General features: G+C 47.1%; 11 protein-coding genes, 1 long non-coding RNA gene and 1 other non-coding gene across 25 annotated transcripts; 5 read left to right on the top strand and 8 right to left on the bottom strand.

The window, feature by feature from the left end:
• Window positions 1–5,980: 5,980 nt before the first annotated feature.
• On the bottom strand, window positions 5,981–91,931 carry PLXNA3 (plexin A3). 5 transcript variants are annotated; one of them, XM_053371975.1, is made up of 32 exons: window positions 90,270–90,373; window positions 82,942–84,180; window positions 82,241–82,423; window positions 74,301–74,429; window positions 73,005–73,105; window positions 71,225–71,348; window positions 68,972–69,122; window positions 67,044–67,143; window positions 64,180–64,294; window positions 61,289–61,489; window positions 52,394–52,490; window positions 51,165–51,355; window positions 50,522–50,667; window positions 48,441–48,561; window positions 48,054–48,190; window positions 47,004–47,177; window positions 44,438–44,531; window positions 43,280–43,519; window positions 42,522–42,665; window positions 41,107–41,341; window positions 39,637–39,779; window positions 38,579–38,835; window positions 37,922–37,988; window positions 37,094–37,240; window positions 35,794–35,983; window positions 35,406–35,509; window positions 34,533–34,629; window positions 33,090–33,283; window positions 29,580–29,749; window positions 27,596–27,808; window positions 25,673–25,823; window positions 5,981–6,115 (listed from the first exon to the last, which is right to left on the bottom strand). In XM_053371975.1, exons 2-32 carry the CDS (start codon window positions 84,121–84,123, stop codon window positions 6,074–6,076), a joined length of 5,640 nt encoding a protein of 1,879 aa, XP_053227950.1. In that variant the 5' UTR covers window positions 84,124–84,180; window positions 90,270–90,373; the 3' UTR covers window positions 5,981–6,073. The 5 variants fall into 5 exon arrangements, with proteins under 5 accessions (XP_053227950.1, XP_053227947.1, XP_053227949.1 ...); XM_053371972.1 differs by lacking the exons at window positions 5,981–6,115; window positions 90,270–90,373 and adding exons at window positions 23,268–24,246; window positions 91,682–91,931; XM_053371974.1 differs by lacking the exon at window positions 5,981–6,115 and adding an exon at window positions 23,268–24,246 and having other exon boundaries at window positions 35,824–35,983.
• Window positions 91,932–98,820: 6,889 nt separating this feature from the next.
• Window positions 98,821–113,453, bottom strand: FAM50A (family with sequence similarity 50 member A). Its single transcript, XM_053371987.1, has 14 exons — window positions 113,340–113,453; window positions 111,164–111,288; window positions 106,967–107,051; window positions 106,709–106,808; window positions 105,468–105,607; window positions 105,235–105,311; window positions 104,825–104,891; window positions 104,576–104,637; window positions 103,578–103,654; window positions 103,105–103,159; window positions 102,409–102,457; window positions 101,901–101,971; window positions 100,990–101,100; window positions 98,821–98,995 (listed from the first exon to the last, which is right to left on the bottom strand). Exons 2-14 carry the CDS (start codon window positions 111,272–111,274, stop codon window positions 98,987–98,989), a joined length of 1,014 nt encoding a protein of 337 aa, XP_053227962.1. The 5' UTR covers window positions 111,275–111,288; window positions 113,340–113,453; the 3' UTR covers window positions 98,821–98,986.
• A 165-nt stretch (window positions 113,454–113,618) lies between these two features.
• LOC128405412 (uncharacterized) lies at window positions 113,619–114,741 on the top strand. Its single transcript, XR_008328303.1, has 2 exons — window positions 113,619–113,746; window positions 114,575–114,741. It is a non-coding gene; the product is annotated as an uncharacterized LOC128405412 (long non-coding RNA).
• An 871-nt stretch (window positions 114,742–115,612) lies between these two features.
• Window positions 115,613–131,077, bottom strand: GDI1 (GDP dissociation inhibitor 1). The gene is made up of 11 exons (XM_053371981.1): window positions 130,884–131,077; window positions 125,911–126,018; window positions 124,431–124,530; window positions 123,717–123,851; window positions 121,865–122,063; window positions 121,360–121,491; window positions 120,603–120,702; window positions 119,552–119,723; window positions 118,338–118,482; window positions 117,345–117,399; window positions 115,613–117,186 (listed from the first exon to the last, which is right to left on the bottom strand). The coding sequence occupies exons 1-11, from the start codon at window positions 130,926–130,928 to the stop codon at window positions 117,034–117,036; spliced, it is 1,344 nt and encodes a 447-aa protein (XP_053227956.1). The 5' UTR covers window positions 130,929–131,077; the 3' UTR covers window positions 115,613–117,033.
• A 1,852-nt stretch (window positions 131,078–132,929) lies between these two features.
• On the bottom strand, window positions 132,930–143,983 carry ATP6AP1 (ATPase H+ transporting accessory protein 1). Its single transcript, XM_053371982.1, has 10 exons — window positions 143,851–143,983; window positions 141,234–141,360; window positions 140,088–140,162; window positions 137,709–137,902; window positions 136,678–136,718; window positions 136,144–136,229; window positions 135,368–135,606; window positions 134,764–134,811; window positions 134,172–134,412; window positions 132,930–133,828 (listed from the first exon to the last, which is right to left on the bottom strand). The coding sequence occupies exons 1-10, from the start codon at window positions 143,943–143,945 to the stop codon at window positions 133,619–133,621; spliced, it is 1,356 nt and encodes a 451-aa protein (XP_053227957.1). The 5' UTR covers window positions 143,946–143,983; the 3' UTR covers window positions 132,930–133,618.
• Window positions 143,984–147,296: 3,313 nt separating this feature from the next.
• TAFAZZIN (tafazzin, phospholipid-lysophospholipid transacylase) lies at window positions 147,297–155,674 on the bottom strand. Of its 5 annotated transcripts, none has more exons than XM_053371990.1 (11): window positions 155,392–155,674; window positions 152,776–152,928; window positions 151,321–151,449; window positions 150,986–151,031; window positions 150,703–150,788; window positions 150,204–150,284; window positions 150,012–150,053; window positions 149,870–149,932; window positions 148,982–149,034; window positions 148,753–148,830; window positions 147,297–147,950 (listed from the first exon to the last, which is right to left on the bottom strand). In XM_053371990.1, exons 2-11 carry the CDS (start codon window positions 152,882–152,884, stop codon window positions 147,849–147,851), a joined length of 789 nt encoding a protein of 262 aa, XP_053227965.1. In that variant the 5' UTR covers window positions 152,885–152,928; window positions 155,392–155,674; the 3' UTR covers window positions 147,297–147,848. The 5 variants fall into 5 exon arrangements, 4 of the variants coding, with proteins under 4 accessions (XP_053227965.1, XP_053227963.1, XP_053227964.1 ...); XM_053371988.1 differs by lacking the exon at window positions 155,392–155,674 and adding an exon at window positions 154,471–154,569 and having other exon boundaries at window positions 152,776–152,927; XM_053371989.1 differs by lacking the exon at window positions 155,392–155,674 and adding an exon at window positions 154,463–154,552.
• On the top strand, window positions 154,472–160,729 carry LOC128405394 (uncharacterized). Its single transcript, XM_053371976.1, has 3 exons — window positions 154,472–154,570; window positions 155,666–156,036; window positions 157,942–160,729. The coding sequence occupies exons 2-3, from the start codon at window positions 155,851–155,853 to the stop codon at window positions 159,748–159,750; spliced, it is 1,995 nt and encodes a 664-aa protein (XP_053227951.1). The 5' UTR covers window positions 154,472–154,570; window positions 155,666–155,850; the 3' UTR covers window positions 159,751–160,729.
• Window positions 160,730–165,076: 4,347 nt separating this feature from the next.
• LOC128405404 (deoxyribonuclease-1-like 1) lies at window positions 165,077–181,687 on the top strand. Its single transcript, XM_053371994.1, has 9 exons — window positions 165,077–165,233; window positions 170,906–171,087; window positions 171,830–171,918; window positions 173,828–173,914; window positions 175,942–176,054; window positions 177,008–177,120; window positions 178,244–178,401; window positions 178,496–178,592; window positions 180,337–181,687. Exons 2-9 carry the CDS (start codon window positions 170,944–170,946, stop codon window positions 180,469–180,471), a joined length of 936 nt encoding a protein of 311 aa, XP_053227969.1. The 5' UTR covers window positions 165,077–165,233; window positions 170,906–170,943; the 3' UTR covers window positions 180,472–181,687.
• A 2,954-nt stretch (window positions 181,688–184,641) lies between these two features.
• Window positions 184,642–191,189, top strand: LOC128405406 (deoxyribonuclease-1-like). Its single transcript, XM_053371996.1, has 8 exons — window positions 184,642–185,094; window positions 187,580–187,668; window positions 187,933–188,019; window positions 189,307–189,419; window positions 189,953–190,065; window positions 190,286–190,443; window positions 190,825–190,921; window positions 191,011–191,189. Exons 1-8 carry the CDS (start codon window positions 184,822–184,824, stop codon window positions 191,083–191,085), a joined length of 1,005 nt encoding a protein of 334 aa, XP_053227971.1. The 5' UTR covers window positions 184,642–184,821; the 3' UTR covers window positions 191,086–191,189.
• Window positions 191,190–192,166: 977 nt separating this feature from the next.
• RPL10 (ribosomal protein L10) lies at window positions 192,167–195,922 on the bottom strand. The gene is made up of 7 exons (XM_053371993.1): window positions 195,898–195,922; window positions 195,741–195,773; window positions 193,745–193,803; window positions 193,436–193,543; window positions 193,211–193,349; window positions 192,733–192,895; window positions 192,167–192,398 (listed from the first exon to the last, which is right to left on the bottom strand). Exons 2-7 carry the CDS (start codon window positions 195,761–195,763, stop codon window positions 192,243–192,245), a joined length of 648 nt encoding a protein of 215 aa, XP_053227968.1. The 5' UTR covers window positions 195,764–195,773; window positions 195,898–195,922; the 3' UTR covers window positions 192,167–192,242.
• On the bottom strand, window positions 193,034–193,167 carry LOC128405481 (small nucleolar RNA SNORA70). The gene has a single exon (XR_008328313.1). It is a non-coding gene; the product is annotated as a small nucleolar RNA SNORA70 (small nucleolar RNA).
• A 1,233-nt stretch (window positions 195,923–197,155) lies between the features above and the next one.
• Window positions 197,156–207,753, top strand: IDH3G (isocitrate dehydrogenase (NAD(+)) 3 non-catalytic subunit gamma). Of its 3 annotated transcripts, XM_053371986.1 has the most exons (14): window positions 197,156–197,239; window positions 198,113–198,154; window positions 199,114–199,125; window positions 200,121–200,218; window positions 200,380–200,492; window positions 202,098–202,158; window positions 202,788–202,920; window positions 203,637–203,770; window positions 204,152–204,254; window positions 204,822–204,968; window positions 205,315–205,409; window positions 205,899–205,959; window positions 206,938–207,033; window positions 207,525–207,753. In XM_053371986.1, exons 1-14 carry the CDS (start codon window positions 197,171–197,173, stop codon window positions 207,525–207,527), a joined length of 1,167 nt encoding a protein of 388 aa, XP_053227961.1. In that variant the 5' UTR covers window positions 197,156–197,170; the 3' UTR covers window positions 207,528–207,753. The 3 variants fall into 3 exon arrangements, with proteins under 3 accessions (XP_053227961.1, XP_053227959.1, XP_053227960.1); XM_053371984.1 differs by lacking the exons at window positions 197,156–197,239; window positions 198,113–198,154 and having other exon boundaries at window positions 198,973–199,125; XM_053371985.1 differs by lacking the exons at window positions 197,156–197,239; window positions 198,113–198,154; window positions 199,114–199,125 and adding an exon at window positions 199,159–199,239.
• A 1,297-nt stretch (window positions 207,754–209,050) lies between these two features.
• Window positions 209,051–242,061, bottom strand: SRPK3 (SRSF protein kinase 3). Of its 3 annotated transcripts, XM_053371977.1 has the most exons (17): window positions 241,957–242,061; window positions 241,621–241,708; window positions 238,274–238,410; window positions 237,620–237,728; window positions 236,315–236,402; window positions 234,244–234,331; window positions 232,788–232,894; window positions 231,843–232,008; window positions 230,340–230,365; window positions 228,394–228,465; window positions 226,411–226,564; window positions 225,383–225,661; window positions 224,567–224,664; window positions 223,747–223,854; window positions 213,351–213,420; window positions 213,059–213,151; window positions 209,051–211,289 (listed from the first exon to the last, which is right to left on the bottom strand). In XM_053371977.1, the coding sequence occupies exons 1-17, from the start codon at window positions 241,997–241,999 to the stop codon at window positions 211,105–211,107; spliced, it is 1,911 nt and encodes a 636-aa protein (XP_053227952.1). In that variant the 5' UTR covers window positions 242,000–242,061; the 3' UTR covers window positions 209,051–211,104. The 3 variants fall into 3 exon arrangements, with proteins under 3 accessions (XP_053227952.1, XP_053227955.1, XP_053227953.1); XM_053371980.1 differs by lacking the exon at window positions 228,394–228,465; XM_053371978.1 differs by lacking the exons at window positions 241,621–241,708; window positions 241,957–242,061 and adding an exon at window positions 238,806–239,261.
• Window positions 242,062–244,391: the final 2,330 nt, after the last annotated feature.

Genomic DNA, 244,391 nt, shown 5'->3' on the forward strand with positions numbered 1-244,391 from the left:
GGAAAGCCATCTGTTTTCTAGAAATAGAAACAGGAAAACCATCAATTCTTTTTCGTCAAATTTGTCAAGAAGGCAGTGCTCTGAGGCTTGTGAGTTTATAAATTGTGACTTTGGAGTTAAATGAAGCTGACAGATCTATGCTTCTCTTCTTCCGTTCTGTTCTGTTCTGTTCCGTTCTGTTCCGTGATATGATAGCCATGTTCAAATATATAAAAGGATGTCACATAGAGGAGGGAGAAAGGTTGTTTTCTGCTGCTCCAGAGAAGCGGACATGGAGCAATGGATCCAAACTACAAGAAAGAAGATTCTACCTAAACATTAGGAAGAACTTCCTGACAGTAAGAGCTGTTCGACAGTGGAATTTGCTGCCAAGGAGTGTGGTGGAGTCTCCTTCTTTGGAGGTCTTTAAGCAGAGGCTTGACAACCATATGTCAGGAGTGCTCTGATGGTGTTTCCTGCTTGGCAGGGGGTTGGACTCGATGGCCCTTTTGGTCTCTTCCAATGATTCTATGATTCTATGTTCTCTCCTACATCAGCCATGGAAAACCTCAGGCTCTCCAAGTGTTCATAGAATCATAGAGTTGGAAGAGACCACAAGGGCCATCGAGTCCAACCCCCTGCCAAGCAGGAAACACCATCAGAGCACTCCTGACATATGGTTGTCAAGCCTCTGCTTAAAGACCTCCAAAGAAGGAGACTCCACCACACTCCTTGGCAGCAAGGAGTTGCTGGACTCCAGTTCCCTTCAGCCCCATCCAGCATGGCCGAGGGTCAGGGCTAATGGGAATTGTAGTCCTTGCAGCACTGGGAGAAACACAGGTTCCCCATCCCCATTGCTACATCTCTCTGTCTCTCTTGCCACCGGGGGGAAAGCAGCTAATAGCTGGCAGTGAGGAAGACGAGGGGGCCAAGTGGCTGAAGAGCCAAAACGGATGGCATGGCCTTGAAGTCCTATTTATTTAGGAAGATTTGCCTTTTTTCTTTCTTTCTCTCTGGCAGGGCTCCTACTTTTAAACAGCAAGCAAAACATCCCCACCTCGGTCACCACCTTTACATTCTGGTGAAAGCATCACCTGTTGAATTTCTGTTTGGCATTTGTCATAAGTTACACTTGTAGCTTGCAGCTCCCTCTTGAAGGCACACATGCTGAAACCTGGGTTTGTGCTTGTGTAAAAAGACCCAAGAGCGCTTCTCACCAGCCATTGCTGTTCCTGAACCAGGATAGTCTTGCCCCAGCTATCCATGCTCTGGTAACCTCCAGAGTGGGATTACTGCCATGCGCTGTAAGTGGGGCGATCCTTGAAGACTGTTTCAGAAATTACTAGTGCAGAATGCAACTGTCAGGTCCCAAATTATAATACAGCACCAGACTTGACAGCCTTGCACTGGTTGCCTTTGTGTGCCTGACCCCAATTCAAGGGGTTAAAATTGACACATAAACCTTAAAAGACTTGGGACCCAGATAATTGAACGCACATGAGTCTCTTTACCAACTTGCTCATGTGCCTAGATTGGCAGGAGAGACCCTGGACTGGCCATAAGGAGGCCATAAATCAGGCAGGCAGGTGGGGACTGGCAGAGTTTGGGGGGCAGAACCCTCTTAGCCCCAGTGGACCAGCCTCCACTTTCTCCCTGGGCTTAGAAAAACAGGGAAATAAACGGACAACATGGCCCAGAGTGACCCACTTTGTAGGAGGGAAGCTAAAATCAAAGGCAGTAAAGGAAGCCGCATTCTTGGGTCGTCTAGCATTTTTCTTTGCCTTCAAGATGCTAAGCGTGGTCTGAGATGACATCAGCCCCGTCCATCGGAATGGGGCGATGATGGCATTTCTTGAAGGGCGGAGGGAAGTTGGCTGATCTGGGTTGTCTGCGAGATCGCCCTCCCCGGACCCGCCTCCTCTCCCCTCCCTTTGGCCTCCTGCCACCGCGCACGGCTCCCTTTGGCCCATTCCTAAAAAGGTTTCCTTGCAGAGATATCAGGATTCCAGCCGTGTGAATCATCCCGCACCGGGTCTCTCAGGGGTGCCAATTATAGGCTCTTGCCCCCCTCTTTTCCCTTCATTTTTGGTGAGCCAATGAAACTCCCTCGCTTTCCCCCTCCCCCTTGTTTATTTCTCTGGCTCCTGGCATTGCTAGATGTGCGGCTTGGGGGGGAAAGGCATTTTCCATTAATCGCTTTTGCGCCTCCATTAATTATCCCCATCTCTGGCCGCACCGCGGTTCCTAGAAGTGGGGTGCGGGGGTCGGGGGTCCAGAAAGGGATTAGAATTGGGGCTGGAAGATCCGACTTCTCCCTTACTATAAAAGGAGCGTGCCAGGGAGGGCAAGGAGCTTGCACGATGGTTCTCCAGCGACAGATGAAAGGGAGCAAGACGCCTGTCGGGGAAGCAGAAGATTAGCTCGGCTCTGCGCGAGTGTAGCAAGCCCGCCACCAGATGGCGCCCTTTCCCCGCCCTTGGCCGCTTCGCCTCGGGTCTCCAAAGCCCACTTTTATTTATTTATTTTTTCAAATTTTCAAATTAATTTTCCAAGAATTTTTAAGACAAACAAACATACATCCTAGTTGTGCCGTAATTAAACCAATCTTAATAACATTGTTAAGTGACTTCCTCAAATCCCCCTGGTTGAGTTTCATTGTATATCATTTTAACAGTTTTTGCAAAATCAATTTTCTCTAAAAATTAACTTGATCACTTAACATCTTCCATTCTTTCTAATTTAGCTTTAAACATCTTAATTCCTATCCTTACATATTAAAATCCTAAGCCTATCTGGTGTTTGCAAGCTTCCAAAGCCCCCTTTTAAAGGAGACTGAGAGATCATTCTGCCGAGAATTCCTCTTTACGGGCACATTTCTTTGCCCGCTGGCCTCTTGAACCCGCCCCGCATCTGGTGCTGGCCTTTGCTGCTCTGGCGCCGTGGCGTAGCGTGGGGGGTGCAGGGGGGGCTGGCCGCACTGGGCGCAACATCTGGGGTTAGGGCAAATCCACGTTTTAGGGGGCGCAAATCCACGGGTTAGGGGGCGCAAATTACTTGCCTTGCCCCGGGTGCTGACAACCCACGCTATGCCACTGCTCCGGCGAGTGGCTGGCAGCTTCTCTTCTCGCTGGTCCTTCCCCAGAAACAGCTGCATTTCTGCATCAGTACAGAAGGCGATTTCCACTCCATCCCATCATCACCCCCAGGTCTAAGCAGCTGCTGAAGCTCTTGTGCGCCTCTGGGGAACCATGAACGCTCTCTTCTTTGCGATGGCTAGCTTTTCTCCCCCTCCCCATTTTTTATTTTAAAGGGGGAGGAATCAATCACATCTGGGCTCTGCAAAACCTCACCCTGAGTGGCTCTTTATTACCCCCCGGGGATGAGAGGAGGCCGGGGCAGATGGTCAGGGAGCACGTGTTTGTGGAAGCAGGAGAAGGGGCGCCCCAGCGTCCTCCAGACATCATCTGCAACCCATTTCCTCAGGCTGAGGTCTCTGATTGTGGATTTGAGGATCTGGTGGTGGGGAGGAATCAAACTGCTAGCCCCTTTCTTCTGCTAGGCTACTGAATTGCCTTCCACCCCCACCCCCGGCTTGGCAAAGAACCCCGGAGTCCTGGCTGCAAAGATGGGAGAAAGTTGGGAGCAGAGAAGATGCAAACATCCTCCTCCCCACCTTGGCCCCTGATTCTTCTTACTGATGCACCTCTCACACTCCAGCACATGGGGAAAAAGAAATAAAAGGAAAAAACAGGGTCCAGAGAGTGATCTCAGCTACCTGGCCTCCTCCTGAGGAACTGCACTGCCAACCTCCAGTCCAGAGCCTCTGGTTTGTTTCAGTGGAGAAGACTCTTGCCTGGGAGAGCTGATCTGTTGATGGCATTTCTACCTTTTGCTGATTATTTTCAGATCTGCCAAAGCAGGGGAATTGAACCACGGGCATAGCCAGGATTTTTTTTTTTGGGGGGGGGCCTTTTGTTTGAGAGGGGCAGAACCTTAGTTAGCTATGTATTTTTATTGACTGGGGGGCTGCCCCTCCGGCTACGCCCATGCATTGAACCCATGCATCCTAGCTAGCTCTGCATTCTACCCCTGCGCCTCCGGTGATGCCACAGAAATCTTTCTGGCTCAGAAGATGGAGCCTAGGCTTCTCTACTGTGCCCCCTCCCTTTCCAAGCTCTCCCCGGTCTGAGGATGCAGTTGGCATACAATGCCACTTCCGTACGCGATTAATGTGCTAAAAGCCCCCTGATCGTAATTAATCTTTATGAGGCTGCTCTGAACTTCTATCCGATTCGCATTATAATCTTCCTTTCTCTCCACCCAGAGGCAGAGGGTGTGTGTGTGTGTGTGTGTGTGTGTGTGCGCGCTAAAGATTTACAGGCAGACACAGGCAGGCTCAGTGGAGTATGGCTGTCTGAGGCCTAGTTCTTGACTGGCTTTAAATGAGTGTTAAATGCCGCTCAGGGCTCCTTGAAGACCACACCCAGGCCCCTCCAGACTGGTGCTGCTCCAGCAGGGTGTGCGGGTGTATTGCGACTCAGTAATAAAGCATTGGTGGCAGATTTATACTGGAGCATCCACATGTCGTTTTGCTTTATTAGCTGTTCTTTGATGCTTCCCCAACATTACTGCATGATTGCCACCCAGAGGGGCACAGGAGTGAGTGCAAGAAAGCAACACAAAACCTTGGAACCTTTGTGCTATGAAAAGTTGCAAAGATTTCAGCAGGAAGCTGGGGAACACACACGGAACGGAAAAGAAACTGGAACTTTTGTAGGTGAAAACAGTATTCAAAGCAGGATCAAATAATCATGAATGCACAATAAAAACGACTCTTGGAGAAGCTGCAGCTGAGGAGGGGAGGAGAACAATATTTTTGAGCACTTCCTTACTTTTTTAAAAAAATCTCCCTGCAAGTAGAAAATTAGCACAGTGCACGCCACATATTGCACCCCAGCTTCTGCAACCTGCAACCGTACATCTTGAGTTATGAAGTCATCTCTCCCAGGGTGCAGTGTTCGACTGAGGCACTAGAATTCTGGACTGTGCCACTTCACAGAGGAAGGGCTGTGGCTCTGTGGCAGAACAGCTGCTTTGCATGCAGAATGTCCAGTTTCAGTCTCCCAAGTGGGGCTGGGAATGTCCCCTGCAGAGTTGCTGCCAATCAGTGTAGATAATTCTGCGCTAGATGAAGTAACAGTTTGACCCAGCATAAGAGCTTCTTAGTTTCCATACTTCAGGGGACATCACAACAATGCTGTAGAACGGAGCCTGAGAAGTGGGGGCGTGCCAAATTTTGACGTTACACCGAGTGCTGCTGAAATTTGAGAGCCCAGACTGCTACTGCAAGAGCCCAGAAGTATTCCACCATGTCAGTGGTGCTAGCCAGAAGCGTGCTCTCTCCCTTGATGGGGTGGGTGCGCGGCCTTAAGGGGGCTGAAAATTATGCCTGTCTCCTTTAACAAGCACATACATGTTCACATTCACACATGCACACATGCAAAGCAACTCCTTTTATTGCAGAGTCAATCCTTTCAGTGTTTGCTGAAAGGGATTACAGTGGTACCTCGGGTTAAGTACTTAATTCGTTCCGGAGGTCTGTTCTTAACCTGAAACTGTTCTTAACCTGAAGCACCACTTTAGCTAATGGGGCCTCCTGCTGCCACCGCACCGCCGGAGCACGATTTCTGTTCTCATCCTGAAGCAAAGTTCTTAACCTGAAGCATTATTTCTGGGTTAGCGGAGTCTGTAACCTGAAGCGTATGTAACTTGAAGCGTATGTAACCTGAAGCGTATGTAACCTGGGGTACCACTGTATTATTATGGGGATTCTAACCTGTGTTGATGGTTGAAAAATGAAGTAGTAGTTCTTCCAGCTGAACTAAAGCAAAAGGTACGAACAGGTCTCCTGTGTGGAATATGTTTCTTCAGAAATTATTCCTCCATTAAAAAACACCAGGCAATACCATTCGAAGGTGACTTAAGGTGAGCGTGTGTTGACTGTGAGCGTGAAGCCTGCAAGAACATTTTCTTGGCTTAACCTACTGTATCCTGCTTCCCCTTCCCAGATTTGGACTCCAAAGAACCCGGAAATTCAGATACATTTCAACACAAGAAGAAAACAAAACAAAAAACCCTGAAAGTAATAGAAAATAGGAAAAAGAAAATTACGTATTACATATTCTATTACATTAAAAAAAACCCACCACCTTTCCAAACTTTTCATGTTGCTGACACACTTTTTAGACATGCATCATTTTGCGACACAGTAATTCAGTTTTACTAGCAAACCAGAGGTTAAACTAACCTCCTTCCAGCCCTGGGAGGAGTGTATGCACAACACACCTACACCCTGCAGCCGACAGGACACCGAGTTTGGAAAGCCTTGGGCTACAGCACAGGCAACAAGTTCTGAGCAGCATTATTAACAGCCGCTCGCTTCGCTCTGGCTGCTGCCCCCAAGCCTCTTCTCAGACGAGGAAGCAATTAACAATGTTAAAGGCTTTATTAATGCTGCTGGAAGCCCACAAGGTGACGCCTAATGAAGCAGGAAGCAGGCGGGAGGCAGTGGCAGCAGTGGTGGAACTGGGGGTTAGTGGCAGGTTTCACTGGCAAATCAACAAGACTTCTTACCGCACAAGGTCATTTAGAATTTGGGCTGAGAATCAAGAGTTGCTTGAAAGCTTTGGCTGCAGAATCCAAGCTTTCGTTTCCTGGAGCGAATCCTGGGAGCTCAGTCAAATGGGTTTGGCGTCAGCATGCAGCACCCTCAGGTAGGTGTTGGGCGCATAACATGTGCCCACCCCGTAGCTCTGCCACTCTATTTCACCCCCTCCAAGAGCCACCATTTTAATAACCCACAATGCCTCCAATGTATCATCACTGGAGCACTATGGGAAAAATTAAATGGCAGCTTTCAACCACCGAGTGCAGGTCAAGTGTGCTCCTGTGGCCACACGTCACCGCTAGTGGCTAAATTTGCTAGGGTGCTGGATCTGACCTAGGCCCAGCATCCTGAAACCTGGAATCAGCCCTGGATCAGATCCAGCACTAAAGGGCTATGGCCCTTTTGTGGATGCTCATTCCATCAGGGACGCCTCATATATTAGGTCTGTGTGAAACCCACAAGTGCCTTCCCCTGGGAGCAAAAATGCAACAACACTAAATAACCCCTTCATTTGCCGTTCTTTCATGAAACCCCAAGTCTACCACCTGAGGCATCCATCCACCTCACACTGCCTGATGGTAGCCGGACCTGTTGAGAGTGAAGAAATATTCCCAAATAATTTCTTTGTTTTCTGAATTCTGCTGCATTTTGCCAAACCTGGGCAAACACTTGCTGCAGCTAAGTGATGGTCTGTAATCTCATAACAGCCGTACTCTCTGGGCATTACTCCTCCAATCGTACAATAGCTTGTGACAGACTGTTATGGCGTGAGAGCAAAACTGCATCCACACGGTATCAGCCAGGGTACGGTTCTCTGGGATGGCTAGACCTTCAGTCTGATGCCAGCAGCCTAAGGAAACAGTACGGCAGATGTATCCAAGATGCGCTGTGAACTGGGGTGTGCGTGGAAAGGTCATGTGCAGTTGCAGATGGGAAAGTGTGAAAAGGAAGAGAGACGCACCCAGCGCCAGTCGGAGCAATAACACATGTGTGCAGCAACATGATGACAACTGCATTTGTTCCTTCTCCCCTCTCATGTTGGGTTTCTGCTGTGTTGTTTTAAAAATCTTTTCAGCACTTGTAGCTTCAGCTAATCTCTCTGCAATGCAACTTGTTTGTAATTGGTATTTTGCTTCATTTTGTATGTTAACTTTTGAGGACTACTTTGGGGGATTTTGTGCACAAAAAGCAGCAATAATTAATAAATTAAAAATAATAATGTTTTAATATGACATCATCCTCAGGAGAGAAAATTTGGGCAGGCCCTAATGTGAATTAAACAAAAAGCAAAAAAATTAAATTAAAATGCAACAGCCCCTACAAAAGGCCCCTTTCCCAGGCCCCGTTAAACCTTTTCCCTCAAAGGCACCCTGGAACTCCCATCAGCCCCGGCCAGCCTGGCCAATGGTCAGAGGTCACTTCCAGACCTGTTTATCAAACTTTTATCCTAATTTGTTTGCACAAACTTTGTGATGCGGTTTGGGGATATTAACTCTCATTCAACACACATTCAACACACAATTTGTTTGCGGGGAGGTTACATGATATTGCGTTAAGCAAGTGTTATCCCACACTGCCCAGTGCATTTCCCCATCACTTCCCTTATTGCAAAAAGGCTGACCTGGCTGGGGATGTGTTGTGGAGAGGTTGTTTTTGCACAGCCTGAATTTGCCAGAATGTGATTGAGCCTCACTCATAAACACAACTGTCTGGAATCACCCAGAGAGAATATAGCCCAGCAACATCCAGGAAGGCCTCTAGAGAGCCAGTGTGGTGTAGTGGTTAAGAGCGGTGGTCTCGTAATCTGGGGAACCAGGTTCGCGTCTCCGCTCCTCCACCTGCAGCTGCTGGGTGACCTTGGGCCAGTCACACTTCTCTGAAGTCTCTCGGCCCCACTCACCTCACATTATTGTAGGGGAGGAAGGGAAAGGAGAGTGTTAGCCGTTTTGAGACTCCTTAGGGTAGTGATAAAGCGGGATATCAAATCCAAACTCTTCTTCTTCTTCTCTGGTTTCCCATCCTTCCACAAGATGCCTGAAGTCAAAGAGTTGTCTGGTTGTTTCAAATCAGCACATGAGCTTCATCTGATCTCTGACTTCCACAGCTCCTGGTCACACAGTGGTTCTCCTCACCACTCAGTCCTCTTCCACTGTACAGCACGTGAATTGGGGCCCCTGAGCCTTCTCCTCCCACAGACTGCGTCTGCACTATACATTTAAAGCGCATTCAAAGCACATTTCCCTCTCAAAGAATTCTGGGCACTGTAGTTTGTTAAAGGTTCCTGGAAATTATAACTGTGAGGGGCAAACTACCACCCAGTAAATTCAATAGACGTGGCTGGGATTGTGCTGTAAATCGTTTTTCCTTCCAGTGCTGGTCCAAGATGTTTTGTTGCCTCAAGCAAACCTCTGAATGTTCCCTCTGCCCACAGGCAAGGGCCAAAATATTAAACATCCCACTGCACCATTCCAAAAAGCACTTCCTGCCCTCCTCTCATCCCCATAAATTCCACAGTCACCCCAACAACTGCCAGGAGTTAAGCTGTTTTAAATGGTGTGGCAGCTTCCCATGAGCTGCAGCCTTAAGAGGCCCCATTGGCCTCTTCCAATACGGCTTCTACCACCTGCTTCCCTCTAAGGCAGGACTCACATAGCTGTCAACTTTTCCCTTTTCTTGCGAGGAATCCTATTCGGAATAAGGGAATTTCCGTTTAAAAAGGGGAAACATTGACAGCTATGGGCAGGAGTGGGGAGCCTGGAGCACTCAAGCCATTGTTGGAACTCCAACTCCCATCAGCCTCAGCCAGCACGCCCAATGGTGAAGAATGATGGGAGTGGTAGTCCAGCAACATCTGGAGGGCTGCATGTTCCCCATTCCTGCGCCACAGCTCAAGTTCTGTCTTAGTCTCTGCCACTGCAGGTGAGAGAAGATGCAAGGCCATTAAAGGCACTTTCCAATTTCCTTGTAAGTGGTGTTGTGTTCAACACTGTTTCAGACAGTGGGCACCCACAGCTGCCCTTTCACAGCTCCCACACCTGCCCTCCTCCCTCGCCCCTTTGTCCTTGGCCTGGGTTGAAGAGGAGAAAGTGACCCTCACTAGACAGATTCTCCTTCCCGGGGAAGGAAATGGTTGAGTTGCAGCTGCAAAAAGTGACATATGCAAGATAGACAGGAGAGGGGAGGTCAGGGGAGGGGATGTACAGAATGGCAGAGAAGAGAAATAGCCAAGGAAATGGAGGCGCAGCCACAGGGAGGGAAGTGAGTGCAGTATAGTCAATAGGGTATTGAACCAGGGACCCCTGAGTCACATCATTTATTTGGTTGGCACCAATCAATCAGAAATCATGACATTCTCTCTCTCTGGAAATGGTTTCCATCTGACTTTTTGGCCATCTGGGTTCCTCCTTCCCTGCTCACAGCCACCTTTCCTTTTCATTTTCCTTTTTTAAACATCAGGCAAGAGGGTCTTGCCTTTGTTTCGCCCATCTCACTGTAGGGAACTGCTTGATCATCCCAGGCTGGGCCTGGGAGCAGTTAGCGCTGCCAAGCCTCTTGCTGGCTTAGATGTGCATTTCCCAATGGGTTGCGAGGACTGGCTTGTTGGGTTTTTTAGCTGCGTCTGTAGTAATCTGAGCCTCTTTGGGGTTTGGATCGCTGCTCCATTGGTTGGAGCCTGTCGCAAAATCAGGCTGCCTCCATTTGGGGTTGATTTTGAGAGCCTCCTGTGCTTTGCACAGAAAAGAAATTTCTTCTAGTGGCGGTGTTGGGCGAGGTTTCTACTCTGGCCCACTTTAACCCATTCCTCTCCCAGAAACGAGACTTCTGTCCCCTTGCTGAACTGGGGAGGGGTCCTTAATCCCCTCTCCTCAAATGAGCTATGTCTGAAAGGGTGGGAGAGAGAACCTTTCCCTTCCTCCCCCCCCCGGCCCCCTCAGACTTATTCTGAGATCATTGCCCCCCTCCCCCTCCTCAGGATTTATATCTTGGCTCTTTTTCTCTCTGGACTTTTTTGAGACAGAAACAATAAAATTTCATTTACGAGGCCATTAGCGGCGGCTGGCGGGTGAAATCACCAAGTTGCGGAGGGGAGAGGAAGGGTGGCTGTGACAGGCCCTGGGTAGGATTGATGCTCCCCCCGCCCGGCACTCTGCTCTTGATAAAAATGTTATGTGGCGCTGCCAGCCACTAATGGACACCAGTGACTGGTGATGGCATGAATCACACATCGTGGCAGTTCGGGAAATGTTGTAACCGCACAGCAACGCCCCCCCCCCCACTACTGGTGATGTGGGAGAAGCATATTCTGCAACGTTAGGGGGTTAAAGCAACCCAAGTCATAGGAACTGAACCCACCAACCATTACGCTTTCCTTGGCACCCCCCATGCCATTATTCTGTTGTCTGCACCTCCTCAGGCTCTGACCCCTAAAGGAATCGATCCCTGCAGGTACGTTCAGGAGTGGGAGTAAATAACCTTCCTGCAGCTTTTTCTGTATGCAGGCCTAAGCTCCTGAAGGGTGGAGGGGTACTTGGGGGGTATGACAGTGTGCCTTCGCCTATGGGTGCGCATGCTCATGCAACCCTTCCAAGAGCCCAAATAGGTCCAGCGAAATTTATTTGGCGATTACACCCTCCTCCGATTCAGATAGCATGCAAAGTAGGTCAACAATTTGGTCAGACCTGCAAAAACCCAGCTGGATGGCAGCCCCAATTTCTCTTTCTCAATTTTTACAGGAGCTCTGTTCTGTTTTCAAGTTACCACATGGCCTAGGGCTGAGGAGGAGAGGGCTCCCTGTGCTACAGCCCAAAATGACTGAAGCTCCCTTCCTGCTTATGCTGAATCCAGGCAGCTTTTAAGAGAGAGGTAAAACCTCCTTTGGGCAGACTGACTGTTTGTTTTACACTCACTAAAGAACACATGTCCAGTTTTAAAATGGCTGCCTCCTATTTTCTATTACAATTTAACTATTTTTACACAAAAAGAAGTCAAAAGATTAAGTGCCCTTTTAGTGTGAAAATGTATGAAGACACCGCTCCCAATTGGGGTATCCTTATTAATGTGCAGTATTTCCTCCAAATAATGGTAATATTTGAAATCTGTTGCATTTGCTAGTTAGAGCTTGGAACTTTAGCTAATGGGGCCTCCTGCTGCTGCCACACCGCCGGAGCACAATTTCTGTTCTCATCCTGAAGCAAAGTTCTTAACCCAAGGTACTATTTCTGGGTTAGCGGAGTCTGTAACCTGAAGCGTATGTAATCCGGGGTACCACTGTATGCAAATAGGGGAGAGTAAAGGGAAAATATTGGTCTACTGGTTGGTGACATCACAGGAGCCTTTCAATAGCTTCTGGGTTCAGCCATGTTCTTAGTGGGGTGGTAAAGTTTTGGGGACTCTCTACCAAAAAGGAAGAGTCAGATTCTCTAAACATGCAGATCAGCATTCAGCCTCAGAAGAGGTCAAATATCCCATCCAGTTTGCTTCATACAATAGGCAAGCAGAGAGTTTTGAATCTGGCTTTCCCACAGGCGCCCACTGCCCTACAATGTCCAGAAGAGCACTCTCTTCCATCAAATACAAAATTATTCTGTCTGGGCTTTTTAGACTGTCAGCATATGGGTGGGGCGGACACAGACAGTGACTAGAACAGGTAGCCCAGATGACAGATTCCTCACTCTCCATGTTGCTGAGGGATCTTCTGTACTTAAACCACCCCCAACCCTAAGCACCTTACATTAGGCCCTGAATCCAGCTAAAGTAATCCTTATTAAGTCCCATTAAAACTAATACAAGAAGGTATTAATGAAGCTGATCAGGCCTTTTTCCAGGTGGGTGCCACTGCCATTATAAGAGAACAAGGGAAGGGTTGACAGTTTCAGCACCTCTTTTTCTAGAAAAATAGCGCTGAAACTGATGATGATGTTTGCAAGCCCATGTTCAGCTTTCTCGTACCATGTATTGCGTCCTGGATTCTTGGGGTCTAGCGTGAGCATGTTCATCCCCTTCCATCTCTCCACCCTCACATGACCCTGGCAGATGGAAGCAGCAGAAACGGAGGCACACACACAAAGAAGCCTCTGGCCACTGCCTGCTCTGCTTGATTATTCATTATTCATCCCCCTCTGTGGGCAAGCAGCTGACACAAGGTTAATGGATGGAGTCAGCGGTGGGATTCCCTCACCTTCCTCTCCGCACAACCTACATAAAACAATTGCCAAAGAGTACGGTCAACGGTTTGTTGGTACTACACAGTGTGGCACACCTGGGAGATGGGACTCCCAATTATTACCAAATCCTCCCACTGCATTGCAATGCTCCTTAGCCTCATAGCGATGGCAAACCCCTTTAAATATTGAAAATGCATGGTTGGGACTACTGGGTGCAAAGCATGAAGAGAACGGAACATTTAGCATGTTCTCCAACTGATGTCTACCCTTGCCGCCACCCACCCGTTATCAGGGACAATCCCCATTTTCCCAAATATTGCTCTGTGGCAAATCACCTGTAACGTAACATTTGGGATGGAAATTGAGAACACAGACATTTTGGATTTGGAAGGTTTTAATAATGTTTTTGGGTGGCATGCATATTTGTGGTACGACAAGGTTAAAGCACATAAAGCGTTTAAAAACCATATTGTCAGGAAAGCATTGTTCAATGTCTGGATAAGATACAAAGACTTATTGGAAAATAAAACCCCAAGGTGGTTGTCACCAATGGAAGTGAAGGCTCAGAAAAAGCTCAATATGGAGGCCAAATGGCCGAAATATTGGGAAATTTTGGAACAAGAAGGAGAGAAATTGAAATTGCAGAGTTTTGAGAAATTAAAAGATAAAATGCGAGACTGGCTTCATTATTATCAAATAAGAGAGGCCTATAATTTGGACAAAAAAATTGGCTTCCAGGTGGAAAAATCAAAATTGGAAACAGAACTGTTAGATCCCAAAACTAAGATACTTTCAAGAATGTATAACTTGCTGTTAAAATGGAACACACAGGATGAAATGGTTAAATCTGCAATGATTAAATGGGCACAAGATATTGGTCATAACATTATGTTTGCTGACTGGGAACAGTTGTGGACCACCGGTATGAAATTTACGGCATGTAATGCCTTAAGAGAGAATATTATGAAAATGATATATAGGTGGTACATGACACCAGTCAAGCTTGCAAAAATATATCATTTGCCTGAAGATAAGTGTTGGAAATGTAAAGAAAATGAAGGTACATTCTTTCACCTTTGGTGGACGTGCCCAAGGATTAAGGCTTTCTGGAAGATGATCTATAATGAAATGAAAAAGGTATTTAAATATACCTTCCTGAAGAAACCAGAGGCCTTTCTCCTGGGCATGGTCGGCCAATTGGTGACAAAGAAGGATAGAACTTTCTTTATGTATGCAACAACAGCAGCAAGAATTCTCATCGCAAAGTATTGGAAGACACAAGATCTACCCACCTTGGAAGAATGGCAGATGAAAGTGATAGACTATATGGAATTGGCGGAAATGACTGGCAGAATCCGAGACCAGGGAGAAGAGTTGGTGGAAGAAGATTGGAAGAAGTTTAAAGACTATTTGCAGAAACATTGTAAAATTAATGAATGCTAAAATGATGTTGGATTGAAATGAAGTGGCTTTAGCAATAAGGCTAAAAAGAATATGTAAAAATGGACTGATAATTAGATGAAAATATAAAGTTATAATATGTTAAGATATAGAATTAAGATAAATACAAAGAGGGAAAGGATTTGCTGAATTAACTATGTGAATTGGAATACAAAAAAGGGAGGTGTGAGGAGGTCAGGAAACAAGTAATTGAAATATAAGATACGAAAAGATTGATTTGTTTTTTAATTGTTTTTTATGTCTTCATGTATTTTGTATTTTTCTTTGCATTTTTGTGTCTTTTTTCTTTTTCTTTTTCTTTTCTTATTCTTGTATGTAAAATTTCAATAAATATTAAAAAAAAAAAAGGAAATGTTGGGTTGGCCTAGTTAAATTCCAAGTGACTAGTTAGGAAGACCCTTCCCAAATGTGGCACATATAAATCATATGGAAAAACTCAGGGATGGAATTGGAAAACACCACCGCACAGCCGCCTTCCTTCCACCCAGCAGAGAACCAGTGGAGTGGAGTGCCAGATTGGGAGGCCGGGGTTCAAATCCCTACTTAGCCACGAGGCTCACTGGGTGACCCTGGGTCAATACCTCAGCCTAGCCCATCTTGCAGGGTTCTTGTGAAGCTGAAATACAAGGGAAAACCACGTATGTCTCTTTGAAGGAAAGGCAGGGTATACATAAACAGAAAGAAAGTAAATAAATCCTTCTGCCATAAAGATCTAGTTTAGATTTTTACTGTGAATCAACATGGCTTCTTTTGCTTTTTGTGTGCCTTGGGAGAGTACAGATCTAGAAGTAAATGTGAATGTGTTTGGAGTTGCAGCTGCACTGTAAACAAACCCACTGTCATTAAAGCCTACGGGGTGAGCTCCCGTTGTTCAGTCCCTGCTCCTGCCCACCCAGCAGTTCGAAAGCACAAAGTGCAAGTAGATAAATAGGTACCACTCTGGCGGGAAGGTAAACGGCATTTCTGTGCACTGCTCTGGTTCGCCAGAAGCCGCTTAGTCATGCTGGCCGCATGACCCGGAAGCTGTACGTCGGCTCCCTTGGCCAATAAAGCGAGATGAGCACCACAACCCCAGAGTCATCCGCGACTGGACCTAATGGTCAGGGGTCCCTTCACCTTTAATGGCCTAAAAAAAATCTCAAGGTGTTTCTTGGGGTCAGTTTAACATAAAGCAGGCAGGGGAGGCCTCAATAACATGTAAGGATTGTGTATTAGGTGTGTTGGGGCAGGGGGTACAAGCAAGCATGGGCTTCCAGTTTTGGTCATTTCCTAATTTTTCTACTCTTTGCATTTCTGTGCCAGCCTGTGATTATTATTTTTTTAAAGTTCATCAGCATTTTAGGGCAAATGTATCCAAATGTGCACATTTTTGTATGCTGTTTTGCCTAATGTAATGCATCTGCATATCTGAAGAAGTGTGCATGCACACAAAAGCTCATACCAATAACAAACTTAGTTGGTCTCTAAGGTGCTACTGGAAGGAATTTTTTTATTTTGTTGCATCTGCATAAGTTACTTTCACTAAATATATGCATTTTTAATGCAAACTGTACCCTAGTATATGCATTTCCTTAACTTGGCTGGGTAGGGTGGATGTGAATTGTGAAGGACGGCTGATTTTCAATTTTTTTATGGTTTCAGAACGTGCAAATATGGGTAAATTTGCCTTTAAATGCAACCTGAATCGCCTTGCTCCTCCATCTCTGGGTATAGACCAGACATTGATCCTTCCTGTGGCCCCTCTTTTTGTCTGTAGAAATGTTAAAAGGACATGGCATTAACAGTTCCTTACATTCACCATGCAACATAGGTTATTTTCTAGTAAGAAAGGTTTATGGCTTGCCCCTTAATCCATAACATAGGCTAGCTGTAGTTACTCAGCAGAGAAGGAAGAATACTTTGCCTATGTGTAGGGGCACTCTCTCCAAGGCCAGACTGGCTGGGGGAACAAGGTCCCAGAGCTCAGCAGTGACCTCTACCTAAGGTGCAGATTTGCTGTGCTGCCACGAGGCAGGAGGCTTCACCAACTGCGTAGAAAATAACTTCAAAGGGTCCGGATTTAGACAGCTCCCATGGGATTAAAGGCAGAAAGGCTTCTTGCCCATAATAAGGGATCATCTTGAGGGTGGCAGGGGTGGAGCTGCAGAGAGACGGGAGGAGAGGGCCTGTCAAGGATGGGCTGGGAATGAGAAAGAAAGCAGAAGAATTTAAATTTCCCCTGCTCTGAAGATTATGTATCATGGATGATGGGGCAGCCGGGAGGGGGGGGTGTGCATGGAGAGAGAGAGACAGGCAGACAAAGAGACCTTAAGCAAGAAAAGAGCTGTGAAGAGGCCAAGATACATGTGGGGGGCACGGATAAGATGTGGGGAGAGGCATTGCAATGGGAAGGGCACACTTGCCGCTCGACAGCAGGATTCAGCTGCTGCCTGTTAGAGAAGCAAGTTTAATAGGAGCGGGCATTTCATTTCCCTGAGTGGCCCTTTGTGGGCTGCGCTGTCAAGGCTGATGGATCCAGATTGAATTAGCTGGGGATGTAGATGTGGCATTTACAGCTCTCCTCCCCCCCTTTCTTCTTGAAAGCCCCAGGGTAAGAACCACCAGACACTCCCTTCTTCGCTTAGCCTTTTTTTTTCCTGGGTGGGGGTGGGGAGACCCCAATTACTGCCCTCTGCCCATGGCTGAGTGACTACTAGACAATAAGATCAGCACTGCTGCCAACTAGGAGCATCTTACATCCCTGCTAAGCCATCAGTTGTGCTGCAGTGAGGATGCAGCCCCAACCATCCACTAGCCCTGTTTTGGCCTGGCAATTGGCAAAAAGCGTAGGAGCAGTAGAATGCTGGAGAGAACTAGATTCAGCAGAAGGGGCAATAGCTTCTCAGCCTGTGTGAAGACTTTGCTGTATTATCATTTATTATTCATTGCATTTATACCCTGGCCTTTCCTCAAAGGAGCTCACAGTTCTTCCCCCATCACCATTTTATCCTCACAGCAACCCTGAGAGGGAGGTTAGACTGAGACACTGTGACTGGCCCAAGGTCTCCCAGTGAACATCGTGGCCAAGTGGTGATTTGAACCCCCAACTCCCAGGTTCCAGCCCAACACTCAAACCACTGCACCTCTGCTATGTGCTGATGGTGTTCCCTTTTAAGGTCTGCTCCTTAAACTCCTATTATAGTTGTTCCCAAACTTTCCCTCCCCCCCACTACAGAGCACTTGAAAATTGCTGAGGGTCTTGGCGGACCGACATTATTATTTTTCTTCCAGCTGCAGCAACTGTAATGCACCATGCACGATGCTATTTGATTCTTAATTATACTTTTATCACTTCTTTTATTTCTTGTATATCATATTACAATTTGAATTTCAGAGAATGCAAACTGTAATACAATAAAATACAATCCGAGAAATAAAAAACTGCAATAAAAATACAATTAAAATCAAAATGAATATTTAATGTGATGGATGTGCCATCTCTCATCTCTAAGCACAAATGCAGAGACGCCACAGGCCACCTGCATGAACCTCTGCTCTATTGCACCCAGCTAAAATCAAGCTTCCTTCCCTTGGTACCTATTACAGATGACAGGGCAATACTTTATGAGTCATATATACAAGTTTCTATAACCTCCACCAGTTAACAGTTAAAATAAACAAAATACACGGATTATTGCTCTTGTGAAAGGTGACTGTGCTGACTTTGCATACATTTAAGCTCTACTCAAATTGTGATAGACTACTTCTAATTCTAGCTTCTGCCTTCCCTCCTCCACCCCACTGCACCCAGGTGTATATATACGCCTCTCAACTGCATTCAATGAAGTCCATGAAAGCTTATGCAGTAAACCAGTGCATTCATTTTTAGGTTGCACTAGTGCACTTCTGTTCTTCCGCCAAGGATCCTTACTAGCTGAGGGGCCCCATCCGCCTTAAAAGACACTGCTGGGGGGGGGGCTCTCCAACTCCTATGGGTAAAGGCAAGTGCCATATTGTTTTGCCTTGAATAAAAAGAACGAAATAATTAGAATTTATATCCCTCAGCAAGTTAACAGTTGACAAGTTATCCCTCAGCAAGTTAACAGCTGCACAATCTGAAGTGGCAAACTCGGGCACACACCGATCATGTTCATAATTATTAAGGCGGGAGAAATTCAGCGTAGCCGTATGGCCATTGTTCCATCAGCACAAGCATCTCATATCCCCCACCCCCGCACTGTTCTGGGGTTTTCCTGAACCAATTTTTATGGGGGGGGCGTTCACAGGAGAGGAGGGAAGTCCACTGTTCTAGCAGGTCCTTGCACTAGCTTCCGCTAGTTAGTAGGACTTCTTAGCCCCAAGATTCCCAGCTGACTAGAGTTTATCAGGAACGAACATGGTGCTGGTCAACACTGCCCAGTTAATCCCAAATTGTTCGTCCCTTGGCAGGGGCAGGAGAAACAGACCAGTATGCAACTGTTAAGCTTGGCTTCCTATTGCACCTGAAGATGGAATCATAGTTTGTGGCTCCCTATCAAGTCATGATCACTAGCCACAGCCTCAAAACCAGAGTTTGTTGTTAGATTACAGATCCCGTCATGTTAGGAAATGACAAACAATGACCCCAAGTTTGGAGATAACAGGAAGTGATGCTTAATTGCACTTCCCTGGTCTGATTCTCCCAATCATGCTGGGGTTTGAGGGGAGTGAAGAGGGAGCGATCAGGCAGTGTGCATGGCGAAGTTAAACTAGTAACCTTTTGCCATTGTGCTATGGGAACTCTATGACTGCCCGTGCATGTTCCTATACACATGCCTTTATGCACTAGAGCTGAATCAGAGTGTCTCAGAGGAAGGGGCCGAGATCTGGAGAATGGGAAGTTTCACAAAATGTGTGTAAACTAAAAAGGGAAGTTGGCAAAGAGAAGACAGAGAGCAGTGGTTTACAAAGAAAAAGTACTTTCAAAAATGGAACCATCCCTAGTAAATAGGTACCAATGGACTCTGAGTTATCTGTCAACTCCAGACTGTCACTATTTTGTGGGTAGGATTTCCATCCTGTATTGGAAGTGTAGCCGTGTATAATTAAAGTGCATTAAAGTACTCTATTGCAAACGGATCCGCTTTTTAAAATTCACTAAAAAGTGTGGGATAATGATGGACTGACAGGAAGACAACTCCCATCACCACAATTAAAATCAGGGCAAATGCTCAACAAAAGAGCAGGCATTGTGCACACCCTCCAACATTTCTCCAATGAAAATAGGAATGTCCTACTCCATAAGATTTTTATGTAGGTGGCTTCCAACATATATAAAATCATAATAACATGAAACATTTAAAAACCTCCCTATGCAGGGCTGCCTTCAGATGTCTTCTAAAGGGTGTAGAGTTATTTAGCTCCTCGGCTGGGGGCGGGTCACATAACTTCATACTCTCCAACATTTCTCTGACGAAAACAGGGACATTCTAAGGAAAAGCGGGACATTCCAGGATCAAATCAGAAACCAGGACGGCTTCTGTAAATCCAGGACTGTCCCTGGAAAATAGGGACACTTGTAGCAAACATTTAAGAAGGTGCTTTCTCTGTACAGTGGTACCTCTGGTTGCGAACGGGATCCGTTCCGGAGGCCCGTTCACAACCTGAAAAGAATGCAACCTGCATCTGCGCGTGCGCAGGTCACGATTTGCCACTTCTGTGCATGCACGTGATGTCATTTTGCGCATCTGCGCATGCGTGAGCAGTGAAACCCAGAAGTAACCCTTTCCGGTACTTCTGGGTCGCCGCGGGACGCAACCTGAATACATGCAACCTGAAGCAAACATAATATGAGCTATGACTGTACAGTGGTACCTCGGGTTACAGACACTTCAGGTTACAGACTCCGCTAACCCAGCATTAGTACCTTGGGTTAAGACCTTTGCTTCAGGATGAGAACAGAAATCGTGTGGCGGTGGCGGCAGCGGGAGGCCCCATTAGCTAAAGTGGTGCTTCAGGTTAAGTTCAGGTTCAGGTTAAGAACGGACCTCCAGAAGGAATTAAGTTCTTAACCTGAGGTACCACTGTATTAGCCTTCCCTAACCTGGGGCCCTCATGATGTTTCGTACCACAACTCCCATCAGCCCCTTGGGTGCATCAGGCTGCCCTACATCACAGTCATGCAGACATTTTTTGACCTACATCCCTTCTCCTCCCCCCCTTCCCTAGTTTATTCTGGCAGTTAAAAAACTCCCCAACTCAGTAAGTCATATTGATGCTTAGGAGGCACAAAACAAAGCCCCCCCCCCCAGCTACTCAGCCCCCGGAGCTGCTGCTAATGAAGGCCCCTGATGCAGCCATGACTTATTCATAAAGCTGCCACCAAAACTTTCCTTTTATCTTACTGCTGCCTCCCCTCCCAGGCGCTGCTGGTTTGCCTCACTCCCACATCAAAACACACACACAGGCACACAAGACACACGCGGTCCTCTCCCCACCATCAGACAGCCACAAATGCCTGGGGAGCCCACAATGCATTCTTCGCTCCAGCCCCTGGGTCCTTTCCTAAACACCAGAGTCTGAAGGGTGGGGAAAATCTCAAGGCCACAAGAAGAACTCCCTCCCTCCCTAAGAGGAAGGAGGAGGATGACTGCTCACAACTCCAGGGGACCAAACCTACTTCGAAATGAGCACCTTAAAAAAATGTGCACTCCAGCTTAATGCAGGTCAGTTGCTCCTCTTCTATGCAGTTTAACCCACATCTAGGCACACAGGGCGTATCCACTCTTCCTCTTGCCCCGCTGCTTTCCCCAGGGGAGGGGGGACTGCTGTTTAGAGCATAGTCAGGTTTCCTCCAGATTACTATTTGTTTCAGACTACATGCTAAAGAGGAGGTTTTCCCTTGGAAAGGAACAGATCAAGGGGAAAACCGCTCGGATACCCATGTTTTCTAGGCATGGCACAGGAGGAAGCGTGGACGAGCCCAAAGTCAAAATGCTCAGAGAAGAATGGAAGACCTGGTTTACCCTTTCCCAGCCACAGTTTTCTATGTATAAAAGTTGGAATAAAGTGGAGATTTTAATCTGCATAATTGCAAATATGGAAGCAGAGGGGGTGGGTGTTGCAGAATAAGCTTCTTGTGCAAGTGAAATTGCTAGCTGACAGGCAGGGGGGCAAGATAGACACATAATTCGCTTTTGTCTTTTTTCCTTATTAGAAAAAATAAGCAGCAATGATGTTTCTCTCCCCCTTCAGCCATTTCTTGGGGCAGAGTGTGGCTGGGTTTTGCCCCAGAATCCAGAATATTTCTAGAGTGCTGTATGAAAAAAATGGAACATCTGCTTGTCTGGTCATTAGTGTGTGGGATGTATGGGAAGGCAACCCGCCTTGTCCAGCACTTCATTTATAAAAATAAGCCCATAGCTTTGTTCTGCATTTTTCTCACAGAAGCTACAACTTTACAGCTACCCCAGATCTTTGGATCTTCAGTGCTGGGATGCACAGTGAAATCCCCAACCTTGGGTGAAGAAGAAATAAAGTGTGGGCTGTTGTACTTATGTGGTGCTCCAGCTAAGACTAGCTATAGCTAGTAGCAGCTGCTTTTGCCAAACCTTGCTCTGTTGCCACTGCATTCTCTCCTCTCTAGCTATCAGGTTGATATAAGAATGCTCTTTGGTTTGGGCACCCAATCCTCCTCCTAGATGAATTGAAGGAGACCTGGTCACAGCACAAGGAGCAGGTTCATGCAGGATGAGCAGCATTTGGTCCAATGGCATAGAGGCATGTCCAACACGTTGGCTCAATGAGGTGTTTATGCCCAGACAATTGAAAACAAAGGGTTATTAGTAGAAAACTAGTCCAGAAGTGGCCCCAGAACAACTAAAGTGTTTCCACAATGTTTAATTCAGTGGAAACTGAATGGGCGTGGGAAGAGTTCTGAGCATCTGCTCAGAGTGGAAAGGGACCACAAGGCAAGAACATCAACGTGTGCAACCAAGACCACAATATGCTGATGCGAGAAAGTCCTGGGCTGCTTCCATACTTGATATTTTCAGGAGTGCTGGTGAATCAGCAGGTTTAGAAGACTCCAGGCCACAAGATTTGAAGAGAGAAGCGGCAGCCTAACATTTTTACAACTGGAGACCTAATCTTATGGGGCTGACCTTTAATGGAAGCAGGGAATGGAATAGAAGTTGCACCAAGTTCCATAGAACTGGGGAGAGGAACAAGTGAGATTAGCCTAGCTATGGCGAGGACTGCTGTCTGCTTGTGTGGTGAATGCTGAACTTTGACTAAGGAAGGGCACTAGTTGCTACTTATAGTCAGCTGGGATTGGGGGACAACAGGGACAGGGGGCTGGACTAGATGACCCTTGGTATCTCTTCCAACTCTACAATTCTATGATTCTATGTAGGAGTAAAAGAGTTTTTTTTAATTTTTGGTTGACTGTGAAAAAATATGGCCTTCCCCTATCTATGATTCTACGTTTGTCTTAATTTGTCAAGGGGCAAGGCACTTTTCTTGCAGCAAATGTATGTGTGAATATCACATTTGCCTTCCCAAGAACCGTGTACACATGCCCAGGAATCCCAATTATACAACAAAATCATGCACACAGATATTTAAGGATGTGCACATACGTTTGCGGCATGCACTGCAGTGTTTTTCAACAGCAAACAAGACTGCTGGGTAAAAGGTGCGGCTCCTGAAAGAAACTAAAAAAATATGAAGTGGGCTGATATATCTGCTGGAATACCAACAACCTGACTGTTAAAATACAACAGCAACACACACAATTTATTCCATGTGAAAAAAGAGCCAGCATTAGCCTGAGCTTGGGGTGCAATTCAAAAGAGAAACAAATATTGATCAGAGGGATTGGTTCTGTAGACAGATGGACAGAGGATTGCCATATGGGTGCTGCAAAGACCAAACTATCCTTGTATCAAAGTGAAATGCAAGTGTTTGCCCACTTACCCAGGATTCTTCTCTTGGGACACCCCCCCACCTTGCCAATCCCCACATGACAACAAGAGGAACATTTTTCCACGCTTTTATTTAGCAAAAGAAAAATTAATTATAAAATGAACCAATAAAAAGCCCATGCAGCTGCAGGGACATTTCCCCCACCCCAGCTCCTTAACCCCAGTGGGGGATTTAAAAGTGTAGTTTTCTTTTATTTTTGGAGAGGAGTGGGGGACCGATTCCCTCCAGGCTGCAGTGCAAATATTTACACAGACTCGAAGGAGGATGCGGATGGGGCAGGGAGGAATGGAGGACTTTTTACACTGAAATCTCTACACCCAGGGAATGGAATCATTTACAGCCAATAATCTTAACAAGATGCAATAATAAATTAATGAGTAAGGCACTGCACCCAGAGAGGGCACAACAGGTGGGGTGGGGGTGAGAGGGTGGGGGGTTTGTCAGGTAAGGATTAAAAATATCTGATTGCCATGGTTACCAAAAAAAAAACAGAACAAGGGCAAATTCCACCAGCTACCAACAAGGAGTGGGGGACTAGGGAATGGTCTGGATGATTAAGGGGAGGGTCCACAAACATTTGGGGTGAGGGGTCTCCATTTAGCTGCCAGCTTGAGGGGGGCATTATCTGGCTGCACCCCAACCTTATTGTTCACTCTGAGTTGCTCCTCCCAATTCAGATGCTGAGGAAAGGGTGCTGGTTATTGCTTCCGGGCTGAAGGTAGGGAGGGGGTGGGCCACACAGCCTCTTTCTGAAACCCCAGGATTTCAGCCTTACAGGGCAAGAGGTCACACGTCTCTTGTCGACAGGGAGGTTAAAAATGTCAAGTCTGTCGCCCTTGGGGGGCCACAAGTCAAGGCTGGAGGTAGAGTCCTTTTTTCTGATACATCTATCCTGGATGCGTGCCCCCCCTGCCCACTCTCCCCCCCCCATCACTCTCAGCTATTTCCAGAAACGAGAGTGATGACTTGTTCAAGCTTCAGCCTCAATTTGTGTTTTCGGCAGGCGGCATCACGTTCCAGCGCTGTCAGGATCTGATGGGTGGACAGGCCATGGGTTGGGAAAACATGAGGGTCCGGAATAAAGGGAAGGAAAGAGAAAGGTGGGAAAAAAAAGGTCAGGAGGGACTAAGCCCCAAACTTCCAGGAGCAAGACAGGAATAAGAGATGGGCCCTAGGATGGAGAAATACCTGTTAAAACTGGGAAAGGGGCAGGAGACAAAGAGAAAGGCTGGTGGGGTCTGTCCTGTCACCTGGAGTCAGGCAATAGTTTTAAATCGGAGCTTGCTGACGGCGATCCCATGGGAAGGGCTACGGCTAGAGCATCTGGCCTGCATGCAGAAGGTCTGAGGTTTAGTTCTTGGCATCTCTAGGTAGGGCTGGTAAATCTAAACACTGCAATGCACCAGAGTGTTTGCTCTTCCTGCTCAGTTCCTGTGAGCATGTGCTCAGTCTCTCACCTTGGAATGTGTCCCCTTTAACATGGACACATTTTGTGGGATGCCAGGATTGAACAGCCATCCATCCACTCCAAACAGAGGAGAGGGGTGAAGAGCTTGTCTCTATGAGTGAGTGCAGTGGTGACCAACTTTTCCCCACTGATGGGAGGGCATGCCCATGATATTTTGTGGTTCTTTCTTTTTCCTAGGCGGCTGCCATGTTTTGTTGTGCCACCCCAAACAGCAGTTTGGAATTCCAAATGTGCTTAGTGGCTCAAAAAGGTTGGCGACCCATGTTTTAAAGAGTGTCATAATGCACTTTATTTTGCCCAGCCCACTGCCACTTCTGGTTTCTGAAATAAAAAGCCGGAAGACACACAAGCAGCAGTCCCTCTCAAAATGCCTTCAGTTCTTGGTGGTGGCAGCAGGGGATCCCTGTTTTCTCCAGTAAGCTAGGTAAGGAACAGATTTATGGCGTGAAAGCTCCAAATGGGGGAAATGTGTAGGTGAGAGGGATAAGCATGGAGCAGAGGTCTCCATTTGTCATTCTACCTTCTCTGGAGTCCTAAGCCAGGTGTGGGAAACCTGTGGCCTCTCCAGATGTTGTTGGATTCCAACTCCAGTCTTCTGGAACCACTGGCCATGCTGACTGGGTCTGATGGGAGCTGGAGTCCACCTACACCTGGAGGATGTACAGGTTCCCTACCCCTCTCATACACTACCCCCTGGCTATTGAGATGTAGGGTGTTCTTAGGAAAGTGTCAAGGGCTAAACAGAAGGGTACAGGATAACCAATGAGGCAGTAGACGGTGGTGCCTTAACTTATTATGGTACCTTAAATTCCTCCCCATGAGCCATTTAATTACAGAGGATCTGCAGTAGGGTCCAAATTAGGCTCTATCCTCATCAGATTTATAGCATAGCTGAATAACAGGTTGAAAACAATGTGAGAAACTTGTGGTGTGTGAGATAGAGAGGGAAAAAAACCAAATAGGAAGGAAAGAGTTGGGGTGGAGCCTCACCTCATCACGGTACCTCCCCACGTAGCTGTAGAGCTCCCCCAGTGCACCCAGTGTGTTAAATTCGCCTGCGTGCTGCCGTGATTGCTCCACTAGATAGGCATCCATGTCTTGGTCACTGATAGAAGCCATCTTGGTGATATCCCGATAGTACCTGGTAAACATATGCATAGCTTTTGGATTCCTTGGAGAGAAGATTGATCAACACTCCCACGTCAGCAGAGGGTTTCCACACAAACCAAAGTGAATAAATGTGCATGTTTATTGCATTGCAGTCCCTTCTATGAATGGAAGCTATAAATGAAGGCTCCAGATTTTGCCATGTTGAATACAGAGCCATATGGCTCCTCCAGATGACCTAATTAATTAATTAGTTTTATATCCCACTTTTCCTTCTATAGGAGCCAAGGAGGATATTTACTGAGCATTCATCCTGATTTGCTTGCACAAAGCTTACATGGTGATTAGGCTACAACTGGTGATTATTGAGAATTTGTTCTTTCTTGAATATTTGCGTTGCCCAGCCACTTTCCAAATAGCAAAAATGTTTGGATTTTTTGTTAGAATTGTATTTGTTGCACCAGGATGACTGAGCCCTTTGATCCACTTTAACTGTGCAAACTTAAAAGTTTTGGTACGTATTTGAACCTCTTAGGCCGAATACTGACTGCGTGGAGGCATTGACAACTACATAACCCCCGTTTTATCATGGCTTATATGGTGCAACAGATAACCTTCAAAGCATGAGCTGTGTTCACTTCAACACTGAAGGAACCCATGTGTGGAGGTCAAACTCTGGCTTGGGAGAAGCCGTAGCTCTGCAGCAGAGCGTATGTGCTTTTCACACAGAAGGGCACAGGTTTAATTCCAGGCACCTCCAGCTAAAAGGATTGGCTAGCCGGTGATTAGAAACACATCCTGGTGAAATGATTGGGGGGAAATGTGCTTGTGGGCCAAGACTCAGTCTAGAGCAGGGGTCAGCAACCTTTTTCAGCCGTGGGCCGGTCCACCGACCCTCAGACCATGTGGTGGGCCAGACTATATTTTGGGGGAAAATATGAATGAATTCCTATGCCCCACAAATAACCCAGAGATGCATTTTAAATAAAAGCACACATTCTACTCATGTAAAAACACACTGATTCCCAGACCGTCTGTGGGCCAGATTTAGATGGCGATTGGGCCGCATCCGGCCTCCGGGCCTTAGGTTGCCTACCCCTGATCTAGAGGTTGCCTGCACCTGCCTTAGATGAACAGGTCCTTGCTTCCTCCAGGAGCACCCTCCTTTGCCAGTCAAGATGAATCAGCTGGTGCTTTAAGGAGACACGCAATAGATTAGGGAGGTCAGTTTAGAGACAGAAGCGGCAGACTCACTACGCTAGCTTCACTGCAGACTACTGTTGTTTACCGAGGGAGGCAGTGTGGAAATCAGTCTGGTGCAAACACACTGTTAGGAGGGCTGAATTGATTCTGCCAGTGCTTTTGCGCCACACTGCCCTCTGCCCCCACCTCTCTCCCTCACTGGTAAGCAACAGCAACCCACCTTCAGGAAGCCAGCGCAGCAGCTCTGCCCCATCCACCATGCCGCTTCTGTGTGTGGAACAGCAGCAGTGGTGACTCCTCCTTTCCAAAGATGCTAAGAGAGGCCAAAGTAACAGAGTCTCCCCACCCTCAAAGACTCCTGCCCTTCTTGACTGTCCTGAACTCGTGGAAAGCCACAGCATTCCTTTTCCCAACCTGTTTGAGGATGGCCCTCATTCAAGGAACCAAGTTCCAGGCAGGATCTTGTTATCCTCGTACAGTAAAGAGCTACCAACATTATAATGCCGTGGGATGATGTGCTGAGGTCAATCCCACCTCTGCCAGCTGTAGAGGCAACACAGACTATCCCACCACTACTTGACATGACCCCTCTCTGTAGCTCACCTTTCCACCCAGCCTTTGTAGACAGGGATGTCCTTGGCATAGAGCAGCTTTGTTGAGGGGGAATCCTTGCCCAGGCGGTGCTCAGAGGTGGAGCATGAGTCCATGAAGGTCTGGGCCACCACAGAGAGGCAAGCATCTGTAATGCTGCTTTTGTGGATATCAAAAACAAATTGTGGGTTCTTGATGACGTTCACCCAAAACCTCAAGGGCAGGCTGCAGTGGAAGAAAGGAAGAAAGATGATGCTTCAAAAGACACACATGAGAGGCAAAGGGTTAGATAGGGATAGGGCAGTGGTGGTGAGGAAATTACAGAGGTTGAAGCTCAATACTCATGTTTTTTTGAGGGTTTTTCATTTGTTTGTTTTGATACGCTGGGAAAACACAGAGATCAAAGCCAATGGGCTGTATCCTGAGTAGTGCTATGTGAAAGCTCATGTCAGTGCAAGGATTTCTGCTTGCACTACAGAACATTCACCACTAGATCCAAACTGGGGTCCTCAAACCTCTGGAGCAGATTTGGGAGAGTGTAGGGTGCAAGGGCGCTCCTCTGTTATTCTTGTGCAAATGGAGCAAATGAACTGGATACTGCCCCTTTAAAGGACTCCTAAGCCATGATTCTCCATGGAACTCAGCCCATTTCCTGTAGACAGCACTTCCTTGTTTGCCAGACTGTGCTCCACGAAGGTAACATCCCATAGCTGAGAGTCATCATGGCCTTACTGCATCCCCGTCAAGGGTGCTTCCCAGCCAAAGGAATGCACATGCCAGAGAGTTAACTCTTTGTTGTCAATGGTAACAGAGTCATTTCTACAGCTCTGTAGAATAAATACGCACACCAATTTAGCATCTAGGCAGCTTTTCCCAGGTCCGTGCTCCAGGGAGAAGTTGCAGCAATGGGGGACCATTCCCCCTCCACCCATTTATGGAGCTTCCCCTGACAGGCTGCGCAAACGTGGCTGGAGACTACGTCTGCATGGAAACTTCCTCTGCTGCTTAAATTATCTTCTGGTTCTAGGAGATGGTGGTGCAGGAGAGGGTGGGGAAGCACCCGGCCCTTCACTTGCCTGGCCTGCCTCTTCCTCCAGCTCTGAAGCTTCCCCTACCTCTGATTCTTGCCTCCTGGCTGGTACAGGTCTCCACAAACCACTGAGCCCCACTCCAGCCCCCGTCCCCTTGGTGCACACTCATCAGTGTCCTGCCAGTCCCTGACAATCCCTGAAGTAGAGGAATGGAGGATTAGCAAAGTCCTTGGGGTCATGGGAGGTGGGGGAGAGTTGGCTGGCATCAAACACTTAGGGGTCATGAGCACTGGATTCCTTGGGGCGAAAATTTCTTCCTAAAGAAGATTTGTTCAATCAAGGTAGGGTAGGACAGAGCCTGGAAAAATGAATGGCTGAAGGCTGGCCGAGAGCAGAGCTCAAAGGCAAGGAGCCCCAAGTCCCAAGCACAGCATCTGGAGGGGAAAAAACCAAGGTGAGGAGAAGAAAAATACACAAAGCCAATCTGGTAGTAGCTGTGCAAAGATTCCTTAGGGCTAAAAAATCTTTCCCCATCTGCTTAAATATGATATGCCAGCTGTCAGTTACCCACAGCCAGGATAGGCACACCGGCTGCTACCGGCTCCCTACCATTACCGACAAGTAGGAAACACTGGTCAGCGAGGGCTCCAACTGGAGAATAGCCTCTGCCAAAGGTGTCATGGACTTTGAAGAAGCACAAACTCAGGAATAAAAGGAAAAACGATCTAAGAGGAAGGCACATTTGGCAAAACCTCAGCATGATCAACGCCTGCCCAGAAACCTAAGTCCCTTCTGTGGAAGGACGTGCAGATCCAGAATGGGGCTCCACAGTCACTTACGGACTCACTGTTAAGACCATATTCATGGAAGACAATCTTACTCGGCTACAAGTGATCACCAAAGAAGAAGATTTATTACTTTAGGGTACTGGCTGGTGGCCAAAGGGCCAAAGCCAAAGGTCTCACCAGTTACTTTTCCAGGTATGTCGCACGTCAGGGTCCCCAATCTGCCTTCGCTCTGCCTGCTCATCCAGGAAGTCAAACATGTATTTGATGGGCAGGGGGAGTGCACTGGCCCGGTGTGCTGTGCTGAACACAGTCTCAAACAGGTCGTCTACAAACTTCTGCAATGTGCCCTGTAGAAGCAGAAGAGAAAAATTTCTGGAAAACATATTTTGGGATGGATGGATGGAGAAAACAACTGTCAATATTTGGAGATCATGGGCAGCGCTCCCACGGAAAATAGCACCACTCTTCCATCTTGCATTTGTATACATAATATTCACAAGCACATCCAATCCCTTTTGTTTCCCTAACTATTCTGCTCCCTGATTTTCTTGAACTCTCCTACTGCAGTAGCCCACCTAATCATCGCTGCCATAGTATTCTTGATTTGGGACACAGTCTCAAATAAGGGCACATCTACACTTCATTGTAGGCCCATTTTACACGAGTTTAAATGGTTGCCGCTTCTCCTGAGGGGACCATTCAATTGGCAGCTTGACACTAATCTCATTTGCAGAATGGATAAGCCTTAAGAGATACAGGCGACGACCATTTTGCGCCAGGGTTCTGTTCCCGGCTCCCATGTGCCGAGCCCCATCCGCCCTGCCCCATTCTGTCCCCCCCCTCCACCCCCGTTCTTCCCTCTTTCGGGTCCAAAAGGACCCACACCTCATCAATTGTGCACCTGGTAGATGCAGTGCTGGATTTGCATATAAGCTAAACAAGCTGTAGCTTAAGGCCCCACTCTCTTGGGGCCCCCCAAAAAAATTAGAAGAAAAAAACACCTGGATGTACATTTCCAAAATATAAGATAAAAAAACAAATAAAATAAAACCTAAATACAGCAACAGTGGCAAATGGCTTTAGCTACCTATTAGGTCCATAAATTACCATATAGCATATATTCAACACAAAAAAATGACAATTTGTTGTTGACAAAGGACAGCTGGACATATAAAGGGCCCCATTGCCTTCAGTAGCTTAGGGCCTCATCAAACTAAATCCGTCCCTGTGTAGATGCGCCTAAAATGGTCGCTGCCTGTATTTGAAAGACTGTGCAATGCAACTATTATTATAATGTAAGCAGATGATGTACTGCTGAGAGGTGGTCATTGCTAGGGGGAGATTATTATTTGCCTCTTTCTGTTCTTCATTCTGAGTAATATTTTTTGTTGTAATCTGTAACAAAATCTGAATGAAAATATTTTTAAAAATAATAATTATGCAAGCAGACCTGCAGAGCGGAAGGGACGCCCTCTTAACACAGGCCAGGGGAACAAGGGTCACTTGGAGGTTGCCCCTTCTGGCTCCCAGGAAAAACATCGTGACGAAGGGGAGATAACTTGGCCCCATCCATTGGCCAGTGAAGAAGCAGCTGCTCCAGTGCTTTTCTCTACCCTCCTCATTCCTTTTCCTTTTGTATCTATTCAATTGTGAGCCTGCAGCCAGCGACTCTCTTATCTTTTAACATAGGTACAACTTATGGAAATCTTAGGCACTGTTTGTTTTTATGATAAATAAGAGGGTACTGATCGCCAGTTTAAAAAGGAACCTGTACACAATGGTAATATTATTACCACTTAGAAATTTTGATAATTATATGCTTTGAACTGCAAATATTTATATTTGGTCTATAAATCGTGTTCATTAAATTACAACTGGCATTTGTATTTGTATTTGTACTTTATCTCAATAATCCCTGTAATAACTCCAAAGTTGTAACAACATATCCCCATTTTGCAGATGGGAGGACAGTGACTTACCTTACACCATTAAATAAATTCATGGTGGAGACAAGATTTGAACCAAGGATCTCCTGGTTTAGTGTTTCTTATTACCATAAAAAGATCAACACCCCACTCCCTTTTCAAAGGAAACCAGAGCAATGAAATTAAATCACAACAATATCACACTCTTAGCCTCTACACCAGAGCAGCACCACAAAATGCTACTAAATGTATTACAGTCAAATACTGGATTAAAGTAACATGATTAAATAGAATGAGCAGAATGGTAGAATACAAACAAAAATCACATGCCTACGCACATCACATTACACAAACAATCTCGCACAATTCAGACCCCAAATGACACATTCTCTGCATTCCTTCCTCACTGTCACTGTTTTGGTGACAGTGGCACCACATGCCATGTCCATAAAGTATCTGCGCTGTACTTAGATGTCAGTTGGCAGACACTGGAAGCTGCAGCGAGTTTGCCACGAGGCCCAGGCCAGAGGCACCAATGATCACACCCCTACAATCCAGACAGGCTGCGGTTCAAAGCATGCCCTGCCCCAGGAGATGAGTTCAGGCCACCTCTGTGAAGGGTTGACCACTGTTGGAACACAGGAAGCTGCCTTGTGCAGAGTCAGACTACGGATCCATCTAGCTCAGTATTGTTTACACTAACTGGCAGCAGCTCTCCAGGGTTTCAGGCAGGGGTCTCCCAGGCAGACGTGGAGATGCCAGTGGGGACTGGACCTGGGACCTTTTGTATGCAAAGCAGAGGCGGTGCCACTAAGCTACAGTCCTTTTCCAAACCAAACAAGGACAGAAACGTGAAGAGGACTGTGGGGAAATGTATCTCCCAAGACCGTGTGGGATCTACAGAATTTGCCCTAGGAGGCAAAAGTCTGCACTGCCGTTTTCTGCAGGCTGCTGTAGAAAGGTCTGCCCTCCTTGTCTGCCCCAGGAAGAGGAAAGCAAGGAGCAACCAGGGAGGGACAAAGGGACACAACTCTCCTTGTGTCATCCCACTGCCGCTGGGCTCTTCACCTTTCTCTTCCTGGGATGAGCAAGGAGGCGGCCCTTTTACAGCCAGCCTCCTCCTCCTAGAAGTGGTGCATAAGCTGCAACTGGCCATAGAACAGCTGCCCCTCAAGCACACATTCAGTGACTCCTTGCATTCCTGGCTAGCTTTTACTTATTGGAAGAGATGGATGGTTGGAATGCAAGGACTCGCCAAGCAAGTGCCCGGATGGCTGCTTTGGATCCTGTTTCGTGGGCCCCTGTACCTGCTGTCTGGAGCACGTGCCCCCTCTCGCCTCACTCTTAACCTGGGCCCGCTCCAACAGAGCTTTGTTGAAGACTAGAACTACAGAGATCTGTAGATTATATAATGAAAGGTTGGAAGAAGAACCTCAGTGCGTTTCATCTACTGAAGAGAAAATACCAACAAGGCGGAGGAAAATAGAGTGGTAATTCTTCAATTGTTAAAAAGGATATCAGGGAGAACTGCAATGAGGGCAAGCAGCAATAAGGTTCTTTTAAAACAAAAACAGGAAAAGGAAGTCACTTTTAGGTTAAACACAAAAAAATATATTTTCCCTGACAGTTTTCAAGGGAAAATGTCTGCCATGGATTGATTTACAGATTGGTGCAGAATCTTCTGCCTCCCTGGTTTGGGGCAAGGAGCTTTTAAAACTAGCCAATCCCCCATTTCAGTGATCCAGTTCCTTTCCTGACATACCTTGGTGGCAAGGAGCCTCGTGAGGTAGATCTCAGACACCATCTTGCTCCCTCGTTCCCCTTCCTTGGGGTCTCCAAGATGCTCGTGGTTCTTGACTAAATGCCAGAGACGGGTACCTGAATCTTGATCCGGAGTGAGGATGGGGGCTCGTGAGCGCAAGCTCTCTGGACTGCTAGAGGTGCGGAGCAAACTCTCTGTGGAAGATGGGGGGGGGGACGAGCAAGAACCTCTTATGAGCTTTACCCATCTCAGCCCTCAAGAGCCTGGGTTCCATGCACCTCTTTTCAATCTTTGCTCTACACCAGAAGCTCACCTGAAGGACAGGTTTGTATTTATTCAGCCTTGAAGAGTGCCTGCACCCAAGCAGGCACTGGTAATACCAAAACCACCAGCCTCCATAGGCCAAGTGAACCACTCCCCGTTCCCCTCCAACCACAAAGCCACAGAGTGGGAGTGGCAGTAAAATTACATGCATTCCAGGCTTGGAATAGCAAACATAATTACAGCCAGGCCAGGGTGGTGCTGGAAGAAAGCTTAGGGATACGAAGTTTGGACGTGGCAATAGCCCTCCTTGAAAGGCCACCTGGCTTAGGTGATAATAGGGCAAGCCACAAAAGGCCAGGGGCTTGCTGTGTCACACAGTAAGAAAGGACACTTTACTTGTGAAGGACAAATCTTCTTACGCCCCAGTTCACACTGTATACAGCAGGGAACCAGGTCACATAGATGGACAACAGAAAAATCCTGCCCGCACAAGGTCACATTCTCGGCTCAGGAGGGCTCAGGTGAAACACTGACAGATGGCATTGCAAAAGAGGCAACAGGTCAGGAAAGAGCTGTGACCAGCTCTATGGACTCTGAGAACAAGGCCAAGGACACAGCACCCCTGTGTGCATTAATTCCAGCTTCGTGGACCTGTGCACGTGCTGTGATTCAGCAGGAATGAAGAGGAAGCACAAAACAGGCAGCACAATGTGCAGAATTCAGCATCAGCTTTTAATAATAATTCTATTGAGCAAGTGCGGCTGAATAAGAGTTCCAGTGGTTGAGGGCAGTGACTAAACCCATGGCTAACAATGAGAAATTATGAAAAATGGAAGAAGTATGTAAATTTGCATAAATTAGCGTATATAGACTGAATCCAAAATATGGATTGTCTGAGAACAGAATTAATTTGGGGAGGGTGGGGCGGGGCAGGAGGTTGAAGATTCTTGTGTAGAGTGTACAGAAGGATGGAAGATGCATTTTCATCCTCTCAAACTTTAGTGGCAATGGGGGGGGGGAGCTGAATTCGACTCCACCGCCACCCAAAAAAACGCAGCATAACTTTGCACAACATTGTGTTACCTTGTCAAAGAGAGAAGGCAGGAGCCATTGGTCACTTAGTGCAGCCAAGCATTAGAGGGGAATGGGGAGTGTTGAGCAGGATGTGTCATTCCTTACCATAGCGGCTCAGCGAGTGGGTGAAAGTGAAAGAGCTGGCGATATTGTAGCCCGATGCCTGCCTAGGAACCAGCGCCACTGCAGAGCCATCTGCTACCTGCACATTGAATGGCAGGGGTGGCAGAGGTGGGACAGGTAAAGGTGGGGTTAAAGGGGGGGTGGGGAAGAGAACAAAAATTGACATAATAATAATAATAATAATAATAATAATAATAATAATAATAACAACAACACATCTACAATTTTCAGTGCATTTTGCCTGCATTATCTTAGTAACAGCCTTGTAAAGTAGGCCAATATTATTATTCTATGCGAGTGTGTGCAAGCATATGTGTTTGTGAACCTGAGAGAACAGTGGCTTGGCTTAAGTGGCCAACCTAGTGAATTCATGATGGAGACGAGATTTGAACAGGGATCTTCCTGCCTTGAAGTCTTAAGCCATTATGCTACAATCAGCTTCTTTCTACCTCAGCACACAAGAAGAGAGCTAGGATAATCCCCCAGAATACAGTTTGTCACTGAAGCTTCCAAACAGTACGGAGTATGACTCCTCGAGTTGTATTCTTGAGGCAATCCAGTGTTCTTTGCTTGGTCAAGACACTCACATGCACAGCCCCCTCTTCCACCCCCCTCGCAACCTGCTCTATTCCACTCCTCAAATCTTCTATGGCGTGCAAAGCATTATTTATTTCCTGATTCCTGCCGGAAATATTCCTAAGGAATACAGAACAGCCCTCACACCTTGTACTGCTCGGAAGCTGCTTGCTCCCAAACTCTACCGCATTCTCCCATTTTCCCCAGGCTACGGTAAACATATTAGGAATCCAGGGTAGTTCATCTGGCCCTGAGCTGGGAGGAAGGGAAACTGGTTACCTGATAATGCCCAAGGGTATTGAGCCGTTTCCAGTCTCCTTCAATCTTGCTTGTGGCATCCTCATCCTGAAGAATGGTTCGCCCCCCACTGCCTTGACACCATTCTGGGGTGAAAAAGGAGGTCAATGAGGAGAGAGCTGGCTTGGTATTATCTCTCCCAGGCTCCCCCCCCCCCAATTTTGTTACAACTTAAGCCAGGGATGGGGAGCCTGTGGCCCTCCAGATGTTGTTTTTACTGAAATTCCCATCAGCCCCAGTCAGCATGGCCTGTGGTTAGGGATAACGGGACCTACAGTCGAAGAGCATATGCTGGAGCCAAGGTTCTCCACCCCTAGCCTAAGCCCAGTGGCTAATAACCAAGGTGTCCAGTCCAGGCTCCCAGCCCCACCTGCTTTCTCCCACGTTCCTGCCTTCATACCCAGCTCCATGTCTTCGGCACGTGGGCGTTGGGAATAGGGCACCCCACGGTACACAGCATCCAGCAGCTTCTCCTTCACTTGCGTCACTGAGTCACAGTTTAATACCTTGACAGGCACGGCAGGACCCCCAGGGGGCTCAGGGGGGGTACATAACAGAGTCTGGAAGCAGAGAAAAAACCTGTTAACGTTGCAGTCGTCAGAGTTTCAAGGCTCATGCATCCCTAGCTACATGCACCCAGGGTCATACCTAGAACATTTTTCAGCTCTGGTCATTCCTCACATCCCCAACTACCATTTGTGAGCAACTGCAGTTCCAGCATTGCTGAAAACCTTTTTATTGCCAAACGAACATGGAGGTCCAAGAGCAGGTTGCCTAATCTACGCCAAGATGGAAACAGGGGAAGGCCAATTCTTTTCGTGGTCAGCCGAAAGTAAAAAACAAACAAACCAAACTTTTATTCCTACATAGAACTGTAACGTTGGAATGGACCCGTTTTGCCCCCACCCCCAGCTGCCTGTAAGCAGAACCTAGTGCCTCACCTTAGCCAAAGTCCAGCATGCACCACACAGGCAGACAGCAGCGTTTGGCATAGCTGGGCTAATCTCACCCTTCCCTGTTCCTCTCCCCAGTTCTATGGAACTTTCTGGTACTTCCATTCCCTTTTTCCTTTAAGGCAGCCCCATTTGAGGCTTAGTAGGTCAGCCCCATAAAGTTATGTCTCCTACCATTAAAATGTTAGGTAAAGGGGACCCCTGACCATTAGGTCCAGTTGTGACCAACTCTGGGGTTGCGGCGCTCATCTTGCTTTATTGGCTGAGGGAGCCAGTGTACAGCTTCCGGGTCATGTGGCCAGCATGACTAAGCCACTTCTGGCGAACCAGAGCAGAGTACGGAAACGCCGTTTACCTTCCCGCTGGAGTGGTACCTCTTTATCTACTTGCACTTTGATGTGCTTTCGAACTGCTAGGTTGGCAGGAGCAGGGACTGAGCAACGGGAGCTCACCCTGTGGAGGGGATTCGAACCGCTGACCTTCTGATCGGCAAGCCCTAGGGTCTGTGGTTTAACCCACAGCACCACCCACATCCCTATTAAAATGTTAGGCCACTGCTTATCTCTTCAAATCTGGTGGCCTGGAGTCATCTAAACCACCAAGACTGCAAGCCAGACTGGCCTACGCAACTGCAACCCGCCCCCCCTTCACACAGCAAACTAAACTGTTCTCTCCCCAGACTACGAAGAGGTGTAGCACAGCCACCAGCATCCTCACCAAGGTCTTGTAATCTATTTGCTGGCGAATGAGCTTGTCCTCGCTCAGTGAGTAGCGAGCCTCGCCTGTGATGGAATCTATGGGTCCTTTCTCCATCTGCTGCTTGATGGCACAGAATAGCATAAACAGCGGCTCCCCAGCACATTCCTGGGGTGGGGAAGAAGAGAGAGGTTCACAGGCAAGGAACACGGGAAGCTCCCTTATCCCAGGTCAGATTATCATCCATCTACTTTGGCATCAGGGCCTCTGGCAGAGAAAGGGGCTCTCCATCACCCAGGAGGCAGGGAGCCCAGCAGTAGGCATAGGCAGTGGCAGGCGCAACCACAGCCAGTGAGAGGCAGAGCCGACACATTTGAGCTCCTCCTCACTCCCATTCCTCCTCCCTGCGGAATAAGGAGGTGGCAGGCGGCAGGCGGCAGGCAGGGCCACACACTCCTCGACCGGTTGTAAGTCAGGAGGGCAGGCAGCAGGGCCAACCAAGGGTGGTAGCGATGCATCTTGCTTGGCCTAATGGACCAGCCACGGCTGCCATCACCTGCTACCTGGTCATTTTTCAAATTGCAGACCCTAGAGATTGGACATGGAAGCTGATGCATGCAAAACATTTCCTTCCCTAACCACAGAACTCTCATTCCCAACTCCCTCTCCCCAGGACAAAGACCGTGGGTAGAAAATTCTGGATCTTTGGCCTCTAGTTTCCCTCAGCCCCCTTTAGATTCCTGCTCTCTGCCAGAATAAGGGCCAGGACCCAGATGTCAGAAGCCCCGTTCCATCTCACTTCTCTCTCTCCCCCTGCCCGCCCCCTCTCTTTCTCTTGCATGCACTCACCTTGAGGAACCTGTGCAGCAGGAAAGTAAACCAATTTGTCAACATTTTCTCAGCTACGGACTCCGTCCTGGGAAAACAGAAAAAGAGAGAGCACAGACGGCTGAGTTCCCCATGTGTGGGAGGTGGAGGGAATCCTCAATGCCCACATGCACACAGCTGTGAAGAGAAATACGCATAAATCTGGGAGCCCCTTTGCCACGTCACAGGGACTAGAAACTTGACCTCCCTACTTCCTCTGCCCCAACAATGTTCACTCCAACAAATGGGATGCTGCTACCCGCCCCCCCCCCCGGGATTACAGGCACATTTGGAGGGAGGAAGAGACACACAGCATCAATTCAGTCCACTAGACTGGAAAGATGGGGAGAAATACAGCAGGAAGGAGCACAGAAGTAGCAAGGATGACTTTGCATGTTAAGAGGTGGAACATATGGCATGACTAGCAGGGGCTGAGGACCCATAGCAGCTCTGTGTGGAAGTGCTGCAGAGGGGCAACACGATGGTGATACGTGGTTCCCAGCCTTAAGGGGGTCTGGCAATCTCTTGTTTAGAAGATGGGGAGGCAAGCGAGGGTGTTATGGCACTTGTTTGGTGGCAGTGTGAGGGTTAAAGGCTTATGGCATTAAGTGGTGGGGAGGAGCACAGAAGGCCTCTCACCGGCGGAGCAAGAGCTTGGGGTGCGCACGGTTCTGCAGGTTCTTTTCAATGAGGTCTGCCAGCAGCTGCTTCAGCACACCAGTAGCATAGTCCAGCCTGCCCTGCAGAGCCACCATAGTCAGGGAAGCAACAGCCCCCCGGTCCCGCATGGAGAAGCCACGCTGTCCCTCCAGGGTGTGGATGAAGGTCAAGAGGAAGGGCCGCGTGTGCAGCAGCTGCCCGAAGAGGCGGAGGCCTTTCTCTGTGCTCGGTGGCGTCTGTAGAGGGCAAGAGAAGCAAGAGAGACACACCCCTTGAGCTAGCCAGGACACTTGGAAAATGGCCGTGCACGTTAAAAACATTCCCATGGAGGGTCCTGCAACTTTGCATATGTCTTTGAAATGCTGCTCCTCACAAGATGGCCACTGAGAGAGGAATGTTGTCTTCTGCACTATTGACCACACATATCTCTTCCGCATAAGAGCATTAAAAGAATAGGAACATCCTTTGCTGATCAGACCAAGGACCCACCTAGACCAGTTTCTTGCTTCCAACAGCAATGAGATAGGTGTTTTTGTGGGCTGACAGGCAGAAGACCCTTGCAGGATCATGCCAAAGGGCCCATCATAGTACATAATCCTGGTCTCACAATGGCCAACCATGTGCCTATAAAGAAGGCCAGAGGCATGACTCGAGTGCAACTGCACTCTGCCCACTTGTGACTGATTCCCAGCAACCCATCTACAGAGGCACACCTGCTTCCGATTGATAAGGCAGGACATAGACATTATGGTTAGTACCCACTGATAGCCTATCCTCCATTAATTTGTCTAAGCGAGGCCAAACAAGTAGTTCAAGAACATGTACCTCAATGGAGGAAATACCAAAGTGGGGCAGGGGAGGGACTTGCACCCAAAAGCTAGAAGGCCAAGACTTCAACATGCAAGAACCCCACCACCATGACTCAGGTCGTGTCAGATGGAGATCATGAAACACTAGCTTCTGATCTCCCTTTTCTGCCAACTGTAAGGCAAAAACCTTTGCCAGGTCCCTGTCTCTCCCCCTGCATTGCAACTTACACTGGTCTCCTGCAGCGCTGGGTGCTCATCCACCCCTGGAAAAAGCACACGCCTTGCATAGGTCCGATAGTCCAGGAAAGGGATCTTCACACCATCCATGTTGTTTGTCAGCTCGTTAATGTCTGTCTGCAGCTCAGCAAAAGCTGAAGAAGGTGGAAGATGGTCAAAAGTGTTGGAGACCATGCATAACGGGCAACCTTCTCCACTGTAATCCCCCCCCCCCGCGCAAAAAAAAAACCACCCCTAGGCTTTTGAAACCTAAGGGAGCCAAAGAATTTAAAGACACCTGAGTTCCTAGGGTTCTCCAGAAGCTGCCACAGTTCTCATTAAGGACCATTCATGGCAAGTGCCTTTTCTCTGAGCCCACCAAGCTGTACCAAGCACAACCCTCTCAACATTTCACACAAAGGAATGCTTTTGTGGATTTTTGACACATATTTGCACCAGAAATTACTGCCTAAGATGACTGCACTCTTATTGCTGAAGGTTCTTCTCTTTCTGCTCTTCGTTCTAAACTGTTTTCTAAGGCAGGGGATGTGTGTCTATTGGGACAGGTAGTCATGGTGTGCAGTAGTGGGAAAATGGGGGGGGGGCAATGGTACCTTGGCATTTTGTGCCTATGCCCATGTCTTTGCCATCTAGAGTTTAGGCGGACCTTCTCTGCCCTTCTTGCCCAGCCACCCCCAGAGAAACACCAGAGATTTAATTTCGAGACACCCAAGGAGGGGCTGAAACCTAAACGAATCTTCTGTGAATTAATACGTTAGCAAAAAACTCCCAACCCTCAACTATTTCACAAAATGGGGAAAAATAGGGATGGTTGTGGGATAAACCTACAACCAAAGACTTCTGCTACCTATAAACCAAATACATTTTGCTACCTAAAGCAGAACAGCAAATCCCACCCCCAATCATGGCCAGCTTAAAGCTGGCCAAGTTATTCTGGCAAATGAGACAGAAAATCCCACAAGCATCTCTCCTTGCGAGTGGAGATACTATCAGAAATACCTTCAATAACTCCTGGTTTCCTGTCCCTTCATGACACCCAGAATTAGCTGTCTGATGCAGCCATCCCACTCTCCAGAATGGTAGGGCCGGCCTTGTTGCAGTGTTACAGGAGCTGGTGACTGCCACAAACTATTTGCTGTGAAAAGAATATGGAGCCCATAATGGCTGCACATCTTTCCAATCTACAAAAGGAACTATTCCATACCCTGGGAAGCAGTCCTGATGCATACATAGTGCCCAGAGGGAGCTGGACTTCTGCACTCCATGTTGGAGGCTACAGATAACAACTAGAGAAGACACCTTTGTGCCCAAAGACCTACATTAGCATCAGTCGCCTCCTAAGAGAGGAGATGCTGAAGATTACATTAACACGTTCCATCAACAACTACCAACCTTGGGCCCAAAAGTCAATGTTGCTGCCCCCTACATTCACGTCCCTTTATTTCCCAGCCCCCTGAATACCTTCCTTGCACTCCAGGGCCACGCGAGACTCCAAGTTGTCCATCTGCAGCTGCAACCGCTTCAGAGTACGGTCAGCATCCCGAGTCTTCCGCTTGTAGGCCACCAGCACCCCAATGATAGCGCCCAGAAGCAGACTTCCTCCTGCACCTAACCCAACAAGAGCCGGCAAAGGCAGGGCTGTCTCAGGGTAAATGTGGAGGGTCCCAGGGGAGAACGAGAGACCCCCCACCAGGATCTACAAAAAGAAGAGCAAGAGATGAAGCCAGGTCACACAGGAGAAGCGCCCCTGCTGCATCAGGCCAAGGGCCCATTTATATAGTCCACCATCATTAAGACAACAGCTCTCCCAACGATGTTGAAAAGAAAGATGTGAAGTTATTTAGATATGCAGTTACAGCAGCCAGAATTTTGTTGGCCCAAAAATGGTAACAGGAAGAAATGCCAACGAGGGAAGAATGGAGAATGAAACTGATGGAATATGCAGAAATGGACAAATTAACGGGAAAAATTCGAAACCAACGCGATCAGAGATTCACCGAGGACTGGAATAAATTTACAGAGTATATCAAAACTGTGTGTGATGAGGAAATAACGCTTGTTGGATTTCAGGAAGCTCTGTGAAAAGAATAGATAGGAATGTCGCTTAAAAGAGAAGATAAAATAAGGATTGTTAAAGTGCAACATAAATTTAGGAAATGTGAGAAGTTGTGATAAATATGAAAATTGTCAGATAGGCTGATGGAAGTCTAAAAGATGTATAAGTTAAATTGGATGTTAAATTATAAATGGAATGGTTATTGGAAATTTGAATAAAAATTAATTAAAAAAAAAAAAAGACAACAGCTCTCCCATCCCCTTGTACATTTAACTAACTGGCATCTGCGGTTCAGGATATGTGCTGTCTCTGAAAACAATGAGGTCCAGCGGCTTAACTCAGGGGAACAGCCCTCAAATGAACTTAGGGCATATCTTTTTGGACATCAGGACTTGTTCTTGGAACATTGTTGACCTCTTTGTTGGTGGCAAGGGAAAAAATAGGTAGAAAAGGAGAATTCCTAGATGCCAAGATCCAGGTTTGGGGTAAGTACTATTTGGTGAGAGAACCCCAGTATATCCCACACTCTTCAACCTAGATGTATGGGGTGCTCTGTTCTGCAATTTTTTTCTTTTAGTTGGTCCACATGGTTGGGCAGAATGGGCAGACCTACCCACCAGCTTGCCGGGGAGGGGCAGGGATGACATTCCTCAGGCTAATACATGCATACTACTATGTCACATCACCAGGACAAATCACTCACTGGACAACCCCTTGCATGTCCATAGCATTGGCAGTTCTCCCTGGAATAGGCAGACTGATCCCATCTGCTCCACATCCCCCCCTTCCTTCCCTCCCTGACTTCCAATGATAGGTGTACCGTAACTGGCTGTTCCCCAGTTTGGCTTGGTGAGTCACACAGCAGTTGGGTCTCTGAGACAGTCAGGATGCAGGGCTCTCCGCCGATTAGTACTGTATAGTTGAGTCGTGTGCTGCCCGATACTGCTGGGATCAGGTTCCTGCCCTGAAAGACACAGCAATATGAGAGAAGATATGGGAGCGTTCTGTAAAAGGATCCTGAATCTAGGCTTGGAGAAGACAGTCTCTTGCGTCTAAGCCCAGGACTCTCAAAGTGCAAACTGAGTACCCACTCTGCACAAAGTCCATTCAACATAGCACCAAAAAGCACATTCATTCTCTGCAGCCAGTAGAGAACATGCAAAATTGTATATTTCTCTTATCCATGGAGAAAGGCAAGGCTCTAAAACTAAATTCCTCAACCACTGGGAATCCTCTTCAGACCACCTCAACCAGATTTCACCACACAAGGCCTATATTTACTCACACCTACTTTGCTGTCATAAGGCCTAGAAAAATGTTTTAAAATATATATGAAAGAAAACTAAATTCTCAATTTCCGACTGAATTCTGTATTTGAATGTCACAACCATAAAATAGGCACTCCTTTCTTTTTTGGAATGCTTATCTCTAACCAAAAGGTAAAAAGCCACATCATGCCAGACAAAATAATTCTGTCATGGTTTTTATTCAGTAGGCTTTGAGCAGGCTATCATTTGATTGGCTTGAGGGTTTCAGCCATTAAAGTTTTAAAAGCCCTGACACAAACTGCTTCAGTACCTTGAGGACTACATGGGATCCAGGCTTAATCTCCAGGATGCCGCTGGGACCAAACGGCTCAAAGCTGGGGTCAGGGTAGTAGGTAAAGGCTGAGCGGTTCAAGGTACGTGCGGCTGCCACATCATCCAAGAGGAAGCCAAACTCGTCAGGGTGAGCACCTGCAAGGGGCAGGGCCTGCTCCCCAGGTATGATGCCAGGGGCCTTGCACAACATCACCGAGTCATTCAGCACCTGACAACTCTGCAAGGAAGGAAAAACAGACACCCCACAACTGAGGGGGAACAAAGAATAATCTGCTACACTTGGCTTCTGACCTTCAACACCCAACCGCGCATACCTACTCTGCTGTCTTAAAGACCAGCAGTCCTTACTTCTGAGATGCAGAGTCTTGGCTTTCACAATTAGCTCTCAAAAAGTATGTTGCCTTTTAAGGGCTTGGAAGGGAGGACTATTCCCTCCCTCCCAGAATGCTTTGGGCCTCCTAATCTTTATCTTGGATTCAAGACAGAGACAGATATGTTTAAGAACCATTTCATGGTTTTACTTACAATTTTATGGTTTACATTTTATGGTTTTTACTTACAGAGACTTGGGAGTGGAAATATATGATTAAGAAAATATATATCACATGATGGAGTTTCCTTCTGAACTTCACCATCCAGAATGAAAGTGGGAGATCATATGTCTGATCTTAAGCTACAGACCTTCTCTCAGACGGTGGAGGGAGAATGTGCAGTGAGTTTATATACAGTCAACTCACAACTTGTGTGCATTCAACTTATGCAATCACAGCTTTACACACTTGGCAGCCAGCCAGCTACAATCACACAAATTTAATGCACACAAGATGGACAGCTTAAAAGCAGAAGTGAAAACCCGGCAAAAATTTGAAGTTAAGAACTACAGGTGCAGTGGACATTCTGCTCTTGAACTTCTGGGTATGGAGGACTGATCTATAGATCAACAAACATGTTTTAAGCCAAGTGATAGTACTGGTTGATATGGGTGAGTGGTATATTGTTTCTTAGAGCAGAGTAGCTAACCTGATGGTGCAAATCCCATCTCTCTCCCTCCCTCTCTCCTCTATGTCTGTCAATTGCCTCTTTTTTGCTGTACACCCAGTCTGCATCAGTTTAGCCCACTCCACAGAAGACTCACGTTGATGGTTTCTATTCCCCCATAGGCAGCGCGAACACGGGGCTCCTGGATCGTCAGCAGGTGGGTCCCACTCACTGTGAGAATGGTACTACCACTGTGGGGTGAGGGTAAGAAAAGACAGGGGGGAGGTAAATGGATTCAGCCCACAAACACTGTGGTGGTGCAGATGATAAAGAGAAGACCTGGTCAAAGAAAGGGAAATTCATGACTTTGGTAAGACCCCATTCTCATAATGGCAGCCACCAGGCGTGCAGCAGTGGCAAGGAGACCAGGGATACAGTTGCACAGAGAAGACTAGGTATGCTCAGAATGTCACAGGTGCTGTCCTCTGCAAATGAGCCAAGGGAAGTTCACACAGGATCAAAGCTAGTGCGCTCCCTAAGTGTGCTCCTCCTCCCTTTCCAAAACTCGATTTCCCCAGTGTTGACCATTAGCCTTGAGCATAGAAGTCAACTCCTAGGGGCTGAGGTCCCTTTGGCCCCCCAATAAAATATTTGAGGGGGTCCCCCCAAAAAGTTGAGAGACATAGCCATTCAAATGCTGTGTGATGTGTCATGTGATAGACTATGAAGAACAGGGCTTACTTGCGTCGTCCCCCCCCCCCAATATTTTATTCAAGTTGGCACCCCTGGCCTTGATATGAGAATTCAGGTTTCTAGATGGTGTGAAAAGTACTCTAAGGATTCTACCACTCCCCCAAGTCAGGAGTATGGTTATGTGCACACATGAAGACATATCTGTATGTGCCTTTTAAGTAGAGCTCTTTCCCAGTCTGCTTCTGAATTGGAATTGCTTTTTTGTTTGTTGCTTGCCACCCTTGGCTCCTTTGGGAGGAAGAATGGGATACAAATTGCCCTCTATATATACAGTTCACAAAATTAAAAACATGCATACATATCTACTAATAAATCAGTATCTCTTTTCAGCTTCACCCCACTGCCTGTAAATGTTGTCCTCTCCATGCTTTTTAATTTGGAAGATATGTCTATAGTATAGGAATATAATTTTTTTAGTACAGGCACCCCCCCCCACTTATGTAGTGGTTAAGTTCTGCTCCCCCCCCCCGTAAGTGAAGATTGCGTGAGTGAGGAGCACCCTCTAAAAAGCCTTGAAATACCTGCTCCAGCTCTCTCTCCCCACAACTTTCTCCAGCTAGAATTGAAGCCCTGGGACCAGCTGGGAAGGTGCCTGGGTAAGTGGCAGCTGCAGCAGCTGCTGTGCTACCCCATGCGTCAGCTATTAGGCAGGGAGGCTGAGCAGCTTAAACAAAGCCCCACCGTGCCTCTGGTCTCTTTGGGGCTTCCTCCACTCTCACTGACGTCCTCTTTGGGCTACTAGGAGGGTCTTCTCATGAGCCACGAGGACTCTCCAGCTCTCTCCTGCCATTTCCTGGTTTGAATCTATCTATTTATTTCCCAGCACCACACATATACACGGTTGTGTGTGACTCAATCATGCATATGTAGGGGATAGGGCAGGGCAATATATTGATATATCGTCCAATACCGGTTTCTAGATCACATCACGATAACTGTCTAAAAACAATTGACATGGCAATGCATCATGAATCACAGTTTGTGTGAGTCTTCAATGTGGATTTGTCTGGAAGCAGCTGGGAGAAAGAATGGTTTCATGAAGCCACTGATGCTGAGTCGCTGACTTCCCTTCACAGACGCCACGAAGTAAAAAAAACAAAAAACCCACCACATTGCCCTGTGTTCTTCAGACCTCTTTCCTTCCTTGCTCCCTTCTGCATGTGTGACTTGCTTCCTGCAAGCCTGATCTCCATGCTTCTTTGCTCACTGGCACAACCAATCTCCATGTTCCTTTGCCCAGCCACACACCTGATCTGCACCCCCCCCCGACCTGCATGATCTCCACAGACTGCTTCTTTACCCCCCTACATAGTTCCAAGTTTCAAAAATCATGATATATCACTAAATTGTGGTGTTTAGCTGGTGATATATCACAGTGTTGAAAACCAGGTATCGCCCAGCCCTAGTGGCGGAATGACTGTATTTGCAATATTGTCCTTGGAAAAGGGTAAGGTGTGTGTGTCCCTAAATATCTATCTATCTATCTATCTATCTATCTATCTATCTATCTATCTATTGGAATCTAAACAAACTGCTAGCCTAGAAGATGAGACTGTGTTTGTCAAACATGGATCCCCATCTGTAGTTGGACTACAACTCCCAGCATCCCTGACCACTGGTCCTGTTAGCTAGGGATGATGGGAGTTGTAGTTCAACAACAGCTGGGACCATAGTTTGAGAAACACTGAGGTGGGAGACAGATTGAATAAACGAGACAAAGCAGAAGTGTCTAAAGTAAAACTTTTTAAATGTGGAGGATGGAGGGCAGCCCCCAATTTTCCTCTCTGAGTCATGAGGGGGTGTGGAAGCACCAGGGCCCTCCCCACTAAGCAGCAGTCATGGGGAAGTTGGGGGGAGAGCCTTATTTCCTCAGTTACTCCCATCTACCGATTTGGGGCCTGGGCACTGTCCTGTGGGAATGAGAGATGCTTAGTAAAGAAGCTTAGAGCTGTCACAGGCTCTTCACTTACTTGGCAATGCTCCAGGCAGGCTCTATCCCTGTGACAACCGGGTCAGGGCTGTAGCGGAAGGAGACTGTGCCGTTGGTGCTGATGTTAGCACGGTCAATGCGAAGGCTGAGCTCAGCGAGGCCTGGGCCTAGGGCTGAGGGGGGAGACAGGCAGACAATCTCCCCTGCGCTACGCCTTGGGAGAGGGAAACTGAGAGTTATTGCCCCTAAAGAAACAAACACAGCCTCCTCACAAATAATCTGACCTCAAAAATTATGCTTCCTCTGCACCTCATCATTCAACGCCTACCACGTTCCCTCCACCCACTTTGAACTGTCCAACATAAACACAGAGCTTCCCTCCTCTGTGTCTGGCCAGCTTAGGTCTCAGGCCATGGACTTATTTCATTTTTATCCTGCTCTAGGGCAGCACACCCGATTCTCCCCACCACCACCCCATTCTATTCTGAGGTAGATTAAACTGAAAGGCAGTTAGCAGGGTCTAGGAGCTTCATGGCTGAGTGGGGATCTGAACCTGGCCCTCCTCAATTCTGGCCTGATACTCTGCCTGCTGCACCATGCAAATAAACGGCCCTAGGGTCATCCAGACTTGTGCTTGTCCCGTGCCTAGAAAGAATGCGGCCAAGCAGATTTCCACTTGTCCGGTGCTTTCTAGGCAGTTTTGCGCCCTTGCCCATGGTGCCAGAGACCCCTGCATGGGTGAAACAGACCTCTGGGGTCTGCAGACTACCAATTGGTAACCACTGACCTAAAGAGTCCTTTGAGCCCAAGGGCTTCTGCTTGCCCGGCGGAGCTTTCCCCTCCTCTCCTCCACTTGCCCACCCCCAAAGTCTTGGAGGGGATTTCAGGTCAACTCCCAGAACAGAGCTTGGGGGAGGAGATGGGGGGATTGTTCCGCCTGCTGCAATGCTTGTCCTGAATGGACATTCACCTCAGCGCGATGCTGAATTCCACCCAATTCCTTCCCCCACCCAAACCCAATTTAATAGTGAGCCTGTCCAGGAGTTCCCAGCCAACTCCACTGAAACATGAATGGCACCCCAAACAATACCTTATCAGCTGACATGGGGCTCCCCGGATCACAACACTGACATTGCTCCCAGCATCCAGATGCGTTCCCAGGAGGCTGATTTTTGTCCCGCCTGAGGCAGGACCTCGTTCTGGGTATACCCCATGAAAACTGGGGGTCTACATGAGGAAAACAGGTAGAAATCAATAATGAAGATACACTTCACGAACAGTCTCCCCCTTCCCTCAAGCTGATTAACGTGGACACCCCTTCCAGAACCAGACTACTTTTTGGGTCTGGGGCTCAGAAAACACCCCTTCCCACAGATAAACGCGCCCACAGTTTACAAGCAAGACTTCTACCATGTACTTCATTGCTTATCATATAAGCTAAATATGCCTATTGAGCCCTAACCCCCACCCTGATTACCACAAAAGTGAAGGGAGTATCAGACTGGGTCCGGTAGTCAGCACTGCAATCGCCTACGCACAGCTCCACAGGCCCGGGGGGAGGGTCAGGCAAAAGCGATGGCTCCAGTTCGCATACCAGCCTGAGGGGAGAAAGGATGATTTGTCAGAAGAATATGGCTTTCTCCCCATCCCATCGCCACCACACCAATCCCTGCAGCCCCATTGAGTCCACCACATCCCTTCCCTTCGAAAGGCCATCACTTGCTTCTCATTCTTCATTCCACAATGCCCCTTGTCATAATTTATTTTTGCACAGCTCAGCTCTCTTTGTCTTGCCCCGGACTGCAGGTTTGTTAAGGCCTTGCAAGAAACACTCCTTGAACAGAATGACGTTTGCCTGGTAAACCTTTCAGTCTAGTCAGTGCTCTTCCCTGGGGAGGGGATGACTCCTCATTTCCTCAGGAGTGCCTGTTAGGTCAGCAGCATTAGCCTGGGTCAGAGAGGCCTTCAATGCAATCCTCTAAATTTTCCTGGCCTCTCTCCTAGCTGCCCAATGAATACTTTTGGCCTGGCCTATCTTTCCCCCTCAATCAAGGCAGCACCAACATCCTTCTCAGCACAAAATACAGTGGAGCCTCGGGTGACGTTGCCTCTGGCTTACGTCACCCTCAGCTTGCAACTGGCGCAAACCCGCAAGTACTGGAACGGGTTACTTCCGGGTTTGCGCCATTCGTGCACGTGCAGTTGCGATAAATCGCGTCTGTGCATGCGCAGAAGCACTAAACTGCGCTGCGCACATGTGCAGACACGACACGACACTTTGGGTTGCGTCGTTTTCGGGTTGTGGCGGGGCTCCCCACCGTAACCCGAGGTTCCACTGTATAAGGAAAACTCAGAGGTTTCTGCAATAAGGGACTAGGGACGCCATCTTGTTTTGCATAGGGAAGGCACCTTCCACCCACCGCCCCACCCAAACAAGACGCACAGAGGAAGCAATAAATTCATGATCATGGCGGATCTGAGTCTCCCACCTGTTAAGACTGAAAAAGTTACCCATCCATGTGCTATTGAAATATCAAAGTCCACTTCGGCCTACCTAAGAGCTTATCTACACTTTCCCCTTTGCCCCCCTCTTTCCAGGCATGGTCCACACTTTAAAGTTTTGTGTATAAGTCCCCCTCCTTTTTTTTGCTCTGGATCTTTCCCCATGAAAACCCTGGAGCAAACGGCAATCCATGAAAAAGCCAAACTGAATGCTAAAGCGCGGATTTTCGTAGGGAAAGTGGGAAATAAAGCTTTCCCGGTGCCTGGAAAAAGCAGAGCAAAAGTTAAGCGTGGCTAACCCCCAAGAAAACCCATTATTGGTAGTTTAGACCAGTTTTACCAAAGTGAGAGAATCTGGGCATGGGAACCTTGTTTCTGGAGTTTAAGAGGGAAACATTTAGACAAACATGTCTAAATTCAAATGAGTGGAACATGCCGGGATGACACTGGGGGACGTGGGGGGAGGAAAAGACTAATTTATTGTCCTCTCTTGCAACATAAATCTTTCTGGTCTGATCAGAAAGTGTGAAGATTAAAATGATAGCTTCATCAAGTACAACTGTGCGCTCTTTAGCTCACTGTATTGGCTCCTTTTCATTCTTCCGATTTTGCAACCCTGCAGCCTCCCTTCTTAGATATTATTTTGTTTTTAGTTAATATGACAAACCTGCCTGGAAGTCCTGGCTCACAAATGCACGAGAACCAAGTGCTATAACTAAAAGGCACTCTGCCATAAATTGTACTTTATGATCCTGGGCTTGTTCCAAAGCTGCTGATCAGAGTTTCTTCCATTCTGGGAAAAAGGGATACTCTGGTTAACTGTGGACTTCCTGGTGTAAGTACAAAGGGAGGAGTGAAGGAGCTGCATTCACAGAGTTCTGCCATTAAATGCACCACCAGGTCCAGGAGGTGGTGTTAAGTGAGAGAACATGAACCACACAGTTGTTTTTGCAGTTTTGCTCCTACCCAAATTCCCTGTTCTACACCTTCCCTTGACAGCACCCCGCAGGCTCCTCCTCCACCAGCACCCAGTGTTTTCAGAAAACCCTCACCAACCTCTCAGCGCTGATGTATTCAGCAGAGAGAGAAGTGCAGCGCACGCCTGCCACACGGACCCCCACCTCGAAGAAATGAAGCCCCAGGTTCTCTCCCCAAACTGTCACTCGAGTCCCACCTTCCTTGGGGCCAGTCAATGGCAACACCTGCAGAGAGATTGGGGGTGGGAGGGGAAGAGAGAGGAAGGCTGCTCATTGGGGGGAGGGAACCCAGCGAGGTTTGCAGGGGTTCCAAAAAAGAAGGAAAAAACACCACAGGAAGAGAATGCAGGTGGCGCTGTGGGTTAAACCACAGAGCCTAGGGCTTGCCGATCAGAAGGTTGGCGGTTCGAATCCCCACGACGGGGTGAGCTCCTATTGCTCAGTCCCTGCTCCTGCCAACCTAGCAGTTCGAAAGCATGAAGAGCAAGTAGATAAATAGGTACCGCTCCGGCAGGAAGGTAAATGGCGTTTCCATGCACAGCTCTGGTTTGCCAGAAGCGGCTTAGTCATGCTGACTACATGACCCAGAAGCTGTACGCCGGCTCCCTCAGCCAATAAAGTGAGATGAGCGCTGCAACCCCAGAGTCGGCCATGACTGGACCTAATGGTCAGGGGTCCCTTTACCTTTACCTTTAAGAGAACTGCTAAGCAGTTTTTCTTACCTGGGTGATGCGGGGGTGGGTGCAGCGGGCCCCCCGCCGTCCAGGTGGCACCCAATTCTGCCGGGAAGTAGGGCAGTGAGGGCGCAAGAGACAACGGCGTTCTGGAACACACCAACCACACTCATAACGCGGGTCTGACTTGAGGCAGAGCCCACAGCTGGAGCGCTGGGCTGAACACTTGTACAACAGAGCTGGGGAGAGGGAAGAACAACATGGAGATGAAATGAAAGGAACTTCCTCTCTTCTCAATGCACCAGATTGCCACCTCCCTCAAAGATCCCTCCACCTACGCTGGCAATCTAAACCATGCAGTGTGGGCCCAGATTCAGCTGCCTGCTTAACATTGCAGAATCACCATAAACGTTTTAATAGGTTAGCTTCTTAATGCAACTGTGTCTTTGAATGCACCCATGCTAGAAATTATCACACCAGGGTCAACCAAGATGCAGGGCTGAAGCTCAGAGGTACAGCATCTGCTCTGCGTGAGTAAAGTCCCAGGTTTAAATCCCCAGCAGGTCCAGATAGGCCAGTAAATATGTCCAGTCTAAGACCCTGGGAAGATTCTAGCAGGAAGTGTGGACAAAACTAAGGTAGATGGACCAACAGTTGGATACGGTTTGGCAGCTTCTCTATCTTCCAGAGATGGCTTTACCATACATACATCAGGGTTCAGTCACTAGTTTTAGGCAGCACTGGAAGTAGGGAAGGAGTGACAGATGAAGGCAGGAAATTGGTGACTGAAGAGTGTAGTAAGACTTGTAAAAAAAAAAGTGTTGGCCTTAGCAGTGCTGGTGGGTGGGTGTTGAGAACAGAGGCGGTCCGCCCCATGTGTCATCCCTGGGACGCACACCGCCACTAGCTCTGCCTCTGTCCATCCCTATGGGTGCTGCGCAGTGCACCCGTCCTTAGCCCCTATGGGCGCCATGTGGCACAGTTCACCCTGCCCCTATGGGCAGTTCGCCCCACCCCTGGGCGCATCACCCCAGGTGCCCAAGAGGCTTCCTCTGCCACTGGTTGAGAAGGGGCATTTCTGTTCTTCAGGCTGCAAAAAGTTTTGGGACAGCACTGATGTGCCCTGGTGTACTGCATTCCAACTATCACTGTGTAAGGTTTCTCCGTAACAAAATGTTCATTTTACAAAACTGGAAAGTGATTCATGAAAAGTCAGACCTAAAGCACCCCCATTAGTACAAACACTAATCTACACACTCTGCATCTAGGGCTCATACCTTTGAACCCTGGTGGCTTGTCAATGGCAAAGTCTCCATCCCAAATGACATCAAAATCCAGCGGCAGTTCCCCCAGGTCATCACTGTCATACCAGTACTGTGGCAAAGAGATGGGTCACAAATGTATGAGAGGGCAAAATACTAGGAATCGATTCACCTGTCAATTTCCATTTCTCATTTTCCCAATCTTAAATTGAGTTTTCCAAATTTCTGCAACAATAATTTGCATTTAAAAACGAACCATCAGGAAAATTTGTCAGCATGTTAGGGTGAAATTCTCCTAAAATATACATTTTTGTATGCAGTTTTGACAAATATACCCATTTTAAAAAAGCAATTCCCCCAATATAATGCATTTTTATATGTTGTTCTTTAATGCAAACTTTTCTCTAATATATGCATTTTCACACACACTGGTTGCTAGGGAATGAAAAAGAAGAGGAGGAGTTTGAATTTGATATCCCACTTTATCACTACCCTAAGGAGTCTCAAAGCGGCTAACAATCTCCTTTCCCTTCCTCCCCCACAACAAACACTCTGTGAGGTGAGTGAGGCTGAGAGACTTCAGAGAAGTGTGACTGGCCCAAGGTCACCCAGCAGCTGCATGTGGAGGAGCAGGGAATTGAACCCAGTTCACCAGATTACGAGTCCACCACTCTTAACCTCTCAACGGCAGCACAAACTTTGGAGAAGGGTAAAGTTCAAAGGATATTTGTGTGTTGTTCTGTACATTGGTTTGAGAAGTGCAAATCAGGGAGTTTCTCACTGAAATGCAAACAATATCAAATCTCTCTCCCTACGGAGTATGATTGTAGTGATGAGAATCCCTATTCAGAAATACAGTGGTGCCTTGCAAGACGAACGCCTCGCAAAATGAAAAACTTGCAAGACGAAAGAGTTTTCCGTTTTTGAGTCATTCCGCAAGACGAATTTCCCTATGGGCTTGCTTCGCAGGGTCGGAGGGTTGATTTTATTGGCATTTTCTTTTGTAAATTCCATATTGCTTTATGTGCACCACACATGGTTTTTTGTTGTTGCTGATTTAAGTGGTATATAAATGTTGTTTAATAAAATAAATGAACATTAGGGGTCCAAAGGTGGGGGCAGCCCTTGCACCATATCCAGCCCCCACAACCGCCTGTCCTGAGGTAACAGGGAGGTATGGAGGCAATGGCAACAAGTGTCACGCCCCAGTCTTCTCTCCAAGTACAGTAGTACCTCGGGTTAAGAACTTAATTTGTTCTGGAGGTCTGTTCTTAATCTGAAACTGTTCTTAACCTGAGACACCACTTTAGCTAATGGGGCTTCCTGCTGCCGCTGCACGATTTCTGTTCTCATCCTGAAGCAAAGTTCTTAACCCCAGGTACTATTTCTGGGTTAGCAGTCTTTAACCTGAAGCGTATGTAACCTGAAGCGTATGTAACCCGAGGTACCACTGTATTTGAAGTAACTTGTTGACTAGGGACACAGATGTAGAAAAGTAAAATCTTCTCTGCATCATATATATAACTTTGCTGCTATATCAACCCTCTGTGTTCTCAGCCATTTTGTTCCTCAGCCACCTGGTTTACTTTTATTTTTATTTTTGACACATCTCTGCAGCCTTCTTTGTACTTTGCCAGCTGGAATTATTCTGCATCGCCTGCAGAACATTTGAGCCTCTTTAGAGTCGGTCCATCCTCTCTCACATCATTAATGCATGTTAAAAGTAAACAGAACAAGTGCCAACACAGATCTTCAGTAAGTCCTGCTGTTTATTTCTGCCCCAGCCAAAAGAAGAGACTCTTTAATCCTTATTTAAAAAAAAAAAAGCAACGTGGAATCCTTCATTCCATTCCATCAGTGTTTCCATACCACTTAACATATAGAAATGCAACAGTGTTAATTAAGTGGAGAGGAAGGTGGGAAGGAAGATAAAGCCTTTGCTGCCAAGCAGCACCCAAAAACACCATTAATCACTCCTTCTAGACTTGCTGCCCTGAAATGAGCCAAAAGGAAGGACATCCATTCACTACCTGCCTCAGACTTCCATGGTACCCCAATACTGAGAGCAGGTGAACCTCTGTGAGGTGCCTGCAGAGCAAATAGCTTAAGTTAGCTCAGACAAGCAAGCCAAGCCATGTACTGATGCAGTTAGCATGCCACAGTTTTGGAGGAGAGTTGTAAATGGGTGGGGAGGGAAAGGAAGGTGGTTCCCAACTTGCAACCATTATAGGTAGATTCTCACCATTCCTACAGAAGTAATTTTGGCTTGTGGACCTGGCTTTAGGAAACCTCTGACATATTCGTATCTCAGTTCACCACGTCCCGAGGTGGGGGGACCTTCAAAAACCAAGGCCACAATTTGGACACAAGAGCTCCATTTTGCTGGCATAAACAGGGGTGCACGACTGCACCTGCTAGCCTAACCCTCAGCATCCCCACTGAGTCTACCCCAAACTTCTCACCATTGGGGACTAGTCACACATTCACCTGAACATACAAATAACAATATAGCGGTACCTCGGGGTGCGTACTTAATTCGTTCTGGAGGTCCGTTCTTAACCTGAAACTGTTCCTAACCTGAAGACCACTTTAGCTAATGGGGCCTCCCACTGCTGCTGTGCCGCTGCCGCACGATTTCTGTTCTCATCCTGAAGCAAAGTTCTTAACCTGAGGTAATGTTTCTGGGTTAGCGGAGTCTGTAACCTGAAGCGTCTGTAACCCGAGGTACCACTGTAATCCTCCCCACATGTTCAACCAAACATTCAAAGAATCATCCACCAAACTTTCCTGCTCCACATGGGAAGGCTGGTGGTGCACATGGAGGCAGACCCCAGTGGCCACAGAGCCATGTGAGGGGCTGCTCACAGTTTCATGCCACCTCCATACACCTTTATGCCCATACATTTTCTTTAAATGTATGCATAAGGCAAAAATATCATTCATACATCATGCACACGACCTAGGGTTTGGGCATAGCTCCACGCAAAGGCGTGCACTGTAGGACCCAATGTCTGAACCAGGCAATCATGAATTCCAAATGGCTTGAAAACCACCTATAATTATTATCTGTGAATTTTTATCCAGATTGGAGACCGGAGTGAAACCCAACACAGTACTAAGTTTTTGTTCTGTCAGCTCCTTTGACAACCAAACATTCTCCCGATCTTCCCCCCACAAGCAGCCCCTAAATCTCTTCCAACCCTCTGGAACAGATTTGGGCAGGGTACTGGGTCTGCATAGGGGGACAGAGGGCAAGTCTCCTAGTGCAAGAGGAATCCTTGTGCAGATGGAATGCAGTAGCTGGTATCAGACTCTGATGAACCTTCAAACCAAAGCTATCCTCCTGAAATTCTCTGTGCACATATACTACCACCACCATCCCGCCGCGGCCGCTGCCCAAAACTGTCTGCGGATCAGATAAAAGTCAGTTTCCCAACAGTACTCAATGCCTGGCACCAAACCAGCCCATGTTCCCTTTACTGCAAAGCACCACAGGGATCAGAACCTAACCCCAAATGCAAAACACATATAAGCCCTCTCAGTTTGATCACCATTCCTCAGGCTGAAAATGCTACCTCAGCAGCTACAGCAGAAATGTATGAGTCACCGCGAAGAAGACTGTAAAACCTCACCAAAAAAATACATGACAGCCTAATCTCACGACAATGAAATGTGCAGAAGTGAGGTAGTTTCCTGCCAAATGCCAATATTAATAGAAACAGAAGTCACCAGGAGGAGAAAATGCCAAACCCCACAGAAGCAACCCAAGAGGAGAGCAAAGGAAGGGGGAGATCTTCCCCACAAACGCATACCAAATAATCCCTGATTATAAGATGATTGTTTGTTCTTTGTCTGTCTGTCGCTAGAAATTCCAATCTAACTTCCCAACTTCTAGCACTTACACTGGATCTAAAGTGTCATCTAAGTTGGAGAAGATGAGAGCAATTTTTACTGGTGAAGTGCTTGGCAGATAAATCTCAACAGGCTACCAAGGGTTCATTACAATCACCCTGGGGACCTAAATGCAGAAGATTTCTGTCCACTCAACACCGGCTCTGCTGAATGGCTCAGCAGAGATACAACAGTGGCAGAAAATTAGTTTTTGTTTGCTGCCATCGCTGCCACGAGGGAGCCTCTAAAATGAGCTGTAGCCTGGATTTGTTCAGTCTCATTCCAAGTTCCTCTCCACTCACATTCCAGCGAGCATCCCTATTGCTTCATCACCCCAACCTCCTCTGTATTCCAGGAGAAGGGCTGTCAGGAAACTGCTTGGATTCATCAGCTTTTGGAGTTGGCCCAACCTCCTTGCCCCCATTCTCACTCCCCTCTTGCAGAGGACTGGAGTCACCACCAGGTAAGTGATCTGCCCATGACTGGGAAACAGCCAAGAAATCCCTCAACCCGAGGACTGCTATCAGTTCACCCTCAACAAAGAACATCACATGAAGAATATCAAATGAATTGGGTACAAAACATTCTGGGAATAGCCTGGTGGTTCTCGTGGTTGCCATAAGGTCCTGAGCCTCGCCACTAAAAATCCAAGACTACCTCCTTCAAATCAGGCAAGGCAAATATCAGGCAGCAAGCTGAGTGGTCAGTACACTAACCTTTGTTGTGTTCCAACTACCCAACAAACACTCAGAATGAAGGCTCTGGAGAGGAAGATGGAACTCTTATAGACTACAATAAATCCTCCTATTTGACCTCCTTTTGATACTTAAACGAGATTCTAGGAGGACATAACTAAGATGAGCTAGCCTAGCTTGCCTCATCTGGATTGGAAATGCAAGCCAGGTTGGTCCTTTGTAAGAATATAAGAACCCTGATGGCCAATGGCCCATCTAGTCCAAGGGCTCACAAGGGCCAACCAGAAGCCTATGGAAAGCCTGCTAGCAGAACCTGTGTGCAACAGTTCTCTCCCCACCTGTGATTTCCAGGCACTGGTATTCAGAAGCATACTACTTCCAACAGGGGAGGTAGAACCTGTGGTGGTCTGTGCCCACCAAGACTAGTAGGGTGGAAGCCAGGGAGACCAACAGTGGGTGGAGATAGCACCAATGACAGACAGAACCAGCTCATTCTAGTTTTGACGCCATCATCTTGCCTGCCGAGTTCTACAAGGGCAAAACTGAGTCTAAGGAGGAGGAAACTGACCAGCAATTCTTTCTTTTATTTGAAAGAATGCCAAATAAAAAGGCAGGCAAAGAGGGCAGACTGAGTATAGTCTTAGGTCAAGTCTTAGATGACAGCTCCTTCTCCGTGGGTCAACTTTAAGCATTTAATTTCAGCAATCTCAGACTCAAGGGCACGTTGATATGGGAACTTGGGTGGTCTTGGATAGGCAAGGGGCAGCAGCTAGGGGGGGAAAGAGGAGTATCTGGACCCCAAGGAGAAGCACTGAAAAAAGGAGGATGCTCGCCCTGTTTCCATTGCACAGCAGCCAGAATTCTCTTGACCCTGTTTGCAGACCGAAATCATTAATAGCCCAGATGGTTTTGATACTTTCAGGGTGTTGGGGTAACACACACACACACACACACACACACACACACATTACCCCAAAGATGGCATTAATCTTTGGGACAGGTAAAAATCCAGAACTTTCAGCTGGATGGGTTTATCATAAGCATGAAGTGGCCAAGAATTTGTTTTTTTGTTTAAGCTTTGCTGCTGCTTCAACCAATAGCTCTCCTGCCCTCAGAAGCCCAGCCCGGCAATGTCTCTTTTGTAATATGGGACTCATCATCTATAGGGTAAGCCCACACCCATTGGGAAAGTTCTTCCAATTTGCCCACTCACCCAAATTTGCCAATATTCCACTCCTAATTTTTGTGGAAGACAAATGGTCCAATGTGTGTGGGGGGGAGAGAACCAACCTTTGTTAATAATAGCCACGGGGAAAGGATTACAGAGTGCAGTATTATGTTATAAACAGCAGAGGGAAACCTCGATGGAGCTTCCAGTGGACGCCCCACATAAACACAGCCAGTTTTGATTAGGAAGTAAAGGTGAGGGTGGTGGGCCTGACTCTGGCCAGCTCTGGAAGTGGGTCCTACAAAACTAAGGATTGTTGGAGGATAAATCTGCATGCTTCTCTTCACTCTTTTAGTATAGCTAGTTCAAATCATTATTCATTTCGATTTACACTTCCAAATCTCACAACACAGGAACTACTCAACAGTGGCCGGCCAGCCAGCCAGCCAATCCGCCAGATGCCTCTGGGAGTTCAAAGGCACTCCATGAGGGCAGCAGCTCATTAGGCACTGAAAGCAAGGGTTCTCCCCTTTCGCTTGCGTCAAGCACCCGGCACTCAAGAGGCAAAAGCCCTGCTGGATTAGACTAAAGGTCCAGCATCTTGATTTAGCCCAGCACCATCATCCCCACAGTGGTACAACTTATGGGAAGCTTACAAGCAGAGCGTGGAAGTAATAGCCCTCCTGCGCAGTTGCTCCCAGCAACTGTCATTCAGTGGCCATTGATAAATTCATGGAGGATAAATCTCCCTAATCCCCTTTCAAAGCCATCTTAACGTAACTGCTATCACCACATCGTGTGGCAGCAAATTCCACAAGTTAATTATGCATTACACAAAGAAGCAATTCCTTCTGTTTGTCCTGAATTTACTGTCCATCTATTTCATTGGATTACCCTGAATTCCAGTATTACAAGAGGAGGAGGAAACAGTCTCCCTCACTCACCCCCATCCCCACTTTCTACACTCTAAGGGCATAATATGTTCTTGCAGCTGTTTGGGCTGCCATTTAATCTGTGTAGTCCAGTTGACATTACCCTCAAATAATGTCATTCTCAACGCCTTCCACCTGTAAAATTTGGGCTTACTCAGTAAGGGAAAATCTGGCAACTTGGGGGAAACTGGGCTCCAAACTGCTTCACTTGGGTTGCAGATTATTCCTTCTGATGTTTTGGGTGGGTGGATCAATAATCATCTTCTGTTCCCCTTTCCATGCCTACTACTGCCTCAATATTTTCGCGTGTTTTCCAGCTGCGCTTGTAACTACTTTCACTCTTGAACAGAGGACAAAGCAGCCAGGCACACACACACACACACACACGGGGCTAAGGCTATTTCTTTTGATCCCTCAGATTTTCAAAATAAAGCCCAGAGTACAACAGAAGTGTTCACTGAGAATTTACAACTGCCTGTGTGCTTTTGCAACTTCTTGCTGGGGATTTAAACAGCAGCAGCAGCAGCAACAGCAGCAGCATACCTGCAGCTATCTATGTACATGCCCTGATGGTAGTTAATTGGCATAATAGAATCAAGAAATTAGAAGGCAGAGACAAACACCAAAAATGAGAACACCTACAGGTATGAACAGGAAAGACTAAAGTTGCTTCGCAATATACAAACTCAAGTAAGTGCAGGTATGAACTACTACAGTCTAATTGAAAGAAGGGGAAATGGACTAACAACTAAATACTGCTCAAATGCTGACAATGCCCTGAATTTCACTGGGTTCTAAAATTATTTGAGAGCGAAAAGGGAAATCTCACTATCCATATGCTTTATAGTTAGCTTTATAAAGCTCTTCTGTAAATCCCCTTTAGCTTTGTGCTTCAGTCAAGTTAATGTTTTAGTTGTCCTTTCTCAACCTTTTCCAGATGTGTGATGTCCTTTTTCAGATGGAGTGATAACTCCACACAGTGTACTACAGTAGTTGCAGACTTATTTTCAGTCCCTTTGCCAGTTCTTAACATCGAATTAGCCTTCCCCCTTTCCACTATTTCTGTACACTACAGTGAAGTATTAAGTACATTTTCCCACTGTGATTTTAAATCTCTTTCCTAGATACTCACAGTCAATTTAGTCCATCATCATTTATGCGGTTATATTTTATTTATGTATTTTGACCCAACATGCATCTCTCTAGCTACTAACCCTAAACTGCAGTTCTGCTTGCAGCCCAGTTTGTTAAATTTTGTTGGGAGTTCACCCTGATTTGGTTTCACTGGCAAACCTTCCTACCTCACTGAACATACATGGGTTTGGGCAACTCTACTCACGGGGCAAGAGCAGGATGGTGAGCCTGTGGCTCTCCAGATGTTGTTGGACTCCAACTCTCTTCATCTCCTGCCAACATAGCCAATGGTCAGGGATGGTATGGGGGTTCACAAAGGAGAGAGTTACTGTCTTTTTTTAAAAAAAAAAAAGAGGGATGCTTTTTATACTTTGGGAGCGTGCTAAAGCTCATATGCAAAAATGTAAGCAATCTAACGCTCAGTGTACACTTTGTGTTTTGCACCTTATTCATCATTACAGTACAATACTGTTAATTAGGCTACTATTACCAACCTAGCAGTTTGAAAAGCACGATGTGCAAGTAGATAAATAGGTACTGCTCCTGCGGGAAAGTAAACGGTGTTTCTGTGCGCTGCTCTGGTTTGCCAGAAGCAGCTTAGTCATGCTGGCCACATGACCCAGTATGCCGGCTCCCTCGGCCAATAAAGCGAGATGAACGCCGCAACCCCAGTGTCATCCGCGACTGGATCTAATGGTCAGGGGTCCCTTTACCTTTATTACCATTATACGAACAGACAACTGAGGCCAAGAAAGTTAGCCATTTGATGGTGTGTCAAAACAAGTCAACAGCAAAGGCTTGAACCCAACACTCCAACCACTGGAACATCATCAGTTGGGATGGGTTCTGGTCCTTGCCCTTAAAACATGTGTGCAGATTGTGCCACAGATGCAGAAGGAGGCATTTTACAACTGTTAAGAAGCAGGGGAAGTGAAGCACAGGGAAGAAAAACCGGTGGCAGCCCCAGAACAGTGAGACACTGAATCTCTTTTTTCCATTCCAATGTTTCCAGCTTTCGCGGCTGCAGAATGCTGCGGAACATGGGAAAGAGGTATTCAAAATACAGGCGTAAAATGTGCGGCTGCCTCACCGAGGTGTTCTGGCACTGCACACTGCTTGAATTGAAGCGCACGGCTGGGACTCTCTGCTGCCGGCCTTGGATGCCCAGGACGCACTCGTAGTTCTTCTGTCCTGACTGAGGCTGAGGAAGGTTCTTGGCACGCAGGGTAATGGGTTGCAACACTCCCACTGGGATCAGTATCTCGCCACCAGGAAGCAGCTCAGGGCAGCCCTACAGGAGAGAGGCAAGGCATTTGCATGGGGTATTAAAAATGACACATTGACTGACACACACACAACTTCTTGTACTGTTTCCATGCACTTTTGAACGTTGCCACTGCAGGACTGAAAGCAGAGGAGATATATGAGTCTAAATCAGAGGTCGGCAACCTAAGGCCCATGGGCCGGAAGCGGCCCATGAGGGTCGCTTAACCGGCTCATGCGCCGCCTCCAAACCGAGCCGCCCGCTCAGTGAGTCGCCCTGTGCTGCGCTAAATCACTTCTGCACATGCCCAGATGCTGGAAATCACATCTGTGCATGTCTGCGAAGCCAGAAATCGCTTCTGCGCATGCCCAGATGCCAAAAATCGCTTCTGCGCAGGTGCGATTTTTGGCATCTGGGCATGCGCAGAAGCGATTTCTGGCATCGCAGACTGTGCAGATGTGATTTCCGGTGCCACGCTGTGCCGGCCCGGCCCACAGAGAATCTCCGTGGGTGTGATCCAGCCCATGCCCGGTAAGCCTTGTCGACCCTTGGTCTAAATTATGACCACTGTACATTTGAAATAGCAGACATGAGAGACTGGGGCATGTGGGAGGGAGAGAAGTAGCTCCCCCCCCCCGCCTGCTTCAGGCAGGCTTACTTACAAGTAAGCCCACTGGCTTACCATTCCACTGATTCCCAAGTATTACTAGGGGCGCAACCTTGGCTCCACACACAACCCTTTCCACCACAAGAACTGAGGCTCTTTCTGCCCCCACCCCAAAAACATGACCTTTCCCACCCCCAGAGACCCCTGTCCTGAGCACAGGATAAAACCCAGGAGTCTGCCTTCCACCTCCTCCTCTTGCCTGGGGCAGCCGCGGGAGAAAGATGGAGATGAAAGAGCCTGCTGGGCGCTCTGAGTTGCCATGGAAACCAGAGTCTAGTTAATTGCTCCTTGGTACCAAAGGAAAGGTGGGGGGAGGCGTGCTGCTCTGTTTACATGGCTAGCAGGGAGGTTGGGGGGGCAGTGACGCCAGGAAGCAATAGAGGAAATGTGGTCCTGACCTGGAGAACAATCAAGCCCTGGGTGCAACTTCCTGTCCAGACCCAAGACAATGGGGTCAAGACAAAAGGCAGGGCCAGCAGAGAAGAGCGAAGCACTAAGTTCCCTCCCCGCTCTCTCGCTCGATTCTAGTGTGCAGCATGCGCAAGCGAGCGCACACACACAGGTCCTCCCGAGCGCACACCCGTTTTGCCAGTGCTAATTCAACCCCAACTGTTACACTGAATGCTCTGCTTCCCAGAGCCTCTGAGATTGCTGTCCAGGCCACTCCCAGCTCCAGCCACCACATCCGACCGCAACCCGAGCGCTGGCCCCTCAAAGGGAGCTGCTATCAATTACCTACCCACAAAGAGCCCCGGGCGTCTCTAGGTCTATTGATCCCGCCGCCTGGGCCAGACGATTGATTATGAGCGACTGGCCCCACTCCCAGCAAATACCCTGGTCCTTCCTGCCCCCCACCAGCATTGATCCAGACCCCCGCCCCAGCACAGGCACTTTAGTGCTATTATCGGCTGCCAATGCCGTCGATCTGCCACCTGCTGACTTTCCTCTGACTGCTTGGGATTCCCTGGTCTGTGGAAACGTACATTTGTACCAAAGATCCCATGGCAGAATCATAGAATTAGAAGGGACCCAATGGTCATCTAGTCCAACCCCAGCTAAAGCATCCATGACAGGCAGCCATCCAACGTCTGCTTTAAAACGTCCAAGGAAGAACAGCTCTTCGCTTGCAGGCTACAACACAGGAAACAGCCTAAAGACAATCTAGACTTCCACAAATCTCAATTCTCTGTTCACATTTCAAATAAAATTTCTAGAGCTCATGTCATCTGAAGATATGTTGTCTTCATATCTTCATATCATTCAGCAGTCAGGTAAAAGGATACCTTTACCTTTCTGTCCCACCTCACAACTCTTAAAGGTAAAGGGACCACTGACCATTAGGTCCAGTCGTGGCTGACTCTGGGGTTGCGGCGCTCATCTCGCTTTATTGGCTGAGGGAGCCGGCGTACAGCTTCCCAGTCATGTGGCCAGCATGACTAAGCCGCTTCTGGCGAACCAGAGCAATGCACAGAAACGCCGTTTACCTTCCCACCAGAGTGGTACCTATTTATCTACTTGCACTTTTTGTTGTGCTTTCAAACTGCTAGGTTGGTAGGAGCAGGGACCGAGCAACGGGAACTCACCCTGTCACAGGGATTCAAACCGCTGACCTTCTGATCGGCAAGTCCTAGGCTCAGTGGTTTAACCCACAGCGCCACCCGCGTCCCTCAGCCCTGTTTAGGGAAGCTTTTAATGTTTGATGTATTACGGTATTTTAATATTTTGTTGGAAGCTGCCCACAGTGGCTGGGGAAGCCCAGCCAGATGGGCGGGGTATTAAAAAATAAATTATTATTAATTATTATTATTATTATTATTATTGAGGAAGCTTCAGACCCACCATACAAACTCCTATGGATTTCTCTAACAAGCAAAGGGGAGGTTGCAGGGGACTACATTGAGTGGGGAGGGTAAGAGGGGGCATGGTTTGGAGTGGCTGGCGTATTGGTATCCCTGAATGAAGCCTGGAGGTTCTCTCCAGGGCCTGGCAGGCAGGTGTAGCGGGGCAAGAGGGAGTAAAGAACACCTTACACTGCCAGGACTGCTCTCACCTCTGTGGTGTTGACTCGCCCTTCTAGGAAGAAGCACTTGGCCACATTGTGGGTGCAAGTGTGTCTATATTTACACCAGTGGCAAGGGTAGTGGCTGCTCACACACGACAAGCATCTGCAGGAAGAATGGAAATAAAAAGTCAATAAAGGGAAACAGCAGAAGAAGAAGCAAGAACAACAACAGGTGTACACCCACATGTACCCTGTCCCACAAAAGCCACCCACCCCCTTCTTTCCTGGACCTTTTATTCCCTGTTGCCATTGTTCTGCTTGAGGATATGGAGTTCATGGGAAAGGGGGGGAGGGGGAGGGACACTGATTGAATCAGCTCCCAAAGTCCTGCCAAAGCCATCTGCTTGCTGCAGAGAGAAGCCCGGGGGGCGAATGTTGACTGAAGCCATTGCCACAAATGGACTTGGCGGTGTATAAGGCTGGGTGCCCCAGTACTGAGAGGGGAAAGCGCTTCTTCAAAATTAAACAAGAGATTGTATGTGACTTCCTATTTTAGAACGGGGGGGTGGGGGTGAGGAAACAAGGAAGGAAGGAAGCGTGTGCCAAGCCATGAGAAAGGACAAGCAAGGCGGCAGATCGAGTGCTGCTGCACAGGCACCTTCAGCGCTTTGTTTCTAAAAACAAGAGGCGAACAAGGCCCCGACTCGCCCAGCCGCTCTCACCCTCTGGCCTGAAAAGAGCCCACCCACCACCACCAAACCCCTGCTGCAAATAGAGCTGCTTATGTGTCCTGGTAAAAGGGAAAGCACTCTGCACATGCTCAGACATCCTTTGCATTGGTTCAGATGCCCCAATTCAAGAGGAGTTCTGAGACTAAAGCCTAGAAAGTGTTCCTGCCTCTCCCCTGCAGAAATATTCTGAATTGGCTCTCTTTGGGGCTGTGTGTGAGAGAGAGTGTGTGTGCATACATACTGATGTTATTGTGTTCAGCATCATGTACAGTCATACCTCGGGTTCAGATTCTTCGGGTTGCGTTTTTTCGGGTTACAGACCGCCAAAACCCGGAAATACCAGAACGGGTTAGTTCCGGGTTTTGGCGCTTGCGCAGAAGCACTAAATCGCGCTTTGCGCATGTGCAGAAGTGCCGAATCGCAACCTGTGCGTGCGCAGATGCGGTGCTGCGGGTTGCGGACACTGAGGGTTGCAAATGTGCATCCCCCACGTATCACGTTCCCAACCTGAGCGTCCACTGTACTCTGGTGACGCTCTGTAAATCAGAGGTTCCCAAACTTATCTGGCCTACCGCCATCCTTTTCATTAAAAAAAATTTCCCCTGGAAATCTATCTTCTTTAACAGAAGAAACAGAAAGATGCAGTAACAAATGTGCATTATTTTATGTATCTATATTTCTACCTGCGTGCTACAACATAGTAAAAAAGATGTTGTAAGTAAGACACCTTGAAGTCTGTAATTATAAATTTATTAAAATCAACCATAGTAACATTTGCATTACACACACAAAAATTAGATAACGAAGGATAATATGAAAATAAAAATTATGAATAATATTAAAAATAATAGTAATGAGAAGGCTGAACCTGGTGCACTGCTATCAATTTATTAATGTTGGACTCTATTTTTGTCAGCAGCATTCTCAAATTACCATGATTAGCTATTTGCAGTCAGTTTCTTTTTTTAGTTAACAGATTTGTGACCACACTGAAGCCATGTTCCACTAAATATGATGATGGAAATGCAATTAAAAACCTTTGTACTATAGCTGCAATCCACTTCCCGGGTCTGGATGAAGCCAAAAAGTGTTCAGACAAGCCCGGGAAAACCCTGCTGAATCCAGGGGAGGCGTGGTCGCCATTCTGCAACGGTGACCAACTTGGCGGTAAGCATCATGTACAAATCATTTTCCAAAATTCTCTCCTTTCTTTATGCTTCTACCCCCTTATTTTTATCCAATGCCCCCCAAATGCACCCAAGGCTACTACCGCCCCCCCAGAACATTCCAGTGCCCCCCAGGGGGCGGTATCACCCACTTTAGGAAACACTGCTGTAAAAGATGGTGGAAGGAAGCCTCGGGGGGGGGGGGAGCACTTGCTGAAGAGGGAAAAGGTAACAACTCAGCCTTTACATTAGATCTCTTCCTTGTTTTCAGACCAGGGACCCACCTTTAACCCAAACATGCATTTGGGGATCCACTGATTATTTATTCACAATATATTTAAATTATTATTATTATTATTATCATCATCATCATCATCATCATCATCATCATCATCATCAATACCCCAGCCACTCTGGGTGGCTTTCAGCATATATCAAAACTTATTATGTTAATAATTTAATAATAATAATTTATTATTTATACCCCGCCCATCTGGCTGGGTCGCCCATTTTAGATTAGCCCATGATGCAAGTCGTGGGACCTGGCTCCCCAGCTGGAGTTCACAGATTATTATTATTAGTAGTAATAGTAGTAGTAGTATTTTATTTATACCCCGCCCATCTGGCTGGGTTTCCCCAGCCACTCTGGGCAGCTCCCAGCAGAATACTATTATTATTACTATTTAGTAAATTTATATACTGCCCTTCGTCAGAAGACCACAGGGCAATTTACAACACAAATGTAATGTCATATAGACGTCCTTAGTAAAAGGCATGCAACATGGGTGCTTTATGGGTAAGATAAGACTTAAGCTCCCGGGAGCGTTTGGGTGGCCATTTTGGGCAACAGGATGTTGGCTGGATAGGCCTTTAGTTTGCCAGATCAGAACTCTTCCTAAAGGGAAGAAATCAAGACTAAGGAGCATTTTCTTGGGGCGAGGGGACAGTTGCTCAAAGCTGGGACCAGGTCTGGAGTCTGAAGAAGGGAGATTATGGCCCCAGGGTCAAAACTCACGTGCGCAGAAGGCTGCAGTCGTAGAAGACAAAATTAGTGCTGGCGAATTCAACCCCCGTCTCTTTGGAGAGAAGTCGGAGTCTAACAGTGCGAACATCACCTGAGTTGGTGGGGGGGGTGTGGAAAGGAGAGAGATCAGTAAGCATCTGTTTGCAAGATCACATTCTACATTAACTTGAAGTTACACACTCAAAATTAGGAAAGCAGATGAAGCTCCTCTCTCCACACAAAAGCATCCGATTTACAAAGTTTGTGTCTGGATGTGGGCGGAGAGGGAATACTTCTGTTCATTTACCATTTTCTGAACACCTCCAGCTGCAAATGGGAAAGGAAGCACCAGAGTGGTAGCCAGTCTGTACTGAGTGATCTTAACAGCTCAGCCCATGAGTGCAAGCTCATGATTTAAAGAGGGTCCCCTGCTGAAGTGCTGTTTGGGTCCCAACCTTTCCTCCATTTTAGCAGCAGCAGCAGCAAATGCAGCACATTCTGAAGTGCTTCACATACAAAATAGCGTTGTAATCATTATGACACTGTGGTCACAAGCACACCATACATTTAAAGCACTCTTATACTACTCTGAATAGCCATAGCTTCCCCCAAGTAATCCAGTGATTCGTTAACGGTGTTGAGAGCTTTTATGAGACCCCGATTTCCCTCACACAGCTACAATTTGTAGAGTGATTTAACAATCAGTCACTCTTCCCAAGGAACTCTGGAAGCTGTAGCTCTGCAGGGAATACGGTCTCCTAACAACTCCCACCACGCTTTGCAAACTTGGGGGAAGCCATGACTGATTAAGGTGGTATAAGAATGCGGGTGGCGCTGTGGTCCAAACCCTGAGCCTCTTGGGCTTGCCAATCAGAAGGTCACCGGTTCGAATCCCCGCGATGAGGTATGCTCCCGTTGCTCGGTCCCAGCTCCTGCCAACCTAGCAGTTCGAAAGCACGCCAAAAAGTGCAAGTAGATAAATAGGTACCGCTCCGGTGGGAAGGTAAACGGCATTTCCGTGCACTGCTCTGGTTTTGGTGTTCCGTTGCGCCAGAAGCGGCTTAGTCATGCTGGCCACATGACCCAGAAAAACTGTCTGCTCCCTCAGCCTGTAAAGCGAGAGGAGCGCCATAACCCCAGAGTCGCCTGCGACTGGACTTAACTGTCAGGGGTCCTTTACCTAGAATCATAGAATCATAGAGTTGGAAGAGACCACAAGGGCCATCGAGTCCAACCCCCTGCCAAGCAGGAAACACCATCAGAGCACTCCTGACATATGGTTGTCAAGCCTCTGCTTAAAGACCTCCAAAGAAGGAGACTCCACCACACTCCTTGGCAGCAAATTCCACTGTCGAACAGCTCTTACTGTCAGGAAGTTCTTCCTAATGTTTAGGTGGAATCTTCTTTCTTGTAGTTTGGATCCATTGCTCCGTGTCCGCTTCTCTGGAGCAGCAGAAAACAACCTTTCTCCCTCCTCTATGTGACATCCTTTTATATATTTGAACATGGCTATCATATCACCCCTTAACCTCCTCTTCTCCAGGCTAAACATGCCCAGCTCCCTTAGCCGTTCCTCATAAGGCATCCTTTTAAATAATGCTTTAAATGTCTTGCGTGGATGTGCCTTTTAAAGCAGGTCAGTGTTACTGCGTATCACAGTGAAAAAGGTGGGGAGTCGGGGGCTAGGATAGACAGTGGCTACTCCATAGCCACCTGTTATTATTAATATTATTTTAAAAATTGTACTGCCTTTCATCCAAAGATGATGGGACAGTTCACAACATTAAAATACAAAATGAGAATAAAGAAATGTGTAAGAAAACAAAAACAAACCTAGGTAGCATGTCATTGCAGATTAGAAACTTCCTCCCAGCTCATAGCTCAGTCTCTTAGAACCACTGTGCTTCACCAACTTTCCCTCCCCACCTCCAAGCGCTCACCGTATTCCCCAGGGGGCTCATCCCTCAATGTAGGAGAAAGGCATCGGATCCCTCCGTCCACCTGCAGTTGCCCCTCGCTCTCTCCAAGGCTCTCAAAGGAGCAGATCACACCGGCCGTCAGGTCTGGGGCATTGTGGACAGTAAGCTGAAGCTGGAAACACAGCCCAAGAGAGGACAGTCACTAGACAGTCACTAGACAGATAAAAATGTTTGGGAATTATATCCAAGGGAAGGAGGAGGGCACCGTGTGTGTATTCTCTACACTAGGGGTCACTTTTCAGCCCATGAGCACATTTGCAAACTGGATAAACTGGCATGGGCACCACGCACACACTGCAATCAAGGACATTCTGCCCCCTGTTCTATTGGCTACAACAGAATGCTTCGTTCAAGCTGAATTTCAGCAGGGCAGGAGAGGGGAAAGAGATCTTCTGCGTGCCAAGAAAACCTTCTGTGGGTGCATGTGTTGCATTGGTGACCCGTGCTCTACAGGCCCCCTGACACATTTTATGCCACAAGATAACTCTGCAGCATGCATAAATTATAGAGGTGAAGAAGAAATTTCCATGTCTAATTATCTTAGTTCGCAAAACACTTTCTGCAAACGTTAGTATTTTGCAAAAATTAGTTTTGCTTCTATGAGCTGGGTTGGGTGGCACAAAGCAAGAAGCTATGCAGGGCACTGAAGGCCTGCCCTCCAACTGCTGGAAACCTTATTCAGTGACTCACCTGGCTTCTGAGATGCCACTAGGTGTCCCGTCACTCCCTTTCAAGCATATCTTGACAACCATAAGGGCTAGAAACATGCTTTCTTAAATAAATTAAAATAAAGATAAGATCCTTATGAATCTGGATTGTATGGCCAATAACATGTTCTGCAGTCCCAGCAGCCACACGGCCTTGGCCCCAATTGGCATAAAGCACAGAGTGTCTTGGGTACAAACCTGAACAGCTGGTACCAGAGCTTGGAATGGTGATGAAGGAAAGTGGTAATTTTGCCACACACCAGTTGTGGGGCTCAACCAATTAAGCTGGTTTACTGGTGCAGTTTGCAAATAATTCTATAGTCAATGTAGTTGGTGAGTCATAAAAGAAAACAATTGCCAGCAGACTGTCTGATGACTGTCTTCAAAGGGCGTTGTGAATACAACTCCAGGCTAGGAAATTGAGCCTAGTATTTACATTGTTCCATAAGAATTAACATCCTAACCTGTTGCCTACACAAAAGAAAAAGGCAGGAAACATAATTTTCTATATTCTAATTAGACTTAGGGGACGTGGATGGCGCTGTGTGTTAAACCTGGTGATCATCTAATGTTTATTGGATGGATTTTCCCCCTAAATTGATTTTTGAATTCTGAAATTATTGTTATTCACATTTTATACTGTATTTTATGCTGTTTTTTGTTGCATCAATCAAGTGTTTTAAATTTGTTGTTAGCCGTCCTGTGCCTGGTTTCCTGAACCAGGAAGGGCGGGGTATAAATGAAAATTTATTATTATTATTATTATTATTATTAAACATACAGATAAGCACAACAAAAATAGTACAGCACCAGCTCCCTCATTAAAAGCAATCAGTTCTCTAAAGCCTGTTGAAACAAGGTCTTCACCTGCCCATGAAAGACAACAAGGAGGGAGCCAGTCTAGCTTCTCTAAGGAGGGAGTTCCAAAATTGTCTGGGTGCAGCCACCACCCAGAAGGTCCTGTCCCGCATCCCCACCACGTGTGCCCGTGAGGGTGGCAAGACCAGGAGGAGGGCCTCCCCCCAAAGATCTCAAATCCTGGGCAGGTTCATGAGGCAATGAGGCCTTTCGGATATCTTGGGCGTAAACTGTGAAGTGCTTTACAGGTCCTAGCCAGCACTTTGAATTGTGCCCAGAAACAGACTGGTAGGCACTGGAGCTGCTGTAGAACAAGGGAAGGGTCTGCTCCATCTAACCAGCTCTGGTCAACTATCTAGCTGGAGCTTCTTGGGCCAGCTGGGAGTTTCTTAGCACTTTTCAAAGAGAGTCTCACATACAGCAGGTTACAGCAATCGAAACGGGATGTAGCTCAGGTATGTGTCACTGTGGCATATATTATTCAGAGAACACAAGCCTAAGGAAAGGACCCCTCCTCAGAAAGAGGGGCAGGATCAATACCTTCCCGCTTCACCACTTGCAAACACAGGAGAGGTTCCTTGCCAAAGAAACACAGGAGAAAGAAAAGCCAAAAATCCAGGCGGGCGCAAGGGGTGTACACAGGACTCACCACAATGCTGGGCTCTGTCACCGAGATGTTGTTGGGCTCAACAAGCAGCCGCACACATTGAGTCAGAGATGCTGTGAAACGGTGAGGCTCTGCGGCGCGGGGACACTCGCTCTCCCTGCAACACCTGAGCGGCAACAGAAACAAGGCAGCTTGGGCAGGAGGGGAAAGCAAAGGATGCTTTCACTGCCTTGCATTCTGTCCCTCTCCATAGCCTTCGGCCACTGCTGCCACCAATGGGGCTGGGCTGGGTGTGGGGAGAAAAAGCTCACAGGGACCTGCTAGTAGAGGAACAAAACTTCTTATCAAAGCACTCAGTGGAGCAGACTATCTTCTGGTCTGGCAACAGAAAGCAGCACACATGGAAGGAGCTTTTGGCAGGGGAAAAGTTGGCAAGGGAGATGGGGGTGGAAAGAGAAGCCAGAGAAGGCTCAGCAGTTCAGGTGTGTTAGGTGTGCACACGCGTGGGGGGGTGGGGGGGGTGAGGAAGCTACTGCTTCCGCTCCAGGCCCTGGAGGCTTGTTAGGCTTGTCAGTGCTGGAAGGAACCAAAGGAGCTTGGGGATCTGGGGATGGAGATGCCTGCCTTGAGGAAGGGCTTGTTTGTTTATTAGATTTATATCCCGCCCTTCCTCTCCAAGGGGCTCAGGGAGGCTAGAGTGAAATGCTGCCCACCCCCCAAGAAGGGTTGGCAGGAGGGAGAGTGAAGCGAGCGAGCAAGCAAAACTCACACTGCCAGTCAAGGAAGAGAGAGGCCATGCTGGGTAGTGTGGAAAGAGGAATTTTCTGCCCTCTCCTAACTCCCTTCGTGGCTGATTCAGAGAGCAGAGGATTGCAAGTGGGGGGAAAGAATTGGCTCAGGAGTGGAGGAGCAGTCCTAAGAGAATCAGCAGCTCCCACTACTTCTTATTTCTCTTTCTCTCTCTCCCTCTCCACTCCCCAAACCCAATACTACTGTGTGTGGGGGGGGGGGTGTCACCTCCGTTCTCACTCTTTCTTCACCCCCCTCCAAGTATTATCACATAATTCTATATTAAGCTAGGAGGTGCAAGTTGCTGCGCCAGGTGCTGAGGCAGTGATAGGGAATTGGGAGGGAAGAGGGAGGGTAAAGGCAGGAGGGAAACATCTGCTAGCAGAGACACAGCCGTGGCTGGCAGGGTGGGGTTGCCCTCTGCCCCATCTCCTCCCCCCGACCCACTCTGGCTCCGCTCTGCCTCCTGCAGGGTGGGGGGATATAAAACGCAGGGGAGACAGGAGGCATTGTTGCTGCAGGGTGGATGAAACTCAAGCTTGCTTTCAATGGGGGCGGGGGCTCAGAAGACACCCCATGCTCTCCCCCCTGCTGCCTTGCTCAATATGCCATGGAGTGATGGGTTGTGGGAGTGGAGGAGAGCAGGAAATAAAACCCACCACCTCCCACTCTCTTGGAGGGACAACCGCTGCTATCTTCTTCTTCTTTCCCCTCTCCCTCTCCCCCTCCCCAAAACCCCCTCTAACTCTTCCTCCCAGTCAGCTCAGTGCTGGCAGATTTAATAGGATTAAGGCTCCTGCAGAGCCTAGATAAGGGGGAGGAGGAGGGAGGGAGGCCACAGCAGGAGGGAGGAGAGAGGGGGTCTCACACTGGGCTGCCACCTCCCTACTTGATCCCCCAACATCGGGCGGGAAAATAAAGCAGCATTTTTGAGGGAAGGGGGTGCTGGTGTCGGATCATGGATTCTTCGCCTGCCAGCCTGTACAAGGCTTCTTCCGGGGGGCGGGCAGTGCGTGTTAGGAAATTCTCTCACCTGTTGTGCAGGACGCACCAGCCGCAGTGTGGGTCTCTGGAGCCCAGGCACTCAGCACAAGACGAGTACTGTTCACAGTTTTCCACGGGGAGCCGGACCACCTGAGGGGAAGGGCTAAATAATTAGACAAGGCCTTCCTTCTCCTCATCAGAATCACGAGGTATCAGGGTTGCTATTCCTCTCCACCGCTTCCTCCAGCAAAGCGTCTGTGCCTTGAGCAGATCCACAACAAAGTCAAAATCCAGCAGGTGCAGGTTTCTGGTACTGGGGAAGGCACCTGTTGAATTTCTGCCTGCTGTTAAACTGCACAATACTCTGATAAAGAGAGTGGGGAAAGCTGGCAGCTCTGCACAGTAGCCCTAACCCCACAATGTGCCACAACTCCTACAAGCCTCTTCCACAGAAATCATACTCTTAACCTCAGCATCTGATCCTGTTTCACAGGCAGCACTGTGATTCCATTCAAAATGTCAAATTTCACAGCTCCCTCCTCCACAAAACAACAGGTTTTGCCTCTTTGCAGCTTTAGGGATCTTGTCTCTCCAGAGAAGTTTTGCCAAGAACCACACACACCCCAAAAACCCCTTTTCCACCTGTTGTCCCAATAATGCACTAGAGATTTCCCCTCCCCTCTTAGAAGGATAAAATATCAACTAGTTCCTCTTAATAGGCATGTTTTAAACACAGTGAAATATATGCAGAGTCAAATTGCCCTGCTCTTAGCACTGAGTGCAAAAAAAATGTGTCTGGGATGTGTCTTATATAAGTGGGACGACCCATTTCTCTAACCCCAGAAGTGTTGGGTGCTGGTGGCTGTAATTGCTCAGAAATGACTCTGATGGAAAATAATTATTCACAAGCCTTCTTGCACTCATCGCCTCATGTTCCAGCATAAGGTCCGGCTCATTTTTTTAAAAAAACAGTACCAGTTAGATCAGGGGTGGAGAACCTCAGGACCAGGGCCCAAATGCAGCTATGCAGCTCTACAGCTCTCGCTCTCTCTCCCCACCCACCCACCACCCCTCCATGCCTTCCTTGAGGGCCTCTGCCCTGTTTTTGAACACTGACAATACCTCTTCCTTGCCTGTGATTTGAAATGTAGTAGGAAAGTAAAAGTCAGGCCTGTTGCCCCACCCCACTTTCCCCTTGACCGCACCCACTTTTGCCTCCGGCCCCGCCCACCACTGTCACGTGGCCCCTGGAAATTTGCCCACAAGAGAATGTGGCCCCCTTAGGGGCCTGTCCTCTCAGCTGCAGTGTGACAGAAGCCACTCCATCCCTCTCCCTGAGGCTGACCTGTCTCTGGCTGAGCAAGTAGAGATGGCGCTGGTCCGGACTCAGGACCATGTCACGCAGCAGCGGTTCCCCAGGCATCACAGGAACAGACTCGTAGAGATGGGCCTCCTTGGGGTTGTCCACACGCACCTGAGGAGTGCAAGCGCATGAGCAGCTCTGTTTATATGCCAAGTCTAAAGGGTAGTCTTCTCTTCTCACCACCACAAGCTTCCTCAGGTCACAATCCAGTATTTGAGGGGGTTTGGAAAAACTGGGCTTTGTTGGCAAACAAAAAGGTGTGGTAGGGTAAAGCCTGAAGCTGGGTTCAGATTGCAGTTTGGCACTCTTCTGATTCGCTGGGTGGCACTGTAGCAAGTCATGCTCTCAACCTCACGTTTTTATCTGTTCTAAGGGCAACAGACAAATATAGTGGAGCATTTTGTGCCACAGGGAGTTACAGAGCTGATAAGGAAACATTTTGTATGTGGTGTCAGAAGTGGGATATTGTTTCCTTGGAGGAACTGTGAACCATGAGATTGAAGGAATTAGCAGCATAATATTATGGTACAGGAAATTCAGAAGCCCCCCCCCCCCCCGAAGACAAAAACCTTTTGCAGGTTTAGCTCCTAAACCTGGTGGTCAAATGTTTATTCCAAACTATGGAGCCTGCTGAAAAGAGTAGTGCATCTGGGTTAAAATTTCAGTCATACACTGGCTGGATAAACCACCATCTCCAAGACGGCTGCATATTTCGGGTGCTGTATACTGGTGCTGGTGCACATATACCACAGGCATTCATTTTCCTGTGAAAGTTATGAAGGCTGCATGCATTAAAAATCACAACAAAGGTTCAGTCTGTATACACACACACACACACACACACACATCCCTGAAGGGTGCGCACCCTTCATCACTTGAAGAGTGGTTTAAAAACAAACAGACAAACAAACAAAAAACCCCAAAGCTAATTGTTACCCTAATCCACAGTTCCCCACTTGTCAAATGAAAATAGTATTTGCTTTCATCTTTGTAAACACCCCTCCCAGTGTAGTATACCTGCACAAAGTGTGCCTCACTAATGCCAAAGGAAATCCACTAGCAACATGTGGCAGGCAACCTTGGACTCAGTAAAGCACCTAGCTTGCAAGCTGCTTGGAATGGCAAAAACTGGAGGGAATGAATGAGGGAATAGATGGACAGATGGATGGATAAATAAATAAATAATAAATAAATAAATAAATGCGCCTAGTTGACTACATGCCCTGAAGTATAAAGTTTATGAGAAATTTTGTACTGAAAAAGCAATCAGGCACCACAAGAATGTTTTTTGAAGGGTCTGGATTACATAGCTGCTGAAATTCTCAGTAATCTAACAGTCTGTGCTATGCACAAAACCCCACACCGAATTATACATTTGGGAGTCTCCAAAGATTAACAGCTCTGCCTATTTAAAGGGAGGTGGCGTACTTTTAAGTTTGCAATTTGGGAGGGACAAAGCAAAGAGATTCAAAGGTGCATCCACTGCTGGATACCTTCAAAACGATATTGCAGCATATATATTTAAGCACGTGTATTTGAATCTTCTACAGGCATGGCAGTCCTGCTGAAGAGGGTCAGTGCAAAGGATGCAAGGCCAAATCTAGCCCCCTGAGACTGACTAGTGACTACTGTTTGCCCACAGAAGCAATGTGGGTGGGTGGTGGTAGCAGCAATGGCAGTAGGACTTGGTACTGGGGAAGGAGAGGTGTTGTGTGAAGCAATTCAACTATTTTATTTTTTTTACACATTTTCTATTTGTTAGCAAAATTGATAGTGCAATCCTAACCCTGATGAAGTGAAAGCAACCATCCACTGGAATCTGTAGGCCTCTGCCGCTATGGAGGCGCACCCATCAACAGCAGTTCTCAATCTACAGTAGCAGAAAACCACAAAATGGAGCAAGGCACCAGTGGTTTTGGATCTGCGGGATCCAAACCCCCATGCATCCTCTGATGGGCCAGATCTCACACAGCCATTCAGCTGTATGAGCTTGGAACTGATGCAGCAAAAGAAAAAGGTAATACATATATTTTTTTAAAGCAGCCCCCACCTGCTGCCCCAACCAGAGCTAGCTGTTAGGGCTTCCGAAGGGGCAGAGGATCAACCACCGCTGTGCTGCTACCGAACTAGTAATTTTGCTCTATGAAAGCTTGCTCTTTGCAATTTTGTCATTCTGCTTGGCTTTGCAAATTAAAAATAGGCATAAGATCTGGACACAAGAGGAGAATTGCAGAAGTTAATCAAAATTTCTTCCATGCAAAAGGGAGTTTGTGATTAATGTTCCCGTTTCTTTGTCTTAGGCTGTTTTTCCAAGGGACATTGTCGCTTTTGCAAGCTAAAATAGAGACTACTATCTTGGTTTTATTTCGATACTTCAAATAATAAAGTCAATAAAAAAATCTGAATTACTAATATGGTTACTGGTAAATTCAAAAGTCATACAGCAGAACTTAGTACAATTTCTGGAAGTGAGTCATAACACCTCAGAATTTTCATAAATCTAATAACCCCTTCCTCACAAGCTTCCTCTGACCAAGGCACAGACCCATTTAATCTTCTGTATTAGCCACTGTGCGCAGAACCCCCCATTAGCACTGGTTTGGACCACTTTGTGCAAAAATATTTCACTTCCAGCTACTAGCTGCATATCACAGGGGAAGTTGTACAGTATGCATTTGGCAAATTACCCAGGAAATACTCTCTCACAGAGCCCAGATGGAACTTCCAAGGCACTTTCCAAAATGGCCCCAGAGCTTGAAATGTGGCCTAGAGCCTAATGTCACTTTGCAGACAGAGCATGTTGTCCCTCTCTTCAACCCTGCAGTGGTCCCAAAGAGCTTCCACTATGTTTTCTTAAAATCCACTTTACTAAAAAACACACCAAAAGTCAATGATTTTGACAGTTACTCAACTATTTGACATTTGTATTTTTGAATGGGTAAAAGGAAAGACATGTTACTTTGCAGTACATACAGCATTTAGTGGTATGACTTTTAAAAATAGCATTCTGAACTTTTGGGACAGGTTGGCGAACCTGTGACCCTCCATATTTTGTCAGATGACATCTCCCACCATCCCGGACCACCGGGGAGTCGGGAGTCCAGCAATATCTGGCAGGCCACAGGTTCTCCACCCCTGCACTGAATGATGTACAGGCAAAACACCCCTCTATTTTAAAGAAAAAACATTCGGTTATTCTGCAACAGCCAGAATTGGTCCCACAACCATCAGGATGCATGCTTCTTCCTTAAGAGTTTCAGAACACTTCTGAAATTGATAATGGGATGTGGCCTTTTATGGCTTGAGCCACTTAACTGCCCAGCAGCTCCATGGTCAAGCCAGCCCAATATTAATGGTTTCCAAACTGATCTTAAAACGATAACTTTGAAACACTGTGCAAAACATTAGATATAATTGATTCGCCTATGACCTGGATTTCCCGTGAAGTGTTGTTAGAATTCAAAGACAGCATCAAGAAGGCCCAGCGGAAAGAGAAGAGGTCGGAGGAACAGGGCAGAGCACTGCTCTTCAGCCTTGGGTCCCCAGATGTTGATGGGCTACAACTCTCATCACCCCGACTGTTGGCTTCGCTGGCCAGGGGTGTTGTGAGTTGTAGCCCAAGAACACCTGGGGACCCATGGCTGAAGAACTCTGGGGGTAGAAGTTGACTCCAGGTGCCTTTCCCCTACCCCACCCACCACGATCGTTTTCCTACCTACCTGGGTCTTGAAAGATGTTCCAGGCTTGGATAGTGGCCCTTCCCCTGACCAGTAAATCCCATGCAGGGCTGCTTCTTTCCACTCCCTCCCTCCCTCCTTGCAATGTTATTTTGAATTGTTAACATATTTTATTGTATCCGTACTTCGGGAATCTGACAGGACTGAAAAGCAGTCTAAAAATAACCTCGATAAATAGCCTGGCCTGCACTGGCTTCCAAAGCGGTGTGTGAATAAACTGAGCAGAACCATTTCCTCCTTCTAAAACCCAATAAAAGTTCAATCATGAAATAGATCTGTTTGCTGCTATTCTATAATGAGGAGAATGTACAGAGCAACCCTAATGAAGTTTACTCAGAAGTCAGACCCACGATATCCCCAAAGGATTGCAGCCTTAATCGCATTCAGCAACATTTATAATCTGGAAAGAGAGTAATGGGAGAGGGATGGAAGAGGTTCGGCAGCTCTGTGTGTGTCCCTCTGTGCAGAAGCACACATGTATAAACACAGAGAAGGGTAAACACAGCTCCTGGAGACCTGGGGTTGGGGGGTGAAACTTGAGAGACTCCGCTGCTTATTTACAATGTGAAAAAAACACACACCGATAAATTGCCAAGAACAGGTATAAAATACCACATTCCCAATAAATAAGGACAACTGGGTCACAAGCATCTATGTTTCCAAAACAGACACAGAAACAGAAGGGAAGGAAACATAGATTGTCTTTATTCGAAGCTCTCCTAAAAAGTATGAAGTAAAAAAGGGAAGACTACAGTCAAGGGTCAGATTTGGGTTTATGAGGCCTTAAGCTACTGAAGGTAATGGGGCCCTTTACATAGCAGGCAGAGCCCATGACTTACATTATAGGAGCCTACACAACACAAAACACTGTTGCTGTATGTGGGCTTTATTTTATTTGTTTTTTATCTTATATTTTGGAAATGTACATCCAGGGGTTTTTTCTTCTTTCAATTTTTGGGGGGCCCCGAGAGAGTGGGGCCCTAAGCTATAGCTTGTTTAGCTTATATGTAAATCCGGCACTGAGTACAGTCCTTGGAACCTATGCAAACTCTACAAAATCACCTCATAGGCATCTGGCAAGTTTGGGAGGGGAGAGAAGAGTGGGCAGTGGAGAGGCAACAGAAGGAAGTGAATCCCCCCCTCACAGGTTCATAATGCTCAAGATTTGCCACCACACTACACAACCACAACTCCATTAGAAGTGCCCATTGCGTGTGGTCTGGGAAAGAGACAAGTTGCCCCTAGGACAGGTGGTGGGAGACTGAGTGGAACTATCTTCTAGAGTGGAGGAAGCCTCCAGATGTTGCTTGACTACAACTCCCATCATCTCTCACTAGTGGCTATGCTGGCAGGGACTGATGGGAGTCCGCAACAACCAAACGGGCACCACACTGGCTACCCCCTGCCCTGGAGTGATGTGGTAGCCTCATGGGCTTAAGGTGGAGCCCAGGGGCAGAACGGAAGGATGCCTTCTTTTCCACATCTGAAGAAAATACCTACAATGGGGAAGATCCCCCCCCCCTCTCTCACACACACACTTGCCCCCGGGAGATTGCTCAAAGGAGCTTTCATCCTGGCCAACAAAGCCCCATTGAGCCTCCCCCACAAACCAACCAGGCCCCTGGGGGTCAGTGCAGTTGTGGAGCTGGAGACTCAGATAGGAGTCCTCCTCCCTTCCCCAAGGAACGGGATAATGGTCCTTTTCAGACTTGACTGGGGGAACAGGCAGGTCACCCCTGGGTGAGGCTCCAGGCTGCACAGCAACAAGGCAATTAGTGTACTGAAGGCGGCAGAGGGGGATCTGGGAATGGAGAGGCAGACGGAGGGGCTACCTCCCTGCCTCCTGCCATCCTAATTGAATCGCCACCGTTTGCATGAGGGACAGAAGGGGGTCGTGACCTCCCTTCATGCCCCCTGCCAGGGGTTCAAGAGTTTAAACAGCATTTCTCTTCTCCGTCTTCCCCCACCACAACAAGCTGTAACTCAATTCCAGGCCACCAGCCCCAAAGACCAGACGCCCCGTACGCTCCCAAGGACCCTTCCACTTCAAAACTGACCCCACAGCTGGTGGGGGGTGGGAGGCAGCACGGGACAGAGAGAAAGCTGGAGTGGGCGGCTGGGGTTGGGTTTTCTCCAGAATCAGAGAAGCACCCACATTGCACCTCGAAAAGGCCTACCAATTTAAAATGGTAGGCAACCCAAAGAGCGAGAAAGATAGGAGCCCAATTGTCCAGTGCGGACTGAGACACAGCAAGAAAGCGAGACTGAAACCAAAGCCGACATACAACCAAGACACTGTTTAGGGAGGAAGGGAGAAAATAATAACATAAAATAGAGAGAGAGACGGACAGATGCAGGGGATGCAGACAGATGATGAGGGGAAAGCATTCTGTACAAGCTAGGAAACACATTATGACTTCACATGCTCCAGAGATGGAAGATGTTACCTTAAGTAAATTATGGGGCCACATCCTGGTGACAAAGGGAACCCTGAACCTAACTGAGGATAATTTATGGCTTTAGGTCGCGTGCCTCCCGTCTGCCAGCAACATCTCCTTCCCACCAACCACACACACACTTGCTGCAAAAGGCAACCAAATCAGGTTGGAACATGCAGAAAAAGCGGGGAGGATTAACCCTGGCGCATCTGCCCCACCAGGCAACATTACCTGAGCTTCAGCCTCTGCGACCCCAATGCCTGGACACCCCCCTGACCCCTCCAGCTCTTTTACAGTGCACAATTACAACCTCCATCTGGCTCTGCTGCTCTCTCAGACGTGGAACCACCCCCCCCTGGCCCAGCTAGACGGAGGAGGGGTGCGCCAGCTCATGCGCCGCCCGGTTAATATTTAATGTGCCAGGTCTGTTGGGCACAAGCCTCTGCAAAGTGGCAACTAATGGCAAAGGGTGGGGGCTGCCAGTAACAACGGCTTCTCTCCCACCCCCACTGCACAGCAGGCAATGCTTGGGGGGTTGGGTTGAGAGAAGAGGTTTTCCATAAAGAGAAAGGGCATTGCATACCAGTTCAGATGCCCCTCTAGAATATTTTGCTAGATCTAAAATGTCAAGGCTTATGGGCTGTTGTTTTTTTGGGGGAGACAGTAACCAGCAATTTACCTGGACCTTTGACACTTGAAATAGAAGGACCCACCCGGTTCTTCTGATTGAAAATTGTTCTAACTGGTTTTAATATTGTATTTTTATATTGTTGTATCCTGCTCTGAGTCACGGAGAGGAGGAGGAGTAAGAAATCCAATGAAACAGAAGTCTGTCCACCACTGTTGCCAGATATGTTTCCACACTGCAACCCCCTCCCCACCTCAAAGTGTAATTGCGAGAGGTGTGGGACAGTTGCCTGGCATCCCACGGGGCACGGCCCAATTCCTGAGCATGCAGCTCCTAGCATAAACTAATTTTATTCTCTTGGCACTTTCTTGCCCAACTCTCAGCACAGCAAGTGGAATATGTGATACCAGAAGTGGAAATTAATTAAAAATAAGAAATGCACGCGGGTGCCTAAGATTTCCTGGAAGCTGCTTCCACCCTTGCCAGCCCAGGTGTGTGGAGCCCAGCTAGGGAGATTGCAGTGATGAGAATAGGGCACTCAGCAAATAGACAGAGGTATTCAAAATATGTGGCCACAATGCACAGAAAAATATAGTCTCAACCAATGCATCACTCACATTCTACAGCCTGTCACTGACTTTTGTTTAAAATTCTAACAGTGACACAGGAGTTCTGGATGAGATTACACAAGATACGCCCTTCTGTTCTGGAAAGAAGGAGAAGACCTGACCACATAAACCGTGTTGGAGAATGCATTTTTATTTTTCCTGGTGAAGGTAAAATGATAGCATGCCCCCACTAGTAACAGAAATCTCTTCTAGAAAATACAGTAGCTGTGCCAGAGAGGATGGTCCCGATTAGGGGAGGCTTCTGAGGAATTTTAATTCATTTACACAGACCCAGCTCAGATTAAGACCATGATGTCTCATAGGAAGCTGCCTGAATCAGAGTTGTCTACACTGAGAGGAATCTCTTCAGGATTGCAGACAGGCTCCTTGCCTGGAAATGCTGGGGACTGAACCAGGGAATCCAGCCACACTTGTGTGAAGACAACCACTTCCACTCTCCCACATTCTCCCTCCCCACCCCTTTTCCATACACCGAAGGAGAACATCTCACCTTCTTGAGGTTGCCTGCACGCGTTCCAATGAAGACAACCGAGTGGCCACGGTAGGTGTAGGCAGCAACGCTGGCCATCCCCTCGGCCTTCTCCTCCAGCAGCGGGAGCCCTTCAATGACCTGCAGCCCCCCGAGGGGCTGGTTCAGCACCAGCCCACAGAAGTTCCCATTGATCTGCATGGGCTGGAGGCAGGGAGACAAGGAGGCGAGAGTCAACATCAAAGGGGATTGGGTGCCCTTTCCCTGCACGACAGAGCTAGAGCTGGGTGCACAATGGCACTCTATTCCCCAGCAACTCCTATATTCTAGAGCAGAGATGGGGAATCTGTGGCCATCCAGAGGATGTTGGGCTCCATCAGCCCCAGCCAGCAGTCAGAGATGATGGGAACTGTAGTTCAATGACATCAGGCGGCCACAGGCTCCTCACCCCTATCCTACAGTGTGTTTGTGCCTCAATTTCCAGAGGAAATGTAACAGGTTTTGTTCACAAGACCCAAAACTAGACTTCCTGGGCTGTTACGTGTGAGTTCTGGGGCAAAATGGGACCAAGGAGGTTGAGAGAATGACAGAAAGGGCCCAAACATCTCTCAAGTACCAAAATTTTGGGGAGGGGGTGTCCTATTCTTGGGGTGGGGAGAGACACAGAAACTAGCAAGTAGGAACTGCGGGTGGGGGAGAGTCCAAATCGCGCAGGATCGTACCGTGTTGATGCAGGGCAGCTCTTTGTTGAGAAGCCAAGGGAGGGAGAGCCGGCCTTCCCCTCGGTAGCAAGACTGGATGCGCTCCCGGATGCGCTGGTTGACCTCATCCAGCGTGAAGAGGCAGAGGAGGCTCTCGCGGGGCGGGGCAGCGCGGTTCTTCTGGCCTTGCGAAAAGGCGGCGTAGAGCACATCCTGCCCTTCCGCAATGCCTAGCGACCGGGCCAGCTCACGGCCTGCCTTGGCCAGCTGCGCAGCCTGCACAAGGCGGTACTCCACGCCATCCTTGGAGCAGCCCAGCGGGAACTCCACGTAAGAGTAGAACTCTGTGTCGTTGGCACACAAGCGCACGATCTTGGAGGAGAAGAACCGCTCCCCGCCAGTCACGCCCGGACCACCTGGGCCTCCCGCCGGCTCCAGCGGGGTCTGAGCTGTGTCCAGCTGCAGGGTGAGGAAATACACAAAGCCACCGGAGACAAATGCAGAAACGTAGTAGATATCGAAGGCCGGGTAGAGTGAGAGAGTGTCCGAAGGTACTTTGATCTGGGAGGAGACAAACTCATCCTGATAGACCAGGCTGAACATCTCGGGACTGCTGGCGTCGGGGGTCAGGCGGCGGCTGGAGAGAGTGGGGAAATACTCTGAGCGCCCCCCAATGGATGTGCCCACAAAAAACTGGCTGGGCTCCTTTGGCTGCTCCACAATCACACCAACCATGGCGTCTGGCTCGCGCCCGCCGGAAAGATAATGCTCCTTGCGCTGGTGCGGCTCCCCCAGCTTGGCCAAATCATCCAACCGCAAGAGCTGACACACCCCTTGCCAGACGCTGCCACAGGCCACCAAGCGGCTGCCAGCGTAGTCAATCAGCAGAAGCTTGTTGACGTTGTCGGCGGGGGCCAGGCGATGAGCGCAGAGTCGCACGCCGGGCGGAGGGTAGCAGCGGGGGTCGTCGGGCACCGGGCCCGTGGTGTGAGCCCGCAGCTGGGTCAGGTTGGCCGAGAGCTTGAGGATGCGGTTGATGGCCCCAAGGTAGACCTCGCCTGTGTCATGGTGGACAGCCAGGTGTGTGAGGGACAGGTCCAAGACTGTGAAGGCGGCCCGTGGGGACAGAACGCCCAGGACAGGTGGCGGCGAGGAAAGGAGGACCACAGCTGTAGCGGTGGCCATAAGCAGCAGCCGCCACATGATCACCAGGGAGTTGCCTGGGGTCAGGCAGGGCCAGACACAGGCAGCTCATTCAGCCTGCAAGTAGGGGGAGGGAAGAGAAGAGGAAACGGTGGTTAAGCACCAGTCCAACATTGTGCAGTGAAAAGGCAAAGCCTCCAGCAGCAGCACAGCAGAAATGACATGTTTATGTATTTTTGTGTGTATAATCAGCTGCCATCCTACACATCAGGAATGAGGAACTTGTGTGGTCCTCCAGATCTCACTGTACTGGGCCACTCCCATCCTCCCTGGCCCTGCTGGTGGATGGGAGCTACAGTCCAGCAACATCTGGAGGGGCAAAGATTCCCCCCCCCCACCACTGAGTGGAACTCTCCTCCCAGGAGGCATGCAGGAAGGATTGGGCAGCCAGGTCGCGCAGCACTTATTTGGAGGATTGCTAATAAAGGGAGTCTTCTGGAATTAGGTTTACAATTACTAATGCCAATCTGAAAATCTCCCTGGAGCCCCTCCCAAAAGGGGCTGCAAATGCGTAACAGCACCTCTTGGCTAGAGATCCACACTTCCCACCCGCCGCCACCCCAAGTAAAGAGTCACAGCCGCCAAGGAACTCGTTTTCTTCCTTCCAACACCCTTGCAGCTTCTCATTAGCACCCGCCATGCACAGCATGAAACAGCACCCACAGAATTGAGAAGCAAACACAGCATCTTGCATCACATGCACAGGCACACACACACACACACACACACACACACACACACACCTGCAACAATGAAGAAAAGCTGAAGGCAGCAATGCCACCTGTCACACAAAACGAACAAAGATGGCACTAACCAGAGGTGGCTCCCTTCTCATTCCCAAGGATTCTCTCCACACAAATATCCCAATATCTACAGCAGGAGCTGCAGACTCAGGCCCAGGGGCCAAATGTGGCCCTCTAAGCCTCCCATGGGCCACACAACCCCTGGCCTGCTCTACACCATTGTCAAGCGCTTTGCCTAACGAAAATGTGTCTTTGAAGGGAGGCAAGGCCTCTCGCTTGCCAGGGTGGAGGAGACATGGAGTTTGTGTGTGTGTGGAAACCTCTGGCTTTTGCATGGCAGCTGTGCGGTGGTCACATCTTACCTCTTCACTTTCACTTCTCTCTTGGCCCACCATTGGCATGTGGCCCCAGGAAAGCTGCACATGAGGGAATTTGGCCCTCAGGCTGAAAAGGATTCCATTATGCCTAGCCGTGGCCTGGTACCAAACACACAGTCCTCAGAGGACAAACCCAACACGCCGCAGATCTGGATCTAGCCCTGAGGGATCCTCCGAGGGAAGGACCATTGAATAAAATACTCCTCAGGTCTCCAGAACGCCAGCACCAAAAGGTTCAGGCTGAAGACTGATAGCACAGCACGTGTCCACAGACTGCATTGCTAAAGAGGAAAGGTTTTCAGGTGAGAAGAAGTGAAGCTTCTGAATCCCAGTTGCTGGAAACCACAGGAAGAGGGAACACTTTTGCACGGATCCTGCTCGCAGCCTTCTGACCAGCATCTGAGTGGCCATTCTGAGAAAAGAGTGCTGGACTAGTTAGGCCATTGGCCAGATCCTGCACTATCATCTTATGTTCATCACCAGCAGCTGTGGTTAGGGTGTGGTCTAGGAGGCCAGAATATATCAGCTCTCCCATTTGAACCTTCCAGTTACTGGAAAGAAAACAGCTCTAACTCCATGAATCTGCACCTAGGTGCCCAGCCTTGCTTGACTTGTATTCCCTTTGCTATTGACCGTGGACTGTACCTTGACCTTGCCTTTCAATGATACTTTGAACCTGGACTGATTCTTAGGGCTTGAGAGCTTAGCTTGCTTTGGGCACGGCCGCACCATCATCCCAGCTCCCCTCGGAGAGTGTTTTGCATAGGTGTCTTATACCTCCTTGGACTGGGACACTGGCTCTCAATGGCGCCTGCAGCCCCTGATCCTTGCTATGTACATCATCACAGTGCCACCTCCAAACAAATACTGTGAGGCCCCACTGAAAAATGATGTGGGCAGGCAAAAAGAACTTGCCCATGCTGCACTGCATGTTCATGGGAGTCTCATTTACATAGGGCCCTCAGCCACTACATGCCACTGCAAAACCTGCCTCAACTACAGATCCCTAGAATGTTCACAGAAGATGTGCAATGGCTCAGGGCCCCAATTAAATTGACTACTGGGCATGTGCAATGCTTCAATGGGAAGTTCTTGCCAGTTCACCTCATATTCAAATGGGGCCTTATGAGCTGGTTCATAGATTATGGCTCCATCATCAAGGAGCCATCTGCACACTCTGGAACATGTGCAGAGAAGGGCAACTAGGATGATCAAGGGTCTAGAAGCCAAGCCTTATGAGGAACGGTTGAAGGAGCTGGATATGTTTTGCCTGGAAAAGAGGAGACAGAGAGGAGATATGACAGCCATCTTCAAATATCTGAAGGGCTGTCACATGGAGGGTGGAACAAGCTTGTTTTCTCCTGCTCTGGAAGGGAGGACTTGAAACCATGGCTTCAAGTTGCAGGAAAGGAGATTCTGGCTAGACATACGGAAAAACTTTCTGACAGTAAGAGCTGTTTGACAGTGGAACAATCTCCCTCAGGAGGCTGTGAGCTCTCCTTCCTTGGAGGTTTTTAAGCAGAGGTTGGATGTCCATCTGTCATGGATGCTTTGGCTGATATTCCTGCATTGCAGGCAGTTGGACTAGATGACCCTTGGGTCCCTTCCAACTCTTCTATGATTCTATAATCAAGGCAATACTCTGCATGTCTGAATGAGCTAGGAAAATAGAGAGCTGCCTTCGAGAGATCGACCTTCAACCAGCCCTGCCTTGTTTTCACTGACTGGCAGAGACTCTTCAAGGTTTGGCAGTCTTTCCTAGTCCTGCCTGGAGATGCTAAGGACTGAACATGGGACTTTCTGCAGGTCAAGCAGTCTTCCTTCCACCCCCAACTGTAGGCCATAAACCACATTTCCCCATCACTTCAAACACAATGATTTTCACTAGACTGGCATCGCACATTCAGCTTAAAGAGGCGAAGTAACAAGAAACCAAGCACTGTGGTTTTGTGTGTGAACTAGATCCCTTGTGCCTACAGGCCCTCAGCTGCATGTTGCACATCATCCAGGTTTCAGAAAGCTCCCATGCTTTACTTGTCAATATGTCATCCCAAAAACAGCTCTCTGAAAACATTTGTGGTCACTTCCTGTCCTTCATATGCAAGATCACAGATTTCACACTTCAGGTGAATACACACTATCCCCAGGCTTACAAATTCAATGGCTCCAGCCATTAGCAAGCAATGCAAATCTATCCTTTTACCACTGGCTGCAAGTAAGAACTGGTGGCTAAAGTATGCATTAAAGCAGGAATGGGCAAACTGGTAGCCATGGGCAAAGGCTGGCTGATGAAGCAATTTTACCTGCTTCCCAGAGGCCCTACCAAGCACTATTCTAAGGTGTGGTATAAACACAGTTTCTCCTAAGAAAATAATGTTTTAAAAATGGAGCAAAATAAAGAGCTACTCTACACTTTAATGTTATAGCCTTGTTTTGAGCCTAATACCCTGTGATTGTACTTCCCCACAGGGATAGCAGTGCTAGTCTTCTGCAGCCAAAACCATTATCTTGTGGCACCTGAAAGACCAACACTTTTAAGACAAATTTGTTAGTCTTAAAGGAACTACAAGACTCTTTGTTGATAGAGACTTGCAGAATTTATCATAGAGACTAATCTAGAGAACAGAGTAGCTTGAGATAATGCAGACACACAGCTTCGAATCTACACCTATTACACAGTAACACCTCCCAATATCCCCACCCAACTTCCCATGCTATTTTGGACTTCTTGTCCACAGATCACAGAACCGTAGTACACGCTCACACACACACACACACACAGACACACACAAAGCCTGCAAGCCCCCCCACCTTAGCTTACAGAGTGAGGGAGGCCAATTAGATCATCAGTCCGCCAAGCCCAGTGTCATCTACTTAGACCACTGAGCATACTTAAAAATAGGGATGTATGTGGGCATGGAGAAACTATGTTTCTGTGGTTTTTATTGAGTGTGGTGGGAAGGGATTCCCCCCCCCCCAAAAAATCAAGGGTCATCCAGCAACCTTGCCCGCCATTCTTCAGCTGAACGGGAGCAAACATGCAAACCCTATATAGCAATAAATAAGTGTAATATACAATCACATCTTTACACACTCTCTCTTGCTGCCGATACACACTTTCCAGTGGTTTCCCGCTGCCACCTTGTCCCTTCCCACCACACTAAGGCACTGAATCAGCCCCACCCATGATGGTGGCCCCACAGCAGACCACCTCATAACATCAGTACCCACCAGCCTCTCAGCCTGTCGCTCCAAATATCCTAACCAATGTGCATACACCCCCCTTTTCATTCAATGCAACCTTCTGCAACCCAAGCAAACCACAGACCGCTGGGTTCGCTCTTCATTGATACAGCTCCTCCAACAAGCTATTTCATTCCTCCTCCTCTCCCCCCAACCCAAATGCTCAGCCTCTCAATCATCCACCTCACAGGAAGGAGAGAGAAATCTCCCATCCCACATACCAAGCTTCTCCCCCTCCCCAATGCCTTTTTGTCTACTTTTCCCTCCTTAACAGGCATGAATTATAAGCAGACCCCTCCCAGAAAGAGGCCTGGAAGAAGCACTGGGTGGAACAGCAACCATAACCATTCTAAGACCCAATACATTATTACGCCCTCAACCAGGGAGGGAAGCACAAGTAGGAGGAACAGTCTGGGATCAACCAATCTTTCTGCCAATAGAGAGAGAGAGACCAACCTGTTACACACACATTTCAGAGTTGTCCATCAAATACAACACTGGGCCTCGGAAACCAGGGTTCAAAACAACATCACAGCCATAGGTCCTCTAGGGGTAAGCCTAATCTCAGTTTTCCCACTCTGCAAAATGGGAACACTTGGATTTCACTCACAGATCTTTTGTGGGGATTAACAAAATAAGGAAATGCTCTTTTCCCCTTCTCCTTTTTCTAAAAAAGCAATGCATTCAATTAAAGGTACATGAGAGCCTAGAGCTCCTTCCTGTCTTCCATTCCAGAACACACCACCATCAATCAAGTTGACCCAATTCCCAGAGCTTGGAGACCCCTCCTCGCAAAACCCACTCCCTTGAACTCCAAACAGCCATCATAAAGGTATAGCAGGGGGAATTCTGGCCCCTCCAGCAGAATCCGCATCCTCACCAGCCCCACTAAGATAACATGCTTGGAAATTCCTCCAGTACAAATGCCTAATTTTTTGGGGGTTCCAGGAATGATGAGAAGGGAGGGGGGTTTTGTTTTTCGTTTTAACAAAAGCAAAGAACCAGATGCAAACAAGTCCACCGGCAAATCGCGTAGAATCGCCAGATCAGGGGCCAGCAAGGTGATGTCTATGTTGCCTACTAAGCGACCCCCCCCCCAATACACACACACACAGGCAAGTCAAGCCCAGCTGGAGTGTGATGGGCGTTAGCCAGGCTCCTCCACTCCGGATCGGGCTCTTCCAGGGTAAGGAACCAAATCATTGTGTGGCGGGGAAAAAGGAAAGAGTTGATCTCTTCCACCCAGACACACACCCAGCTGGTGCCATCTCGAAACGGCCAGTCTTCTCTGACTTGGCATTCTCGCCCCTATTCCCTTACCTGTTCGTTTCGCCTCCCCCCTTCTCCCGGCCCCGCTTCCTTCCTGTGACGGCCGCCTACTTGCTAGGAAGCCCCTTTTGCAAACCGGAGAGAAAAACCAGCGAGGAACCTCCCTGAACGGAGGCTTAAAAGAGCCGGCGGAGGGGGGCCAGCCGTGCAAGAAGCGCCACCACAAAAGAGGGGTGGGGGCAACAGATGGGGCGTCTGCTGCTGGCACAGACCCAGGCAGGGGCTCCCCCGCCCTGTCTAGCAAAGACCCACTGAAGGGAGGGGGGACCCCGCGCCATCCCCCCGCAGGACCAAACCACCCTTTTCTTTGCGCTCCTTGTTGCTCGAAAGCGATGCAGCCCGGCGCTGCGATGGAGGGGGAGGGGGGCGGCCATGTGTGGGGTGATGCCTCCCTCCCTTCCTCACCTCCGGGTCCCCCCAACCCCTCGGCACTTTGCGCGGATCCCGGCTGTACCTGCCCGCCGTTCGCTCCCCGCCTGCTGCCTCCCTCGCCTCCGTCTCCAGCCGCCGCTCTTGCTCAGCGTCTGCTCCCGCCCCAGCAGGTCGGAGCCCTTTAAACGCGGCCAGAACCATTAGAGGCATGGGGGGGGGAGAGAAGGGAAGGGGCTTGGGGAAAGCGGCGCTCCACGCGCCCCCTCCCCAACCCCTTACTTGCCCGGTCCCTGAAACCTCTCTGCCCCGGTTTTCCTTTGCGCGAGCCCCCGTCCCTCTAAGGGCAGCGGGAGAACCGTCTCTCTCCTCCCCGCCAAGGAGTCGCCATGCACGCGCACCCCCGGCCCCTGGAATGGTACCGCCCGGGCACTCATTCATCCAGACCCGGGAGCGGCGGCGGCCAGTGCGAGAAGCAGGGGCGTTCGGCAAGCGCCTGGCTCCCGCTCTTGCACGCGTGCAGCTGCCGCTTGGGTTGGTTTTTTTTGTAAATAAGTGCCCAACCTGGAGAAGGAAGGAAACGCTTGCCAAGCCCACGAGGCAGAAACTGGCTGCAAAAGTGAATACTCCCCAGGCAATCGGTGCAAGGAGCGCACGTGCGCAGCTCCCTCTCGCCCTCCTCTGCTTTCGCTCTCCTCCTTGCAAGGGACAGTTTCACGCGCGCGCCCCCCCCGCCCCCCGCGGAAAAGATGCCAAGAGTTAAGAGGACGGCTCTTTTGCGAGCAAAGGAAGATGCTAGGATCTCCATCTCTCTGCTCCATCTCTCTGCTGCTAGAATCCTCGAGCATCCTTTCATATTTATTTTTGGGGGTGGAACCTCGTGAAAAGAAGCGAAAACCTGCTGGGTGCAGGGCAAAGGGGATGACCCCCCCGGTTTATAAATTCCCAATTACACCCCTTCCCGGCCTTAGGCAACGTTGCTGTGTGTAAGGCGCCTCCTAGTGGAGAAACCGGACTAAGGCTCCTGTCCTCCCCCCACCCCTGCCTAAAAACAGCGGAGGGCGGGGGAAACACCAGTTGCACGCCTGGAAATGAGCTGGCCCCCCAATGACACCCCGAAGAACAGCTCTGCCAGTTCTAGCCATCTTCTCGCCCCCAGACCCCCTCTCCAGCTCCCCGTGCCCTTTCCCCGCTCCAGACCCCCAGTCTCTCCCCGCACCCTTGTTTTGGCTGCCGCCGCCGCCGCCGCCACTGTACCAGCCAAGGCCCGTTGTCATGGCAACGGGAGCCAGGAGATGAGAGATGATGGACGCCCCCTTGGGTGGCGGGAGGATGATGGAGAGACCTGGGCGGTGGGATGGGTCAAGGAGGGAGAGGGGAGATAGGGGCGTGGGTGGGTCCAGGGGCCGGGCAGGATGGAAGCACGGGCTCCAGAACCATTGCACCCCCCCCCACTTCTCTCTCGAACTATATCCCGGGTCCGGTCCGGTCCTGTACCTCCTCCTCTGCCGGCTCCTTCCGTCTAGGATTCGCTCGCTCCGGATGAGCTGCAGAGCGCGCAGGCTCGAGGGCGGGGGCTGAGTTAGTGTCCCGGTTCAGAAGAAACGGGGAAGGGCTCGTCCCGGGCCGGGATCCAAGGGCGGGGAGGCGAAGCGGGGCCGTGGCCGGCCGGCCTGCGATGCTGCCGCTGCCTGGCACCGCCAGCGCCCAGAAACCGCGGAAACTCAACCCGCCCGAGGCCTCTGATGAGAACCAGATGCCACCGCCGTCGCAGCTACCGAGCCTGGCAAGGGCCGCGTCCACGTGGGCTGGGCGGGCAAGGCGGCCGGGCAAGCGGAGGGCTCCGGGGGGGGGGGGGGAGTCTCGCATCAGGGAGACGGACGGGGCGGGAGTGGAGGAGCCAGACTTCATTCGAACCAGAACCGGATTTCAGTGCGAGGTGTCTGTGTGGCTCAGCCTAAGAACGCACAGGGCCAACTCCCAGGGGCCGAGATCCCTTTGGCCCCCCAACAAAATATTTGAGGCCCCCCCACCCAAAGTTGATGGACATTGCCATTCAAATAATGTGTACCGTGTGAAATATACTGTGAGTCGAGTGTGGATTTCATGCTCTTTATTCAGCTCATAGTAGCTAGAAATGGAAGTTCCCCCAAAGTGTCTGCTTTGTATACATTATTTACACAATGGTCCCCACGTGATTGGCCAATTCTGGGATTCTCCTGTAGGCCAATCACGTTGCGGATTCACTTCCACCTGGATTGGGTGGCTCCTGCAGACCAATCAGACTGCTGCATTTTGGATCCTATTCAACTCAGTACATAACACTGTGTCATGTGATCGATTATATGGGGCGGAGCTTACTTGCCCCCCAATACATTGAAGTTGGCCTCTGAACATATTCAGAGTGCGCCCCTCATCCTCTTTTTGTTTGTTTGATGGCTACAGTCCACCCACACAGATCCCGAGCAAGGCAGATATTTTAGGCGTTAAGCACTCAGGGTAGGTGGAAAAAGAGTAAGTGCTGTATAACATTAAAAAAATTATTGCCTTATGCAAGATTTGGTTATATAAGTTAGTTGCTCTAAAATAAGTTTAGATGAAACAAAAGAATAGAGAAAAATCAGAATGGAACCCTGAGCAGCTGCAGAAAAGGGGTTTCTTGCATGACAAGATTCTTGGGATTCGCAAATGTATGTGTAGAAAGCAAATCCTTCTGGCTCTTCCGTAAATAAGCACACAATAGCAGAGTAGCAATTCCCACCCACCTACACTTGGAATGAATTGCTCCATAAATTGGGTTGTTTCTCCCCCCTGAAAGTTTGTTTTATCCTCCATATACCACAAAAATGGGAACTCTCTCTCAAAACAGTGGCTTAATCTAGGGTTGCTTGATATGTTCCTGGTTTAGGAAGCAATTTTGTCCAAGATCAAAAGGTTTTAGCTCATTCCAAACCAACTATCAATAGGCGGAGGCCTGTTTTTTTCCGTCGTACATGCTGCTCCCAGCTGAAATTTCACTGCAATTAATAGCTGAGGTAGAAGGTCCTTTCTCAGAGGCCTAATGCTCTCCGAGATGGTAGACGTGGATCTGGGCTGTACCTTTTGAGACTTCAGGTGGGCTCCATTGATGGAATGCACATAGGGGACTCTAGCCTAGGCTTCACCCTTCTGATATTAAAGGTTCACAGAATCAAAGAAACAGAGAATTGCTGAGTTGGAAGGGAACATGAGGGTCATCTAGCCCAACCCCCTGCCATGCAGGAACCTTCCACCCTGAATTATTTCTGCGCACACCCCTTCCTCCACCCTCACCTGCTCACAGATTTCTTCTAAAACACACCCCACAATATTTTGTTTATTTTATTTATTAAATTTGTATATTGCCCTTTACCTGAAGCACCAAAGTATAATATAAAAACAAGAACAAAACAAAACGTAGTCTTTCCTGGTAAGGAAAGTGCTCCACAACTACATGGCTGCACCAAACCTCTAAAGTCCTGCTTGGATCATAGTGGTTTTATTTCAGATCCCTCAGAAGGAGCGGCACATCTACTATTGTTTCTTTTTCATCTACAGGGATGATAATGATTATTAGGAGCATTCAGTCATGTGAGCTCCTAATTGCTCCTGATGTGGTATAGCTCTGAGACAGGTTTACTTTTTCACTGAGAACTAAGGCCTAAAACAGAGATGGGGAGCCTGTGGTCCTTTTCAGATGCTATTGGATTCCCCTCAGCCCACACCAGCATGGCCAAAGGTCAGGGAGGATGGAGTTGTAGGCCAACAACATATGGGGAAACACATGTTTCCCCATCTCTCAGAGAGAGAGACTCTTCTGTTTTTTCAAAATCAGCAGTTTGGCTCTATAGAGTTTGTGACTGTTGTTGTTGTGGTTTCCCTATATTACATTGTCACTTTCCCACCAATATAAATCTTTTTTTTTTAACAGGTGACAGCTGTTCAAAACTTTCTACATCCTTTCTTTATAGTGCTACATTTAGGTGTTATTTGTGGCAGTATTCCAGATGTTGTTGCTTGTTCTAGATGTTGTTCCTTATTTCAAGAAACAGTTGCTAAATGTTAATAGGAAATAAGGAGCCATTCCCTCAAATAAGGCACAAGTGAGTAGGGCAATTTGCTTCCTCAGATCTTGCTCTCATGGCTACATTTTTATTCTAATCTTGATAATCCAAAAGGTTATTGTGGTAATGAGCCATACCTTTAACGTATGTGAACCACTGTTATATAACTACCTCAAATGGAGTGAGACAAAAATGAGGGAACTGTGATTCTCTAGCCCAGATGATGTTGGACTCCAACTCCCATCATTCCTGGCCATTGGCCATGCTGACTGCAGCTGATGGGAGATGGAGTCTCGCAATGTCTGGAGGGCCACAGGTTCCCCAGCTCTTGAGATCTCCTTTTCCTGCTTGGTAACATGAGCTTAGAGAAATGGTGAACCGGATAGACTGCAACAAGGCTAACAGCTTCCAGAAGGGTAGCCCTATTAATCCATTGCAACAAAAGCAGCCAAGATTCTTGTGGTGTTTTAAGGATTAAGATTCCCTCTCCACCCCCCACCCGAGAAAACCACTTATGGCCTGGAGTCCACTTCATAAGAAACATCAATCTGTGACATTTCTATCTATTTGCCTATTGCCTATTTTCTGAGATTGCTCCTCTCCGGTCATTTTTTCATTGTTTTGCCTTATCTCTCACAACCCATTTCCAAAGCAATTTGCCCCTGAGCCCTCAATTGGAAAGGCGAATAAATTCAAAATAGAGAGAAGCGTGAAATGTCAGGCCCTGGAAGCCAAGGTTTCCCTCCAATCTATCCCACACTCCCAATGTGGCGTTGATATCCTAGCAAGACCTCTGGTGCCTAGAAACCTCAGGCAGCTCAGTAAAGTGGCCGATCCCCTTGAAGGGTGTGATCCTACGCATGTTAGTACAAGGATGGGCAACCTATGGCCCTCCAGAGGTTGCTGGACTTCAGCTTCCATCAGCCCCAACCAGCATAGCCCATAGACAAAGAGACAAAGATGATGGGGACTGTAGACCAGCAACACCGGAGGGTCACCAGATCCCGAGCCCTGAATACAATACTGCTTACTACTGAGTGGACATGCATAGTAGGATGGTGCTATGATGTTTCATTTCCACCCACGTGTTCCCAGAAGGAAAACCTATTTAACTTAGTGGATTTACTGGTGAGGAAGCATGCTGAGGACATTTCCAGTTCAGGACATTTTGACCTACTGAGGCTTACCACATGTTGCCTTCTCATAGTTCATGCCACGTTAATGTGAATGTATATCAGTGCTAGAACATAGTTTAAATACAAGATGTGTCTCTACACAATCGTGTGCACCCACAAACGTGTGTGTGGGGGGGTAAGGGTTCTGTATTTGCAAGAGTGCCGGCAGAAAATATGGAGGTCATCATGACATGTATATGGGGTGTTCACAGGTGTTTCTATTGGCAAGTGAGAACTTACCTGTGTGCCAAAGGTATTTACACACAATCTCTGTGTTAAGCATGCATAGCCTGCACATCTGCACTGCACACAAAACCCCATAAGAAACAGTTCAAACCCAGCTTGGGGGGAGGATGCACAAACTCCAGCAAAATATAAAAAGAGATGTTGCTGAAATTGCCCCAGATTTGGAAGTCCCTCGGTTGTGTTTTTGCGATGTCTTTGATTGTTTTAAAATAAAAGGAGTCTGGTATAGACGAAGACATCATAATCATCATCATTAACATTTGGATACAGTGGTACCTCTGGTTAAGAACTTAATTCCTTCTGGAGGTCCATTCTTAACCTGAAACTGTTCTTAACCTGAAGCACCACTTTAGCTAATGGGGCCTCCCGCTGACACCACGCTGCTGGTGCGCGTTTTCTGTTCTCATCCTGAAGCAAAGTTCTTAACCCGAGGTACTATTTCTGGGTTAGTGGAGTCTGTAACCTGAAGCATCTGTAACCCGAGGTTCCACTGTACTGTACTGCCCTTTATCTGAAGATGCCAGGGCGGTTCACAACATAGAAATACAAAATGAGAATACACAATACATAATGAAACAAAAACAAACCAATAACCCTCTCCAATACATTTTAAAAGCCAGAGAATGCTAATCAACCAAAGGCCTGGCTGAAGAGGAACTATTTCGCTTGGCGTCTAAAGGTATCTAATGAAGGCGCCAGGCAAACCTCTGTGGAGAGAGCATTTCACAGACAGGGAGCCACTGCAGAAAAGGCCCCATTCTCACGTTGCCACCCTCCAGACCTCTCATGGGGGGGGGGACACATGAAGATGGGCCTCAGATGATGAACACAGAGTTGGTTCATATGGGGATGGCTGTCCTTGAGGCATTGCAGTCCTGAGCCACTTAAGGCTTTATAGATCAAAATCAGCACTTTGAATTGGGCCCAGAAACTCTTTGGCAGCCAGTGCAGTCACACCAGGATCGGTGTAATATTCTCAAACCATCTTGCCCTGGTGAGCAACCTGACTGCCAAATTTTGCACTAGCTGAAGTTTCTGAACCATCTTCAGACACAGCCCCATGCATGATGTGTTGAAGTACAGTAATCTAACCTAGTTACTGGAGCATAGATGGCAGTCTATCCCCGTCCAGATAGGGATGCGACAGGGCCATCAACTGAAATAGATGGAAGGCACTCGGTGCCACAGCCTCAAAAGCAACAACAAAGGATCCAGAATTACCCCCAAGCTACCTCCCTTCTCTTTCAGAGGAGGCATTATTATATTTCCGTATGGGAATTTTTCTCCCTTTGGATGTTGTGTGCAGCAGTGGTACTGCCTTAGTGAAAAGCACACATACCTCACTATACAGGGACCCCATTTCCCTCCTGTATATAAAAGCCTTGAAAATGGGTTGAGCTGTGCCTCTAATGGGATTACAGCACCCCCTGGTGCCCATGGGAGAAAATGTCCCATTGCAGCGCATTCTAGTAATCCAAGTTTCACCAGTCACGTTGTTTTAAGCAAATCTGTACTATCTCTGTATCATCTTAAATAAAATACCTGACACTGGAGGGCCATGAACTCTATCCCCAGCTCTTTGTGAATCCAACTCTTTCACTGTGAACCATGATTTGGGTAAACTAGTTATCCACTCAGAATGCACCGGTTAAATCTCCAGAGTCAGACTCTCGTCAAGCCATTATGGATTATGTAAGCCAAGCGGCCCAAAGACAGAGAAACAGCAGCCACGGAATTAACACAGCAAACAGATGAGAGAGTTCCTGTTCATGTCCATACAGAATCCTTTACTACAGCTTGCTAACTTGTGGCCTGAGTTGTAGGTGGACTACAAGTCTGATCACTCCAGATCTTGGCCAAGCTGGCGAGTGTTATCCTAAGAGCCACAATTCTTTAGCTCTGCACCTCCTGGCCATATGACGCTCTCTATGCCCATCCTGTCTCCCCCCCCTTCTCAGTCGCTTTTCCCCTTTCCTGCATTTTGTCCATGACAGAGACCCTACTGTCTGCTTCTCCTCTCTGTGACATTGCTGCAGCTCAGCCAATCAGTGTGAAGATGCTTCATAATCACCACCAACTACTCTCTGGGTGCAGCATAAATATAAATAACCTATTTTGGAAGTTGTCATTGTCTGGAAGCAACATGGAAACCAGGAAAAGTGAGGAAACACTAATGGCAATTCTTTAGTGACTGTTAAGATTCCAGGTCAAAAAGAACAGAAATGAGGGAAGATAGCTATACTTCGTCAAGGTGCAGCTTGATATTCACAATCACCCTCCAACTTGTAAAGATGGGTGTTACATGTGTTGTGTTTATTACATCAATACTTTTTGTTGTAAGTTTGTCTTGCGCCCTGGAATTGCAGTTATGTGAAAATTATGGAACACATTCCACCCTCTTGAAAGGAAAGCCTTACAGAAATCCAGTTCTAAGATTTGCATATGGGTTTTAAGTGTGATTTTGTAGTGCTGGCAGCCACGTTGGGTGGCGGGTGGGGAGTGCAGAGTCAAAAAGTGGGTTCAAAGTGAAGCAAGTAAATGACCCCTTGTGCCTTTAATATATAAAGTAGATACAGCTTCAGTAAGGCTTGAACACTGGTGCTTGCATGGTTGTCTGGGGTGAACAAGAACTGTTTGCAGGTAACTAGGAATGGAAACTATTATAAATTAGAAAGGAGTTTGTTCTGCCCCCACACCTTCCCTTTATATGTCAATATGTCCCTTTAACTGTTATTAGTATTTTTTGTATATTATTATTGTAGTTTTCTTCTTTCTTTCCTCTTTAATTATTATTATTATTATTATTATTATTATTATTATTATTATTAATCTTTAATCTAAATTTATTTAATCTTTTTCTCCCTTGTTCAATTAAAAACAGATCAATACAACTCTGATGAGGGTGAGGCAATATATTTTCAGGCTAGCATCTTTTGTTACTTATTTTGCATCTTGGCTGTAAGTAGCATGAAACACTTGTTAGAGAAAATGAGAAATCAACCGATCAGGCCTGCTTTAGAACCCACCCAGAGTCTGAAATCAGATTCCAGCACTATCCCATGGCTCAAATGAAGTTTCAGTCTGGCAGATTTGGCAGCCCTTGGCCACAAGTGGTACAACACAGCACTTCATGTTTAGGTGAGGCAAAGTTTATTTCACCAAAGGCTGATACAGTTAGGGGTGAAGGTGCAGCTGCAGAGGTTGGAGGGCTGGAATGGGATAAAGGAGAGGTGCTGCAGCAGCTTCAGGAAGGCAGCCACGTATCACACCAATAGAGGATCAGCAACTTCATCCGTCCCTCAGCGGATCTGTGGGAAGGAAGAAGAGGATGGGAGTTGTTCCAGTACCATTGCTGTAGAAGTTTTGCCAGGAAGCACCGCTTGTAAAAACCACATGAACTGGGGCACCACTCCATAGCTAGGTCAGGTAGCACAGTGGCATCTCTTTGCGCTTAGGGTGACTACAGAACAGCAGTGCCTCGTTCATTTACAACGGAATAATGCTAATGACCTAACAGACCACAGTGATAAACCACGAGTGAGGAAATTTGATGATGCAAAGGACAAGGCCATGGCCTTGTGGGTTAAGAATCATCGTTTCTGTTAGCTGCTGGGAAAGCAACATGGCAGGAAACAGATTGTGTACGAGTCATCAATTGGATGAATCTGCAAGAGGAGGAGCTTGGATTTTAAGAATCTTTGACGCAAATATCACAGCCACACACAAAAAAAGAGGGTGTTAAAGAGCACCAATCAGCTCTCAGTCTCCTCTATTCTTTGGGTACAGGCAAATTAATGATGTTTATCATCCCTTCTTGATGTTATCTTAGTACTTGCCATGCTATATTCTCCTTTAAAATTATTTGCTTGTTTGTTAATTAAATTTACATACTGCTCTTCATCCGACAATCTCAGGGCAGTTCACACAATGGGGCGATCAAACCTGATCGCTTTGCAGATGTGCTAAATAACTGCAGCACAGGATTCTCAAGATTCTGGAATGAAGGAGTGAGCAATTCAAATGGAGGACACTAGGCCAAGCTACACATTACACACAACATTGCAGCTAGTGAACCTGTGGGACCTTCAGATGTTGGTGGACTCCCAGTTCCCATTATCCCTGACTATTTACTATGCTGACTGAGGCTTATGGGAGTTGGGGTTTCAACAACAACTTCTTAAGGTCCACAGGTTCCCATCTCTGCTCTAAAGGCACTGAAACATTCTCCCTTCTTGCTTCTTCAAAACTTGAGGTGACTTACGATTATTAAAACACAATAAACAGCCCAGTCCCAACAAAAACCACTTCACAGCTATAAAAGACTGCTGCCAAAATGCCTCAAGGAATGGTGAGTTTAAAACGTCTACAACCATGAAGCAATTGCTTGGAAACTACGACTAATCGAGAATGTGGCAGCTAAACTGGTGACTGGGAGTGACTGCTGTGACCATAGAAGACTGGTCCTAAAGGATCTACACTGACTTCCAGTACATTTCCAAGCACAATTCAAGGTGTTGGTGCTGACCTTTAAAGCCCTAAACAGCTTCAGCCCAATATATCTGAAGGAGCGCCTCCACCTCCATTGTCCAGCCTGGACACTGACGTCCACCTCTGTGGGCTTTCTGGTAGTTCCCTCACTGCGAGAAGTGGGGTTACAGAGAACCAGGCAGAGAGCCTTCTCGGCAGTGGAACACCCTCCCAAAAGATGTCAAACAGGTGACTTTTTAGAGCCTTTCAGAGTGGCTGGGGCAACCCAGTCAATTAGGCATAACAGAAATAATACAAGTTGTTGTTATTTTGGTTGTCACCATCATCATCAAGCAAAACCTCACAGGTTCAGTTAGACAGAGAAGATGAAGCAGAAGATAGAGAGCACCATCAAGAATTCCTTGGCAAGAGAGGTTCCAGCAAGGGAGAACTTGTGAAGGCAGACTGTTGAGTACTGTGGTTGTTAAGGGAATGGGGTCATGAGCTGGAACATTCCCAGTTCAATATCACCTCAGCTATTTAAACTTGCTGCAAAGGTCTATGCAAACCATTATTTCTCAATGATCCATTAGTAACATAGGGATACTGATCGATCTTGGCCTACCTTACAGGGCAAGACATCACAGACATAGCATTTAGAGTACTCTGAAAAAAGCCCAATATAATTTCACAGGGATATACTCATACTGCCGTAAATTAGCAAGTCATTTGACGCTCCCAGTATTTGAGACGCCTCTCCCCTGCTGAATGCTCCCTCCTTCAGAGCTCCCCCATCCTTACCACACCCCTTCCCCCAGCTCCCCCCACTCCCTACCGTATACTTGTCCCACTTCTTCTCGGGGTCGTAGGGCTCCCACCGGCTTGCAGGGAAAATATGCTTGTTCTTTTCATACCAGCTGCGAAGCACCACTTTGCCGGCGTGGGACTGGAGATGGCGGACAAGAGGGGAATTGGGGTGGGGGAAACTATGGTCAGAAAACAAGCTCAGAATGGGGGTGGAAGCTCAGAATGGGGGTGGAAGCTTTATCTGAAGACAAGGATTGTTTGAGCACGTCCCCTCCTTCCCCAATGCAGACAGCAGAGTCGGTGGGAAGGGGTTCTTTGCATCAGCCGTTCCCCAATCAAGTGTTGTCCATGTATTCTGGAGTGAAATGTACTGTATGCGGGGCTTCCTTTGCATTTGATCCAGAAGCAGCAGATGGTGTCTAATGCTGCAGTAGGATTGCCCTTAGCTTTGGACCAGTTTACCTAAGAGATAGCCTGTCCTCCCATGAGCCCACCCGACTATGTCAATCATCAGAATTGGTACTACTATAAAGGTAAAGGGTCCAGTTGTGGCCGACTCTGGGGTTGCGGCGCTCATCTCGTTTTATTGGCCGAGGGAGCTGGAGTACAGCTTCCGGGTCATGTGGCCAGCATGACTAAGCCACTTCTGGCGAACCAGAGCAGCACACGGAAACGCCTTCTACCTTCCCGCTGGAGCGGTACATATTTATGTACTTGCACTTCGATGTGCTTTCGAACTGCTAGGTTGTCAGGAGCAGGGACCGAGCAATGGGAGCTCACCCTGTCGCAGGGATTTGAACCGCCAACCTTCTGATCGGCAAGTCCTAGGCTCTGTGGTTTAACCCACAGTGCCACCCGCGTCCCTGGCACTACTATAGGTGCCACCTAATACAGAACTTAATACAGAGCTGGGCCAGGTTCCCTCCTCCTCCTCCTCACCTCATCTTTTTCCACTGTTGCGTCACTTAGAAGCCGAACATCATCGTGTACATCAAAATTGAAGAGCGGTCCTGGATTGGGGAGCACGCCATGGGAGAGAGAAAAGGCTCATCCTGGAGCTTATCACACCTACCCCCACAGCCCAAACCCCTCTCTTGAACCTTCAACCTCAGCCAAGTACTTTATAACCCACAGGAAAGTCTACATCCCCTTTTCAGCCTCTCCCTTTCTACCAATGCTTCAGTCGCTACTCCTTTGATTGTCGCCATGTCACAGGGGACAGTCTCACTGCAATTTACCCATTGCTTCTATGTTTATGCCCCTTTACCTTTTCTCTTAGCCCAAGCAACCTTCTCTCTGCCAACATGCAACTGCAGCCCAGTCTGACTCTGACCACCACCACATCTGTGCCACAGTAACTAGAACAGAACCCGCCCCCCGCATTACTTCCCCAAGTAGACTCAGAATGGACGAAGGCTGGCAATGGAGGGAGGGCAAAAACACTCACCGCTTTTCCCCCGAGCCTTGGTGACGATGAAGTCATAGAAGCTGTGGTGCTAGACAGGCAGGAAGAAATGGGTTCAGGAAGGGATGTCTCAAAAATATTCCCAGCCCACACAGAGGAACGCAGCCAATGGACTTACTTTATTTGTGGCAGATGGGAACTGGGACGGAAACAAAGGGCAGTGTCCCCCACAAAAAGAAAGTGTTAACTGGGGTTTGTTTTAGTGTTTGAAGAAGAATGGGGTGCCACCCCACTCAGACAGACCTAGAGCTATTCCACTTCTTTCCAGGGGGGACTTAATTGAATCTGGCTTAACCATCCCGCTTCACATGCTGATTGAGTCAAAGGAAGATCCCATGGGACTACTGGGGGAGATGGAAGTTGGGGTCTCTTTATATATTTCTCAAAGCAGGAAGTGGACTTCCCTAAAAGCAAGCACTGGCAGTCCCTATGTACAACAAGTCAAGTGTTTTCTCCTAGTTTTGTTTGAACTTTTGTTGGGGACTGGAGGGAGGGAGAATCCTGCTTCACACACCCCTCTAATGCTCTGGAAAGTCTAAGTAAGGAAGTTCAGATCTTCTGGCTTTTAGATCACTAGGACAAGGATGAATTAGGTACAATTTGGATGCCTTCGCCCCATGCATAAAGGGGGCAGGGTGCTGAAAAGCAGAACAGGCTGGCCCAGGGCCATCCACTCACATGTGGGATGATCAGATCCTCCTTGATGTACATAAGTTGCTCCACACCAGCTGACCTGCAAGGGAAGGGAAGGGGAGATATACTCAAAGTCTAAACCCAACATTTTCCCCTGCCCAAGAAGCCTCATACCCTCAGCAGCCAGTAACTCTGACTGAAACATGCTCCAGATAAGCACCTACTTCTCTCCTGCCCTCTGCTTGCTCTGTGTTTGTGTATGTGTGTATGCTGGCTGCATTACAAAGTCTGTGCTGTCAGCTCCTACTGTGACTTTGCATATTAATGGATTATCATCATTTTACAGATGAAGATCTAAGGCCAAGTAGTAGAGACTCTTAACTCAAATCTACCATGGCCAGATCTTACACTCTCTACTAGACCACGATGACTTGGACTCTGTGATCTCTCTCTAACGCTTTGGCCGTACCATTCCCACCACCCTGGGCGAGCTACCTCAACTCTGCCAAGTCCTTTACCGGAGTTCACTGAAGTCCTTACGCAAGATCTCCAGGGCCTTTTGCAGGAACTGCTGGATGGTGTTGCCCTTCTTCATCTGCACTGCGGGGAAATGAAAGTCAGTCTGGAATGGATCTCCCTCATTTACATGCCCCAGCCCAAAAATATAACCTGCAGAATCCTCAAAGGATACACACACGGCTAGTATGTGTGTGTGTGGGGGGGGTATTTACATCCTATTATTCCTTCAAGGAGCTCAAGCCAGCACATGTGGTTCTCTATGCTTTTATCCTCTCCACAATCCGGTACAGCTAGGCTGAGAGAGGGACTGGTTCAAAGTCACTCAGCAAGTAAGCTTCATGGCTGAGTGGGGATTTTAACCAAATACATACACTGAGGCTCTAAACACTACAGCACACTGGTGCACACCCTCTCTCACACTCAGTCACTCCACTGTGTGTGTGTGTGTGTGTGTGTGTGTGTGAATATGAATGAGAGGGGATTATTTTACCTATAAGATAAGGCTTCAGGCCTTAATTGGTAGATTAGTAAACTAAAGCTGTGGATATTTTGGTGCAAGTAGCTTTTAATTCATGGGGTAGAGAGCTAAGAACAACATTATCAGTCCATAGGTGGTCCTCCACTGTGGATCCGTGCTCTGCAGTGGTGAGGATCCTCCAGCCTGTGTGCCAGCCTTTGCCTGCCAGGGGGTCCAGTTTCCCCAAAGCATGCTCACCCGCCCATCAGCTGACATCACTGTTGACAGCAGCTGATGGGCAGGAGGACACGGTTTAATCCTGTATTGGTTGTGTGTCCTGTTCCCATTTGGGATGTTAGCTGACAGGCAGGTGCCCCCAGCCCTAGTCAGATTTGTCATGAGGGCAAAAAGGTTCCCCACTGCTGGTGCACTGAATGGAAAAAGCCAACCATCCGGGCTCTTACCACCCCACACGCTAAACCACCAACTCCTTTTCCAAAGCTAAGAACTGAGCCGAATGTCACATGGAGCAAAGCTCACCTTGACAGTCCGGCGGTGCCCAGAGCCATCCCAGTAGCTGAAGGTGATTTCTATTTCTTCACCTGGTGGGAGAGGAAAATCACAGAGGAGTCAAGAGAAGGGCAGAATAAAAACCTCTCTCATCAGAAGAAATATGAAAACCTCTAGCATCTTCCTGTAAACAATACCCCTCCCCTGCTATGACCACATGACAGGCTCTGATAACCAGTGGTCAAGGCCAGGCCACCAACACCACATTCTGTCACTCACTCTTTATTTTCTCTTGTTTGGCTTCCCATTCCTGGCGAAGTTCTTCTCGCAGGCGATTTTCTTCCTCCTGGAAACCGGAGGAGGGGAGGGCAAAAGCTGTCAAGGTGATGCCTTGGTGGGGCTGGGGAAACCCAGCACCGTCCCGATGTTTTTGGACTCCAACTCCCATCAGCCACCAGCCAACATGGCCGGTGGATCAGGGATGATGGGAGCTGGAATCAGTCCAGTAACTTCAGGAGAGGCCACAGGATCCTTGCTCCTGCCTTAGTGCAGAAAGGAACAACCCACAGAGGGAAAGATGGGAGCAAAGTGCCTTGCAAGATACAGCTGGCAAGGGGCATTGGGGACCCCTCCAGGGCACTTGAGGATAGAGGTGGGTGGGCGCCACAGAAGGCAGATAAGCAGCGTACCTCACGGTCACGGTCAGGCAGGAAGCTGGTGTCCACATCTGGGTTCTTCCCCAGCTTCTTCTTCTTGGGGGCCAGCTCTGAGGGAGGTGGTGCAATCAGACAAGAGTGAGGAGCTACCCTTGAAACTTCACAGCCATCCCTTGACGGCCCCACCTTGCTTCCAGCATCACCACTCTCCAGGCCCACCTGGGCTTCCCTCTCCACCTGGGAGCACCCAGCCTTCCAGTCCTCACCTTCCCGCTCCAGCTCTGCCTCTTCCTCTTCTTCCTCGATGCCATCATCTTCCTCCTCCTCATCCAGGGTGAAGGACAAGCTTGAGATCTTGCGCTTCTGCTCCTGCTTGCGTTCCCGCTCCCGCATGCGCTCCAGCTTCCTATGAGGAACAAGCCAACATCAGCTTCACAGGGCATGTCCCCTCACGGGGAGGGGGAAACAAAGCATTCCAAAGATGGTGGAGGAAAGCAGAGAGTTGGCAAACAGCAAGTGACCTGAAGAGGAAAGAGGGGTTGATGTTAGAGTATCCCCAGATTGGTCATACTTCTCAGATTAGGGAGATGGGCAGGAAGGGAACTTAAGAGTCACAAAGCTGCTACACTAGAGGGAAGTGAATAACAACATGTCCTTATTTATTTAGGATTATTTATAATCTGCCTTTCTTTCATCTTGGAACTTAAAGCAACTTTCATGGGGTTGTCAGGCAGTCTCCCATCCAGATCAGACCGACCCAGTGAGTGGCTACATCATAAGCCTTCAGGCAATACCTGTGCTTAACAATGCTCAAAGTGTTTCACAAGCATTACTGCAGTAATCTTCACAACAACCTTGTAAGTTTGGCCAGTATTATGCTGCCAGTACTGCAGGAGGAGGCACTAAAGCTGAGAGAAAATAGTGGCTTGCTCAAGGCCCTGCTGGATCAGATCAAGCACCCACATAGCCCAGCACCCTTGCTTCCAACCGTAGCCAGTGGTTGCCTTGGGACGCTCACAAGAAAGGCATGAAGGCAATATTCTTCCTGGTTAAGCTCCAGGTTTTTTTCTTAGTTTTGTGCAGATATAATGCCTCTGGACATAGAAGTTCCATTCGGTTAGTTGACAGGCTAATTAACAGACAACAGATTTATCCCTTTTTTAAACTCACAGAGGCTTAGTGGATTTCAAAATTAGGCAATGCATGAAGAAGCACCTTGTTCTGCCTCACCTGAACATGACTGACTGCATGTCTTAAGTGTTCTATAGTTTAAAATGGGATGCTCTCACTGCACAGCCTACATCTGAATAGCCACCCACCAGGGATGCTGAAGGTACATTGTGCCAAGGGCTAGGACCAGATGACCTCCATGGCCCATCCAACTCTACGGTCTTAACCATTATGGTACTCCAGATCTTATACACCACCCTATAGTACAGGGGGAACATTCATGAAGGAGAGGAAAAAATTTCCTCATCCCAGTCTACTCAGAACACCCACAACTCACAGCTGCAGCTCTTTGGACTGCTCCTTCTTTGCCAGCTGCTTCTCCCGTTCCTTTACGAGAGCCTCTTGCTTGGCCTTCATGTCGTTGAGGGTCACCAGACCTGTCAGAAGAAAATGTGCTGGGAATCAGGCCTCCCATGTGATGAATACCCAGCTCTGTGCAGGGAAGTAGAGTCTATTCATCCATTCAAGTCAAAGAATGGAGACTAGGACGCCTGCAGCTTCATTCCCCAGCAGTGGGCTCCCTTCCCACACTCACCAACAGTGCTGGATTTCAGCTCAGCTTCCACTGCATCATAGTGAGCTGAGAATTTCTTGTCAATGTTTGACTTCATGATGTTCTCCTGCCATGGGAAAGAGGAGATCAAGTTTGCTGCTGCAAGAAGCTAGAGACTCAGCGATATCCCAGTTACTGCTTCCAGCCCACCTTCTTAGACTAAATCTACAAAGATGTACAACTACCCCAAGAGGAGGAGGAACACAGATTAGGGGACATCAACCCATGTGCTGTTTGGGGTCAGGGCAGCCATAGGAAAACCTCACATGCCCTTAGTGTTCTCATCTCATCCTGCCCTTGGTTAAGATAAGCACTCACACTCTGTATCCCAACTATTTTAGATTCATAGCCTACCTTAACCCAAAGACTTGGGACAGATTATGTACATTTTCTACTGATTTTGATTGAAAGAAGTAAAGAAAAAGAGGAAAATCCTTTTCACCAAGGAAAGAAGTCGAGTTGGGCATGGAAAGGTCCTCAACCAGAATGCTTCGCTTCACAGGCAGTGCTGCCAGGAGGAATTCCGTGTCTTCAAGGCTGAGAAGTCGGGCTCCACAAGAAAGGGCCAACACCCCAAACCGTATTTGTTTTATCAACATTGCCATTGCCTTGTCAATCCAATAAGTGATCTACAGCACACCCCTCTCTGGTATCCTCCAGATGTCTTGGACTCCAGCTCCCACCTCTCCCAGCCAGAATGGCCAACAGTCAAGAGTGATGGCAACTGTAATTCAAAACATCTGAAAAGTACCACGCTGGGAAGGCTGATCTAAATGGTTGGGAGATGTGAGCCCAGAGAAGAGAATCTAAGGATCTGTAAACATTTTTGGAAGGAACAAGTGCCCTGCAGAAGCACAGGAAGGTCCAAGGCAAGAAGAGAGCTCATTTGAGACTTTCAAGCACACAGCATTTTTGTATACTAAGAGGGAACCCAGGGGGAGCAAGCAAGATGAGCTAAACGTTGTCAGAAGCAGTGGTACTGTTGGCAAGACTTGTGGGGAAAGCTCTCAAGACTGAAGTGTCATTATTATTCAGGGGGTATAGCTTGTTATAAAAACACAGGGAAAGGAGGAAAGTAGTCTATAAACCCAATGCATTGCAGAAAAAGTATACGGTCACCCAGGTCCAAGATGAAGGGAATGGCAATACCTGTGAATGTATCTGGATGAAGGAAAAAAGATAACATTGTGAATGTCTGCTTAGAGACCTGCAAAATCCACCAGAGCCGTTGAATGAGGAATTCTCTAATAAAGAATTAGATTGTTCTCTGGCACTAAATACACACTGCACAATCTAAGCTCTCCTGCTTCTAGGGAAACACCTTTCTGTTTGGTGAGCTTAACACTACAGAAAAAAGCAGTTTTGCAGCCCAGGCACTTCATATAAAACTTTAAATCTCCTAATAAAGCAGAAGGAAGTTGTGTCTGCTCCCTCACTGGTCCTGTCATCCACCCCCCCCCTCAGGTACGTCACACTTGGGATTCTTGCTTGTGACAGCAGGTAGAGGGAGGGAGATGCCAAGACTGGAGGAGTCAGAAGCAGCTATGTTATGCCCTACTGCTCGGAGGATAGGGAGATTTCAAAGGCATGTGCTTAGTGTTCAAGTTGCAAAGCAGCAAACCAATATTCAAGATCAGGTGTTTGGCTCTCCAAATGCTGCTGAACTACAAATACCAACATCCTTCGCCATTTGCCATACTGATGGGAATTGCAGTCCACTGACATCTGGAGGCCCCAGTGCTTCCCACGCCTGTTCAATATAATAAGGAACTAACTCAGAACTGGAAATATTTCATGTTTTGAGGCACATTTCTGAGCACTTATATCAAAATGTTTATTCGGCTTTACGCCCATCATGAAACACAACACAACAAAACAAATCAAATAAAACAGCGGACTCGTACAAACCACAAGTAGTATAACACAGTTCACAACTCACAAGGACAGATATTAGCCGTTCATAAAAAAAAAAGTTTAAGATTAAGATTAAAAATTTTAGGCACTACACTAAAATCAATATCTGATGTCATTATAGAAAATTCTTATAACTATCAATAATCAGCTAACATTCCATTCCGTCTCTTGTACGAGAGGACGGCTGTTAGGAATTTAGCAACCTGTAGGGTAATATAAGGATCCACATCTTGAAGAACCCAGGCAAGCTGTAGGTCTACTGGTTTGTCAGCCATAGGCTGGATTATGGAGTTTAGTATACTAGCACGGGCTGAACTGTACAAAGGGCAGATAAACATAACATGATGTAGAGATTCAGATGTTTTCATTTCACAAGCACACATTGAAGGGACTTGGCCCTTAGTGAATCTATGTCTCAGCACGTTTGTTGGAAAGACATTGAACCTAGCTCTAATGAAGGCATATCGGTGAGACGCGGCCATAAGCGAAGTTAAGTAGGACGGAGCGCGGTAGATAGGGGTTATGCCGAAATTTAACGGCGAGCAGGCTCCACCACCAGCTACGAAATTTTGGTATAGCTCCACATCATCCAGCCTTTGATTTATACACCTTTTTGCCACATTTAGATCCAGTTTGAGCAATTCAGTGGGCGAGATCTCATAGGACAGCAATTTGGCTTGGATTTTTCCTGACCACAAATTTGTGAAGTCATCTCGCCACATGCATTGAATGAGATAGTGGTTCGGGAGTTTATGCCATAGGGATATCCAATAAATCAAAACTCTCCTCCATATAACTAGCTCCACTGAGGGGATCTTCATTTCTAAGTCTGAGCACCTATAATTTTTCTAAATTTGCTGCAATTACCATATTTGTTGGAGACAGAACCTATTTAACTATGCAAGAGACCTTACATGCATTTGAGATAATTATTTTTCTCTTTCAGCAGGTTAATAGAATGGTCAGAATCTCAATTCATTTAAATCTTAGTTCACTTTGACAGAGCAGTACTAACAGACAATGTGATGGTGATGATGCTAATATGAAAGATGTGATTAGTCAAATAAAAGGAAAGAGAAAGGATAACAAAGTCCAGGTTTTAAAAGAGGTGGGGTGGAGGCAATGAACTTCACTATACTCAGACAGTTAGAAAAGTATTTTGGAAAGATATGTTATGTGACAGACAAGTTGAGGAAGATGGGCAATTTATGACAGTAATGAAAGAAGAAAACTGCAAACCATAGTCATGCAGAAAACGAATATTCGCAAAAAGGGATACAACCACACAGGATTTTTTTAATCTGGTAGCCAAAACTTACAAGAGGTGGGATGGACAAGTGATTGAAAAGGAGACGAGAATATACAGAATACATCAAGCCAGAAGAATAAAAACCTCTAAGAGAAATCTGGTGATAGAGAGATGAGGAACCTGTGACCCTCCAGTTGCTTTTGGACTACGACTCCTGTCATCCCTGATCATTGGCTATCCTAGTTAGGCTGATGGGAGCTGAAGGTCAACATTTGGAAGAACAGAGGTTCTCCATCCCTATGGTAAAACAACAAGTTGTGAAATCTTCCTAGAGAGGTTTGCAAGGAAAAACATTTAAGGTTGCTTAGGGCAGAGACTGAACTAACCCATTGTACACCTTCAACTCTATAATGGAAGAAAGTAGTGAGGTTAAAGAAAAAACAAAAAACCATGCCAAGGGCCAAGTGAAATGTAGTGGGGGGGGGGAGGAATCATGAGGAAACTATCCACAACTATTGCCAAAAGATAGATACATTGGTTTAAAGTATTTTTACTCAGCATGCTCAGCTTCACCATGGGCTAGGGTGTTGTATTACCTGCAACCATAATTTGAATACACTGTTAACTATTTATTAGAACATCTGCTTGATTTTTAAATGCCTGAGTTTGGTTTCTTATACTGTATGAACACTACAGATTGCAGAAAAATGGCTTAAAGGTGCATTTGAAAAGCATCACATATGAAAAGCATTGCAACTTTTTAGATGACTCTCGTGGCTCTTCCAACTCTACAAAATTCTATGATCATTTTGAAAACACCTTTCTGTATTTTGCACTGGCTCTTCCTGACAACCTGGCAAGAAAGAACAGACAATTCCATGCTGCTCCTTCTTCCCCATTCCCTGCATTCAGAGTCCTCCAATGCTTCTGCACCACACCCTCATGGTAATACCTCTCTCAGCAACCAAATACCACCCCCCTCATCTTGCCCCTTAGGACCTTCTGCTTCCTTTCACCTCAGCAATCCGTTGCCTCATCTGTTCCATATGTTCCCGCTGCCTCTCCCTCTTCTTCATCAGCTGGAGTGCCCGGCCAGCCTCGCTGGCAGCTCCTTTGTATTGCGCCATGGCTGTAGATGGACCTGTGAGGCAAAAATAAAAATCCCCACATAGACATGAATGTATGAAGCAGCAGCTTTATAACAAGCAACCATTGGCCCGTCTGGCTCAGTTCTGTCTGCTCTTGACTATTTACGGTATTTATTATTTATTTGTTTCATAAGATTTATACACCGCTTGCTTATAAAACAAAAACAAAACAACAACAACCTCAAAGCGGTTTACAGGAAGACAAAACAATAAAATTAAGAAAAATTCACAACACTACTTTAAAACCTACATAAGTTGAAATAGCAAGAGATTAAAACTACTTTAGCCTGGCTCTCCTTCCTTGAAGGTTTTTAAACAGAGGTTGGTTAGCCCTCTGTCATGGATGCTTTAGCTGAGATTCCTGCATTGCAGGGGGTTGGAATAGAATCGGGGTGGCCAACTCCCAAGAGACAGCGATCTACTCACAGAGTTAAAAACTGGCAGTGATCCACCCCCTTTTTGGGGGTTCAGGTCAAAGTTGTTGAGCTTTTTTAGGGGAGCCAAAGTTGTTGAGGTTCTTTGGGGGGAGCCAGTGATCTACCACAGACGTCCAGTGATCTACCAGTAGATCACAATCTCCCTGTTGAACGTGCCTGGACTAGATGATGGTCCCTTCTAACTCTCTATGGATAGCTCAGTTGGTTAGAGCCTGGAGCTGATAATGCCACGGTTGCAGGTTCGATCCCCGTCTGGGACAGCTGCACAGGAGGCTGGACTAGATGCTACTGTCTACAATATGATTCTGCTGCAACTTTCTAACCATCTGGGCAGGGTTAGGGAATGTTTCTAAGCAGGCGCCGAAGAGAGTACAGCGAAGACGCCTGCTTGATCAATAATAATAATAATAATAATAATTTATTTATACCCTGCCCTCCCCAACTAAGACTGGGCTCAGGGCGGCTAACAACCAATAATAAAAACAAATTGATTAAAATACAATTTAAAAGATTAAGATACAACATTAAACATTAAGATGCAGCCTCTTCATAGGAGGAGAAAGGAAAAAGAAAGAGGGGGAGGGAACCAAACTGATTCTAAGCCAAAGGCCAGATGGAACAACTCTGTCTTACAGGCCCTGTGGAAAGAAATCAGATCCCGCAGGGCCCTGGTCTCATGAAACAGAGCATTCCACCAGGTCGGAGCCGGTGTTGAGAAGGCCCTGGCTCTGGCTGAGGCTAATCTAACTTCCTTAGGACCCGGGACCACTAGGGTGTTGCTATTTATGGACATTAAGGTCCTCCGTGGGGAATACTGGGAGAGGTGGTACGAGGGTCCTAGGCTGTGAAGAGCTTTAAAGGTCAAAACCAGCACCTTAAATCTGACCCTGTACTCCACCGGGAGTCAGTGCAGCTGGAAAAGCACTGGGTGAATATGCTCCCATGGCAGAGACCCCGTGAGGAGCCTCGCTGCAGCATTCTGCACCCGCTGGAGTTTCTGGGACAGCTTCAAGGGCAGCCCCGCGTAGAGCGAATTACAGTAGTCAAGCCTGGAGATGACAGTCGCATGGATCACTGTGGCCAGGGCAGGGCGGGAAAGGTAAGGGACCAACTGCTTGATGCGGCGAAGGTGGAAAAATGTCGCCTTGGCTATTGCTGTAACTTGCGCCTCCGTGGAAAGGGAGGCGTCAAGGATTACACCCAAACTCTTAACGGAAGGCAATGGCACTAATTGGGCCCCCGCAAGAGAAGGGAGTTGGTCCCTCATCCCCATGCCATCCCGACCCAGCCAGAGGACCTCTGTCTTCGAAGGATTTAGTTTCAATCGGCAGCGAGTTCCAAAGTGCGGGCCCTGCCCGCAATAACCGGCCGGGATGTTGCGCCCTAAAGAGATTTCCCGGCCTCATTAGCCAGAATCCTTCCAAGCGGGCTTGTGTCGGGGCTTGTGGGGCTGGCTGACCCCCAGCTCGGCCCCTCAAAGGCTGCTGCCCGGAGAGCAGGAGCAGACGAGGGGGAAGAACCTGGGCGGCTGAGGGCCTCGGACCCGGCCGGGGAAACAGGGGCGCGCAAATGGACGGGCCCGGGGTGAGGAAGCTCTGCGGCCTTGCCTGGTCAGGAGAAGGAACACCCGCTGATTTCGCCTCTCCTTTCTCCAGCCGCAGATCCCACCAGCTGCCTTACCTACGTCGCTCGCGAGCGGAACTTCCGGCAGGGGGGAAAAACCGGAGCCGCCCGCTATTGGCTAAGTTCCGCTCTGGCCCGCGGCATCACTATGGTGGAAGCCCTGTCGCGGTGAAGCGTCTTCCGGAAACTCGCTCATGGAGGAGTCAGTGCGCAGGACCCATTTCCGGTTCCGCGATTGGCGACGACGCGGAGTCAGCGCCCCCTAGAGGGCAGCCGCCGAGCGGGCGGAAACAAACGTGGGTTATTGATCCCTTGCGTCTCTGGAGGACTCGGAGGAACGCGCTTGAGACAAAGGCGTGCAGTGCGAGCCTGTAAATACATCTACTCAGAAGTAAGCCCCATTGAACTCAGTGAGGCCTACTCCCAGGTGTATAAGATCGTAGCCTATATAGTCTTTCCCCCATTGCCCTCCTCCCCCCCCATCATCCCTGATCACTGGTCCTGCTGGCTAGGGGTGAGAGAAGTTGGAGTCCAACAACAGCTGGAACATCCTTCCTCCCCAAGGTTGGGAAAGGCTGGTTTAGGCAGTCAGCCTGCAGAAAGCTCCGTTTTCTTTTGTAGTTTGCAGGGGGAAACAAAGCATCCCTTATTGCATCTTTGTCCACACTAGCTGCAGTTATTTTATGCCCTTCAGATTTGTCACACATATCTGTTAATCGCTTTTCTTGCAAAGATGGAAGTGACAAATATAAAAATCAATGAAAATCAATAATAAAAACACAACTTGGGACAAGCTTTTTGGGGCGTGGGGGAAGGCAACATGATGCTTCCAGTTCTTCCAGAGTGCTACAGGAAAGAAGACTTGCAAATCCTGTGCCCTCAAAACTTATTACATGGTGTAGAAATTAAACAAGTTAAATCTTTCCCTGCGCATCTCAAGTCTGTTGAATTTTTGTCTTTTAAAGGTACAGACATCCCAACAGAAAAGGGATTTGAACCTTGAAGGATCTGTTAAAAAAAACACAAAAAATAGAATGTACTTTTCAGAGTACTGCAATGAAAACTTCAACCTTCTCTATACCTGGAAACTATACCCTTCAGAGACTTACAATTTCCAGCACCCTTAAACTTCTCAGGATTCTTTCAGGGAAGCCATGTGCTTTAAATGGATGGTGTAGATGTGACCAGTTTTATTTAAATGTTCTGATTGCATTTACAGTGATTCCTGCATACTTCTACCACACTTGCCCAGATGTGGAGAATTCTGCAATTGGCAGCTGGGAGTGAGACCTGTGTGGATATCCTTTTTAAAAGATCCTAGTTTGAAACCTCTTCTGTTTAGAATTTCCCACCTTTCTAAATATTGTAAACAATATTTTCATTCTACTATGAAAGCTCATAGTAGCTCAACAGGAAATAAGTGGTGCCCTCTAAATTCTTCAATATGTAAATTTCACAGTATCTGCCCAAAAGGTTTATCCATATATGAACTGACCCAGACCCTGCAATCCTCATCTCAGGCTCTTCTTCATGTCCCTACTCCACAAGAGTCAAGAGATTTCTTCTAGAGCCTTTTAATGATCATTGCTCTAGTATGGCAGAAGCACTGTGCTAGAGGGAGAATAAAAACCAGCACTCTTACTGTAAAGAGAGGCTCCCTGAGGGCAGAATTGCAGAGAAGGCCTAAGAACTCTTCATCAGTTCTCCCCTGCAAGTACTGCTCCTGTCCCCATATTATTTTGGCAAACAGGGTTTCTGCTCCAAGAGGAAAGGGTCGTAAACTAACTGGGCCAAAAGGTCTTAGCTCAAGATAGATGAGAGGTAAATGCATAAGTTTGAATAATCTGATCAATTCCAACAGTTGGCTCCCTAAAACAGCCATTCTTCATTTCCTTGCTTAACTCTAAATTCTTGAAAAAATGACACTGAGCAGTAAAAAAAAAAGCAGATGAGATGGAAGTCTGTAACCAGAGTTAAGCTGTACAGGTTAAAACAAAATTCAAGTTTCATGGTTCACATGGCACTGGGCTCTACATTGGAATTCCTTTCCAAAAAGATTAAGCCACAAAGGCCAGGCTGTGGGACTTCTCCAACATTCTCATTATGCCATGTCTCACATGAGATTTTTCATCCATCTCCTGAGTTTAACATGGTCTTTCTCTACAAAAAGCCTCCCTTCTCTACTTAGGAGACGGCCTAAACGTGACCTCCCCTCCCCTCTCATTCCCACGTGGTGGTACCAGACAAGAGCCAGAGCTAGACTAAGTGAATTTATTACTTTGAGACAATTGAGCAGCTGTGGGGTGGAGGGAGGTGACCCCTCATATCCCACTAGAGTTACAGACAGATTGTTAACCATAAAGCCAGCTTTGGCAGGAAGGAAGCCTCTGACACAAAACAGACCCCAGGCCTTTTTGCTCATGCCAGGGCCTAACCGCCCCCATCCAAACCTCGTTAATTATCAGGTGTGTCAACAAAAGTTTGACCTGCTTCATTAATAAGTTACAATAAGTTACAGCAGGTGGCAGCAAGTGGAAGGGGACAGAACCACCACCCTGTCCCTATGTCCAGCACACGAGAGACACATACACACACACGCACGCACACACAAATCTTCCCCCACTTTAGGCTAAAGTAACTAAGAGGGAATTGAGGGGACAAAATGGACACAAGACAAACAAAGAGGCCTGTGAGAACCTGAAGTGGCAAGGTGGGGGAGGGGAGGGACTGGCCAGAGGGACAGCATGTGTGGAAAGAGGCGGTTCAGAGGGGCCCTTAACGCCCCCCCAAATCCTGTAGTGCTAGTCATTCCAGCCTCTTCTCAGCATACAGAAATGAAGATTCACACCATGATCATGATAAATATGGGAAGGAAGGAGGGCTGCGTTATATGTAAGCGAGGGGAGGAATGTCTGTCACAAGTGAAGCAAGCAAGCCAATTCACTGGGATCAGAACTGGAAAGGGGGGGGGGGGAGGATTGTGAGGCACAGAAAATAACATGGGAGCTGAGAGGAGAGAGGAGGGCAAAGTGGAAGAGATGAGGAAAGTTTGAGATTAGCAGCAGGAACAAAGGCCAAACTGCATGCTCCATGGAATTACATGCCTTTAAACCACTGATGTCTGCTGCTTCTAGGAACAGGTTTGTGATGGGGCAACTTGAAGTGGAAAAGTGACTAGTGTGCTTACTTCTGCCCGCTTTCAGATGTGTGTTTATCCTTACAAACATGCAGAGGGAAGGAGCTGCGGCAGAAGAGTGTGCCAAATCACCCAAGCCTGCTTTTTCCTAGAAGTTGGTAGCCAGCAGAGGTTAAATGCATGCAATTGAATACAATACAAATCCCTGTTCTGTAAGAGAATGGGTCCCCAAAGAATTTCAGCTGCACCAACTCTGATGCAATCTCACTTGTTGGGAGGGGGGAGGGGTCTTTCTCTTGTGAGCAGAAAGATACGAGATGGAGTGTAAAAATAAACTAGGAATGTCTTTTCTCCCTGCAGATTAAGGGGAATGATCACAATTAAGAGCAATCAATCATAGCTGAATGAATATCTGGAAGAGCTAGTCTCAGATGAGGTGTGGGGTAAAGCCAGTCCCTAGTGGGAGTATGGTCCCTTGCATGGGGAAAACCCAGGGGAAGGGAGGATGGGGAGGGGAGGGGAGAGAAAGAGAAGGGGAGTAGTCACTGCTCATCCTCGCCGAACACATCATTCTGGCGCCGTTTCATGCTCTCAAAGTCAAAGGGAGCCCCTGCCATGCGCCGGTAAATGTCTTTGATGTCGTCGCATGTTGTCTCAAAGTGGGTAGTGGCATCATATGACCGTGAGCAGAATACCTGCAGGGGAAACAGAGGCAAGAAAAACCACAGATGCATGAGATGGGCAATGGAAGATAAAGAAGCCAGGATCTTCTTTAAAGCCAGCTATGGGCCATGCAGTAATCCTCTCCCTTCTCTAAACACTTCGGAACACCAAATACATTGCAGAATCTCACCTGACTTTCAGTTCCATCATCGGTAGGCTCATATATGTCACTGATGGCCACAAACCTATTAAAAAGGAAAGATGCTTATGAAAGCCTGAAGGGTTTGAAATATGTTTGAGACAGGCTTCACTCCCCACACACTGCTTTTGCCATTTCTGGTCAAACAGGCTTTGAATGTTTTTGAAATAATAAGAGAGTAACCTGCAAACTCTGTTTACCACAGGCAAAAATGAGATTCACACACACCAGCAGCGATCCCTCTCTCAAAGCCGTTTCTCTGTTCCTTGCTACTGAGTTTCTGACTCAACCCTGCAGCTTGAAGAGCCATGAACTGGAGGGCCTAGCTAGCCCAAAGTCTCTAGCCCCAAAGTCTTTGTTTCCACGGTCTCAGCATCCTTCAGCAGGCTCTCTTCTATTAATTTATCTGAGCTTTTATCAGATCCAGCATAAACCTGTTTTAAACTTTCTATGTAATCTTGCATCTCCCTGCCCCTTGTTTCCTTCTATCTCATTATAGCCTCATTTATTTTTCTTTTGTTAAACTGTTTTCTTATTCTATTCAGAGGCCTGATTGTGCCACTTCAGACTGCAAGTAGGGCTTGCATGAGGGAACATGCCCACGCATCGAAAACTAGCATGTTAGGGAGTGACTAGGCTAGAATCTTCCTGCCATCATTTTAAAAAATATGGAACAGCAGCCACTCACTCACAGTCCAGATATTAGTGATTGCTGCGTCTCTTGTCCTTGGATTTTCCTTCTTTACCCTATGTGGAAAATCTCCTAGAAATTACCATCTTTAGCTACCTTGAATGAAATGCAGCTGTGCCCAAGTATTGGAAGGCCCTTGTTATGTATGTCCCCATTCCCTATCCTTTTAGGTTGTGAACTGTAGGCAGGAAGTTCTGTGTCCTAAAGCAGAAATTGTGTCCTACGGCAATCATATCAACATCATAATCCTAGAGACTAGTTCTGTTCCTCATGTTTTCCCCTGGCCCACTCACTTTTGGTCGACAGGCTCAAGAAGTTCCAGGGCTGGCTGCACTTCATTCTCAGGAGAGTCCGTCTCCACAGTAGTGCTGGCAATCGCAATGTACTTGCCCTGCGCAGCCACATTGTGGGCGGAGGAGATCAGGCAGACATAGATATCTGGGTAGGGAGGCAAACGAAAGGGTCACAAGTCTGGTGGAAAATAGCCCAAGCGAAGCAGCCCCCACCCCAACACATACGTCGTACCAACATTATCTTATACAGGATGCCAGAGGGTAAATGTGTGTGTTTTTGTAACGAAGGAAAGGACGGTAGCTCAGTGGCTGTCAAGTCCCCTGCCTGAAACCCTGGAAAGTTAGCCCTAGTCATTGTTGAAATCCCGAGCCCACCATGAAGTTCACTTGGGCCATCCTAGTCCACAGAATTGTTATAAGATACAGAGCTGGGAAAAATGTGAGCATTATAATGCCCTTGGCACACTTCATATTGGGGATAGGGCAGGGGTTGGCAAACTAAGGCCCACGGGCCATATCCGGCCCAATTGCCATCAGGATCTGGCCTGCAAACAGTTCTGCAATCACCACTTGGATCAGCGCAATCACTATTTTCCCCCAGGTGCCACTCTTTTGGTTTTTCCCCCCTCCCTCCCTCCCCGCAGCAGCGTCTCCTCCCTCCTCCCTCCCTCTTCCTGGCTTCTCCCCGCCCTGTGGAGGAAGGGGGCTGGGCTTTGATAGGAAGCCTCGCTGCCCGCCTGCCGGCCTCTCCCTATGGCCATGCTGTGGGCTGGAGCTTGGCGCACCTGCTGGCCCCGCGCCTGGGAAAGCTGGCCCGAAAAGGAGAGGCGTCACCACTGCCACCGGCTCCCAACCACAGGCAGAGCGGCAGAGGAGGTAGGCAGGAGGAGGGGAGGGGCTGGGGGAGAGAGGGGGAGAGAGAGAGAAGCCCCCTCTACCGCGTGTGTGCTCCCCCGCACACAGTCTGGCCCGTCACTAGGTCTGGGGGACGGTGAACTGGCCCCCTCCCAAAAAAGTCTGCTGACCCCTGGGATGTTGCTGGACTCCCCACTCCCATCCAACTCAATGGTCAGGGATGATGGGCCACTGGTCCTGAAGAGCCACTGGTCCCCTGTCCCAGCTGTATATGATACTGTGGAAGAAGCCCCCAAACATTAAATCCTGCCTCCCCTTCCCCCAACTCTACCCAGAGCCCCATCTCCACCTGTACTCACCAGATTTGCGCCCCACTTGGTTCTGGGGGATGATGATTTGACAGGAGTTAGAGTCATTGGTGCCACGGATAGGGTGGCTCAGGATGCAGATGACACGCACCACCTTCCCTGCAGGGCGCACCCGATCTGGCACATAGCTGGGGTCGCAGATCAACTGCTTGCAGCGTGCCACCTGGAGTGGGGGAGTAAACATTATGTAGAGGGACACTGGCAGACTTCCTTGGATGTTACTCCATGCAGTTAAAGGTTCGAAAGGCCCAAGCATGTAACTAAGAAGCTTGGCAGAAAGATGGCATATAAATTCCAAACAAATAAATAAAACAGAACAAAATGCTCCCTCCCCAAAGTATGCTCCTGAAATGAAAGGGGGTGGGGAACTTGAGAAGCCAGAATCGGATTTTGGTATGAAATGACTTTAAGATCACTTCTGATGCTGAAAATAAATTCCAAGGTGCTCAGAGGCATCTTGTTCTATTCTAACACTACGCTCACCTCTGAGGCACTGTTTTTCACTGCTAGCTCTATTTGGTGGACCTCTGGGATTTTAGTAATCTTCCTTATGTTTTCCCATCTCTGCCCTTGCCCATATCGCTTGTCCTGGTTCGAGCCGGCAAAGTATGCAACAGAAGTGCCATGCAGCACAAGTGCTTGCTAGGCTGTGCTGCCTTAGACTGCATTGGGAGGAATCACTTGTTTGAATTTGTCCCCATATCAAAAGCAACCGGCCAAAGATAAGGCTAGACTAGCTTCATCTCATAAGCCACATACTCAGGCAGGAGAAAGGATGATGACTTCCCATTCCAATTGCTGCCAATTCACATGGACTAACAGAATCAGCTTACAGGCAGAGAAGGTGGAGGGAAAGTGGACCCTGGATGCAGATGAACAACGGTAACTCAAGCCTCTTGAAACAGGTAGTACCTCTTTAAAAACCAAGTACTTCACTTACGGAACAGTCTTCTGAGCACCATGGCTTCCAGGATGTAACTTGAGACACCCCCTTCCCAGCCTTTCTACCACAGGGGGTGAAAGGTCAGCTTCCCATTCTCACCTCGCCTTCAGATTTGACCCCGATGACCTTGCCACCTTCCATGACAATCTCATCCACTGGCTTGTTGAGCATGTAGGTGCCACCATAGATGGCGCTGAGCCTGAGGACATGAGATGGGTGGGTGGTGAAGGGCACTGACCAAAACAGACCTCAACCCTAACACACACCTCATGCAGTTCAGCTACAAGGGCAGAACTACTTTGCCAAAAGAAGTAAGCAATCCTTTCCCCATTACTTTCATCCCTCTGTTAATTAACAAGTCAAACACTAATATCAGAATTGCTTGTTTTCTGTGACTGTGATCAAATATAATTGAGTTTCTTTAAAATCTTTACATTTTTAAGGTATTACCTAGTCCCTTATGCTTGTGAAAGCATGCAGATGGGATCTATGAAAAAGCGATCCAGGGGTTCAAGTTTCTGTGCTCCTCACATGCATTTGTTTCTCTCTTAGAGTAACATTCATGTTTCCTTGTACAGAATGTAAATGTGTCCATCACCCCAGAAAACCAGAGAACTCTGCAAAATCTTAGATACCAAGTTCAGAATAAAGCATACACATTTCTGCAGATTTTGCATATAACCTATTTGAAAGCTCACATGTAAAAGTTCAGAGTCTCAATATCCTGGAACAGAACTGGGTGGTGGTGATGGTGGAAATAGTAACTGTGACTGGACTCAATGCCCTTTCTTTCTACTAGTCTAAGGACCAAGGCAGGAGTTGCCCCATGTACTTGGTGCCCTAGGAGATGGCATACCTGGCAAAGCCCTGGGGTAGTTCACCCAGACCATAAAGTGGGTAGAGATAGGGACTCTTCCCATAGCGGGCCAGGGATTCACTGTACAGTTTGATGCGATTGATGGTCTCCAAGCAGGGCTGATCCAAGTAGCTGTGAAAAGAGAAAACAGCCTGCCTCAGTCCCACCGAGAATGAACAGCAGGAAGCAGAGGACAAGACAATTGGGAGTTTCCTAAGGGAAAGGTCAGGGCTGTCTTGTGGGCCTGAGGGAGCCAATGACCAGTTTCCCCTTTTTGCAGAGAAGGGGGAGAGTCCATAATTTTTCATGGGCGTTTTCCTTGGGCATCTCCCCCTGCCCACTTTGTTTCTAACAAGCCAATGTTGGACATCACTGTCCTCCCGGTCACTCTCAGCTGACAAGGAGCTACTAAAATAACCACAGGATGTGGCACAGCTACATAGCCAGGGGGCATAGAAAAAGCTGCACTCCCGGTTAGAAGGAGGGTTTAGGATCAGCTACTCACTCATCGGTGCGGTAGAGTGCCAGCGCATGACCTGTGAAGTCAATGACATCCTGGCCCAGGTCAAAACGTCGATAGACCTCACGCATTGTGGTGCCGTGAGGATCCACCCCTTCCAATGTCTTCGAGTCGTTCTCATCAAAGTTTGCCACAAACACCAGGAACTTACGGAAGCGCCGCTTCTCAAACATGCCCATGAGATCTAAAGGAGGAAGATGGGTTGGACTAGAGACAGCACACTGGAGAGTCACACTGAATTACCAGGGCCCTGGCTCAATGGAAGAGCATGTTTTGCACTAGGAAGGTACCAAGTTGAATCCCAGGCATCTCCAGCTAAAAGGATCTCAGGTGCCAGGGTGCCACCAACAGAGTACAAGTTCAACATCTTCAAGGGAGGAGAGAGGGAGAGGGTCCTTCCAAACTTGGAGAAGAGTGGTGTAAAGGTTAGCGTCAAGTCACTCCCTGGACTCCAAAATTTTAGGTAACACTTAGAATGAATAAATTGTGGCAAAAATGTTCCTATTTAGGGCCAGCAATCCCATCCTGTACACTGCATGGCAATAAATAACGTGGGTCAAATAATCAAAAGGCACCTGTGAGCCCAAGTCCTCACCATAGCTGTCAACCTTCCCTTTTTTGCGGGAAATTCCCTTATTCCAGCACCGTTTCCCGCTGCTTCCCGCTGCTATCCCAGATTGTTAGATATCCCGTAGACTGTCCCTGGGACAGGTGAGGCTGCTGATCCCTTATTTTCAAAACTGAAAGTTGACAGCTATGGTCCTCACCTACAGAGAAGGCTGCCCAATAGAAATCCTCCTGACTTTGCACCCTTCCTTCCTCTCAGCCTCTTCTGGGGGTGGGTAGTCCTGCTGTGTCTATACACCAGGTGTGATTTAGATCAGTCAGTTACTCCTGGTGTGGTGATGCAGCAGAATTACTTGCCCCTCAAAGGATGCACGTCCATAGCAGTGACTCACAGACACACAGGGCACAGGGTCCTCCGAGAGCAGGCCCTTCTCAAAGAGCAAAGTTTTTCAGGTGCAAAGACTGAACTATACCTCCAACTTTAGGGGTTTTTTGGGGAGCTCAGTTATTAGAAGTTTTAAAAACTCTAGAATTATCTTGCCAATGTCATTATTATGGATTCCTTTAAATTATTTTATACTCATTTAGCACCATTCAATACCGACTAAAGTAATCATTCCATCGGCACAAGTATTTCGGCTTTCTAGGTGAAATGATCCCCCCTCTTCTTCCCAGATATGCTGTTCCAAGGGTTCTCCGAAGCCCAGAGGAAGGAGAGCAGGGGAAGCTCTTGTGCGCAAGTAGCTTTTGCTTGTGGGACTCATTAGTTCAAACCTGCCCGAAATGCTTTGTCTGCTTCCTTGAGATTCCATTATCTACTATGTATTTTGAAAAGTTGTTTGTCTGTTTGCTATGTGTTTAGATATCTCTTATGGTAGTATAACTAAATTTTGCATGATGGTTCCTGAGATCAAGGAGCAGGTTCTTGTTTGTGTTTGAATACAACTGGATGCCATTTTTAATCAAGATGGTGGACTGAAGTTTTCAAAACTACACTGATCCTTTAGTTTCTTAAATTTCTAAGCAGTATTGGCAATGAGGCTGCTAGCTGCATTATAAAGCAGGAATTTTATTTCAAAATAAAATTAATGCAGATAAGTATAGATATGAAGGTAAATGCAAACACTGAGGATCTGAGTTTGTTTGTTAATGAATGTTTCATTGCACATTACTTTTTTGTACATCAGTAATATATATTTACCACAAAAGGAATACAAAGGTCCCTGTGAGCCAAACACAGTACAGTTTTGCAAGAAATAGGCTTACTTACTGGATGCCAGAGCCTCTGTCTCGGTCGACGGCACTTTGTAGATCTTTCCTGCCTTGTAGACAAAACTGCCCTCCACCACTTTGAAGTCTAGATAGCGTGTCACTTCCGTATACAGCAGCATTTTCACCAGCTGGCCTGCGTGGGGGAAGGAAAGCCTCATTTAGAGCCCTTCTACCTGCCACCATAGATAAGGGGTGCATTATAGAGAGAGCCAAGATGAAGGTACATGAGACCTGCCACTTTCTTGACGGTAAAGAGGCTTGGGTCTGACCAGTGTTTGGACAGGCAAACTGCGAGAACCATTTGTTCCTTAGGTTCCATAATGAAAGAAATCCAGGATAGAAAAGTAATGTAAATACAATGCACCCAGTACAAAGGTTCACAGCAAATGATAGGTGAATAAGAGGGGAAATGCTTGCCAGATAAATGTGTGTAGCGCATACAGGCAGAGCTGTGAGGTGTGAGGGACAGAGCTCCATCAACTACAGAGGGCCACTTTTGGCTGCTTGTTCTTCAGCGCCCACCAATGATATGCAAAGTCTTGGCCCACTTCAATGAGCCAAGACGTCTCACGATACTATTATGTGGGCCTGTCCTGTGCCACTACAGACTGTCCTTCTAAAGTGATTCTTCAAGCTCATCTCACCCCTTTTTGAGTAAAACGAATGAAATCTCTGGCAAATAGACCAAGGGACAACAAGGGCATGGACTTACCATTGGCCATGAGGAATTTGGGGATAAGGTCAACATTCCAGTCCCGGCCACGCCCCATAGATTCAGGGGGGCCATCACCAATCTCAAAGCGCTTGTAGAGCTGGTAGTTGAGGAAAAACAGTACATCACACACACTCATTCAGACAGGGCACCTCAATTAGAATATACATATTAGCCTAATACAAATATATCAGTGCAACCAAAATGCAGGAGGAGAATCTATCTCAGCTGTATCAGTCAGAGAAGCGTCAATTCAAAAAGGAGACCAGGATACTGCAGGAAGCAGCCCATCACCCCAAACCACTTCTCCTATCTTCCAGGCTCCCTGGTGCAAGTTATCTATGAAACACTAGAACTAGCATGCAAACATTTACTTTGCCTTTTCATGCAGCTGAAAGGTGTATGGCTGGAAGGATCCTGGGAAGTGAAAACATGCCAAATAGAATATTTATATGCTTTTCCTGAGCATTGTTCAGGGTGGATTTGATTTAAATCAGGCATAGGCAAACTCGGCACTCCAGATGTTTTGGGACTACAACTCCCATCATCCCTGACCACTGGTCCTGTTAGCTAGGGATAATGGGAGTTGTAGTCCCAAAACACTAGGAGGGCCAAGTTTGCCTATACCTGATTTAAATCAAATCGATTTAAATCACAATTTAAACAACAATTTAAATCACTAGGCAGTAAGACTCGATTTAATCATTATTTTTTTATAGAAAGACTCATTCTTACTGGTACAATCTTTATATTTACAACCAATTTCATTTTTGGAATAATAAATTTTCAGAATAGTTTTTATAGTTATATAAAAAATGACCAATTTGGTTATACTATTAGAAATACATTGACAGATAATTATGAAATTATGCTGAGGTTCAATAAGTTAACTGTGTATATTTGGACAACTTTTCTGCTGTACTTTATTGGAAGGAGAAAAATAATCATTTCCTTAATAGCAATTTAAACATTTTATTAAACTAAAACAATAACATTATAGCATATGTATCCATGTTTGTTAACTGATGTGGTTTAACTTTTTTTTAAAAAACAACAACAACTTGAATCCTTATTTCCTGATGAATAGCCTTTGGACTATAATGTAACTTAAACAGAAAACTATCTTTATAAAGATTTTTCCTCCAAAAGCATTTTATTTTAAAAATCCAATTTAAATCAAAATTTTTTGATTTTTTTATATTTTAAAAAATAAATCATTGATTTTTATCCACCCTGGCATTGTTCAAAGCACTTTGCATACATTATCACAGAAAACCTTACAAGAATGGGTGAATTACACCCTTATCACAGGTAAGGGAGTGGGATCAACAGGGAATGCCTTGGCTCAAGCCAACTATTGAGTTCAGGGCTGAGGAGAGATTTTAAATGGGAGATTTCCCACCTTAGCCATCAGGGCACACTTTCTCTTAGATCTAATCCAACAGAGATATAAACACGCCCTATGTTCCTGGTTCCTTACCTCTTCCAGGGGGGTGATTGATGAGCTCTCGCCCCCGTAGTACGGATTCCGGTCCATGTGCAGGACCTTCTTGCCGTTCACAGACATGATGCCAGAAAGGATACATTCCTAGGACAGAAGGTGAGCAGGGTTATGGATGCCCTACAACATGATTAGTTCAAAGTATGTCCCCACAGCGGACGCGGGTGGTGCTGTGGGTTAAACCACAGAGCCTAGGGCTTGCCGATCAGAAAGTCGGCGGTTCGAATCCCCACGATGACGGGTTGAGCTCCCATTGCTCGGTCCCTGCTCCTGCCCAGCTAGCAGTTCGAAAGCACATCAAAGTGCAAGTAGATAAATAGGTACCGCTCCGGTGGGAAGGTAAATGGCATTTCCGTGCGCTGCTCTGGTTCGCCAGAAGCGGCTTAGTCATGCTGGCCACATGACCCAGAAGCTGTACGCCGGCTCCCTCAGCCAATGAAGCGAGATGAGCGCCGCAACCCCAGAGTCATCCGCGACTGGACCTAATGGTCAGGGATCCCTTTACCTATGTCCCCACAGCATGGTAGCTTTCACAGTGCAGGGTTGGGGAACCTGTGGCTCTCCCAATGATGTTGCACTCCAACCTCAACAGCCGTAGCCAGCACAGCCAATTGTCCCAACCACACCAGGACCAACGAGGACAAGCAAACAGATTTTAATTCTTTATTGGTGAAGCAGTAGGTTACATCAGCAAGAGATATCCAGGAACACTCCCCGCTAAGTAGATGTTTAGGCAACCTACGACTGCAGTCCTATGCTCTGTCTCAGATAGATAGCTCTTTCTTGAGGAGGGGGGATTCCAGGGGATATGGAAGCCATGACCCCTTCTGGGAGCTTTGCAGGCTCTCTAGGTTCCAGGACCTCCTTTGGCTGTTCTCTTGTCTCCTGCTCCTTTCCCCCTACTCTGGCTGCCCAGTCTCCCTCTCCTGACCCCCTTCTTTCTCTTCTGCTGGCAGCTGCCTCACAGGTGCTACAGAACCCCACAACCCACTAGTCCCTTCCCCTGGAGCCTCCTCCTCCCATTCTGTCTCGTCTGCCTGCACATCCCCCCACTCCTACCCATCACTGTCACCACTGCCCTATGCGGCCTAGGACCCACATACCAATGGGACCGCCTCTCCTGGTATGCCCCGCAGAAAACCTTAAGGTCCACAAATGACAACATTTTGGAGGTCTCAGGTCGCAAGGTGGTTAGACTGGTCTCGACTAGGGCCAGGGCCTTTTCAGTACTGGCCCCGACTTGGTGGAACACTGTCACAAGAGACTAGGGCCCTGCGGGACTTGACATCTTTCTGCAGGGCCTGCAAGACAGAGCTGTTCCACCTGGCCTTTGGTTTGGACTCAGTCTGACCCTTACGTTGCCCTCCCCTTATGGTCTTGATCTATTGGCTACTTTTAAAATGAGACTGCATTTTAAATTGGTTCCCCCCCCCCATTATGTTTTTACTGTAATTTTATTGGTGTTAGCTGCCTGAGCCCGGCTTTGGCCGGGGAGGGCGGGTTATAAATAAAATTTATTATTATTATTAATGCTCAGAGATGCTGGGAGATGTTGTCCCAGAACATCAGGAGGATCACAGATTTCTCCACCCATTTTACATATAGTCCTGGCAGATCAAAATCAACACAAAAAGGATGTTAAGAAGTACACACGTGTATGTGAAGAAGGGGAATAAGCCTGAGGTTGTTATTTCCTCATGCCATGCCACTGCGTGCTCCAAACCAGTATACAGAGGTGCTCAATTACGAACAGTGGAGCTGGCACCAGGCAGAAACTGGTCTCAGGGAAGTTTGGGGAAATGACAAGAGCTACGGTGAAACTTACAAGGACCTAGGAGCCAAAGCTAAGGTCTGTAGAATGCTCTTGTTAGTTTCACCTTAGCAGCTTATAGCTATAATAAATACTCAAGGCAAAGTCTAAAGTCTAGCTGCTGTTGGGCGGGTAGATTTATGGATGGGCGAGAGAGAAAAGGAAGCTCAAAAGGGAGATTATCTACTCTCCCTGGCTGGATTCCACACATGTGGATACCTGAAATCACCAACTCCTTTGTGAAGCACATAGCAACATGCAAATCCCTATATAATCCATCCCACACACATAATTTCAACCAATTAAAGTTATTTGTTTTCAGTTTTCAGAGTGGCAGGATATTTGGCCACATGAAGGTGGCAATCACGCTGCTCCTGCAATGCAGGTGGTAGACAATCTGTGGCCTAATTTCATGCAGTAACTGGTCCCTCCCCCAGCAGCCTACTGGAAGGGGGAGGGGAGAGAAAAAGAGGGGGTGGGGGTGGCAGAGAGGGAAACACTGTAATGCAAGCACAAGCCTTATCATTTCAGCTCCGTGAAAGTTCCCAAAGCAATTGCATAATGTATTATTAGTGATGTCACAGGCACTATTCAATAGGCTCCTGGGACATTCATGCAACTCCATTCCACAATCATCTCTACCAGCTGTAGAAGAAATTACATTTCATTATAAGAATGAAATTGCTCTTTGAGTGCAAGGGAAATAGTGGATGATCCCTAAAACAGAAATGCTTCCATAAGTAGGATAGCTGGATACCACTCCATGGATGAATACTAACTGCATGTTTGCTGTATCCTGAACTGGTCATTTGAAAAGGTGCATCTATACTACAGACTTAAAACTGGCTGAACAGTTATTTCCTCCCCTTCAGAAAACCATGGTTCTATCAGGAGGACCAAACACTAACAAAGAATACTTTAGGAAACATTCTCACTTAAGCTACAGCTCCATGGCAGTAAAAATAAGTGTGTGAATTTGCTGTTAATGCATTACAAGTGGTGAAAGAGAGAGCAGCTTGCTTGCTACAAGAGGATGAACGGCTTCTCATGGGATATGAGTTCGGATTCATCTAAGGACAAGCCTGGTTTGTGAGGCTAAGGTGGGAGGAGGAGCAGAAAACATTTTTCTCCTTAACAGATTCTGTCTTAATTGCTGCTCCATAACATGAGATAGGCTGGTTCCATAGTGAAGGGTCAGAGTTTAATGGAAGAACATGTCTTTTGCATACGAGAGGTTCCGGATTCAATCCCTGGCATCTCCACTTAAGAGCCAGAAACTAGAACTAGACAATTAGTGAGCTAGACAATCCAATCACCAGACCCATTATAGGGCTGTTTTCTATGTTCCAGAAACATGGGAAATTCAGTTTAGGCCCCTACCAGACAGGGCTGCATGCAGAAGATTGAGAAAAAGCTGTGTGTGTGATGAATCAGAAAACATCATCCTTCTAAATTATAATTTCGGGGGGGGGGGGATGGAGCATGAAGAGGGCAGAGTAGACAGTGCTCTCCACACTAAGGCCAGGAAACCACAAGAAAAAGAAGGGAGGGAGCTTGGAAAGATGCCAAACTGAGAGCAGCATCCCTTTGATGTTCCTGGGGAGAGGAGAGATAGAACAGAAGTTAAGTTCTGCAAAGCGCAATTAATATGTAGAAAAACATATGAATTACACAAAAAGAGGTGTCCAGCCACTTGTTGAGGGCAGGAAGAGGTGCCTACATTGGTTTCCAGAACAGGAAATCCCATCTTGCAGTAATGTGTAAAAAGGGACAAGTCAGTATTGGGGGGTGATGGTTAACGTTCCCCTGACAGGAGCAGGGAGGAAGTTTTTTTTAACTCTGGGGGGAGAGAGAAGTTCATTCAGTTGTACTCAAAACCATAGATGGCCCAAAGCCAAGCTGATACAGTAAGAAGACACAGGGCTGCTAAGGAGCCTTGAAAGAAAAAAGACCAGGAAAGAAACCTTAACATCGTGGAGACTGCAAGGGTCAAGCAGTATGTGCTTCCTAGACTGCAAGGAATTGCAAGGGGAGATGCAGACTGACCACCTAAGAAGGAGAAGCATTTACTTTACTGGAGCAGATTTCTTTTTTTATAAATAAGCTTAAAAGTTCAGAATGGGGAAAACACTGGCAGGGGGCTGCATTAATGAGAAAAACCAGGAAACTGCATACAGTACATGCAAGGTTTACCTCTGCACTTCAACCACATCTGCAGTAGGTACAGGGGCGCTCAGGACCAGGCGTAGAACACCCTGCGCTTCAGACCCTTCAACCTTGGGTGCTGAAGGGGCAGCCAGTTTACACTGAGACTGCAGGATTTGGAAGTATAGTTAAAGGGCTGCAATGGAAGAGCTTGAAGGAATGCTGCTGAAGGGTTGGGGGGGCATAAGGAGCATGGGAACTGCAGCAGCGCCCCTTCCTCCCCCTATTGAGATGTAAAAGAGGGCAGGGTTGCTAACCGACCAGAAAACACACACAACTGGCCTGCCCCTCGAAGACCCTGTAGCTCGATCTCCACAAGTCGCACTAAATACGGTTTTCCTGCATTGTCACAGGGCGCTGCTAGATGCACAGCAGCCGCAGCCAGCTGATGGCTTGGCAACCCCCCAACGAAGGAGGGGCGCTGGGTGGGAGAAAGGGCCGGGAAAGGGCGCTGGCAAATGGGCGCCCATCGCTTTCAGAGGACAGCTGATGGCGGCGCGTTGCATCAGAAGAGTTGCAAGCGGGGGCTCAAAGGCGCCTGCCGTCCAAGGCGGAGGGGAAACGGGGCGGTGCAAACGAGGCGGGCGCACCTCTGGGAGCAGCAGCTGCTAATCCGGGGGACAGGTGCAAGAATGGTCTGGACTACGGAAGGGACGAGGCAGCAGCAGCACGGAAGCAGAGAGGAAAGGTGCAATTATGTGCGGAGGGGGTCGGCTGCTTCTGCTTCTGGAGCTGCTTTGCTGCAGCGAGAAAGGCCTCGTGGGCTGCGGGGAATTGCAAACCCCGCCCGGACATGGCAGGGATGCTGCTGCTGCTGCTGGCGAGGGATGCAGGAGGCTGCAGCGGGAGAGCGCGGGATGCAAGAGCAGCGAGGCGGGGCGGGCAGGGGGTGCAAAGCCGGGGGGCGGGCGCGCGGGCGGGCGGGGTGGACACTCACGGTCAGGCCGGTGCCCAGCACGATCACGTCGTAGGCCTCGTCCATGGTGCCGGGTGCGGAGCCGCCGCCGCCGCCCCCCCGCCCCGAGCGGAGCCAAGATGGGGCCGCAGCACGGGCAGCCCGGAGGAGGATCCCTCCGCCGCAAACGAGACCCGGCAGAGGGATCCCTCCGCTACCGGGAACCGCCCCGCCGAGGTCCTTCTCCAGAAGCGCTATGTCGGGAACGGGGGGTGGGCGAGAGATGCGCGAGCATCTCTCCTTCCTCAGCCCAGATGGTGCCTCCGCGAGAGAGAGGAGGCACGCAACAAAACGAGTTCCGGCTCTGCTGCTGCTGCTCTTTCTTTTTCTGTCATTACGGGGGGGGGGGGGAGGAAGAAGCTCGCAAACCCAGCGACACCCCCCCCCATCTCCCGTCCCCATGGCAACCGTGACAGCACCGTCGGTTCTTGCGTCCGCCTCAGATAAACAAAAGCCGTATTGCTGAGAGGAAAACTCCCTCAGTCAGTGGAGTTTAATCTGTCGCGGCGTGAAAAGTCATCCTCCTCGCCCCCCCCCGCCCTGAAACGTCCCCAGATGAAGGAAATCCCTTCGAAACTTATTCTCGGGGCTTGGAGGGGCTACTCCCGCTAAGGCAAAGAGTTCTGTGCCTCATGAAACCTCTTGGTCAGGGTGGGCGCCCATTGCTGAGGGGGATGAAGGTACCAACTTGAGGGGCTGCCAACTTGAATAAAATATGGGGGGGCAGGTAGTCCTCGTCCAACGGACCACATGACACAATACACGCACACTGAATGGCAATGCTCATCAACTTGGGGAGGGATAAAAGGCCCCCTCAAATATTTTCTTGGGGGGCCGGGGGTCGACGCCCCCTGGACCCTAGGAGTTGACTCCTATGCGTCGATGTGTTGGGTGCTATTTCAGTGTCTTCTTGCTGCTATCCCTTATGGATCCGAGTCTGCGACGGGAAAATCCTGTCCTTAAAATGGACCCGGCTGCTCTACTTTCCTCGCTTTGACGCCCGCTAAACTGCCCACCCCCCATGAGGCGTGCAATGGAGAATAGAGATCTTGTTACTTTTCCATGGTATTGTTAACAAAGGAATTTAGGGCAGGGTAGTTAGGATCATTTCACAGCTTTGCAAAAGTGAGGAAAGTTATATTGTCATACACCTTCCTTCCGAATCAACACAAACAGAAAGGGACAACAGCCGAATTCTTCTTGGCAATCATTTTCCTAGCCAAGTCCACCTTCAAATAAGCATTCTGGGAGCTCCAGCCCTCTACTCCCTGCCAACAGAGGCTATCACAGGTATTAGATAAGTGGACCTTCCTTGTAGCTCACCATGCCGTTTATTATACTGTGGAATCTTTCATTTGGAAAATGGTAAGGTACACAGACCACTTACATCCCCAAAATATATTTAGGGTTACAATGATTCATAAGAGTCCACTCTTCTTATGTCAATGTTGGCATTGCTTGTAAAACTGATATAGGGTTGCATTTAAATAATACACAGCACTCCACTTTATATCATGAGTAAACTTTATCCTTTCTATACTGGGTAAGGAAGCTAACCTTTTCCTACCTTCTGTAAAAGCCCACAGCCATACCTAAACTGAAGGAGCATGCCTTGTTAGTCTAGTTCTTTACATTTATTGATACCGGTTGGGCATCACGACGATGCAAAAGTTTAGAGGCACCAAGCTTATGCTAGTTGCTGAACAATATATTTATACTTTTGAAGATCTGAAACATATAGAAGACAAACACATTCTTACTGTGTGTGTGTTTGTTTGTGTGTATGCACACACCTATGTATCTATTATGATACCTTAAAGTACCCCCAAAATCACTATGCCCGTGTGCCTGCCCAGTAATGTTAATCATTTATCACTGGACTACGACACTGGTTGCAGGAAGGGGGAGAAAAGATAGGATGATTACACACTGAGTAGCATTTCTAGTGGTCAACCCCAAAAGAAAGCTTCTTTGGGATCTCTTCACTTGCAGAGTTTCCTAGAGGAGCTAGACACAGACAGACAGACACACACCAGAACTCTCTTTTATTCACATCGTTCAAGTTGACTAAACAGCAAGGGGTCACAGGAAGGAAGCCCCCACCCACCCTGATCAAGAACAGCATGGTGTCCCAAATACTGAGTCACTGTAAACAGAATTAATCACAGATACCACATAAATAAATAAGGAGGGGAGCACTTATAATACAGCTGCAAACAAGGATTTGGGAAGGGGGTAAGGTAAAGAAAATTTTAAACATCACCACAACAGAGGATGTACATCAGAAAGCAGGCCTGATTCTGTCCCACTGGACAGAACTGAAGGGGAATGGCAGTGCATCCTTGAAGATATTTACCTTCAAGCAAAGTTCAGTGCAGACAGCCTTGATGCTGCAATAGACATAGGATTTGCACTTCCATACAATAGTAAAACTACACCTCCCCTCTTGTTTACATCATGTCCCTTGGGATGTTTTAGGCTGGAGAAGCTAGAAAGAATCAAAGGAGAGAAAAGAAGTGACCAAGGAATGTCAGTGGAGAAGCAGCTATTGGGCAAAAGGAAGTAGAAGGAAGAAAGGCTAAGGGACTGGGAGCAGTAGGGTTTAATGCATTGTGCTGGGCAGGTGGGGGGAAGGAGATGTGACAACAGATGGAATGAACAGAACAAACCCAGCCCTGTAAGAATGATCCCAGGGCAGGGAGTACATCAACTGGCCCCTACTCCGTCTGGGGCACAGATATGGTAGGTCCCTTGGGGTCATCAAAACGGTCCATAGTCTTGAGACTCATGACCATGTGGAGGCCATAGGTGAAAATGGCAACAAGAAGCAGGGAGGTCAGCAACCCCATCCAGATTCCATGAGAGAAGAAGCCGGCACAGTCACTGGCATAAGAAAATCTTTCACCTGTCACATTATAGCTCTGGATCTAAAAGGAAAGAGAGTTCATGCGTTAGTGATGGAGGCTGATTTGTGGTCCCCCACCTCAACACATTCTGTTAACACAGCATAGGATGAAACCTAGTTCTACTTTAGAGGCTGTGGGAGGGGGTATAAGAGTCCCTTAGGGTTTGCTCAGAGAAAGGAAGTGATGCCCATACATCTCCCATTGCTAGAAGAGCTTGTATTGCCTTGATCCAAGGTTGAGGTCACAAAACAGTACAGCACAGGGAGACTGTCAATGAACTGTCTTTCTAAAGGATCTAAAACAGGAGAAGTGGAAAAAACTATTGACAAAGTCTACTATAGTATACGCTCCCACTGCAACATACCTGAAAATTCACCATGAGCACCTTCCACTGGCTAGCAAAACTGTTGTTAGGTATTAACATGGCTTCCGAGGCTGTTGGATGACTGGTCACATAGGTGCAGGCAAAAGAATAATCACTGGGTGCCACAATCTGGGTGGCATTGAAGAGTGCTGGGGGGTTCTGAGGCCTGACCAGCTCCACATTGTGGAGGGTAAACCAGTACCGTGCAGAAACTGGGTACAGCATGTTCGTCATGCGGAACCTGAGAGGAGAATGGGTGCAAAGAAAGTGAAGACCAACAGCTGGTAAGGTCACCTGGAGCAGATCTCTAAAATCCAGTTAGACTCCCCCATCACCCCACCCCAAATCATGAAGTATTTCTCAAACTTCAATTGCAGAATCTCTTTGGAATGGCAGGGCTCTGTCATCTTACTCCCTGAAATAGTTCCCATCTCCTTTTACTGGGGACTTCTAAGCCCCTCTTAAAGTTTTGACTAAATGTTGCCCACCTGGCTGCTTATGGCCTTAGACTCAAAAAGGGAGGCATAAATTGCTAAGTGATTATATATGTCATAAAAACAAAACTCTGAGGAGCTGTGTCCATCATACTTACGTGATTTTCAATGGAAACCCACCCACATTTGAGTATTTCAGTACCAACCTACAACATGGAAAGAAAACAGAAGCGTTAAAACCCGCAATATACATCCCCTCAAGTCTGCATAGCCCTGGGAAAACATTTTCCCTCCCACCCATCATTTCTATAGCTTTGCCTCAGCCCTTAACCAATTTTGTGAGAAGAGGGAGTAGTTTAAGCCCAGTTTCTAGTTCGTAAGACCACAGAGAGTCAAGTTGCAGGGAAATGCAGGCATTCTGAGATCTCGTCCAGGAACCCAGAGACAGTGGTGAGCAGGACTCCTCATGGATTGGAGACAGGACTTCCACCCCCCACCCCCCCATCATGGCTAGAGAAGCAAAACTTCACCAGTCAGTAATTATATGGAGATTTGTTTGCAAGTGGTTAGATTTAGACAAGCCACCACAAAGTGCACACACATTTGGTCCTCTTCAGCACCACTGGCAGCTAACATCCTTACTGAATCCACCTGCTTTCCCCAACTGTCCCAGCCTCTGCTTTTGCCTCAAGCCCTCTCTTCTTCATTCCTACCATCCATCATGCACCTGATCTCAGATCCCTTGCCCAGCCCTCAACTCACTCAGAAGCATTAGGCGTCCACTTGGACTCGTCCACATTGACAGAGCGTTGCTCTCCAAATGTGAGGTTAGTAAGATCATGCCATGTTGTGCCATTAAAAGCCACGGAGAAGTTGCTGGCCCAGAAGAGTATCTGTGGGGTCCCAGTGACAGGGAACCGAAGCGGTGCAGCCGCAGTTTCCTTCTGGAGCAGCTGCCGACCCAGCCTCTCAGGAACCATATCAGAGATATCTCGAACAACCTGGAGAGGGAGAAAATAGGGCAGTAAAATGGGATTGAGAGGCTTCAGAGAACTGCCTATGCTTCAACTTGTACGTGCCTCCCCCAAATGAGCCTCCCTTCCCCACCACCTCTTGCTTTGCTTAGAAAAGATCAGGATGTGTTGCTTTAAGAGCCATGGCTATCCGTAGTCATTGTGGTAGCCAAACACAGCAGGGCCCACTCAATAATGGCACCGGTTCCCTGGAAAACTTGCCCTAAAAGCTTACCAAGTTCCTATAGTGTTGGCTTTCTTAGCAAAAAACACTATGTTTTTAAAGAGTGTTTGGATAATCCTGCTGGTTTTAGAACTATCTTAATGTATTTTTAGTTTACTGTATTTTAATTGTTCTTAAATGCTTGCATCCCATTAATGTGCCTGTCTTGGGAACAATATTTGGGGGCCTAAAGGCAGGGCATAAATGGAAGTTAATGAGATGAAAGGACATTCCCAGGAATGGAGGAACACTCAGAGCAGGTATCTAACCAAGGTAGGCTAGGAATCTAAAGAGTCATGTACCCGTGAGGGCCGCAAAGCAGTCAGGATGGCCGTGTAGGGGATGTCCTCTGACTGAAGAGCACTCAAAACTTGTCCAAGGATTTCATCTGCAAGGAGAAATCTTGTTTTAGAAAGAGAAACTCTCCAAAGGCTAGAGACTCCCACTTACGAAAGCACAAGCCCATGAAAAAACTTCGGTCCTAAGCAGCACTATTTGTAACCTAAGAATCCAGCCTCATTTATAAATGCACCAAACTTCCTGGCTTTCCTATAAGACTGGTGTCCCTTCTCAGAGAACAACAGTCACTTTACAGCTATGGCTCATTTGTATGCATTCATTCACAGAGAAATACGCCGATTGTAGTTGCTCCCCCACTCCCTATTTACTGAACTTATATCCTGCCCTTCTTCCTGAGGGAGCCCAAGATCTCAAACTGCGAGGCAACAAATACCCACCTAGAAAGCTAAATGCAAGGCCAGACATTCCAAGCAGCAACCTCTCAACCCAAACCCCATCCTAAAAGCTTCCCAACAACCCTGCTCCACAATGCTCACCATTGCTGGTTAGAACTTCCTTTGGGGCCATGAGACTAGAGCTGGAAGGTGGGGGATGAGGGGAGAGAGAGAGAGAAATAAGTTCTGTTATCTTCTTTATATAGGAAATGTCATCAATGCCATCCTAGCCGGTGGGACAGGTTTTTGTCATTAGTTCAATGGCATCTGTGACCATATTGCCTCGCCATGTACAATTATCTGCAATAGAAGAGAGTCTACAACCTTGGCAACTGAACGTACATTTTAAGACCATGCAGCGGACTGATGGGTTTGTTTGGAACACCAGGGCAGCCATCCTTGGCATGGAGCCCTCCAGATGTTTTAGGCTACAATCCCCATCAGCCCCAGCCAGCATGGCTAATCAGGCATGGTGGGAGGGCACCAGGATGGAGAAGGCTGTTCTAAGGGAAGTATAATATACACTTGGGAACAGGGAGTTCTGAAGCAAATGAGGGATGTGTCCACATACCCTATAAGAACAGGGAAGTACAAGTGCCAAGACACAATGGCAGGCTAGAAGACATTAAGATCTTGGGGTGCCAAGGGGTGTCAACCGTGAGAGCTGGAAACTTGCTCTTTCAAAGTTAAAATAAGGTTTCTCAGAATGTTAAATTTCATGCTAAACAGCATGCTCTGTTCTTTGGAAGTTAACCTCACGGACACAGGAATACACTAGGGCAGCTCATGCATTAGGGGAGGTAAAGCAAGTTGCTTCAGTTGTAAGATCCACTCACATCGCTGTGTTGCTGCCAGCCCCACCAGGGCTTCATCTGCACTGCTAACATGGCCCCAATCCCTTCACCATTGCACCCTTACCGCTGCTGTTGCATTGTGGCAGCAACGCAGCCACGGGTACAGTTGTGGTGATGGGGCTGGCAGTAGCGCAGGCATGATAGTGGGGGCATGGAGGGGGCCCAGACCTGGGGGGGCGGGGCATTGTCATGGGGCCGGGCAGAAGATTCCACTTTGCATCCAGTGCCATGGGGACCCTTGGCAATGTAAGGAAATGTACTATGGAGTTGGTTACAAACCCCGTGGCATATGGCAGACGTATCAACAGCAGGGCTGGCAGGCTGGCGTTGAGCCGCAGCTCCTGCAGGGTGTTCTGATCGACGTGAAGAGGAGATATGCCCAGCTTGGCCTTCAAGAAGGCGGGGACAGCACTGGCTGCAAACCAATCCACAGATGGAAGCACCAAGGACGACGGAGCAGCACCAAGCGCATTCTGTCAAAAAGACAGGGTTAAGAGTTAGAGCCAGAGCCATAGGATTTCCTAAGGCAAACAGCATGCCTGCCCCAGCCTGGTGCTTTCCAGATAATGTCGGACAACAACACCAATCAATTGCCACACGGCTGTGGATGGAATTCAGAGCTCATTCTGAGACATGCAACTTTCTGAAAATGTACAATGTGTTGAACAAGAAAGTTGTGTGTTGAGAAGGCTTATTGTCAATGCCCCCCACTTGCAAGGCATCTAAAATTCTGTGTGGCCACTAATGAACCCCAGACAGTTTGCAGTAAAGACACAGATATACGTTTGCATTGCATAAGAAATCCAGCAGTCATTTAAATCCAGACATGTCCATCTTGCTTGATGAAAAGGGCTGGACTTTCCAGAATGAACTTAGTCCATGTTCTGAACATATAGTGGAAAACATACACACTGCTTCTCCTTTGATCAAGTTTGTGCACCCTTCTAAGAATGCTTCCAGGCGGCTTCTTCCCCCAGCAACAGCAGTTTAAAAACATAAAAACAGCGGGCAGGTTGGTAAGGGAGACAGAGGTGTTATTTCATAGAAGTAGTACATGTAGGATGAGAATTTGGCACCAACACTGCTGGCATCACACTGCAGATTTGCAGTATTTTTATCCTGCTCTCCATCATAAAGGAAAAGGAAAGGAATCCTAGGGGGGCTTATATATCTTAATAATAAGACAGTCCCTGCCTTCAGGCTTACAATTTAGAAGTCACAACACAAAAGGAAAAAGGGATTGGCGAGTGGGAGAAGCAAATTTAGGCACTAGTTCTTAGTTACAGAATTTTTTGAAACAACTAGCTAGACTGGAACGAGCTCAAGCAGAGGAGCCGCCAGAAACTGCTAAGTCTTTCAGCCGAGTCAATGGAGAGGCCCTGCATTCCCATCTCTCCCTCTACTGTTGTCTGATAGAACGGCTGCTGCTAGATGACCATGGAGGCAGGAGGCAGGTGAACTACTAAAGGCCGGCCAGTATGACAATCTTCTGATTCCTAGCATAAAGTAATTTTTTAAACTGTTTCTAAGAAGAAGGTAGTGTTTCCCTGACCAATGCATGTGACGCTCAGTTCATGCACTGGGTGTTTCACTGTTTCCAAGGACATCATTCCATACGACTGTGAATCATTTCCATCTCTAGAAAGAACTTCTCTAAAGCCAGGAGTTAGGTTTTGTGCAACACACTTTTGAAGCATTTCAGAATCCTACCCTGATGAAAAATATTGAGCATCTTCAGCAGGGTATTCTATGTTTCTTTTATATTTCAATTTGTAATTTCCTTTCCAAAAATATAATTTATTTAGGTTTCTCACACACCTTGGGTTCTTTGGAAGAGCCAATATCCAGCAAAGCCTCTGACAGCTTAGAAACAAGTTATCGTTGTGTTATCTTTTATTTAATTCAGAAGAGAGGTGAATGGTACAGAGAGGAAATGTACATGTACTTAATTTTTTGTCAGACCTACACCCAACTGTTGGCATCTTCCAATTCTAGCCAATACAAAACTTGGTTAGAGCTTGTTAACGTTGTAGCTAGAATAAAGTATAATCAAAGTTTTATTCCACACTTTGTCCAAGGATGCAAGTTTCTCCCCCATCCCCCAGCTCAAGTTATTTTTCTTCACTTTATCCTCTAATCCAGCCTTTCTCAACCTTGGGTCCCATGATGTTGCTGTACTACAACCCCCATCTTCCCTAACCACTGGTCCTGCTGGCTAGGGGTGATTAGAGTTGTCGTCCAACATTTGGGGACCCAAAGTTGATAAAGATTGCTGCAACCCAAGGAAGTGGAACCTGTGTCCCTTAACATGTTGATGGACTACAAAGCCCATTATCCCTCTCTACTGGCCATGCTAGCTGGAGCTAATGGCAGCTGGAGCCTAACAACATCTGAAGGGCCAACAGAGGATCAAAGAGCAGAGCGAGATGCTCCATCTTACACTGCAGACCATGGAAAGAGGAGGAATGGGGAAAGCACAACCCTAGTTAGCTGTACCAGAACTTGAATTTACAATTGCTCTTAAAGTTCCTCTTTTTTATTTATATTCTTGACACAGCACTGCAGTGCAGTGGCCCATCAAAAGTATAGACGTATATATAACAGCAGGGAGAGACACCGGCAACTTGCCTAAAGTACAGCTCCCCATTTCTCACTTACCTCCAGATTGGGGAAGGCACTGTCTGGCTTGTTTCCAAAAACCCCTCCATAGGCTGTGAAATCCTCAACACTGAGCTGGGAGAGAAGATTGATTTTTAAAAACTTTTTAAAAGTACAATTTTTAATGTTTCACAGTGATGCTTTTGTCTTGTGTTTAAAAATATTTTTTCATTCCGATTGTTGTTCAAACACACAGAATAAAGAAAAAACTAGGAGCAGCTTTTGACAGCAAGCACTCTGCAGGCTCCCAAACACTCCAGATTAGAAGCAGCCTAGCTTCTCCAGCCTCCATCTTATATTTCCCTCCAAACATGTTAACAAGCAGATGCAAAAAACAGCCTAGCCACAATTCATCATCAGAGGAACTAGCAAAGAGAAGGGGGGGAGTGATAAATGGAATGAGGAAGTGATAAATAGAGTCATGAGACAACCAATTCACATGACCAGCAGAAAAAGTTTCTTCTCCTTTATGCTGTACAAGTTCTGAAAAGACTACAAGCACCTCTTTCTGCTCAAGCACCAAATGGATGAAAACAGCCCTTTGGACAATTATTGAATTATGCAGTTGAAAAAAAGGCCATTTCCAGAAGATAATTCCGACCTCTGAAATGAGAACTAGATTAAGGGAGAGGTGGCTGAAGGGTATGCCTGCAGTAAAAAGTGAATTAATTGAAAACTGCCAAGCCAGTTAATGGCTCCCAACCATAAAAGAGCCAAGCGTGTTTAGCTTGGAGAAGAGGAGATTAAGGGGAAACATGACAGTGGTCTCCAAATATCTGAAGGGGTGTCATGCAGAAGATGAAGCAAACTTGTTCTCTGCTGTCAAGAGAACAGGACTAGAAGATATGGGCGGAAATTGCAGGGAAGCAGATTTTGACTAAATAGCAGAAGAAATTTCCTATTGGTGAGAGCTATTTAAGCAGAAGCTGGGTGGCCAAATGCCAGGGATGCTGCCATTGCCTCCTGCACTGCACAGCCTACACTGAGCACAGGTTTGAGCTAAATGACCTCCATAATTCTACAAACTCTCAGCACTGTCACAACAAACCCCAGGGTTCCTTAGGAAGGAAAACTTTTCACTGAAGGATCTGCATCTGTGGTGCATTTGTGTCCTCAGCAAAGAGTTCTGCCAGGGGCCAGACTCACTTTCTCCTGAAGGAAGAGCAGCACGTTGTGAGGTCCACCGTCTAGTGCAGAGTCCAGTAAAGCTGCAAGCTGAGTTTCTGTTACCACATGGCCCTCATGTGGTACTGCCACGGGAGACCATAAGGAGCTGTATTCACAAAAGGAAGAGACACACACACAGTGAGAAAGGGATAAGACACAGAAACCGGGTCATAAAAAGAGCAGTTGTGATTACGTAGATGGTCTTTTATTTCACAGGTGCCATCTCCCTACTCTTAGACTAGCAGATAGGAATACAGTTGTACCTTGGACTTCCAAAATGTCTGAAAACCAAATCACAGCTTCTGATTGGCTGCACGAAGCTTAATCAATGCAACTCAATGCATCCAATCAGAAGCCATGGAAGCCCTATCAGACGTTTGGATTCCAAAAGAATGTTCACAAACCGGAACAATCACTCATTCAGGAGCATTCAGGAGCCAAAACATCCGAGTCCCAGGGCGTTCGGGATCCAAGGTACGACTGTATATTTGTCTGTTTTATGAGGACTGAAGGGCTACTTCACCCATTAGAAAACAAAGGGCAGAGAAACCCAATGAAGGTTTGTGTTCACTATATGGCTGCTGATGAGGGCAACTCAGGTCCCATCTACACTCTGCTGTACATTTAAAGCAATATCATACTGCTTTAAACAGTCATGGCTCCCCCCCCAAAGCATCCTAGGAAATGTTTACAGAGTTCTCCGAAAAGAGGGATTGACTGCTAAACCACTTTGATAACTGGAGCTCTGTAAAAGAAATGCAGGTTTGTGTATGTCTCCAAACAACTCAGCATGCTTTATAAACTGTAGCTCCCAGGATGCTTCGTGAGAAGCCCCAATGGTTTTGATGATGCTTTAAATGTATAGTGCAGATGGGGCCTTAGTGTTCAAAGTTATGTACCACATGCAGGCTGGGTTCAAACCCCCAGCTCAATCATATTCTCAGTGGGGAAATCACCATTGTTAGCTTCTACAACTGAAAAATGAGAACCACACAATTCTGAGGAGGAACAAGACAGTGCAGTATCAAATATCTTCTTTAAAACCTGGATTCTACTTAAAAGGGGTGGTGGTGGTAGGAAAACCAAATGCCAATCCTTCTCACACCCACACCAGGTTGGTTACTAAATGTTTCAAGGACACAAACACTTCTGCACTTGCACAGTCTTAATCAGACTCTGGTCAACTGACCATGGATTGTTCATCCCTAACCAAGTCTATTGGCTGAGGCAGCCTTCCACAGTCTAGTGCCCTCCAAATGATTTGGAGTACAATACCCATGGTGGCTGGGGCTGATAGGAGTTGTAGTCCATAATATCTGGAGAGCACCACACTGAGCTCAGGGCAGTCCAAAGAAGCCTTTTTAAATTCTCAATTCCACCTCCAATATAATTTCTCACTTTATGACTGTAGCTTCCCCCTTGCCAGGGAAAAGAGAAAAATAAAGAGAGTCAGAAAATATCAAAGATATAGGTGTCAGAAGGACAAAATGAAGCGAAACAGGGAAAGATTAAATCAGCATCGTGTGAAATGAGGAGGAACACCAAGGACTGATAAGAATAGACTTCCATGAACAAGGTAAAGGCAACCCAATGGGCCACCCTAGTTCCTCACTGCCATGCCAAGAGCCCTAGAACCAGCCTTTCACCCTAGGAGTGTGCATTTCTATTCTTACTCTCCAGTAGACATCACAGTACCCACTGACCTCACTATATTGCAGGGCTAGTTCCATAACCCACCACATACACAGAAGAAAGCCCCAACCTGTCATTCTTGAGTTACAAACTCACACATCAACCACCCCTCTCTGTGATGAGAACAGAAGAATGTTTCATGCTGTCCAGTACCAGAAACTTTATTGTTGGCTAACTCTGGTTTTGCAATGCATTTATGTACTTAAACCTAGATTTGGGTGCAGCTCATGATGGGAAAGCGGCATATAAGTGTACCAATCAATCAGAAAAGCCACCAAACTCTGCACTCAACGCAGCTCATGAACAAACCAACAACACCTTTGCAAACATGCATTTGGTGTTGTGTTTCCAAGTGCAGTGCAGCACATTTTCAATACCTGAAGCGGCTAGTGTGAACAAGGGCAACCCAGAGCAACTGAAGAGACATTGGGTCAGTGGTTCTCAAGCTTTTCTTGCCTGGGTAATACTTTCAGAATAAAAATGTGCTTGTGGCACACCGAATACATTGGAAAACAAAAGGAAACAACTCCTGGCAGTGCTCGATTTATAACACAGAACACAACTGCTTTATAATATGATCATGGGACATCTAGAGAGTACAAAACAATGCAGCTACATAAGAACATGAATCATTACATTCAGCAGAGCATGAGACGCTTCAACTCAGGGTTTGTGGGCAAAAGATTCCTGCACTGCAGGAGGCTGGACTAGACGGCCCTCGCGGTCCAACTCTACAATTCCATGATTCCCAAAATATAGTGTTTGCCCTTGAATCTTCCCCCTTGGAGAACCACTACATTCAGAGAAACAGGCGCGTTGCCGGTGCGCATCAAGCCGTCTGAGGATCTGCCCCCAGCCGAAGCGAGCCTCACCGCGCCCCCCCAGCCCAGGGCCGCCCACCTACCTGCGGCTGGACCAAGCCACCAAGGGCACCTGCCCTGTTTGCGCGGACACCAGACCCAGCAGAAGAAGAAGCCCGGCCGCCTCCCGCACCGCCATCTTGCCTGACCTTCTTCCTTGCTCCTTCCAGCAGCAACGCTTCCCCCGCGCGCCCCAGCCAATCAGGACGCCGGGGGAAGCGAGGCTGGGGAGGTAGCCAGTCAGGGCGCGAGGCGGGACCCGCGGCAGCCAATGGGAACCTCCTGCTCCGCGCTGTTTCCTCCTCCGCCACCCGGCCTCCCACTTCCTGCCCTTCCTGCCCGTTCTGCAAAACCCGCAGCTCCGGCGATTCAGTCCCGTCCGCTGTCGCGCCTTTGGCTTGGCCCACCCTCAGGCCGGCGCAGCCGCGGGGAAGCCTAGCGTCGTGGCGCCTCGCCAGCTTTGGCCGCAGTGACGCAGGCCTCGGCCGCGTCCCAGGTTGACTACTGCAGAGCCCTCGATGTGGGGCTGCCCTTGGCGAGCGCGCTGACTGTTAAAAGAAAAAAACTGCTCCTTTTCCCCTCATGGGGTATCCAAGAGCCCCTATACAGTAGGCTCTCTGTCGGTAGGAGAAAATACCAGAGACCAACCAGAGAATACTGAGAAGCAAAACAGCTAGTAAGCCTGATCTTTATTAAACTGTTGCAACAGACTCCGCCACTCACTCCACACTGGGAACCCAGAACAGAGGTGTGCAAGCTCTGATATAGACTTTTGAAACTGCCTGCCCTGTAGCTCAAGACTACCCCCCAAAACATCATTCAGTGGTACGTCTGGATGCAAACGGGATCTGTTCTGGAGCCCCATTCGCATCCTGAAGCAAACGCAATCCGCGTGTGCAGGTTATGATTCGCCGCTTCTGCACATGCACGTGATGTCACTTTGAGCGAATGCGCGAGCAGCGAAACCCGGAAGTAATGCGCTCCGTTACTTCCGGGTCGCTGCGGAGCACAACCCAAAAAGGCTTAACCTGAAGTGACTTCACCCCGAGGTATGACTGTATCAGGTATCCTGGCAGACAGGAGAAAAGCAACACACTCCTCCTGTGATGCATGTACAGTCATACCTCGGGTTGAAGTAGCTTCGGGTTAAGCATTTTCGGGTTGCACTCCGCAGCGACCCGGAAGTAACAGAGCGCGTTACTTCCGGGTTTTGCCGCTCGCGCATGCACAGGCGCTCAAAATGACTGTCACGTGCATGCGCGGAAGCGGCGAATCGCAACCCGTGCACGCGGGTTGTGTTCGCTTCAGGATGCAAACGGGGCTCTGGAATGGATCCCGTTCGCATCCAGAGGTACCATTGTAATGCCTTATCTGATTGCCTTTTCTGGGTAGCCTGGCCATTCTTTTAAGATGGTAAATACAGTACCTAGTTCTGTAGAGAGCTGTACAGAGATGATATAAAACAGGGGCCAGCAACCTTTTTCAGCCGTGGGCCAATCCACTGTCCCTCAGACCATGTGGTGGGCCAGACTATATTTTGGGGGGGGGGAATGAACAAATTCCTATGCCCCACAAATAACCCAGAGATGCATTTTAAATAAAAGGACACATTCTACTCATGTAAAAAGACGCTGATTCCCAGGTCGGATTGAGGTGATTGGGCCACATCCGGCCCATGGGCCTTAGGTTGCCTACCCCTGTGTTACGCATATTGATAGTTTGCTCAGCTTAACAGATACTTGCCAGACTGTTTTTGCAGGGAGGTGTAAGCCCCTACAGTCCAAACACAATTGGAAAGCTTTTCCCATTTCCTTCCTCCTTGCAGAGAAATATTTGAGGTCAATTTGGGAGAGTCAAAATGGCTTCAGGATAGTTCTCCTGTACTATTTCAGACACGTGGTTTATATACTTATGTATGTGTTTGCCATGTACATTTATGAATATATATATACACACACACACACACCGTATTTTTCGCTCTATAACACGCACCCGACCATAACATGCACGTAGTTTTTAGAGGAGGAAAATCCGTAGGCATGCCACCCGTAGGCATTCCCTCCATAACATGCACAGACATTTCCCCTTACTTTCTAGGAGGAAAAAAGTGAGTGTTATGGTGCAAAAAATACAGGGTATGGGGGGGTGTGTGTGTATATATATATATATATATATATATATATATATATATATGACCTTAGAATTCCTGTAACACTGACCAAACTGGTTATCTAGGGAGAACACAGCTCCCTTGCTAGAAAACTCTCCTCAGAGAGGCTCGCTTGGCACCTTCATTACATTTATTTAGGTGCCAGGTGAATACATCTCTTCGAACAAGCCTTTGGCTCATTAACATCCTACGGCCTTTAACTGTCTGTGGGAGGGGGGTTATTAGGGGTTGTTGTTTTTGTTTACTTTCGCTTTTATTGTATTATGTTTTTGTGTTTTCATCTGTATTTTAATGTTGTGAACTGTAATCTTCGGATCAGGGGCAGTATACAAATTTAATCAATAAAATAATAACAACAATAATAGAACAGCTCCACTGCCTACTGGTCTGTTTCCACTTATAATTCAAAGGGCTGGTTATGACCTATAGAGCCCCATACAGCTTGAAGTCCAGACTATCTGAAAGGCCGTATTCCCTCATACAAAGATGCCTAGGTTCTGAGATCTTCGGGGCAGGCCCTTCACTCGGTCCCACCACCCTCACAGACACAGTCAAGGTAAGTCAAGTGATAAGTCAAGGTAACATTGCAATGGGTATGTTCTGTGTGGCACTTAAATCACCACAGAGAGAGAGAGAGAGGGATGCAAGTGAAGAGAGAAGCCTTGACAACTTTCTAGCACAATGTCTCCTCTGGTCAGCAGGAGGGAGGCATTTTCCTTGACACTGTAAACCACAGCCTTCCTCAGCCTAAAAAGGTAAAGGTATCCCTGACCGTTAGGTCCAGTCGTGGACGACTCTGGGGTCGCGGCGCACATCTCGCTCTATAGGCCAAGGGAGCCGGCGTTTGTCCGCAGACAGCTTCTGGGTCATGTGGCCAGCATGACTAAGCTGCTTCTGGCGAACCAGAGCAGCGCACAGAAACGCCGTTTACCTTCCCACCGGAGCGGTACCTACTTACTTGCACTTTGACGTGCTTTCGAACTGCTAGGTTGGCAGGAGCAGGGACCGAGCAACGGGAGCTCACCCTGTCGCGGGGATTTGAACCGCCGACCTTCTGATCAGCAAGCCCTAGGCTCTGTGGTTTAGACCACAGCACCACCCGCATCCCTTCCTCAGCCTGGCATCCTCTAAACGTTTTACACTACAAATCCCATCAGCCACCTGGCTGGGAAAGTCTCCTATAAATAGAGACGAACTGATATAAACAGATGAGGCATCCTTTGCATGTGTCTCTTTCTGAACAAAGAACAGCATGTGCAGAGAGCCATCGCCAGTCCTACCCTCCTCCCAGCCACCAGAAGAACTCAACACTGGCTGCAGCAGCGTTTAAAATCATTTACTGGAAAATTGCCAAGTATAAAATCCACATTGGGGCCAATATTCTACAAAAAAGGAGAGCACTGACGGAATCAATCACCGATCCTTTCCAGCCCCCACTAAGCAATTCAGGCTGGTGCAAAAAGGGGTCACTGCAAGGAGGGCGGAGCCTGCTTTACCGTCCCCTCCCTAGCTCCTCCCCTTGGTCCTGTACATCCATCACCCACAGCTGCCAGTCTGGGCCCAAGCTCCTTCCAGCACCTCTGCTTCTGGTCACAGGGAACTCCACAGTCAATAGTCTTTCTGTGTTTCTCCCCTCCCTTTGGGAGGAAGCACAACAACAGAGCGTGAGACACACGGGTGGGGGTGGGGCTCCATGAGGTACGCAGAGAGCCTTCATCCATCTCTACATGCAATGCCAGTCCACTTGTGGCGTGGCATGGGCAACAGGTGGCAAAGTGGGAACGTCAGAGGTAGTCCATGCATTGTGTCGCACAGGACTGCACAATCCATGCTTTGGTGGAAGAGCTTCTGATGCTCATCCTGTTCACATCGCTAGCCCTGAAGCTTGAAAGTCTGATGCAGTCTCTCGGCCTGGTCCTTCAGTGCCTGGATCTCCTCCTGAATGAAATCAGTCAACGCTTTCCGCATCTCCATCTGCAAGCACAAGGAGCCATAGTCAGCAAGTCCATGCAACACACGCCAGCTCTCCGCCTATGTGCGGATGGGTACACCAAGAGCAGGTGTATCCCAAGAACCATTCCCCACCTCCAGTTCAAACAAATTCACAAGCCTGGGGCCCAACCTAATCCATCGTTTGGGATCTCAAAGACTCCTGACGCATAAATCTTCATGCAGCTAAGGTGGACCAATTTATAAACCAGCCAGGTAGGCAAAGCTTGAGCCCCGCCCCAATCTCTCCAATTCCCATCAATGCCAGCCTGAACTCATCATACCTTTGACAGCTGATAAATACTTCTGCTTCTCTTAGCAGATCAGTCTTACTTATTCCCATCATCGTTCTCCTAGAAAGATGGCTGTTGGTTTCCAATTGTATTATAAAAAGGAATAGTCCCATGTTTCAGGGAATTATATAACAGGCACAATGGCTGTGTTTTGCCTCCACTGCCAGATGTTGTTGAGAATGGCAGGTGGGCAGAGTCCTGTTGCACTCATGGCATCTGGCCACCCACTGTGAGAACAGTATGGTGCCCTAGATGGGCCACTAGACTCTTTTATGTTCTTATGAAAGGCTAACATAAGAAGCAGGCTTGGCACACAGTCTTCCCTCATTGGGGGGAAATTTGTAACTGCTCATCCCTGCAAGGCCCCCCATTTTACCAGTGCCCAACTCTATGAGAATGAACCTTAAGGATGAATCCAGCTCTGCACCCATCAGTGCAGTAATGTCAAGCCCTTAATGATCAGCCATCCTATTTCTTCCCTACTTTGCACTCACCGCTGATTTGTTCTCTGCCCGCAGGTGCTCCAGCAGTGGACGGGCACTGAATGGCTTCCCAATTAGCACGGTGATCTTCTGTAACAAGAAGAAAAGGCAGCATGAGCAAACCGGTAACAAGGGAGGCAAATGGCTTCACTTGCACAAGTCCTCAACTTGCTGGTGACTTAGAATCCCCTGCCACTCCCGTCTGCAATGCTAGGAGCGCTCTTCCCTCTCCAACACTCACCTGCCCAGCACGGGGCACGTATGGGGGTGCATTGGGGAGTACATCATTCATTCCTAGGGAGATGGAGGGGGGAAACAACAACACAAACAGTTAGTTTTGATCCCAGCCCCATCATAAGCCATATATAAAAAAAATGACAAAATGGAATAGGATTCCTGTGTATTTAATAGCTGTACAGAAGGGATCATTTTAGCAGGAGCTGAAGAGAGCCCCCACTACTAAATTCATAGCATTCCATGTGGATTATGCAAGTAGGTTAGACATACAATCTATCCAGACAAAGTAGAAATTGACATGTGTTTAAATTCTATTTTGATTTTTTTTAATACCTGGCTTTAACAGTTTTTATGTTTGTAAGATTTTACCAAAGATAAAAAAATAAAAATCATGTGCTAGATAAATGTTGGAGTTGTGTGTGGAGCCCCGGCTCACTCAGCAGCGGCAGAGCAGAAAACTGGGAGAGGCTCCTCCCACTTCAGAGAACAAGGTTTAAATAGAGCTACCTCTGGAAGTAGAAGGGAGGAGCTACTTGTTCCAGGGTACCCTCCAGCATCAAGTGAGAAGAAAAGGTCATGCTGGTTTTTCAAAACCCATTCCCGCATCCTGAATTTCAATATTCTCACTAAACTACTTCTGAAATACAAAATGTTGGTTTGGAAAGTAAGATGGAGAGTTAGTATGTGTCACATTCTGCCAGCCTTCCTTGTGCACACTTTGGGCATTGCCTTTGGAAATCTGGTCCCTGCCAAAATCAACCTTTCTGCACAGATCTTAAAGGAAGACAAGTGTCCTATTCCACCAGAAATCTGAGAACCCTTATATCTTCTACCTATGCCATTGCCACCTGCCTAACATCAGACCTCGTCCCTCTCCTGATTCAGGTCTCACCTACATGCCAGAGTGGCAGTATAATGGGGTGAAGGCGGCATTCAGCCAGAAGACGCCCAATGCCTGGAAGAAATAAGAGGAAGGGGAGTTAGAGAGGATGAAATGGTCCCAGAATGCTCCTCTCCTACTAAAAAATACCTACCCCATTTGAAGCGCATGAATTCCTGTGTCATGTTTACTTTGCCTGGAAGAGGAAGATGGAGAACATTTAGGGCAGTTGATGGGCAGTGTAGGTTAGCCTCTGAAGCAAACAATACCACCACCACACCTATATCTCTCTGCCACCCCCAGCCCCAGTATGCTCACAGAACCACTTCCAAGCATTGCTACCTACCTTCTGGGAACATGTGAACCCAGTCTCCATGGTTGAGTTTCTCAAGAATGTAGTCCATGCCTTTCTGATAGACTCCATCTCCTGCAGGAAGAATGAACAGATTAATGGCAGTTCAATCCCACATGGAGGGCTCATGAAGCCCTAACCAGAACATTCTCTCACCATGCCTAGACAAGTCATAAGCATTGAAAAGAAAACGGATTTTTGCATTTAAGAGTGATGCTTACTTAGAACCCTTTTCATTTGCAAAGCAATTAAAAATCTCTTCACAGTATCCTTGTTGATAAGCCACTATTATTCCCATTTTACACATGTCAGCTGGAAAATAGAGGCTGGGAGAAATGGAGGCACAAGGCTTCAAACTGAGTAAGTGTATTACTTCTCAGGCCTGGATTTGGTACAGCTGTCCATGGCCCAAGCCTTGTCTGGGCAACCACCCCATTTATAACCCAAGAGCTGCTTGCCTGCCCCATGTCTATTAAGCAAACCATCTGCTTACCACGACAGACAGGTACACATCGCCCAAGGCTGAAGAAACGGGAATGCAGCTCCTTGGTGAAGCAGATGTCTGCAGCTGTTGGGGTCCTGGTAGAGCACAGAGACTGTTAAAACCACGTCACAACATGCTCAGCCAAGTTTTCATCTGGGCTCTCCAAAACCTTGGGAGCTCAAACTGAATAGGAGCCTTTATTTTTATTTATTCAATTTGTATACCGCCCTATCCCTGTAGATCTCAGCTCGTTCCTTCCTCACAGGGAATAACCACCTTTCCCAATACTTACCAGCGCATTTTCTGCAAGTTCCAGACGTGCCGTAATTTCAGGATCCCTGGGGGAGGCACAACCACATTAATACAGGGAACAATCCAAATTAAATCTACCATAGCTAATGCAGGAAAATGCTGCACGCACAGGGGTCAGGCTTGGGATTCATCCTTAAGAAAGACAGGTTAAGACTCCTTCATGAAGGTCCTAAGGGAGGGGGGGAGCACCCATTCTTGCCCACTATGCTCCAGACCTCAGGAAGGTGATTGGCCTGGTCTCTCAAACAGAAGAAAAAAGCAATACCTTCCCCTTCCCATCCACCAGGTGGCAGCACTTCCCTTCTAGTAGCCTACCCCACAGATGTGGATCATCCATGCAGGACTGGTGGTTGCAGACCGTCAAAAGAGGGATGCCTTCCTGGCGCTTCTCAATAAGCTCATACAGTACTTCTTTGTTATGGACATTCAGCTGGTTCATATACCCTGAAAGCGGGAGAGCAAAAAGACAGCTCAGTGACAGCAAAGGTACAAAGAGAGTGTAGAGAGAAAGGCTGAGGAGTTCCTAGGCTCAAATTCAGACTGGAGCAAGATAGATCGCTCTATCTAGGTTCCCAGTGCTCTACCTAGCCATAACAATGGATAGCTGCAATAATTTGTGGCTTTCCATATTTAGCAGTCATAGGGCAGTTTTGAGCAAAGCATTAGGTAAATGTAAAGGTAAAGGACCCCAGGATGGTTAAGTCCAGTCAAAGCATTACACACAGTTCACATAGGAAGCTGCCTTGGCATTGGCTACGCAGAACTGTCTGGTTCCTGGGTTCAGGGGTCTTTCCCAGACATGCCTGGAGATGCCAAGGATTGAACACTCTGCACTCAAAGTGCAAGCTGCCCCACTGAGATGCACACATTGTTTTGCTGCAACATTGAAACAACCTTGCAAGGCCAATATTGTTACATCCGCCATTGCCAGAGTGCTAGTAGTGGATGGGTTGCCTAAAGATACCTAGCAAGCTCTTGGCAGAGAAGAACTACAACAGCTCTCATTAGGGGCATGGGATGGGGAGAAATAGGGAAAACAGAAGACCTAGCTTAATAAAAGGTTCTGGTGGCCCTCAGGCAAGACTGAGTGGCTATAAAGCAGAGGGAGAGCCCAAGATATGTAAACAAGTGGAGCACACGGACAGCTCCCTCACTGGCTTTGCATTCACCAGGTCCTCTCTCTTCTCCCATAACAAGTCCAGGGCCAGATTGTGGCCTTCCAGGTCTCCCTATCTGGCCTCAAAACTCTCCTCTGGGTGTACCACTTCTGAGCCCTGCTTTTCACCCTGCTTCCTGAGAGATTTTGTCTCTTGCTTGCCTCTGGCTCCTGCTCAGGTGAAACGTAACCTATTACACAAAGGCAAGAGTCCTCTCTTGTTCCACCCGCTTTTGCTTCTGGCTCCACCCACCACTGGCATATGGCCCCCAGAAGTTTGCCCAAGAGACAATTTGGCCCTCAGGTGGAAATAGGTTCCCCACCCTATGCCCACCCCTGTCACTAATCTAGTTCTGACCCCAAGAGCTCAGTCTTCATTTCCCTGCCCAGCAGAAGTGAGTCAAAACCTCGGGATCCCTTCCACTTCTACAATATTAAGATTCTAAGGAATCTCCACATGTCTTCCTGAGCTCCACGAACAGCATGAGTCTCTTGCAGTCTTCCAGGGAGCCTAAATGGCAATGCCGTCAAGCATTTCTGCACACCCGGCCATGAACTCTTTTTGTCCCTTTTGTGAAACTAGCTGTGTAGGGGCAGAAGTTACAGGTACTCACTGGTCCAGAAGCAGCTGTAGGTGCCCACCAAGCCCATGACCACCCTGCTGGCCAAGGTCCAGGGCAGATGTGGGGCCCGGGGAAAGGGCCATTTCACCTCAAGGGGCATCTTCCCATCCCTGGCAATCCTTGAGGGAAGAGTGTCAGCTGTCCCTGCCAAAGAGAACAGCAGATTGCTTTGCAGCCTATCACATTTGCCTACGGCTCTTGGTATGTAGTCCTCTCCCCTGTCCAGGTTGTGTTGCAACTTGCAGGTGGAGCCACCACATCCTGCCGTCTCACCTCTGCCTGAGGGCTGTCACCACATTTAAAAAAGAAAAAAGTGATGAGGCTAAACAACAGGATTAAGCAGAACAGTGCAATGATGAGAAACAGAGAGGCTGTAACTGAAGTTATGTGGGCCAACCCTATAGAAATTGAGAAACCGCTGTTGCAAGTCCACACCCAGCAAAAACGATTACTAAAGCACCTCTGTTGTGTTGTTTTACCCCAGATCTAGAAAAATTAGTTTTGAGGTAGGGGTGTGAAAGGGTGGCAAAGATCACTAGTTAGTGGTGCACACATACACATTTACTATACACATTAAATACAAATATACTGTGAATGAAAGCTTGGAGAGAAGTGGTAATTTTGAGAAGTATTTTGAGGAAATGCCTTCTTTCCACCCGTCATCCCTGATGCACCCATTCTTTTTTAAATTGTTCCTCTAATCAGAGGAGCAATCTGAGCAACACAAACTCAAGAAGTGGCTCTCAAATGTTTTAGGTGGATATTTATTGCACTTTTGTTCATATTTATTTATTTCACTTCTTGATTGTAGAAAAACCTTGAAGTGGTTTACAAAAATAACAGTACAATAAAACTATTTTTTTAAAAAATAAAACATTCAAAAAGTAAAAACCAGGAATAAACGAAAAACACATCAGAATTCTAGAAATCTGGGTAATTTCTTTTGTGAGCTGAATCTTCTTCCCATGTGCGCACACAGAGATGTAAGGAAAGATGCGCCAAATCCCTCAGTCCTCCTCTCCCTTCCTACTAGCCTTCACCTCCTTCTCTTGCAGCAAGCAGGCAGGCAGCCACCAGGTGCTCTCCAGCCCCAAGCCCACCGCTCCCCACCTGCGCCCCAATACCCTCCCACATCTCTCCCATGGAAAGAGGGACATCCTAAGGCAGCATGTCCAGAGTCCATTTTGGGGACCTAATCCTGCCGGTCGGTTTAATCCGAAAAAAGCTCAACAACTTCAATCTTAAAAACAACTTTGGTCGGCCCTTACGCATGTTCACTTCATCAAATCTGGCCGTCTATGAAAAAAGTTTGGGCCCCCCCGTCCTAAGGGAACATTCCTAAGGGACGTTCCGGCATGAAATCGGAAGCCCAGGTCGGCTTCTCTCAGTCAGGGGCGCCCCTGGAGAAGAGGGAGGGTCCGGCGCCCCTTTCCGACTTTGCCTTGGCGCCTCTCTCTCTCTCTCTCTCTCTCTCTCTCTCTCTCTCTCTCTCCGGGAGCCCCTTTCCCTCGCCCTTCTCTTCCAAGCAAGGCCCAGAAACCCAGCAGGGGCAGCTTCCCCACCTCGGCGCCGGGGGAGGCGGATGCCAGACGCCGGGAATGAAGCGGGAGGCAAGCGGCGCCTCCGTCCGCCCCCCCCCGCGCCTCCTCCCCGCGCCTCCCCATTGCACCCCACTCACCTCCTGCTCCTCCTGCTAGCTGCCTTCAAACTCCTCTTCTTTCTTATCGCGGCGAGAAAGAAGCAGCTCGGCCCCAAAGCGCCCCAGTTTTGCAAACTCTCTTCCCACGTAAATATTTTTAATTATTTATTTATTTTTATTTTAATAAAAGAGGCGTAATCAGAAACAGAGGGTCGTAAAGCGTTCTCGGACACTTAGCGGTCGTGAACTGTCGCAAAAGGCTACTCGAGTGACACGCGCGCTTTCCGGCAAGTCCTCGGAAACGGATGGTGGTTCAGAGTGACGCGCACCATCGGAGCTTCCGCTAAATGTTGAAGGCGGCCCATTGGGCAGCAGTGTCGCTCTACCCCGTGGCATCTCTATGGTGGAATCCCTATTCGCCTCGCCTTGCGAGTTAAAAGTGGGAAATACAGTATCCTGCTTTAATTTAGTGAAGAATAATCACGAATAATGAACCTCCTCCCGCCTTGTTTTATGACACGAGTGGAGAACTCCGGCATTTTGAAAGACAAACAGAAACAGACAGGACAGGCTTTTGTTCTTAGATTAGGAACTTCCTTATGGGTTAAAAAAGAGCTGGTTGAGCTCGCTTAAAATATGCTGCCCCCCTTTCATATAAGCATATTGTATTCCTTATCTCTCTCTCTGTGATGCACATATATTTTAAACGGGAGCAAACACAATATTCCATGTACAATGCCCCTATATTTGGCGCCCTTTAACAGCGCGATCCTATACACGTTACTCAAAGTGACTTGCTTTGTTTCAGGAGACTCGCGGCGCGATCCTGGTGCACGTTTTCAAAGAAGTCCTACTGAGCTACTTCCAGAAAAGCGTGCATAGAATTGCAACCTTTATTTAATGTAATAGATCATTGAATATTACTTTGTTCTGTATGTTGTTTATTTCAAGTCATAACTTTGACTTACTTGTATCGGATCGGATTGTTATAAGATGTGCGACCTTTGCGGTATCTGTTGTTGCTTCTTCAGCTTGTAAAGCCCCTTGTGTATAGCAACACAGAAAGCTGATATGCAAATAAAAAGTGATGATGGCGATTTATAACTGAATCTCATCTCGCCACGTGCAAATCCTTTTCCCTATGGAAATGCGTTGAAGCCGAAAGCGTGACTGGATGTAGCTCGTGTGCATCCAAATGGCAGCCACTCCTAAAGCAAAGAATGGTTCTTTCTTATTGTGAAGGTGAAAAACAAACGCACCGGCGTGAAGCGTTTGGCAAAGGACTACATTTCCCAGCAGCCGCATTAGGGTTGACGCATGCCCCCGCGGGACTAGAAGCCGTCTCCGGCTGGCCGCCGAAGGCTTCCCCGTGCCCCGGTTCCCATTCATCAGTCCCGGAGCCGTCCACGACCTCGGGAGCCGCCGGCATGTCTTCTTCTGCAGCGGCGGAACCCGAGAGCAAAGCGCTGCCCATCGTCGTGAGGACGTACTTCTCCGAGGTCGTGGAAGACGACGGGAACTTCATCCAGGCAGTTTGCAGCCTGTGCAGGCACAAGAGGAAGACCATCCGAGGGCAGCACAAGGCGCCATCCAATTTCACCAAACACGTGCAGGTACAGAATGGCAGCAAAGGGTCACTACACATTCGCACGTGAGCCAGCCCGATTTTACAGATAGGTTTAAGATTAGCGATCCGGGAGCTCTCGTGGGCACGACCAGCATGCAAACTCCCCGTGCAATCGTGCAAAAGGGATGGCGGCTCAGGTGCTCCGTGCGCTTCAGGGCCGCTTATTATGCTCAGGAGCGCTTTGCCGTTATTAGCCACCCACCCGCGCGGCAGCATCTTGTTTCGGACCTCGATGTCGCCTGGTTCGAGTGCGCGCGTTCAAGCAACCTTGGTCGTCCTCAATAGATCAGATTCAGGCCATGGCCCTCCTGCAGTTGCTGATCTCTACACTTAGGGCTGGAACAGGCATGTGGCTCTCCAGGTGGTGTTGGACTACTTTCATCATCCCCAAGCCAACATGACCAGTGAGTGGTCAAGCATGGCGGGAGCTGTAATCCAGCAAGATCTGGAGAGCCACAACTTCCCTGCCCCCAAGCCAAACAAAGACTACTCTGCATTGCAAGGAGTGGACTCTGGACTCTTACATCACCTGATTCCACAAATTGTGGTTGACCTCTCCAGTCCTCAAGGATCCTAGTCTTGGACTGGAGAAGGGGTAGCACATCACATTGGAGAACCACATCAAAATATTTTCAGTGCATATTTTCATACACATCAAATGCCAAACTACAGCAGATAAATTTATTGCCTTTAGGATGATCTTACTTTAAAATAATCATCATGAAATAGGAGATGCTTAGAACATAAGAAGAATCTTGCAGGGATAGGGAAGCTGTCGACCTCCAAGTGTTGTTGAACCACAGCTCCCATCATCCCTGACCACCGGCCATGGTGACTGAGGGTGATGAGTGTAGAATAGTGGGTAGACATGGCAGACGACACAGCGATTTCTCCAAAGCAGCTCTTTATTTTGTAAGCTGGAACAGAAAACTGAACAGCAAACAGCTCAGCCGGCCTGCTTTTATAGGCAGGCGGCTATCAACATTGTAGCAACAACAACCCAGGGTTTCCCGCCTAAAATAACTGACGTGGACCTGAGTGAAAACTATCTACAGTATCCCCCTGCTGGCCCAGGGTGCCAACTTCAGTACATAACAATGAGAGTTTGACGTCCTCTGGAGGGTCACTGGTCCCGTCATCACATGGTTTAGTGGCTCCAGCCAAAGGTCCATAGGAAACCATCATTCTGTTTGGGAAGGCCTGCCAGATGCTTCAGGAAAGGTCATAAGATGAGTGGGAAAGTACCCACCCCCCATTTTTTATGCCCAGCATTTGGTATTCAGAGATATACTGCCTCTGAATATGTTGATTCTAATCGGTTGTCATAGCTAAGAGACTTTGCAAAAAGCATACCTTAAAATCAGATGTATTACAAAAAGAATTTATTTTTACTTAAAATTAATTTTTAGCAAGGTTAGTGGATCCTTTTGCTTCTTTGCTTTTTTTCGTTTAACAATTTGGCAGCATTCTTGCAAATTTCTCTGTAAAGTTATGGAGACTGGATATTTTAAAAGAAAAATAAAGGGGCTTGATTTGACTAATGGGTGGATATCCACATAAGGACTCTGCTAGTGCAATGGGACTTTCCTCCCCTTCAACCCCCACTGGCTTAGGTTGGGATTGGGAGAATCCCCAGAACAGCACATGAGGTGTGGTGGGAGGAGAGGGGAGTTGATTCCATCAAGCAAACAGAAATGTTTGTGCTGATCTCCTTAGTGCTATGTTAAATTCCTCCCAATATCTGTGAGATCCTGACTCCACAGGCCTCTGAGCAATTCATCAGGTCTGTCAGTACTTTTGCATGTAACAAGCATTTATATATTTCTGTATGATTCCCATAATAATTTCTATATCCTATAGCACTGACTGAAATAGTTCTCCTCTGTTGTAGAGAATCCATGGAGAAAAATATCTGAAGCTGATGCACAAAAGGAAAAATATCAATTGCAAACAAATTGGTAGTGGCATGTTAAAAGTTTCTGAGAAAATTCCAAAATACAGTGAGCCTCATTGGGACCCTTACTCACAGTATCAGCTCTGTGATCAGTCTTTATCCAAAGAAAACCTGGATCAACTAATTCTCAATTTTCTCATCACTGATATGCTTCCCTTGTCGATTGTTGATGGAAGTGGCTTCCACACTTTGATTAAAGGGATTATTCCCAGTGCTGCAGTCACTTCTACAGAAACCTTACAGAACAAACTTGCAAGACAGTATTTCCTGGTTCTTGAAAAAATTAAAAGGAAATTGGACTCAGTTTCTTATGTTTGTACAACTGCAGATGTGTGGATGCATCAGGGGCAAAATTATGTGGGTGTCACATGCCACTGGATCAATTCAGCTAACTTGACAAGAGAATCTGCTGCCTTGAGCTTCCGACGCTTTCCTGGGCCATGTTCATACAGCAAGCTTGCTTCTGTGCTGACTGAGATCCATTCGCAGTATGATTTGGACTCCACAAAAATAACACACATTGTCACGGACAACAGGAACCATTTCCAGAAAACCTTTCAGCTGTTCTCTGGACCCAAAGAGCAGCTGGAGGACAGCTTGGACCAGCAAGAGGGGAATGATGTGGAGAAGCAAGTGAATCCCCCGGATGCTGATGCCTGTGTCAACGTGCGCATTTATGAAGCCTTGTCAAGTGACACCGTTGATTCTTCTGACCTCTTCTACTTGCCACCCCGCGTGGCCTGCTTTTCCTGCACACTCAGCTTTGTGGCTGCGACAGCTGCTTCCAGAGCACTGGCCACCAACCCTCCATACAGGCACCTTTTCCAAAGCGTGGCAAGCAAATGTTGTGCTTTAAGGAATGTTTCCCAAGATAGCCTGAAAAATGCAGAGCTTGTTAATTACGCTCTCGGAAAGTCTCTTCCCAAACCGACCTCCATATGGAATTCTGAGTTTGACAGTTTTTGCCGCATATACGACATGCGTGGCACAGTGAATCTCATAATGGCCTGCCTCCGGCTTCCAAAATTTACCAACCTGGAGCTGGAGTTCTTAGGGGAGTGGTTGGAGGTGATGTCTCCGATTGCTACAGCACTTGACAAACTTCAGACAGAAGAGGCCATTGAGTCTTTCTGCGGTGCTGTCCTGCCCATGGTGCTTGTGTTAAACAGCCGACTTGAGTCAGTGTCTCCAAAATACACTTCTTGCCTGGCAGATGCACTGAAGGGGGAGCTTCAGAAGCAGTTTGGGCACATGCTGACCTTTGACACAGCCATAAGTAGTAAAAAGACAAAGCCACTAGTAATTGCTTCTGTATCACATCCATTTTTTAAATTGCGTTGGCTGCAAAGTCAAGATGATAAGAAAATCGCTCAGGAGCTTTTCTTACGGGAGCTGCTCCGCTGTGACACTCTGTCGTCGAAGGCTGACAGTCAAGCAGCAGCAATGAAAGCTGCCGATGATTTTTATGGCTTTGATGATCAGGGGGTGGCGGCAGCTGAGTCTGCATTAAGGAATATTGGGGTGCAGTTCCTCAACGATCCATCGCATGAGCTGAGGCAACTGAAAAGATACCCAGCCATCACCAAGCTTTTTATCAAGTTCAACACCACTCTGCCAAATTCTGCTCCTGTAGAAAAACTGTTCTGCCACAATGGACAAATCCTGGGGCCCAAAATGGCCTCCCTTCAGGATGATGTGTTAGAGATGATGATGTTGTTGCAGAAAAATTCCCAGTTTCTTGTATGATATATGTCCATAGAGCAGTGGCCTAGAGTCAACATGGTGCCCTCCATATGTTGTTGGACGGCAACTCTCATACTCATCTCTAACCATTGGTCATACTGGCTGGAGCTGAAGGAGTCCCAACAATGACTGGAGTGCCACAGGCTCCCACACCACTGCTCTGCAGGCCAGTTTTTCCACATGTTCCACCTTCAGAAAAACTCTTTTCATGTTGCTCCTTCTGCTGAGGCACCAATGAAACTGTCACATCTCTCCTATGCATTGCAAAGTGTTTTGGGGCATGTTCTAGGGCTCATACTCAGGGATGGCTCAAGAAAGGTGCTGATGTTGTCGCTGCTGCTGCTGCTGCTGCTGCTGCTTTATTAAGCAGCGTAGGTGTGATGAGCTACAGGGACTCGCCAGTAACTTGCCAGTACCTTGCCCTTAAGTAGACCCCAGTCCCTACCACCAAGCAACAACAGGGCAATGAATCCTGAGGAGGCCGTGTTTGCTCTCCTTGCTTGGAGGCTCCACTTGTGCCAGAAGGGGCATGGTAGCTCTCGTTCATCTGCTTGATGGGAGAGAAGGAGAACCTGGAGGATATAAAGCCACAGGGAGAGGGAGGAGGGGCAGTGGAAGACCAGAGAACAGGCTGGACTACCTCGGCATCTAAGAGGGCTCTCACACAAATAAGGGTGGCTTGGCCCATACTCCCCTGCCAGATGCCATCTGCAGTCTTCTGCAATCTTGCTGAGTTTTCCTCAGACAGTTGCCCAGTGTGCCTGCATGGTGAGGGCCAGACCTGTGTCCACTCAGTTCATGCTGAGCACTGGACAAGCTTGTTGGCTTTCATATAAACTTGGTTTGAAATTTGCTGCTTTGAACTGTATTCTTTTGATAAATATTTTACACTCTGTTTTACGTAAAGCGTAGCATTGATTAAGTGACATATACATTTTGTTAAAATAAAAGAAAACATTTCCATGTTCATGAGCTGACAGTGCACTCTGAAGTCCCCTCTGACTATATATTGCACAGGAAGATCATCAGCAATAAGGAAGTTGCCTTTCACGGCAGCTTGTTCACCCTTCCTGATCTTCCCAAGGACCCCTTCTGAGAGGAACTCAGAAGCTTGAGACTGCCATTCAGGAGCCTGGCTTCTCAAATGCAGCCAAAGTGACTCCATGAGGTTACAAGGAGCTTTAGATGTGGTGACACCTAGTTTGCTCTGTTGATATTGTGGCATGTTACTTTAGTGTGGGGCCTCCCCTCTGGCCAGTCTGAGAACTGCTGCTGTAGAGAGATGATATAGAACAGGGGTTAGCAACCTTTTTCAGCTGTGGGCCAATCCACCGTCCCTCAGACCATGTGGTGGGCCAGACTATATTTGGGGGGGGGGGAATGAACAAATTCCTATGCCCCACAAATAACCCAGAGATGCATTTTAAATAAAAGGACACATTCTACTCATGTAAAAACAAGCTGATTCCCGGACCATCCGTGGGCCGGATTGAGAAGGCGATTGGGCCACATCTGGCCCCCAGGCCTTAGGTTGCCTGCCCCTGATATACAGTGGTACCTCGGGTTACATATGCTTCAGGTTACATACGCTTCAGGTTACAGACTCTGCTAACCCAGAAATAGTACCTCAGGTTAAGAACTTTGCTTCAGGATGAGAACAGAAATTGTGCAGCGGCAGCAGGAGGCCCCATTAGCTAAAGTGGTGCTTCAGGTTAAGAACAGTTTCAGATTAAGAACAGACCTCCAGAAAGAATTAAGTACTTAACCCGAGGTACCACTGTAGAATCTTTCCTAAGAAAGTGAGCTGGCAAATCCCCTGGTTCAAATCTCTCCTCAGTTATGACCCCATTAGATTGCCTCAGGCAAGTCACTCTGGTAGCTCAGTTGAAGACTGCCTCTTTGCATGCAGAAGGACCCAGGTTCAATTCTTGGCATCTCCAATTAAAAAAGCACATTGGGTAGCAGTTAGTTAATTGGGGCAGTATCCAACTAACTTGTTCCATCAGTGCAAGGTTTTCACTTATCCTGGCACACATCTGCAATAAAGATGTAATAACAGTGGGCTACCTCACAGAACTGTTGTAAGGAGTATTGAGAGAATATATATCAAGAGCGTTCAACAACTGGGTTAAGCACTATATAAATGCTAGATATTATTGTTGGATGATTTATATAATGTAGCAGATATGTCAGAACACCCGCATTTTCATTGTTCACTGTACTTTTTTTGTCAAAATGCGTTTATAATATTTAAATTTCAGAAAGCCACTATATATGATACTTTTTAAAAGTGCAAATGAAAAAACTGATCATTGAAAGTCTTCATAACTCAACAAGCAACAGCCAAAAACCAAAACAGATACCAGTAACTGTTTCCTGTGGAGAAAGACTGTACTCAGAGCTGGCCTACCCATGAAGCAAGTTGAGGCAACCGCTTCAGGTGGCAGGATTCATCACCTGAATTGGCAGCAGACCCTGATGTTGATCTTCCTCCCCCCCCCCTTGTTCCTGATGGAGAGCAGGGCACCATTTTGGGGTCTGCCTCAGGTGCCAAAATGTCTTGGGCCGGCCCTGCCTATACTCAGTTAGTGAAACTCCTAGCTAGTGAAACTTCTAGCTAGGAAGTTTGGATTAAAACAATGAGGAGGATGTAAGGATGTTTAAGATTCTTTTGTGTTCTTTACTTATCAGATTTTCCACAGAAATTGTAAATTTGGATTAAATGGAGAAATAACATGGGGTGGCATTTTGACGAGGGTGATGTCCTGCAGATACGGCACAAAACATGTACACATGAGCAGCTCTGAGTGCACAATGAACTGATGTAGAAGCCCTACAAGGTGCTTCTTCAAGTGTACATGGCACAGACCACTGAGGGCTGGTGTAGGTAAAAGTATATATAATTAGCAGACCTAGAAGTTAACTGGCAACCATGAGTTTAAGCTGTCATGGTTCTTGGTGTCTGCCCCCCAACCCCCCCATGTATATGATCTGACCTGTTATACTGGTATGTCCAACAACCAGTAACACACATCACATTGAAAATGCTTTTGCTTTCTCAGATGTTGGGCTTGACACTTAATGAGCTTTTATTAGTGCTAGTGAAGACATACTGCATAATGGATTGCCGTAGTATTACCACATCAGTTTTAAGCAAGTTGCCCCACATTTTCACTGAATGTGATGACATTGTGGTTGGATGTATATTCAGTTGTTGCTGGATATAGTTTCACTCATGGGCGTAGCCAGGATTTTTGTTAGTGGGGGGCAGGCCTTTTGGGGGGGGCAGAACCTCAGTTACCTATGTATTTTTATTTATTTTTATTTGGGGGGACAGCTGCCCCTTCCTGCCCCCTTGACTATGCCCATGGTTGCACTGACCATACATGGTTGTGATGACAAAACCAGGTGGAAGCACAGTTTACCCTTCCATAAACAAGGTTTTATGGCACCTCTTGGCACATATTAGTGCTTAGAGCTGTGTCCTTTTTGCGTATGTGCTGAGTTTCTGTGTTCAAATGTCTATTGATTTTTTTGTTTCGGTGTGCTGATGTACACGTTTGATTTTGAGTCACCTGAGATAGGTGAATGTGCTAGGACGCCCTGGGGAACAGTGAAACCTGTGGGATTCCTGAAACAAAGAAATGTGGGGGCGGATGGAGATAGGAGTATGGTGAGTAGTCAGTAGAACAATAATGGCACTTGTTTTACTGGTTTGGGATCTGATCAGAGAGAGGGAGGAGAGAATGAATATGGGAATTCCTGTTTGAATTGCAAACCAGTTGCAACATAGGGTATGGGATAAGAAAGGCAAATCCTGCACCTTTCCAGACAAAAAAATAATACTCGAAACTTTTATTAAACTATATCTATTTTGTGCAGTATCCATCCTATCACCATTGACTGGAACTGGAGTTAATATGCTTGCAGGAATTATTGCTCCTCCCCCGCTTTAGTAACAAGAAAGGGTGGTAGATGTACACCACTGTGCTAAAGGATAGGACTGCGCATGTTTCAAGTGAAAAAAATAATAAAATAAAAGTTTATTTAAATAAAATATTTAAATTGTTTTTCTAGATATTGCAAGAGATCAACACAATATTGCCAAGCAATAGTGTTCATTATCCCTTGTGAAAGTGCGCAGAAGCTTTACATACATTAATTAGTGCGATGTATCTGTCTGTCCACAGCGCCACCCGCGTCCCTTACTGACACCTTAATGTGGCAGCTACACATGCCACATATTCTATGTATATCTCGGGCCAAACTAGGCATGATAAACACCAGGGGTAAGTCATTGAGCTCTCTAAGTGTATTTCCACAGAAGACCCATAACACTGAAATGCACTCAGTATATGTGCTGATCAGCGAAGAATGGATGCTTTTGAATTACGGTGCCGGAGGAAACTCTTGAGAGTCCCATGGACTGCAAGAAGATCAAACCTATCTATTCTGAAGGAAATCAGCCCTGAGTGCTCACTGGAAGGACAGATTGTGAAGCTGAGGCTCCAATACTTTGGCCACCTCATGAGAAGAGAAGACTCCCTGGAAAAGACCCTGATGCTGGGAAAGATGGAGGGCACAAGGAGAAGGGGACGACAGAGGACGAGATGGTGGGACAGTGTTCTTGAAGCTACCAGCATGAGTTTGACCAAAGTGCGGGAGGCAGTGGAAGACAGGAGTGCCTGGCGTGCTCTGGTCCAGGGGGTCACGAAGAGTCGGACACGACTAAACGACTAAACAACAACAACATGTGTGGAATATATTAGCCATGCCAGCCACCTGCCCCTCCTGTCAGTCATTGGCACAGAAACGCAATACCCAAATAGGCTGATTTGTGGGGTCCCCCGGGATGGGAGCCCATGAGTGGGTGCCCTACGGGGGGGGGGGGAGGCAAAAGGAAGCCAGCCTCCCTTCTCTGTTTTATCCCTTTTAAAAAGTTCTGCCCCGTTTTCTGAGGAGCTTCCTGCACAAAGCTGCTTACAGTTTTATTTAAAACAGAAGAGTTGCACAATGCTATGACCAATACAATACTCGGGTTAAGTACTTAATTCGTTCTGGAGGTCCGTTCTTAACCTGAAACTGTTCTTAACCTGAAGCACCACTTTAGCTAATGGGGCCTCCCGCTGCTGATGCGCCGCCGGAGCATGATTTCTGTTCTCATCCTGAAGCAAAGTTCTTAACCCGAGGTAATATTTCTGGGTTAGCGGAGTCTGTAACCTGAAGTGTATGTAACCCGAGGTACCACTGTATAGGCCAGGCGTGTTCGCAAGGGAGGCCCCTCGGGGAGAAGCGGCGACTGGCAAGGGGGCGAGCGCTCCCTTCTCCCGCCCAGCTGCGCCTCCGCCCTCCTCGCAGCTCCCCGAGTGGCGCCTCCTTCGAGCGCGGGGCTGGACTGTCCCGCCCGCCCCGTCTGGCTGTTCTGCTGCTGCCGCCCGGCGGCGCGAGGATACGGGCACGGCTCTTCCCAGCGCGCCGCGATGCGGGTGAGAGGAGCGCGGCGAGGCCGGGGGTCGGAGGGCGGGGAAGGGCTGGGGGGCGACTGAAGGGCAAGTGCAGGAAACAGCCGCCCTGAGTTGCAAGGCAGGAACGGGCGCAGCGGGAGTAGCAGCAGTCGCTGCATCGGATCCGCCCTTCCCTTTTTGCCTCGACCGCGGCGGACGCAAATATGTTGAGCTGCTGGATGGCTCCTCAGCGGAGTGTCTCAGGATCGGGAGCACCCAGGTCCTTCCCGACAAATTAAAGGACAGCCCGAGACAGGGAGGAAACTTCCTGTTCCTTGGAAATAGACAGGTTAACTTGGAATTAACCCGTTTCCGGATAAGCAGGATTGGTGCATCAGAGCCATAGCTGTCAACGTTTCCCTTTTTTAAGGCAAATTCCCTTATTCCGAATAGGATTCCTCGCAAGAAAAGGGAAAAGTTGACAGCTATGATCAGAGCACTCAGCCAGGCCCACACGAGATCTGATTATAATTATTATAATTATGATTATCAATAATTATTATAATTATGATTATCAATAATTATTATAATTATGATTATCAATAATTATTATAATTATGATTATCAATAATTATTGATAGTGATGGTGTTGATGATTGAGCAGGAAGGTCGCATGAATCAGGAGTAGTCAACCTAGCCAATGGTCAGGGATGATGGGAGTTGTAGTCCAGCAACATCTGTGGTGCCACAGGTTGTCCACACCTGCCGTAAACAACTGTGCAGATCTGGCTTAACTGAGAAAATAATTTGGCATTCGCTCTTACTTTACACACAGTGGGTTCAACACCTGTTATTAGTTTATGCAAATTAAAGCTTTTTCTGGTACAGTGAAACCAATCAGAAAGTGCACCTTGGTTGTCAAATATTTCGGAAGCCGAATGGGCTTCTGGAACGGATTACGTTTGACAACCGAGATCTGGCTGTACTAATAATTCTGCCTGACAATATAAACAGCTGGTAAGTACTACAGACGACTGGGTTTCTGTGTTTTGGCTTATGCAGTAATTCTTACTCTGCAGTTTTGGTCCACACAATTACAGGCTGGTCCTTCTGCTGTCGCAGCACACACACACTGGGCTCCCACAGTGTAGGGCCAAGTTGGCGCCACTACACTGTTGATTTAAGTTCAGCTTGTGGTCTACTAGGGACACGGGTGGCACTGCAGTCTAAACTACTGAGCCTCTTGGGCTTGCCGATCAGACGGTTGGCAGTTCGGATCCCTGCAATGGGGTGAGCTCCCGTTGCTCGGTCCCTGCTCCTGCCAACCTAGCAGCTTGAAAGCACGTCAAAGTGCAAGTAGATAAATAGGTACCACTCTGGCGGGAAGGTAAGCGGCGCTTCCGTGTGCTGCTCTGGTTCGCCAGAAGCGGCTTAGTCATGCTGGCCACATGACGCGGAAAAACTGTCTGTGGACAAACGCCGGCTCCCTCGGCCTGTAAAGCAAGATGAGCACCGCAACCCCAGAGTCGTCTGCAACTGGACTTAACTGTCAGGGGTCCTTTACCTTTACCTTTTTGTGGTCTACTAAGACAAGTCAGGTGTCCTCCGTCTTATATTTGTACTGCTGGTTCTTACTGCCTAAGTGTAGAACCTTAGATTTGTCCCTACTGAAATTCATGTTGTTGGTTTTGGCCCAGTTTTCCAGTCTGTTAAGGTCCTCTTGAATCCTAATTATGTCTTCTGCAGCAATAGACACCCTCCCAGTTTGTTGTCATCTGCAAATTTGATGAGCATCCCCTCAGTTCCTTCATGCAAGTTGTTTATAAAGGCAGTGAACAACAACGGGCCCACGACAGAACCCTGTGGTACCCCACTTGTCACTTCCCCCCAAACTACAATTCCCATAATCTCCAGTCATTGGCTATGCTTGCCGGGGCTGATGAAAGTTGTAGTTTAACAGCATCCGGAGTGCCAAAGTTTCCCCACCCCAGTTGTAGACATCATGAAAGAGGAACTTAGATGTTCAGTTGCTGCTCTGGGCAGCACCCACACAACAAGTGTGGTACTCCTGTGGTCAGACTTAGGACTGAGGAGATCCGAGTTCAAATCCCCACTCAGCCATGGAGCTCACTGGGTGCCTTTGGGGCAGTTAGTATCTCTCAGTCAAACCGACCGTATCTCATCAAGTTGTTGTATAGATAAAATGGGGAAAAGAAGATGAGAGAACCATAGACAAGCCTGAGAAACTTAGATATCAAGGGAATAATACTGTCCAAATGTAAAGTAATGTCTAATTTAACCCTTAATGCAACTTGTGAAAATGCTGTTGGTCTATTCTTGGTCTATATGAACACCTTTCATATTTCTGTGCTTGGCACTGGAGAATGAGACATTAAAAATTGAATATATGATATATTCTGTAAAAGCTGAGTCACTGAAGAGAAAGGTAAGTGTGAGAAGCCTCTGTGGGCCAGTGTGGCCTAGTGATTAGAGTCCTAGATTAGAACCTTGGAGACTAGGGTTTAAATCCCTACTGGGCCCTGACTTCCGGGTTAGCGCCATCGGCAATGGCGGAATTCCTCTGATGCAGAGGAACCCGCTCCGTGGAATTTGGGTCTGGCCGCTGCGGCGAAAGCGGAGACCCGTTAAAAATCACAGGCGGGTGAAGCCTGTGACCGTGGGATTCAGCGTGCACCTTTTGCACCTTCCCTACTTGTGGGAAAACCCGATTTTCTGGCTCCGGAGCGAAGTAGGGTGAGCGGTGTGGTGCTGCGAACCAACTACTCCTTCCACGGAGTGAAGCCGCACAGCTGTTCTCGGAGAGCGCTGACTTTTTCCTCTGGATAATTCGATCCTAAAAGTAACTACCCGTGAGTAGAACAAATCGGAAGATTTTAAAAAGAAAAAGGGATTAAAAGAACTTTAATTTCAATTGGAGGATACTAAAAGGGAAAGAATTAATTTGGCAGCTACGCGGGGAGGCTCAAACAGGAAGTCCGCCTTCTGCTTTTGTATATAGACTGAAGCAAAGACCCTACAAGCTAAAATCTTGAAAGTTTTTGACAAAGGTCTAAATATTCATCGTTTAAAATGCAAACCCCGTTTGAAGAAGTAGGGGGAAACTTTGAATTCAGCAAGTTTTAGGAGATTAAAAGACCACAGCTCTGAGCCTGGGAACGGGCTGCTTTTGACGTTTGGAGAATTATATTGAAAGATCTTTGATAGAACGGATTTGACAGTCAGTTAAAATACACAGTTTCTTCCATCCTCTTCTGCTTTTAAGATGGAGGAAAGTAACTTAAATCGGAAACTTTGTTTTGTTGTTTGAATTGGTGCTTGAAAGAAAGGGAAAAATTGATACAAATGGAGATTGTGTCCCTCTAGTGGGAGGCTTTGAAACTGTTGCAGGAGTGGGTGCCAGCTGCAAGATAAGAACCTGAGAACCAGGGACTGACCTTGACTATTCAAAATGTTGCTTACTGAAGCAATTGTGAACTCACTGTATAAGATAAACTATTTGCTGGAAGGGCTCCATAAGAAGGTGAATGACGACTCCTAAAAAAATTGACAACTGGGAACAGGAAATGTCCAACCACAGACAAGAAACGAGCACCAATGCAGAAATAACCAAGGACTTGTCACAGGAACCTATTTTGGCAGTACAACTGGTGGAAGAAAAGGAGGATGCCGTTGCTTTAGAACCCAAAACAACACAAGCGGGATCCTTAGTTTTACAGAAGCAAACTGAGGATTATAAACTGAGGATGTCTATGATTGAATTTGGTAAAAGTCAGATTTTGAGAACCAGATCCTGGCCTGGACTGAAGATGGAAAGTTGGAAAGATTCCATTATACAGGGATCTATAGACTGTTGGAATATGGACTTGGATTTGAAGGAGGTTGAAGGTTTGGGGGTTCTTGGATTTGGAGGTATTCTGAAATATCTCCTGAAAGATCACATAGACTCTAGTTCTAGCCATGGAAACTTGGTTGAATGGTTCAGAAGATACAATTACAATGTTAGGATGGAATTTCCTCGAGACCTGCTATTCGGCATTAAGGAGTATGAAGAAAATCTGCAGAAGGGGCTTGGAGGGGATTTAAGAGCCTTGGACATCAGGTTTCCAGATTGAGGGACTATAGGGAATTAACGGAAAGGACTGGCAGATTCCGAAACCAGGGGAGGAGCTGATGGAAGAAGATTGGAAAATTTAAAGTTCTTATTAAAGTATATACTAAGTTTAAAGTTTATATGAAAATAACAAAACAAAGAAAAGAATTTTTTGAGGGATAGAAAAACGGTGGATTGACACTTCATGGATTTAGCAGAAATGTTATGAGAAGTTAAGCATCTATAAGTTTTAGCTTTAATGTTAAAATAAGGTTAAGAAAATTATGTTATGTATAATTTGATAGAGATTTAAGAGAAAGATGGAAAGGATTTGCTGAAATTACCAAATAGAAGTGGAATACAAGAAGGGAGGTGAGAGGAAGTCGAGGAAACAAGTGAATGAAAGAAAGGTTGTGTTTTGAAATGTTTCCTTCTTTTTTTTTCTTTTGTAATGTGTTACTGTTTTTGGTTTGTCTTATCTTTGTTGTGTTTTTTTGTTTTTTGATTTGTTAAAAGTAATAAAGATAATTAAAAAAAAAAAAATCCCTACTCGGCCCTGAATTTCACTGGTTGACTCAGCCTCTACCTCACATGGCTGCTGTGAGCCTTAAATTAGGAGGGGAGAACCATATCTCCCCCCTTGATCTCCTCTAAGGAAAGGTGAGATGTGAAGCAAAAAGGAATAAACAAGAGTATTTATTTGTTTAGTCACATTATTTGTATGCCACCTTTCATTGAACAGGAATACCAGAAGAAGAGCCCAAAGGCCCATCTTGCCCATCAGCCTGTTGTCAGAGTAGCTAACCAGAGTCCTGTGGGAACTCCATAAGCAGGGCATGAGCGCAGGAGCCCCCTCCATTCATGGATTGTTTTGGGGTAGCAAATTCCTTAGTTTTACTCTGCACCGTGTACAGGACTTCCTTTTGTCCGAACTGAATTTTCCAATGTTCAGCTTCCCTGAATGCTGAGTTATGCCTGCATGGAAGCTGTACCTTCTGACTTGGAAGCCCCACTCCCTAATTTCATATAGGAAGCTTGTGAGAGATGCATATAGCCTGCCTTTTCTCGGGAGGCCCTCACCGCATGTTCTAGAGCTGATGCTGGAGCTCAAGGCAAGTTTTTAGCATCAAAGCAGAAGATAGGTTAAAGGTGTGAATACATTCAACAGATCTTCGTATTTGAAAATAACGTCGCAAAGGGGCCTGACCAGCTTCATGACTGCAGTCTGCGGCGGGGTGTGTGTGTGTGTGTGTGTGTGTGTGTCTTTCTCTTTGCACCATGATCCTGTTTAAAATTGACACAGCAGCTGCCCCCTCCAAGAGGAAAACTGCCTCTGTGCCAGTGCCCCCTGGCTGAAACCAAGCCTTGCCTAGGAGGAGTCTGTAGGCATAAGAATCATGAACTAACGCGCTGCTGCTTTCTGCTCTTTCGTTTGTGTTGGTCTTTATTTAGTAGCACTCATCTCTATATTTAGATTCGTCCCAGAAGATTCATGAGTGGCCACTATTGTAGGAGCGATTCCCTCGACAGGCTCCCAGCCACTGCCACCTCCTCCATCGGCCTGCTTTTCCGTCTTTCTCTGATTCACTTTTATCTTGCACAGAATCCGTCTCTAGAAGGAACCTGACTGGATTCCCAAGGATGGAGCCCTCCTGCTTTCTGCGCTTCTTGCCGCTCTTGTTGCTGTGCCCAGCAGGAGCCCCCTTCCGGATCTGTGCCTTCAACACTCAGCGCTTTGCCCAAGGGAAGGCAAGCAAGGCCAGCGTCATGGACACACTTGTCAAGGTGGGGACTTCAAGGCAACCCCTGGCGGGTGCCCTGATTCTTCTGGATGCATGTCGCTTCTGTGGGTTGAATTCCTTCTTTAGACAGGATTTGCTCACATGAACAACGTGTATTAACAAGTTCTAATGGGTGTGGAAGGAGTAGGAAGGGCAGGTTAGGAAGAGAAGCCACTAAAGTGAGGTGTGGGGCTGGATCTGCTATGAAACCAATGAAGCTCAAGCTTCAGAGCGCCTAATTCCAGAGGAGCCCCAGAAGTGACTTTAGTCTACATTGCTTTAAAAAATTGGGTCCAGTAGATCCAATTTGAGTTGCATGACTCAAATTGATTAATTTTTTGTTGTATATATTTTGATAATCCCAAAGTTTTTGAGTAAAGCTGTTGTAAAGGTGTGGCAATCTGTTGTGGAACAACCCCATTGGAGAAAATAACAGTGGTTGGTTACCCAGACCTTTTTGCTGGTTGTGAATGGGCCCCCATGGCAGTTTCAGGGCCCCCAAAACATAGGTCCATCACTGGTTAGGAGCTCCAGGGGAGAGCCAAAGTTCAGTGGTAAGAAGACATGCTTTGCAGGCAGAAGGTTCACCGTTAAATGTGAACTGAATCAGAATTCTCTCCCATTCCCTAGGTATAGCCCAGACACAGATTTACCACCTTGTTTAGGACTAACATGTTGGAGTCTAACAACATTTGGGCTCTCTACCCCTGATATACAAGCTAATGTGTCTCTGTTCCCTCCCACAGATCCTCTCTCGTTGTGATATCGCTGTCCTACAAGAGGTGATGGATGCAAAGGGAAAAGCAGTTCCTGCCTTGGTGGCTGCCCTGAATCGGTGAGTGTGAGTAATATGGGAGAAATGCAACCAGAGGGAGAGGAATCCATGAAGAGATAGTGGAGAAGGAGACAACAGGGCCTTTGGAAAAAATATGGATTGGGAAAGAGAAATGAATGGGAGGAAAGCTGGACAGTTGCATGATGGGAGCAGAACTGGCCCAGATATTTTGGTGCTTGAGGTGGAAAAACCCTTCCCCCTAAATTGTGTTGGGCATAATTCCCCAGGCTGTTCTGCATGAGTCTCACAGGAATGAGAGTGAGATCTGTGCAAGATTAGCAATGCCATTTATTTCAATGAGGCTTGTGCAGGAAAATTGCCAGTGTGCTGTGCTTTGTCTCATGGCAGGACTGTGTCAGAATGGGGAGGAGTGTTGGAGATGGTGATGGGGTGTGTGTGTGTACACTAACCCCCAGCCAGGCAGGAAACAGAATACAGTGGTACCTCTGGTTAGAAACTTAATTTGTTCCGGAGGTCTGTTCTTAACCTGAAACTGTTCTTAACCTGAGGTACCACTTTAGCTAATGGGGCCTCCCGCTGCCGCCACGCTGCTGGTGCACGATTTCTGTTCTCATCCTTAGGTAATCTTCTTACCCCGAGGTACTACTTCCAGGTTAGCAGAGCCTGTAACCCGAAGTGTTTGTAACTGGAGGTGTTTGTAACCCGAGGTACCACTGTACCAGCTAAGGACCCCCACTGGGTTCATAGCTCTGAGGCTCATGCTGGTAGTCAGGGGAACTACTGAACCCAAGGCCAGCCAGGAGGAGCTCATTGAACCTGATGCACAGCACCAGGGTACATAAAACCAGATCAGGACTTTCACAGGTGCCTTCCTGTGGGCCCAAAAACAGAGTGCCTTGCACAGTACCTCACCAGTCCACAGCCCAGGGAATGCATCAGGTGGGAGGCTATGGAACATGGGAGCATGCTTGTCTTCAGAGGGGAGGATTGGCCCTTTAAGAGGCTCTTCTTTTCCATAAGGAGGCAGAGCATAGGAGAGATGGACTAGACAGAAGAAGAACTCAGTTCACTTCCAACCTTTGTTGGAACAAGTTGCTTTCTAGAAGCATTCCTTGGTGCTGTCCTGCTCCAAACTATGATGTGGTGAGAAGTGCCCACCTTTTCTCATAGAAGGTAAAGCAATCAGTGGTTACAAGCCATGGTAGCTATGTTCTTCCTCCATGGTTGGAGGCAGCAGTTTTTTCTGAATACCAGTTGCTGGAAGCCACAGGTCCTGCTTCTGGACTTCCCATAGGCATCTGGTTGGTCATTGTGGGAAAAGGATGCTAGACTAGATGGGCCTTTGACCTGATTCAGCTTGGCTCTTGTGCTCTCCCCTTCCAGTAGCTCCTGGAGTATCAAGGGACTGAGGTCCAAGAGTTGACACATACCTTAGGTGGGAGTAGAGGAGCAAGTCACACAGGCTAGTGGATCTCCACAGCAGCACAGTGACCACACTGAGGGAGAACACTGGATCTGGGAGCTTTATTGTTGGCAGCAGCAGAGGATTGGTTCTCCTGAATTACCCTGCTGCCAGCACCAAGAGGATTCTGGACTGTAATGATGGTGTCCTGGCTTGAGCTGCCTGAAGCTCCCTCCTCTGACCTGGGTGGTGCAGGAAGCAAGTGTCTGTCTTGCAAAACTCCCACATTTGACCCCCACATTGCCTTATAGTAGGGCTAGAGAACCTGTGGTTCTCCAGATGTTGTTGGAATTAACTCCCATCAGCCCCAGCCAACAAAGGCCAATGATCAGGGATGGTAGTTGTAGTTCAGTAACTGGAGGAACACAGGTTTTCCATTCCTACTTTACAGTGAGACTTTTTCTCTATTTATCCACTCACTGGCTGAAGTGCTTTTTATATATCCATGTATATTTTCAATGCAACTGAATTCTCTTTTCCTGTCAGGTATCATAGTTCTAGTCCCTATACCTACCTCACCAGCCCTCTGCTGGGCCGGAACAACTACCAAGAACGCTATGTATTCATATACAGGTGAGTGTCATGAGTGTGGGTGTGCATTTAGATGATGATTGTGATGAATTAACGTTTATATGGTGATTTTTAGTACATATATAGCTTTTAACTACACTATCTCAGATATCCTTTACAATGCTGTAAGATATGGAGAAAATAATACTGACCTATCACAAATGGGAGATTGGAGGCTGATAGAATAGAAGCTTGGGGTATGTCTCACTTTTAAATTGTGTCTTACTCCCCATCTTCAGAGGTTGAAGCTGTGGGTTCAGAGGAGATACCAGACTGCCCTAGAAGCTCTGGCACAAGAGGAGCCTGTTTTTGCCAGCACCTTTTTTAGCAATTATTGCCTTGTTCTACCTTGACTTACCGTACCTTCCTTTGCTTTGCCAGAGCCTGGACTTTGCTTTATCTTGCCTTGCTTTGCTTGACTCTGTGCTGCCTTGGCCGAACCCTGGACTTTACCCTGCTCTGCTGGACCTTGAACTCTTCTCCTGCTTCTGCCAGAACTTTCATGCTGCTGTGGTCATCACTTGGAACAGAACCAGGTTATTTGAGGGAGGGCCTTCTCCTATACAAACCATCCAGGTCACTGTGGTCTGTAGGTGGGGATCTAGGAGATCTTGGTTGACCACAAACTAGACATGAGCCAACAGTGTGACGCGGCAGCTAAAAAAGCCAATGCAATTCTGGGCTGCATCAATAGGAGTATAGCATCTAGATCAAGGGAAGTAATAGTGCCACTGTATTCTGCTCTGGTCAGACCTCACCTGGAGTACTGTGTCCAGTTCTGGGCACCACAGTTCAAGAAGGACACTGACAAACTGGAACGTGTCCAGAGGAGGGCAACCAAAATGGTCAAAGGCCTGGAAACGATGCCTTATGAGGAACGGCTAAGGGAGCTGGGCATGTTTAGCCTGGAGAAGAGGAGGTTAAGGGGTGATATGATAGCCATGTTCAAATATATAAAAGGATGTCACATAGAGGAGGGAGAAAGGTTGTTTTCTGCTGCTCCAGAGAAGCGGACACGGAGCAATGGATCCAAACTACAAGAAAGAAGATTCCACCTAAACATTAGGAAGAACTTCCTGACAGTAAGAGCTGTTCGACAGTGGAATTTGCTGCCAAGGAGTGTGGTGGAGTCTCCTTCTTTGGAGGTCTTTAAGCAGAGGCTTGACAACCATATGTCAGGAGTGCTCTGATGGTGTTTCCTGCTTGGCAGGGGGTTGGACTCGATGGCCCTTGTGGTCTCTTCCAACTCTATGATTCTATGATTCTATGACTGTGCCACATTTTTAAAATGCAGAAATAATGAGACCCTTTTATTGTAAGAAAAAAGCAATTGTTGGTGCCCAATCTAGGATGTGCTATTGACCTTGATGAGGGCTCTGCATCAATTTCCTGCCCCACATATTGTCCTTAATTGTAATCCCCACAGATGCAAGGAGTCAAGTTTCTCTCTTAGCAAATATCCACCACTTATTTCACCCTTATTCGCTAGAATAATGTGAAATAAATTATTCCTTTTGTTGCTCACACAGCACTGTCTCTGTAGGTACAATCTAGCCTTCAGCTTCACCCTGGGCGCTTCCAAACTGCCAATCGCACATCGGCCACTTCAGGTTGCACAATTGCAGTTGATTGGAAAGTGTTGTACAACAAACCCACATCCCTAAAAGATTTGGCTCTTTGTGATCAGAAAACTGATACGGAAATGTACTGGAAAGTGTGCTTTAACACAATGTCATCTAATCTCCCTGTAAACAAATCAGCCTCAATTAAAATGCCGTTTGGAAGCAGCCCATGTGTTACCCCTGCTGCAAGCCTGTGATGGGAGCCTTGCCAGGGAGTAATAATAACAACTACTACTCCTACTACTACTACTAATATTTATATGAGTACCTACTGAGACAATCCACAAAAAACAATTGTGCCAAATTTTTTCCTCGCTCAGAGCACCACATTAAAGTCCACCCCTGCATACTTTCCCCTCTTCCCTGGGGCCAGAGTCTGCATTATTTCCGTGTGCTCTCCTCCCCTAGGGAACAGAAGACTCGGATGCTAGACTTCTACTCCTACGAGGACAGACATCCAGACCGGCCTGATGTCTTCGCTCGCGAGCCCTTCATTGTTCGCGTCAGCGTTCCAAACAAAAGTAAGGGGCCTAGGACATCTCAGGAGTTCTCTTTCTGCGTGTGGGAGAGTGGGAAGCCTGAACTTCCAGAGGGTGATATCTGGGTTTGAAGACTGAAAAAAATGTTGTTTTATGGAAAGTAGAAGAGTTGGATGCTATTCTGGAGCAAGAGTTTTGTGTAAAGTCTATGAAGCTGATTAGGTGCAGAATCAGAAGTATTTTTTCTTTTTTCTTTATTTCCTCCCTTTTAGTTTTTAATATTAAAAATCTTGGTATTTGATGTTAACTTTGGTGTATTATTTTTTCTCTTTTTTCCAAGCATTAATAAAAAAATTATAATAAAATAATGAGAGTTATTATGAGACTCCTGTTCCCCTTACAGAGCTACAGTTTCCAGAGTTCCCTGGAAAGAAGGATTGACTGTTAAACAACTCTGAGAATTGTAGCTCTGCGAGGATATTGGGGGGTGTCTCTTCTCGGCACCCTTAGCAGACTATAGTTCCCAGGATGATTGGGGGGGGGGGGTTGAAAGCCATTACTATTTAAAGTGGCATGATACAGCTTTAAGCCTATAGTGTAGATGCAGTCTAAGAGACCACCTACTTTCCTCCTGCATTTTCTCAGATCATCCAAGCAAACATCTGTTGACAATAGCATTCATACAGCATGACTAGTTGGACATAATAGAAAACCATGGGTTTTTGTTATGTGAGCAAGCTGCAACAAACCTTGTTTTTGTGTATTCCACATTCTCCTTTATCATATGCTACAGTAGGAAATCAGAAGTATCCAGACAAACCATAGTTCCTGTGATGTATGAACTCAGGGAAATGTGAGAACAAGCCAGGATCAAAATGGTAGTTTCAGATCTTGTTTTGTTTTCAAACCATAGGGGCTATATTGAGTTGGAATTCCAAGTTGCCTAGATTACTCTGTACCTTGTGGTTACCTTTTTCTCCATTTCCATTCTCGAGAACTCAAGGAGCTGGTGTTGATCCCACAGCACACAATGCCCAAGGCAGCTGAAACTGAAATAGATGCTCTCTATGATGTTTTCCTGAGTGTGAAGGAACGCTGGGGCACAGAGGTAAGGAATGGGGAGCTGAGGTTTAAGAGAATGGCAGGGGATTTGCTGTCTCACCGTGCATCTACATGGGAAATTTTTCTGTTGCTTCACTGCCGCAGCTACTACTGACCATGTCCAGCCATTGTAATGTTTGCAGTCTTGTTGACCATTGGTAGATATCATGGACTGGCTGGAAGCAGAGGAGTCATGGGAAGCACCAGCTGGGGAACCCCAAGGGGAAGAAGGCTCAGAGCCAGGGGAGTGGTGGTGGGATGGTGATGAGTGGTCAGAGGGAGCAGTCTGGGAGGAGGTGTCAGAAGCTTAAGAGGTCACAGGGTTTAGTGAGCAGGAAGAGGCTGCGGCAGAGAGCAGTCCAAAATCAGAGGTATAAGTGGAAGTTGGGGAGGGGGGAGAGGCAGAGTTCAGGCAGGCTGCTGAAGAAGCCAAGGACTTTCCCCCTCAAACTACAACCAGGCCCCCTTTCCCCTGGTCTCCCAGAAAACAAAGAGGGCAGAGCAAAGACAGACAAGGCAAAAAAAAGTCTCAGATTGCTTGGGAAGGACCAGGGTGTGTGTGTGTGTGTGTGAGAGAGAGAGAGACTTAGAGAGCAGTGGGAAGGCAGGGATCTTCAGTCCCCACAACTGCCCCATTGGGGCAAGACCTAGTTGGAAGAATTGCTGTGCTCATTAGGCCTGAGCTGTTTTGTTTCTTTGAATAAAGAGTTAACTTCACTGACACCTTGTAAGTTATTGCTGACTAGCAAACGGCTTCCACCTTGACAGTAGATTCTGCCATATTGGAAATATGTCTGGATGAAGCCTGTGATGCCACCACAACCAGTACAGCTTGCTTCTCAGACAGAGCACAAGGCAAGTTCTCTGATGTTGGGCCAAGTATACGAGATAGCATATATTGGAGAAACTGGTCCTTTAGGTAACCAGGCCCCAGGCGGTTAGGTTTCCTGTCCTGTTCCTTGACATAAAAAGTTCCTCTCCCCTAATCTGAAGGACAAACACCATCTCTGGCTGAGAACCTGGCAACTGCTTATTTTCCAAGCAGCATCTCTCTTCTGCTGTCACTCATCCCGTTGCTCACTTAACAAATCTTGGGGAGCTGATTTTTTCTCCTTCTTATTCCTCCCCAGGATATGATTTTCTTGGGTGATTTCAATGCTGACTGTGGCTATGTGGCAAAGAAACGCTGGGGACAAATCCGCCTACGCCAAGACCCCGGCTTTCATTGGCTCATCGGTGACAATGCCGACACCACCGTTCGGGACACAACCCACTGTGCCTACGACAGGTGAGATCCTGGAACCAGCCTTACTGGTCAGGGGATGAATTGCATGATCCACTCTATTTTAACCCATGCCTCACTCTTCCTTACACCTAAACAGGATTGTGGTGCATGGAGAACGCTGCCTGGCTGCTGTGGTGCCTGGATCTGCTCAGCCGTTCAACTTTGCCAAAGAATTTGGGCTCTCAGAAGCAGAGGTACCTGGAAATTCCTGTTGGGAGGGGGAAATTGCTTGCTGATAAGCACATAGTACGGTATGTTTCCGCATGCACTGGGCCGGTGACATGTTGGGACAGCCCCATCGTCATCATGGCAGCCATGAAGTCCTGAGCCAGTTGCTTTGGCATGAATGTTGAAGTCCCACAGAACCAGCAGCCTGGGAGTCCTCAGCACCGCCTCTGAGACCAGCTCTGTCAATTCAGGCAGGGAGACTGCTGGGCGGCGAGGTGGGCGGTAAACTAGCAGAATCCCTAATCTGTCCTGATTGCCCAGTGCCAGGATCCCCCCAACTGGACAGAAAGCCTGGAGAGAGAGATGAAATCTCTATAGACCACAGCAACTCTCCTCCCTGACCGTCAAGTCTGCTCTGTTGCACCAAGTACCCAGGTTGGCATAGCTGGGTGAGACCAACTCCACCCTGTACACCCACCCAGGTCTCAGTGATACAGAGCGGGTTGGCCTCTGCCTCTGCCATGTGCCCCTTACCTGCCCTGTCCCACCCCCCCCCCACACCCAGAGCCACTGTGATTGGGGTCACCTCTGCCTTCCCAGCTCCTCTTTACCCAGAACACATTCTACATTCCTTATTTTAAAACAACAAAACCCCCAAATTTCAAATCACATGTTAAGGTAAAGGTCCCCTGACCATTAGATCCAGTCGTGACCGACTCTGGTGTTGCAGCGCTCATCTCGCTTTATTGGCCGAGGGAGCCGGCATTTGTCCGCAGACAGCTTCCAGGTCATGTGGCCAGTATGACTAAGCTGCTTCTGGCAAACCAGAGCAGCGCACGGAAACACCGTCTAAATTCCCGCCAGAGCGGTCCCTATTTATCTACTTGCACATGATGTGCTTTCGAACTGCTAGGTTGGCAGGAGCAGAGACCGAGCAACGGGAGCTCACCCTGTCGCGGGGATTCGAACCGTCGACCTTCTGATCAGCAAGTCCTAGGCTCCGTGGTTTAACCCACAGCGCCACCCGCGTCCCTTAAAACACATGTTAGTAGCAGTTAAAAACAACATTTTAAACAACTAGGGCAATAATAACAGCAATGGAAACCCCCAACAAATGCCCCTAACAATATCCGAACCCAAGAGTCTGTTCAGCCACCTCAGCTTTGCTGCTGGAGTCAGTCAGGGCTCAGCCATTCCAGGCCAGGTGTGAAAGCCCTGCAAGGCAGAGAGTAGGTCTCCAGGACTCACAGCCAAGATGGTTGACGCTTCTTGCTTACCTGGAATGGAGGGAGTGTGATTGCATGTAGAAACTCTCCTAACGTACAAAAAGTTACATTATTCATTCTTGCATTTCCCCCTACCTTTTTCTCCGAGAAGTTCAAGGGGGCATATATAGTTCTCCCTCTCAATCCTCACAACATCCCTGTGAGGTCAGTTAGGCTAAGAGGCAGTGATTGACCCAAGGTCACCCAGTGAGCTTCATGGCCAAGTGGGGATTTGAACCCTGGTCTCCCAGGTCCTAGTCCAACCCTCTAACGGCTACACCATACTAGCTCTCAGTTGCTCCTCTCATGTCTGCTTCTGTCCCCACACACCAGCCCTCAAGCTGAAGAAGGTTCCCCACTCCTGATATAGAGGGTTACAGGGTTGCCCATGCCTGCATTAAAGCACTGGAATCTGCTATGGAAAGGAACCCTTTTTTTGTACAGGGGATAGAAACCAGATCTCTTGTTGCCCAACTCCTAATTTTCTCTTTATCTGCTGTTTCAGGCTTTGGAGATCAGCGACCATTATCCTGTAGAGGTGGAACTGAACAGAGCCCATTGGAGATGCCAGCAAGCCAGTCCAGCTGGTCTTGTCTTGCTGGCCTTAGTCGTGCTGGCTGGCTCAGGATATGGCATCTAAAGCTGTTCTGATACCAGGGGTCCAAATGCTGGTGGCTGCCTTGACTCTACAGTTACAGAAGTGTAGAACTGCCAAGAGGATTCCCTTTTTTTTACATGAGAATGGATGGCTTGCCTGTGGTCTCCCATGGAGCGTGCTTTGACGTGGGACTTTCAAAGTTCACACTTGGTCAGCTAGCATATTTTTGTTGCCCCTGCAGTCCAGTACAAGCAGATTCTAAACACTGAAGGAAGCACTATATTGATGCAGTCGGAGCCCCCTCTGCAGCGGAAGGGAACGTGGATCTTTCAGCACAACTGGACCACTTATAGGAAGGTGAATTCTGTCTGGCAACTGCACCAAAGAAGAGTTACATGGATTTTCAGGCACTCTCATTCTCTTGCAGAGTCTAGGCTTCCCAGGACCAGATCTAGGTACTGTTTCAGGCTGCTTCAGAAATTTGCAAAAAGGGAACCAGCCTGCTGCTGATGAAAGTTTGTGTCACTGCTCAGTTACAATCAAAGAATTGGGATGGGCCTTGAAAAGGGCCAACGAATCATCTGACCTTTTGCCAGAAGGACCTATCCACACACAGTACAGACATGGGACTGTACCGTTCTGGACTACAGGTGGGGTTCATTGAAACTGAATGCTGCTCTGTGTCAAAAACTGTCTCTCTGTGAAAAGCTGGCATATCAGAGAGAAGGAGGCCCCATCTGCACCATTTAAAGCAGGATCACAGCACCTTAATCAGCCATGGTTTCCCCCAAAGCATCCTAAGGAGAGTAGTAAGTTAAGGATGTTGAGAGTTGCTAGGAAGCCCCTGTTCCTCTCACAGAGCTGCAATTCCCAGAGTTCCCTGGGCAGAGGGGTTGACTGTTAAACTAGTCTGAAAATTGTAGCTCTGGAAGGAGAATGGGGGTTGCTCCTTGTAATTCTCAGCACCCTTAAGAAACTAGAGCTCCCAGGATTGTTTGGGGGGAAGCCATGGCTGTTTCAAGTGGCATGATACTACTTTAAATGGGTGGTGCAGCCAGAGCCAGAAGCTGCTATCATTCTCCCTGTTGTGTTAATTCCCAGGGTGCAGGGAGGGGTTTTTTAATAGGAGGTGGAGCCTACCTGCATTTTGAAGTAGCACAGTCCTAATAAGGCTTCACAAAGGACTTTTCCCATGTGAGTAAATCTCAATACCCAACCTAAAAAAAGTCTTCCAAGCAGAGGCGTATGAAGGGGGGGCAGGGGGGCCCTCACTGAGGGGGGTGACATTCGCTGTGCCCACGACTCCCAAGCTTATCCCAAGCAGTTGGGGTAAGGGGGGAGCTGTGCCGTTTTTTCTGGGGGCATTACCCCCTTCCCCCTTTGTTTTGACAGCTTGGGGAGGTTTGGGAGTCACGGGTGAGCAGCGTGTTGAATGTCCACCATGGACAGCTTGCTCCACCCCCATGAGCGGCTTGCTCCATGCAGGCCACACGCGCTGCTCCAGGCACCCTCCGTGCCATGCCCCCTTCGGGAGCGCACCCGCCCTGGGCAGTGTGGGCATATGCTGTGCTGCTGCTTCCAAGCCAAAAAACATACAGCAGAACTTCACCACCTTTCTAATCCTCCTCCTACTGCTGAAGTTCTCTTTAGGAAGAACTATTAATGAAGTGCAGCCAAGAACTACCTCTCAGTCGCTTAAATAATTTACCTCTTGTACTTCTTCCTCACCCACAATTGATAGGGTGATCTATCAGCAGGTCAGCGTGCTCACTGATCAGGCTTTTCCCTCCCTGCCTTTTTAAAAAATAAGAACAGATCATATGTGCTATTCTTCCTGAAAAACAGGCAGTCTAGGTGAAAGAGAAAATGGTAAAGGGCATACAAAGAGGAACCGTGTTCTCAGAATGGGAAGTAGCACTGAAACTTCTTGCCATTTTTGACTCAGGGAACATTCTCCTAGGCAACAATTTGACAAAGCTCTCTCCCCCCTCGTGTGTGTTTGTGTTTGTGTGTGTGTGTGTGTGTGAGAGAGAGAGAGAGAGAGAGAAAGAGAGAGAGAGAGAGAGAGAAAGAGAGAGCTCCTTGTGTGTGTAATCTCATCCTCTCACGGTATAGGAATCAGTAGGTGCCTATTTTCTCCTGTATAAAGAGGTGCACAGTAACATAGGAAGATGCTTTAATGATGACTCAAACCACTTGTCTGTCAGTCTTCTCTACACTGCCTGGTTGTGGCTCTGTGGGGCTTCAGGCGGGGGTCTGGCCCAGTCCTGCCTGGAGAGGCTGGGGACTGAACATGGGAATTTTGCATGTACAGTGGTACCTCATACGCTTCAGGTTACAGACTCCGCTAACCCAGAAATAGTACCTCGGGTTAAGAACTTTGCTTCAGGATGAGAACAGAAATCGCGCGGTGGCGGCGCGGCAGCAGCGGGAGGCCCCATTAGCTAAAGTGGTGCTTCAGGTTAAGAACAGTTTCAGGTTAAGAACGGATCTCCGGAACGAATTAAGTACTTAACTCGAGGTACCACTGTAAAGCATGTGTTCTGCCACTGAGCCACAGCCCTCCTCTATCATTCTGATTTCTAAGATGCATTAAAGGACAGCTTTGAAGCTGACAAGACCAAACACGCAGTTTAGAAGGCTGTGCCATAAATCAGGTGCTATGGATTTTTCAGTTGCTTTGTTTTCAGCTGTGGGTCGGTACCCTCTCTTTCTAGGAAGAGATGGTTGGATATGGATTACAGTATATATGTTAGTAGAATTTTCATGCAGTAGAAACTCTAAACTCAATGATAAAAAGCAAATGCTTTTTGTGATGTTCTATAATGGTTTTCTGTAGCCTATAAAATCTTGGGTCATGATTGAACTAAACTTCAGAAGATAATTGGTTTAAATAAGGAACATTTCCAAGGGGGGTAGTCATGTTAGTCTGCTGCTGCTGCTGCAGCAACAACAACGAAAAGACTTGTGGCACCTTAAAGATGTAATTCCTTTTATTACAGCAAAACCTTTCATGGGGTGTAATATTCACGTATATATACACATGGGCAACAAATGTAAGGATGGAAGTGAACTGCAATGGAATACATAAAAGTACAGTCTGGCAATTCAACTAGAGCTTGAATGTATGCAAAATGAGGAACATTTAATCCATACCAAAATGATCCAGCTTGGTTTCAGTGATCCTCAGCAAGGTTCTTGGTTCGTAATGAGAAGCACAGGGTCTTCTGCAAAACAACTTTATGCTCTCTTCCCATTCATTATTGTTCCTGTTATTTGTGGGTTAGCTCTCACTGCCATACTTTTAAAAAGCTGATTGCATTTCCTCTACCTTTACAATCCGTCTTCCTTTGATGCATAGATTTGTTCAAAAAATCTATCAATAGATTGACCTTCTCACCATGACCATTTCCAATGAAGACCCTTCAAAAGATTTGTCCTGATAGGACAGTATAAAATTTAAAAATGTATATACACATAGCAGTGCGGCCTCTGTATACCGTGCACCTGTGCTTTAATTATACCAACAGAAAAATCTGAAATGATCAATAAAATAATGAATTAATAAAAGATAACTGCTAGATGTGATTTAATCAGAGAGAAATGCAAAAAGCAGGTATCAGGGGTTGGTCAGCAATAGATCACACAGAATAAGCGAAATCTTTCTTAGAAGAAACAAGATCTGCTCAGGAGTTCCAGGCCCAATGGGCACAGCAAATCTACTTGGTAGATCTTGCCTCTATGAGGCAGTTGTGGGACTGAAGGTCCCTGCCTTCCTCCAGCTGCCTGTCTCTTCCTCTCCCACAATTTGAGACTGTGCTGGCGTGCCTGCCTTTGCTTCTCCCCCGTCATCCTTCTTCTAGTCCTGGGAGGTCAGGGAAGAAGGTAGCTTGTCACACCAAGAGCAGGGGAACTCCTGGCTTCTTCAACAGCCTGACTCATCTCTGCCTCTCTGGCCTCCCCTCTTGCTTCTGCACGTCTCTCTGCCACAGACTCCCTGCTCACTAAACCCTGTTACATCTTCAGCTTCAGACACATCCTCTTCCCTCTGACTACTCATCATCATCTCACCACCAAGCCCTAGGCTCTGAGCCTTAGTTCCTTGGGGGTTTCCTAGCTGGTACCTTCCACCATTCCTCTGAGTCCAACCAACCCATGACACAGAGAGACAGGAGAGAGAGGTGTTATATGGACAAAGGGATCATTTATGGACAATCCCTGAGGCTGCATATACTGTTCAGCTTATTCTGAATGGTTGCTGGTTCTGGAAGGATAGTGGCAGCAAGTGAGGAGTAGGGAGGAGAAAGTGGGAACCTGACTTCTGGGATGCCGCCCTCTCTCAGCGAGTAACCATGCTGGTGTGGCCCAGCACTTTCTCTGCTATGTTGTCATATGTCAAACGCAACAGTCAGTACAAAGGCCTTTTCCCTCCCCTGCCTGGATGCTGATGCAGCAATACAGTCCTCTGGGCTATCATCACCCTCCAGCATCAGCTCAGTACATACATCAAGGAACACCAGGGCTATGGGACAGAGCTTCACCCTTCTGCTCATCTTTCTGGGCGTGCAGGTTGTGACAGAAGCCTTCAAAATCTGTGCTTTCAACATACGCAGTTTTGGGAGAGCCAAGGCAGCAAACCGGAGGGTCATGGGAGCTCTTGTCCAGGTGAGTTTGTGATTGATTTGGACCAAGGGCAATGGTGATAACAGTGCTTGATTAGTTTAATGAGCAATTCTTGCTCTCACCCCTGCTTAGAAATAAAAATAAAAATATAATAATAATAATAATAATAATAATAATAATAATAATAATAATTTATTTATACCCCACAGCTTTCAACAAAATATTAAAATACAGTAATGCATCAAACATTAAAAGCTTCCCTAAACAGGGCTGCCTTCAGATAACTTCTAAAAGTCTGGTAGTTGTTTTTCTCTTTGACATCTGGTGGGAGGGTGTTCCACAGGGCAGGCGCCACTACTGAGAAGGACCTCTGCCTGGCTCCCTGTAGCTTTGCTTCTCGCAGTGAGGGAACCACCAGAAGGCCCTTGGTGCTGGACCTCAGTGTCTGGGTAGAACGATGGGGGTGGAGACGCTCCTTCAGATATACTGGACCAAGGCTGTTTAGGGCTTTAAAGGTCAGCACCAACACTTTGAATTGTGCTCGGAAATGTACTGGGAGCCAGTGTAGGTCTTTCAAGACTGGTGTTATATGGTCTCGGCGGCCACTCCCAGTCACCAGTCTAGCTGCTGCATTCTGGATTAGTTGTAGTTTCAGGGTCACATTCAAAGGTAGCCCCACGTAGAGTGCATTGCAGTAGTCCAAGTGAGAGATAACCAGAGCATGTATCACTCTGGAGAGTCTGTGGGCAGGGAGGGTCTCAGCCTGCATCCCAGATGGAGCTGGTAAACAGCTGCCCTGGACACAGAATTGACCTGCGCCTCCATGGACAGCTGTGAGTCCAAAATGACTCTCAGGCTGCGCACCTGGTCCTTCAGGGGCACAGTTACCCCATTCAGGACCAGGGAGAAACCATGAACTGTATCCCTAACCCTAGAGATCTGGGGGCAGCTGCGATTATGGCAGAGGTAAAAACATTGTGGATGACAGGTTGCAAATGTATTATTGCTAAAGCGATAAGCAAATAGAATCACAGAATTGTAATGGACCTGAAGGGTAGTCTAGTCAAACCCTCTGCAATGCAGGAATCTCAACTAAAGCATCCATGGCAGGTGGCCATGATCAAAGAGCAGAGAGAGAAATGTACCAGCTACTCCACAAGCTGGGAGATTTAAGACCATGTAACAAAAATGAATTCTGAGCAGGAGGTCTTTCAGCTGAAGCAGTCTGACAAGCAGCTAAGTTCAAAGGCCTGCTCTTGCATGTATTAAAGTTGGGTTTAATTGCAAACATAGAAATTTTAAGAGCACGTATCTCATAACTATAGCAGTGTTAAGGGAAGGGTTCAAGCTCAGTGATAGAGCATCTGCTTTGCATGCAAAAGGTCCCATGTTCAAATCTTGGCATCGCTAAGTAAAGACTGTTGTCTGAAAGCTGGAAAGCTGCTGCCAGTCAGTGTAGATACTAAGCAAGATGGTTCAGTGTCTGGCTTGGTAGAAGGCATCTGTTTAATACAAGTCATGCAGCCACCCCTTGTTTTTAAGCAAAGGGATGTGTGCTTTTGACAAACATTGGCCCACTTGATTTTTTATAATGGCAATGCAATGTGTAGAAACCACACATTGGTCAGCTTCACACTGACTGGAGTGCTTACGCAATTCCTAATTCTAGGCAAGACCTGAAAACCTTTGCCAGACAGAATTGTAGAGTTGGAAGAGATCCTGAGGGTTATCTAGTCCAACCCCCTGCAATGCAGAAATCTCAGCTAAAGCCCTCTGCTTAAAAATCTCCAATGAAGGAGAATTCACCACCTTCTTATGGAGTCCATTCCACTGACAAACAGCTCTTACCGTCAGAAAGTTATTTTTGACGTTTAGTCAGAATCTCCTTTCTTATAACTTGAAGCCATCACTTTGGGTTCTATCCTCAACAGCAGAAGAAAACAAGTTTGCTCCATCTTCTATGTGACATCCCTTTGGAGTCGGCTATCATAGTCTCCTCTTTTCCAGTCTAAACATACCCAACTCCCACAACCGTTCCACTTAAGTCTTGGTTTCCAGGGCCTTGTCCATCCCCACCATGCCAACACCGCATGCTAAGGCAGTGATATGAACAAATGCTGCATCTGCCTACCTTTCATCATTCTTTCCAATCTGTTTACTTAAGAGTTTGGCAAGATCTTGTGAGATCTGGCAGATGTTGATGCTGCTTCTCCACCAGGGCAGAGGTGGAAGGGCTGCTGCTTCACTCTGCTCATGAGTGGAGGGGGCCTGGTGCCTACATTCCTTTCTGTTACTAATTAATTCATCCAAGACGTCAATGGATTTCCCCATCACTTCCTGCACCACAAACTGGTTACTGTTGTTTTTTAAAAGCGGGCAACAAAGCACTCTAATCCACTATGAAATTCTGCAGAACAGTGGCAATGCGGAAGCAACCAGGACCAAGAGAAAGGGGGAAACATGTGTGACAGTGACAATGCCCAGAGCACCTCATTGCCCTGACCACCAACTCTTCTCCCACGGCCAGATCCTCTCTCGCTGTGATATTTCTGCCATCCAAGAGGTGCGAGACTCCAGGGGTGCAGCTATTCAGACGTTGCTGCGGGAGCTGAACAGGTAGTACCAGCAGAGGCTGCTAATCATAGACCTAGCCAAAATATGCAGTAGGAGGGGGTATAATCTGAATGGTACCATTTCAGGTTACAGGTGTGTGGGGAGATCACACAGTTTATTTTTATTCACAGGGAGATTTCTTTTTTTATTGTGGGGGAGCATTCTAACAAGGCTTCCCCCCATTGCTCAATTCTTCATCTGAGGATTCTGTATCACCCCATTCTGTTATTAGGCAAAGTGGCATCTTGAACTCTTTCTCCCTGGCAGGTATGATCCCTCTCATCACTACAGCCGCCTGGAGAGCAAGAGGCTGGGGCGAGGCAGCTACAAGGAGCAGAATATCTTTGTGTATCGGTAATGTCTGGGGGAGCTGGGAACATGACTAAATCAGAGCCCCAGGAACCAAAATCCAACTCTGGCCTATATATGCATGTATATAACTCCCCCTCTCCCAGGATAGTGTTTTACAGGGGTGGCCATTTTGTTACCCAAGGTGAAGGACAAAACGATACCTGCCTTCCTCCATTTCAAGCACCAAAGCTGAGCAGTGTGAGAATTTATTACTTATTTCAGTAATAAACACCCAAGTCACTAGGCAGTAAGGCTAAAAAGATACAGTGAATATGAAATCAGTTAAAACTAACCAAAAAATCAGAAAATGTAGCTAAAATGCCTGCTGATTTTTAAAGAAAGAAGAAAACATTTTCACTAGATGTAAAAACTTCGAGGGGGGGGGCTATCTGATCTCAGCTGTGGGTTCCACAGACATGGATCCACAGTACTGAACATACAATATGTGCTAGAAGCTGTCCAGAATGGATGGGTAAGGTAACAACAAGAAGCAAAACTTCCTTGCACTGCTGTTCCCCTCCTGCCCACCCACCTAGCTACCGCATCTACCAGCTGAGGCAGCCACCTCACTGCCTAACGGTAGGGCTACTTCTGGTATTTTAATTGCCCATCAATTATAACACATTTTAACAATATGCATTTCCATATTTGTTACCCCTATAATCCCACCCTTCCTCCAAAACTATTTTTTACCCTCAGAAAAATGTATTTGGGCAAATTGGGGTATGAGACAATAATTTTCCAGTGAACTTTGTTTTGGCTGAGCAGCGATTTCAGTCTGGATTTGCCACATATAAAGCTGGACTTAAGTGTCCATCCACTACTCCACACCTGCTCATTAGTGTTGGGTCTCGCAGCTCTGGTTTGTAGTTGGGGAACCAAGGCCTGGATCTCCTGAGGATATAAACCTGTGTTTGGGCTGAGACTTTGGCCTGCTGACGGAGGCTTACCTGATTTAATCATAACAATGACCCCTTCACAAAGACAGATTGCAAATTGGGGTGAAAGGGAGCATCAGGGTGCTGACATCTATATATATTTTTTAGAAAGGATAGAGGAACATTCAGTCATGAGAGCTTCCACTTGCAGGCTCTGTATTGGAACAAAACCAGACACGGGTTTACTTGGATAAGAACTCACTCAAAGGCACACAGACCCAAATCTCCCAGATCCAAGTTCACCCTCATATTCAACAGTCGAGAGAGAGATTATGCATACTTTAACCTTTTGAGGAATGAAGGCTCCTTGGATGCATCTTCCCTCTGATGCCTACTTTTTTTACCTTGACAGAATGGATGTTGTGTCAGTTACTGATTGGTGCCAGTTTGGGGATGAGGATGCCAGAGATTACAAGGCATTTGCCCGGGGGCCCTTTGCCGCTCGCTTTCACTCTCCGTACACAGGTAACACCCGGTTTCTCCACACAGAGGTCTAAATTGTTCTGGATACTTGTCCACAGATTCTTGGTGATCCAGGAGCTGTTATCTCCAAGGCAGTTATGGAAAATTACCTCGGTTTTAGGACTGAAAGCTTGGCATTTCTTATGCTCTGTTCTTTACCTGAAACTGTTCTTAACCTGAAGCACCACTTTAGCTAATAGGGTTTTCTGCTGCCGCCGTGCGATTTCTGTTCTCATCCTGAAGCAAAGTTATTAACCCCAGGTACTTTTTCTGAGTTAGCGAAGTCTGTAACCTGAAGCGTATGTAACCTGAAGCGTATGTACCCCGAGGTACCACTGTATAGCCCTAGTTGGATGGTTCAGTGGTGCTTAGGGTAGATGAGGAAACAGAAGAAATTGAATGTATTGAGAAGCTGAGGTAAAGGAGCTAGCTCTTGTTAAGTGTGCATGTGTGTAATAATAGCCACTGAGTAAAGAGTAGGGAGATCAGTAGTGAAACCTCTCCCATCACCTGAACTGCTGTCTTCCACCCCACAGCTATCCTAGATTTTGTGCTACTTTTACACCACACCAGTCCTCGGGAAGCTGCCCAAGAGCTTGATCTGCTGTTTGGAGTGTGCACAGAACTGATGCAACGGTGGAAAACTGAGGTATATTATGGGGGCAGATGTTGTAAACTCAGCAAGTCACTAAGAACATAAAAGCCCTGCTGGATCAGAAGACCAATCTAGTCCAGCACCCTGTTCTCACAGTGGCTGACCAGATGTGTTAATAGGACAGTCTCCTTCTCCCAGTAACTAGCTTTCAGTCTCATGCCACCTCTAGTGAAGATGCTACTCACATACAACCCTTTCCTTGTGATCTGAATAGAATGTGATGCTGCTGGGAGATCTGAATGCTGCTGGTGCCTACATCCCAGCAAGTGCTTGGGCTAGGATCCGCCTGCGCAATCACCTTGCTTTCCACTGGCTCATTGGTGATGGAGAGGACACCACAGTCAGCCACCGGACCCGCTGTGCCTATGACAGGTACCAGAGGACACTTTTCAGCTCCACTCACCCATTCTCAACATGCTTCCTCTTACTCCCAAAAACAATCCAGTATTTGCCAGCCTTTCAAGCAAGCATGCCAGACAGAAAGTAAGCCCTGAGGAGATTGTGTCACTTACAGTGTATACCATATGCCCTTTTTTGGTGTGGTTTTGCTTCTGGTCTGTTGAGCTGGAGAGCAGACAACACTAGAGGCAGAGACTCCTCCTGATCTGTACCATAGCCAGGCCACGAACTTAAGAGCTAACCTGGCACACTAGACTCCTGCTTTGTCTCACGTAAATTGGCCATGCTTTTTTTGTTGGGGGCAGAGCAGAGACCCATCACACTCCACTTTTGTACTCTCTCCTCCCATGCTAGGATTATAGTCCATGGAGAAGAGCTGCTTGGCGCCATTGTACCCAGATCTGCCAAGCCTTTCAACTTCACACAAGCACTTGGACTATCGGAGGAAGAGGTGGGTGTAATTGGGCTCCTTTCTTAACTGGCTGCTAGTTTGAATGTGATGTAAAGACCTGAATAATCCACACCATTTCATTCCTACAGGCCCTAGCAGTCAGCGACCACTATCCTGTAGAGGTGAATCTTCGGCTTGCTCCGAAAGCCCAGCGAGAGCTCTAAACCATCAACCATCCTTCTGGCTATAGAAGCAAGGGCAATGGCAGGGCAAAAGAGACGAACTTCTCTGACTATTCCATTCAGCAAGATCCACCTAGGGCAGCAGTGGAATTCCTATACAACGAAAGCAGTCTAATGCACATACACTCCCCTCCCCGCACCTTGCCTCCAACATGAAAATCAAGGTGACAGAAGAGCCCCATCTATGTTGTAGCTAGGACTTGCAAGCCTTCATGCAGGCGTATCCAAGGTGTTGCCACAAAATTCACCACCTAAGCTTAGGGCTGGGCGAATTTAAATATCCTACATGGGTTGTAGGAATTAGGCGCAGCATTCAGCTTCCTTAGAAACTACAGTTTTTAAAGAAGTATCTTTCTTTCATTCAGTTGTCATCTATATCCCATCCTTTAACCCCAGAAACTCCCAACATTGTTTATCCTAGATAATCCAATTTTTGTTTCTGTTGAACCAACCAACCCTGACGAAGCAGGATACTGCCTCAGTAAGCCATACATCTATAATGCACACACAACACAACTGTGGTTGTGCAGTGCAGGGCAAGATTAGTAATAGAGGATAAGCTGTCTGAAATGGCCCCCTTCCCAATCTGCTCTGAATTACAAGGCAACCTTTTCCTGCTTACTTTGCCCTGGAAGTCTTACAGTTTTTTTTGCCCCATCCTTAGGAATGCTTATGGGAGACCAGCCTGAGGGATTAGCTACTGTGAGAATTGTCTTGTGTGACACTGACAAAGGTTTACAGATATTCAAATTCATTACAGTGGTACCTTGGGTTAAGTACTTAATTTGTTCCGGAGGCCCATACTTAACCTGAAACTGTTCTTAACCTGAAGCACCACTTTAGCTAATGGGGCCTCCTCCTGCCGCCGTAGCACGATTTCTGTTCTCATCCTGAAGCAAAGTTCTTAATCTGAAGCACTATTTCTGGGTTAGCGGAGTCTGTAACCTGAAGCGTATGTAACCCAAGGTACCACTGTACTATGTTCACTTGTTTCCAGAGGGTGAACGTATGTATTGTTATATCAAACCCACAGTAACATTAAAGTAAAGGTAAACACAGAAGCTCAATAGACATTTTTTATTTCCATTCATCTTCCTTCAAGAATTTAGGAAAGCAGCTTGTGGATAACCACCAAGCACTTATGCTGCATGCAATGCACGCCACTTGTCCAGAGGGCCTCTGTTGGGGATGTATTTCACTCCACAGCCATCAGGGATAAGGCGCTTCTCAGCCACCATGTCCTCAAACTCATCAGCATTGAATTTGGTGAAGCCCCATTTCTTGGAAATGTGGATCTAGGTGAGAGAGAAGACATCAGAAGCTTGCCTCAGACTTCACAGCTATTATGCATTTACTACTGAGTATCAGCCTGTCTTTGTTAGAGAGCGGAGAAGCAACACTACATGTCAACTGGCCTGTCCCTCCATACCAACTTAGTCAGTCACTGAAGATGAAAGTCATATGACAAAGTTCATTCTGGGCAAAAGGTTGCAAGAGCACCAAACTAAAGCTTATGATCTCACTAGCTATACTGAGAGATTTATCTTGTTTTGCACCCTATCTTTAGCGGTGCAACGCCTGTATACTTCTGCACTGACAGTATTCTTCCCTCACCAATAAACGCATTACCTTCTGGCGACCAGGGAACTTGAACTTGGCTCTGCGCAGTGCTTCAATGACATGTTCCTTGTTCTGCACCTTGGTACGGATGGACATGATGACCTGGCCAATATGCACACGGGCCACAGTGCCCTGAGGCTTACCAAAGGCTCCACGCATTCCTGTCTGGAGTCTAATAAGAAACCAAAACCAAATCTTAGGGTGTTATCCTCAAGGACTATACCACGCTGCTACACCCACCACCAGTTAAGCCGTCTTGGCAAATGTAGAAGCCAAGAGCTTCAGCCAGTCATGCACCTCACCAGGACTCAAGTGTTCCCAGGGTCCCTTAAGGTGCACTGTACAAGGAACAGAGCACGTACACAACCAAGGGAGTTACTGTGTGCAGTCAGTGCACACCACCCCCCGATAGCAGCAGGGGCTGGTCGGCTTAATTGACTGCAAGGTCAATTTTAACACCAGAACTGGGTCTCTACCCATTCCTCACCTATCAGCTCCAGCACATGACAACATCTTGTTGATGCGGATGACATGGAAGGGGTGCAGGCGCACACGGATGTGAAATCCATCCTTACCACAACTTTTCACCATGTATTTGTTGGCACAGATACGGGCGGCCTCTAGAGCTGCAGAAAGAGAGACAGGGTGAATGGGACAGACCATTGAAGTACAGCAAAATGAGTGGTTTGAGTGGTCTTTTGGTGCTCTGTACCTTCTGATGAAAGCTGCTCATATTCATCTGACACCATGTGCCCACAGAGTGGGAACTCATCAACCTTGGCCTTCTTCCTGCCCAGGTCAAAAATCCTGATCTTGGGATCTGAAGAATAGAAAGTAATTATTATCAGCCAGTTCACTAAAACTCGGATTTCCTAACAGGCCAAATTAGGTGCAATCCACTCTGACCAGGCAATTAAGTCTCATCAGGCTATCCTCTGTTGGATTAAATTCTACATTCCTATCTGAATGCATGAAGTTCAATTTAACAGTTCATCAGGCAAAAATAAATATATTAACTTACCAGGAACACCTCTACAGAAACGGGATTTGGGGTAAGGCTTGTTCTTGCAGTATCGATAACTAGAAGAAAAAGACAGATAAGGTAGTCAGAAACAATTTTTTGAAATTAAAGTCACAACTGCTGAATATGTTAAACCAGAAATGGGGAACCTATTGCCTTGCATAGGTTGTTGAACTACAGCTCCCATCAACCCTTGCCTTTGGTCATTCACATCTGATTGGGGGTTGGTGGGTTAGAAACTGGTCCAAGATGCAGTCCCAGATATTAGCCTTTTAAACCAATTTACTAGCCTAATGGAGTTTAGCAGTGGAAGGATGAAGAGCTCCAACCTTCCTTCAGCAGCTCATTGCATGTCTATGCTGGGCAAACATAAGGAACAGAATCCTTCTTCCATGTTGCTAGTCTGCTCACTTGCCACATTCAATTTCTTGCTGCTCTATGGCTACCAAGGTAAAAGTAAAGATACCCCTGCCCATACGGGCCAGTCTTGACAGACTCTAGGGTTGTGCGCTCATCTCACTCTAGAGGCCGGGAGCCAGCGCTGTCCACAGACACTTCCGGGTCCCTATTCATCTACTTGCACCCGGGGGTGCTTTCGAACTGCTAGGTTGGCAGGCGCTGGGACCGAGCAACGGGAGCGCACCCCGCCACGGGGATTCGAACCGCCGACCATGCGATCGGCAAGTCCTAGGCGCTGAGATTTTACCCACAGCGCCACAAGCGCCACCTATGGCTACCAAGCAAGTGCTAAATTAAAAATATGTCTCATACAATTAATAAAGAGCATGTAGACACTTATCTGTATTTATTGGCTTTTATTTTCATACTAGTACTGTTTCTTAACAGTAAGGGAAGTTCTGTGAACCCAATAACTTCTACTTTCCCTATACATTTGGCTGACAGATCTGGCTCCCATCCCAAGATCAATAGTAATTTCTGCAGCAATGTTTACCTCAAAGTTACACCATGGTTTGGACAATCGTTTTCGGCTCAACAAACCATGGCTTTTGAAGCTTGGAATGGGCACTTGTGAGAAGTATGTCTCCTATTCCTCATCAGTTTCTATCCAAAGATCTTGGCTTGTATTAAGACACAACCAGGAAATCTGGATTTATGCTGGCCTGCTGGGGGTGGTGTGTGATAGAATGGCTAGTGCCTGGCTTCATAAAAGTTTATGAGGCTTTGAATGAAAGTCTGAACCAGGCCATTATGTGGTCTCAGGCAAAGCCACTTTCAGTCTCAACTCTCTAAGCTTAGTATCTAATGCTTAGTGTTGTAAGAATAAAATAAATATTTATGTGAAGCACTCTGAAGACTTTCACACATATTAGTATCATACTGTACTCAACTACATCCTACTCAAGAGTGCATCCACTGAAATTAGTGAACCTGTTAGTCATACCTGCTTGCTTCAGTGGGCTTACTCCGAGTACAACTAGCAGTGACTACCACCCAAACCACTAACATTATGGATATTAGCGACAAACAACATGGGGAGGCTTTAGCCTTCACGTCCCGCTTAAAGGTTTCTGATGCATGCATGCAACTGGCCAGTGCTAGGAGGCAGGATGCAAAATGAGGCAGGCAGCCCCTTGATCAAATCTGGCAGAAATCCCAAGTTTTTATGCTAAACTCACGGGGTGTGCACGCGCGTGTGTACGGGGTGCGCGCTTGGGGTCTAATAGCCATCCCACGAAAGCAACTTTGCTGCTAAGAACCACCACAGGCGGCAACGCAGAAGGGTCCACGGGCCACAAGCAAGCCGTGAAAGCTCAGAGACCCCGACGCGGGGCCCGTTTCGGTCGCCCACCCTCGTCCTCCCCGATCGCGGCCCCCGCCAGAAGAGGAAAGCGGGAGATGCGGCTGCCAGGAGAGGCCCCTTTCGGCCTCTCCACTCCAGTTCCTGGCAGAGCCGCCTCGCCGCGTCCTCCCCCTGACGGAGCCGGCCACGCGGCCTCCTCCCGGCCTTGCCCGTCCTCCGGGCGGCCCAACTCACCAGCGCGCGGGTCGGCGGCCCATGGCTGCAGGTCTGAGAGGCAAAGAGAGAGAGAGAGAGTCAGTCCGGGGCCGCCAAGGGAAGCGGGCCGAGCGCAGGGCCTGCTTCTGGCTCTCAGGCCCAGGCCGCGCCGCAGCCGCCTCACCCGCGTACTCACCTCGCCGAGCGGAAAGAGAGCGGGGAGGCGCCTGCGCGCTGCTTATCAACGCTGCCGCTCTAGGACGGCTGCGGACACAGAGGTTGGGGCTTGTCTGGACCGGAAGCAGCGGAAGCTTAACGTATCCGGAAGGTCGGCGCGACACGTTAGCTTCCGGGTTGATTCTGACTCCATTTGAGTGGACGTTCAAGCCTTTAACTGAGGGATAGAAGGGCGAAGGAGGTGCCGGTGCAGTTGAACATACATTTGCTGCCGAATTTTTTTAGATGGGAGATCTTAAAAAACAACAACAACCCTCGTGTCAGTGCTGAACGTTATAATAGCCTCAGTATTTTGAACTATATAACGTGTGGAATTGCTCGTGGCTTTTGAGTTAGGTGGTGCTAGTTTTCAAGGTCTTTATTCACGGGAAGGCGCTGCAAAGCCTCTATCGACCTCCGCTCTTACTTGGCACTTCGAAATAACATAGTTGTTCTTTTTATACATCTATATATATCTTTATCTACTGTATACTATTTCTGTTATCATTGTACACATAAATAATAAAACATGTACTGTACATGAGTGACAAAAAAATGGGCCATCGGGGGTGTGAAATGCTAAACATTATTTTACAATACTGTAATAATGAGGTAAACCAGTTCAATGAATTCTTCACAAATCAACTTGGGAAACAGAGTAATAGTTGTTTTATTAACGTTGCTGTAATAAGCAATTTTGTCGAAAGTTTACAGAAAAGCAAAACAAAGACTTAATTCACATTGAAGTCCAGTATGTATCATTTAACTTGCTGGCTTTCCGTATAGTCTTCAACCCCGAAACGAGGAGCAATTTTATTAAGACGTCCTTGCTTTCACAGTTCTACTCTTACTAAGGATGCATTGCAGCTCTCGTTGCATTCAGTTGCAAAAGCAACACTAAACGAAGAGCAGAATAATTAAACGAATTTCAATTCGTCTGGCGCCTACTGCGAGCCCTGCTTCCTTTGGACATTACGACCTGCTGGGTTAACAACTAATAAAATGGCAGCTGTGAGTTATTTATGGTTGCAAAGTACGAATGAGAATGCTAGGAGAATATCCCGGAGAATATCCACCGGGAATTATAAGGATCTCAAGCTCTGTCGGAAGAGACAGGCTAAAGCAACTTTACTGCGCATGCGCTCCTCCCGCCGCTTGTGCGGGAAGACGCGGTTTCTTACGGGATTTCGTCACAGGTTCCGCGGTATCTGGATAAGACGCCTCTTAATTCGCCCCCCTCAGAATATTCAAGGATGGCGGCTTCGGCAGTTTTGTATACTGGCAGGCAGCTGTGGAGGCCAGCCTTGTTGGCGTCCCGCTCGGTAAGGCGACGGGTTCTACTGCGGTTGTGGACACTGACCTTGTCCGGGGGTGAAGGGAAACCGGCGCCGCTACCTTGGTTTCCTCTCAGGGGAGTGGGTGGGCGGGCTGGGGCAACCGTTGCCATGTTTCCGATTGGTTAAGGAAGCAGGCGTTGGGTGGGACAAAAGGAGAATGGTGCTTTCGCATTGGCTGGCCTCTTATGGAAAGGTTTTTTATTGGGCGCTTCCTTTGGGACTCGTTGCGTAGCAGATAATTTTGATTGGGCGATAGATATGAGACTAGGAGAGAAGAATTAAAGGGCTAAAAGCACAACCAAGGAAATTAAAGGAAAGGAAACAGCCCTGTTTGCACGAGATTATTATTAGTATTGCACGAGATTATTATTATTATTATTAGTAGTAGTAGTAGTAGTAACCTCCATAGTAATGAGTCTGGAATAACTGCTACCCATTGCTTTCATACAGACTTCTTTATTAATTGCATTTATCTCCCACCTTTCATCCAGGGAGCTCAAGGTGGTTCACACTTTTCCTGTTGCTCTCCCCATTTATCCTCACAACAGCAACCCTGTGAGAGGTTGGCCCACAGTCACCCAGTGAGCGTCATAGCTGAATGTGGATTTGAACCCTTCATTAGCATTAAATATTTGATCTTATTTGATGGGACAGTTGAGCAAGAACGCTTTGACAGATCAAATATCCATCTCTAGCTTCTGGCAAAGGGGAATAAATGAAAGATCTCGCTCAAACCTGGAATTTCACGGAGTCAGGCAGGGCACCTAGTATTTCATTCCTGTCTTGTATGAATCCTTTATTTCTGGATTCCCCAAATCACCTTCCTTAGCCTATACTGTTTTTCTCTCTCCCTCACAGGTGCAGGCTCTAACAGATGGCAGTCGCAGGAATGTGGCCTCGGTTTGTATCGCTTGTGCTTGCTATCCTTTGTCACAGAGAGATGTTAGGGGAGGCACTCTTGTGTTCTCTTGTACATTATTTCCCCCACAAATTCACTGACAGCTGTCTATGGACAGAAGGGGGATGTAAATGGTCCTAATGTGGCATCTGTTTCTAATCTCTTTACTGATTGGGCACACATCTGGTATGCAAACAAAATGTTGCAGTCTAGGACAGTTTCTCCTCTTGGAGAAAGATGTTCTAATGGGCTCTGCCATATTGACCTGCCTTTTCCATGTCTCCTCTCTGTTCAATTGGAGTAATAATTCTGACTTACTAACTGTGTAGGGAAATTACAAGGTACTAACAGCCTTGTACCTTTTAAAATCAATGGTTAAAATCAGTGCAGTTTTCAAAGGTTCAGTCCATTATCTTGATTCAAAATGGCATCCAATTTTATCACAACATAGATGAAAACCTGCTCCTTGATTCACAAACTGTTGTGCAAAATTTGGTTATGATATCTTGAAGAGGTATCCAAATGCATAGCAAGCAACTAACTTTCCAAAATACATGGAAAAATTAAAAAGATCTGTGGATAACATTTCAGAGGCACCAGATATACTTTCTGGACCCTTGGAAGTTTGGTCTTGTAGTCCTTAATACACTCTGGCTTCCCTGTTCACTAAAGCTGGTGTCCGTGAGGAATAGAATCCTGGTCATATTTGTTTTAAAATGAAAGAAATCTTTGACTGTTGCAGCACACAGAGGAAGTCACACTCTGTAAATCACAGTACTATAATGGCTCTAAGGACCTAAGAGATTGTAAAGCACTCTGCTGGTTAAAATGCTAGATGAAGGATCTTGGCAAATGTTTGGTTAACAATAATTTTTTTTTTACACTGCTGCCTGTGAAACTCCTGTTCTTTTTTCTTCCTTTCCCATCTTCCCAATATCTGTTCCTGATACATTGGCTACAGCAACAGGCTATTGTAAGTAGTTTTCCTACCATTTCAGTTTTAAACTTGGAGTTACAGCCAATGGGTTTAAGTCTCCTATTCCAATTATCAAGTATTCACCAGGCTGCAAATGTCCCAAGCTGGATGGTAACTGGCAAAGAGTGGTTGCTAAGACTGACACTACTGAGCTAGAATATATGGACCATTAGTCCTAAGTTATTCTTTAGCCTCCTCTCCCAAGTTGGAAATAGTGGGCTTAAACCTTTCTTCAATTTGGTTTTGGAAACACTGTCTCCTGAATGGGGTTTGATAAGCTAGAGTTGGGAATACTAGTGTCTATATTTACCACTGGAAACCAAAGGTCAGAGTGGCTAAAATTCAAGGCAATTGAGAATATCATGACAATCCTTAGTGCTGGTTGAATGTAGTGTAGCAAGCTAAAAGAATGAGGTGAGAATGGGGTGGTCTGCTGGTTAGAATAGAGCAGCCGGTGTTACCTGGCTGGGATCTAGGACTCTCGGGGTTTCATTCTTCACTTTGAACAAAGAATCTATACCCTTGTTGTTTTTAAGCTCTCCTGATCATCAGAAGCTTGTCAGGGGTTCCTCATAGAGAAGGAAGATCCATAAGGGTGAACCAGCTTGTTTGCCTTCCATGCTTTGTGTAGGCATAGGGAAGTGCTGAGCATGTTCTAGGATGCACCCCCTAGTTAGCAAGGGGTGTCAGTGAAGCCCAGTAGGCCTGACCAAGCACTCCATGGAAACTGAGTGGGTGACTTAGAAAATGCCCCAGAACCCTCTGCAGTGTGGGTGGGGGCATTTCATGGCAGACTCTGCATGTCAGTGTGGAAAGGGTTCTTTGGAGACTTGTCTGAAAGGCATTGGCCTGGATGAACATGGCAGGGATGTGTAGTTACTGAGAACAAAGGCCTCCTAAGATTCCTGGGCAGGGGTGTGGCCTAGCCGAAAGGATTACGATTTGCAAGATTTTGTTCTAAACTGCCTATACCTGCACCTCTTTCTCCACAGCCTCCCCCAGCCAAATATGGGGGACGCCATACTGTGACAATGATTCCTGGAGATGGGATTGGGCCGGAGCTTATGCTTCATGTCAAGGAGGTGTTCAGGTACAAATTTCCTCTCTGTGTGCCTTTCCAGAGCTGTGCATAAGACCCAGAAGGCCTGCTTGTGTGCACTGATCTGTCCTGCTAATAGACACTTTTTGCCTCGCAAAGCCATGGCTGGAGTTCACCTTGACTGCCCCACCCTTCTCTTCTCTCTACCCCAGGCATGCCACTGTGCCTGTGGACTTTGAGGAAGTTCTGGTCAGCTCAGAGGGATCTGAAGAGGACATGCAGAATGCTCTCATGGCCATCCGGCGCAACCGTGTAGCCCTCAAAGGTGATCCTTTGCTTTTCACAGCATGCAGAATTGTGCCAAGTTCTGCATAAAGTGAAGTCGAAAGGAGGAGAAAGGGGTGTCCTGTGTATCTTTTCAGGGGGCGGTTGGAAAGGGCAGATTTCTTTTACTGGGGTGCATGGGCTTAGTAAAGGCCAGTATCTATTTATTTTCCGAAGCCACATTTTGGATTCATCTGGTCCCCTTTCCTTCTTCCCTTCTTCCCTCTTCAGTCCAAAACGAGCCTATTCTAGGTTTCGCCTTAACAGTATTTGAAGATGCTTATTTTTTTATTACGTTTATATACCATCTCTGTCTTCCAAGGAGCTCAAGATGGTGTGCATGGTTCTCCTCCTCCCCATTTCATCCTCACAACAACCCTGTGAGGTAGGTTAGGCTGAGAGATGGTGACTGGCCCAAGGTTACCCAGGGAGCTTCATGGCTGAGTGAGGAGTTGAACCCTGATCTCTTAGGTCGTAGTCCAATACTCTGCTGCATTTAAACCTATATCTAATATTGCATCCTTGTGATAGCTCTGGAAAACTGGTGCTGCTTATTCCCATTTTGTGGATGGAGGAACTGAAACTAACAGCCTCTCAGTACAGTTACAGCAACAGCCAAGGCGACATTTTTCCACCGTCGCCGCATCAAGCAGTTGGTCCCTTACCTTTCTCGCCCTGACCTGGCCACAGTGATCCATGCAACAGTCATCTCCAGGCTTGACTACTGTAATTCGCTCTACGCGGGGCTGCCCTTGAAGCTGACCCAGAAACTCCAGAGGGTGCAGAATGCTGCAGCGAGGCTCTTCACGGGGTCTCTGCCATGGGAGCATATTCACCCAGTGCTTTTCAAACTGCACTGGCTCCCGGTAGAGTACAGGGTCAGATTTAAGGTGCTGCTTTTGACCTTTAAAGCCCTTCACGGCCTAGGACCCTCGTACCTACGGGACCGCCTCTCCCGGTATGCCCCACGGAGAACCTCAAGGTCCATAAATAGCAACACCCTAGTGGTCCCGGGCCCTAAGGAAGTTAGATTGGCTTCAACCAGAGCCAGGGCCTTTTCAACTCTGGCTCCGGCCTGGTGGAATGCTCTGCCTCATGAGACCAGGGCCCTGCAGGATCTGATTTCTTTCCACAGGGCCTGTAAGACAGAGTTGTTCCGCCTAGCCTTTGGCTTGGAGCCAATTTGATTCCCTCCCTCTCTTTCTTTTTTCCTTTCTTTCTCCTCCTGCGATGAGGCTACATTTTAATATTTTAATGTTTTAATATTTTAATGTATTTTAATTTTGTTTTTAAGTTGTAATCATTCAACTTGTTTTTATTATTGCTTGTAAGCCGCTCTGAGCCCGGCCTTGGCTGGGGAGGGCAGGGTATAAATAAAAATTATTATTGTTATTATTATTATTATTATTACATGTCTGACTGCTGTGGAATCTGAATCCAGATTTCCCAGGCTTGATATTTTATCCACATTTGTTTCTAACCCATCAGGAAAGAGGACAATTTATATAGCTGCAATTTTCAGATTGCCCCATATTGGTGTGTTATGTTTACTAAGGCCAGGGAGTTGATCCTCTTATTAACTGGTTCTCTTTTCCTGGCTTTATAGGAAATATCGAGACGAACCATAACTTACCACCTTCTCACAAGTCCCGGAATAACATAATGCGGTGAGTTGAGAGAGAGGCTTAGCCCAGTTGCCAGGCAGAGCCTAAGAGTTGGGAGTGTGGTTTAGTCCATATACAACCATTCATTTCCATTTTCTACCCCTGTCTAGAGGCTTAAAAAAATTAGTGGAATGGAAGGAAGTATGTAAATGAGGCCAGTAGTCTTAATTTCTGTATTGCTTACCATAGTGATGCCACAAGTCACATGACTGACGTGTTACTCTAGTATGCTACCCACACACTATATGCAGCTCTGCCCTCTGTTCCTTGGTGTGGTTTTGCTTCTGGTCTGCTGAGCTGGAAAGCACATTGGAAAAGCAAGGGGCAGCATTGTTGCTGGTTGGGTGTGACCCTGCATCACAGCCAGACCCATCAGCCCTCCTGCTCCCATCCAGGTGTGCCACAGAATCTCATTTCCAGTGATGTGGGTTGGTCACCATCCATAGCATATGAGGTTCATCTCTCCTAGCAACACGATACTCTTGTTAAGGCAATTGGCGAAACTAGGGAGAAGGTGGATCTGGGGCAGAAGGAACAATTGTGCTTTCTGAAGTACACAGAATCACAACAGTTGTTATTCTGAGTAGAATCTGTGCCGTGTGACCTTTTCCTTTCCCTCTCTGATTCCACAGCACAAATCTGGATCTGTTTGCTAATGTGATTCACTGCAAGAGCCTTCGAGGAGTGGCAACCAGGCACCATGACATTGACATACTCATAGTCCGAGAGAACACGGAGGGAGAATACAGCAGCCTGGAGCACGAGGTGCTAGTTAGCAGAGGCAACCACTTTTGCCCTCTTTATTTCTCTCCAAACCCCCCTCCCTCCTCAGCCCTATTTGCATTGGGGCAGTGCTGTTTCTTCTCCAGGTGGGCGTTTTTTCCTTTCCTTTCCTTCTAAAGCATACTAACTCTCTGCTTGTGGCACATCATGATCAGGATTGAGTGGTGATGGGATAGTCCTGCTATATGGCAAGTGACCTTTTAGTGAGGTGTCAAAGATTGTATGATGGTGACCAGCAACTAACAGTCCAGGGGTTCAGTCTGGCTCTCATCCTTCAATTCCAGGGATTCCTTCCTGTGATTGTGTACTTCCAAATGGTTCCTCCTGACAAAACCCAAGATGTTGGCAAGTGGCTTTTTTCAGTCACAGGGGCTGGCTCTGTAAAAGCTCCTCCATACTAGCATATTCACTCACTCACTCACTCACTCACTGACATTTGCTTTGTCTCGTATGGGTGTGAAAAAAACAGGCAAAGCCTGCAGCTCTTGCTCAGTTAAATAGATGGCCTCTAGCCAGGGTTCTATGATACATCATAGGGGAAAACCACAAGTGGAAAGTTGGTTTCCTAAAACTGGCAGTCCCTCCAAGGATTGCAGTAATCTTTCCAAGTAGGACATCATTTCCCACCCAGTCCCAACTGAGCTATAGATAGAAACTAGGAGTTTTGATTTTGCCTGTTCTGCTCCTGCCCCCTCCAGAGCGTCTCTGGTGTAGTGGAGAGCCTGAAGATCATCACAAAGACCAAGTCGCTGCGCATCGCAGAATATGCCTTCAAGCTGGCGCATGAAGCTGGGCGCAAGAAGGTGACCGCCGTCCACAAGGCAAACATCATGTACGTTAGGGGAACATGTAGGCCTTTCTTCAGCGTACGTGTGTGGGAGCAGGAATGGGTGTATCTGGGGGTGGTGGTTTTCTGGCTCAGTGGTGTAAAGTGTGCCACAACTTGTGCCCAGTAGGAGATGCCTCAATTCTTATTTATGCACCCTGCAAATCAGGCCATTGTGCCGTGAAATTTTATTCCTAGGCTGCCAAGTCAGGGATCAGGTTTCTGTTCTGTGTGGAAGAGGTAGGCTGTACAGGCCTGACTGTATGCTAGCATCAGAGACCTTTCTGCTCTTGTTCAGGAATACCACAAACTTTTACTGCCTCTACAGTTTGTGGTGCCTTTGCTGCAGCTCTGGCTGAAATTTTCCCTTTTTTCCTCCCACATTAGGAAGCTGGGTGATGGCCTTTTCCTGCAGTGTTGCAAAGAGGTGGCAGCTGGCTTCCCAAACATCACATTTGAGAGCATGATTGTTGACAACACTACTATGCAGGTACTTGGATGTTCTAGTCTTATGTCTAGCTGCCATTTCAAACACAGGACACCTGAGTCTTCTTTGTAGACAGCTCAAATATTTGTGTTCTTCATTCTCTTTGGCAGTGCTGTTCAGGGATTCCCACCGTAAATCCCTTTCAGATTACCGCCTAAATCCATTCACATGGATTAAACATGCACAGGAGTCAGTCCCAGCATTTTGTGCCCACAAGCATAACTTTGGGGTTTTTTGTTTTGTTTGTTTTTTTAAAATAGAATCACGAGAACTGGAAATGTCAAGTTTTGTAATAGTCAAAGCAATTGTTATAAAGGAAACGGAAGACATTTCTCAGGATTTACTTTGGAGGGAAAACAAGTTGGCTAATAATGTAACTTTCTGTTTAGAATATGTGACTTTTGCAGATCATTCAGAGAAATTGTTTAAATTAGGAGTGCTTTTATGAAAGCTTCCAGGCAGACCTGAAACTACATTACTGTTCTGTTGTGGCTGGGATGGGTGGGGAGAGGAGGGGACATGAATCACTACTCTCACCTTTACACTCACTGCTGTCTCTGATTTTCCTAGTTGGTGTCCCGTCCACAGCAGTTTGATGTCATGGTTATGCCTAACCTCTACGGCAACATTGTCAACAACGTCTGTGCTGGACTGGTTGGGGGCCCGGGCCTGGTGCCAGGTGCCAATTACGGGCGTGATTATGCAGTTTTTGAAACGGTGAGTTTTTGAGAGGGTGGTAGATGTCAGGCTCTGGTAAAGTGGGGTTGTGGTGAAGAAGCACCGAGGGCGGGAATGCTACTTGGCTGAGTGAGAAAGGGCTCCTAAGGCAGAGGCTCTGGCTTCCAGAGGGGCCTGAGCACCAGGATCTCTCCAGTAAGCATCGCCTGGAAGAAAACTGAGGGGGATGGAAGAGAGCAGAACACACCAGCAAAAAAACAGGCCACTTGTATCTTTGCCTCTCCATTATTCTATGTTGGTTTCTTTCATTTTGGAAACTCTCTTGCTCCCTCAGACAATATAGCCTGCTCTCTCAATGCCTTATCTCTCTTTTCTCCCTCTTCAGGCCACGCGCAATACTGGCAAGAGCATTGCTGGCAAGAACATTGCCAACCCCACAGCCATGCTGCTCGCCAGCTGCATGATGCTGGACCACCTCAAGTACGTGCGCATACCCCTTTCCCTGTCTCAGCTGCTGCCACCACTGCCTAATAAAACTGCTGCAATTGTTTCTCCATTTCCCAACTATGAGAGCCAACGTGGCATAGTGGGTTAACCTCTAAGATGGGGGTGTGGAACCTTTGGTCCTCCAGATGTTGCCATCATCACCCCTGACGGTGCTTGCTATGGCTGATGGGAGTTCAGCAACATCGGGGTGGGGGGGACAAAGATTCTCTTCACCTGCTCTAGGCATTCCCAAGTTCAAATATCTACTCAGCCACTAAATTATTGGGTGATACTAGATGGAGAGACGTATCTAAAATGTGGGAGCTACTGCACACTTACCTGATGGTCTTGGGGAAAGTGTGAGACCAAAATGAAATGTTTGTCTCAGTGGCAGATTCTTCCATCATAATAGGGGAGGGTGGGGGAAGAGAGACTGCATTTGTGCTGCTGTTTCTCCCCACTTCACTCTGTTGTTCATTGCAGACTGCACAACCATGCATCAATTATCCGCAAGGCAGTTCTGGCCTCTATGGACGAAGCAGAAGTGAGTTGCTTTTTCCCTTCCCAGGCCAATGGCCTATCAAGAGAATTGGGGATAATAGGATTAGCTACAGTCACTGGGTGTTCTTCTTGGGTCTGTACATACCAGCAGAGGAAAACCATTGTCAAGTATCTCAGATTGATTTCTTGTTTGTTTTGGAGGGAACCCAAAATGTGACTTGCCATTCCAAGTCATGCTTTCAAGGGAGCAGGTCTAAATGATTCCTAGAGCAAGTGTGAAGGATGCAGCCATTGGGCCCATGAGTCTCTCAAGATCCCTAAGGCATGACAAGGATGGCTGAGCAGGTCCTAGTCCATGTGCCCTACTGAGGGTGCAGTTGGATCAGAGAACATGGCCATGACTTGTACAGCAACGCAGGGACTTGTAGTGAGAAGTAAATGAAGAAGCTTGTGTCAGTTGGTACAGTGGGGGAGCAGAAGTATCAAGTTGGTGGCATTGTGGAAAGAGGGTTGGGCAGAGTAGTCTATCCCTTCAATTGGTCAAGAGCCACAGGTTTCCAAGAGTGCACAATCATACGTGCACAACCACAGCATGTAAGTATGTGTCTGCATGTGGGTCTCCCTTGGTAACTGTCCTTACACTTGAGTAGGTAGCCCATCTTCACTACAAACGTCTGTTGCCTTTTTGGCATTTTCATTTGTGGATGCCATGGGAAATAGTTTTTAACTTGGGGATATCTCCAGCTCTCCCATCCCTTTGGGAACTGCAGTTTCCAGTGTTTTGCTGGGAGAAAGGGATGATTGCAGTGCAGATACACCAAGTGTTCTAGGGGCTTGCAACAGTGTTTACAGATAAACAGTAAAAAAATGAAGGTCCCAAAATGCATGTTTGGGCTGAAGGGGGTTCTTGGCTCCCAAAAGTTTGAAGACAGACTGCTAGTTAACTAAACTGAAGACTGTGAAGGGGCGGTTGTGAGTGAAGGTGCCTTAATACAGCTTTTTCTTTCTACTTCCTCTCCAGACTCACACACCAGATATTGGGGGCCAGGGCACAACCTCAGCGGCTGTTCAGTCCATCCTGCAACAGATCAAAAAATCTAACCCGAATCTGGCACAGGTGAGTTGTTTTGGAAGGTGACAGGTTGGCAGCTCTCAAAAGGGGGGGGGGGAGGGTTGAAGTGGAAGGTGAGGAAGGGAAGTTATAAGATTTTGATTAAGTGCAGACTTCTTGAAACCTTTTCCCAAGGTTTCAAGAAATGTCATCATACCAATGTTTTTGTATGATTGTACTTGCTTGTCCTTACTGAGCAGCTTCTGCCTTTAGGGACTGGATGTAAAGCAGAAGGAAGGGCAGGGGCTCAGTGGGCACTGGTAGCAGCAGAATTTAGGAGCTGCATGGACATGAAGGATCCTCCTGCAACTGAAGCCGAGAAGTTTTAAACTTCACTTGTCCCTGCCTTAGGCTTTGCCTCTTTACAAAATGGGAATTTTAGTGATTAACCAGTGTGAGGTTGGGCAGAATGGAATATAAATAGTTCTTAGTCTGTGTAGCTAGCTTTGCTAAAGACCATTCAATTCTTTTTACCTTTGCCTGTTGTTGTTTTTTAGTGACATTCTGAAGCCAAAGAACCAGGCTCAATAGCCGTTTGAGCTTCAACTGAAACAAATACTCCTGCCTGCCTAAAAAGAGGCCGGAGCAACTCTGCTGCCTGTGACTAGAACAGACTGTTCCATTGTGAACTAGCCAAGCACAAACTCCCATCTTCTGTATATAGTGTGTAAGATGGCAATTCATACCCACCTCACTAAAGGGAAATAAATGGAAATGTGAGGCCTATCATGTCTCTGTATCTCCTGCTTTTAGGCTGACTAGTAGATACGCACAGCTAAGTGGATTAATGGTGTGGTGAGAGAGCGCAGCAGGGGAGAGGGAAGTTTGGGGCTATGGAGCATGGTTTTTATCGTAGGGAAGGATCCTGGCGACTTACACTGAAGGAACTTACAATCAAGGACCGGCTAAGGCAGCAGCCAAATCCAAGGGCCAGACTCCCCTAGTTAGGGAAGGGAGCTGGCTTCTTCCTGCAGTATAACCTACCACTACGGCACCTGCGGATTGGAATCTAAGATGGTGTCAATTTTTTAAAAAGCAGGTTTCCCTTTGTCTACAGCTGCACATCCCTTTGTTCCAACACAGTACAGAAAGACACACTTAATTTTCAATGGATTTTGTGAATGCCAAAGAGAATGATGATATAAAAGCAAAATTCTGCAAGCAGCATCACTTCTGCTGCTGCTAGCAGTGGGGAGCACTAAAGAGCTGCAGCCCAGTAATGCTTTGCCCCCAATCAAGCACTGCCTAGACTTAAAATCCCATCTTTACAGTCAGGGACTAGAAACATGCACTCCAGGGCAGCAGGAGAGGTCTATACAGAAAGCAGCCTCCTGGTAAATGGTTAGGTTCATGCAGAGCTTGCTGAGCTGTCTTAGGTGTGGTAAATTTCAGGCCCACAGGCTGGATGTGGCACTCTAGTCCTCCAGAACTCTCCACCAGGCTGCATCCCGTACCGGACCTGCTCTCTGTCCTTGAGTGCTTTTGCCCAGCTGGAATGTGTCCCTGGAACTGCAATAATGGCTCGTGTGTCTGGCTGTAGGTGTGTATGTAGAAACTTCTGACTTCACACAGGTGCAGTAGGTGACAGTCCACCTAAGGTAAGAGTCACATCGGTTGCTCTGTCAACTTTGCCTCTGACTCCTTGTGCTGCTTCCAGCCCAGCCCTTGGAAGTGTGTGTGGCCCTGGGCTGGGAGAGGCTCCCCATCCCTGGTGTATTGGGGACCTTCTAAGTTTGCTTTTTCTTTTACAACACGGGGCTGATATTTCTCAAGGTGAGTTTTGTTCTGAACTTCCATTCTACTCTGTGGCAGTGTGAACTTTTACCACCACCCTCCCTCCATAGCACTGCACACCCAAGATATCAATCCCAGAAGGGAAGTAGAAGAACAACTTTCCTTAGAGGGAGTACCTCTAACCCCTTTCCCCTCACAGGAGTTGAGAACCTGATCCTCAAGAGGTTCGCCTCCAGTGTGGTCTTCCTAAACCCAACTTTGCCCTTAGAAAGGAAGAGGAGGCAGAGGCTATTGCAAACGTTTTAATGAAAAGTCTTGAACTCAAATCCCTGGAACAGTAGAAGGGCCTTCAAAACACACACACACACAAACAAACGCACACACACTCCCCAACATGGGCAACACCTTAATGCTAGGGCAGGGTTTCTTGTTCCAGAGACTGCAGTGCAAGGCAACAATATTGCTTCCCTCTCCCTATGCCCAGTTCTCTTGCACCACAACTTTGGTTTAAAGACACCAGTCTTGGGCAGCACTGTGACCAGTTGTCTGCCATACCTAGGAGGCTTCCCCAACACCACCTCCCTGTTTATAGTATGAGGCTGCAGAATGCAAGAGCCAACCACAACTCTGGGCTCCAGCGCTATAGCCATGGGACAGGCATCAGAACTTGGGACTTTGGGTTTAAGCCGAGCTCCACACATCTTTTTCCTCCTCCTGTTCTGTGTCTTTCCTCTGGTTGTGGTTCCTCCTTTTCTGAACCCAAAATGCTACAGGGGCACTCCCACACCATTCAATCTTTCATCACGAACAGTAGATAAGCTTCTTCCTAAAGGCACAAAAGTAGCTTGGAACAGTGTCAAGCTTTTTGGAGCAGCTACACTCTGCCTTATAATAATGAAAACTGACCACAGGTAGCAAAAGTGTCAGGAAACGTGGGGGGGGGGGGAGAGCAGGAGCTGTAGTAGCAGTTTGAGAGAGCAACAATGTCAGCCATTCCAAAATACGCATTGTGGGGAGTAGTTGGTGGGTAAAGACACACACACACACACACACACACCCCTAGCTTGCTTTCTCCCACCAGCTAGGGTAGTGGGTGAAATTCAGTATGATTCCCATTCACCTCAAACTGGAGTGAAAAAGGAAACTGAGGCAAAATAGGACTAAAAGACAATTAGAAATGGGGGAGAAGAGTCTTCACAACATACAAAAAAATCCCAGCTATTGAAAGCTGCCCTTAGAGACTTTCCCTTTGCAAAAATCTTTCCTTAGCAATGACAAGGGTTAGAAACTTGTTTGTTTAAAAAACTTCTGAGATTCTTAGAATACCAAATTTGTGAGCAACTCCTGCCTGGCTAAAGTAAAGCATGTTAAGGGCCATGACCCATGCCTAGGCAGCAGGGGAAAGGACTCACAAAGGACTCTTGGGGTAGAGGAGGGGCCCATTTATTCAACTCTTAACCACAAAGTTGCTGGCAGAAACCTGCCTGCAAATGCCTGTGAAGTGCAGAGACATCAGGTGCCAACAGCCAAGCCAGAAAAACGAATTCTTTCACCCCCACTGCCTATACATTTCTACTGCTTCCTGCACCAGCTACCTTCTCTCATTCCCTCCAAACAGTGCCACGGCTGAACCTCCAGGCCACGGTCATGTCACTTTGCACACATTCATTGTCACTTTTCTTGCAATTCATTGGCATGGAAATTTGGACAGGGTAGGGGCACCAGCCGGACCTGCAGCATCTCTCTGCCACCCCACAAAGAGCTGCCCTTCCCAGCTTTCTTGCTAGAACATTCATGCACTTCTTCTTTTTCATCATTCATACTCTGCTCACATATTGAGCCTCTCGCAAACCCACACACGCTGGGAGCTTCACAGCCACTCTCTTTGCCCACCAGTTAGAAACGATGGAGAGCAGAGGGCAGGGGAAGAAACTGGCAAGGAAGTACCACAATGAATTCTTAAAAGTCAAACCGCATCAGTCAAGGGTACATGGAGATGGTGGCCATGGAGACCTCCCAAGAAGGCAACTTCTAGGAAAAGAGTCAGCAAGGGGTTGTGGGAATCTTCTGGCTGTGCTTCAGAAATGACCACAGAGTGAACCTGGCTCCTGAGTTCCAGTCCTGCTTTACAGTTCCCCCTTCCCCACTGTGATCAGCCAGAGAGAAGAGCCTCTTGCCTCCAGTCCTGCAATGCAGTCCACTTAGGGGAGGAGCTGGGGGAGACAGCCTTCCCCCCTGCCCGTCAACTCCAGTGATGGGACCAGGTCCGTGCCAGGGAAATCTTGTGCAGGCGAGAAGACTGCTTCCTTCAAGCAACCAGTCTGTCTGGACTTCTGCCTGGCCTTAAGAGTTGAGCCACGGATGCTCCAGGCACTGGGAGGCTGTAGTGCGTTCTTCTGGGATGTACTCCATCATGGGCAAGAGGAAGTCCGTGAACTGGGCTGCTTGCTCGAGGGGCCACTCATATTTCTCCACCAGGACCTCGTACAGGCCCCAGTGCTTGAGATTCTTAATGTGGCGCAGTTCCCCTGGGGAAGGAAGGAGGACAAAAAGGGCAAGGTTGGTGGAAAGGCCCCATCTAGGGGTGTGTACTTTGCGCTGGAGGAAAGTAAAATGAAGTGAAAATTCTGCACCAAGGAAAACCGAACTCGTGCCTGGTTTATCTCTTATTTTGTGAAATTAATTCTGGGCCTGGCTAGTCATGGGGATAGGCAAAGAGTTATTGAACAGTGGGCATCATAGTCAACAGGCGTTGCTCACACACTCAAAAGCTGTGTTGTCACAGCCACAAGGGCTAGAAACTTTCACCTCCGGAAGTGGAACATGATGCCCAAAGCCACATTCAGCTTCTATGCTCCTGAGATCGCAGCGTACAATCCCAATCCAGGCCAGCCACCTGTTCCAAAGTTAGACAGACTAGATGGAAAACATACACCTGTTCTGAAAAGAACATGCAATGTGGGCCTGGGATCATCCAGCATAAGCCCCAATCATCACAGTTTACCTCTTCATATATTGTCACAGTGGTGCTTGGTGTGGGAAAGATTGCCCAGAGTGGTGGTAGTTATGCTGTGAATCCCACCCTGCTGTCACACATCCACAGCACACCCACAGGGCATCTCTTGGGGGGAGAGCCAGCCTCCCAGAAGTGAAAGCATTAATATGATCAAAACGGGCATTTATTATGCAATAAACTCAGAGTGTGCAGTAAACATCTAGATCCTGTACCCTTTGTGGGCATTCATGCTGTTTCTCTCTGTGGAGCAGGAAAGGTATGCAATTAGTAGAAGCTGGCTAAACTTGTAGCAGCTTCCTCCGATGTAGTGCTCATTCATTTTCCCACAGCAGCTAAAAAAGGTGCCCCAAAGCAGGGCATGAAGGTAGCAGCCCTATTGACTCAGCATCTTGTACTCTGAGGCTCCATTTAGCTACCATTAATAGACCTCTCCTCCATCTAAAGGTCGTCAACATCATCAGTGGCCACATTCATTGAATGAGAAGCAATTGAGCAAAGAGAGAAAAAGAACAGACAGGTGGACACAGCAAAAAAGGCATGAAGAAACAACAACAGTCCTAAATCACTACCCAGATACTCTTAGTACTGATGACAAAGGTTGAGGGACCACAGAGTTCTGCAACGCAGCAAACATTCCTGCATCCTAATGAAGAAGGACAAAAGACTAGCTGTTCATGGCTGTTTGTAGGTGCCCACCTGAAACCTGTGAACCTTGTCTAGCTACAGAAGACGAGGTGAAGTGGCTGCCAGAAGTGGAAGGTGTGGGTGACAGACAGACTGAAAGTGCAGAGTACAACCCACTGAGAAGCTGGGCAAGCCCAAATGAACAAAAGTTGTTCCACATTACTTGGAACGGAGAATGTGGGCTGCACTTAAACGACCACCCACTTGGGGAAGGGGCTGCTTGTGCATGCAGGTAGCCTGATTCTGGACACCCCAGACAACAAATGCTGTGACCTTCATGACATTTACCACAGGCAGGGTAGGCAGAACCTATTAATGACCCCCCAGAAATGTTCACACGTTCCCAGCCTTAGGTTTCACCACAAACCTGGTTTTCTCCTGGCCAAAATCTCAGCTGCCTGAACGGCTTCTTTCCTTCCCGTGGTCACGATCACACAGTTCCTTCAGTTTCCTGTTGTCAACTTCTCTTACACACATGCTCTCCCCACCCCTCACAATTCCTCCTGACAGCCATTGAGCATGATACGGATGTGTTGCGGAAGCATCCGCTTGGAACAACATCCTCGCAACCCAGAGAGGCTACATTCCCTAACTTACCTCTCCTGTTGAAGTACTCGCGCGAATAGCGCCCGGAAAGAGCAAAGTGCGGAGGGATATCGCCTAGTAACTCAACAATGTGGGCAATATGATCTGAAAAGGAAAATAGGAGGGAACATCAGGGCCTGCGTGTCCCAGTCTCTCCCCCCTCCAGAGTTCCAGCAGGCCTGTTGTGAAATTCTGGCATCAACAATGCCTCCAGATTAGAGCAGAGAGAGAGATCCAAGCCCAGCTGGCTAGGCAGGCCTCATACACAGCATCCTCATTTGGCTCAACAGCGAGAGCTCTTTACCTTCATCCCTGGTATAGTCCTCGCCCGAGTGTGGTTCAAAGAGGTAATCGCCAGTAGCCAGCTCAAATGCCTGACAAAGAAAGAGAATCATCAGGTTATGCAGTTAAGGCAGGGGTGGCCCATCCCATTTCACCACATGAATGGGCTGGCCTCTGCCAGACCCACACACAGTGTTCCACAAGCCCTTGCTGCTTGAGTTCTCTACCCCAGAGGGGGGAAGACGAGTGACAATGCTGTGCACTGGACCACCTCCCTCTCGTCGAAACCTGGTGACGGTGGTGTTCTGGTGGCGACGGAAGCAGTGGGACAGGCCTCCTGCACCTTTGCCACCTAAGGCAGATGCTTGATGGGTGGGCTGGCTCTCAGTTAAGAAATCTCTCCTCTTCCCCATGGCCCGTTGTGACTTTTCAGATCAGCTAAACATCAGGACCTAGGTGGTTCTGCATGCCAGTGCCAACCTCTGGCCAAAGGTGGGAACTACATGGCAGCCAGTCAGGCCAGCAAGGAAGGCTAAGCCCAAGGCCTGAAATGCTCATGTGGTATTGCCTGACCCTCTCGAGAAGGATTTTGAGCTGCCATACTCACTGGTCTAAGAAGCAAAGGGAATCATCTGCTGCGTATACACACACCCTGCCATGAAAACTTGGCAGAGCCAATGACTGACATCTGAATATTTGTTCTATCATGTATCAAACTTCAGAACAGAGAAGGAGCCTGGCTTATTCGTCACACAGAGTCATGTAGAATCCGCGTTATCAGATTTTACTGTGTGCTGATATTAAGATGTTGGTGTAAAGAAATTGTGGATTATACATATTATATATGTGTATATGTCTGTGTATCCCAAGCAGCTTAAACTTTTTCTTTTCTGGCAATCGCACCAGCTTTGGAGGAAACTTCACTGAAAACAGGACTTCCGGGGTGGCGCCATCGGAAAATGGCTGATTCCCTCTAGCCTGGAGGGGACTGGCTCCGCGGAAATCGGGTCTGCACCGCTACGGCGCAGCGGGGACCCTTTAAAATCACAGGTGGGTGAAGCCTGTGACCGTGGGACTCGGCGGGCACCTTTTGCGCCCCCCCCCATCGGCGAAGGAGTCCAGTTTTGGGCTCCGGAGCGGAGCGGGGAAATGGCGCTGTGCTGTGAGTCACTTCTTCCGTGGAGTGAAGCCGCGTAGCCGTTGCCGGAGAGTGCTGCCTTCTTCCTGAAAATTTGGCACTAAAACAACGATCCGTGAGTAGGTCAATTTCGGAATTAAAGGAACTGTACAAAAGATTTGGCACCGAATGCGGAGAGGTATAAACAGGAAGTCTGCCTTCCGTTCTTGTAAATGAAGTAAAGCAATGAACTTGTAAGCGGAAACCTCAAAGGACGTTCCTAAGGATTACAATCCGAACATCAAACAAGCGATTTTCCCCCTTTGATGCAGGGGAGGAGGGGGGAAAGGATTTGAAAGGTATTTCCCTGCAAAAAGAGAGAGCAAGAGCAGCTAAAATCCACTGCTCAAATCCCTGAGACCAGCTTCCAGTGAACAGTAAAAATGCCGTATTGGGAAACGTGCTGTTGCGGAAAGTACTTTCTCTTTTAACAGTTAACTCTGCGTCTGAGGATACAATTAAGACACAATATTACTGACTGGTTTCTCCTGATTTCAAAGTATCAGGAAATTGAAATAGAAACTGTTGTCCTTTTGAGACTGGGGGATGAAAGGGAAAAGTAAGTTACTTTAAGATTTTATTGACTGTTGCTGCTACTGTGTCCCCCTAGAGGAACTTTGAAATTGTTGCAACTGCAGCTGGATTAAGGGAATTTTCCATTTCAAAACAAACTCTGACTCTGAGTGTGTGACTGGCCTTGACAGACTCTGGCTCTGACTTTGAGTGTGTGACTGACCTTGACTTTTATCTGGAGGGTTATGGCAGATGGGAAAGACAAGTTAGAGTCCCTGCAAGCAACCAGGTCTGGCAGAGTACTTCGTACAGACGGTGGGCTGCAAAGGAGAGCTTCGACATCCAGCCCTGCTGGCTTGCCAATAACAACCCCATTGGCACAATCTAAACCTAAAGGTATGGCTGCTGACGATGCCCTGGCCCAGGCACTTAGTAGAATAAATGAATCTTTGGATAAAATAAGCAAACATGTAGCCGAGGCATCGAGTAAAATTGACCAAAACACCACAAGTATTAATCAAAACACTACAAGCATTAATAATTTGGGTCAGAAGGTAAACACTAGTACTGAGACTATTCAGAAATTACTACAGGAATCAACTTTGATACGAAAGACAGCTGATGAGGCAAAAGAAATTGCAACCACTACAGCCACCGTTGTAGAAGAGAAGATACCACCGATACACAAACAACTACAAGACCACAGATCAATATTGTCTATGATTGAGTTGAGGGAGAAACAAGCAAATTTAAGGGTCAGGGCGGTTCCTGAATTGGAGAAAGATAATTTGATTGAATTTCTTACACAGGAATTTGCAGACTTCTGGAATCCAGATTTGGAGAAGGACAGCTTCAAGATAGTGAGTGCTTTTAGACTTGGAAAAGGAGGGAGAAAGAACAGAGCAAGAGACTGTTTGATCACCCTCTGAACAAAAGAGGAGAGAGACAAAATCTTGAGTCTGCACTTCCAGAAGACTTTGGTAATACATCAGTCAAGAGTGGAGATATTTAAGGATATTCCGAAACATCTTTTGGACCTTAGGTCCAATTACAGAGATTTGACAGCACTGCTGAGAAGTAACGGAATCTTTTTTAGGTGGGAATTCCCCCAAGGCCTGTCTTTTAGTTACAAAGGCAAGAAGATAAAAATAAGATCAGAGGACGACAAAGTTAAATTTTGGAGAGACCACGTAGAAGACCTGCAGAAGAAAGCTGAAGGAGACTTAAGGGCACTTGTAAGTGAAACTTTGGATATACCAGATTTACCTCCTGAATTAAAAGACCGCTTGAAGAAGGTGATACCACCAACAGAACAGGAACAGGCACTGGGTGCAGTTGGAGGAGAAGCATAGTAACTACATCATGGCTCTGCAACTACTAAGTTGGAATTGTAACGGTTTGAACTCCCCTCAGAAAAGGAGATCTGTGTTTCATTTATTAAAAAAGGAACAATTGGATCTGATTTGTTTACAAGAAACACATATAACAAGGCTACACAGGAAAGGTAAAAAAAAGAGGAGTTGTGATTTACGCAAAAGAGAGATTACAACCGAAATTTATCTTTAAAGATGACCAAGGAAGATTTGTGGCAGTTGAAATTCAAATACAGGGAGAAAAATTTTTGATAGTAGGTGTTTACGCACCAAATGAGGGGAAATCTGATTTTTTTTTAAAGTTGCATGAGATCCTGATGGACTATTTGGATTACAATGTAATTTTGCTGGGAGACATGAATGGAATGGTATCTACACATATGGACAAGGCTCAAAGACAGGTAGTCACCAAGGATGGTAGACTACCGAAAACTTTTTTTGAGATGACAGACAACTTGGATTTAGTTGATATTTGGAGAACAAAGAACCCCTTTGCTAAGGAGGGAACCTTCTTTTCTGAAGCCAAAATGACATGGACTAGAATTGACCAAATATGGGTAACTAGAGGAATGGCACCAAAGATTAGAAAAGTGGAAATCTGCCCAAAAACCTGCTCCGATCATAACGCTGTCAAGATGGAAATGAAACTAATACCAACTGGTTCCTTCAGATGGAGGATGAATGACACCTTATTTAGAGATGAAGAAGTGTTAAAGAAGGCCCAAAAAACCTTCAGAGACTACTTTGAGATAAATATGAACACCAATGTGGAAACAGAGTAATCTGGGACGCTAACAAGGCGGTTATGAGAGGGTTCTTGATACAACAGAACGCACTAAAAAAGAGAATCCAGAATGAGAAGAAGGATAAAATTTTGGAGAAAATAAAGGAAGGTGAAAAAAAAATTGAGAGCAAAACCCAAGTCGCAGGAGATTTTGAGAGAAATAAAGTTATATCAAGTGCAATTTATGAAAATGATGAACCAAGAGATTGAATGGAAAATTAAACAAATGAGACAAAAGACATTTGAGTCGGCTAATAAATGTGGGAAACTGTTGGCTTGGCAAATGAAAAAAAGACAAAAACTAAATACAATTACAAATTTAGAAGTGGAAGGAAGGAACATACAGAACCCAGCTGAGATCAGAAACTGCCTCCAGAGGTACTTCAAACAATTATATACACAAGGGCCACAGAGAGAAATCGACGTAGACCAATTTTTGAAGAAAAATGGATTACAAAAAATCTCTCAAGAAAATAAATCAATGTTGAGCTATAAAATAACTGAACAGGAGATAGAAGGTGCCATTGAGAATATGCAATTGGGTAAATCTCCAGGACCGGATGGACTGACTTCTAGATACTACAGATCCTTAAAGGAATGGTTAGTACAACCTTTGAAAGAAGTCTGTAATGAAATAATGGAGGGGAAAAAGGCACCAGAGTCGTGGAAAGAAGCATACATCACACTTGTACCGAAAATAGAGACTGAAAAGACGCAGCTTAAGAACTACCGTCCCATCACTGCTTAATGTGGATTACAAAATTTTTGCAGATATTTTGGCTAAAAGACTAAAAAGAGTGTTAGTGGAAGAGATACATAAAGACCAAGCAGGTTTTCTCCCAGGAAGACATCTTTCTGACAATGTGAGAAACATAATTAATATTATAGAGAAACTACAAGTGAATATAAACACTAAGGCAGTTTTAATATTTGTGGATGCGGAGAAAGCTTTTGACAACATTTCTTGGACTTTTATGAAAAAGAACTTACAGGGTATGGGGGTAGGCCAAGGTTTTGAAAACGGTGTAAGTGCAATATATTCAGAACAAAAGGCTAAATTAATTGTAAACAATGTGGTGACGGAAGAATTTAAAATAGAAAAAGGGACACGACAAGGTTGCCCAATCTCCCCATTGCTTTTTATATCGGTCCTGGAGGTTTTGCTGAACATGATTAGAAGGGACCAGTTGGTTAAAGGTATACAGGTCGGAGCCAAACAGTACAAACTGAGAGCATTTGCAGATGATTTAGTATTGACGTTACAGGAGCCAGAATCTAGTACTAAAAGGGTTTTAGAACTGATTCAAGAATTTGGTCAGGTCACAGGGTTTAAACTGAATAAGTCACGCGGAGACCCTTAAAAATCACAGGCGGTGAAGCCTGTGAACCTGGTGACTCGGTGGGCACCATTTGCGCCCCCCCGACCTGCGAAGGAGCCTTTTTAAAGGCTTTGGAACGGGGGACGGGGTGAGCGGCGCGGTGCTGAGAGTCGACTGCTTCTCCTGTGGAGTGAAGCCGCGCTGCCATGGCTGGAGAGCGCTGACTTCTTCTTGCGATTTGGACTTCAAAATAACAACCCGTGAGTAGTACAGAAATTGGATTTTTAAAGAAAATTTTTCGGTGAATTAGGTACGATTGGAGGAGGTGTAAACAGGAAGTCTGCCTCCTCCTCCTGTAAACAATCTAAAGCAAGGACCTGCTAACTAAGGTCGAGAGAATTTTTTCTTTTATTATTGGGCAAAAGACATTAATTTCACGATTTGGCACTAGAAGAAACCTTACTGGAGGATAAGAGCTAATTTTGGGAGCTGAAGTGCCACCCCCCCCGGACCCGGGAGTGATCCACGAGAGAGCCTGTTGAAGAGTTTGACAGAAGAGTTTGACAGCTGTCAAATTAGCTGTCAGACGGAAAAAGAGAACTTTGTTTCTGTTGCTTCTGCTGGCTATATTTGCTACAATTTGACTATATTTTGTTGGAAACAAGGAAGAACTGATACAAACTAATTTGATTTTTGGATCTGAACTGGAAAGAACACTAAGTAACCAAAATCCCTCTAGAGGGGGTTTTGGGACATTACAAGAATGGCTGAAGGAGGGGAAATTCAAGCTGAATTGGACAGAGTCTTTGTTCTCTTGGGAAAGTTACAAGGCCAAATTGATGTTTTGGCTACAAATGTTACAACTCTGGACTTAACAGTAAACAAACTCATTGAATCTGATAAGGAATTGTCTCAGGAAGCCCATGCAGCTGAACAAGAAGAGAAACTTGAGAGCTTTGAGAGTGTGAAGAGATATATGTTGTTCCTGAGAAAAAGGAAGGAGAAGCTGTAATTTTACAGATGATAAAGGAGAGCCAGAGGCCTGACATGATGGCTGCAAAGGAAAATAAGAACTTGATGGTGAAAATTTGGTTTGAATTGGTGACTGAAGAATGGAGAGATCTCCTTGTGTGGAGATCTGAAGACCCAAGGATTACAAATCTGATTAAGGTGGAAGTTGGAGCTTTGGAGACATTTGGATTTGAAAGGAGTAAGAAACAAGATTTAGGCTCCACTTTTAAGTATGGAGGTCTGGTTGGAAGAAACATGGACTTTATTGGACTAGAGCTTCTCCGAGATTTGGTGTTTAATACCAAGGACTATCAAAAAAGCCGGCAGAGAGGAATTGAGAGAGAATTAAGAGCCTCGGACGTGAGGTCTCCAGGCTGAGAGTAGATTGACTGATGGACGATTATTGGGGATTGGAACCGGGAAAGGGGGGTGGAGTTTGGGATTCCAAAGGGTGTATAATTATAATTTGTTTTGCTTTTATTTTGTTTTGTTATTTGTATGAGAATTGAGGAAATCGTGGAAGGGAATTTAGGTCGACTTTAGAAAAAGGCTTTAAGAATAAGCACGGATGTATAATTATTGATGTTTATAAGGCAAAATTGGTTTTTCCAAATGAACTAAATATAAAATATAAAACATAAAAAGGTTAAAAATTAGGGACAAGAACTTGTTGAACTGTTGTTTAAAAATTGATGTTTATAAGTTAAAATTGTTTTTTCTAAAATGAATTAAATATAAAAAGGTTAAAAATTGGGGACAAGAACTTGTTGAACCAACAATCTGAATTGGAATACAAGAGGGGGAGGTATGGGGAAGTCAGGGAAATATGTCATTGAAAATAAGGACTTTGAATTCTATGTGTTTTTAATTTTTTTTGTTTCGGTTTTTTTTATTTTGTCATGTATTATAATGGAAAAATCTTAATAAATATCATTTAAAAAAATAAATAAACTGAATAAGTCAAAAACCAAGGTTCTAGAGAAAAATTTAACACCAATTGAGAGAGAGAGGTTTCAGAACATGACAGGTTTAACAGTGGTTAAGAAAGTTAAATACTTGGGGATCAATATGACAGCAAAAAATGGGAATTTATTTAAAGATAACTATGAAAAATGCTGGGGTGAAGTGAAAAAAGATTTAGAAATATGGTCAAATTTGAAGCTTTCATTGCTGGGCCGTATCGCTGCTATAAAAATGAATGTATTGCCTAGAATGTTGTTTTTGTTTCAGGCATTGCAAATTGTGGACAAGGTGGACTGTTTCAAGAAGTGGCAGAGAGATATTTCAAGATATGTCTGGCAGGGCAAGAAGCCTAGAATAAAATTTAAAATATTAACGGATGCAAAGGAAAGAGGTGGATTTGCCCTGCCAGACTTTAAACTTTATTATGAATCAGCAGCTTTCTGCTGGTTGAAAGAATGGCTACTTCTTGAAAACACAGACATTTTGGATTTGGAAGGTTTTAACAATGTATTTGGATGGCATGCATATTTGTGGTATGATAAGGTCAAAGTGCATAAAGGATTTAAAAACCATATTGTTAGAAAAGCATTGTTTAATGTTTGGATAAGATATAAGGATTTATTGGAAAATACAACCCCAAGGTGGCTGTCACCGATGGAAGCGAAAGCTCAGAAAAAGCTCAATATGGAGGTTAAATGGCCGAAATATTGGGAAATTTTGGAACAAGACGGAGATAGACTAAAACTGCAGAGTTTTGAGAAACTAAAGAACAAAGTGCGAGACTGGCTTCATTATTATTAGATAATGGAGGCATATAATTTGGACAAGAAAATTGGCTTCCAGGTGGAAAAATCAAAATTAGAAACAGAACTGTTAGAACCCAAAACTAAGAATTTGTAAAGGATGTATAACTTGCTGTTGAAATGGAATACTCAGGACGAAACGGTGAAATCTGTTATGATTAAATGGGCACAAGATATTGGACACAATATTATGTTTGCTGACTGGGAACAGTTATGGACCACAGGTATGAAGTTTACGGCATGTAATGCCTTAAGAGAGAATATTATGAAAATGATATACAGGTGGTACATGACCCCAGTCAAGCTAGCAAAAATCTACCATTTGCCCGATAATAAATGTTGGAAATGTAAAGAAACTGAAGGTACATTCTTTCACCTTTGGTGGACGTGCCCAAGGATTAAGGCTTTCTGGGAGACGATATATAATGAATTGAAAAAGGTATTTAAATATACCTTCTTGAAGAAACCAGAGGCCTTTCTCCTGGGCATAGTTGACCAATCGGTGTTAAAGAAAGATAGAACTTTCTTTATGTACGCTACAACAGCAGCAAGAATACTTATTGCAAAATATTGGAAGACACAAGATTTACCCACTCTGGAAGAATGGCAGATGAAGGTGATGGATTACATGGAATTGGCGGAAATGACTGGCAGAATCCGAGACCAGGGAGAAGAGTCAGTGGAAGAAGACTGGAAGAAATTTAAAGACTATCTACAGAGATATTGTAAAATTAATGAATTTGTCAAGGATGTATAACTACTTCCGGGTCATGAATTAATGAATGTTAGAATTAATGAATTAATGAATGTTAGAATGATGTTGGGTTGAAAATAAGTGGTTTCTAGCTCTAATGGTATAAAAGAATATGAAAAAATGGTTTTTTATAAGTAAAAATTCAAGGTTATAATAATTTAAGATTAAAGATCAGGGCAAAATAAAGAGGGAAAGAAACTGCTGAACTAATAAATAGAACTGGAATACAAAAAAGGGAGGTATGAGGAGGTCCAGGAAACAAGTAAATGAAAAATAAGTGATGAAAAGATCGACTGTTTTTAACTGTTTTTATTTGTATTTTTTCTTTTTCTATTTTGTAATATTGTAAAAACCCTAATAAAAAATTTATAAAAAAAAGAAAAGAAACTTCACTGAAAACAATTGCACAGGGATGACTTAATTGCATGACAAAAACATCACAAGGAGCCATTTTAAAGAAGCCTCAGTGTGGACGATCTGTGAGACGGGCAAGCCGGACTTTTCCCCAAGCCACGTCCCCCTGCCATACTCAGTGTGCTATATGACATCAGGTGGGGGGGGGGCGGTAAAGATGCAGCTGCCAAGGGACGGTCAGGAGGCTTAAAGTGCACTTCTGATTGTTCCAGCGGGGCTTGTATTCAGCGCCTCTTAAATTTAAAGCCAAACGGGTTCCTCTCAGGAGCCCCAGAGCTGCTGGGTGGAGCCGGGTCCCTGCCAAAAGCCACGCTTCCTTTGCCCAGGCAGACTGATTTCAAAAGAAGCATAAAATGGCAAAGCACAGGAAGGGCAAAGGTCAGAAGCATAAAGTTTCTAAAGAGTGTGTTTGGTTCAAGTTTTGTGTTAGGATTTTAAATGTGCGGCTATTAGACTAAGTAGGGTTGGCAACAAAGGAAGTATATTTATATCTCATTAACCACCTAACATTCAGGTCACCCTGGCACACAGCCACACAAGCAAAGCCTGCAAAGGAAGCGTGAGGTATCTTGACAAATAACAGTCACTACACTGACAAAAGGGAAGGCCTGGTTTTTAGTAGGGTAGGAGAGCTAAAAACAATGCCTAAATATTTCACATCTGGCAACCAATATGCCCCTTTGGTTTCAGATAGTACATGGGTAGATGAGTCTAAAAAGCCTGGGACATATTTTTCATGGCCCTCTCGTGGCTCTGGTGGCTCATTTACCAGAAGTAATGTATTTAGCGTTAACTCTGGAAGTGTATACTCGATTCCGACAAAACAAAGCCTCGTAGAGCAAAACCAGGAGGCTTAGTTTGGTCCGAACCCAGAAAGCCTCAGAGAAGGACCTTGCTGCTTTTCAGCAAAAGAGCGTGAGAAGAGCCTTGCTGGATCACACCAAAGACTCATCGAGTTCAGCATCCTGTCTCCCGCAGGATACCTCTGAGGAGCCTGCAAGAAGATTATGAGTGCAACAGCTCCCTCCTGCTTTAGCTCCCTGGCCACAGGTGTTAATCTGAGGAAGTTCCATATGAGCATTGTGACTGGCAGTCAAGTGCCTTTGAGATTCAGTGCACGGTCAGCAAGACCCCACATTGCCCATCTCCAGGTTTGGACTCGCCAGAATAAAAGAATATGCTTAACCAATGGTGAGATGGCGACCACATTTGTGGACATGTTTTTTAGTTGAACCCTAACCGACATCGAGCTCCGCCACCACCACCACAATATGACACAAGAAGCAGAAGGAGCCCCGTGAACCTACCATGCATGCTGTGCTCCAGATATCAGCAGGAGTGCTGTAGATGGCACCAATTAGCACCTCCAGTGCCCGGTATTGGCGAGTCTGAATGTCCTCCGTGAAATGTTTGTGCTGAGGAAATTGAGAGTGTGAGGAACATCCCTGTGACATACCTATGTACGTACGGACATGCTCTCTTGCGCATATGTGCACATGTGGAACCCACATCCCATGCTCTCTTCAACAGCCGCCCTGTGGGCCAATCCAGTGTGTGTCTCCCACTGTGACTACCATTTCCTAAGCCAGAGCATATATGCTCACCAAAAGCAGAGCCCTACTTGACCCTTCCAAAAGGCAGACCACTGCCACCATCGCCACACCTTAATAAATCCCATGTAATTTTTCCTCCTTGGCAGCTTTCCCCAAGATACCAATCCATTTACTCCCTATATGGAGCCCTCATTTAATTTTTTTTAAGAACCTTAAAAGCTGGACATGTTGAAATTATAAACACATCAATATGTTTGCTTCCTTCTCACTGAAGCTTGAGATGCTCAGAATCTTTTCAATTGAAGAAAAGGTGTGTGTGTGTGTGCGCGCTCTTCTCTTTTAAATTTCCACAGCACAATAAGTAAAAATTGAAGCAAAAACTGTGTAGAGTGTAAATGCAGAAATACACATTACGTGGGAAATACAGGGTGCCCATAGCTTCAAGTCCCCGAACAGCCCACATGCCCCCAGTCTCTTCTGTGCAGCCACCACATTCCACTCCCCATGCGACAGACAGCCCCACCAGAGCTGCTCTCTTCAGGAGGTGTGGGCATCATGCGCTCCAATAACTCACCACCCAGCAGGCATTTCCCAGATCTGCTATCTTCACTCTGATTTTGTCTGCATTTTGAGGTTCCAAGGGGTTCACCAGGAATTCAGAGGTACCAAAAGCTGCAGAGGCAGACCAGGGCAGGGAATCAGGTGAAAAACAAACAAAACAGTCCACAGGTGCTGAAGGGGTAGTAAGTAATTGGTTTAGCCCAACAGTTGTGCTATTCAAATGTAACCACTTGACTGGCCAGCTAAACCAGGTGAGGGTAGTCGATGGGTCTCCAACCCCTGGTGAGTTAGGAACTTCCCCTGCATGCAAAGACAGGCTCCAGCAGATTGACTGGACGAGACCAAGAGTGGGTCCAGCAGTCAATAAGGCAGTTTCTGCACGTGCTGAAGAGGGAAGTGAGGGGCAGATGGGGCTCGCCAACATAAGAAGGTAGCCTCTCTAGAAGGAAACTCTGATCCTAAACGTTCACTGGCTTGCAAGTTATTTTTGGGAGAAGAAAAAGCTCAGCAGTAAACCCTACACAAATCTGGAATGGAGTCCCTAAGTTGGCTGGATGGCACCCTATACACCTCCTTCCAGCAACTCCTGCAGCCAGAATGGCCTGAGCTCAGAAAGAGGATACGCAACAGTGACTAATACAAAAACACAGGTGATTCTCCTTAAAAATAATTTTTTGGAGTGATAAGACTGAAGGATGCCTCCAATTTTAATTAAGAATAATGGTTTGCCTCTGCTATCACAACTTAGAGAACGCTGGCCAAAGGGAGAGTCAGCTTTTGGGCGTTTGGGCCCACGTGGCTCCTTTGTCACCTTGCCCCTGATACTCACTGCTGGGGGAGAGAAGCCCTCCACGCTCCCGCTGGTTAGAGACCCCTGACATGGCTGAGCCAGAGAAGAGGGACCCTGAGAAGCCGGAGGTTGCAGAGTCAGGGCTGAAATGGCGGCTGGCTGTGCCTGGTGGAGAGTGCCCGTTGCAGCTGTCATAGGCATTGTGTGTGTAGAAACCAGAAGACGATGTCAGACTCTGGGGGCTGCAAGCGAGAGAGCCCCCTGAGGGCTCTGTCCCCCCAGCTGTGGAGACCATGATGGGGGCTCCGCCAGGCAGGTCTGCAGAAGAAGAAAGAGGAGGGTCACGGTTTCCTGGTATCATAAAAGAGTGTGCTGCGAACAGCACTGATTGAAAAGAGAATTCATTATATGTTTCTGAAGGGAGAGACATGGGTGAAAGGGCACCAAAAAGGTAAGAATCAGAAGGTGACTACATCCCATTTCAAGAGTCAGGGTGTAAAATGTTCAAAAATAAACCTATTTACTGCAAGGCAACTGGACCCACTTTGCTGCTTCTTGCTAGCATTGGGGAGAAACAAACCATCACCCTGGGCTTAACATTACATTTCAACCAGGGACTGAGTTGCCATTTGTTTTGCTCCAAACAAACCACAATGATAAACCAATATTCGTTCCTAGCTTACTAGTCACGGGTTGCTTAGAGTAAGATCCCTGGTTCAGACAGAACGTTAAGCCAGGGGCCTTCATTTCCTCCATGCGCTAGGAAGGAGGAGAAAAACAGCCTAGACAGGTACATTCACAATAAAACGTTAACTATGGTTTATTCCAATGGCACGTGAAATGGACCAATGTAAATGCCAGGGACAAACAACAGGCAATGTAAATGCAAGAATACAAGTGTAGGGGAGGCAGTGAAGGGGCACAAGCTCAAATATTTTAAACTGCACAAAAGGGTGTGAGAGTAAGTATGCAGAGATGGAGGGGCAGCGTTGTCCAGCCTCCAGACCTGACCACACAAGAGAACCAGCTGCACCCAACAGCAGCTGACTTCCCTCTCCCAACCTCACCTGGATCTGCCGTGGGCTCGCTGGCATCTCCTGCTGCCAGGGTCGCCAGTTCCTCCAGCTGCTGAAGGTCCCGGAGCCGTTCTGCCAGGAGCTGACTTTGTCGTTTCTGCTTCCTCTTCAGTTTCTTCCGCTTGTTCTTCGAAAGCTTCCCATTCTGGGAGATGAGATGACCCCATGTCACAGCCCTGTTACTTACAATTCCAGGACTGCATGGGGAAGTGAGCGGGGGTTGGGGGGGAGCATGCAAAGGAGCCACATGGCAGGCCCTGAGGTTTGGGGTAGAGAAGGGGAGAAGGAGAAGGAACAAACCAAGGAAATCACCAGGAAGCATCTCAAAGTGTCAGTGGGCAGTGCCAGAACCCCAAAACAGCGGGGTGCAATTTCACAGCAAAACACACAGCTTGCAAGAGAGTAGTTGTGTGCAAACAAATGGGGGCGGGCAAGGGGTGAATGAGGAGAAAGATGTAGCAAGAAGAAGAAGAAAGGCATTACATATCTTTTAGGAGCAGATGCAAGAGCAAGTGAGCAAATGAGGCCTAGTGGTCAGCCTGTTTCTGGTTACAAATGGGGATTCTCCCAACTGAAATGCTACCCCAAACAAAATAATTTCTGCCACACAAAAACTAGCATGTCAAGGAAGAAGGCAAGATGGACAAGGCCCTTCCCCCCAAAACATTAAGTTTTCTATGTGCAGTTATTTATTTATGCAGGAACATTTTACTCAAGTGAGCACGCACCTCAGTGGTACGGCTCAAACACCTCACTGAACACTAGTCCTACAAGGAAACAAGGACTTGTGTAAAGGCACAAGCCAAATGTAAGGGAAGGGTCAGAGTGAGGAGGGGCTGAGGCCTGCAAGGGCTGGGCCTATAAAAAAGCTGGGCCAGACCAACTGCAGAAAAGAGTGGTCCCTCACTGATAATATATTTAGGGGTGTCAAGAAAATTGTGCACAATTCAAATATTGGGGCCCAACATTTGCTGTGATCCTGCAAAGCATCGGTGTGTGTGTGTGTGTGTGTGTGTGTGTGTGTGTGTGTGTGTGAGAGAGAGAGAGAGAGAGAGAGAGAGAAAGAGAGAGAGAGAGAGAGAGAGAGAGAGAGAGAGAGAGAGAGAGATGATTCTGGGTGGCTTGCAGGCATTGTAGCTCTTAAATCCCAACACCCCCCCACAATCAATTATAGTGTTGGGAGGGACCCTGAGGGTCATCTAGTCCAACCCCCTGCACTGCAGGAATCTCAACTAAAGCATCCATAACAGATGGCCACCCAGCCTCTAAAAACCTTAACTTTACTTGGGTATTTGCAACTGGGCTTCCCTAAGGCACCTCACTGCTTTCTAAAGCAGTGCTTCCAGGAGCACCATTAACAGCCCTACCCATTAACAACCAATTCTCTTTCCCTCTGCGCATGGCTGATTGCATTGTTTATCCCACTGTGATGACTACAGCAGCCAATGACTAATGATCTCTCAATGTGGGAAATCAAAATGGGAGAAATACTGTAATACAGCCAGAAGTGAACAGAAGTGAAGCGAATAGGAACAACAGAAATGAAAGAAAGTCAGCACCACCTATTAATTGCAAATGAGATGCATCTGAGAGGGAAAAGAGGGACTCTGAAGGAATAATAAGGGGAAATAAATAAGGGTGTTTTTTAAAAAAAATGAACAGAATGAGTTTGGAGAGATTAAGGAATGGAACTGCCCGACATTGGATGGAACACATTATCAGTTAAAAAATAAATGGAAGAAAATAAAGAAACTACCAATGGAATGAATCTGTGAGAATAAAGGAACAGCCTTACTTTGGAAGGAAAGTAATGATCTGGCCGTGCCCACTTTACCATGCAGCCCTCAGAGGGTGGCCATGGGCCACTCTGGACTTCTGCCCCAAAAGGCTTAGCCACCCCTGTAGTAAAATGTCTTGGGTTAGGCCTGGCTGGGTTAAAGCAAAAGTAGGTGCAGGAACAAATAAATGACGTACAGAAACAAGGGTGTGCTCGGTGGCAGAAGCATGAACTCCAGAGAACACACACAAGGCATGAAGGGCGTGCAACTGGGAATGAGAAGACAAAGAAACCATAATGGGTGTGCGAGAGGACACCATCTTGCACTTCCACAAGCAAAAAGGGATGCAAATCTCTCTCTCTCTCTGTGATGATATATGCAAACTGGTGTTTTTAAGGTGGAAAAATAAAGCAGGCAGATGGGTGGGCAAAATAAACAACTAAATGCTATAGGATGAGCATATGAATTATGACCCTTTGTCTTTCCAGCAAAGCTGAGCAACAACCAATGCCCTATCCAGCACTAACACAACAGAACAGCAGGAATTACAATGGGGCAGCAGCAACAGCAAGAACCGAGTCAGGAATTATGCGATTTTAAGGAAAGATTTTTATCTACATGCAAGCCCATAAACCTGTATTGGCTGATTACCATCACACATCCTTTTAAAAGTGTTTGTTTTGTTCTTGTTTTTATTATGTATTTAATGTTTTATTTTTATGCTGTGAACTCCCCTGAGGTCTTTGGATGAAGAGTGGTATACAAATTTAATAATAAAATGAATAATAATATTCTATCCCCTTCACATGTGCACCTAGAAGTCACGTTACAACATACTGGCATCATGGCACTTGGGATATGGACTCATCTGTACAGAAAATGCAAGGAGGGAACAAGTCAAAATACACAAGGCTCTGCTGCATTAACCAAAGAACTTCTATCTTGTAGCAGCTTTGTGTCTGGTAAGAAAGCAAGTGGTCAAGCTGGTTGCATTTCCTCTTGGCTGGCTTCTGATGGACTATCAAAAAAGAACTGGCTTGCTTGATTTCTCTAAGGCTAGCTGTAAGATGTGGTTTCCCTGGTCCAAAACTCTCTCCTTTTTTGTGTTCACACTTGCATGCCTTCTTGTCCCCCTTACTGGCACAGGCAGAATCGAGAGTGCATTGTCCCTGCTTGGGATTTGCTACATAAAGGCCAAAGAGAAAAACCCAATGAAGTGTGACAGGCAGCACAGGTAAGCAAAGAGTGACCACAGAAGAGAGTGCAAAGTCTTTGGAAATCATCAGATGGCTTTTACAAGTTGAAGTGCTATCTTGGAAAAGTGGACAAGAGCCAGTCCTCAGCCAGTCCCAACATGGGGACATTTCAGAAATGAGGAATCAAATCTGGTACACTTTTCTGGGATAATCTGTCTATCTATCAAATGTGTGTGCTACATGAAAATGAAAAATGAATTTGCAATGCTGTCTCTGCCTTATTTGTGTACGTTATGTTTCCCATGAACACTTCTGCCCTTTTTTGAAGTGACACAACTGGAACCAGGCAGGCACAATGACTGGAACACGGGGAACTGCCTTAGAGCAGGTTGGACTATTTTGTGCTTCCAGCTCAGTATCAGCTTTTCCGCTTGGCAGCAGCTCCCTGGACCTTTTCCATCATCTGCTAAACATTCCATTTAATGGGAGATGCCAGGGACTGACTTCTGCATAGCATGTGCTTTTCTGCTGAGCTGTGAGCCCTCACAAAGAGAGGATTAGGCCAATGCACAGGTGCATTCTCACACTGCAGGGCAGTGAGTGCCACAGTTAAATTAACTGTGTGCCACACAGAACAAAGTACAACCCACACAAGGCTGTGAAGCTCTTGCCTCTCTCTGCACTTTGTTTTTGTATCCAGTAAAGGCTGCAGACATCTCTGGCACATGTGAAAAATTGTCTGTGGCTGGGTCCTGTTAAGCCTGGACTGTTGGTAAATACAGGTGTGACCATGAGAATCTTGAATGCGAATTGCAAAACAGCGGGCAGGGGGAGGCCCATCCATCCACACAAGGCCACAGAATACAGCAACAATAATAATTACCAATTCTAAACTTAGTTTTTCCACCACCTTTGAAAGGGGTAGTGGCACCAAGAGGAGACTTACCAGGCTCTCCTGGGGTGCAGAGCTGACTGAGGGAAGAGGTGCACAGATGGAGTGAGGAGAGAAAAGAGGGAGAGAAAGAGACAGAAATGATTCCCAGAATCCAACAGCCAGGAAGTCTAAGGCAAACAAACAACAATAAGTAACGCTGTGAAGATAAATATAGGGGAGAGGATGTGGGAGGCAGCCAAGCTCCCTAGTGAGGGTGGATTGACATTCTAGGCCATGGCTGGTAGTCCATGGCCCACAGAGTGATGTTGTGATTCTTGCCCTCTCCTTTCCTCCCATCAATCATCCTACAAGCCTACCCTGCTTGGTCTTGAATGTGCAGTCACCACTTCTGGAGATCCTTAGCACAGTCTGAGTTCCTGTGCAAATACTCCTTAGCGCTGCTCTCTAAACCTCCACCTCTAACCATTAGCCATGCCGACTGCGGTTGATGGGAGCTGGTGTCCAACATTATCTGGAGGGTCACAGGTTCCTTATCCATGGACTGGAGTGACACACAGCTGTGGCCTTCTGTGACAAGTAGGGAGACTGGGGAGAGCTGCTCTACTCAATTATGTGCATGCACACACGCACTCTTCCTGCACTATGTTTAAGGCTGCTGTCTGGAGATCAGCAACTGCACCAGCCGGGTCCTCCATCTGCTGAGTCAGAGAGGCAAGAGTCTGGGTGGGAAAAGTGATGGCAAGAGCGGTGCAACTTTCTGACAATTCACTTGCAAAGGGAGAGTGCAGGTTATATCCAACTCAGTTATATTAACAGAGCTATGCTTCAGTTAGGTCCATTATTTTCAGTGGATCTACTCTTGAGTAGGATTTACATAGGAAGCAACCCTGTGTGTATGCCTGCAATCTCCGTATTAAAGTAGTAAATAAACAGTAAATAGTTGCCAACTAGGGGACTAGCCTTTCATGAACCATTGTAGCTTCAATTTTTCTGCACATCTTCCCAGTTGACTCTCCTCTATCCCACTCCACAATTCAGTCAAAGTTTTTCCTGTTTTATGCTTTGCCAAGGATTCCCTGGACAATTTGATTTATTTAGCATCACTATACTTGTATTATTGGCTCTCTCCCTACTACTCTGATTCCTGCAATCAAACTTCACCCATATGTCTTGTAGGGTTGGGCAATACTTGGTTGTCAACACTGCGATATATCACCAGCTAAACATCGCAATAGACCGATAATAATCATGATGTATGTAATAAGGATGGAACGATGTAGAGGTGTCTTGGGTATTCACTGGGTATTTAAAATTTAGTCACAGTTCAGTAAATGCAAACACAGGCACTACTACACTAAAATTAGTTATTAAGTTAATTGGAAAGAGATGCTTCCTTGACTTCTTGCTAAAGTCTCTAACTTTTCCACTTGCCAACCCCTGGTCTTGCCTGTCTAACGTAGGCGGGAGAATGGAGCCGGGGATTACCCTCTTCCTTCTAAAGAAGATGTGCCACTATAAAGATTAAAAGAACATGGGGAGGATGTGACTATTTACCTGCAGAGCCAGAGGGGGGCGGGCCCCCAGCTTGCTGCCAAACAGTGGCCTCAGCTGCCAGGCGGCGCACGTAACTCTCATCTACACACAGCAGGATGTTCTCTGGCTTTATGTCTGTGTGGATTATTTTGCACTTCGTGTGGAGGTAGTCAAGGCCCTGCAATACCTGGGAAGGGAGATGCATGATCAGATGGGAGAATTCAAGGGTTTCCGAGTACAGAGGTTGTGGTATCAGGAACTACAGAGCTTATACTGGGAACCTCAGAGCCCGGAACTTTGTTAACTACCATGGATCGGGTGCATGTGCCCAAGATACAGAATCCTCTTCAAGAGCGGAAGGACGCGTGTGCAATATCAGCCTCTAGATAGAACTAGATTTGGGCATGACTGCCTTAGGCCCCAGCCTCTCTTCAACAAATAGACGCATGCTCCTCTGTTCACCTGAATCCCCTCCCATCAAGATGGATGATTTTAGTCTAACCTTCACCGCAATGGTCTAGCTCATTGCTTCCCAAACCGAGGGTTCCAGCTGTTTGTGGACTACAACTCCCATCATCCCTAACTAGCAGGACCACCCGTCAGGGATGATGGGAATTATAGTTCAAAAACAGCTGGAGACCCAAGTTTGGGAAACACTGGTCTTGCTTTCCATATGCAGAGACTGGAGTTTTCTTTTCTTTCATGGAAAGCAATACAACATGCAATACCCCACTGGTGGTCTAAAACTATACTCCAGAAAGAACTCAACCATATGATACCCCCATCCCCAACATACAGACATCTTCATTTCTGCTCAAGTTGTGTGGCTTGTTTGATTCAACCTCCCAGTGATTTTGAATATAATACAAGTAACCTAAATCTAAGCAGCCTAAATAAAGAAGGGTTGAAATGATCCTGATGTTACAAACAGATCCCAACTGGATTTAAAATAAATCCACTCTTTACCTGGCGGAGGATGCTCTTGACACAGGGTATAGGAAGTCCCTGGTAGTTGGACTTGATGATCCATTTCAATAATTGGTGTCCTAAAACCTCAAGGACCATGCAGACATCTGGGCAGAGGTCGAGTCAAGGAGACACAGTTAGCTAAAATGATTTTCCTAGGTCTGAGTGATGTATCAGAACACTATGACAACCCTCATTTTCCCCATATTACTAATGTGGTGTTTTTAATGTCTTAAAATCAGATATGGAAGAGAAACTGTGCCAGTGTTCAGTGAGGAGGAGAACACTGAATACAGATGTTTTGAGACATTCACCTATTGACAACTGGCCACTGTGTGAAAACCATGCAACTTTCCACATGACCACAAAACTGGGATTCCTTTCCGGAACATCTCATTCAATAGCAGGAGTAGCATTATCTGCAGGGAATGACTGCATGCTTGCTGCTTTGTGTCTAATTAAATAAGGTAGATGTTGTGGACTGAAACTCCCACCATCCTTGACAACTGGCCATGCCAGCTGAGGCCTGTGGGAGCACACAGCCAGAACACAGAAACAGAACTATTCATTAAATGTGGCAGGGAATTGTGGAGGACAGGTAGCCTTGCTGGCTTTTCCCATGTCCTCACCTATTTACCATTTATTTTTTAAGAGGCTACATGAGAACTCCTACGAAAAATGGAATAGCATTGAGCACAGTCACCAATTTTTATTTTTAAGCTATCAAAAAGTCAGTGTGTGTGTGTGTGTGTGTGTGTGTGTGTGTGTGTGTGTGTGTGTCTGTACACTGGAGAAGGTTCTGGTCATCATCAGAAGTGTCACAGCTACTAGCCAATATATTCCTTCGACGCTGCACAGCTACAGTAAATGCGACATTCCAAACACCCATCATGGGAGGAAGACAAACATATTCCCAGCAAAAATAAATTGCAATTCATCTCAGGCCAATGTATGATTCTTTTCCGACAGTGACATGACCTGGAGGGTGTAGCCTAACAACAGTTGTGCCTCTGTCCAACAATAAAACAATCATCTGAAGCAGACTGCAACTGTTTATGTCCATCCTCATAGGCCTGATCCAAACAGAAAGTTCATTGCTTGCTCCAACTGTCTCTGGACTGTATCATGTCATATAGCAGGAGGCAGAATGCAGGACTGAACGCTCCTCCGCAGAAAAAACATTCCTGAGCATACAAAACCAGGTTGCAAGGTCAACTTTCTTCTGAATATGCAAACTTTATATCTGTGTGAAGAATTTGGTACTGCTCTTTGAATGTTTCCCCAACAAAAAAACCACACCATTCTGGTCTAAGAAGTAGCAGAGAAAGCTTTGTCCTGACCTAGACATTCATCCAAGAGATACCTTCAGAAACCATACATTTGGAAGTCAATAGTGGCTCCTAACAATCTGAACAGGAGCACCTATGGTTTGCTGGGTCTGCTTGTGGAAGGATACGGACACCATTGATCCCTGAGATCTTGAAGTCATCAATCAACTGGACAATGTTCTCACGCTTGGGGTCACAGGGATCAGAGTCTCGCACCTGGAAAGTAAAAAAAAGGGGGGAAATGACACATCCTAGATCAGAGTCATCAACAGAAGCCCTTGGGTCAAAATGGCCCACCCTCCCCAGTTGCCAACCTAGAGATAAAAATGCAGAGATATAGCATCTGTGGTAAATAACTTGTTAGCAGGACACTCTAGCAGGCGGATCCTTCCAAGAAACCTTGATATTGGCCAGGCTTCTGATCCAACCAAATCCTTCTAATTGAAATCCCACCACCCACCTTGAAGGAAGATGTGTGGGGCCTATGTGGCTGGAGGTGAAGTATGGCATGCTTAAATACTCCCTAGAAATAAAAAAGGCCCCGTGTGAAGAATGGGTAGGTTACAATAGAATCTCTGCTAGTACTCAAAGCGTAGCGAGCTTTTATTAATGTGAGGGAGTCCAATCCCTCACTGCACTATGAAGTTGTACAATCCCAATCACACTTAAAAAAAAATAATTCTCAGGGTTTATATCCCACCTGATCCACTCAAAGAGATTTACAATCTAAATAAAAACATTATAGAAAAGGGGGGGGGATAAGTAAAACCACAAAGCAGTCGAAAAAGGACTTTAAAAACCCTAAAGGCAGAACCAGCATAAAGAGTGATAAGTCTCCAAAAGCTCCCTGGAATAAAACTGCCTTTGTTTGCCTATCCACAAGTGAGCAATGATAGAGCCAGGCAAACCATCCTTGGGAGGCTGTTTTAAATCATAGATGTCACAGCTGAAAAAAACCCCAACTTGGGTACACTTCCACTGTATTTCTGATGTCAGGGGCCATGGGTATAGCCAGGACTTTTGTTAGGGGGGCAGAAATGACACGATTGGTCAGTTAATTAAGTATTTCTATTCGTTACTCGATGGGGGGGAGCTGCCCCCCCCTTGGCTATGCCCATGGCAAGGGCTCCCCTACGGCCGGGCATCAGTAGTTGAACCAAATTGTCAAACCCATTATTATTTCCAAACAATATTCCACAAAGAAACACTGTTTAGAATAGGGAAATAGTGTCTTTGTGTGGGATGAGGAAGAAGGAATGTTTATTAGGAATCTACTTGAAATGTCAGAGTAGCAAACCAAACTCTCTGCTCTGGATAGCTGCGAGTTGGCTCTCCTGTAGACTCGTACTTTTCACGTTGCTCTAAGGCAGTCTTTTTTAACAGTGTTAGAAACTGAGATATTAAGGCTAGGAGCTAAATGGTACCTTAAACCTAGGTTATGGACGCAACAACGAAATGGCTAGGCATGCTTTTTTTAGAACAAGAACACAAAGCTGAAAATGAATGAACTGCAACTAAAATATTATATTCCTTTTTCACATGGTCTAGTCCTTCCCCTAATATTCTTAAGAGAATCTCTTCTCCAGTCTTCAGAGAGTAGCTGGAAGTGGGGAGGCAGAAAAAGCTCCTCCTTTCCTTCCACTCTGCAGTTTTAATCTGAAATCTTAGGTGCAGTACCGTGCCCAGAGCTCAGAAACTGCTTGTGCTAGTGAAATTCCCTGTCGCAAAATATGTCTAGAACAATCGGAGTTTTGAACACTGTTTCCCAATCCGGGATGCCCTCCAGACATATTGGACTGCAATTCTCCTGAGTCCTTACCAGCACCCAGTGTTTGCTGGGGCTGATGGAAGTTGTGGTCCAGGTCATATGCAGAGCATCAGATTAGATTGGCTAAGGGAACAGAAGACACTGTGTCTGACAGCAAAGGGTGGGATCTAGATAGTAAACAGAGCAAATGGATCCAGGGTAGGGGTGCTTCACCTACTCCAAGCCTAGGCTGTCCAAGGGATCAGATAAAATAATAAAGAGTGCCATACACATGAGCACCGGTAGTTTATGGCTCAGGGCTCCCAAGCAGAAGGGGTTCCAAGTATGCCAAAATCTCACAAACTTCCTCTCCTTTTATTTAATCACTACTCCTCGAGAGGGGACAGGGCCCCCAGAACTTGGGAAAGGGATGGGCAAGGAGGACAACTCACACATTTCAGCAGCTTTATCTCATCCACGGCTGTCTCTGTATAGTGCACAGCGCTCTTCACCACTTTGAGGGCCACAAAACGCTTCCGCCTTGCGGGGGGAGGGGGGAGACAGAGAAAAAAAGGACTGGTTAGTCCTGGCTCCCCCTTTCCATTTTTTGTTTTAAATTTTGCCCCCCACTTTGTAATCTCCACAGGAGCATCAAGACTTCTCAGATAAAACAAGTTAAGGACATAGTAGTGATTACAAAATAATAACAAATTCATAAAAGCAAAGTGGGAATACTTAACGATTTACGCAGTAGGAAACAGCAAGGCTATTAAGACACTTGACTACCATGCCCACCCTTCTCCTTGTCCCACACACACTCGGGGACCCCCCCCCCCACCCTCATGGGTCTTCCCAGGGTCTGTGAACACAGATTAGGCAATCCCTTTATGCCCATCAATTATTTTGTACTTAACAATCAGCAGCCTGGTAAGAAAGGCTGAGTTTCTGCCCCCACCCCTTTGCCTCTTACTGAAGACGTTGGCTACTCTGGAATACCTAATTACAGGTAAAAAGCTGCAATCCTGTGAATAACCTCTGGATTTGCATTTCCAACCTTATCAGTCCTCCTGCTAAGGACCTAGACTGGGTAAAATGATCACAATGTGTGGTTCCAAAGGCTCAAATGGGCTTTTGTGCAAACTAATAACTACGATGACAACAAGTTTAAATTTAAGCAAGCTTCTAGCCCTCAAGAGCAGCAGAACAATCATGACCATATAAGCCCTCAGCACATTCCTCTCTTTTTCTTCTCCTTGCTAGGAATCTACAGTACAGTCATACCTCGGGCTGAATGTGCTTCAGGTTGAGCGTTTTCAAGTTACGCTCCGCGGTGACCCAGAAGTAGCAGAGCGCGTTACTTCCGGGTTTCGCCACTTGCGCAGACGCTCAAAATGACGTCACGCGCATGTGTGAAAGTGGCGAATCGCAACCAGCGCACGCGCAGACGTGGGTTGCGTTTGCTTCAGAATGCGAACGGGGCTCCGGAACGGATCCCATTCGCATCCAGAGGTACCACTGTATATGGTATAAAAATCACTTCCTGAGTATTTCCATTTCCCTTAATTCTTCCTCCCTTATTTCTCGCTTCACATAGCCTCCCTTTGTTGCTCCATAATCTGGCCAGTTAGAAAACGCTGCCTTTGATTTTTCCATTTTTCAGGAAAGTGAAGTCCATTGTACTAGCCTTCACTCCTTAATTCTCTGGTAGGGGACAGAAACGAAGCATGCCCCCTGCCCTCCCCACCTGCCATACTCACTGAATGTCCCAACAAAGCCAGACAGTCGAAAAGTGCCCCCAGCCGAGTTTCCGCACCACATGGTAGCGCCCGTTGAACAGGTCCCCAATCTTTACCGGGTAATACCCACCTAGCAAGGCAACAAGGGGAAGATAGGTTAGTTATACCAGTTGCCAGAGTCACAGAGAACGTCCTGGCTCAGCAAATTGCCACCCTGGACCATGGTGCACCTAGCGCTGGGGTGGGTTACTTCTGGCCCAACAGCATTTGGAGGACTACAGATCCCATCAGCCTCAGCCAACCTGGTCAAAGGTCAGGGATTGTGGGAACTGTAGTTCAACAGCATTGGAAGGCCCACAGGTTTCTCACCCATGTTCTAGTACTGCATGTGGGCAATTTCTAAAGGCATTGAACAGTTTTGTTGTTATTCTTTAGGGGCATAGAAGAGTGCTATGCTGGACCAGACCAAGGCTCTCTGGGTTGTCTTGCTGGAAACAAGAGCAACTTTAGAAGCTCAACAAGCAGAGGGTATGAAAGCAATGCAGTCTTCCTTTGTTTATCAGCTCTCAGCACCTGGTACTGCCCACCTCACTTACAATTCCGAACAGAAAGCCCCTTATCTGTCCCAGCTTGGGGGAAGAATAGCTTGCCCCACTCCCCACATTGCCCAAATACCTCGGCAGTAATCTCGGGGGTCCTCTTGTTCCTCATCATCAGATCCCAGCTGCCCTCCTCCGATCACAGCAGGGAAAGGCAGGGGGGGTGCTGGAGGGGTGCCTGGAGCCTCATCTGAGCAGGAGGGACTCAGTGGCCTGGAAGAGTTGGGGGGGGCAGGGGGGAGAAAGAGAGACTTGTCAGGAGCATCTCAATTCCCAATGATGTCATTTACTTTTTAATTCATGTTTATCCTAATTCTGTAAGCAGCTGTTTATCCTTTGCCTGCTTCCAACCTGAGAGTCACCTCTGGAGAGGACGAACCACATGGGCATTAATTCTCACCCCCCCAACAGAAAGTTTAAGGAACTGTAACTTTTATTTGCTCATATTCTTAAACCTCCCATCTCCCCCTCTGTCAAAATTCAGAGAGTAAGCTCCTCAGGGCAGGGACCTCTCTTTAAGGTTTATATCGTTTTGTAAAACGCCATGCACATCAATGGCACAATAAAATAACACCACCACCCTCCTTTCACAATAATTTTAGACATACCTACTGCCTCCTAGTCCCTCTTGCATCGTTTCCCCCATCTCCAAAAATACACAGGGAAGCGATTTGGAGTGGCCAAGCATAAAATGAAATTAGCTGGCACCCTTTTCTCTGCTGATCTTCCAGTTCTTGTCAAAGGAAGGTGTGTATTTGGGGGGAGGGCAAGGGGAGAAGACCTGCTCTGTTCCTGACGCCTTCCCCAGGGAGAAGATACTCCTCAGAGCAAAGTTCCCAGATCTGGGCGGGAGCTGCCGATTCTGGCGTGAAAGCCAGGCTGGAGTGACGGGCCCTGGGATGGAGACAGAAGACTGCCTCAGCAAAGCATGCCGGCAGCTGGGCACCTTATCTGTCCACATGCTCCCCTCCTTAGTAAAAGAGGAATTAATACCTTGTGAGCTCAGAACCCTCCTCCCCGCCAGAGCCCAAATGTGCACAGAGACACCAGAGGCGGGCGGGGGGTTAAAAATAGCCCCATGGCCCCCGGCAGCTGCCGCCCAGGATGGGAATGGAATCTGGGCGAGGGAAGCGGGATGAGACCGGCCAGGGGAAGCGGCCAGCCCTGCATGGCCTGGGCCTAGCTCACCAGGAGGCCCCAGGTCCAGACCAAACCGCGGCAGGTGCTCTCTCAAGGCTGGCTGCTCTCCCATGGAAAAGAAACTAAAAGCTCCCTAGAATGGGAGGGGAGTTTTAGCACAGTTTTGCCGCAGCTTGCTAGTTTCCTATGTGGATATACTTTTTTTTATTTAATCATGTAATCCCCATCTGCAATCTAAATCAGCACAGCAAGATGATCTAGGCCTGGGGTCAGCAAACTTTTCCAGCAGGGGGCCGGTCCACTGTCCCTCAGACCTTGTGGGGGGCCGGACTATATTTTGGGAGAAAAAATGAATGAATTCCTATGCCCCACAAATAACCCAGAGATGCATTTTAAATAAAAGCACACATTCTACTCATGTAAAAACACGCTGATTCCTGGACCGTCCACGGGCTGGATTTGGAAGGCGATTGGGCCGGATCCGGCCCCCAGGCCTTAGCTTGCCTACCCATGATCTAGGTTCCCCACAGAACCAAACAACCTTTTTTTTTCTTTGTGGCATCTGACTCAGATTCGGAACCAACCTTCTCCAAAGGCACCAAGAAAAAGATATTGTACATCCACCCAGTAACCTACAACACCATTTCCAACACCCATGGATGGGGCTTCCAGGGAGCCTCATTCCTCTAAAAAGGCCTCAGCACCAGCACTACTCCTTTAGCAGTCACACTTTTAAGTGGCACTCCCCTTAAAAAGGGAAGACAATAAACTCAATTTCACAGGCACGCTTGGTGGGGACATGGGAGAGGGCCTTCTCGGTGGTGGCTGCTCCCAGACTTGGGAATTCCCTACCTGGTGAAGCTAGACTGGCTCCCTCCTTGTTGTCCTTGCACTGCCAGGTGAAGACCTCCTTGTTTCACCAGGCTTTTGGGAACCGCTGGGATGTTTTTATTGTAACTATATTTTTAATAAATCTGTTTTATAAATTGTTTTACTTTTATTAATGTTTAATAAGTTTTCCCCATGTCTTTTAGCTGTTTCTATTTTATCCGTAACTCACTTTGCGTCCCGGTTTGGGAAAAAGGCAGGATATACATAAAATAATAGTAATAATAATAATAATTTCAGATGATGGCAGGAATTACCTTATCTCGGGGCAGCCTTCCCTCTCCTGGTGCCCTCCAAATGTTGCTGGACTCGTAACTCCCATCAGCCCCAAGGGATGATGGAAGTAGAAGCCCAACAACATATTGAGGGATCCAGCTTGGTTCACTTGTTCGAGTCATCTGGACTTATTAGTCTGTCACAGCCATCCTGGTGCAAAAGGCACCCAATCCACGTTCATGAACTGAGGCCTCTTAAAAGCCTAACACACTTATCATGGCACAGGCTTTTGTCTAGGCAACAACAACGAGCAAAAACCGAAGCTCCTTACTCCCGGAAGCTCACAATAAAAATCGTTGTTGAAGAGGTAAAGGTCCTAAAGTGAGCAAACACAGCCACGCCTACTCAGGTTTTGCCTTGAAGACTGGTGGTTGAGCCTTCATCATCAGAAAGCTGAATTACTTTCTCTCCTGACTGCTTTACATGTCAATGAAGCAATGTAGAAGCGCTCACATGTTTTAAGTTGCAGCAGAAGCTTTATCATCATTTTTCCCCCTTGCCAGAGAAATGGAAATCATAACCATGATTTGGTCTTCTCAACACCCAAATTACTTGCAGTCAAACTGCCTCCACTTAATTACATTTAAGATTATATATAGCGTTATACCTGTGATGGACATTCACACATGCAAACTATGCAATCTTCCAGAGACAAAGGCGTGTTATGAAACTGACCGATTTCCTGAAATTTCCACCCTCCAAACACTAAAAGTGGCTTACACGTGCACAGATGCCACTGGCGTTCTTGCAGCCTGAAGGCTGGCAGCGGAGAGCCTGCACGGGCTCCCCCGAAAAGCGGGGCGCTTTAGGCATTGATACCCGTGTTGGCCCGTCCACTCAAGCCACGATTCCGAACATGCACGTGTGAATCTGCCCTGAGAAGCCGCAGCCAGCCCCGCACTCCCCTTGCGGCTTCCCCAGCACCTGTTCCGCAAACCTGCCCCCCCAAGTCATGCCGGCTTCCTCTAAACGGGGGGGATCCCCCCCCATCCGAGAGCTGCAGTTTCCATAAGCAGGACCTCTCGGCCGCATTCACTCGCACACGCATCCCCGACGGGGCAGGGTCGCTCCTGCCGCCGCCCTCCCCCCGAGGTAAGATGCACTGGGCGCCCCACTCACCCCGTGGGGGTCTCGCTCTCCGCCTGCGGAGCCGGAGGCGCCTTCTCCTTCTTGTGCTTCTTCTTTTTGCCGCGGCCGTTCCCCGGGCCTGAGGGATGCCAGGGAGGAGAATTAGCGCTCCGCCTGCAAAAGTTTCCTAGGCAAGCTTGCAAATGGCAGCAGCAGCAGCAGCAGGGACCGACCGTGCAAGAGGAAAGCCCCCCGGCCGCCGCCTCTGCACCTGCCGCCGCCCCCTCTTTTCTCCCCGTGCAACTGCCTCCCCCACCCAGGATGTATCTGCAGCCCCCATGCACGCGCCCCCCAGACTTGAAGGGCAGCCGCGCGCCCCCGCTTTACCTTTCTTGCCGCTCATGGCCCCCCCAGCCCCGGTGAGCTCCATCCAGGCTCCGGGATGCCCCTTGCGCCTGCGTGGCCCGTCCCCTTCCCAACCGCACCAGCTGCTTCTGCTCCACCACGTGAGGCTGGCGGGGAGGAGGCTGAGCGCCCTCTGGGCCTGCCCCTCCGTGGGGTGGGGGGCGGGAGAGAGAGAGAGAGAGAGAGAGAGAGAGAGAGAGAAAAGGCGAGGCGGATGGCAGTTTTGTGCTTTTAAAAAGCAAGTTTCCTAAAGCGTCTGAGTGACAAGTGCTAGATACAAACATACATGCATATATATATATATATATATATATATATATATATATATGGGGGGCGCTAATCAGCTCAGTCTTCATCATCATCATCATCAGCTAACACCACCCTGACAAGGTGGGTCACTATCTGAATCCCACCCTGCAGATGGGCGAACCTGAAAGTTAGTTGTTCTCAAAAACTGCAGTCCTATGTCCATTGCAGGGCGTTGGACTTGATGGCTCTTGTGACTTTCCAACTCAACAATTTCACGATCCTGTGATTCACTGGAGAGCAATTCCTCGTTGTGGCTTAAATCATCATCATGCTGCAGCTCAGTGATTTGCATGCAGAAGTTCCCGAGTTTCAACACCTGACCTTTCCATGCAGAACTGGGAATGCTCTCCATTCGAAACCCTGGAGAGTGGCAGCTGCCAATCAGTGGACAACACTGAGCTAGCTAGAGGTGCCATCTGGCTTGGCGTGAGGCAGGTCTGATGCTTCTTTTTCATAGCGTTCAAGATAAAGCTTGTGAAGTCCTAAGAATCACCCTATGAGAAGGTAGGTCAGTTCTGTATTATTATCCCTTGCCCTATTTTGCAGATGTGAGGGAAGGAGGCTGAGGGTCAGGGCAGGTCTAGAACTGAACCAGGGGGTTCCCATTTAAGGATGCAATCCTAATCCCAACTGAAATGGAAGTAAACCCCATTGAACTCAATAGTGCTTACTTCTGATTAGTATCACACTGTTGTGGTTCATTCTCTTGGCCATTGGACCTGGGTCCGTTAAAAAGTGTAAATCATTTGGGGATGTCCCAAGAAGTTAGTTAAGTAACAGGATTAAAAAGGTAAAGGTAAAGGGGCCCTTGACCATTAGGTCCAGTCGTGGCCAACTCTGGGGTTGCGGCGCTCAATCTCGCTTTATTGGCCGAGGGAGCCGGCGTACAGCTTCCGGGTCATGTGGCCAGCATGACTAAGCCGCTTCTGGTGAACCAGAGCAGCGCACAGAAACGCCGTTTACCTTCCCTCCGGAGTGGTACCTATTTATCTACTTGCACTTTGACGTGCTTTTGAACTGCTAGGTGGGCAGGAGCAGGGACCGAGCAACGGGACCTCACCCCGTCACGGGGATTCAAACCGCCGACTTTCTGATCGGCAAGTCCTAGGCTCTTTGGTTTGACCCACAGCGCCACCCGCGTCCCTAGTAACAGGATTAGGGCAAAACAATTGGCAGAAACACATAGAAGATCATCTTGCAAGAGGTGGGTGAATTCAGGTTCTCTGCCTTGCACAGTTGCTCTGTTCCCTGATCTTCATCGTGAGCTCACAGCCCTTGAATGCACTTCTTAAGGAGGCCGCCCCATGACGACAGTTTCCCCCCGTACAGATTTGGTTTCTCTCCCTGTGTGGGGAAGATTGGTTATATGCATGAATGAATACACATGTAAAGTCATTGTTGCATTCTTTGAGGAGACACTGAAACTGGGACTCTAGGCATATTTATGTTCAATCTGCATTGACTGCTTCAGTTGTATCTTGACAGCAGCAGTTGAACTTGCACTGCTACTTCACCAGCAGAAGATTTCAAGTCAGCAGCAATTTTGATTATTTGTAAATTCTTAAGGTAACGCAGATAACCCTGGTGTGTGTTTTAAACTTCCTGCTCTTCTTTTGACCCACTTTGGGCCTTCAGGGCAACTTACAAAAAATAACAGTTAGTATAGTTAACAGCAGGTTACAAGAAGTAGTTTAACCACATAGAGCACACAACTTAGGACTTCTGAGCAATTGCAACAGAGCAGAGCACATCAGCAGAAACTGGATTTTAGAAAATGTAGCAACTGCATAGAGTGATGTGCACCCATGGTGTGCAGGGGCAAGCATACCCAATACCATGCAGCGGTACCTTGGTTCTCAAACACCTTGGTTCCCAAACGGCGAAAACCCGGAAGTGTTCCGGTTTTAGAACGTTTTTCAGAAGCCAAACGTCCGATGCGGCTGCCAGCTATTGTTTCTGGGGCACCTGCAGCAATCAGAAGCTGCACCTTAGTTTTCGAACATTTCAGAACTCAAACGGACTTCTGGAATGGATTGTTTGGCGCTTTTGTTTTTGCTATTTATTTTGCATTTTTCTTTTCGAGGCTTTTTCGGTTAATTTGTTTTTGT

The sequence above is a fragment of the Podarcis raffonei genome, chromosome 17, assembly GCF_027172205.1.
Source record: "Podarcis raffonei isolate rPodRaf1 chromosome 17, rPodRaf1.pri, whole genome shotgun sequence".
In the NCBI taxonomy this organism is placed as follows: domain Eukaryota; kingdom Metazoa; phylum Chordata; class Lepidosauria; order Squamata; family Lacertidae; genus Podarcis; species Podarcis raffonei.

Bases quoted from the DNA above. Each gene is read 5' to 3' on its own strand.
- PLXNA3 (XM_053371972.1), bottom strand. From the start codon at position 84,123: ATGTGGCGGCTGCTGCTTATGGCCACCGCTACAGCTGTGGTCCTCCTT. The intron at 61,490-64,179 runs GTGAGAGCAGTC...TCTCTCCTGTAG, and splicing joins GGCGAGTCAACACCACAGAG to GGCTGCCCTGAGCTGCTTCC. The intron at 52,491-61,288 runs GTGAGGCAGCCG...TCTTTGCCACAG, and splicing joins TGCAGTGCCAGAACACCTCG to TACTGGTATGACAGTGATGA.
- FAM50A (XM_053371987.1), bottom strand. From the start codon at position 111,274: ATGGCGCAATACAAAGGAGCTGCCAGCGAGGCTGGCCGGGCACTCCAG. The intron at 105,608-106,708 runs GTGAGTTGTGGG...TGTTCCTCATAG, and splicing joins CAGTCCAAAGAGCTGCAGCT to GAAGCTGGAGCGCATGCGGG. The intron at 105,312-105,467 runs GTGAGGACTGGA...CACCTCCCTCAG, and splicing joins GGCAGAGCTGGAGCGGGAAG to AGCTGGCCCCCAAGAAGAAG.
- GDI1 (XM_053371981.1), bottom strand. From the start codon at position 130,928: ATGGACGAGGCCTACGACGTGATCGTGCTGGGCACCGGCCTGACC. The intron at 126,019-130,883 runs GTGAGTGTCCAC...CTTCTGTCCTAG, and splicing joins TGCTGGGCACCGGCCTGACC to GAATGTATCCTTTCTGGCAT. The intron at 118,483-119,551 runs GTGAGTACAGGT...CTCCCTACCCAG, and splicing joins CCAAGTGGGGCGCAAATCTG to ATATCTATGTCTGCCTGATC.
- ATP6AP1 (XM_053371982.1), bottom strand. From the start codon at position 143,945: ATGGCGGTGCGGGAGGCGGCCGGGCTTCTTCTTCTGCTGGGTCTGGTG. The intron at 137,903-140,087 runs GTAAGTGAGAAA...TCTTTTTGACAG, and splicing joins GTGCCTTCCCCAATCTGGAG to AATGCGCTTGGTGCTGCTCC. The intron at 133,829-134,171 runs GTATGTTGCAGT...CTTTCCTTTTAG, and splicing joins TGCTCATGGTGAATTTTCAG to ATCCAGAGCTATAATGTGAC.
- TAFAZZIN (XM_053371990.1), bottom strand. From the start codon at position 152,884: ATGCCCCTTGAGGTGAAATGGCCCTTTCCCCGGGCCCCACATCTGCCC. The intron at 151,450-152,775 runs GTGAGTACCTGT...TCCCGCTTTCAG, and splicing joins CTACAGCTGCTTCTGGACCA to GGTATATGAACCAGCTGAAT. The intron at 151,032-151,320 runs GTAGGCTACTAG...TGCCTCCCCCAG, and splicing joins GGATGATCCACATCTGTGGG to GGATCCTGAAATTACGGCAC.
- LOC128405394 (XM_053371976.1), top strand. From the start codon at position 155,851: ATGTCTTCTTCTGCAGCGGCGGAACCCGAGAGCAAAGCGCTGCCCATC. The intron at 156,037-157,941 runs GTACAGAATGGC...CCTCTGTTGTAG, and splicing joins ATTTCACCAAACACGTGCAG to AGAATCCATGGAGAAAAATA.
- LOC128405404 (XM_053371994.1), top strand. From the start codon at position 170,944: ATGGAGCCCTCCTGCTTTCTGCGCTTCTTGCCGCTCTTGTTGCTGTGC. The intron at 173,915-175,941 runs GTGAGTGTCATG...CTCCTCCCCTAG, and splicing joins CGCTATGTATTCATATACAG to GGAACAGAAGACTCGGATGC. The intron at 178,402-178,495 runs GTGAGATCCTGG...ACACCTAAACAG, and splicing joins ACCCACTGTGCCTACGACAG to GATTGTGGTGCATGGAGAAC.
- LOC128405406 (XM_053371996.1), top strand. From the start codon at position 184,822: ATGTCAAACGCAACAGTCAGTACAAAGGCCTTTTCCCTCCCCTGCCTG. The intron at 187,669-187,932 runs GTAGTACCAGCA...TCTCCCTGGCAG, and splicing joins TTGCTGCGGGAGCTGAACAG to GTATGATCCCTCTCATCACT. The intron at 190,066-190,285 runs GTATATTATGGG...TGATCTGAATAG, and splicing joins TGCAACGGTGGAAAACTGAG to AATGTGATGCTGCTGGGAGA.
- RPL10 (XM_053371993.1), bottom strand. From the start codon at position 195,763: ATGGGCCGCCGACCCGCGCGCTG. The intron at 193,544-193,744 runs GTAAGTTAATAT...TCTATTCTTCAG, and splicing joins TTTCTGTAGAGGTGTTCCTG to ATCCCAAGATCAGGATTTTT. The intron at 193,350-193,435 runs GTACAGAGCACC...CTCTTTCTGCAG, and splicing joins TGAGCAGCTTTCATCAGAAG to CTCTAGAGGCCGCCCGTATC.
- IDH3G (XM_053371984.1), top strand. From the start codon at position 198,988: ATGAAGGATCTTGGCAAATGTTTGGTTAACAATAATTTTTTTTTTACA. The intron at 203,771-204,151 runs GTACGTTAGGGG...CTCCCACATTAG, and splicing joins GTCCACAAGGCAAACATCAT to GAAGCTGGGTGATGGCCTTT. The intron at 204,255-204,821 runs GTACTTGGATGT...TGATTTTCCTAG, and splicing joins TTGACAACACTACTATGCAG to TTGGTGTCCCGTCCACAGCA.
- SRPK3 (XM_053371977.1), bottom strand. From the start codon at position 241,999: ATGGAGCTCACCGGGGCTGGGGGGGCCATGAGCGGCAAGAAAG. The intron at 234,332-236,314 runs GTGAGTTGTCCT...TTTACTTTCCAG, and splicing joins AGATAAAGCTGCTGAAATGT to GTGCGAGACTCTGATCCCTG. The intron at 213,152-213,350 runs GTAAAGAGCTCT...TTTCCTTTTCAG, and splicing joins GGACTATACCAGGGATGAAG to ATCATATTGCCCACATTGTT.